Below are 243,793 nucleotides of genomic sequence, written 5' to 3'. Positions count from 1 at the left end.
ACAACTAAGTTTGGACAAAATATTACTAAAGCCAAATTTTGGACGGAATCGGTTGATCCGTTCGAGAGTTATGGTGCGCTCCAGCCAGCCAGACAGATGGACGGATATGGCTAAACCACCTCTAAATTGTCTGAAACGGATTTCGTCCAAACAGTGGAGCTATGCCAACAATTCTTTTATGGAATCTTTTATACCCCCAACGAAGACTAAATACAAAATTTCACTAATTTCAGTTTAAGGCAATGACCAGTGGGGTATAGGTGAACCAAGACGCTCAAACGAGCATATAAGGAGATTGCCACAGCTCGGCAGACATCACCATTATGGCACCTGGTCTGATAAATGACGTTCCCTGGCAACCCATTACTTCCCTTGGCTCAGATCATCTTCCGATCATAGTCTACGCAAACAGACACACCTACTTTATAACCTCTGACCGCCGTGCTAACCATGGAAAAAAGTGCTTGGCAAAGGGTTCAGAGAATTTTCCAATCACCGCTGCAGAGAGCTGCCGATTCTCTCAGATGCTCGGGAAGCTGAGAGAATTTTGCGGGATATCATCACTGTAGATAAGTCTCTGGCCTAGGCAATTCCACGTGTTGCCAGGCGCCATTTGACATTTCCATTGGAAAGTTCGACATTTTTAGCATACACGTACTCAGTAAGTTTTGGCGTAAGACCGTGTGTTGCGTTGTTTACAGTGACAAAAAAAATCAATTTGCTAAAAATTGGAATTTACGTGCGAAAATTTTCGTCCGATGATTTTTCAAAACTTTCGGCGTGGATAATCAGGGCAGGATTGCATCGATGACATTCAGTCTTTATATGAAGATGAAACACCATGCTATAGCACTGCGAAAAACTGGTTTGATGAATTCAATCGTGGCAGACGCTCGCTCACAAACGAAGGTCGTGAAGGTCGCCCAAAAACGGCCGTTGTGCCAAAAAATACCATGATACCATGCTTGAACTGATAATGCAAGATCGTCATGTGACATACCGTGAGATAGAGGCGTCCTGGGGCATTTCTTCCATTAGCAAAAATTCAATATTGCATGTTGATCCAGCACAATCTGACAATCGTTAAAAAAGGCTCTTGTCATTTGGTGCAAAGAAATTTTAAAAAATACAATCGCGGTGTTTAGAAAGACGTTTATAAGATCGTCACAGGTGACGAATCATGGATCTGTGCGTATGAGCCCGAAACAAAACAGAAATCATGGAAAAAGCACTTCGAAGCAAATGTTCGCCGGTTTCTTCGGCAAAACTGGCCATGTGGCGACTTACGATTTGAGCAACATAGGACGATTACTTTTAAGTGGTAAATCACAATTTGTTTGGCTGACGCCTTCGAAAAAATTCGAAAAGCGAACAAGAAAATGCGAATCATTGTGCACCATGACAATGCGAGCTCTCACACATCGATTCCGACCAAAACGTGGAATTATTGGATCATACGCCGTACAGACCTGACTTGGCACCCAATGACTTGTTTTTCTTCTCACACATCAAGAAAAAAGGCGTGGCCAACGATTTTTTCCGCCGGAACATGCTGATGAAGTGTTCAAAAACCACACCGCATGTTACTTGATTATGCTGACATGACATGTGACAATCAGTAGAGGAAGTAACTGATACCTTTAAGAAGGTCGAAGGAGAATCAGCAAAAGTGGGTCTGGTGGTAAACGGTGGCAAGATAAAGTTGTTTGTGTCGACGCGCAATGCGTCCATAGAACTCAGACCAACTATAAAATTTGGTTCATATAACTTTGAGGTAGTTAAAGACTTCGTCTACACCACAAACAACATCAGTTTTGAAATAAGAAAAAGAATAGTATTGACAAATAGGTTCCACTTTGGCTTAAGTAAGCACAAAAAATATACTTTGTGCTAATGTATGGTTCCGAAGCCTAAGTACTTGCGCAAGCAGATAAGGCAGTGCTTAGTGTGTTTGAGAGAAAAATTCTTCGTAAGATCTACGGGCCAATAAGCGTTGACTGTGAATATCGACGTCGCACAGTGTTGCCGCTTCCATACAAAGGTGGACAAAAATAGAAGGGGTTGACCTAGGTTGATAATTTTTTCACAAGTACTTATAAGGGCATAGGAATGAAAAATTTCAGCTTTGGTCCATATCGGTTCAGATTTGGATATAGCCCCCATATATATCATTCCCCGATTTTGGTATAACTCGGTCAATTCAAAATTTAGTATGTAATATTTTCTTAGGCCCCTGAGTAGTTTCACCGATTTTCATAAAAAAACGACTCAGTTTTGGATATAGCTCCCATATATATCTTTCCCCGATTTTGCTATAAATCGCTCAATTATTGATGAGTAGCCTTCAAATTTAACATGGGAAGTTTCCTCCTGCCACTGTTCAGTTTTACCGATTTTGATTTGATTTCGCAAAATATTTAAAGGGCTATAACTTCATTATGGATGCACATATCGACAAAATTCTTTCAGATTCGTTGTATCGGATGTGTTTACTGTAAGAAAAAAATATAAACTTATGTAAAAGTTAACATCACATTTTTTGATTTTTGTCCACGCGGCAACACTGTGTGGCGTGGGCTAGACCGATGGAATAACAAGTGGAAGACGGGATTGAAAAGCGCGGTATCCCAATTTGGAGAAATAGAGCAATAAATGGAGAGGAAATGAAATATTTTCATAGTTCGGCTTATATGAAAAATGTTCTGTAGAGGGCCAACTAAGTAAGTAAGTAAAGTTCCGACAAAACCGAATAATCTATTCTATTCTAATATTTTTGTTTTATTACGCTCTTTGTTGGATATGATCATACGAACTTCTGATTTGTAGCCGAACACACTAGACACTCGGCCACGAGTGCGAACATTTAGGGTTGTTTGTTCGCCAACAGGGTTGTTTGAGCGTCATGGCACAATTACCAGGTAGATTCATCAGCCAAAAACTACAACAAAAACCAGTTCAGTACAGTGAAATGTAAAAAAATGTTTTCCAAAAATAAAGCGATCCACACAATTTTTTCAACATAATTTCATTAGACAGGTATTAATAAATGCATTATTACAAAAATCAATCAAAAATTCACTATTTTTAATTTATAGTTTTGATTTTTAATTTTGGGTTTTCAGCTCACAGTACATCAGCTGGGCTGACGCGGGTACCTGTATGATTGTGCCATGGTGAGTGTTGAACACACAACCCTAGGATTTTTAGTCGAACACCTACTCTCTGTGCCACCGTACTCATAACTTAGTAAGCAGTAATATAAGTAATCATTTTGGTTTACATTACTTAGTAATAGGTTATATAATAACTAACGGATCCGAATTTCTGCTTGGACTGTACAAGGTTTTGAGAAATTAAATGTTCATGATCGCGATGGCATTTAAACAAATTGCATAAGTTCGGTTATTAATTTGTAATACTGATATTATTATTTTATACCAAATAATTAAAACAATTCTACTTCATATCATAGAATACCGAAAGGAAGACATTTACAACGGTTATAATAAAAATACAAACAAATGTAAAATTATTCAGCTTGGAGCAGCGAGCAACATCTGTCTCTACGTTAACATTGACTCGGCAGTTTAGAATTAGGAAAATTCCGACAATTACCTAAAAAATGTTAAATTATTCAAACAATAGGAATTATGGGGTTTTCATAACTTACCTGAAAAAATATACTTATTGAAATGAAAACAACATTTGCCGTAAAATATGGATGTTTGACCTCCATATCCAAGAGTGTTCGCAATTGATTTAAATTTGCTGTTAACAATGCCAAATCCATCATACCCTGACCATAGGTTTTACGTTGTTGATAGTTATGAAACTCGGTTTTTACGGAATCTTCATTTTGTTTTTTATCCTTTTTGGATTTTAAAGCTGAGAGAGCCTTTTCACTGACCTTAACTAAAACAGTGTAAAAAATATCCCATTATAATCTGGAACATCACTCTAGATGTGTACCTACGATCGGCCGAGCAATAAAAACAACTCCAAGGTGAACGTTTCTTTGGATGTTTTGCTTCTTCGTTGTTGGGCGTAAGCAAAGTTTCTAAAATAAAAAAGACATATAGGTATTTTGATATACGGTTCAGTTGGTTGAATTCTGAATAGTATATTACCTTGTACTTCAGGATTAGGAACGTTTTCGATAATATCCTATAAATAAATAGAAATGAGGGTGGATCATTTTCGAAGTATCTTTCAAAAGTTTTTATCCATCAAATGTTTGGAAGCCACAAGAGCCGAATAACCCACTAATACTTAATCGTTCTGCTCGATTCTATTTTAGTCCGATGATATGGGACCGCCATCTTTTAAAAATCGCGTCAAAAACGACAAACAACATACCTTTTGAAAATTGGTTCATGGTTTAAAGTAATTAAGGAAAGATTTCCATTATTCCCTCTTTGTTGCTTTACTTTTCCAATTTGGGGTAACGTGTTTTACTACCTCGTCTTCCACTTGTTTACCCTATCGAAGCCTTGGCATTCCCGTTCTGCGTGTGCCACCAAGCGGCCCGTATTTATACTATTTAACTATACTGATGTCATTGTATAGCCGGTACAGCTCGTATTTCATACGACGCACTATATCGCGAGTTTATATAAACGGTAACCAAAAATAGTAGGAGTTGGCGTAGGTGGTGAATTTTGGTACAAGTATTTATTGTTGGCTGACAAAGTCGAGGGCAAAAAATTGGAAGGTCGGTCCACGTTTTGGTATAGCCCCTATATAACGGTACTTCCCTATTTTCGATATTTTTAATATTTTAGCTAAATTTATCTAGTAAACAGGCTGAATTTTGAGATGCAGATTTCTCATCTAATAAAACAGACTTTCCCGATAAAAATTATAGACATAGGTCCACGTTTTGATATAGACCCCATATAACGGAACCTCACGATTTCCGGTATTTTGAAGATTTTACTTCAGTTTCTCGACCAAATTGGCTGATTTTTTGCATTGAGGATTCCCAATGGAGAAACATCTTTTCTGATAAAAATTATTGGCATAGGTCAGCGTCGCCCAAGAATTTCCATCAATGTTTTAGTATGTGTGTATGTATGAGTGAAGAAAACAACAACCACATGATGTTTATTGTTTGTTTTCATTCACTTACACTGTAAGTGAGAGAGAAGCAAATGCAAAAACAACTCAGTGGACGCCCTCAATATACTTCTTTGCAAAGAAGCACGTCCCTGGCATAGGTCCACGTTTTGATATAGACCCCATAGAACGGTACCGCACAATTTTCGGTATTTTGAAGGCTTTAGCCACATTATCCAACCGAAGTAGCTGATATTAGGTATTTAGTCTTCGCCAGGGCTGCGAAATATTCCTGCAGAGAATTTTTGGTATTGGTCCACGTTTTAATATAGCCCCCATCGACAGATACCGCCCGATTTTCGGTATTTTGAAGGTTTTAGCCATCCGAAATGACAAAATTTTGCTTTTAAATAAGAGAATTTTCTTAAAAAATTAATGGTCAAAAACGGTCCAATTTTTTATTAAAAATCTAATTTTTTTAAACAAGTGAGCAAAGGCTATAGTCTGGACGGGGCCGACCATGTGATACCCTGCACAACTACCCCTGTGCATAAGCTTTTCACTGGTAAACAATTCTTTTAGGGAATATAATCCGAATACCACCAAACATTTATTTATTTAAATATTTATTACAATTAAAAATTATAATAAACTTATAGCTAAAAGCACTAGCGACTACGGCTATCGGCTTTAAGTAGATTTAAATTAAGTAGATTAGTAGATTTCTTTTTGGAATACTCATTCCAGAAGCGGAGATATTCGCATAAGAAAAAAACCTTGACTTTTCTGCACATAAGCGAATTTTTTGGGAGTTGATGCGGGTCCCACTGTGGAAGAAGCCTATTATTCGCGGCAATCCGATCAAAATTGCGTCCTGTAGCGTGATTTCAAAAAAATCGGAAAATGGGATGCTTTACCGACTATTGCGATATCTTTGATGTTTGACCACCTACGACAACCTACGTTACATCATTGTAAAGGTGATATTTTCTACTTTCCTTGCCAGGTTTTGCTTTTGATATACCTCCTAAAGAAACAGAGATATTGGCATTGAAATAAAACGTTGACCTTTGCTCCAAATAAGTTTTTGCCCATTCCAACCCCTGAATATTATCCGACCATCATCAAAATCAATAGGCCTCTGTTGGACCCCCATTAACCCCCAAAATTTCGTCAATAGGCCTCTGTGGGATCCCAATTAACCCCCAAAATTTCGTGGCGATCCGATCAAAATTGCGACCTGTAGCGCGATTTCGAGAAAATTGAAAAATGGGATATATTAGCGATTATTGCTATATCTCCGTTATTTGGCCACATACGCCAACTTACTTTGCAACATTGTAAAGGTGGGATATTCTACTTTCATAGTCAAGCGTTGCTGTTGGAAGCTCCCCAACCAAAGCTTTGATATTCGTCATTATTATTAAAATCGCAAAAATGAAAAGTTGGGTTGTATTAGCGACTATTGCGATATCTTCGTTGTAATTGGTTCCTCATGGAATCTTTTTGTCCCCTAATATTTAAAGTCATTCGACATTAATTTTGGCAAAAGTCTTTAAAAAATCAACATTTTATATTTTAAAAATATGTAATTTATCTACACAAAATATCAATGCCCGATAATAAAATTTCTTAATATACTTACCTCATCCTGGGAGCAAATTTTCTGACCCAAACCCGTCGATAAACTTAACTCCATTTTGCATTTATTAGAATTTCCGAAGAACGTCTTTTCTCTGTGATTTAAGTGCACCAACTAAATTGTACATATTTACTTTTAGTTAATTGCCAGTACCATACAAGTTGTTGGCTAACCACAAGAACTTGCATTGTATATTTTTGGACCAAATTAAAACTATATAAATATCAAATCTTACCATAGTGGTTGTTATTTGAATAATTATTTTATAAAAATATTTTCAAATGTTTGCAATACACTCTAACTCAACAAAAATTTAGCAGTCATAATATGTACCGAAAAACCCATTACCAAATAAGCAGTCTGAAAATAATGAACTTTTTCTTAAAAATTTTAAAAAGTATTTTTATACTTTAATACTTCGATAACTTAGAAGTGCTTCTAATTTTAAGATTCATTCCTTTCGAAAGTTATCGTACCAAGCAGCCAGGATTACAGTATAATTTTTTGAGTATGTCAAGAAGCGTGGATTTGTCCACTAGACACATTATACTTTGTGTACAGAACCAGAGACATTCAAAATAATCCCTATAATTTCACTTGTGTGAAATTTTTTGAAGTTTTGTGTTGAATATACGTAGATCTTCGTCTAGAAGACCTATTTGGAGGAATACATTTTGCGCGCTGACATTTTGAACTTTTGTTGGGGTAGGTACCCAAAGGAGGAGAATGATAGGGTCATGATGCAATAACAAGGCGACCCTGTAGCCCTCTAACTCATTTTTTGAGTTACCGACAAATATCGGTAAAATTGAAATGCTTTTAAATTCGGTAATTAACGATATTTCTGGGTAAATTAGCGACGAAAAGAAAGTAGTCGTAAAGTTCTACCGATAGCAACAGTGTTGTCAACTTTTATTTGAACTTTTCATTCATAATTTTGCATTTTCATTTTACCGACATTTGTCGGTAACTCAAAAAATGAGTTAAAGAATCGCACTACCGACGTCTTCTTTTGTTTTAAAAATAAATTTTTGTTAAAAAAATAATGAAACCTATTTCAGCTCAACCAAATGTATGTTTGACAAAATATCACGAGTGGGCAAGTTTGGTCCAAATTGATTGATTCGTTCTGGAGTTATCGTGGGCGCCTTTTCCCCTACAGCATCATATTAATATAATGGTTTAGTACCCAGCAAAAATTCGGCCTTAAGTTCGGCCAGGCTGGAATTGTTATTTGTAAACGGATCAATTAGTTTCCTTTTGTTTATGAAGAAGACTAAATACCAAATTTCGTTAAAACAATGTGGTCAACCTTGAAAATACCGAAATTCGGGAGGTACCTAAGGGGGGCTATATCGAAACCGACAAATTGAGACAAAAATTCAGTCATTTCGGTGGGTTATAGTGGCCACAACCCTCAAAGTATCAGAAATCGGGAGGTACAGTTCTATGGGGTCTACATAAAGGCGTGGACCTGGTTGGTTGGTTTACGTGGTGGCTACACTTTATAGCCTTAATTAGTATGTAAGGAATACCGTTTTGAAAACCACACCACTCGTTCAAGGATTGTTATTTCGTAGTATTAAATTGATAGTTAAATCCAGCCTGATGAGTTGAGAAATCGTAGAAGGTCTCCCGGACCTACTTCGGCTATCTCGGCGATATTATGAAGGAACGGCTGTCCTATAGCTTTAAGTCGTCGTTGCATTAGTGCAGGGCAGGAACAGAGGAGGTGCTCAACAGTTTCCTCCTCTTCTTCATCTCCGCAGCTGCGACAGTGGTCGTTGTGTGGTATATTTAAGCGCATTGCGTGGTTACCGATAGCCCAGTGACCGGTTAACACTGCAATAAGTCTTGCCAAGTTCCGTCTATTTTGGCTGATTAGGAACTTTGTGCGTTTGGCGTTGTATTGAGGCCATGTAGATTTTGATATTCGGCATGTTTCCGTTTTGTCCCATCTACTCTCAGCCAATGATAGATAGTAATTGAAGATATCCCCTTTAACTACTCCCATTGGTGTTGCGACTGACGCCTTTGGGAGATCGTTAGAGGCGGATCCTGCTCTGGCTAGTTCGTCCGCTTTTTCGTTCCCATCCAGTCCCTTATGGCCTGGGATCCAGGTGAGAGTTACTCTTGACAGACGCCCTAGTTTAGCAAGTTCTTCTTTACAATCTTTCACTAGCTTCGATGTGGCAGAGTTTGATTTTATTGCAAGGAGTGCCGCTTGACTGTCGACAAAAATTCCTATGGAGTTTGGTGTGTGGAGTTGTAAGAGAATAAAACAAGCTTCCTTTATGGCCAGTATCTCCGCCTGAAAAACACTGCAGTCGTCAGGTAGCTTTATGGATGTAGATATATTTGCATCATATGAGAAGACACCAGAACCGACTCCACATTTCATCTTGGAACCATCTGTGTATACATTGATGTCATGACCTGTCATTGGTGATCCATTATTCCATTCTTTCCTGCTTGGACCTATACCGACAAATTTCTGGGGGAAAGTTTTATACCCCCAACGAAGACCAAATACCAAATTTAAGTTGAATACCTCAACGAAGACCAAATACAGAATTTCAGCCATTTCAGAGGAATATTGAGGCCACATCCTTCAAAATACCGAAAATCGGGAGGTACCGTTCTATGGGGGATCTATGAAAGTGCGGCCCTAATCCGCCAAATTGAAGTGGAATATAGGAAGAGGTAGACCTATAATGACCTATACTAGGCTAAATACCAAATTTCAGTCTTTTCGGTGGGATATGGACGTCACAACCTTCAAAATACCGAAAATCGGGAGGTACCGTTCTATGGGGACATATGAAGGCGTGGACCTATACCGACAAATTTCTGGGGGAATGTTGTATACCTCCAACGAAGACTAAGTACCAAATTCCAGCCATTTCCCTGGGTAATGAGGCTAAAACCTTCAAAATACCAAAAATCGGGTGGTACAAATTCCACCTCAACTGTTCAAAAAATAAAAAAATATTTTTTTTAGCTTATAGCTTATTTTTCAACTTCCAGTGACCATAGAATAACTAGTTATTCTAGTGGTCATAAATAAGTAGTATGTAGTAATTCAGTGCGGCATGCCCTTTTTAACGATTTAATTAATTACGATTATATTTGCGTATCCCGTCATATTGCGTTGTAAAAAAAATAGTAGCTTCGTTCCAGAACTAAAAAGTTTTTACACATTTAACACATTTTGCACATTTTTACTCGAAATGCGTTCCCGTACACCAAAAAAGATGCAAAATGTTCACTTCTCTTTGAACAAAAATGGCGCTGAATAGCTTTCTATTTAGAAACTTTTTACACGACAAATATGAGCGAGCAAAAATGTGCAACATGTTTACCGCCTTCCGATTGGCTAACATGCCGACTTTAACATTTGTTCCAGATTTTTTGACGTTTCTGCCGTTTTTCCGTTCCCGTACATTTTGGAAAAATGTGTGCGTTGAACTCATTTTTGACAGTTTTCTCTTTTGAACATTTTACCATTAAAAAAGTACTGGAACGAAGCTAGTGTTGCAAAAGATAACAACATTTTAGATTGCTTGTTGCTGGAAGTAGAACAGAGTTAACCAAAATACAAATGCCTAAAAATATGCTTTTTTGACTTACAAATTAATTTTTTACCACTGTTACCATCCCAGCTAAAAAACTTGAAAGTAGTGCAATATAGAGTCGTGGTATGCACTCCGCTTGCATATAAGAAGACAATATAAAAAACTTTTTGGATGATGAAGTTGAGCTTGTATAAAATGGATAACGGAGGAAGCGATTGGATTAAATGGAGACTTTTTATAATTCGTTTTAATGTAATAAATGAATTTGAATTTGTGCTCTGTTCCAGAACCTGCAAGAATCTACTATTTGGGAAATTTTTAACATAAAAATAAATAAAATAAATATACATTTACATTTAAAAAAAAACTCATGAAAAATATGTAAAAGAGCATTTCGTCACAATAAATGCCCGAAGTCGTGTCTCCTCATATTTGTATATCAATCATATGAGCTTCTACCTAAGATTACATAAAATCTTAATTATAAAGTAATTCGATAAAAATATCTCCCACAAAAATGATTTTAAAATTATAAGCATATATACACATAACTAAAACATGATTTTGAGCCACACGACATAACTTTTTTCTCTCATTACGTTTATCATCATATCATTACATATTTATCATTTTATATCATATATAACTTTATTTCATATTTAAGTGGAATAATCGTTTTTATACCCTCAGCATTTATGCTACCCTCGTTATGGGAAATGTTTTCAATTCTTTAATATTCCATTTTCAAAAAATTAAAATTCTTCTTTTCACGCTACATCAACGATTTTTGGGTACATAGGTTAAGAAAGAATTCCCAAATTTTTTGTTGTTGCGGATAAAAGTTATCGCGGTTTTACTTCTGCTTTTAAGGAAAAAAATATTAAAACGCTAATTATTTTAATGAGCACACGAAGAGACGTACTTACTTAGTTGGCCCATTACAAAACATTTGTTCCATAGACCGAACTAAGAAAAGATCTCCATTCCTCTCTGTCTTTCGCTTGACTTCTTGGAATACCGCGCCTTTCCATTTCTTCATCCACTTGTTTGCTTCATCGAAGCTTAGGCCTGCCGATTCTGCCTGCACCGCCATGGGGCATGTATTCATACGTCTTTTTAGCGGGTTCATCATCGCTCACTCTCATGATATGGCCTAGCCAACACAATCGTTGCATCTCTATACGTTTAACTATATTCATGTCTTTGTATAGCTTATATAGCTCGTGGTTCATACGACGTCTATATTCAAGAGACGTAATGTAAATATAAGTCCATTTACTACATAAAATCTTAATTATAAAGTGATTCGATAACTAAGCTTCCACACAAAAAGCTTTTAAAGTTTGAAGTAAGTTTTTTGAAGTCAATGTAAGCAGATATTTAACCGAAAAGAAGGTATAGGGGCACACGACATATCTAAAATGACATAACCGTTTGTTTCTACTAATTTTATCATCGTATTATATTATTATATATTATATATAACTTTATTTCATATATCATAAAAATTAGAAGTGGTTTGTGCGGGACCTTTTTTAAAAATTAAGTGGAATAAAAGTTATTTTAGTAATTAATGGGTAAAAGACCATCCATACGTGCAACAGGAAATAATTTTTTTAGATTTTTTTTATTTCATACAATTTTTTTCTAAAAAAAATCAAAGTGGCTTGTGCGGAACCCCTTTTTTATTATAAAGTGGAATGAATGTGATTTTTGAGAAAAAATGTCATAGCCCTATTGTATATATTTTTCGAAATATATTTTGGACGCTAAGATGTAGCATCGGTTGCATCTTTGCATTAAAAAATATATAAAACATCGCTAATTTGCGCAAAGTGCATACAAATTTTGTCCGCATTCGGTTTCAGTGTCACCATGAAAATCTACATCGATATACATACAGTACAGTCTCGATAATCCGGACACTCGTTAATCCGGACAATGCGTTAATCCGGACACTAGGACAAAAGTAATCGGCAAAAGTCACCTAAATTACGCTGGAGGAATATAAGACATAACTTTGGTAACCAAGGAAGCTGCTTCCGGTCGTAATTAATGGTCACAACTCCTAATATTTGCTCAATATGAATTTGTTTACCTTATATGTCAGGCTATTATCTAGTAAAAGTCCATTATTAATGATTGCAACGTACAAAATTATATGTTTTTGTTATTACTCGGTAATCCGGACAATTCGATAATCCGGATAACGCCGAAACATGTGGTGTCCGGACTATCGAGATTATACGTATATCTATTTCAAAGCGGTGAATGAAGAACCATGGATGTAGCATCACACACTATTTTTTGGGATAACATGAATGTAGCTCCCTTATCAGTGAAGTTTTAAAATCTCTGTTTCCGCAAAAATGAAGATGCAGCACTAATTTTTTCATTGCAGTGGAAACGACCCGCAGAGTACTCGATAAAATGTGTGATATTTTAAAAACTATTTTAGGCGATTTTCATACTTTGGAATTTCCTGTAACTTTCGTTTTCGTAGATGTATTTTCACGAGTAATGATTTATTAGATCCAGAACGTAAAAGTCTAAAATTTGCAATCGAGTACGAGGAAATCGAATGACAATTGTAAAAAATAGGTCCGAAAATTTTTAGTTTTCTGGTAAAATTTTAGTATAACGGTACTGTAAACGGTTTTTTGTGCTTTTCAGCCTACAAAATTGTTTTTTATACCCTCCACCATAGGATGGGGGTATATTAAGTTTGTCACTACGTTTGTAACTACTCGAAATAATAATTGTAGACCCCACAAAGTATATGGTAAATTTCAAATTTCCTTTACAATTACATAGAAAAAAAATTAAAAACTTTTTTGCCGAGCACATCCGCCATTTTTGGTACATGGGTTAAGAAAAAACTCGTGGTTTCAAATCTGTTCGCGTTCACAAAATTGGATGCTGCACTCAAAAGTTATATGCGGTTTTACTCTCTTGTAAAGAAAAAATATTTAAAAATTCCTATTGAGTTGTAATAAGAACATGTATATATGAATCGTTAGCAGAATGTGATATCTATCCGTAGATGCTAAAATAGTTGCTAAATTTATTTTTATTTTCGCGGTAAATCAAAAAATATTGAAGAAATCTTGGAATAAATTTTATTTATTCTAAATCAAAGTCCAAAAAATCTCTAAAAAAATAATTTAAAAATACGTACAGAATCTAGACAACGCCTAGAAAAATGTGAGACCAAAATTATAAAGATCGCGTTTATAACTTGCATATTACAGGAACAACAAAGAACGGAAACTTATTGTTGGAAATTATTTCAAAAATATATTTTTGGTTAAATACGAAAAATTTGAAAAATAAATGTTGGGAGTTATTCTATTATTTCGCTAAATTTCGATCCAAATCCTGAAGTATTTTGCTTAAACTTCTACAAGAAAAGTAATTAGTCATCGTGAAAGTATATTTGCTTTCTGTGATAAGCTATAGAAATAAGAAGTAGATAGTAATATTGAAATTACAACCAAAGAAAAAACACAAAAATTAAAAGGCGTGTAATTCGCGAATCCGTTGAAATCAGTTGGGGTGCATGTGCTTTTCGGATACAGGGAGTCCATGTCTATCAATATGCATGGATTTTCCCATGTTTCATTCAGCGGCCAAAGTGTGCCATCAGTTGCATCTTACTATTCAAAAAACCTTCAAGTGGGCACAAATTACGCGATGTGCATATGATTATAAGGTGCATCCGATTTCAATGGCCCCCTATTAAAAATACGTCAATATAAATTATTTTAGACAGATTCGTCAAGAACTGCGGATGTGCCACCACATTCTATTTTGGGATAAATAGGGATATTACTCCCGAATCTTTGTAATTTGTGACACACCTTTTTGGCAAATATAATAATCGCGTATAAAGGATTACATTTATGTAAAAATAATCAAAGAAAATCGCGGTTCAATTCGCGGAATTGTCAAAATATATTTTTGCAAATTTTCCTACTTTCAAGGTATCTATATCCGGCGTTTTAGTATATGGATTTGACCGCGGAAGAGCTCATTAGATCCGGCACGTAAAAAAACTAAAATCACGCGGGGTTCAGGGGTACCTGTACGACAGTTGTAAATTTTAAAGCCAAAAAATAGGTTTTTTCTGAAAATTTACGGACCAAATTTTCGCCTTTGGACTTCTATTACTAGGAAGCTGTACGGAGCACACTCATGAGATATACATCGAACGACGTGGAATCGCGAGTTCTACAATCCTATAAACTAGTTTCGATTATTATCTAGTTGCACCATATAATTATAAGAAAAATTCGAAAAACACTGAAATCAAAACTTCAAAATGTCAGCATCGATTTTAGGGGGATACAGTGTATATATCGAAAAGTCATACACTAGAACCATATTGCCTAAGGGGTATTCTTTAGTTCTTTCTTTGAGCATAGGTTTGAATTTTCCGTGGTTTGGCCAGAAATCAAGAAAGAACACAAAAAAACTTGTAAACTTCAACACATTTTTCCCATTTTTTTATATTACCACCAGCGCAGCTTCCACGAAAATTATTTGTTATGGTCCATATTATGAGATCGTAGCTAAAACACTTCAATATATATAAATGTATTCATATTTTATAAAATATATTAACAGTTCGCGACTTATTAAATGGTGAACCTCAACTTCAACGATTGTAAAACTTTTTTGAATATTACCATATATATTCTTGATTAGCGTGCAATTCTACATCGATATAGCCATGTCCGTCCGTCTGTCTATCTGTCCGGCTGTCCGTCTGTGGAAATCACTCTAGCGTCCGAACGGATTGACGTAGGTTGATGAAATTTTGGGAAAATATGTTATATTTACGTAGGACTTTTGGTATTGAAAGCGGGCTATGTAGGTCAACGCTTTCGTATAGCCCCCATACAAAATGACGCGTGGCGCGTCGTCGTTTTAAGGAATTTTTAAGATATTTGGCCCATTTTACCACCGAATTGGTTGTAATTTGGTACTTTGTGTCTCCAGAGGCCAAAAAATATTCCTACCAAAGTTGGGTTATATAGGTCCACGTTTTGGTATAGCCCCCATATAAGGCCCCTTATAAAGTACGCGTCATTTTAATATATTTTGAATGTATTAGACCCATTTGACCACAGAATTGGTTGTAATTTAGTATTTTGTGTCTTCAGAGGCCAGAAAACATTCCTACCAAAGTTGGGTTATATAGGTCCACGTTTTGGTATAGTCCCCACATAAGACCCCTTATAAAGTACGCGTCATTTTAATATATTTTGAATGTATTAGACCCATTCGACCAAAGAATCGGTTGTAACTTTGTATTTTGTGTTTTCAGAGGCTAAGAAACATTTCTACCATAAAATGTTTATATAGGTTAGGCCGGGGCGATTTGAAAACCTTAATGGGCCCTTCGCGTTTCTGATTCCTGGGGTTGAACTGAGCAAAAAAGTCTACTGGACCATATGTCTACGATGAAAATCGAGCCTCCCGATTTTGACTTTAAGTTTTTTATTCACGTTTATTGGATATTTTGGCATATAACAGCCAAACCATTGAGATTTTCGATCCAACACAAAGACAAACATTGTAGCCAAGACAGTAATTGAAAACTCTCTAATACATCGCAAAAGCATTGAAACGCTCCTTCAGGCAGTTTTGGCCTAAAGAATGTGCAAACTTTTCGGAAAATGTCGATAAATGACATTGTGCTACAAAATTTGACCCGAAAAATATTCAAGTGTTCTGATGCTAAATTATATCGTGTTGGGATCCATGGACAACGACAATGCCTTTATTTCGTTTGGGTCACTTCGTTTTATTTTTTTATAACGGTAAAAGTAGTGAAAATCTGGGTTTCTTACATTTTCAAATTTAAACGGGCATATCTTATTTTTTCCACAACGGATTTCTTTTGATCCTTCTTCCTTTTAAAGGTGTGAATAATATCTTTGGAATAAGCTATTATTGTTTTAAATCGGTTAACAAATGACTAAGTTATAGTGGTTTATGTCTGAAAAACCCCACAAAAAACCTATAAAGGAATTTCTCATAATTTTCAAAAATATAATGTTTTTTTGTTTTGTTCAATATTTATTTTGAAAATTATGAGAAATTCCTTTATAGGTTTTTTGTGGGGGTTTTCAGACATAAACCGCTATAACTTAGCCATTTGTTAACCGACTTAAAACAATAATAGCTTATTCAAAAGACATTATTCACCCCTTTAAAAGGAAGAAGGATCAAAAGAAATCCGTTGTGGAAAAAATAAGATATGCCCGTTTAAATTTGAAAATGTAAGAAACCCAGATTTTCACTACTTTTACCGTTATAAAAAAATAAAACGAAGTGACCCAAACGAAATAAAGGCATTGTCGTTGTCCATGGATCCCAACACGATATAATTTTGCCTCAGAACACTTAAATATTTTTCGGGTCAAATTTTGTAGCACAATGTCATTTATCGACATTTTCCGAAAAGTTTGCACATTCTTAAGGCCAAAACTGCCTGAAGGAGCGTTCCAATGCTTTTGCGATGTATTAGAGAGTTTTCAATTACTGTCTTGGCTACAATGTTTGTCTTTGTGTTGGATCGAAAATCCCAATGGTTTGGCTGTTATATGGCACAATATCCAAAAACGTCAATAAAAAACTTAAAGTCAAAATCGGGAGGCTCGATTTTCACGGTAGATATATGGTCCAGTGGACTTTTTTGCTCAGTTCAATCCCAGGAATCAGAAACGCGAAGGGCTCATTAAGGTTTTTTTGCTTCCACACAAATCGCCCCACCCTAATATAGGTACACGTGTTGATATAGCCCCCATAATACAATATCTCCCGATTTTCGATATTTTGAACGTTTTAGCCTCATTATCACACCGATATGGCTGAAATTTGGTATTTAGGCTTCTTTAGGCGTATAAAACTTTCCCCCAGAAATTTGTAGGTATAGGTCCACGCCATCATATAGCCCCCATAGAACGGTACCTTCCGAATTTCGGTATTTTGAAGGTTGTGGGAAGGTTGTGGAGGGTATAAAAAGTTCGGCCCGACCGAACTTAACGCTTTTCTTGCTTGTTGAATTGTTAAAAAATCTCCACAAGTTTTTTTTTGGGGCATGTCCATACTTCCTGGGAAAATACCCGGAAAGCTGTAAAAACCCCTATGGCACCATGTGGAGTTACTGGAGTTCACGATAACTCTCGAACAGATCAGCCGATTCGGCCTTGGCAATATTAGTTTAAATTTGAGGATGAGCACTATCGTTGCTCACCTTCCGGTAACTCCCTCTCCCAATATTTTGTCCAATTGTAAGTTTATTTCAGAAATTACCCATATCGTTTTTCTCCTTAGGGCATCTCACCCACAAAAGTTCTACATGTTTGTTTAAGTGAAGTTTAGGATCTGTTCGAAGATCCTTTGAAAAATTATACCGATGCTACTGCTTGTGGTCCTGTTTAAGCGATATTACATTTTCATGGGCAAGTCCATGCTTCCTGACCAACTAAAATGACTGTTGAACACAATATCTATCGAAAGTAAGGACTCCCAAAATAAGATCCACTACCAAAATGGACTATGTAGGTCCATTCCTTCAAGTATCCGAAACACGTTTGAGCTTCAAACCAAATATATTTTTGTCGGCAAGTTCAGCGTAGCCAGTATTATAATAGTACGTTTATATAAAAACGGATTTAACAAACCCACTGGGGTTTAAATGTTAACTCCTTTGCGTATAAGTTAAATTAATCCTCATTAAGAAGGTTAACCCTGCAAAAGACTACAATATAAACATGGCCTTAGTTTCGATATTTTCAATAGATGAAAGTTTCAATTATCACAGGCTGAGGAAATATTCTTCTTTCAACTTTTGTATCACATGGTTGGTCCCGTTGGACTAAAATCCTTTCTTAATTATTTTCTTTATTTTTAACAGTGTATAACCGAATTATGACAAGCATCTCTAATTATTTACTTTTTTATTCACACTAACATATGTGTGTATGTATTACATGACATACATATTTCCTTAATTGTCGTTATTGACATCGTTGACTGACAGTATCACTAACCTTATTTGGTTGTTGTTATCTTGTTTTGCCAAAAATTATTGTTTTGTTAATCATATAAAGTGTAACACCATTTAAAAGCGATGCGTTACATTTACTATATACAAGATACGTAAATATAAACATCACAAATATGTATCTAATAGAGATTACATAAATACATATATGGAAACATCTTGTCAATTTTTAATTTTAGTAAATTTAATTAACATGACATACATAGCATTACTTCAATATAAAGAACCCTAAAATTTTCCTTACTTTACAAGAAAGTAAAAAAAGAATAAAAGCTTAAGTTTTTTAATTAAATTTCCTATTCTTATTCATTCCACTTCATTCCATAAAAGCGTCAAATTCATCGATAACCCAAAAATGTGTACAAATTTGACAAACTTTTACAAAATGTTGTTCGATAACAAACTTCAGTAAAAGAGAAATGAGAAGTACTTGCAAGAATTTACTTTTACTTGGGAAGTTATCGAACAGGCCTATAGTCTTCATTTGCAAACATGGGGATAGTTCATAGATTTTGTTTTTTTTTTTTTTTTTGTAATTAAAACCCATGAACTAAAATAAGCTACCGAGACAAATCCGTCAAAACAATAAATGAAACAAAAACACCATATTGCTATAAATAATTCCGAGAAAAATGTATTATAACAATTTTGGAAAAAAATTGTAAATTATCGCTTATTTGTGTAGTGTACAACATTAATAATACAAAGTTTTACAAAAAGTGTCCTTAAATTAAAACATTAAATAAAAAACGATGAGATTCCTTCATAAGAGTATTACAGTTAAATACATATTCGAAATATAACTTATTCTAAAAACATTTACATCTACATAAATACGATAATCTAATTAAGAACTAAGCCACCTCATGCCTTTCTGTCGGCAGGCTCAGCAACACCAAAGGCAGAAATGAAAACATTTACAACCGTTACAATGAATATACCAATAACGGTATAGTTATTGATTTTATTGGCTCGGCAAATGTCACGATCGTTTTTGACGTTATATTTACTGTTTAGAATTAGGCCAACACCCACAGCAATCTAAAAAAAAAAAACAATACAACATTAACATTGTGATGTTTGTAAAATTCTAAACACACACCCACCTGAAATATAATACTCAACGAGATAAACACCAAACTGGGATAGTAGTAAGGATGACGATCATACGATTCCAAAACATAACGCAATTGATTAGCATTGGCCGACAGCAAGGCCAAATCCATCATTCCTTGTGCCAAAGTTTTCTTGTGTTGGTAGGCATTTATATCGGGTATTGGTGTATCGACACCATTGATTGTGACAAAACCGGGCATATCACTGGTGGGAAAACTAAAACTGGGACGTCTGGAAGGTCTTTCTGGTTTTCTGTCGGCCACTTCACGTCCGCCACCAACATCAGCTCCACCGTTTGGCAGAAGGCCATCATCAACACCACTTCTTGGTCCTACGGCAAAAGGTCGATCATCAAATTCATCTTCATCAGCCTCAGATACTGCTAAGCGAAATAAATTTACCAAACAAAAAATGGAAGAAAAAAGCAAATTGGGAACAAAATCATAAAGTAATGTTAGCTTTTTTCTACGAAGAAATAATAAAAACATGCAAAATGGGAAAAATGAATTGATCTTTGTATCTAAAATTATAAAACGCTATCCGGGTGGAGAATAGTTGTTTGCAATAAAAAAACACAAGTTACCATAGCCATTTCAGAAATCAACTTACTAGTTTTGGGGATTTTCGGGGCATGACCATCTATGAAATCGATATCCTCTGGCGGAAATGTTTCCGTAGCCTAAAATTGTAAATGAAAGAGAATGACATGAAAAATGTATTACTTTTTATAGATTTTTGTAAAGAATTATTCAAAACTAGCAGACCCTGGTCCGCGTTACTGGGCCGTCGTAATGAGTTTTAATGACAACTTTCTATGGGCTTTTTGCTTGACAATTCAAGAATAGGTATTTTCTACCTAACTTCTTCGGTCCATTGCCAAAACGAGGAGGATTTTAAATTGTGTCTGTAACCTTTCTTTTCTCTTACGGACATTGTCGGATTTTTTTGACCATTGGTGCTGTTTAAGATTTATTATCGTTCTTGTCCCCTGTTCCTAAAGCGATCTAACTATAAAAGTTAAAAAACAATGGTTAAGTCGAATCCTCCCGCTTATTGAGACTTATATCTACACGCAGAGAAACAAATATGTTTGATCCAACAATATTCCAAGAGCAAAATATGTATTGTTAACATATTGTTGGATTCCTTATGTAGTATTGTGAATCCAACAATCGTTTTTGTTAAATCCAAAAATAGTTTGTGTCAACTGAACAATATTTCTCTCTTTTCTTCGAAAATTTTTTCTCTTCTCTCGCTATTCGATGCCTAGTTGAAAAAACTATTTTGGTGAGTTGTGGTGTTTGTATGACATGCTGCCTTTATCTTTGTTTTTGTGTGTATGTATTACCAACAATGAGACTCTTGTTTTTATTTGTTTCTGTTATGTTTCATTCTTCTTCTTTATTTCATTTTCCTTTCATTTTCATGTTTGTTATGGTGTTTAGTTATTCCTTATGTTGTGGTGGCTGCTTGTGGCTTTTTGTTTATCTTTGTTGTCAGCTAAAGTAGCAAACCATGTATTGCGTTCATCTACGCTCGTAATATTATACGCGATATTTATATCAAAGTTGTGTGGAAAGTGTATATGAGAAGTATACACAGTTAGTCAACTTAATTATTGCAAAACCAAAATGATTACAAAATTTTAAATAAAACATCATTTTATTGGTATAAATAAGTATCATTACACTGTGCAACATTTTTGAGCAAATAGCGTGCAAACAACTTCTGTCCAGAATTTTATGAAAGTAGAGGAGCAATAGACAAAAACCATATTTGGGTTTTGTTTTCTTAGATCGGGTTCGGTTTTTATGGTCTTTTCTAAACATGGTTAATGATCGAATTTTTAAAATAAATCGGGGCTGTATCTCTGAAACCAATACGAATCTTCTTTTGACATCTGCAGCAAACTTGTAGGTAAGAACAAGAAGAAAATATTTAGAGGAATAGTGAACTCGAAAGACTGCATTTATTACCTCAAATTTTATAATATATCTAAAAATTCTATAATTTGTATATATTTCGCGTATCTCCCAAACTGTTAAATTTTTTGGGAAAATATTCTCTGGAATGTAATACATAACTCTTCAGAACATTATATTGTTGTAAAATGCCTCTTTCGCCTTGTTTATAGCAAATTTTTAAACAACAATCTGGTAAATATTTCAATAACACTGCTCAACAAAATTGAAAAAGCTGAATGTTTCAGACGAAGTTGCAGTTGTTTCTATATGAAATCGGCGAGTTATTTTCAAATCCGGTCCCGGGTTTTCTCCATCAGCTCTTGTTTTTGAGATATAGCTCAAAATCGGTTTTTACGAGTTTTACCCAGACTTTCGTTATTTTCGGATACAAACAAATATTTTTTGTGGGGTTTTCGACATATATATATTAAGGAGATGTTGTACGCTCGATACAAATCGTTTTTGAAATAATTATGGTGAGTATATATCAAAAAATATAGGAAATATACGACGGACCTTGTAAAAATTGCATATTTTGAATACTTTAAGCTGTAATTACGTCATCAGGGGAAGTCATTGGATCTTCATATGGTACTCCGGATATGCTTAGGGTGTTTACTATATAATCCAGTATTCAAATGTATAATATAAAGTTCATAGCGTCCATGATTCCGCCATAACCTAAAAACCATCATGAAGAATGCCATTGAAAAGTAAATGGCCTATGTGGTAATGATATGACTGGTAAATGATTTCCCTTTAGCAGTCTTCATGGCGATTTTTAGGTTATGGCCGAATCATGGGCGCTATGAACTTTATATTATATATTTGAATACTGCACTATATAGTAGACACCCTAAGCATATCCGCATTGCCATATGAAGATCCTATGACTTCCCCCGATGACGTAATTACAACTTAAAGTACACAAAATATGCAATTTTTACAAGGTCCGTCGTATATTTTCTATATTTTTGAATATATACTCAACATAACTATTTCAAAAACGATTTGTATCGAGCGTACAACATCTCCTTAATATATTAATGTCAAAAGACCCACAAAAAATATTTGTTTGTATCCGAAAATAACGAAAGTCTGGGTAAACTCGTAAAAACCGATTTTGAGCTATATCTCAAAAATAAGAGCTGATGGAGAAAAACCGGGACCGGATTTGAAAATAACTCGCCGATTTCATCTAGAAACAACCGCAACTTCGGTTGAAACAAAAGTCGTGTTGACCAGTGTAATTCATTGAAATCCACAACATGAGAATAAACAGCCTGTGTGAACATTGTTTGAAATAAGTTTTGTAAAAGGTATGTTATGAGATGCACCTTAAACAACGTGAAATAACCATTTCAGAATGTTCTGAAGAATTGATTGTCACATTATTTGGAAAATTTTTGGACGGGTTACTTGTTTCAACTCCCAACAGTTTAGTTGTTACTGACCCGAATTTCAGAAATTATGTAAACTTTTCTATATTTTAAGGAGTTTGATGCGCTAGTTGCAGCTTTTTCTAGTTCATTTATTTGACACATAAGTTCAACTACTTTAGGGCTACAATATTGCTGAAGACTGCAAAGCAAAATTCTTATTACTTTCGGAGATAAAGGTCCGGTCACTGGAAAAAAGGCTCATTTTAGGTTGGTTTAGATGAGGCCATAAAATCTAAACCCGATCTAAGAACACAAAACCCAATTAAGGTTTTTGTAGTCTCAATATGTACTTTCAGAAAATGCCCATTAGGAGTTGTTTGCATTTCCAGTGTTGCACAGTGTTATTAATAATTTTGTTAAAAATACAATTCTTACACATGTTTATTAATATAATAAAATAAAAATTAGCTAAATTTCACTAAACATTTTCTTAAAATTAACAAAAATGAGTACAACTCATTATTTACACTGTCAACTAAAGAATTGCAAAATTTACAACTTTTCAGTCTTTCACGGTATTTTTCGAAAAGTTGGTTCTAATATTTCGTATACCCACATTTGGCATCAAAAACAGCTTGTAAACGTATCTGAATTTAATAAATAAGTTTCGGAATGTCATATTCCAATGGTTTTTTTTTTGCCATTCTTGTTTATTGCATTTTATTTAGTCCCCCAGGTTAGTGGGCGACCTATTCCCGAATTTTTCCTTCAGGTGTACCTATGAATTTTCGATGGGGTTAATATCTAGACACTAGAACGGGATGTAAATGACTTTGATACAGTTGTATAACAACCTACATAAATTAGATTTATGCATAGGGTCGTTGTCTTGGTAGTACTTATATTGCAATTTGTTTGAATTATTCAGGGCCAACAGGCCCAAATTTCTCGACGCTTTTGGTTAAATCTTTTCTTAAAACGTCTAAATAAACCTCCTATGTCATTGTTTCTTCCAAAATCAGGATTTTGCCAACGTCACAGCTTGGTATACAACCCCATACCATAACTGACAGTTTTCCGAACTTTACGGTATGTATTAAATTTTTGTTTTCCATGGCTTTCAAGGGTTTTCCCAATACTTTTTGAGGCCCATTGTGATAGTACAACATAAATTTAGTCTCATCAGAAAATATAACGCCATCCCAATATTAAAGAATGGCGTGAAAAGTTGTCTATAACAAGTCTGAATAGTTTCTATATATTGTGATGGGAGGGCAATGGCTTTTACCTAGTCACTCGTCATGAGTGCTTGTTATTATGTATCACTTTTCTGGCTTTTCCATGTGACACACTTACTCCAAAATCACTTTTTATTAGAAAAAGCTATTTTCTGGTGCTGCTTTGGGGTATTTCGTTAATTTCTTTAATCATTCTACAGTCAATTCGTGTGGTTACTATTTTGGACCTGCCATGTAACGCCCTCAGTTTAAGCCTGGCTTCTTTCTCGGTGCGGTATATGATGTTGTATACACTTCTCAGCTTACGAAAGGTGATTTTAGGGATTTCTCTTTCGGATTTACCATTATTATAATTGGAATACACCAAATGTACCATATTTTCCCTAACCGTTTACCTGATTTTCTCTTTTTCTGAATATACCGTCTATGCTACACACACAAAAATTTATTTATGATCAAAAATTATGGATCTACATGTTCACATACCATAAAAGTCTTACATATCCTTAAATGCAAAAAATTTGGGGAGACACCCCACGATTTTATTGCACATTAATTCATTTTGCAATTATTTAGTTGACACCACAAAAACCCGGTACCTATCCTTTTTGCCCGTTGTTTTTGTTATTTCCAACCGATTTCTGCATTTATTGCCTTGATGTTGTCATTAACAGGTAAATCAATTGATATTTACAAAAAGCCCAACATTATTGAAAGAATTTCTTGTAGTAATTCCTAATTAAACATCTAAATTTTTAAAAATTCATCGTTTGCAATAATATAGTTGACTAACTGTACACTCAAATCAAAAAATTTAGTTTTCAGGGCTGACAATATGTTTTGTAAACAATTTAGATTATGATTGTTCCTACAATCGGTATTGTTAACGATTTTTACAATATTGCGGAAATTCGAAAGTTGTTTTTGTTTTCTATGTTCGGAACAAAAGATGGTATTTTTGGATTTGGATTACAATGTTTGTACAAAACAAACAAATTTTTGGAACCAAAATAGATATTTTTGTTCCAACACAACCGAAAAATATTTTTTCTCTGCGTGTATTCATTTTTAATGGCTGATGGACCGTTAAACCTCACCATTTAAGAAAATTTGTAAATATATCGTTTTCTGCAAGCCGATGCACAAATATAGCAATTATTAAACAAGTAAAAAGGTGTCAGTCTGCTTTGCTGACAGATATATACCCTCAGCCAATGTGAAGCGGAACTTTCACCCCCGGACAGATCGAATGTATTTAAGGTCTCTTCAGAATTTTGTGGCCCTTTTTGGACATTTGAACTTGCCGACAAAAATGTGGATTAGGAATTAACTGCACTAAGACACAAATGTTGAACTTTTGTAGGGCAGGTACCCTTCTCCCATATGGGCCATTTTAGAAGTTAAACTAAATTTTGATAAAATATTAGGAGATCCAAAGTTTGGACCAAATTGTTTGCCCCATTTAAGTGATATCGTCCTAGCATTTTAGTGACATTTTTTAAATATTGGGGAGATGTACCAAAATTTGTGGACCGGTATTGCCCATGAAACTAAGTTTGGATATAATACAACGAAGATCAAATGTTGGACCAAATCGGTTGAACAGTTTGAGAGTTATCGTGCTCTCCGACCACCACATATGGTGACATAGGGGTTTTTTACACTTGTTTTCCCATGAAATATGGACCTGAAAAAACTTTTACCGTCGTAATGGAGGTAGCGAATGCAAATCGCTTCAACAAAAATCAAAGTGATTCGAGAGCAGGTCTTAAAGTGAACTTATCCGAAATTTTGTGTGAGAGGAACCAGAAGGAGTAGACAAATATAGTCCATATTCGAACCTGATCTATATCTGGTAGATATATTAGGATGTGCAAAGTATGAATTACATCGGTGACTGTATTCAAGAGTTATCGTGCGCACAATTTTTCCGAACATTTGTGATGTTTTGTGTGGGGGTACCTGAAGATATGGACCGATATAGCCCATCTTCGAATTTAAACTATGTTTTGATAAAATATTACGAAGGTCAAATTTTGGACCGAATCGACAGATCTGTTCGAGGGTATGTTTGTACGATATCCGTTTCAGACAATTTTGAGTAGATCTAGCAATGTCCGTCCGTCTGTCTGTCTGTCTGGCAGGCTGGTGCGCACGATAACTCTCGAACGGATCAATCGATTCGGTTAAAATTTTGGGTATCGAAATATTTTGTCCAGATTCGATTTAAGTTCGAAGATGGGCCATATATGTACACTCCTTCAGGTACCTGAAAAAGTTACAAAAAACGCTGAAAGTTACAAAAAACCCTATGACACCGTGTGTAGTGGTTGGAGCGCAAGCTAACTCTGGAACGGATCTGCCGATTCGGTCCAAAATTTGGCTTTCGTAATATTTTGTCCAAACTTAATTTAAGGTCCAATATGGATTATATCGGTCCACTCCTTCCGGTACCTCCCCCACAAAAGTTCGAAAATGTTCGGAAAATTTGTGCGTACGATAACACTTAAAGGGAGTAACCGATTTGGTCCATACTTTGCACGTTATGAAATTTCTACCAGACTTAGATGATCAGGTATAGATCAGGTTCCAATATAAACTCAATCGGTAAACTCCTTCGAGTACCTCCCACACAAAATTTCGGAAAAGTTTAGTTTAGGACCTGCTCTCGAATCGCCTTGGTTTTGTTGTAACATCTTGTATTCACTGTCCCCTATACGAAGGTACAAGTTTCCTCAAGGGCAAGTCCATACTTCCTGAAAAAATAGCCTGAAAGTTGAAAAACAAACCCTATGACACCATGCTTATGGGTGGAGGCGCAAGATAATTCTCGAACGGAAATGCCGATTTCGGCCAAAATTTGGCCTTCGTAATATTGTTTCCAAACTTACATTAAGTTCGTACCTACCCCACAAAAGTTCAAAAATATTCGGAAAAATTGTGCGCACGATAACTCTTGATGGGAGTGACCGATATCTGCCAGATATAGATCAGGTTCGAATATGGACTATATTTGTCCACTCCATCCCGTACCTCCCACACAAAATTATGGATAAGTTCACTTTAATACCTGCTATTGAATCACTTTGATTTTTGTTGAAGCAACTTACATTCGCTGCCTCAATTACGATGGTAAAAGTTGTGAGAAAACAGCCCGCAGGGTGTAAAAACCCCCTATGGCACCCCCATGGTGTATGTCGGTCCATTCCTTTAAGTACGTTTTCCGCAATTTTTTTGAACTTTAATCCTAATCAACATTTTTGTCGGTTCATAGGACCAAAATTTTGAAACCCCCTAAATACATACGTTTTTTGTGAAAAAAGTGTTTCAATTTGCACAGGCTGAGTGTATATCTCTGTCGGCAAAGCCGACTGATACTTTTTTACTTGTTTAATATCGCATAGGTGATGTACCCCGCCCCCTCTATAAATATATAATTGTTCCACAAACATCCCAGGCGGGACAGGAGAGTCTCCTCTCATATCAATGAGTGCACACCGATTCATATTAGCTCAATGATATGGGACCTACAGTTTATCGCCGAGTCCGAACGGCGTGTCCTAGGACACCACTTTTGTAGAGAAGTTTTACATGGCTGAAATACTCAGAAAATGTCGCCAACATTACTGAGGGGTATTTTGCCACCGTTGAAAATCTGGTGTTGCCTAGCCGGGAATCGAACCCACGACCTTCTGTGTGCAAGACGGGTGTGCATACCATTGCACCACGGTGGCACCCACGCCGTCCCCTCTGGAACCCTGTTTTCGGGGGCCATTCCTGTACATTGCGTGACAATTGCAGGAAAATCGGTTCAGTAGTTTTTCTAGAAAAAAATTTAAATTGAAGACTGAAAAAGGTGTGCGTGGTAAAATTTTCTATCCGTAAAAACCCAAGTTGGGTTATGACGGCATTTAATTTTGACAAAGGGAAGTACCCCGCCCCCTTCAATAAATTCAAGAAAATCTGCATCAATTGTCTCGCAAATTAATTTCCAAACCGAAACATTCGTAATTTTTGTAAATATAGCATTTTTAAAAAAATAGGGTATAGGGGAATTACTCCGCCCCTTCCGAAATTCAACAAAATATGTAGCCTATTTTCACCGGGGGCCATCTCTGTAAATTCTCTGACAATTTTCAGTAAAATCGGTTCAGTAGTTTTTGTAGAAAAGATTAAAATTGATAATTAAGAAAGTACCAATCAGCTGTTCTGACGGAGATATAACCTCAGCCACTGACCAAAAAAAGACAGCAAAACCAAAGCAAACACAATAATTATGCTGTATATAAAATATATTGATTTTGTATCACGAGTTTGCTTTAAAACTTGTAGGTACTGTAATGTGTGGCAACCAAACTTCTTCAGAAAGGACTCGAAATATTAAATTACTTTAAACTAAGTTTGAAAGAAATTTTTGAACAAGTTTTAGAGTTATCTTGCACAATATCCATTTTAGTATTGTGTCGGCAGGGTTTGGAGGTTTTAGGCCATTAACTTAGGAAGTATGGACTTGCGCCCAAAAGAAATTGTACCGTCGTAAAGGGAGCCTGCTGAACAACCTGCTGAAAAAATTCAAAACGATCCGAGAGGAGTTCTTAAACTTCACTTTACCCGAATTTTGTGTTGGAGGTACCCGAAGGAGTGAACCATCTTCGAACTTAAACTAAGTTTGGACAAAATATTATAATACCCAAAATTTGGTTTGAATAGGTTGATCCGTTCGAGAGTTATTGTGCGCACCAGCCAGACACACGGACGGACATGGCTAAATCGACTCCAAATTGGCTGAAACGAATTTCGTTCAAACATACTTGGGGTCAAAAACCGTTATGGGTACAAAAAGTACTAAATGGTACTCAATTTGGTACAATTTGGATTTGGGTGAGCGGATAGAGCTGGAATCCTAAAATTTAAACTTGAGAATAGAGAGTAGAGAGTAGGATTGAGATATGGAAGTAGTTATGGAAATTCGTACTTATGTGTTCGAGATATTAAATTGTACTACACATTTAAGTAGTGATATTGAATAAACTGGTAAATCCAGCACTCTGAAATTTGTTATAAGGGTGAATGTTGGGATTAGATCAGAATGGTTATGAAAATTCGCGCTAAAAAGGTATGGCATGTTTCTACATGTAAAGCCATAGGCATTGGGCGAACAAGTAGGGGCAAAACTGTAAAAGTTGAGATTAGGTCCATTGGTTTGATGTCACCAAACCCTTAAAAAGTCCATTTGGAAACGTATACCAATGCGACAATTTTTTTTTTTTTTGCCATAAATTGAAATACCACTATGTTGATTTGCAGGGGTACAGCCGATTTTTTGGAAAATCTAACTTAAGTGTTACGAATAGTACTTAATAGAAATAATTACATATCAATTAAAAAATGTAGAAGTACACTAATTCTGTATTAAATACTGTTTGTCTTTTTTTTCATCAATGCCAATTTTATCCCTTTTATAACTTCCAGTAGTGGCGGAACCGACAAACTAGTTAATGCCGCCAAAGTTAAACAGTTTCTTTAGTCACTTTTATCTTTTTGGGCAAAAATGCGACTGTCGCATCAGACACCACAATAGCTTTTAAGTGACCTTTCCGTCAAGAAGGCGATTGAAAATGTTTGCAGGGTAAGTACATATAAAACGTGCGGTATCTATAGTCGACTTGGCCCAACATTAATCCTTGTCTCATACCTTTTTCTTATATGTACCTTAGGGTTATGACTTTTTGAAATTGTTTTTCTTAAAAATGATTTCTTTTTATAAAAAAGTTTCCGCACAAACAACTTTAAAAACAAATTTTGTAAAATATTATGAAATGAAATTTTGCACCAAAGAATGACCTTTTGCCTATTAATGACTAAAATTACTTTTATTCCTTTTAAATATTGAAAAAGGTCCCGCACAAACCAAATGGTTATGTCATTTTGATTATGTTGTGTACCACTACCACCGTGACTTCAAAAATTTGCAAAAAGTTCTGAAAAAATAAAAAATTTAAAAGCTTTTTTGCACAAGCATTTTTATTGAATTACTTTATAATAAAGATTTTATGTAAACGAAAGTAAAAATTCATCATCAATAGATACGAGTTTACAAAAAAGTCATAACCCTAATGTACATGCATACATACATATCGTCACCAAAAATGCCCGAAGACGAAACGCACACGCAAATGGGATCTGATACATAAAGTTAAAATACATGCTCTGGCAAAATTTCCAGGTTCTACGTTCAAAAACAACGATCCTATTCAAGAAGTGGCATTTCGGAAAATGGGATAATATTACAGATTTTGTTGTAATGACGGATCCCAATAACAAGCGTTTCCGCTTTTTTGGTTTCATTTATTACTCCCATTCGTATAGGATTGATAATATCCCGAATACTCGCACTCATAAGAATTATATTCCATAAAACAGTTTTTCATTTTATAACGTTTTTTGCTTCTCCTGTAAAGTTTTGATTTTGTGGGTTACGTCTTCGGGCATTTATGGTGACGATATGTAGTTTACAGGTATTTTGTCAAAAGAAAAACACAAAATACTTTTTGATGACGTATTCAATGTGGCTTGCTTCAAGAACAACACCAATACGGTCAGTAAATCCATAGACACGTTTGCCGCTTTGTCAAGCAGCCAATTAAATTGATCTTGATCGTGAAAACATCAGATGAAATACACTTCTCTAACCAACATCATGACTAATGTACAAGTCATACAAAGCTGAAAACTTCACGTAGCAAATTTCCGAGCATATGTTTCTATTTTCTAATTTTGTTTACATCATAAATATTTATTTATTATCTTTTATTTCTAGTTATACAACTAAATTTGTGTAGTCTATTTCTGGCGTTATGAAACATTTTCAGAACGAGAAACTTTGTAAAACTATCTTAAAGAATCAATCGAAAAGTAAAATATTATAAATCGTCAGTTTGTGCAGAATACTCATTTTAAAGTGCAATCAGCCCGGAGTGAAATAAACAAATCAAAACTCAATATTTTTGTTTGAAATAACAAAGTTGTGGGAAACACTCTAGAGTTGAAAACTGCAATGTACGCTGGGAAAATTGAAATTTAGCATATTTATATTGTTGTTATTTTGGAAGGTCTCTATATTTTTTTTATATTTTGGAAACAAATATTTCAAGTGGTGGCCAAACTTACAAGTAGTTCTTATTTATAACTTTTTAATCATTGAGAACTGGTTAGAATTTATATTAGTGTACTACTTTCCTGAAACGTGTATAGAAAACAGTGACATTTTTCGCATACCATCAAAAGAATGTAATGAACAAACACGCCACCAGATCCACTCTGTAACTACTTGTCACAGCATAGTAATGTATTACATCTTATGAATAATGTATTCGGAATTCAATCAATTGCAATAATTATTTTGTTTGAAGTATTAATGGTTGTGTTATTCGTTCTCTATTTACATTTATCTTTATAGTAATGATGAGCAAATGCATTTTTTGAAAATGATTATATTTAATTGATTCAACTCAGGATTTTTTTTGCTTTTGATAGAGCAACAATATCTATTTTTGTCACAACTTTTATTTGTTTGGTTAAACATCATTCCAATTGCAAATCTGAAAATGCCATCTTTTCACAAACCATAATTATGCAGAGTGTTGATGAATGCAACATACGGTTTCAAAAATACTTCAGATTGTACGTATGTAAAAAAGAATCAGCCGACCAATCCAATACAACAACCATAGTAGTGAATCTATGTAAATGGCCCAAAAAACAACAAAATTGTTTACTGAAACGCATACCCCCTAAATTTTTTTCCATTTGATCCAAAACTTTATATATGAACTTTTATGGTGATCAGTTAACGTTAACCCGTTCCACCAAAGCCATCATTGTTTCCATAATAATTTGTATGAGACAAAAGGTGATTTTTCACGAAAATGCTGATGATCAGTTAACCATAACCCGTGCCCCCTGGCCGATATTCATTTCTATAGTACTTTTTATGGGGGCCAAAGGCGGATTTTCAGAAATCGCTCTACAGGCCACAATTCTATTGCAATCGATGAAAAAATTTTACCAGTTCAATGTTGTGCCTATAAAACGAATTCTAGAAACATTTGTGAAAATTGGATCGGATTTTGTTGTAGCTGCAATAGATAATATTAAAATCCGAACCGATTTTCACAATTTTTTTGGAGGTGTACAAAATACTTTTGTACATACTTTTTACTTTTTGTGTCGAGGCGCTGGAAATTCTGATAATAAAGGATAAACTTTCCACTCGAGTTTCCAACAGCCTAAATCAATAAATATTTTGTTATGAATTCTTATCATAAGTGGTAAATTATGATTCCATACTTTCACATCAAATAGAAGATAGCGTTTAAGATCCCACATGCTAGCGTTGTTGTTGTGTGTGCATTACAAGCGGTCGCACTTAGGTTTTATTAATTTTTTTTTATGACACACACGATATTGGAAAATTCTTCATTGATCAACGGGTTGTTCGGTTTGGTCAATGAGGAGTTTAGAGATAAAAATTAGTGATAGTCTAGGTTAAGAAATAATATTGAAAATAAAAATCAGTGTCTCATCAGCACCCAACCTGACAGCATCTTTTGTTGTACAGTAGGTTTCGTTCCTTAGCCACAACAATGAACTGGTACATTTTCAAAAGTTCAAAAAAAGTTAAAAAAATGTTGCTAAAATTGTGTTCATGTTAACTCTCGACGGGAGTGACCGATTTGGTCCAAACTAATAATTTTTTCAGACATAGATATATATCGATCCAAAACACAAAATGTTCAAACTTTTTAGCAAAATTGCAGTTTTAGGGCAATTCTTGGATTGTTATGCGGGTATTTTGTTTGAGGGTATTTTTTGGGGGGACATGCTTCCTGAGATAATGGCCCAAATAATCTTAAAACCCCTGCCCGCATCCACTAAAATTACTCCCAAACGTACATCAATCTTCAAGAAGGTTTATATCGGACAACTCCTTCAGGTACCTCCTTCAATTCAATTCGTCAATTTCTTTCACCCTAAATGCGCACGACAAATTACAAAGGAGTTCTAAAACAGGCATTTCCAGTAGTGAGAAGCATTTTCGGATGTCCTGAGTGGTAATTTCACCACCATTTTACAAAACTTTTGCACACTTACAGTCATCAGAACATACATTTTTGAGAAGAAATTCGGATATCCAGAAGGGACCACCTTATTCTACAGTGGTGAATATTCCCTAAAATGTATGGGAATGGCTTATGCGTAAAATCTACGACTCTAGTAGACAGTAGGCTTCCAAGGAATAAGTCAAACCTTGTCAGGCATTAACCCACTTAGCGCTGAGATTTTTTTTTGCGAGAAAACTAATGATGTTGAGACTTTTTAAGCATTTTTTAACAAATAGCTTTTTTCTCTAAAACATATAGTTTTCCTGCAATCGGGCCTTCTTTTAAAAGTGATAAAAACTTTGGAGGGTAATATTGGTGTATCCTTACATGCCAATCTCTTGGTTTTTGATTAAGAAAATACTCTTACTATATTTATTACAAATCCCTGACTTTATATAATTCTAACATTTATGATTAAATTTTTATCGCATATTTAAATTTTTCATCAAAAGTCGAAAATTACAAAAAATCGATTTTTTGAATAGCTTGGGTTTTAGGCCAATTGCGTGGAAATGCGTAGGTCAAATGAAGCGTTATAAGCGTGAAATGACAGATAACAGACAATATTATAACAAAATGCTAAAAACCCCACAAAAATATTCGAAAAAGCCAGAGTTTTACGTCAATTTTTGCAAACACTATTCGTGGTGTTTAAACGACCAGTGGCTTTATCTGGGTTAAACTTGACTATAAAAAGAAACCTTGCCAAAGGTGCATTCTTAATCAGTAGGGATATGTTAATATTGAATATTACTGAAAGTACTTTGTTTTCAATATAGAGTGAATATGCATCGATATTCTAATACAATCTTTGGAAGTGGTGTTCTATTCAAATGAGCTAAATTTTTTACTTGAATTTTTGACATTATTTTTTGCTTTCGTTGAATAATTCTTATATAAATCGGATTTGAATACAAGTGAATGACTAAGTTTACTCCAAAAACAGGAGTAACTATTGTATAAATAGGAAAAATAAAGGTTGAAAAAAATTTGGTAGGGGTTCTATTCAAGTGAGCGGCACTGTATTTCGTGGGCAAGTCCATGTTTCCTCGTATAATGGTCCAGAAGTTCTAACGATAACTATCGAAGAAATGGCTACCAACATTAGATCGAGTTGCCTAATAGACTAGAGGACCATAAGGGGAACATTTGGTAAAAAATTCTAAAGACACCTTAAACGAAAATGTTGAACTTGTTATCCTGTTGGAATTCCATGTACGTTTGGAAGAAATTTTACGATGTGCAATTTTTCGACCTAATCGGATACTAAATTCATAATGACTGCTCATCACTCATTTTAGTTGGTGACAGAGTTTTATAGATCAAAAATATTCGAAAATGATTTGGACGAAATATTACCAGTGGCAGTTTGGATTAAATCGGCTGATCCGTTCGAGAGTTATGGTACGCACCAGCGCTGTGCTACAAGAAAATTATTCATTCGGATGCACTGTTTTGTTTTGGAGTCCATGAAGTCGAAAATAGCCTTTGTTTCTTTGGGTAACTTCGTTTTTTGATTTTATACGAGGGCAGTTCGGAAACTTCTTAGCCTAGCACAAAAAGCGCGTTATAAACAAAAAAAAGTTAAGTGTTTCGGAAACTTCCATCTCTGTTATGAACACATGTTAAATTTTGTTTCGATCTGGTAACTCATTCATATAGAAACAGGTGTTCAAAAAAGACGCATCCGCAATTTTTTTACAATGGAAAAATTAGAAATGCGTGCTGTCATTAAATATTTACATAAAAAAGGTTTATCGGGACAAGAAATTCAAAATGATATGGTGAATGTGTTAGGTGAAAGTGCTCCTTCATGTGCAACAGTAAAAAATTGGGTTGCTGAATTTAAACGTGGTCGTACAAGCATTGAAGATGAACCACTTAGTGAACGTCCAAAAACAGCAACAACAACAGAAATTGTAGCCAAAGTGCATGATATGGTATTAAATGATCGACGAATAAAAGTGCGTGAAATTGCTAATATCTTGGGTATCTCAAATGATCGAGTCCATTTAATTTTGCATGAAGAACTACAGATGAAAAAGCTTTCTGCAAGATGGGTGCCGCATTTGTTAACAGTCGATCAAAAACGCATAAGAATGAACATTTCTCAAGCTTGTTTGGATCGTTTAAGCGAAATAAAATGGATTTTAAGCGTCGTTTCATAACTGTTGATGAGACATGGATCCACCACTATACTCCAGAGACAAAAGAACAATCCAAACAATGGACTGAAGCTGGAGGAAGTGCCCAAAGAAGGCAAAAACAATTCAATCGGCTGGTAAGGTTATGGCAACGGCTTTTTGGGACTTCAAAGGTATTTTATTGATTGACTATATGGCAAATAACAAAATTCCGTTGCAATACCATTTGAAAAAATTAAAAAAAAATTTCGCGAGCACATCTACGATTTTTTGTATAGAGTTAAAGGAAAAAAATCAGGTTTGAAATCTGCTCGCGTTCACGAAATTGGCCTATGCGCGCAGAAGTTATAGCGGTTTTTATCCTCTTATAAAGAAAAAATATTTTAAAATTTCTTATTTTTTGTATTGAGAAAATGTAAGCATATATCAGTAACAGCATTTGATATCCATCCGTAGATGCACCAAAATTTCCAAAATGTGTTTTTATTTTCGCGGAAAATCAAAAAAATTAAAAAAATCTGGCAATAAATTCAAATTTACTAACTCAGAGTCCGTATAAACCTCTAAAAACTAAATTAAAAATACGTACAGAAACTAGACAACGCGTAAAAAAATCTGAAACCAAAATTATAAACATTGGCTTTATAAATTGCATATTATAACAACAACAAAAGAGAAACAACTCATTGTTGGAAAATATTGTTACAAATATATTTTTTTGTTTGTTTCGAAAAATTAGAAAAAATATTTGAGAGTTATCCAACTATTTCGCTAAAATCTAATACATAAATTAAAGTATTCTGCTAAAACTTTATCAAAATATATGGTTTACCATCGTGAAAGCTTAACTGCTTACTGTGATTACTTATAAGGATAGGAAATTAAAAGTAATATTGAAATTACTATCATTTAAAAGATATGAAAATTAAAAAGCCTGTAACTCGCGAATTAGTTAAAGTCGGTTGATGCGCATCCGATTTTGGATAAAGCGAATCAATCTCTTTCAATATTTATGCATATTTCGATGTTTCACTCAGCGGCCATTGTGTGCCGCCAGTTGCATCATGCACTGCAAAAAACCTTAAAGTTGGTAAAAGTCGCGCAATGTGCATACGATTTTGATGCGCATCCGGTTTCATCAGCGCCCATTAAAAATACGTCAATATACACCTATTTCAAATAGATTCTTCAAAAACCGCGGATGTGCCTCCACATTCAATTTTTGGCGAAATACCCATATTACTCGCGTATCTCTGTTTTTTTATGACACGTGTTTTCGCAAATATTATAATCACGAGTAAAGGATTCCATTTATGTAAAAATTTTTAAAGAAAATCGCGGTTTAGTACGCGGATTTGTCAAAATATATTTTTGCTGATTTTCCGATTTTCAAGGTATCTATATCCGCGGTTTTAGTAGATGAATTCGATTGCGGAAGGCTTCATTAGAACCGTCGCGTAAAAAACTTAATTCACGCGGGTTTCAAAGGAAATTGAATGACAGTTGTAAATTTTACACGCAACAAATATGTTTTGTAAGAAAATTCACGCATGAAATTTTGGCCTTTCGACTCCAGTTACTAGGATGCTGTAAGGAGCACACTCATGAGATATGCACCAAACGACGTAAAATCACGAATTCTATAATCGTGTTATGAGTTTGGAATATCATCTACTTGCGCGTCCGGATTATTTAAAAAATTCAAAAAACCCCGAAATTCCGGCTTCAAAATGTCAGCATCAATTTTAGGTGGATGCAGTGGATGCGAAAAATCATACACAGCTATCTTATTGCCCATGGAGTATTCTGTGATTCATTCTTTGGGAATAGGTCTATAAAATGTAAGGTTAAGCCAGAAATCGCATGGGAACATAAAAAAAGTTGTTGGCTTCAACCCATTTTTACCCATTTTTCTACATTGATGCCAACACAGCTTCCACAAAAATTAATTTTAATGGTCGACATTATGGGATCCCTCCTAAAACACTTCATTTTAAAGAATTGTAGTCATACTTTATAGAATATGTTAACAGTTCGCGAATTCTGAAAGGGTGAAACTCGGATTCATCGATTGCAAAACATTTTTGTTATTTACCATATGCAAAAGGGTAAAACAATAAATTCAGAGTACTATTGCAACATTTTGGATCAATTAAATGTACAAATTACAGTTGTAAACCACTATTTTGAAGACCTTGAGGAAAACTATTTTAATCAAGGGATGGAATTGCTAGAAAAGCGTTAGACTAAGTGTATTGAAGTTTCAGGAGATTATATTGAAATATAAAAATATTTTTGAAAAACGAACTATTCTCTTTCATTGATAGGCTAAGAAGTTTCCGAACCGCCCTCGTAATAGGGCTGCTCATACAAATACAAAAATATTTTGTTACTGTGTTGGTTTCAGTCTGATTATATAAAATTTACGAAAAATAATTCATATAAACACATTCTACAATTACACGGATAAGCTAATAATTAGCATACTCATTCATTATTTTCAAGTGAATCAAGTTTCGTTTATTCTCCAGTGCCTACACAAGGATTTTTTTTCTAAAATAATGCTTTTTCGAGTAATGTAAGTTTGTTGGCTTGTCTCGTGCGATGGAAAAAATTGTGTGTTGAACATTTTCATTTCAAAAACAAAAGTTCTCTTTTTTAAGTTGTGTGAGTGAGCCAATTGACACACACGTGTGCCCCCAATCGTGCAGCCCTATTTTATAACGGCAAATGTGGAGAAAAGTGAGATTTCTTAGATTTTAAACTTTAAACCGGCATAAATTTTGATGTTGGAATCAGCGTTACGTATGATTCATATTAATTAGAAAAACCATAATATGTATCATACGCAACATTGGCTCCAAAGTCAAAAATATACAGAACAATCATGAATATTTTCCTCAGAATTTTCCTCACGGAAAATAATTTTAAAAAGTCAAAATCAATATTTTGAATCTTTGAAAACTACTAGAATCACTTAATTATGAAATATTCTCGCAGAATCGACAAAAATATTTTTGGACATACATATGGAAATAAAATATTCTGAAATAGGGGAAAGAGAACAAATTCCGTACGGAATTTTTATTCATGATTGCCCTGATAAAACACAAAAAGTTCATATATGCACGTTCATATATTTTTATACCCTACACCACATTATAATTATGTATATCCTACAGCACATTGTGGTCAGGGGTATTATGTCTTTGTGCATTTGTATTTAACATGCAAAAGGAAACGATATTCCTAGACCCATATTTCCTTTCTGAGTCGAGTTATTCGTTCGTCCGCCCCGTCCCATTTATTGTCCGATTCTGCTGAAAATTGGGAATATGAGTTTTTAATCCATTGCTTTTGGTGAAAATCGGTTCAGATTTCATGTATTTCATGCACCAAACAGGCTGAGTATGTCCAATTTCAATAAAAATTGGAATGCGTAATGGAATATGGTCTAGAAAAAGGTTTGAAATCAGTGCAGATTTGGATATAGCTCCCATATACATATATTTTCGCCCGATATGAGGTTTTTGGCGCACAAATCACGCTATGTATGTCCAATTTTAATGAAATTTTAAATGTGTGATGAAATTTTGTCTAGATAAATATTTGCCAAATTAAATTGAAATCTTTTTCATATGTAATTCGATTCATGTCAGTTATACTTTTGTAATATTTCATTTGTAATTCGAGAAATCGATTTGTCATTCCAAGAATTTCAATTGTAATTCGATAATCCCATTTGTAATTCGAATTATTCTATTTGAAATTCGAATTATTCCATTTCGATTCGAAACATTTTATTTGCAATTCAAAACCCCAAATATAGAACCAATGCAACCAAAAAGTTTTAATATTTTTAGTTTTAAATATCGAATGGAATAATTCGAATTACAAATGGAATAATTCGAATAACATATGAAATAATTCGACGGAAAAATAATTCGAATAACAAATGGGATTATCGAATTACAATTGAAATTCTTGGAATGACAAATCGATTTCTCGAATTACAAAGGAAATATTACAAAAGTATAACTGACATGATTCGAATTACATATGAAAAAGGTGTAGATACATATTAAGGTTATGACTTTTTTACAACTTCGTATCCCTGTATGATATTTTGATGAGTTTTTACCTAAGATTACATAAAATCTTAATTATAAAGTGATTCGATAAAAAGCTTGCACAAAAAGGATTTGTTTTTCAGAATTTTTGAACATTTTTTGAAGTCACTGTAAGCAGATATTTAACTGAAAGAATATATATATTTAAATGAAATGAAAATTATTTTAGTCATTAATAGGCAAAATGTCAGGACAGGAAAAAATTTTTTTGAGAATTGTTTCTTTTCATAGCATTTTTTCAAAAAAAAAAATTGCGAAGTGGTTTGTGCGGGAACTATTTTATAATAAAATGAAATGAATATTAATTTAAGCATCTATACGCAAACGTTCATTCATTGTCACTACAGGAAATCATTTTTAAGAAAAATGTCAAAAAGTCATAACCCTAATACATATGTGCCTAAACTGCACATTTGTAAAAAACTTTGGAATTCTTTGTTGAAGGTTCCCAAACGAGTAAACCGTTTGGGTACCTTCCAAATACATAAAATCGGGCGAACATATATATGAGAGCTATATCCAAATCTTAACTGATTTCAAATTAATTTGGCAAATATATTTATCTAGACAAAATTTCATCACGCATTTCAAATTTCATTAAAATTGGACATACATAGCGTGATCTGTGCACCAAATACCTCATATCGGACGAAAATATATGTATATGGGAGCTATATCCAAATCTCCACTGATTTAATTATTATTTAGCAAACCTTTTTCTAGACCATATTCCATTACGCATTCCAATTTTCATTGAATTTGGACATACTTAGCCTGTTTGGTGCATGAAATCTGAACCGATTTTCACCAAATGCAACAACCAATGGATAAAAAACTCATATTCCCAATTTTCAGCAGAATCGGACAATAAATGCGACCGGACGGACGAACAGACATGCATAACTCGACTCAGAAAGGAACTATGGGTCTATGAATATCGTTTCCTTTTGCATGTTAAATACAAATGCACAAAGACATAAAACCCCTTACCACAATGTGGTGTAGGATATAATTATAATGTGGTATAGGGTATAAAAATATATGAACGTGCATATATGAACTTATTGTGTTAAAAAAAAATAAGTGTAATCATGAATAAAAATTCCATACGGAATTTGTCCCCTTTCCCCAATTTCAGAATATTTTGTTTCCATATTTATGTCCAAAAATATTTTTGTCGATTCGGCGAGAATATTCCAAAATTAAGTGATTCTAGTAGTTTTTAACGTTTCAAAATATTGATTTTGACATTTTAAAATTATTTTCCGTGAAGAAAATTCTGAGGGAAATACACTGCACCCCGCTTTTTTACCTCTCTGCTTAACTGCCTTTCCCGTTTAATTGCCTCACAATCTGAATCCCCAAAGTTTTTTCATATAAGTGAGTTCAAACTGTCCCGCTTAACTACTTTTCTATAAGTACCCAATTCGGATAATTGCCCGTCAAAAATTTCCCCAAAAAGAACAATTAATAATGTTTTTCTCGGTTTATTACCCGCGCTGGTGTATTTATGAGAAAATCAATTTCGACGACTACGTGAATTGTGGTGAATATGTCCAGTGTTATGTTATAGTGTTATGCTCACTGATGACTAACCCCCAGTTTTTGTAAAAATTTTTATTCTTCTCACACGAATTGTCAAATTTTGTAGATCGATTTATTCGCCTTAGGGCAAATGTAGAGCGCTGATTTATAAATGAGGAATTCTTAACTATATATGGAACTCATCTACGAAAAATAAAAACTGTATGTCATCTGTGGGCTGAGCTATGGATGCCTAAATTATTACGAAAATAGACGAACGAACAAAAATGAGTTACAAAAACTGGGGGTAAATTTCTAATTGATTACATAATATAACTTATGTATTTTTAGACTTTTTTTACTATTGGCCGTTTTGTTTTTTTGGCGATTATTTTCTAACTTTTGTCATTTTTTGTAAGGCTGACATGAGATTTTTGTAACTACCCACATGAGGTAGTTATGCGGATTTTCGTTACTGCCTTTCCAGCATAACTGCCTCAATTTTTTTGAATTTTATGAAAGGTAGTTAACCGGGGTGCAGTGTATTCATGTGATTTTTCTGTATATTTTTTACTCTGGAGCCAATGTTGCGTATGATACATATTATGTTTTTTTCTAATTAATATGAATCATACGTAACGCTGATTCCAACATCAAAATTTATGCCGGTTTTAAGTTTAAAATCTAAAAAATCTCACTTTTCACCCCATTTGCCGTTATAAAATTATGTGTCAATTTGCTCACTCACACAATTAAAAAAGAGAACTTTTGTTTTTGAAATGAAAATTTTCAACACACAATTTTTTCCCATTACACAGGACAGCCCAACAAATCAACATTACTCGAAAAAACATTATGTTAGAATTGAAAATTCTTGTGTAGGCACTGGAGAATAAACGAAACTTGATTCACTTGAAAATAATGAATGAGTATGCTAATTATTAGCTTATCCGTGTAATTGTAGAATGTGTTTATATGAATTATTTTTCGTAAATTTTATCAAATCAGACTGAAACTAACACAGCAATAAAATATTTTTGTATTTGTATGAGCAGCCCTATTATAAAATCAAAAAAACTAAGTTATCCAAAGAAACAAAGACTATTTTCGAATTCATGGACTCCAAAACAAAACAGTGCATCCGAACCCATGAATAATTTTCTTGTAGCACAGCGCTGGTGCGTACCATAACTCTCGAACGGATCAGCCGATTTAATCCAAACTGCCACTGGTAATATTTCGTCCAAATCATGTTCGATTTTTTTTTTGTTCTTTAAAACCCTGTCACCAACTAAAATGAGTGATGAACAGACATTTTGAATTTAGTATCCGATTAGGTCGAAAAATTGCACATCGTAAAATTTCTTCCAAACGTACATGGAATTCCAAGAGGATAACAAGTTCAACATTTTCGTTTAAGGAGTCTTTAGAATTTTTTAATTTTTTAATGAATGTTCCCCTTATGGTCCTCTAGTCTATTATGCAACTCGATTTAATGTTGGTAGTCATTTCTTCGATAGTTATCGTTAGAACTTCTGGACCATTATGCGAGGAAACATGGGCTTGCCCACGAAATACAGTGCCGCTCACTTGAATAGAACCCCTACCAAATTTTTTTCAACCTGCATTTTTCCTATTTATACAATAAATGAAGTGTTGAAGTTTTTTTTTAAATTTTTTCCCTGTTTATACCCTACACCACACTGTGGTAAGGGGTATTATGTCTTTGTGCATTTGTATGTAACATACAAAAGGAAACGAAATAGACCATAGTTCCTTTTGGGGATATACATATAATCACTTTCTGAGTCGATTTATGCATGTCCGTCCGTCTGTCCATGTATTTTTGTTCGCAACGTACAGGTCGCATTTTTTGTCCGATTCAGCTGAAAATTGGGGACTACAATTTTTTTAGCCATAGAACGCTACTGTCATTTTGTGGTTGCATGATGAATGACAAAAATGAACGGCCACACTAGCAAGCACCAACAAAGCTGTCATTCAAAACTGGCAATGTGTACTCAGCTTTAAATAGCACTTTAAACCTTTTTAAACTTTTATGAAGGAGCTACCTGAAGGAGTTGTCCGATAAATACCTTCTTGGAGATTGATGTACTAGGGATACGTAAACGAAGTCAAAAATCGACTATTCGATCTTTCGATTTTTAGCTTCAACGGAAAAGTCTACTTTTCAATCATTCGATTTTCCTTTAACAAAAATGTCGACTTTTCGATCTTTCGATTATGATCAAATCGATTAAAATCAATTTTTGATCGATTTTATAGCTTTTTTGATACATATCGCTGTCAGCAGAGGGTGTTATTACAATATTTAGGTTGTTGTTGTTGTAGCAACGCATATATGTTCGTTCGTGTATTATTTCAGTTATCAAGTTCCTCTGTGTCCAGACTCAAGAATTCTGCAACCTGGACTGGTTGCGTCCATAAAGAATGAGGAGACAGGTGAGTGGGGTTAGCTGGGCAGTTGAATAAATGCAGAGTATCGTGTGGTCCCAATCCACATGCTGGGCATATGTTGGGTATCGTGGCGTCAATTCTGGCCCAATACCGGATCTTAACTGAGCTAAAACCACTCGTGTTTGCCTTGGCAGCTGTCGTTCTTCTGCTGCGATGGATGGGGGATGGTTTCCAAGTACGGCATTTACACTGTATCTTCGTACTGCTTGCGCAACCATGTTGGTGTGAATGCGATTCAAGCATGCCTGATAGGCTCGTTGATCTAGCGGTTCTCTTTTATACCTTTGGACCTCTCTCTCTAGATCATGAAGGTCTCTCCTGACGTGCCTGGGAGGGGAGCGCCTGTCCATTAAATCGTGACAGGGATGCTCACTGCGGTAACACCCAAGCAGGTACTGCATCGACAACATCTTATTGTGCTGACGCACCGGTAAAACCTTCGCCTCCTCATGAAGATGGTCCACTGATGTCATGAGGAGGCACCCTGTTGCAGTCCTCAGGGCGGCATTCTGGCAGGTTTGAATCTTCTTCCACTGCGATGCGCTAACCTTTGCGGACCACGCTGGCGTCGCATAGCTTACCACAGACCGGCCTATTGCATTGTAGGTGGTCAACAAGGTTTCTTTATCAGCACCCCAAGTGCTGCCGGCCAGCGACTTGAGAACCTTGTTCCTACTTCTGATCTTATTGCAAAAAGCTGTGGCATGCGCGGACGACTTGAACATGCTATCGAACGTTACACCCAGTATTTTAGGGTAGTTAGTGGTCGCAATCAGTGCACCATCGACCAATATGTTCAGTGGGAGCCTCATCTCAGCCGTCCATGTGGTGAACAATGTGGCTGTGAATTTAGCGGCGGATATTTTCATATTCCTCAGATGGAAGAACTGCACTAGGTCAGCTATGTAGACATTTAACCTATCACATATGTCATCGACGATAGGACCCGACGCCAAGATCGTACAATCATCCGCATACATCACGATCTCTATGCCGTCTGGTGTGTGTGGAATTTCAGAAAGGTAGAGGTTAAACAGTTCCGGAGATATCACCCCTCCTTGGGGAACTCCCTGTTTCACTCTACGGATTTTGGACTTCTTGTTTCTGAATTCTACAAACGACTGGCGTCCACACATATAGTTGATTACCCAACGTTTCAAACATGGCTGGAGATTAGTTTTCTCTATATCCTCGAACAGCTTGGCATGGTTGACGGTATCGAAGGCCTTCGATAGGTCAAGAGCCACCATGACTGTTCGGTCGCACGGCCTTTTCTGGTTCAGTCCTCTACTGATATGTGTGGATATGGCGTCTAATGCTGTTGTAGTACTATACATTTTCCGAAATTATGTGTTTAAATTACAATATTTAGGTGTGTTCGTTTACTAAATAATTTGTACAGTAACTTCTTGTAATCGACATTAGGTCTTTTGCATTGTACTGTAGAGTAAACGAACAACATCCAGTAACAATTTGTACAAATTTTTAGTAAACGAACACACATTTTATAAGTAAATCTTTGACGGGCTTTTTTGGTCAGTATTTAGTTATGACAATAAAACGAATTTTATTTCATATTGCGCTCAACGTTTCGTTGGCTTTTTTCCAAATTTTTCAAGAGCTTGTGGTTATTTTGGAAATTTCATTTAAATATAATCATTATTTTTACTTATTATTATTAAAAACTGGACTACACGACACATAATTAATAAATAAATAATAAATAAATGTATAAATAAATAAAATCACAGTTAAAATAAAGCTATCACAGAACTGGTATCGTGCTATTGCAATGGAATACTGGTCATATAAAAAATGTTGAGTAAGGAAATCGATTCAATTTCTCAATAACCAAAGGTCGACTTAGATTTTTAGACTTTTCAAACCAAAAAGCCGACTAATCGATTAGTCGAAAGCCGACTTGCCTATCCCTATGATGTACGTTTGGGAGTCATTTTAGTGGGTGCCGGCAGGGGTTTTAAGATTTTTAGGCCCTTATCACTTGTCCCCAAAAAAGTAAGTTCTTAATACGAGGTGCAAGGTAACAACCGGGACGAAACAATCCGAGACATGTCTTTAAACTCTAATTTTGCTAAAAAAAAAACTTGGAAATTGTGTGGGTTGGGCAGATATAGCCTATATTCGAATCAGAAAAAAATGATAACATCATGCAAAGGTTGGACCAAATCGGTCACTCCCGTCGAGAGTTAACGTGAACACAATTTTAGCGAAAATTTTTAAATTATTTTGGTGGAGATACCCGAAGGTTTGGACTGATATGGCACATCTTCGAATTTGATCTAAGTGTAGACAAAATAATAAGTGCTGGAAATCTGTTGACTCATTCGAGACATTATTTAAAATAGACTATAGACAAAGTTGGTCCATTTCTTCAGGGGCATACTCCGTCAAAGTTCAACACTTTTTGACTTTACTCCAAATCAAAGTTATTAGCAAAACGTGAACATTTATTCGGAACGCACCCCATCGTTATGATAAATATTTCAAAAGTTACGACATTTTTGTCGGTAAGTTCATAACTCCAAAAAGACAAAAATCGGTGAAGGGTTATGAAATATAACCGAATTAAATTGCGGTTTATAAGACAAATCGGCGAAAAATATAAGGGGGGACTAGATCTGAACCGATTCTAATTTGTATTTTTTACATTCACATTTCATATATCCGACTAGCAACTTTATAGCCCAATCACTATGACAATTAAATCCAAATCTGCACCGATATGGACCAAAATTAACCAAACTTTTAAAGCCCATGCCCTGTACTTGTATAAAATAGCTTCAACTTAATTCAACTTCAAAAAAAAATCTATCGAAAAAAAAATAATTCAACTTCTACGATAGCACAAGCCGCATAGTCTTTATCTCCGCAGCAAAAAAATTAAACTAAAAAATGAATTAAAAAAAAACATTCTTAAACTTATTTCCCTTAAATAAAGATAAACCGTACTAAGAAGAAATGCGCATACATATGAAGGTATTTCCCAGAAGATGTATAACGATGACTATATCTGTATTTTTGGGAAATGTAATTAAAACGAAACACGAATATTGTGGCAAATCTTGTGAGGCATGCTTCAATTAAATGAAGATTATATATTGTCACAATATTCAACATTTGTCTAATGATCCAAAAGGTTATTCTCCCATTGACTCAACATCATTCCAATGAATTGTGGTTTTATTTATGTACTTTAAGGTTTAGGACAGTTTGCCGGTGTGTCAAACCGGTTGGGATTTTTTTCTATTTGTAAAGAAGCCATTGAAAGACGAGTCAATAAAAAACAACACATTCACCTTTTGCCATTATTGTGGTTTGTATAAGCATGAAAGTTGTAAAGCAACAAAACGAACAATTTGTTTTGCCCTGTAAACAATTCATCTAAAATAGTATTTGCTTTAAACATTTTTAAGAATTTACAAAAGCAAAAAACAATTTCCAACTTACATGATTATCGATATTATTATCAGTGGGATTTCCAAATTCATAATTAAGCTTGGAGTCTTGCATTTCCAATGTTATGTGTGGTTCAGACTTTTTGTGATTAGACATATTTATTGGATATTTTTTCAGTTATGGATTATATTATTCCTTCGTATATTCAATTGCTTGGTTTTACACAACTTTTTTTTAGATTTTCTACAAGTAAAATTTCTTTTTTTTTGCGGTTAGCCAGACGGCTTTTTAAAAAGATTTTATCACATTTATTTTTTGTGTTTATTTTATTTTTATTATATTTTTATTTATTGTTTTGTTGTATTTCTTGCATTTGCCGATTCACACTTCACGCGTTAACGTTAATCCAGTTTGCGGCGTATCGTTCGTTGTTGTCCGCGCCAAACAACTTTTCCAACTGATCACAATTGAGATTGTTGCTGCTGTTTTGTTTACTTTTTTTTGAAATGAGATGCGATTAATAATTTGTATCTGCTGGGGATTTACTCAGATAGGTGGATACTCAGAGAAGGTACAAGCAAAAGCGGTTTATTTGAGAGAATTTTTAGTATAAAATAATTTAATTGTATAATAAATAAAATCTCTTAGACATTGGTGGGCAAATTGCGAGAGACTCATGTATTTTTTACACTTTTGTGTATGAGGCCGAGCATTTCTGCCCAACAGTGCTCTTAGATCAATTTTATTTCCTCTCTTGAATCCTTTTTATATGGGATGGTGAAATTGGGTAGGGGTCTTTTTTTAAAATACTGTGTGAATTTTTGTATAAGGCACAAATTTTGGTATTTTTCTTAAATTGTAAAGAAAAACATGTATTTGGTCATTGTGGTCTTTATGGTTATTCCCCTGCGGTAAAAATGTTATGTCAATTTGCACTTACCTATAAAATAAAACAAAACAAAAAATTACATACACAATCTATTCTAAAATACATTGTGTTAAAATTCTATATTTTAGAGCATAATACTTTTCTAATAAAAAAACGAAAGAAAAGAAAAACAAATCCCTCAAAAGTTGACGACCCCCGCAAACGTTTTAAGGACCATGATCTGCGAATCTGCACCTGGAATGTTCACACTCTTTATAGAGAAGGTGCAGTTTACGCATTGGCAGATGTACTCGAACAATACAAGGCCGACATTACTGCCATACAGGAAATACGATGGAACTGGAAAGGCGTCACAACAACACCTAAAGGTGACGCACTGTATTATAGCTGCCATGACACAAAGCATGAGTTTGGTTGCGGATTTGTATTTGGTCGGAGGTTAAAACATCTGGTCTCCAGCTTCACCCCAGTGAATGAAAGACTCGCTGCAATGCGATTAAAAGCAAAATTCTTCAACATCAGCTTTATTTGCGCTCATGATCCAACTGAAGACAAGGACGAACAGACCAAAGATATATTTTACGAGCGCTTAAAAGAAACTTATGACCGTTGCCCTGCCCATGACATTACACTTATACTAGGCGATTTTAATGCCAAAATTGGAAAGAAGAATATCTTCGGCCCAACAGTCGGGAAATTCAGTCTCCACAGTGAAACATCTGACAATGGTATGAGGCTGATAGACTGTGCAGCTGTAAAAAAACATGGTAGTTAGCAGTACCAGATTTAAGCATCTAGATATTCATAAGGGCACCTGGCTGTCGCCAGATCAAAGAACAAGAAATCAAATTGATCACGTTGTGATAGATGGAAGACATACATCAAGCGTGTTGGATGTACGATCGTTCCGAGGTGCAAACATAGACTCGGACCGCTACCTTGTTGCAGCAAAGGTACGTACCAGATAAAACGTAGCAAATAAATTGCGAACGGACACAACACGGAAGTTGGACATCGGTAAGCTGCAATCACAACAGATAGCCACAGCATATTCCACTCAACTGGCCCAACTGCTTAATCAAAGCATTTCTCATCCCAATAACATATCAGGACAATGGCAAAACATTGCCCACTCCATGCAAACGGCCGCAAAATTCATACTTGGATACCAGAGACCTCCACCAAAGAATCCATGGTATGATCAGGAGTGTCGTGCTGCTACCGAAGAGAAAAATGCGGCATATAGAGCTACTTTACAATCGGTTGCAACGCGTAGCGCACAAGAGAGATATCGGGAGAAAAGCAGAGAGGAGAAACGTCTTTTCCGCAGGAAAAAGAGAGAGATGCAAAAGCGGGAGTGTGAAAAAATCGGAGCCAGGGAAAATCGGAGCCTAATTACGACATTCGATTCGATCGAGTATTTGTTCGAGAATGAAAAAATCAAGCTATGAAATCCTATTCGCGCCACCTACTGTACATTTACTAAGGTATATGCATTAGCAATTTATTACAACAAAGTCAAAAAGTTTTACAAAAATAAATAATTTCGTACAGTTTTCTAGCACAACTTCATTCCGAAATTATTATCCAAAGTATTATTCAACGATTTCAACAAATATTTACATTTTTTCGTTAATAATTTTGATTTCTAGTTTTTGCTTTAAAATAAACAAATTTTTTACCATCTACTTTCTTAATGTCGTTTGGACAACACATAGGTGTTCATAGTTCGATTTTTTTCATTCACGAGGAAATTCTCGATCGAATCGAATGTCGTAATTAGTCCCCAGATTGAAGTCCGAAAATTCTACCAAAGAGTGAAACATCAAACTGATGTCTTTGGAACTGGCACATCCTCCTGTAGAGACCAGCAAGGTAATCTGGTAACTGATACAGATAGTGTGCTAAGGATATGGAAAGAGCATTTTTCCAAACTGTTGGTATCCAATAGTAGCGAAGTCGACGAAGATACCACAGATCATATTCCAGAAGATGGTATTGAATGTATACCACCCGACTAAGATGAGGTAAAGGCAGCTACAAACCGACTGAAGAATAAAAAGGCAGCAGGAGCTGATGGCCTACCAGCCGAGCTGTTTAAAACCGGAGGCGACACGCTGATAAGGTGTATGCATCAGCTAGCTAGCTCCATCTGGCAGGAAGAACGCGTACCCGACGATTGGAACCTGAGCATCCTGTGTCCCGTCCATAAGAAAGGAGATAAGACTTTATGCTCCAACTATAGGGGCATAAGTCTTCTCCCTATCGCCTACAAGATAGTGTCAGGGATATTGTGTGAACGACTAAAGCCCATGGTCAACGAAATAATTGGACCATACCAAAGCGCCTTTAGACCTGGCAAGTCCACCATTGACCAGATATTTACCCTGCGACAAATCCTGGAGAAGACCCAAGAGATGCAGATCGACACATACCACCTTTTTGCCGATTATAAAGCAGCCTTCGACAGCCCGCTACGTTCAAAGGTATTCCAAGCAATGTCTGAATTTGGTATCCCCGCAAAGCTCATTCGGCTTTGTAAAATGACTCTAACTGACATAAGATATTCAGTTAAAATAGGAAAGAACCTCTCCGAAGAGTTTTGTACCAAAAGAGGTTTCAGGCAAGGAGACAGCCTTTCGTGTGATCTTTTCAACATCCTGCTAGAAAAGATTATACGAGAGGAAAACGTTAAAAGAAGTGGCACAATCTACACCAATATCAACACCGATACCTTTATGAAGGTCGAAGGAGAATCTGCTAAAGTGGGTCTGGCGGTAAACGGCGAGAAGACCAAGCTGATGGTGTCGACGCGCACTGCGTCCATTGAGATCGGACCAACTGTTGAAGTTGGTTCCTATAGTTTTGAGGTAGTAAAAGACTTTGCATACCTCGGCACCGCCGTAAACATCACGACATCAGTTGTGAAATAAAAAGAAGAATTGTATTGTCCAACAGATGCTACTTTGGCTTAAGTAAGCACTTCAAAAACGAAGCCACATCTCGTCGCCGGGACCCAGGTTCAAACCTCAAATTACTACGTATTAAAAAATCAACAATTTAATTTAGTCACGGGAACAACATTTATTGTCCTTGTTTTCAATTTTAAGATGTAGTGTTGAAGCAGTTCTTTTTTGGAACAATTCCCGATGCATCTACCTTTATAATTGCATAATGACAACAACAGTAATAAATGTCAAACCTGCTTTTGACAGAATAGGCCATAACAAGAAAAAAATTGTAATCAGCTGTTAGCTGTGGCCAACCTTATACATTATTTTAGTAGCATAATGTGCTAATATTTTCAATATTAAACAATTAATTTGTAATTTGCCGTATGTTTTTTTAAGAAGAATTCAAATTACAACAACTTCTTCTGACGTTTCAAATTCGATGAAATGGGCTAATGCATCTACCTTGGTAATTGTGCTATGAACAAAAATCAGCTGACTGTCATTTAAATCCTCCAAAGCCATTTAAATCCTCCTCTAAATGCAATGAGATTTGTACTGGATTTATTAAGTTCAGTTAAGGATTTATGGCTAATCTAATGCTTGGTTTACATTTACGAAATCCACTCGATTTCAACTGTCAATTCCATTGGTTAAACGTCAAATGAAATCCTATGGATTTCAGATGAGATTTCATTTGACGTTTGAGCAATGGAATTGACAGTTAAAATCGAGTGGATTTTGTAAATGTAAACCAAGCATAAGTGAGCTATGAAACATCCTACGTTGACCAATAAAAATATGTACAAATTATTATGTAAACGAACACAACTAGTATCTATAAAATGTCATTATTGTGGAAATAAGCCATTATAAACGTACTCTGTTGAATTACAATTACATAGTTAAATACATAATATACATGTTCCGTGTTAAAAATAATTCATTCAGAAATTAAAAAATCATAGCGGCTCCGTATTCCTCGTTCGATTACCATTAATTATATTCCTCCCTAGATACTTTTTAAACGTCAACAACAATAGATGCCTATTAAGAGATTTTTTTAAATAAAAGTTAAGAGAATCTAAAACAATGATGGGCAAATTGCGAGAGACTCATGTATTTTTTACACTTTTGTGTATGAGGCCGAGCATTTCTGCCCAACAGTGATCTAAAACCATACGAAATTGAAATGGCATACCATGTAAAAGCGGGAATATTAACAATTTACTTGTTAAGACTCTTTCTGATTACGATACTCCAAGAGAGCACTGACCGACACCGTTGCTTCATGATACGTCATAGTTTGAATGAAGTTTTTCCCAATTTTCTTACACAAATGTAACAGTGGCAAAATTATGGGGAAACGTGTTCCATTGTAACGCATCATCGACTTTTTTACTGGGGATTTCCATTAACGGTTAGTTGAGTTAAAGTATACTCTGCTCAGTAGAGTAGATGATGACTAAAGTTTGTAACGGAATTTTACATTTGGCGCTTATCTTTATGTTTGTTAAAATAATAATGAATGAATCTCACGGTGCGCCTTAACTAATTTTAAATGGAAGGTGCTTACACCTGGGAAGTTTTTGCATATTCTGAAACTACAATGCTCATACATGAGAAATATCAAGAAACAAAAAAATCGCCGGAGGGATTTTCAAATAAATCGCGAATTAAGTTCACATTTTAGGGGTTCTTTAGGTTTTCATGATTTTGCTTGGAAACCGCGGTCCTATGTAAATGGGTCTAAAGAAAATGTTGTAGCTGTGAAAATTCTCCACAAGATTGACCTTAATGATATTTTCGTAGGTTTTACCATTTTTGAGATATAGAAGTTCAAATTGAGACAATGTACTGACTGTATCGCCTCCTTATAAAACAATGTGATTACTGCAATTTCGCAAATTAAATTTATGTATCTTGAAAATGGTACAACCTAGGAACAAAATAAATTATCCAATCTTGTAGAGAATTTTCACAGCTTCAACATTTTCATTAGTCCCATTTTGATAAGACTTGCGGTTTCCAAGCAAAATCTTGAAGACTTAAGATAAAAATCAAAAAATTTGAACTGAACCTCTATGTCTCAAAAATGGTAAAACCTACGAAAAAACCTAATGGCCACCCTTATAGAGAATTTTCACAGCTACAACATTCTTTAGACTCATTTCGATACGACTTGCGGTTTCCAAGCAAAATCGTGAAAACCTAAAAAACCCTAAAATTGTGAATTTTGGTCGCGATTTATTTAAAAATCCATCCTGCGATTTTTTCTGTTTTTTTATTTTTCATATCTATGAACATTGCTGTTTCAGAATCCGCGAAATCTTCCCATGTGTGAGCGGTTTTCATCAAAAGTTAGTTAAGGCGCACTGAGCATGATATTGTTTTATAAGGAGGCAATACAGTCAGTGCATTGTCTCAATTTGAACTTCTATATCTCAAAAACGGTAAAACCTAAATATTATGAAGGTCAATCTTGTGGAGAATTTTCATAGCTACAACAACATTTTCTTTAGGCTCATTTACATAGGACTCGCGGTTTCCAAGCAAATTGGTGAAAACCTAAAGAACCCCTAAAATGTGAACTTAAATCGCGATTTATTTGAAAATCCCTCAGGCGATTTTTTTTTTGTTTCTTGATATTTCTCATCTATGAGCATTGTAGTTTCAGAATCTGCAAAAACTTCCCAGGTGTAATCACCTTCCATTTAAATTTGGTTAAGGCACACCGTGATCTATAAAACTGGAATTTGTTGTTCTTCTGTTATACGAGGACTATTTCAAAAGTTTCTGGCCGGATAATGAAAAACGGATATTTATCACCACAACAAGTTTTACTGTTTTCTAAACTCTTCTCTAACATGATTTACATATACCCTTTTGAATGCGCTCAAACCAATTGTTGAAGTACTTTTTCCACTGCGTATGAGATACCTCCATAACATAATTTTTGAACGCTTCAACAGCAGCTTCTGGCGCCGAAAATCGTTGGCCACGCCTGTGTGGGAATAAAAAGAAGTCATTGGGTGCCAAGTCAGGTCAGTAAAGCGAATGACCTATCAATTCCATATTTTGTCCGGTCAAAAGGCGGCGCTGGATTGAATCGATGTGTGAGAGCTTACATTGCCATGAGGCACAATGATTCGCCTTCCCTTGTTCTTTTTTCGAATATCTCGAAGACTTCAGGTAGACAAATTGGTGTACCACTCAGAATTGACCGTCCTACACAATCGCCAAAAGGTCAGTTTTGCCGAAGAAACAGGCGATCATTTGCTTTGGATTGCTTCTTCAATGAACAACTTTCGTTGGATTAGGTTTGTCTTCGAAGACACATACGAACCCATACAAACCGTTTAAAAACGATAACTAACCATTTTTACGGACAGGTGTTCATGCAATATCGAATGTATGCTGGTGAAAGAAATTTCAAAGGATACCTCTATCTCACGGTATGTCAAATTACGATCTTGCGTTATAAGTTCACGCACAGCATCAATGTTTTCTGGTACAATGGCCATTTTTGGACTACCTTTGCGCCCTTCAGCTTTGAGCGAGCGTCGGCCACCATTGAATTCATTAAACCACTTTTCCACATTACTATGGGATAGTCTTTCATCGCCATACAAAGATTTAAGTTCATCAATACACTCTTGCCGTGATAATCTACGTCGAAAGTTGTGAAAAATGATTGCACAAAAATGTTCGTATTGAATACGTTTAGGCTAAACACTGTCAAACTTTCCAAAGGAAATTCCAAATGGCCCCTAGGCCAGAAACATTTCGAGCAGCCCTTGTATGTGCTAAACTTCAAACTTTCGACACTTTCAAACAAAACAAAAACAAGTAAGAAAGCTTCAATTTCGGCCGGACCTAGCTTTTTATATACTCCCCCATGAATTATACTAAACTATGTAAATTGGGAGGCCGATTAGATCATAATAAGAGGCGCTTCGCGTTTCTGATTCCTGGGATTGTACCGACCATATGTCTATGGTGAAAATCGAGCCTACCGATTTTGATTTGATTTTTTTTTATCAGATTGTTGTCACTTTTTATACCCTACACCACTATGTGGAAAGTGAGTCTTCATCATCAACATCATCGGATTATGAAACTCCCCGCAATCTCCCCGACAGCAGTATCAGCCGCAGCCATTAACACCACGTATTGCTGTCCCAGTTCCTGAGAATGTGACATTACTTACTTAGTTGGCCCATTACAGAACATGTGTTCCATAGACCGAACTAAGAAGAGATCTCCATTCCTCTCTGTTTCTCGCTTCACTTTTTGGAATACCGCGCCTTTCCATTTCTTCATCCACTTGTTTGCTCCATCGAAGCTTAGGCCTGCCGATTCTGCGTGCACCGCCATGTGGCATGTATTCATACACCTTTTTAGCGGGTTCATCATCGCTCATTCTCATGATATGGCCTAGCCAACGCAATCGTTCCATCTCGATACGTTTAACTATATTCATGTCTTTGTATAGCTTATATAGCTCGTGGTTCATACGACGTCGATATTCACCGTCAACGCAAATCGGCCCGTAGATCTTTCGAAGAATTTTCCTCTCAAACACACCAAGCACTGCCTTATCTGCTTGCGCAAGTACCCATGCTTCGGAGCCAAACATCAGCACGGGTAGTATCAGCGTTTTGTATAGTGTTATTTTTGTTTGACGAAATGTGGCTTTGTTTTTAAATTGCTTACTTAAACCATAGTAGCATCTGTTGGCCAATACAATTCTTCTTCTTATTTCACAACTGATGTTGTTTGTTGTGTTTATGGCAGTGCCGAGGTAGACGAAGTCTTTAACTACCTCAAAATTGTAGGTACCAACTTCCACAGTTGCTACGAGCTCTATGGACGCTTTGCGCGTCGACACCATCAATTTGGTCTTTTCGCCGTTTACCGCCAGACCCACTTTCGCAGATTCTGCTTCGACCTTCCTAAAGGTATCAGTTACTTCCTTTACTGATCGTCCCATGATGTCTATGTCATCAGCATAGGCAAGTAACATGTGGCTATTGGTGTAAATTGTGCCATTTCTTTTGACATTTGCATCTCGTATTACCTTTTCCAGCAAAATGTTGAAAAGGTCACACGAAAGGCTGTCTCCTTGTCTGAAACCTCTTTTGGTACAAAATTCTTCGGAGAGGTTCTTTCCAATTTTAACTGATGACCTAGTATCAGTTAAAGTCATCTTACAAAGCCGGATGAGCTTTGCGGGGATACCAAATTCAGACATTGCGCGGAATACCTTTGATCGGACGGGACTGTCGAATGCTGCTTTATAATCGACAAAATGGTGAAATATGTCGATCTGCATCTCTTGGGTCTTCTCTAGGATTTGCCGCAGGGTAAATATCTGGTCAATGGTGGACTTGCCAGGTCTAAAGCCACATTGGTATGGTCCAATTATTTCGTTGACCATTGGCTTTAGTCGTTCGCACAATATCCCAGACACTATCTTATAGGCTATAGGGAGAAGACTTATGCCCCTATAGTTTGACATACAGTCTTATCTCCTTTCTTGTGAACGGGACATAGGATGCTCAGGTTCCAATCGTCGGGTACGCGTTCTTCCTGTCAGATGGTGCTAACTAGCTGATGCATACACCTTATCATCGCGTCACCTCCGGTTTTAAACAGCTCGGCTGGTATGCCATCGGCTCCTGCTGCTTTATTATTCTTCAGCCGGTTGATTGCTGTTTTTACCTCATCTTGGCCGGGCGGTATACATTCTATACCATCTTCTGGGATTGGATCTGTGGTATCATCGTCTTCGCTACTATTGGATACCAGCAGATTGGAGATATGTTCCTTCCATATCCTGACCATGCTATCTGTATCTGTTACCAGATTACCTTGCTGGTCTCTACAGGAGGATGTGCCTGTACCAAAGCCATCTGTTTGATGTTTCACTCTTTGGTAGAATTTGCGGACTTCATTCTGGCTCCTGTACATTCTCTCTTTTTCTTGCGGAAAAGACGTTTCTCTTCTCTCCTTTTCTCCCGATATCTCTCTCGCGCGCTACGCGTTGCTACTGATTGCAAAGTAGCTCTATATGCCGCATTTTTCTCTTCAGTAGCAGCACGACACTCCTGGTCATACCATGAATTCCTTTGTGGAGGTCTCTGGAATCCAAGTGTGGATTTTGCGGCTGTTTGCATGGAGTGGGCAATATGTTGCCATTGTGTTGTTATGTTATCGGGACAAGGAGCGCTCGCGATAAGCAATTGGGCTAGTAGAGTGGAATATGCTGTGGCTATCTGTTGTGTTTGCAGCCTATCGATGTCCAACTTCCGCGTTGAGTCTGTTCGTGCTTTATTTGCAACGTTTAGACAGGTACGTATCTTTGCTGCAACAAGGTAGTGGTCCGAATCAATGTTTGCGCCTCAGAACGATCGTACATCCAGCACGCTGGATGAATGTCTTCCATCTATTACAACATGATCAATTTGATTACTTGTTTTTTGATCTGGAGACAGCCAGGTGCCCTTATGAACATCGAGATGATTAAATCTGGTACTGCAAACTACCATGTTTTTTGCAGCTGCAAAGTCTATCAGCCTCATACCATTGTCAGATGTTTCACTGTGGAGACTGAATTTCCCGACTGTTGGGCCAAAGATATTCTCCTTTCCAATTTTGGCATTAAAATCGCCTAGAATGATTTTAATGTCATGGGCAGGGCAACGGTCATATGTTTCTTCTAAGCGCTCGTAAAATATATCTTTGGTTTGTTCGTCCTTGTCTTCAGTGGGAGCATGAGCGCAAATAAAGATGATGTTGAAGAATTTTGCTTTTAATCGAATTGCAGCGAGTCTATCATTCACTGGGGTGAAGCTGCATACCAGATGTTTTAGTCTCCGACTAACTACGAATCCGCAACCAAACTCATGTTTTACGTCATGGCAGCTATAATACAGTAATATCGGCCTTGTACTTTTCAAGTACGTCTGCCAATGCGAAGACTGCACCTTCTCTATAAAGAGTGCGAACATTCCAGGTGCAGATTCGCAGATCATGGTCCTTAAAACGTTTGCGGGGTTCGTCAACTTTAGAGGGGTTTGTTTTTCTTTTCTTTCGTTTTTTCATAGTAGGCTGTTTTTTCTAGGGGAGGGTTACTAACCCGACGCCCAAACCCAAGTTTTTACCGTTCTTATGGGTGAACGCGCGGCACATGTTAGCTCACTACCTTTAACGGGTGTTAAAGGCAGTTCCCCAGGTGACACCACGGGGAGGTCAGTGTCCACTTGAGATGAAAGAGGGACCAAGATAAATCCTGGGCTTTGCCATGTTAAAGCCGGTCAAGACCGTTGCTTGGTATTATTCATCCCCTACGTCACCCCACCCAGGATGTGACATTCCTGCAGTTTAACTGCAATGGTCTTCGAACAAAGATCAATGAGATCATGTACTTTATGAGTCGGAGAATTATTATGGTCGCGGCGATCCAGGAAACGAAGCTGAGCAAAACAACAGCAGTTTTCGGAGTTGTGATGGATACAACGTTCTTCGCCAGGATCGTACGAGAAGTGGAGGGCTTGGATTCCTACTGCACCAGTCTGTCCAGTACAGACCTATCCCGCCTGAACTAGACTCTAGGGACCCATACTTGGAGTGTATGGGGGTAGCGGTAAGGTGTGGAAACGCCGAGATAGAACTGCTGAATGCGTATATCCCGCCGGTCAATAGATGTGCCCCGCGTTATTTGCCTAACATCATATCTCTGTTGCGAGGTGATAACCGGCTTGTCTTAGGCGACTTCAATGCGCATCATGAGTCATGGCATTCAGCTCTAGGGAATGACCGGATAGGTACAGATCTGGCTGAGCAAATAGATAGCACCACATTCTGCACTGCAAACGAGGACGCACCCACCAGGATTAGAGGAGACTGCCACAGTTCGCCTGACATATCCATCGTGTCACCCGGTCTGACGAATGACGTGACATGGCAACCCGTCATTTCCCTTGGGTCGGTCCATCTCCCAATCCTCATCTCCATAAACAGACCACCAGACTTCATAACCTCTGAACCCCACACTTTCATTAATCATGGGAAAGCGGATTGGCAAGGTTTTAGAGAGTTCACTAATCAACGCTTCAGAGAACCGCCCAATCCCTCTGATGTTCGGGTACCGATTTTTGTCGGTAACTCACAAAAATATGTTAGAGAATCGCACTACAGATAATAATTTTTATTTTTTTTTTATTGGCATATTCAATTTGAACTTAGCTTAGTCCCAATTTACATTAGGCGAGTTTACTTGCGGCAATTGTCAGTTTGTAGGTGAGAGAGGTTGCTGAGAGGCAAAGGGTTACCATATGCCTCACCTCTCTCTCCTACAAAATGACAATTGCCGCAAGTAAACTCGCCCAATGTAAATTGGGACCTACTCACAAGAAAATATATATGTTTTGAATGTTTCTTATTCTAGTTCTTTGATGTATTGTTTCCATTCTTCCCTATTTCGGGCTATGAATCTGAGTTCGTTAATAATTTTTATAATGAATCTTATAATCAGAGTAGTTGTCATTCAATTTTATTAATTTTATATTGTATAGTTTATAGTTAAAGTTTAAATTTTAAACTGTTGAAGTTTTAGAAATGCAGTGGAATTTAATTCAATATTTGTTACTTTATTACACATACATACGCTATTTAAAAATGGAATTCGGACTATGTATTGATTGTGGTATACTAGCCATTTGACTTTGAAATGAATAAAAATGAAATTCTTTCTTTAGATACATTTTCCCACAAAATTTCAGCACTTTTGCGAATTAATCCATATTAAGAACACTTTATTTTTAAAATTAGGGTTATGTTAACTAAATTATTATTTTCGTCGTACTGTCAAGGGCTGTTAACAATACCTGTTAACAATACCGTCTGATTATTTTTTGTTGGGAAAGGTCATAATTCTCGAGATATGGGTCCCAATGTGCACATTTTTGTAAAAAAAATAAGGAAATTAGTTTTAATTCACGTAGCCGTTGTTTGATATGTTAGTCATAAATATTCGAACCCTTCCTTTCTTCGTTCATCACTTTTACAACTTTTCCCAGTTAATAAAGTACGGGAACAGACCAACTGTTACGAATGTACTGATAGATTTAATCTAATTTAGATAATTTTTGTAATGATATAACTGACAATTTATTAACCAAAAACTTCACTGTGTGTAACTGTTTAATTCGTGGAAATATAATAATTAGACATCGGATTTTTGCATATTTTTGAAATTTCAACCAATTGTAACTACGTTATTACATATATAGAATTATATCGTTCCAAAGACAGAAAGCTCCAGCTTCTATTGTTTAATAAACGAATTATTTGCATTATAATTTTCAAAAATATGCAAAAAATCTGATGTCTAATAATCATATACGGACACCGTATATGGTTACATATAATTTTTCGTATTCTACTGTGTTCTATACATTCATTTCATTTAGTTGGAGCCGATTGTATAGCAAAAATCTCACACCCGCATAAAACGAAACAATGAACAAAGGAAAAAAAACGGCGGCAAAACTGCGTGCACATTTGCTTGCGGAACTCATACTTTGATGTAGTAGAAATAACGTCATAACCCACCAATAAGCATAGAAAGACCTTCGTTAGATAAAACAGAAAAAAACTATTCGATTTGACAAAAGTTCAAAACATTGCACTTATTAGAACACATTTTATTAAAATTCACTTTTAAATATTTCGAATCGCAGGCAAAAAATTTATATCAAGTTAATTAATTCTATAACTCTGTCTTTAGTAGTCAATTTTGTTTCTGATTCATTCAAGTAATGCGACCGAATTGGGAAAAACGACGATTTACCCAACAAAAGGCACAAAGTGAACTGACAAATGTAGCAGATTAAGTAAATTCATAAAGAGGTAGGACAGATCTGCATTGTCATACTAATGGAATATTCCATACCCAGAAATACTATTGTTGTGCATTCATCACTCTCAAAACAAACCAATATATTCTCTTCATTCAGCTATGCATGGAGGAATCTAAGTGTTATATTTGATTGTAATATTACAAGAGCCAACTGTTATACTATCGAGTACAATGTATGGCATTTCATGTGGCTCTATTTTACAAGCCGTGGACAATTTTTTTTTAGTATGCAAATGTAGTCGCCAAAAACAATATGTAATGGTAGAAATCGTTTAACCACGACAAGACAAAGCTACAAAATTTAATAAAAAGAAAGACAAGAAAACCTGCTATGTTGCTAGGGTAATGAGGAATTTAATAATTCTGTTTCGATCTCTTCTATTCTGATCGTTGACCACTCAAGTTAAAACATTTTTCTAGTGGAACAGTATAATAAGAAACAAAAAGATAAAATGTACTTTGAAAGAACTTTGAAATTAAATCATAAACCTTGATAAACGATTTAAGTAACCAAAATACTGTTTTTGCAACGAACAATTAAATAATTTAAAAAGTACCGTGAAAATTATAAATGAAATTTAAAACAAAAAAAACTGGCATTTCTCATGGCTTAATTAATGCCTTATAATTCAGCGATATTATAAAAGTTTGCCCGTTTTTTGGACAAGTGCATCATCCAACGTGGAAGCATCCAGGCTCTCCTTACCGTCTCGCTTACATAGCGAATCTTCATAACCAACGCCCATCAGTAATTTGCCAATGGATACCCATAAGAGGGAGTGAGACATATTAATGGTGTTAATGGTGATTTCTAATGAGCTCTGCTGTTCCTGATATGTACAGTTTCTAAATAATGATAGCTTTTCGATGATTTTGATGATTTGCCGTCGGCTAAACAAAGCCAGAAATAATTTATATAAAAAAAAAAAACAACTTTTAATAAGTATTATTGGGAATTTTGTAATTTTTTTATGTGATTCTATTTTTGCCAATAATTAACTTAGCCTTCGCTAAATTTATTTTATCTCGATAATTAAAACATAAGAACGGATCATACAATTTTGCTTAAAACAATGCGATTTTCACTTGTGTGAATGTTTCATTAATTAATTAATCTTAAAATGTTTAAAAATGTAATTATTTGTAAATAATTTCTATATAACTTGCATGTTAGAGTTTATTAAAGTAAATTCTTTTTATTGCACGGTTTACCCCGTGAATAAAAGGTATAATCAATGTAAGAATTTGCATCAAAATTGAGAAAAGAGGTTAGGGTTTGGATAGGTGTTAATTGCTTTCTTTATATTTGCAGAATTATACAACACCGCATGTATTGAGCTCGATCCATCGGCAGTTTAAACCAAGGTAACATAACCTACAAATAATTCATCAAAACCTAAATCATCATCCTAACCTAATTTCATACCACTTCGTGTAAGTAGTCGTATAACATGCAGATTATATAATTTATGATAGACTTTGACTATTATCTTTAAATTAATCATTATTTGAGATATTTTTTTTTAAAAAAAAAAATTATTTATAAGACACTAAAAGTGTAATCGATTTAAACAAACGATTTAATGAATTTCCTATTAATAAATGAATTGTATATTGTATTCAAAATGAACTAATTAGACCTTTTTATGGGAATTGTTGATAGTGATAACATGGCGGTTTAGTTGGTCTCATCAATGATTAGGGAAGTAGCTAACAGAATATCATGGACACTAGTTACTTATGTTTTATAGCGGGTGGGAACAATTTAAAAAGGTGTCCCAGCGAAAACATCACTCGCATACTCTTACAGTCTGTGATTCAAAAATTATAATATGTCAGGTACTAGTAACAAGTCTTGAAGTGGTTAATTTTTTTTTTCTCTTTGAACAGTTTAACATTACTGGTTTGGAAAGAACCTCCCCCAATCCGGCGAGCTCAGCCCGTTTCAATACCACTCAAGCACTCCAAACCGTAGTGGAAAATGCAAAAAAATTAACAATTATTCAAACAGACTGTTACAAAAAGAGAATGGCGCCCAACGAGATTGGCAAGTTTTAATAATTTGTTAATGTCGTATTTTATTTATTCATAAAAACGAATCCTCGTGATTATTAGTATTGGATTTAACGCAGTGCGTTCGTTTTTATATCTTTCATTGTTACTTACTTCAGGTCATATGTTTTTTTTTATGAATAAGAACATATTGTTGTTGTAGGTCTATTTCTTTTGCACATATACCTAAGTGTCTATGTATAGAATGAGTCTAGAACATCATATTTAAAACTGTTGATTTCTTTATAGCAATTCTTACGTGACATTTTTTTTTGCATAGCCTTAAACCATTAGTTGCAATAGTTTTTATTTGCAATTTATGTAAGTCATATATATACTGGATTGGAAATCTGGAGTATTATAGCGACATGAATTGCATATAAAATTTACAAATGAGGGGATTTTTGGAACACAGATTGTAATTTAGACCATACTATCCGTTTTTGTTTTAATTCACTATAAACAATTCCATATACATGAAAATTTATAGATTGATACGAGTAAAGCTCGCATTTAAATTTTCAGACTCAGTTTGAGTAATGCCAAGGAAAAGAAAAGTAGTTAGTTTGTCAGATAGCGAAGATCCACATAGTAGAAATACTGCATTAGAATATACTTTTGACGAAGATTCAGTAGTTCAGGCTACTAATAGACCTCGTTTTAATATAAGTCCTATTCGGACTAGATCTAGAGCTATATTATATCAGCAAAATCGTATAAATTATTCGGATATGTCGGAACAAAATAATCTACCGGGGACTTCCCAGCAATCGATTAATGCACCTTCCACAAACGGGGTAGCAGACTTAACTGCTCGTTTGGAAACTGTTTTCGTGACTGAGTTTACTGCTTTACGACAACTTTTAACCGAAAGTTTAAACGCAAATAGGAATCAGTCTGCAGGTAATGAAAATATAAACCTTCAAAGTAGAGAAACTATGTCTAATAATGATCCTTCATTAAACGAAAGTTTAAACACTTCTCGTTCAGGTGCACCTTCACCAAATATTTCTATCAAAGTTGATAAATGGAACATTTCATATGATGGAACTGAAGATGTGTCAGACTTTCTATTCAAGGTAGATACCTTAGCCAAACGTAGCAAATGTTCGGACGAAACTCTAATAGGCAGTTTTCACATTTTACTAAAAGGAAAGGCTGAAACATGGTTTTGGGCCTATTTGAGGCAAGTTCCAAATACCTCATTGCATGATTTAAAGAGAGCCATGAGGAAACAATTCGGTAGAGCAGAAAATGAATGCGATAAAATTGTTAAAATCATAGAGAGAAGACAATTACCAAAAGAGTCATTTGACGATTTCTTTACCGAGGTAATTACCATGAATTCTCGTTTATCTCAACCTATGAGTGATATGAAAATGATAGATTTGATTAAAAATAATGTGAAAGAGTCAATAGGGGCTTTATTATTTATGGATGATTCACTTGATCTGGATAGTTTGAGAGATGCAGGGAGGAAAGCAGAGAGATATGTAAAACGGCAATATCAGCATAAAAATCGCAAATTTGTATCTGAAATAGAAAACTCCACTGAATCTGAAACTGGTGATGATAATGATTGTGACGTAGAAGCATTTAAGTTTCATAAAAATTCCAGTTTTGGAAAAAAAGAGATGGATACCTCTCGATTTAAATGCTGGAATTGCGACCAGATGGGTCATTCTTATTATGAATGTCCATCCAATGTAAGAACTCTCTTTTGTTATAGATGTGGAGAGAAAAATGTAACGACTCCGCTGTGTCCAAAGAGACATCAGGAAAACAGAAAAGTGAACGAGTAAATGAGGGTACCTCGTTCCCAACTCTGTATCCCTCTATCGATATAGACTTAAAGGCAACAACATCAGCAACAAATTGTCACACTGACACAAAAACAAACAATTCGCAAGACTGTAAACATACAGCTAATCAAATAGATTCTCAATTATCGTTGCATGAGAGAAAGCTAAGGTACGAAGAAATAAGAAATCGGATTTTTAATAAAAAACCACTGTCTAAAAAAATAATAAAATGTCGTGAACGATTTCAGAAACGAAAAGCTTTTAATAAATTAGTAGCATCCACTTGCATAAATGAGAACCAAGACTCAAGGCCGTATGCCAAGATTAATTTGGGTGAAGTAGAGCTTTTCGGATTGTTGGATTCAGGGGCATCAATAAGTGTTTTGGGTAAAGGATGTCAAGACCTCTTAGAAAACTTAAAACTTGAGTTTACACCAATATTTAGCTCCCTGAAGACAGCAGATGGAGGTTCACAACGGGTTATTGGTTTTGTAGAAATTCCTGTTACTTTCAAAAACACCACTAAAAATATCGTATTTTACTTATCTCCTTCTTTGCGACAACCAGTTTACCTGGGTGTTAATTTTTGGAAACGTTTTAATATAGCTCCAGAGATTTTTGTGTCCGAAGTATCTTTAGATAGCGAAGCTTTTATGACTTCTACTGAAAACATGCATACTTTAACCGATTTCCAATTATATGATTTGAAACGTGTCGTTGAACTGTTTCCATCTTTTCAAAAACTCGGTCTTGGTCGAACTTCGATGGAAATTCATAACATTGATACGGCAGATTCAGAACCTTTTAAAATTAAACATTATCCTCTTTCACCACCTCGACAAGAAGAGGCATATAAAGAGTTGGACCGAATGTTGTCATTAGGAGTAATAGAAGAGAGCAATAGTCCGTATTGTAGCCCGATAGTTTTGGTCAGAAAACCTGGAAAAATAAGACTTTGTCTCGACTCTAGGAAACTAAATTCCCTAACAAAAAAAGATGCGTACCCTCTCCCACATATCAATGGACTTCTGAGCCGATTACAGGATACTCATTTTATATCAGGTATTGACCTAAAAGATGCATATTGGCAAATACCTTTAGATGATGTATCCAAAGAGAAAACAGCCTTTGCAGTGCCTGGACGGCCATTGTATCATTTTACAGTAATGCCGTTCGGACTCTGCAACGCGGCTCAAAGAATGAGTAGACTGATGGATAAAGTTATCCCCAGTCGACTCAGAGAAAACGTGTTCATCTATTTAGATGATTTGTTGGTGTGCACATCGGATTTCAAAAGTCACCTTGAGATGTTGGAAGAGGTCGCAAAATGCTTGTCTAATGCCAATTTAACTATCAACGTCGAGAAAAGTCGTTTTTGTCAGAAAGAAATCAAATACTTAGGGTATATTGTTGGTCAGGGTTGTTTGCGTACAGATCCAAGTAAAGTTGAGGCTGTTGCCAAATTTCCAATACCAAAATCTCCACGTCAGATCAGACGATATATTGGTATGACTGGTTGGTACAGGCAATTTATAGCCAACTATGCTGATTTAGCTGCCCCACTGACCGATTGTCTGAAAAAGACTAAGCAATTCGCATTGACTGACGAAGCAAAACTTTCCTTTGAAAAATTAAAATATGCTTTAACGACAGCCCCTGTACTAGTTCAACCCAATTTTGACAAAATGTTCACGATACAATGCGATGCTTCTAGAGTAGCTGTAGGAGGAGTCTTAACACAACATGGTGATGACGATAAGGAACATCCGATTGCGTATGTTTCCCAAAAATTGAACAAGTGTCAAAAAAATTATACTGTCACGGAGTTAGAATGTTTGGCCGCGATAGTATGCTTAAAACGATTCCGACCGTATGTTGAAGGACTGCCATTCAAGATTGTTACTGACCATCATAGTTTGCGCTGGCTTATGTCGCAGAAAGATCTCTCAGGTCGACTTGGTAGATGGAGTTTGCTGTTACAAAGCTTTGATTTTGAGATAGAGTTTCGAAAAGGATCCACTAATATTGTTCCGGATGCCTTATCTAGGTTAGATGTAGACGAAGTTGGTATACCTGATGAATCAGTACCTATAGAAATAGATCTGGCGTCGGAATATTTCAAATCAACAGAATATTTGAAGCTTATATCAGTTTTCGAATCCGAACCCGAAAATTTTCCAGACACGATTGTTTCCGAAGGTTATATTTATCAACGAGTTAAGTTTAGAAAAGGTGTATTCGAGGACGAAGATTTATTGTGGAAATTGTGGCTTCCTTTGGAACTAAGAGCCGATTTGATTGAACGAGTCCATAATGTTGCATCCTGTCATGGAGGATTTAGTAAAAATTTGCACAGAATTAGGGAGAAATATTTCTGGCCAAATATGGCAAAAGATATTAAAAATTTTATTTCAAACTGTGAAATTTGTAAATCTGTTAAACCCACTAACCAAATATTGAGACCTCCTATGGGTAAGCAAATCCTAACCGAACGTCCTTTTCAACGAATCTATATGGATTTGTTAGGACCTTACCCTAGGACCAAATTGGGAAATTCGATGGTATTTGTAGCCATCGATCATTTTACAAAATATATATTTTTGAAACCTTTGAAAAAAGCGAATAGTGCTGCTATCATAAAATACTTAGAGGAGAATGTATTTCACCAATTCGGGGTACCCCAGTTTATACATTCCGATAATGGATGCCAATTCGTTTCAGCACAAATGTCCGAATTCTTGAAATCATATGGAGTCAAACATATTAAAACGGCCTTGTATAGCCCACAAGCCAATGCCTCAGAGCGAAGCAACAGAGAATTTATTATAAAATTGAGGATTTTATTAAAAGATAAACAAGACAAGTGGGATTTGCATGTATCTAAAATAGCCAGTATACTCCGAAGTGACTTTCATGAAGCAATAAAGTGCTCACCATACTTCGGTGCATTTGGATACAATATGGTGCTACATGGATCCTCTTATGCTGTAATGGACAAATTAGGGTGTATGACTGAGGGACAATTCAACTATACTTCAAACGATGTAAAACTTCAATTAGTACACGAAAAAATCAAAGAGAATCTCGTTATTGCTCACGAGAAAGCAACAAAAAGCTATAACACTCGAAGCAAAAATATACAGTACAAAGTTGGACAAGAAGTGTTTCGTAAAATGTTCCAACAATCAGATTTTAAAAAGGGAGTTAATGCTAAATTATTACCACCGTACTCTAAGTGTCGAATTAGGAAAAAGGTTGGCTCATCTTGTTACGAACTTGAGACGTTAAGTGGGAAATACATTGGCCTTTATCACGCTAAAGATCTGAAGCCATTTTAAATAGTTGCCCAGCTAACTTAATCTCAGGGTGTGGCCGTGTCCCACGTAAAATTTTAGCATTAATCTGTTTTCCTTATTTTCGTCTTCTTCCTACTCAGACTGCAAAGAAGGTTTGTAGCAGATTAAGTAAATTCATAAAGAGGTAGGACAGATCTGCATTGTCATACTAATGGAATATTCCATACCCAGAAATACTATTGTTGTGCATTCATCACTCTCAAAACAAACCAATATATTCTCTTCATTCAGCTATGCATGGAGGAATCTAAGTGTTATATTTGATTGTAATATTACAAGAGCCAACTGTTATACTATCGAGTACAATGTATGGCATTTCATGTGGCTCTATTTTACAAGCCGTGGACAATTTTTTTTTAGTATGCAAATGTAGTCGCCAAAAACAATATGTAATGGTAGAAATCGTTTAACCACGACAAGACAAAGCTACAAAATTTAATAAAAAGAAAGACAAGAAAACCTGCTATGTTGCTAGGGTAATGAGGAATTTAATAATTCTGTTTCGATCTCTTCTATTCTGATCGTTGACCACTCAAGTTAAAACATTTTTCTAGTGGAACAGTATAATAAGAAACAAAAAGATAAAATGTACTTTGAAAGAACTTTGAAATTAAATCATAAACCTTGATAAACGATTTAAGTAACCAAAATACTGTTTTTGCAACGAACAATTAAATAATTTAAAAAGTACCGTGAAAATTATAAATGAAATTTAAAACAAAAAAAACTGGCATTTCTCATGGCTTAATTAATGCCTTATAATTCAGCGATATTATAAAAGTTTGCCCGTTTTTTGGACAAGTGCATCATCCAACGTGGAAGCATCCAGGCTCTCCTTACCGTCTCGCTTACATAGCGAATCTTCATAACCAACGCCCATCAGTAATTTGCCAATGGATACCCATAAGAGGGAGTGAGACATATTAATGGTGTTAATGGTGATTTCTAATGAGCTCTGCTGTTCCTGATATGTACAGTTTCTAAATAATGATAGCTTTTCGATGATTTTGATGATTTGCCGTCGGCTAAACAAAGCCAGAAATAATTTATATAAAAAAAAAAACAACTTTTAATAAGTATTATTGGGAATTTTGTAATTTTTTTATGTGATTCTATTTTTGCCAATAATTAACTTAGCCTTCGCTAAATTTATTTTATCTCGATAATTAAAACATAAGAACGGATCATACAATTTTGCTTAAAACAATGCGATTTTCACTTGTGTGAATGTTTCATTAATTAATTAATCTTAAAATGTTTAAAAATGTAATTATTTGTAAATAATTTCTATATAACTTGCATGTTAGAGTTTATTAAAGTAAATTCTTTTTATTGCACGGTTTACCCCGTGAATAAAAGGTATAATCAATGTAAGAATTTGCATCAAAATTGAGAAAAGAGGTTAGGGTTTGGATAGGTGTTAATTGCTTTCTTTATATTTGCAGAATTATACAACACCGCATGTATTGAGCTCGATCCATCGGCAGTTTAAACCAAGGTAACATAACCTACAAATAATTCATCAAAACCTAAATCATCATCCTAACCTAATTTCATACCACTTCGTGTAAGTAGTCGTATAACATGCAGATTATATAATTTATGATAGACTTTGACTATTATCTTTAAATTAATCATTATTTGAGATATTTTTTTTTAAAAAAAAAAATTATTTATAAGACACTAAAAGTGTAATCGATTTAAACAAACGATTTAATGAATTTCCTATTAATAAATGAATTGTATATTGTATTCAAAATGAACTAATTAGACCTTTTTATGGGAATTGTTGATAGTGATAACATGGCGGTTTAGTTGGTCTCATCAATGATTAGGGAAGTAGCTAACAGAATATCATGGACACTAGTTACTTATGTTTTATAGCGGGTGGGAACAATTTAAAAAGGTGTCCCAGCGAAAACATCACTCGCATACTCTTACAGTCTGTGATTCAAAAATTATAATATGTCAGGTACTAGTAACAAGTCTTGAAGTGGTTAATTTTTTTTTTCTCTTTGAACAGTTTAACATTACTGGTTTGGAAAGAACCTCCCCCAATCCGGCGAGCTCAGCCCGTTTCAATACCACTCAAGCACTCCAAACCGTAGTGGAAAATGCAAAAAAATTAACAATTATTCAAACAGACTGTTACACAAAACAATGGATTCATATCAACGGTGACGTAGTCAACCCGCAATTCGTTTGTGGCCAAAGGAGAAGTTCAAAACAAAACCGTAAAAAACGAATGTTTTTAATTGGCATTCCAGGAAAAACATTAAAACTAACTAAATATTGCATGCAACAGAAGAATGTGTATGTATGTCGTGAGATTTTTTATTTTATAGTTCTATATGTAACTCGAACTTATTACAGTCGAGGACAAAATTTACTGCAGAAAGTTTTTTATACTCAGTACTTTCCTCAATAAAAGATTAGTGGTATGTTCTTGTACTTTATTAGTTATGGAACACAACTTAAGACATTAGGTTAGGTTCAGAAGAGGCGCGATGGATCGCCACATGTCCTGATAAACATACACTTAAGCCACTAGAGTAAGCAGAGTGCACTCTACCTCTAAGACATGAACTACCCCTCAAATTTGGTAAGAATTTGAATTCATTCATCTTATTTATGATGTTTACTGTCATTGAAGAACTCTTTCACAACTTAAATTTTGTTAGTATGTATGTGCGTAATGGCCATTAGAGTTTATACGACATTAACCAACTCCTCTTTAGTATTGTGTACATTTAAATACTCCTTTCCTCCCACTTGACGATGTATAAAAGCGAAGGCGAACAAATTATTGGTAATTTAAATGTTTAATTTTCATTGTAATCGCATGGGGTCTTCACTTTACAATAGGAAATGTGTAAGAAGCACGTGACATTCTGATTATTGCATCGATACCAGAAAATTCAAGTTGCTTAATATATACCAGGTTTCTTGGCTTTCCCAGATTTATATATTTCCCATGTTGATCGCATGTTTAGCATGACTCTATGGAAATCGGGGTTTTACTATTTTTTCCACTGGCTGGATGCAGTAGATGTCTCATTTTGCCATAGATTTCGTTCTGAAATTGAAGACATGTCTTCGAACGGGGTTTAAAATAAAAAATATTTTAAAGAAATTATTTTTGGTGGTTATGTCCGATATTTTTTCGAGAGTGGGTTAGGGAATATAGCACCACACTATGAGTCAACTGTAGAAGTATGTACAAGGCTTGACATATCTCACCATCAGTGAAAAAATAGAGGAAATACTCAGGTGCGGCACTGAATGCCATTAAATCCTGTCAGATAGGCTTGAAATTAAAAAAAAAACACATCTTAAATTTAACAAAACGAACTATTTATTTTCTTTCGTTTATGCCCCCCACATTCTTTTTGTACATTACACCAACGAAGGTACTGTATGTGGTATGTATTCAGTTTCGAAACTATTTTCTATTTTCTTAAAGTAAATTATAACAAAGAACACACAGAACTTGTTTAACTTAAACAGACAGTTCATGGTCGGCAGCAACTTCAGCTTTATTTTTCTTTATACATATTTTGGCTACACCAGAAGAACAGTCTTTTGCTCCACCCATTAAGAGAACAAACAAACTTTTGTGGGCCATAGATTTCCAAATTTTTGAAACCCATTTGTTTACTCTTACAACAGTATCATCAAATGTGGCACCATGTAATTCTTCCGGTAGTATACGAAGATTACAAATTGTTAGAGCATTTTCCAGTTGAATTTCTCTACATTTGCGTACAGCTTCCTTGTCTGAATCAACCCCATGTACAGTTAAAACTTTTGAAGACTCTTTTGGAAATACTTCTTCAGCTTTTTTGAGTAGTTCTTTTACAATGTTGGGCAATGGTTTACTTGTAATAATGGCAGTACGTTTGTCCCTTTTTGAGGCGTCAGCCAACATATTGTTTCTAACAGCTTCTCCACTGGCTTCCAGCATTATATCTTGGTAACGTTTCTTTTGCAATAAAATCTCATCGCCATATTCCAGACTATTGGCCAATTTTAATTTGACTAGTTTCATACAAGAATTTGCATCTTCTATGGAATCGTGACCACCAACATTACCCTGAATATTCTCCTTAAGAAACTCCAAAGCAAGTTTCTTTAACTTGGATTTAGCCCTGCCTCCTGTTATGTTGAAACAAACACTTGTATCAATAACGTAGGGGTGCATCATTTTCATGGCTTTTAAATCGAAGTTCAAAGAATGTCCCACTAGAATGGCATTATTTGGCAATACAGCTCGAACTTCTTCTTGAACTTGAGACAGTTTCTTTGTTACAGTCTTCATCATTTGCTCTGTAATGCCGGAAAATTGGGTCAAATAATCTGTGATTTGGTTATCTGGTCGCACCATTGATTCATAGACTGTTTGACATTTTTCATCTACTATTGAAATTCGAGTAAGCTCATTCACACCGCTTGAAGTGGTGCACATTTCACAATCGACACCATAAAGTGGACTGCTGTCGGTGGCGGGTACATAGTTGTCACTGGTAAGTACATAGGAACTGTATTGCTCACTTAATTCTCCTCTCAAGGGTACGGGATAGCCTTCCTCGACCATTTGCAATGCTGATAAAAGTAGCTTAGTTCTGGGAAATTTATCCTCGGGATGTACATAATTTGTTTCCATTTCAACTTTGGAATCTTCTATGGGAAAAATAGACTTAGTAGCCAATGTTGGATCCTTAGTCATTGCTATGGCCGCTTCCAGAGAGCCATACTCCGTTATGAAGTTATGAGCTTGTACATTTGTCATTGGCACTTGCATCAGTTCCTCAGCCATGAGGAAACCGTCTTCTTTTGAGTTAGGTGGCATTATGACCTCTAAGCTGGTATCGAATATATTATCGATTTTCTCAAATTTACTCTTGTTGGACAGATAATGAAACAGCGATAGTCCATCGAGGCAGAGTACCACAGTATGGGATACTCGTTCTGGCTTATCGAAAAAACACCATCGATCTGGTTTGCAGGGAGATTTTTTACCCAACAAAGCAGACATTACCAAATGCTGAATATCTGTAAGGAAAATCGGACGTCTTTCGGTGTCCTTATAGACAAGCAGAGCCTTTTCTCCAGATTCACGTAGTCGAAGATATGGAACACTTTCTAGCGCACGTTTTCTTTCCCGCAATTCCTTCTGCAACTGCTTGTACTGATCTTCGGTTAGTTTTACTTTGTCCATTTCTTCGGTAGTTTCATTGTCTTGTTTGGATTTTTTAATCGCTGGTTCTTCATCGTCAATTTTGGGTTTTTGTGGTTTCTTTTTAACCTTTTTGTGTGTTACCTAGAAATATTAATTAACAATTAGGAATATTAACATATTTTAAAAAGGTCCACTTACTGTTGTGAAACCATCATCGTTATTCGAACCGTTTGTGGCTTCAGTGTCCTTATCCGTTTTAACCATTGTTTCGTCTTCAACCCGTTCTTTTTTTCTGTCCTTATCGTTGGATTTAATCAGGTTAGCTAATGCAGCCAATTTTTGCTTTTTGCGTTCCTTACGTTCCAATTGTTTAGCTGACAGTGTCTGCATTACTATTTACAAGAACTATATGCGAAATTCGAATAATATTGTTTAATTTTTAATACAAGAAGTCTGAAGTCTAGCTGGATTGATATTTATTTCCATGTGTTCCAAAACAAATGAATTTGTTTGTGTTGCTTCTCGTCATGGCATAATAAACAAGGTAGAGGCATTATCGAATTGTTAAAAAAAGTTGTTTTCAATTTCAAAATTAATATACATGAATGCGACAAAACTAAAAATATACACTGGTATACAACACTGATTTTAATTAAACTAAACATTAAAATAATTATTTGTAAGATGGTATATTTTTCACGACAAATTCAGTTTAAAACAATTTGTTTTGTAAGTTCATGTTCTACCAGCTGGGCTTATGCATCTACCTTGATTATTGCGTCAGTTAACGGGGTTTATGGCTATATTACACCATATGCCTTTTCACATATGTGTTGTCACTTTCTTTTTCTATGAAAATTTACAATGAAAAATATTTCCTTTATAATTTTTTTAATTTGATAGTTTTTTCCTTTATAAAAGTTTTCATTTCATTTTTTTTCATTTCTCTTTTTCATAGAAACAGAATTGAGCACCAGCTGATGTCATACATGTAAAAACCAAAGGTGTGATATAGTCATTACCACTAAAGGTGGCAAAAAATCGACAACACTGTCGATAATATCCATTATTTTTTCAAAATTGTCTATAGATATTTGGGCTGTTCCCGTACTTTATAAAGTGGTAAAAGTTGTAAAAGTCGTAAACGATTTTCATATAAATTTTGTGTACGGGAACGCAAAATGTGTAAAAGTTGTAAAAATTGTAAAAACTTTTTAGTTCTGGAACAGAGCTATTATGTGTGTTCTTTACTCAAAATTTGTGCAAATTGTTACCGTTTACTCTTCAGTACAATGCAAAAGACCTTAGCCGATTACAAGAAGTTACTGAACTTGTACCAAGGCATATTCATATAAGGTAGAAGTGACAATCAGCTGTATTCTTACTTTTTTTTGTAAATTTAGTTTTCAAAATGTTATAGGGTCTGCTCATGAAATTTGAAACTTCAAAATCTGCTACCATAAAATACAGATTTTCATCCTAAACGTGTAATATAAAATGACCTACGATATTTATGAATGCTCTATTCTAGAGGATTTTCAAAATGCATTTATGTTTTTCCTGAAGAAAAATTTCGAACGACCCTATTATTCAATATTTTCTTTGACAATTCATTTTCAATAACATTTCATTTCAATTTCAAATCCATAGGTTAAACGTCAAATGAAATCAAGATGAGAAATCAAGCTTAACGGTGATTCGCTCTCTATTCGTTGTTCGAACCCAAATTACGATTTAATTACTTAAGTTCCCATACAAAATTTTGGAAAACGAACAACGATTTTTGTACGTTGTTCAATTCAAATCACTCTACGAACGAAGAAAATATTATAGTACGTTTATATATAACCGGATTTAACAAACCCACTGGGTTTTAAATGTCATTTCCATTACATATTCGTCAAACAAATCCTCATGAAGAAGGATAACCCTGCAAAAGGCTATAAATATGGCCTTAGTCCCATCTCTAACAAATCAGAGTACTTATCGAAAAAATGAGTGAATTTATCGATAAAATAAATACGACAGCCCAAAATAGAAAATAAAAAATATATTCAAAATACAAAATTTTTTAGAAAATATGCAAAAGATGAATGAAAAGTGAGATACCAAATGGTTAGAATGCATTGAATGGGAAGTTCAAAGTGTACCCTATTTCCTACATGGTACGTTTGTGGTCCATGTGTTCATAATTGCCTAAAAACTTGGAAACAAGAGTAACAGATAGACAAAAGTCTGTACACCAAAAAGGAATGTTGACATGTCTCTCTTCTGTTGGTTTTGAAAATACAGAAATAAAAAATGAATTGAAAAATACCAACAATTGTAAAAAATGGAAAACATCCCAGCAAAAAAGTTTGGAAGTAGTGCAATGCAGAGTTATGAGTTCAATACATCTTTCGATGCAGTCCACACGGAGTTATGAAAATGCTCTGCGCTCGATACATTTTGGAAGCACTCGCTTAAAGATCCCTAGCCAAGCAAGCCAATTTTTTGATCCCTACAGTCGCAGTCTTTTTTCTGAACACAAGAAAGAGTGTTAAAATTCTAAGAATTTGTTTTATAAAAAATAAAGAAATACAAACTAAAGATACGAACATTGCTGTAATTCACGAGACGCAAATTATTTTTGAAGTGGAGTTATGCTAAGTTTACATTTACGAAATCCACTCGATTTCAACTGTCAATTCCACAGCTCAAACGTCAAATGAAATCTCATCTGGATTTCATTTGACGTTTAACCTATGTATTTGACAGTTGAAATCGCGTGGATTGCGTAAATGTAAACCAAGCATTAGAGTTATTTTGGAAATCTGAACTGGAGTTGGAGGAAAAATGAGAAACCATTTGGATGAAGAAGCAATATCAGTTGCGGTGTCACAAAAACCAGAGCAGAGGAAGTAAACTCATTTGTGATCAAATTTAATGGAGAGTTTTTATAATTTGTATTGTACGGCGTTTAGATTATAGTTTTTTGCAGGGTTAACCTTCTTTATGAGGATTTATTTGAAGTATACACAATGGAAATGACATTTGAAACCCTGACCCACTGGGTTAACCCGGTTATATGTAAACGGCCTATTAGTGTAATAAAGTTAATATTCTTGTTTACACGAATAAGCAATGTACTTTATTTATTTTGGGATATTTGCAATGGCTTGCATTTTATAGCATCTTTAGACTGCATTTAAATTCAATCCAAAACACTACATCAAAGGCTGTGATTTGGATCGAAAATGGAGTACATCCTAGCTGTGTGCCATGGAAGCAAAATGGAGTGCATCCTAGCTGCGCGCTCTCTTGTAAAATTCATGGGTGAATTCATAGGAAAAGATGTACTCCAGCGGCAATTGTTCTAGTGATTTAACTGCATCTGCGGATGCAAATTTTGCTGGGTACTTTTGAGAATAACATTACAAACAAAAACGTCGTTCGATAGGCGAACAACTTATTCAAACGCTCGTGTGAACATGACATTACTCTGCCTTTTGTAGTTTAAAAGTCAATGCTGCGCCACCAGCTGTTGCTATCTGGGCAATTTTCGATCTTCGGAGCCCTATTTGTTTTGTTTCCCTTTTGTTTTGATTATGAATGTTTTTCCCTATCATTTCCGTGTAAGAGACACGGAAAACCAAACTGCTCAATAATGGCAGAAGAAAATAAAATAATTTTAACTTTATTAAATGGAACTGGCTATGTCTTTGAGGTGGATGGTAAGTAAAGACAACAAATTTTACATTTCTATCCCACGCAACGATTTCTTTGTAAAGGATAGACCTCGAAACCCAAAATCATTGAAACTATGATTTTACAACAACAACTTCTGCACACATGTAAACACAAACCCATTTCCTCCAAGATCTCAAGGATATGGTCAGGCTTTAGCTATATATACCATATATCAATTTAAAATTCCGCTACGACATACATACATATTAAAACAAGTTTCTACATGACTGAAATAGTCGAGACATGTTGCCAGTTGCTGAGAAAAGTGAGGATGTTTTGCAGGAGCCTACTGTGTGTAAGGCGCACATGGTAACCATTGCGTCCCATTATTTGAATAGGATGAACTATAAGTGACCATAGTGGTCATCTACCCGGCTTAAATATACCAGCTTAAATCCTATGCTACTATCACAACAACATCAACTTTCGCATTTGCCTAATAATCAATAATAAACTTCTTTACAGATTACATGAAACTTCGAAGAGAACACTACATAGTGGGCTCTCTTGTTGGAACATGTTCCAACAGAGGATGGTCAGCAAATGAATGTGGTAAGCAAATGAATGAATGGATATCGCACTATGATATGTTTCTAATCTCTCATCATTTCATTAATAAAGCAATGCCTGTCGAGTTGACTTCCTGGGAGACACGCTTATTGGTGGAAAAAGGTTTGGCAGTATTGGTCTCAAAAAGGTCATCCTTGCTTCGAACAGAAACCGAAGAAGAACGTAAACAATGTCAAGAAGAGTTGGAAAAACGTCTATCACAACAAGAGGAAGCACTGAAAGATGAAAAACTAAAACAATCTGAGGGAAATATTGATAAAATAATTGCAGGAAAGCGTAAGAAACTATTGAAACAAGGAGTTGCAGAAGAAGGTAAGAAACGAATGATATGAACAGTTAAAGTTCATATATACATAATAGGAAGCTTTGCCTTTGCTTTGCAAACAGAGCTAGGATATAATCATATAGACATTTCACAAAGTTTAAATGCTGTACTGAAACAATGTTTGTCTCTTCATGTCAATTGTCCCTTGAAGACATGGGGAGGCACCCTGTTGCAGTTCTCAGAGCGATGAGATACGCCGCTCCGGGTCATCCACCTGTTTCAGATTATGATCTTACAGACTATGGAGATTCCATCAGGGTCAAACGCTTTGGATGATTTGTAAAAAAAGGTTTGATAAGTTTGCGTACCAGTGGCCGAAATGCTTTTGATTTCGATTCAATTCAGTACAAAGAACCCGCGGCCACGCAAATTATTGACGTCCTAACGTTTCAAACTTGGCCTTTGACAGGTTAAAAGTCACGAGAGCTGTTTTGTAACATGCTCTAACTGGTTAACCTCCCTATTATAGTAAAACTGACAATTTCGTTAAACACATGGGATATGCAAAGATTTAAATCTATTGGCGGGCGAAGAGAGATCGACCTGTATGACTTTCCCAGGATTCAGCACCACTATTGGTATCAATCACGCTTATTAAGTCTGAAATAGTATAAAAAACTATTCTTAAAGTCCACTTTGATGTGATGGTCCATGAACAAATATTTTTAAAAATCCACTTCCACGCTTCTTTAGTCTGTAATATCATAAAAATTCATTTCTTTAATCTGATCTTTGGTCATCTATTGCACAAAAAAATATTGTTAAAAATCCAAGTTTCCTGCTACACGAAAACGTATTCTTAAAAATCTCTATTTAAAATTCACCGTTTCTTTGGTCCAATGGTCCGTCAATTCAAATTATTCTTTAAAAATCCACGTTTCGTTAGTCTACTTCCCATGATTCTCCTTCAGAATTTGACTTTGACCAATGATCTGGTCGATGCGGTATTTACCAGATTTAAAGCCGCATTGACTGGATATTGTAATTCTAGAAGGTATCAAAATAAAGCCTCTTCTCCTTGTAATTATTTTTAGATATTAAACTGGATCCCCAGGAAATTCTTGCTGAAATACGTCAAGGTCTCAAATTTGAAAGAAAAAATGCATTGCTCGATATACCCTGTTCACACCCTGAAGCTCATGGTAAGTCGAGTCATTGCCTATCATATTTTTCTATAAAAAAAGCAAACCGTATTATCTTTTCATTTAGATGCCCATATAGTACATTTTCAAGAATCCGACAACAATCTCAAGTACCAAGTCTTTCGTGATTTATGGTCACGGGGGAAATATGTCACCTGTGGTGATGCTTTTGGTGCTGACTTTCTTATCTACCCTGGAGATCCCTTACAATATCATGCTTCCCATGTTGTTGTGTTACTGGAAAATGGTACAATGGATGCTTTAGAATTGGTGGCCAATGTACGTCTATCTGTGATGGTAAATAAGTTGTGTACTATTGCATATTTCGATGATGATGAGGATTGTGCTGATACGACGTCACCTTGTAGCAAAGATCGTAAAATCATCTATCAAACTATTACATGGCTGGGTGATAAGGATAAGGAACGAAGACAAATGCTACCGATGTCGACGTGAAAGCTCTTGATTAATGTTGGAAAATACATATGTGAAATACTTAATTAATCTGTATGCGCTGCTACGTCGGAAACGTAACAATGTTTATGTGTTTTTATACAGAAGAAGACTGATTTGGAGCAGTAAAAAAAATTACATAAAAACGAAAAAAAAACATGGCAATGATACACAAAAGGATGGATGCACTATTGAAAATAGTCTTCATTTAAATATATGTATACATTTTTTATTTGAAAATTTTGCCTATTAATCCGAAGATCCTTTTAATATTAATTAATTTCTCGTTGAAATCGAGCTTAATGGCCGAAGATTTTTTGCAAGTAAAAAAAATGACCGGTTTCGATGTTGTTAGCAGAAGACATATCTGACAGATGAGCTGCTACCAATGAAAAACATATGCAAAGTGTTATAGATCAGAGTCAAAACCTAACTTCCGAAGGCTGCCCTAATAAGCGTTTCTTGTGGAAAGTCATACAGGTTGAAAAGCAAATCACTGTAAGATCAACTTGCCTTTGAGAAATGAAAAGTTTGATTACAGAGAAGCCACTCCACAGACGATATGTCTGATGAGCTACTACCAACAGCGAAACCGGTCACATAATTGTGGTTGTTTGGGTCCGAATCTTCGGCTTTCCTTTTTCACTTGCAAAAAAATTATCGCCCATTAATGTGGGCTCGAATCTTCTTGATATAATTTACTTTGTAATCATATGGCTTCTTTTCAATTTATAATAGGAAATGTGCAAGAAATATGTAAATTCTAGAAAGCTCCGTCTTAATGAGCATACATGAAATAATGGTATGATATTAGTGAGCAGTCCCTTAATTAAATGACAGAATAATTATAAGGCAGCGAGAGCTAATGGGCTATTGGATGTGTCTAAAGAGGTGGTGCTCAAACTAAGTCATGCATTAGTCTCTCTGAGCGAGTTTCCTTTGCCAAACCACGACAGATGAGAATTAAGAGAACATATGTTGTTGTTGCAGTCACATAAACGTATATGGGTGATCTTGGCTGGTCTAAGGTAAGTGCCAACAATGATGAGCTGATTGTTACAAACTCTTCCCTTGACGCTCCTGCAAAGTAGAGAAATATTTTTGTTTTCCAAATCTTACCGCACATCACCCAAAATTTCAGCAATTTAAAACATCAACAACTAAAAAAAAACAACTAAATATTTTTCATTTATGCCTCCCACATTATTCTTACACAATACACCTACGAATGTACTGTATTGGGAGTGTAGCAGTTTTGAAATTTTCTTTTTTCTTAAAATAAATTATAACAGAGAACACAGAACACTTGTCTAACTTAAACAGGTAATTAATGTTCGGCAGCAACTTCAGCTTTATTTTTCTTTATACATATTTTGGCTACACCAGAAGAACAGTCTTTTGCTCCACCCATTAAGAGAACAAAAAGACTTTTGTGGGCCATAGATTTCCAAATTTTTGACACCCATTTGTTCACGCTTTCAATTGTATCTTCAAATGTGGCTCCATGCAAATCTTCCGGTTGTATACAAAGATTACAAATTGTTAGGACATTTTCCTGTTGAAATTCTTTACAATTGCGTACAGCTTCTTTGTTGGTTTCAACCTCATGAACGGTTACAACCCTTGAGGACTCATTTGGGAATGCTTCTTCAGCTTTTTTGAGTAGTTCTTGTACATTGATGGTCAAAGGTTTACTTGTTATAATGGCAGTACGTTTGTCGCTTTTTGAGGCGTGAGCCAACAGGTTGTTTCTAACAGCTTCTCCACTGGCAGCCAGCAATATCTCTTCGTAACGTTTCTTTTGCAACAAACGCATATCACCATATTCCAGACTATTGGCCAATTTTAATTTGACTAGTTTTATACAAGAAATTGAATCTTCTGTGGAATCGTGACCACCAACATCACCTTGAATGTTTTCCTTAAGAAACTCCAAGGCAAGTTTCTTTAACTTGCATTTATCTCCCCTGACGCCTGTTAGATTGAAACAAACACTTGTATCGATGACATAGGGGTGCATCATTTGCATGGCATTTAAATCGAAGTTCAAGGAATGACCCACTAGAATGGCATTATTTGGCAGTACGGCTCGTACTTCCTTTCGAACTTGAGACAGTTTCTTTGTCACAGTCTTCATCATTTCCGGTGTGATGCCGGAAAATTGTGTCAAATAATCTATAATTTTGTTATCTGGACGCACCATTGATTCATAGACTGTTTGACAGTTTTCATCGACTATTGAAATTCGGGTAAGCTCATTCACACCGCTTGATGTGTGACACATTTCACAATCGACACCATAAAGTGGACTGCTATCGGTAACGGGTGCATACTTCTTACTGGTAAGCAAATAACTGCTGTATTGCTTACTTAATTCTCCCTTCAGGGGTATTGGATAGCCTTCCTCGACCATTTGTAATGCTGATAAAAGTAGCTTAGTTCTGGGAAATTTATCCTCGGGATGCGCATCATTTGCCTTCCAGTCATCTCCTGACTTTTCTTTGGGAATCATAGACTTAATAGTCAATGTTGGATCTTTATTTAATGTTATGGCCGCTTCCAGAGACCCATATTCCGTAATGAAATTATTTGCCTGTACATTTGTCATTGGCACTTGCATCAGTTCCTCAGCCATGTGGAAACCATTTTCGTTTGCATTGGGCGGCATTAAAACATCTAAGTTCGTATCGAATATACTATCAATTGTCTCAAATTTACTCTTGTTGGATAGATAATGAGACAATGATAGTCCATCGAGGCAGAGTACCACGGTATGGGACACTTGTTCTGGATTATCGAAAAAACACCACCTATCTGGTTTGCAGGGAGAATTTTCACCCAACAAAGCAGACATTATCAAATGTTGAATATCTGTGAAGAAAATGGGACGTCTTTCAGTGTCCTTATGGACAAGCAGAGCTTTTTGTCCAGATTCACGGAGTCGAACTTGTAGTGCACGTTTTGTTTCTTGTAACTCATTCTGCAACTGGTTTACATTGTCGATGTCTTCGGTGGCTTCATTGTCTTGTTTGGGCTTTTTAACTGCTGGTTCTTCATCGTCAATTTTGGGTTTCTCTGTTTTCTTTTTACCTTTTTTGTGTTTCAACTGGAAGAGGACAAGGTAAAGTCAATTAGGAACATCAACCTTTTAATGTATCCACTCACCGTTGTAAAACCATCAGTATTGTTATTCGCGCCATTGGCTTCAGCGTTCTTATTTGATTTAGCCATTGTTATTTACTGGATTTGATCAAGGTAGTCCCAGCTGGTTCCGTGCTTTTGGCGAAGGACGAATATTACTGAATTTAGTACAATAAATCTATTCAAAACTCTCTGATTCCAATACTCTCTGATTGTGTCCGTCCATGTGTTCCAAAAACAAATGCCTGCTTCTTTGTAAATAATTTCTGACATGTGCTAGTTCATGTGTCATGTGTTTCTGTGTGAACCCCCATTGCTTTTATTTTGACATTTCACTTGAGTGGACGGTGTTACCATATCGGAATATAATTTGATTATACCATTATATAAGGTAGAAATGACAATCAGGTGTATTTTTACATTTTTGTAAATTTGGTTTTCAAAATGTAATAGAGTCTACTTACTTACTTGGCCCATTACAGAACATTTGTTCCATAGGGCGAACTAAGAAAAGATCTCCAATTCTCTCTATTTGTTGCTTCGCACTCTGGATTACCGCGCCTTTTCATCTCTTCATCCACTTGTTTGCTACATATATTCCTTGGCCTGCCAATTCTCCGTGCACCGCCAAGCGGTTCGTATTTATAAGCCTTTTTAGCGGGTTCATCTTCGCCCGTTCTTATGACATGGCCTAGCCAACGCGATCGCTGCTTCTCGATGCGTTTAAGTATATTGATGTCGTTGTATAGCAGATACAGCTCGTGGTTCATGCGACGTCGATATTCACCGTCAACGCAGATTGGTCCGTAGATGGTTCGAAGAATTTTTCTCTCAAACACTCCAAGCACTGCCATGTCTGCTTGCGCAAGAACCCAGGCTTCGGAGCCATACATCAGCACGGGTAGTATCAGTGTTTTGTACAGCGTTATTTTTGTTTGAAGAGATGTGGCTTTGTTTTTAAACTGCTTACTTAAACCAAAGTAGCATCTGTTGGCCAATACAATTCTTCTTTTTATTTCACAACTGATGTCGTTTTTTGTGTTTACGGATGTGCCGAGGTAGACGAAGTCTTTTACTACCTCAATATTATAGGAACCAACTTCCACAGTCGGTCCGAGCTCAATGGACGCGTCGACACGATCAACTTGGTCTTCTCACCGTTTACCGCCAGGTCCCCTTAAGCAGATTCTCTTTCGACCTTCATAAAGGTATCAGTTACTTCTTTTACTGATCGGCCCATGATGTCTATATCATCAGCATAAGCAAGTAACATGTGACTATTGGTGTAGATTGTGCCACTTCTTTTGACGTTTGCCTCTCGAATAAACTTTTCCAGCAGGATGTTGAAGAGATCACACGAAAGGCTGTCTCCTTGTCTGAAACCTCTTTTGGTACCAAACTCTTCGGAGAGGTCCTATTTTAACTGTGGACCTCGTGTCAGTTAAAGTCATTTTACAAAGCCGGATTGAGCTTAGCGGGGATACCAAATTCAGACATGGCTTGGAATACCTTTGAACGCAACGGGCTGTCGAAGGCTGCTTTATAATCGACAAAAAGGTGGTAGGTGTCGATCTGCATCTTTAAGGCCAGAACAGAATCAATCGTCGGTTGCTTTGCTTGTTTCCCCAAGTGTCAAATTATAAAGGAAGGCCAGAGCCTCTTTGAAAATCCGACTGCGTTCTCCTTTAGGAGGCTTTGGCATTCCTTTATAATTTGACATTTGGGAAGCAAGCAAAGCAAGCGACGATTGATTCTGTTCTGGCCTTTAGTCTCGGTCCACACTAGAGTAAATTTCGTTATAAAGTTTCATGAAATTAGGCGTTCCTTGATCGGATTCTCTAAAGTTTTTTCAATGAAAATACTCTAGTATGGACCGGGACTTATGGGTGAACGCGCGGCACATTTTAGCTCACTACCTTTAGCCAGGGTTTAAAAGCCAGCATCTAAAAACATTAGCATTAGCTGTACACTTCAACTGCTACACAATATTGACATACACGGCTAAATAAGCAACCGAACGCATATTTATTTTTGTACATTTTTGCTTATTTCGTTTTTTACGCCTAATCTTCTTTGCGTTAGGCATAATCGACAACCACGCTACATATTTAGAAGTCGGCTGACCATTCGTAAGAACGAATTAGCCACAGAGGGTGTTTTTTGTGATTAGAGTTGCCAACGCAGTAATAAAAAAGATGTAATTTAATGTCAAAATACTAATTATTATTGTTTAAAAATAAAACAAGTAAGAAAAGCGTTAAGTTCGGTCGGGCAGAACTTTTTATACCCTCCACCACAAATTTCCGCCATTTCGGTGGATTAATGTGGCCACAACCTTCAAAATACCGAAATTCGGAAAGTACCGTTCTATGGGGGCTATATGATGGCGTGGGCATATACCTGATAATGAGGCTAAAACGTTCAAAATATCGAAAATCGGGAGATATTGTATTATGGGGGCTATATCAACACGTGGACCTATATAAACATTTTATGGTAGAAATGTTTCTCTTATGGCCCCGGCACATACGGTACGTTGTGCGTTGCGTTACAACAACCACATGAAAAAAGTGTAAGTGATGCCAAGTTTGTTCTTGAAGTTTTCATGTGGTTGTTGTAACGCGACGCACAACGTACCGTATGTGCCGGGGCCATTAGCCTCTGGAACCACAAAATACAAAGTTACAACCGATTCTTCGGTCAAATGGGTCTAATACATTCAAAATATATTGAAATGACACGTACTTTATAAGGGGCCTTATGTGAGGGCTATACCAAAACGTGGACCTATATAACCCAACTTTGGTAGGAATGTTTTCTGGCCTCTGGAGACACAAAGTACAAAATTACAACCAATTCGGTGGTAAAATGGGCCAAATATCTTAAAAATTCCTTAAAACGACGACGCGTCACGCGTCATTTTGTATGGGGGCTATACGAAAGCGTGGACCTACATAGCCCGCTTTCAATACCAAAAGTCCTACGTAAATATAACATATTTTTCCAAAATTTCATCAACCTACGTCAATCCGTTCGGACGCAGGAGTGATTTCCACAGACGGACGGACATGGCTATATCGATGTATATCTGATCAAGAATATATATACTTTGTGGGGTCTACATTGATTATTTCGAGTAGTTACAAACGTAGTGACAAACTTAATATACCCCCATCCTATGGTGGAGGGTATAAAAATATATATTGAACAGCTTCACCAAAAATTCACACGTCCTTTGACCGAAAAAGTGGAATTAATTATATCGTGATTTTTAATGCATTACACTGGTAACCCTGATCTCAAAAACAATTGTTTGTTGAAAACATGGCTAATAGCCCGTTTAGACTAGTCAGTTTAAATCGACTCGATTTCTAAATCCAACTTTCAAATCCTAGTTGTTTAGACTAGTCTAAAATGATATAAGATGCCAGTCAGCTGATGTTTGTTTACGTATACATACGCGAATTTGCTAAAAGAATTGCTTGAAAATTAAAAATGGAATGGAATACTGCAAAAAATAATCTGACAAATTGCTATTAAATATGTTGTTTACAATTTATATTAAATTAAAGCTACATCCATTTTATTTTTATTTAATATTTTTCTATTTTTCCGCTTCTGTTTGTTTGTGTGTGTTTGTGTTTACAGTTATTTGAAAAATGTAAATAATAGGGTTATGACTTTTTTACAACCTCACATCCCTCATATTTTCATATTTTGATGAGCTTTTGCATAAGATTAGATAAAATCTTAATTACAAGGTGATTCGATAGAAAAAAGCTCACGCACAAAAAGCTTTTAAGGTTTTTATAGATGAGCTTTTTGGAAAACAATTGGATAAATAACTCAAAACAATCGTTAAAGCCACAGGACATATTTAGAATGATATAAGCTTTTGTTTCTCACCAATTTTATCGTCATATTATTACATATACATATATCATTTTATATCATATATATGCTCTGTTCCAGAACCTGCAAGAAGCTACTATTTTTTACTACGATAACAATTTTCCCTTTATGTTATCGAAGAAAATAGTAAAAATTAGTAGATTCTTGCAGTTCTGGAACAGACCAATAGTTTTATTCCATGTATCACATAAATTGAAAGTGCTTTGTGCGGGACCTTTTTCAATATTTAAATGGAATAAAAATTATTTTAGTCATTAATAGGCAAAATGTCACTTATTCGTGTAACAGGAAAAAAATGTTGGAGCAAATTTTTAATAGGCAAAAGTTCATTCACTCTCGCTACAGGAACTCATTTTTGAGAAAAAATGTCAAAAAGTCATAACCCTAGTAAATAAACGACACATGAACATAGTTGCCAATTTTGGTACAGACTGCAATAGTTGCATTTTTAGGAGCAAAAAGCAGTGTTGTATATCAAAATATTTCGATTTAACATTTGATTTAAAACAAATCCAAGTTTTGAGTTGATTTAATTTTGTATGGTAAATCAGGGTGGATTTGGGTGGATTAAGCACTTAAATCGAGATAATGCCCTTAATCATCGTATAAGGGTATAGTCTAAACGGGCTATAAGCCGTTGAAACTTATTCTCTTTTCTGATATGTGTTGATCATGTGTGCTGCAAAATATGAGTTTGTGTGCCAGATGCTATTTTATTAAAGCGACAATATCAAATATCATCGCTAGCAATATTTTTGTGAAATTTGTTGCTACATGTTGCCGTTGTTCATTGTTGCTAAACTTATTTTAAAGAAATTTTAGCAGACAAAGCTGCAAATTTTAAACCCTACCTTTAGCGGGTGTTAAAGGCAGCTACCCTAGGTGACACCACGGGGAGGTCAGTGTCCACTTGGGATGAAAGAGGGACTAAGATAAATCCTAGACTTTTCCATGTTAAAGCCGGTCAGGACCGTTCCTTGGTATCTTTCATCCCATTTTGATTCAAATTGTAATTTTCTATAACAACAATGTTTTTATTTATTTATTTCTTCACTTGTAACACAGAAGCCTTCTTGGCCTAATAAATGTATTACATAGCATTGTAATATTCCTGATAATTCAAATAATTCCATGATATTGGCTCCCCAGCCTTATTTACTTTAAATATAGGATAAATTATAAAAAGAAAGTTACATTGTCCATTAGCAACATATGTAGTAGCCTAAAACATAAGAATTGTGCATTGTTTTGGGTGGTTTTGTAAATTTGTTAGTTGTTGTAATTCATGCATTTACCTTATATAAATTTGCCTTGGGTAGAATAATATCGGGGACTTTCTTTAATTCTCTTAAGTATGGCAACTTTTCCATCACATGTTATAAATCATATGTTTTTGACAGATTGGTTTCCAGCTGTTTTCAATACCATTCGCATAATAAATTTTAAATTTAACTAAAATTTAACAAAAATATGTTGAGTACCCGGCTATTTCGTCTAATACACGATAAACGTTTGAGTGTCCCAGTTCTGCGCTATTTCCATGACGAATTTACAAAACCTGAAATTAAACCGGCGACAGTAAAAAAACAAGATAATGAGGTCGTTCAGGAGGAATCAGAACCATCGATTCTTAGCGGTGCAATGAGACACAAATTTAAAGAGTTTAAGGAAGAAGAGTCACCCGAAATATTGGATGTGGTTGAGGAACGTGAACGCTATCAAACACAAGATGAACCGGATGACATGTACAATGATGCTTATCACGGACTTAATTTGAAAAGTAAGTAGTATCTTGGTATCCAGCATAAAATAAAAAGTTCAAATTACTTAATAAATTATTCTTATTATTCTTATTGAAGGAGGGGTTAATGGTGTCTTTGATGTGGAAGACCTAGTGGATGTTTTGCGCAAGGAAAGTGCGGAAGATATATTTGTCTGTTCTGTACCCAAGGAATTGAAATATGTTGACCACATGGTAATATGCAGCGGTCGTAGCTATCGCCATATGCTAGCCACGGCGGAATTTGTTAGACGTGTCTACAAAATGAAGCGACAAAAAGGTGATATCTTACCCAAAATTGAAGGAGAAAAGAGTCGTGATTGGATGGCCATGGATTTGGGTAACATAGCACTGCATATTTTCTCCCCCAAAACAAGAGAAACCTATGATTTGGAATCGTTGTGGGCTATTGGTGTAGAATTTGACAAAGAATATAACAAACCACAAGATCCTTTGGTAGAACTATTCGAAAGACACTCCACCCTCTTAGCAGATATAAAACCACTAAATCAATCATAGCTCTAATGGAAACGCACGTTGTTAAAGTTTCATTGTTTTTATTGAAATTTAGGGTATATAATAAAAATGTTTACATATGTATATTTACAAACATACAGACATACGTTTTGTATTTTTTTTTTCCTTTATTATTCCACTTTATTACTCCACTTTTGTATATTTTAAATTATTCTCTACCATGCTATACTATTATTTGCTAATTTCTTGTGAAAATCATATAAACTGGGAAATACATAGTTTGGATCGATTTTATCTTCACCATATTTTTGCATCAAATAATCGGCATTTTTCTCATGTATCAGGGCAGCATTCCAACCAGCTGTTTTAGCAGCCATATAATCTGTAGTGGGTCCATCACCTATGTGCAGGCATTGTTCGGGATGAAGATCTTTCAATTTCGAAGCTTCAATTGCCAAATCAAATATTTCTTTACTTGGCTTTTCCACCTTGCAGTCATACGAGTTCAGAGCGAATTGGAGAAAATGATCAATTTTTAAATTACCCAATAATTTGGATAGGCGTGGATCAAAATTTGCAATGACACCCATAACAAAAGGTTGTTCACCTCTAGGGTTTTCTCTTGCCCCCAACTGCTGTTGCATGCGCAAATAGTTGAGGAGATCGATGCTGCCATTACAGAGCTGCCAGCATGATGTGGTCTTGTAAAGTTCCAATAAATGTTTGCTGAAATTTTCGATTTTCTCTTCTGGTATGCGGGCCCCGCTGTCGGCAAAGGTGTCTAAAAAGGAGAATTTAACAAAGTTCGTTAATAAAAATAATAAAATAAATAATGAAAATTTAGAATGAATAATAAAAAATGCTCCATTACGATATATGTACATATTCACCGCACATACATACATATTTATTATGAACCCAGATAGCATTTAGAAGACTGTTTTTTCAAAAATCACATTGAGGAGTCTTTTTAGAGTCCTTTTGGTGATCAAAAATTGATTAAGTCGCTTGTGTGATCAGAAAGGGACTCGAAAGTGACTCCCTGTAATGATTAAAAAGAGTTCAATTTAAAATACAACAACAAATGTGTAGCAATCACAAATAAATCATTGAGGTGTTTAAAATGTGACAATTTTTTGTTATTTATTGTCACATTTTGATCATCTGGAAGATTGAAAAATGCTTAATCAAAAAAGGGTCATACAGGTGTTTGAAAAGTGATTATAATTATGTATACTCTGATCATATTTTGAACAGTTAGGTGATTAAAAACTGATTGTTTTGTTTTATTTTTATTTGGTTGTAATTATTTATAAATAAAAAAATAAAATTCTCATATACACTTTCTACAAAATTTTGATATAAATGTAACGTATAATATTAAAGGTACAGACAAACACAACACAACAGGTTTTGTCAAGTGAAATGAAGAAGCAGTATACTAACCACCAAGCAACATAAAGGATAATTAAAAGACATAACAAAGCAGAAAAGACTATAAAACAAAGGAAAGAAACAAAGAAGAATAAAAAGAAAATTTTTTAATTTATTTCGTCTAACAAAAAGACTCATAAATGACTCCCTAAAGATTCATAAATGATTATAAACATGACTCTAAAAAGACTCGAAAAAGGGTCCGAAATTAATCAACAAAACACCAATAAATGATTGAAATACGACTCGAAAAAGACTCATTTGTGATTTGTTTAGAAGAGTCGCCTGAGGTTATGTTTTCCTACCGACAAAGGAGTCATTTATGATCAGAAAATGAGCTCATATTCTAGCTTTTTAATCGTGCAGTCGGATCAAAAAAGACTCGAATTTGATTAAAATTTTCAAAAAATGCTGACTGGGAAGGGTTTATTAACTGGGCTGACTACACACCTACACCTACATATCGCACCTTTTCAACAAAAGTGTAGTAACTCAAAATATTTAAATTTTCACTTTTTAGTAAAAAAACGATACATAATGCTCAACTCCCACCATTATTTTGCCTGCTCTTTCTTCAAAAAATACCGTAATGCCACTCTTCACGTCTTCAGAGTTACTAGTAATGTATCAACAGCTTATTAGCTCTACTGAAATATAAGAAACTTTGAGTTACTACCCTTTTGTTGAAAATTTGCCAAACTAAACTAAAAAAGGAAATTTGCCAAAATTCAACATCATAGTTTTACGTGTATTTAAGTATTTTTACTTTTTGGGATTTTGAATTAATCGAAAATTTTTTGTTTGTATATGAAAAAGGAAAGCTGTAGTGGAATTCTGTAACTCATTTTTGACTTACCGACAAAAATAGGTAAAATTAAAATGCTTATAATTTCGGAAATTAACGAAATTTTTCGGTAAGTTAACAACCAAAATAAAGCTGTCGCTATGTCTTACCGATAGCAACAGTGTTGTCAACTTTTATTGACACCTTTCATTCATAATTTTGCATTTTAATTTTATCGACATTTGTAACTCAAAAAATGTGTTACAGATTTCCACTACTGAAGAGAAATGCTTCTCTTGGAAATGCTTCGAATCGTATATGTACTTATATCGAAGTTACGAAAAATGTAACGTTTGAAGGCATTTACAGTCTGTTTCTGTATGTCGAAACGAACATGTCTGCGAATGAAACATGACCAAACTCGTATGGGTTTTTCAAATTTGTTTTGAAGCAAAAGCAAAGGTAAAAATATTTCGAAAACTAAAGTTTGGATGTGTTTCATTCGCACACATTTTCGTTTTGACATACAGAAACAGGCTGTTCAATTAATATTATTCGAAAAGTAAATTAGTCCCAATTTACATTGGGCGAGTTTACTTGCGGCAATTGTCATTTTGTAGGAGAGAGAGGTGAGGCATATGGTAACCCTTTACCTCTCAGCACCCTCTCTCACCTACAAATTGACAATTGCCGCAAGTAAACTCGCCTAATGAAAATTGGGACTTAATTTGCAATTATTGTTATAAATATATTTTAAGGTCTGAGGGATAATAATATTTATCTAAGAACAAGTGGGACTGAAAATATCTCATAAAAATATAGGTATATAAGGTAGACGGACTACTTAAGAGACCTCCCTTCGGAATACGAACACAAATATTCAGTTTGATTTTTCCAAACAAGGGGGTTTGAAGATACTTACTCGCTATTAACTCTCTCCACCATTGTTGCCATTCCAATAAAGCTGAGTGTCTGCCGAAATTAGGATACAATCGATTCATCTTTTGCCTGAAATGAATAAGTAAATTGATAAATTTTGATAAAATACATTCTGATGATAAGCAATGGTCGTAATTATTCCACTGACAGAAGCACTCAATACAATATATACAAAAAACCCATAATCCTTCTTATACTGAAAGAATACCAATTCTGAGGGGTTTTTGAAACAATCGGACCCTGCCGTCAATAGCAACACCAAGTGGCAAAAAAAAACAATACCGGGACAAGAGGATAAGCGTATTTTCAGAAGAAAAAGCAGGAACAACTTGTGCTTGATAAACTCGAGATGTTCAGGAGTCACAATGGGTATGGTACAGTCACATCCTCCTACAAAGATTGTGAAGGTAAACTGATAGTTGATACAGATACAAATGTAGATAAAATATCTTGAAATCGTTGGTACCGTTATATGGGACAGTACCAAAACGTGGACCTATATGCGAAGTTTTTTAACCACCTTGAACACTAATAGCCTGTTTCTCTAAAATGAATCGAATTCAAATTCGTTCGAATTGCTACCACATGGGAAGTTTTATAACTGGTAAGTCTTTGCAGATTCTGAGACCACAATGTTAATTTAAAGTTAGTTCATCGTAAACATTGCTTTTAGAGAGATACTAAAGTTGTCACCTTTCTGGCTTTTATACCAAATGACTTAAGGCGAACTGAATCAAAATAATTAATAATTAATTTTATATTTGAGTACTGTCGACATCTACTTGGTACTGATTGAAAGCTTTGCTGGTCTTCTTGATTAGCATTTTACATATAGAATATGTCAAACAGAAGCAGAAATATATGACATTGAAATAATATTCCATAAAGTTTGATATCACAGCGCCTTTTTCAACATCACAAGCCTTTCACCAATCAAAATGTCTTCATTGTTGAAACGCATCCAACCAAAGCTGAAATACTCGTCAGTACAAATAAAAATCGGAAAGTGGAATGTGCGCTAAACTACGACTAATGGTCGACTACGAATAATAGTTGACTCCGACTTTCGAAAGTCGATTAAGAATAATCGGTTATACGGGGTTTGTACGATAACTCAAAAGTTTGTACAAATGACTGACAATGACAAACTGGGTTGTAACGTTAGTGTCAAATTTCATATGACATTTTATACATTTATTTCTATTTCGATGTACATTAGGGACATATATTTTTTGAAAAAAAAAAATATATCATTCGGAAAAAACCATTTCCCAGAAAGACTTCTTCATATCAATGATATGTAACCTCCTCCAAGTTCGAACGATAAGCCGCGCAGTAAATCCCCGCTTTTAGAGGCGATACAACGTTTGTTACCCCCAGTTTTTGTAAAAATTTTTATTCTTCTCACACGAATTGTCAAATTTTGTAGATCAATTTACTCGCTTTAGCGCAAATGTAGAGCGCTGATTTTTAAATGAGGAATCCTTAACGATATATGGAACGGGTATACGAAAAATTAGATGTGTATGTCATCTGGGGGCTGTGCTATGAATGCCTAAATTATTACGAATCATGGTAGAACAAGAAAAGGTAGCAGCAATACCCAGCTGACTGAACTGGGCTGTAGTGTTAGTGTCAAATTCCATACGACATTTTATATATTTATTTCTATGTTCGATGTATATTAGGGACATATATTTTTTGAAGAAAAAAATTATTCATCTGAAATAAAAACAATTTCCCATAAAGACTCCTTCATATCATTGACATGTAACCTCCTCCAGGTCCGAACGACATGTCGCACACTAAAACACCACTTATAGAGGCGGTACAATATTTGTTAATATGTGTGGTATTTTGTTAAACTTGAAAATAATAAAGCCCTAATAAACATGTGCTTCTTGTTTTCAAAAACAAAATATTGAAACAGCTTCTCTTTTTTCAATGAACTACGAGCGACCCCAAACATTTTTGCAAGAATTCTACTTCCTGCGTGATATTGTGCATTTAGTGGAATGATATGGAAACATTCAAACTGAAAATCTAACGAGTTTTCATTTATGTTTTTCAAAATATTCAATCAAATGTGAAAAATTATTAGTTTTTTAAATTCCAATAATTTATAGACATTTCCTTATTTTGTTTACATTTATATTTGACACTAACGTTCCAAACAAAAACAAATTCCTTTGTGGTTGTTGTTCGAGTTGTATTTGTTGTAGTATTAACTTTACCTTGTATTTGTTCTACCATGATTACGAATATAGACGAACGAACAAAAATAAGTTACAAAAACTGGGGGTTAATATGTGAGGTATTTTGTTAAAATTTAAAAAAATAAAGCCCTAATAAACATGTGCTTCTTTGATTTCTAAAACAAAACATTGAAACAGCTTCTGCTTTTTCTATGAATTTCTGCAAGAATTATACTTTCTGCGAGAATTTATGCATTTAGTGGAATGATGTGGAAACATAAAAATTGAAAATGTAACGAATTTTCATTCATGTTTTCCAAAATATTCAACCAAATGTGAAAAATTATTAGCTTTTTAAATTCAAATAATTTATAGACATTTCCCTGTTTTGTTTACAAATACAACTGGCAGTAACGTTACAAACAAAGAGTCGTGAAAGAATTGGAAATGTGGTGCACGATTCATCAATGTTGTCTTAAAGACACTTTCTACTGGGAATTTAATTGGAATAAATGTTATTATACCCTACATCACACTGTGGTAAGTGCGTAATATGCATAAGGAAACTAAATAGTAGAGCTGGCAAAAATCGATGGCACTATCGATAATATCGATTATTATTTAAAAATTCAATATCGATCGATAGTTTTGCCTATAGATATTATCGGAATAAAAACCCCTAACCTGAAATTCATTGAAATAAATAAAAACATCGCTGCTTTTCTGTCGTGTGTGTGTGAGAAAGTAAGTCCGTAGTCACACGTACACATTTTTCGGAAAATTAACATGTATTTTTTAATATTTTTATAAAATAAAAGCAATTGTTTATTCTCCTTTACATTTCTGTGAACTACTTGAGCAAAATTTCAAGAAAATCATTGACATTTCCGCCATTTTCATCTCCAAATTAATGGTGTTGACAACTTAACGATAATATCGATAGCAATCGATATTTTAAAACATTATATCGAAAATATCTAATATTGGGAATATCGAGGGTTTGCTAGCTCTACTAGATAGACCCGTAGTTCCTTTCGGGGAAATACATAGAATCACTTTCTGAGTCGAAACGTACAGATCGCACTTATTGTCCGATTCAGCTGAAAATTGGGGAATATCATTTTCTGAGCCATAGAAATAAGGATATTGCTTTTTGTGAAAATCGGCTAAGATTTGGATATAGCTCCCATAAATATTTTCGGACGATTTCACGTATTTGATGCACAAATTTCAAATTTTGATGAAATCGGGAATATATGACGGAATTTGGTCTAGAATAAATTTCCCAAATTATGTCGAAATCAGTTCATATTACGATATAGGTCCCATATACATATATTTTATATCCTCACAGTGGAGTAGGAAATCATATAGTTTTAGTTATTAGGTGTGTCTTTTTACGTGATAATTTGTAATAATTATTACGAAATGTTACTAAATGCTGTCTTTTTACACAAAAGTTCAGTAAAAGAGAGCGAAGTGAGAGAACAATTTTGACAGTTGTTTGCGGAGAAATTGCTAAAAGTTGCTGAAAGAATTTTTCCCAGCAACATTTAGCAAGTTTGATCAGCTGATTTTTAATCATCTGCTAATGGTCAGCTGTTCAATGTTTATCTTATTTTTGTGGAAAAATACTATAAATATTACGACTCGGGCTTATTTATTGATTATTTTATTAATATATTAATTATTTTTTATTTATTTTGCTTAAAATTGAAGAACTTTTTCATTGCTTTGGAGTAATTTTTTCGTTCATGCATTGGCGCCAATGTTTTTGTTTTGGTTATCAACTGTTATCTTGCTAAAGTTTACTAAATGCTGTCGTTTTACTTTTTTCTCTATTTTCGTATCAAAGAGTAAAATCTCTCTTACTCTCTGAAAAGAAGTTACTGAATAATTATTACTGAAAAAGTAAAAAGACACAACTATAATTATGCAAAAAAGTCGAAAAATCGTCACCCTATTATTCAACTCTCGCCTTCAAAAACAAACATTCAGTTATAGTAATAGGAGTAGGTATAGGTCGTAACAGCGTACGTCCCCTTGACAGTGACCCGGTTTACTTGATCTACAACTATTTTACTTTAATGCTTATAGTGATTACTAAATAATCGCAATTGCGTTTGTAATTCTCCAAGAATTTGTTTAATGCATTGCACTATAGGTAATTTGCCCAGTTTTTGAGGCAAAAATTCGATTTTGCAACTTTTAATAATAATAATTTTTTAGTTGGCATTGAAAAAAGAACATGTCCAAATTTATTAATATGAATGATATTTTTCAAAATAGCGTCATTATCACGGTTTAATTTGCAGTCAAAGTGAGAATTTCGAAGAAGGACTAAAAAAATATATATTGTAAGGCATATTTCAATGTATTTAAAACCGCGGAAAAATAAACCAAATATAAATATATGTAAAATGGAATAGATTGGCAATTGCGAGAGGAATTTATTTAATATATAATATAGCAAAATTTCCCATTCCCATGTTTTCCATATTCTCAACGACGTGGGAACAACAAAACGTGGGAGCTGAAATTTCGAAATTCGAAATTAGTTACACCAAATTATTATAGCATACTTTTGGGGGCTGTAATTTTGTTTTGTAATACAAAATGCCTATTTGCATTGAATTCGCGGTTTTTGAATTAGATTAGCAAAGCACAACTCACTTAATTCAACAACCGTGCATTGATTTATGGATTTTTTAAGTGTATGGAGTCAACGATGTGTGATGTTGTTCTAATAAGCACATTTTCTTCAGAATGTGCGAATTGGTGTACGCATTTTTTAATTAGTAGGCAAACATAATTTTTGTGTATAAAGTAATAGGAACTTTAAAAATTGTATGTTGATACGGAGTAATTTTAGTTAGGGGTTTAACGAGTATATCGCTAGTTTTACTTATTCCTAATGATCGCTAGAACTCGAATTTTGCATATTTTTAAAAAAAATTCAAAAAGATAAATTCGGATATTTTTCTCGATTATTAAATATTTTTGCGTGTTATTACATATCGTCACCATAAATCTCCGAAGACGTATCTCAAAAAAAAAAAAATAATAATAAATAAATAAATAAATAAATAAAATACGTTTTTGATTGAATCTAAAACTAAAACACATGCCCTTGCAAAATTTCAAGCTTCTACATACGTTCAAAAATAACGATCCTATTCAAGAAAAGGCATTTCGGAAAATGGAATAGCATTGCAATAATTTGGCATATATGTATGTACGTTTGTGTGATCGTTGTCGTGTCGTTGAGGAGACTAACACGTTTTCAATAGAACGTTAGTCGTCTGATTTAAAAAACCCGAAGGTTATATTACGAAAATGAATAAAAGTTGTAAAGATTGTATATATTATGGTTATTTTCCAATATATTTTAATAATTATTGCCAAAAATTCTTTTGAAATTGATTTGTTTTTTCTTGCTGTGCAGCGTTAATAGAATCAATCATGACTCTTTTTCTCGTATTTCAATACATATCGTCTATTCCAGAACTGCAAAAATCTACTAATTATTACTACATTTTTGTTGTTGTTTTGTTCGATAACATAAAGGAAAATTTTTTATCGGTGTAAAACATGTTAGATTCTTGCAGGTTTTTGTATCATATAAGAATATGCAAAATCCGAAGTCTACTAATGACATATTTTGCAGTACATTTTGTATGCTTTTATTAAGCAAACACATGGCGATTATAAATATTTGCAATAATTTTGTCGTGTAGGTGTCTTAAAATATGAAATTTCATAAAAATATGAAATTTCTTGAAAATTTTTTTCAAACTCCCACAGTGTTTGCTGGGGAGATTTTTCCAACAAAATTCTTCCACAATTCAAGATAGAGAATGTATACTTTTTTCCCATGGGAACAAATTCCCAATTCGAACTTCATTCAGAATGAGGGGAGATGGGAAATGGGAAAAAACTCCCACAAAAATTTTATTCAGAATACGAAAATGTGGGAATGGGAAAAAATTCCCAACTCCCATGCGTTCAGAATAGGGCTGATTGTTGTTTACAATTTCATTGCAAGTAAAATAAGTAATGGCGTCAAATTGTTCGGTATATCCGTGGTTTTCTATAAACGGTGCGGCAGTAGTAAGCTTTATTTTATCCCTCTATTACATGTTAATCATTTATACGGTTTGAAGGAGTACTAAACTCGTCTTTATTAGCGTATATTCAAAAAATATACAAAACTGTAGTAACAATTCATTGGAAAATCTACTCGCGGGGACAAAATTTTTGTCACTTACTACCGTGATCGTTTTCAACAGTTTGTTGTGTATAAGAAAACTAATGAAAATTGCATTGGAAAATATAGCTTTGTTCGGTATATACAAAGTTGCTTATAACCGTTGTTCGTTATATCCGAATTTATCTGTAAAAATCTTTGTTTTATCTCACTTTTACACATAAATAATTTAAAAAGTTAAAAAATCCTTTAATTCCGCTGTTATTAATTTTTGTCTCAAAAACAGGGCAAATTACCTATAGTTCATTGTTCATAACACCTGAAACTATATTTAAAACAAAGCAATAACTCACATTTCCTTTTCTACATCACAAAGATGGACTGTGGACACAAGAATATGATTTTGGCCGATAATGACACGTAATAAGATAAGATATAGTGGATTCAGATTATAAAATGTTATGTGTCCTACATACGGTAATCAAATCAGTGATTAAAATGATAAATCAGTCGAACTGTTTTCTTCAGAAACACACTTCATTTATGTAAATTATCCGCTATGTTATAAAAAATATAAATAAGTTCCACTGTTATTGTTTTTAATTCATTCACTTAAACATCATCAAATTACGTACCAATTGGCTTTGAAATTTTTCACTAAATCATTATTATTACAGCGCACACCAAATAGGGCGCCAATTTCACCATATTGTTTGCCGGGACTTGATCGAAACTGGAGCAGAGTATTGGTCACATCGAAAGTTATTAAACGTAAACGACCCAAACTTGACATATTTTTCTGTTTTTAATTTAAATTAATTTAAGTTCGAAATTAAATGTTCTTCTATTTAGTATTTTTGCAGAGCGTGTAGAAAATTGTCCGTATTTTGTTTTTTTGCTCATGTATATCCGGCTTCGTATAGTAATATGATTTTGTTTGGTTTCAATAAAATGTCACCACTCACAACTAACCACCCTGGCTACGGACCACTGATTGATACAATTGGATGGCAGAGCAGAGCAAAGCATATTCAAATCTTCTCTCGGGTTGCAAACAAATGCTGGAGAATAAAGCGGCATACAAATATACGAGTATATACATTCAGTGATAGGCGTTTGTACAAGTGAATGAGTAGCTAAAACAAATCTTAGGGTCCATACCCTACAACAGGAATTTTGTTTTTATCGATCTGTTCATATTTTGGAAGTAAATAGCACTACTACACCATTTTTAACTGTAATTCAGAAAATAGCAGTTGTAATTCAGAAATTCCATTTGAAATTCAGATATTTTATTTGTAATTCAGATATTCCATTAGACCCTTTCTGAAAGAAAGGGTGCTTCATTAGACCCTTTCTGAAAGAAAGGATGCTTCTATGGACCCCTTCTGAAAAAAGTGGGTACTTCTATGGATTCCTTTTGAAAAAAGTGTGTGCTTCTATAGGTTGATTCTTTAGACCCTTTAGGAAAAAAGGTGCTTCTATAGACTTTTTCTGAAAAAGGGGTGCTTCTATAGACACTTTCAGTAAGAAAGGGTGCTTATACAGATTCTTTATTAAAGAAAGGATGTTTATACAGACCATTTCTTAGAGGATGGGTGCTTCTTCAGACCATTTCTTAGAGAATGGGTGCTTCTTCAGACCATTTCTGAAAAAATGTGCCTCTATAGACACTTTCTGAAAGAAAGAGTGCTTCTATAGACACTTTCTGAAAGAAAGGGTGCTTCTATGGACCCCTTTTAAAAAAAGTGGGTGCTTCTATAGGACCTTTCAGGAAGAAAGGGTGCTTCTATAGACCTTTCCTGAAAAAAGGGTGCTTATACAGAGCCTTTATTAAAGAAAGTGTGCTTATACGGACCATTTCTGAAAAAATGTGCCTCTGTAGACCATTTCTGAAAGAAAGGGTGCTATACAGACAATTTCTTAAAGAAAGGGCGCTTCTTCAGACCATTTCTGAAAAAAAATGTGCTTCTATAGACACTTTCTGAAAGAAAGGATGCTTCTATAGACACTTTCTGAAAGAAAGGGTGATTCTATACACACTTTCTGAAAGAAAGGGTGCTTATATAGACACTTTCTGAGAGAAAGGGTGCTTATATAGACACTTTATGAGAGAGGGTGCTTATATAGACACTTTCTGAAAGAAAGGGTGTTTATATAGACACTTTCTGAAAGAGAGGATGCTTATATAGACACTTTCTGAAAGAAAGGGTGCTTATATAGACACTTTCTGAAAGAAAGGGTGCTTATATAGACATTTTCTGAGAGAAAGGGTGCTTATATAGACACTTTCTGAAAGAAAGGGTGCTTATATAGACAATTTCTGAAAAAAGGGTGCTTCTATAGACACTTTCTGAAAGAAAGGGTGCTTATATAGACACTTTCTGAGAGAAAGGGTGCTTATATAGACACTTTCTGAAAGAAAGGGTGCTTATATAGACACTTTCTGAGAGAAAGGGTGCTTATATAGACACTTTCTGAAAGAAAGGGTGCTTATATAGACACTTTCTGAGAGAAAGGGTGCTTATATAGACACTTTCTGAAAGAAAGGGTGCTTATATAGACACTTTCTGAGAGAAAGGGTGCTTATATAGACACTTTCTGAAAGAAAGGGTGCTTATATAGACACTTTCTGAGAGAAAGGGTGCTTATATAGACACTTTCTGAAAGAAAGGGTGCTTATATAGACACTTTCTGAGAGAAAGGGTGCTTATATAGACACTTTCTGAAAGAAAGGGTGCTTATATAGACACTTTCTGAGAGAAAGGGTGCTTATATAGACACTTTCTGAAAGAAAGGGTGCTTATATAGACACTTTCTGAGAGAAAGGGTGCTTATATAGACACTTTCTGAAAGAAAGGGTGCTTATATAGACACTTTCTGAAAGAAAGGGTGCTTATATAGACACTTTATGAAAGAAAGGGTGCTTATATAGACACTTTCTGAAGGAAAGGGTGCTTCTATAGAAACTTTCTGAAAGAAAGGGTGCTTCTATAGACTCTTTCTAAATGAAAGGGTGCTTCTATAGACTCTTTCTAAATGAAAGGGTGCTTCTATAGACACTTTATGAAAGAAAGAGTGCTTATATAGACACTTTCTGAAAGAATGGGTGCTTCCCGCAAGGGTATCCTCAGGAGAGGATAACGGGAGTAACGACCCCGCGGACCCTAGTTTTGGCAGGTGTGGAGAGCGTATTAAAATGGTGCAAGTGCTCTGAGAAACCCTGTGTCGGGGCGAGTGAATACCGCCAACAATTATGTATTCCGCCATAAGGGAACGCCTCAAGAGAGGTTAGGAAAGGAGGTGACGACTCCGTGGTTATCCCCAGTCAAACCCTATACATGGAAGAAAGTGAAATCCTGCCGAAAGGCATCAAGATCAAGCCAGCACGATCTTGATTATGGCATTACTGGACTACGTTTTGGAATTGATGAACCCTGGGCTGACGGCTGTGGTATTCTGGAACCTGAGTATGTCGGGGTGGAACCTTACAGAAATGGCTTTCAGGCTAATGCCACAGCTGCCTCCGTCCCGTTAAAACTTGGCAAATCTCAAAGTACGTTCAATGCTCGTCCCATTAAGTTGGCAGTGTAGGTTCGGATGCACATTCCCGATTAACACGGATCTGGCTCTGAACGGGAGATCTCATAAGGATCTCCCGTCAACCCTCGCATGGACCTAGAAATAGGGACCCATGGGATCTTAACGTGACTGCACATTTTGCGAGCGGAGATAGCGGCTTTGAGTTGGGACCACGAAACCTAAAAATGAATGAAGAAAACACAGAAAACAAAAGAACAAATATAGGAGTTGAAGAAACCCCACTGGGAAGATGCTCGGGTCTACGAGTAGAAAATATGGGAAGTGTAGACTCGCCACATGGAAGAAGTTCGGTGATTGTAAAGGCGATATCTGGTAACAATCTAGGTGAGGAAGAACCCAAAAATAAAAATCCTGGAAGTGAAAATCTGAGGAGACTGGGAAGAAAGATATCACAGTTGGATGAATTCGTTAAATCTAAAAACAATATCCACAAAGATATACAATCAATGATGCGTGAGATACAGGCAATGTATTTAAAAGTGGCTGACGACTTTGATAAAGAAGCCGGGATACGTCAAATGGGTCTGCTAGAGAATAAGGAGACTCAAACAGAAGTATGGCTAAAACCTCAACAACAAGGAACCCCAAAAACGCCTGCGTTGAAAAGAGGTCCCAAAACACAAAGCCCTAAAGAAAATAGCACAAAGAAGAAGAAAGAAACCGTGTACAATACTACACAGCAACAAACTGTAAAAACGGCGGAAGAGGTGACCAATGAATCTGCGGGGAGATCCGAAACCGAACACAAGACGAAGGTTTGGAACAAGGTTCCACCAAGGGCTAGAAGGAGAAGGAAACCCAATAAACCAGATGCTTTAATAATCAAAACATGTGGTGACTCCTCATATACAGATATCCTGAGAAAAGTGAAAGGTGAAGCAAAGCTGGCTGTCCTAGGTAAAAATGTAAAAACAATTAGGAAGACAGAAAAGGGTGAGTTATTGTTGGAGCTAAATAAACCGGCACACGAGAACACAAGTGAATTTAGGAAGGAAATTGAAAACGTGCTAGGTCCATCCGCCGAAGTACGTGCTTTAACCCAGGAAATACAACTGGAAATTAAAGATATAGATGGCGTGTCTACTAAAGAAGATATAATCCAAGCTATTATCGACATTTCGGACGAGTTTAAAGAATTGCAACCAAGTGCAATAAAATCTTTAAGAAAAGCCTACAGAGGTACACAAACGGCTACTGTTTTCCTAAGCTCGCCGTTTGCTAATATACTTTTGCAGAAAAGAATAGTACGGATTGGATGGGCGGACTGTCGAGTTCGTGAAAAGTTAATACCAACAAGGTGCTATAAATGTCTAGACTTTGGACATACGGCAGCTAGATGTAAAAACCCAAATGACAATTCAGGACGCTGCATTTGCTGTGGAGAAGCGGGTCACAGGGTTGCGGCTTGTAAAAATCCTCCCATGTGTATGCTGTGCAAAGATCCATTGGTAAACCGTAGCCACGTCACTGGGTCGACTGTGTGTCCGAGATATAAGGAAGCTCTACGCCAACTTAGAGGATCAATATGAAAGTGATACAATTAAATCTAAATCATTGCGAGGCTGCTCAAGATCTGTTAAAACAGACAGTTCGAGAACTAGAGGTGGATCTAGCAATTATCAGCGAGCCCTATCGGAACATTAGTTCATCAAACTGGTATTGTGATACATCTGGCACATCCACGTTGTGGTCCATAAACAAACCAATGCAGAATGTCTTGAATTCTGAACTCGGATTTGTTCGAGCTACTGTCGCTGGTTTAACAGTTTACAGCTGTTACCTACCGCCAAGATATGATATTGAGGAGTATAAACACATTATTACCAAGCTAGTAAATGATGCTTCGTCCAAAAGTCCAATTTTGATAGCGGGCGACTTCAATGCTTGGGCGACAGAATGGGGCAGCCCAAGAACAAACGAAAGGGGTCGAATATTATTAGAACCATTTGCACAACTAGACGTGGAACTTTTAAACTCGGGCAGCACTCCAACATTCAATCGAAATGGTGGAAGTTCTATAATCGATATCACCTTTGCCAGTACAAGCATCTATGACCGGTTTAACTGGCAAATCAGTGACATGTACACTTATAGTGATCATAGCGCCATAATCATTAAGTATAACGATGCTGCAACAATAACATCAACGGTTCGAACGCCAGAAGTAATTGGCTGGAAAAGAGACTCACTAGATAAAGAAATATTCGCCCTATGTATGGAAGGCACAGAACTGCAGGGAACTCCGGAAAACATGGCTAAAAAGCTAATACTACAGACAACACAGGCATGCAACGCATCCATGAAAAAGAGAAAACGAGGAGTAGGTAAAGCCCCAGTATATTGGTGGAACGCTGAAATCGCTGAATTACGCAAGGAGTGTCTTCGTGCTAGAAGACGCTTTGTAAGAACACGAGATAGAGACGATAACGAAACTTATAGACAGATTCTCAAGATGAAAAAGAAAGCTCTCAAAAAAGCCATACAAAGAAGCAAAAGAGCATGTTTCCTAACAATTTGTGATGATGTAGAAAACCAGCCGTTTGGATTAGCCTACAAGATTGTGACTAAAAAACTGAAGTGCTTTAGCTCAAATACACCTACAGATGCTAAAACGCTAAGAAATATTGTGAATCACCTCTTTCCTCATCAAAAGGTAGCAACATGGGCAACATACGACCCCGGTGGACAGTTTGTTTACCCCCCTGTCACATCAGCGGAGATAAATCTTGCCGTCTCGAAATTCGATGACTCTAAAGCGCCAGGCCTAGATGGAATTCCCAATTATGTCCTAAAAGAGATTGTGAAGTGCTGTGGTGGACAGTTGCTTAAATTATTTAACACATGCTTGGAATTTGGATCCTTTCCATCAATATGGAAAAGGCAAAGGCTAGTGCTACTGCCTAAAAATGGCAAGCCTCTGGGAAACCCCTCGTCATATCGCCCACTATGTATGATAGATACATGCGGAAAACTCCTTGAGAGCATTATCCGCGATAGACTGGAGGAGTGCATCGAACGTGCAGAAGGCTTATCCGAATGTCAATTTGGCTTTAGGAAAAGGAGATCTACGATTGATGCAACAAAAATGGTAATCGACATCGCAAAGGCAGCAATTCATGGTCAAAGCTGGAAAAAAGGGACAAAAGAATACTGTGTGGTCGTAACACTAGACGTTAAAAACGCATTCAACTCAGCCAATTAGGAGAATATCTTAAAGGCTCTGCGACGGTTAAATGCCCCGGCATATCTTGTTGCCATAATCCAGGACTACTTCCGCAACAGAATCCTGATATATGAAACTGAAGAAGGTACAAAGGAATACCAAATAACAGGAGGAGTACCACAAGGATCCGTTCTTGGACCGCTTCTATGGAACGTGATGTATGATGGCGTTTTACGGCTCAAACTTCCACAGAAAGCTAATATCATTGGGTTTGCGGATGATATCGCGCTGGTTATTGTTGCAAAAACAACCGAAGAAGCAAGAACAGTAACAGAGGCCAGCATACAGTTGGTCAGATCATGGTTGTTCTCCCAAGGCCTGGCATTAGCCGATCAAAAAACGGAAGCAGTCTTAATTACAAGTCGTAGGGTGGTGGAAAGAATAAATATTCAAATTGGAGAATGCACAATAACAACAGCGGAAAGTCTGAAATACCTCGGCGTTATCATAGACAATCGCCTGTCTTTTAAAGACCACTTAGACTACATAAAGGCAAAAGCCGGAAACGCTTGTAAAGCGCTGTGCCGTATTATGCCAAACACAAGGGGACCAAGATACTTAAGTAGAAAAATTCTTGCAGGAGTAGTCAAAAATATAATTCTCTACGCAGCACCAATATGGGCACAATCCACGAGGTACGCCACGTACTATGCAAAGATTGGCTCGGTATATAGACTTACAGCACTACGTGTATGCTGTGCATATAGGACTGTGTCTGACGATGCAGCCTATGTTATCGCCGCTATGATACCTATTGATATCCTAGCGAGAGAATCTGAATTCGTATTCAATTCCCGAAGATCGCGGGAAACCGACATAGATCCCGACATAGCAAGAAGACGGAGCATTATCGAGTGGCAAAACAGGTGGACAGTATCTACAAAAGGTAGATGGACGTATTCACTAATACGGAATGTGGATAGTTGGTTAAACAGGCGGCATGGTTATTTAAATTTTTATCTAACCCAATTTCTTTCCGGACATGGATGCTTTAGGTCCTATTTATATCGTTTTGGCCTGGACCACTCCCCTAATTGTCCTTGTTGTGTGGAGCAAGTAGAAGACCCTTATCATGTTTTCTTTTTGTGTCCGCGCTTTATTGTAGCGAGGGCAAACTTAGAGCGGCAAGTTAACAGTGAAGTACATGTTGAAAATATAATTGAAATAATGATGGTGTCTCTTGACAATTGGGAATATGTCTCTGAATATGTGAAGACAATCATATTGGAACTACGCCGACAAGATGAGATTCGAAGGCGAATAATACATAGCAGCGTTCTTTAGAACATTCCCCCCTGCGACGAAATGCTCATACGGCGGTACCGCAGGGATAGAGGATCAGAGTAAAGGGGTTATTTTAGCGTGTTAAAGTCTCGCACACCTGGCGAAATCAGGTAGCCAGAGTCTTTGGAAGATTTTTTCCCCGACCAAAAAAAAAAAAAAAAAAAAAAAAGAAAGGGTGCTTATATAGACACTTTCTGAAGGAAAGGGTGCTTCTATAGAAACTTTCTGAAAGAAAGGGTGCTTCTATAGACTCTTTCTAAATGAAAGGGTGCTTCTATAGACACTTTATGAAAGAAAGAGTGCTTATATAGACACTTTCTGAAAGAAAGGGTGCTTATATAGACACTTTCTGAAAGAAAGGGTGCTTATATAGACACTTTCTGAAAGAAAGGGTGCTTATATAGACACTTTCTGAAGGAAAGGGTGCTTCTATAGAAACTTTCTGAAAGAAAGGGTGCTTCTATAGACTCTTTCTAAATGAAAGGGTGCTTCTATAGACACTTTATGAAAGAAAGAGTGCTTATATAGACACTTTCTGAAAGAAAGGGTGCTTATATAGACACTTTCTGAAAGAAAGGGTGCTTCTATAGACTCTTTCTAAATGAAAGGGTGCTTCTATAGACACTTTATGAAAGAAAGAGTGCTTATATAGACACTTTATGAAAGAAAGGGTGCTTCTATAGAAACTTTCTGAAAGAAAGGGTGCTTCTATAGACTCTTTCTAAATGAAAGGGTGCTTCTATAGACACTTTATGAAAGAAAGAGTGCTTATATAGACACTTTATGAAAGAAAGGGTGCTTATATAGACACTTTCTGAAAGAAATGGTGCTTCTATAGACTCTTTCTAAATGAAAGGGTGCTTCTATAGACACTTTATGAAAGAAAGAGTGCTTATATAGACACTTTCTGAAAGAAAGGGTGCTTATATAGACACTTTCTGAAAGAAAGGGTGCTTCTATAGACTCTTTCTAAATGAAAGGGTGCTTCTATAGACACTTTATGAAAGAAGGAGTGCTTATATAGACACTTTCTGAAAGAAAGGGTGCTTCTATAGAAACTTTCTGAAAGAAAGGGTGCTTCTATAGACTCTTTCTAAATGAAAGGGTGCTTCTATAGACACTTTATGAAAGAAAGAGTGCTTATATAGACACTTTATGAAAGAAAGGGTGCTTATATAGACACTTTCTGAAAGAAAGGGTGCTTATATAGACACTTTCTGAAGGAAAGGGTGCTTATATAGACACTTTCTGAAGGAAAGGGTGCTTATATAGACACTTTCTGAAGGAAAGGGTGCTTCTATAGACTCTTTCTAAATGAAAGGGTGCTTCTATAGACACTTTATGAAAGAAAGGGTGCCTATATAGACACTTTCTGAGAGAAAGGGTGCTTATATAGACACTTTCTGAAGGAAAGGGTGCTTATATAGACACTTTCTGAAGGAAAGGGTGCTTATATAGACACTTTCTGAAGGAAAGGGTGCTTCTATAGAAACTTTCTGAAAGAAAGGGTGCTTCTATAGACTCTTTCTAAATGAAAGGGTGCTTCTATAGACACTTTATGAAAGAAAGAGTGCTTATATAGACACTTTCTGAAAGAAAGGGTGCTTATATAGACACTTTCTGAAAGAAAGGGTGCTTCTATAGAAACTTTCTGAAAGAAAGGGTGCCTATATAGACACTTTCTGAAAGAAAGGGTGCTTATATAGACACTTTCTGAAGGAAAGGGTGCTTATATAGACACTTTCTGAAGGAAAGGGTGCTTATATAGACACTTTCTGAAAGAAAGGGTGCTTATATAGACACTTTCTGAAAGAAAGGGTGCTTCTATAGACTCTTTCTAAATGAAAGGGTGCTTCTATAGACACTTTATGAAAGAAAGAGTGCTTATATAGACACTTTCTGAAAGAAAGGGTGCTTATATAGACACTTTCTGAAAGAAAGGGTGCTTATATAGACACTTTCTGAAAGAAAGGGTGCCTATATAGACACTTTCTGAAAGAAAGGGTGCTTATATAGACACTTTCTGAAAGAAAGGGTGCCTATATAGACACTTTCTGGGAGAAAGGGTGCTTATATAGACACTTTCTGAAGGAAAGGGTGCTTATATAGACACTTTCTGAAGGAAAGGGTGCTTCTATAGAAACTTTCTGAAAGAAAGGGTGCTTCTATAGACTCTTTCTAAATGAAAGGGTGCTTCTATAGACACTTTATGAAAGAAAGAGTGCTTATATAGACACTTTCTGAAAGAAAGGGTGCTTATATAGACACTTTCTGAAAGAAAGGGTGCTTATATAGACACTTTCTGAAAGAAAGGGTGCCTATATAGACACTTTCTGAGAGAAAGGGTGCTTATATAGACACTTTCTGAAGGAAAGGGTGCTTATATAGACACTTTCTGAAGGAAAGGGTGCTTCTATAGAAACTTTCTGAAAGAAAGGGTGCTTCTATAGACTCTTTCTAAATGAAAGGGTGCTTCTATAGACACTTTATGAAAGAAAGGGTGCTTATATAGACACTTTCTGAAAGAAAGGGTGCTTATATAGACACTTTCTGAAGGAAAGGGTGCTTATATAGACACTTTCTGAAGGAAAGGGTGCTTATATAGACACTTTCTGAAGGAAAGGGTGCTTCTATAGACTCTTTCTAAATGAAAGGGTGCTTCTATAGACACTTTATGAAAGAAAGGGTGCCTATATAGACACTTTCTGAGAGAAAGGGTGCTTATATAGACACTTTCTGAAGGAAAGGGTGCTTATATAGACACTTTCTGAAGGAAAGGGTGCTTATATAGACACTTTCTGAAGGAAAGGGTGCTTCTATAGAAACTTTCTGAAAGAAAGGGTGCTTCTATAGACTCTTTCTAAATGAAAGGGTGCTTCTATAGACACTTTATGAAAGAAAGAGTGCTTATATAGACACTTTCTGAAAGAAAGGGTGCTTATATAGACACTTTCTGAAAGAAAGGGTGCTTCTATAGAAACTTTCTGAAAGAAAGGGTGCCTATATAGACACTTTCTGAGAGAAAGGGTGCTTATATAGACACTTTATGAAAGAAAGGGTGCTTATATAGACACTTTCTGAAGGAAAGGGTGCTTCTATAGAAACTTTCTGAAAGAAAGGGTGCTTCTATAGACTCTTTCTAAATGAAAGGGTGCTTCTATAGACACTTTATGAAAGAAAGGGTGCTTATATAGACACTTTCTGAAAGAAAGGGTGCTTCTATAGAAACTTTCTGAAAGAATGGGTGCTTCTATAGACTCTTTCTGAATGAAAGGGTGCTTCTATAGACACTTTCTGAAAGAAAGGGTGCTTCTATAGACTCTTTCTGAAAGAAAGGGTGCTTCTATAGACTCTTTCTGAATGAAAGCGTGCTTCTATAGAAACTTTCTGAATGAAAGGGTGCTTATATAGACACTTTCTGAATGAAAGGGTGCTTATATAGACACTTTCTGAATGAAAGGGTGCTTATATAGACAATTTCTGAAAGAAAGGGTGCTTCTATAGACACTTTCTGAAAGAAAGGGTGCTTATATAGACACTTTCTGAGAGAAAGGGTGCTTATATAGACACTTTCTGAGAGAAAGGGTGCTTATACAGACACTTTCTGAAAGAAAGGGTGCTTATATAGACACTTTCTGAGAGAAAGGGTGCTTATATAGACACTTTCTGAAAGAAAGGGTGCTTATATAGACACTTTCTGAAAGAAAGGGTGCTTATATAGACACTTTCTGAAAGAAAGGGTGCTTCTATAGACTCTTTCTGAATGAAAGGGTGCTTCTATAGAAACTTTCTGAAAGAAAGGGTGCTTCTATAGACTATTTCTGAATGAAAGGGTGCTTCTATATACACTTTATGAAAGAAAGGGTGCTTATATAGACACTTTCTGAAAGAAAGGGTGCTTATATAGACACTTTCTGAAAGAAAGGGTGCTTATATAGACACTTTCTGAGAGAAAGGGTGCTTATATAGACACTTTCTGAGAGAAAGGGTGCTTATATAGACACTTTCTGAAAGAAAGGGTGCTTCTATAGAAACTTTCTGAAAGAAAGGGTGCTTATATAGACACTTTCTGAGAGAAAGGGTGCTTATATAGACACTTTATGAAAGAAAGGGTGCTTATATAGACACTTTCTGAAAGAAAGGGTGCTTATATAGACACTTTCTGAAAGAAAGGTTGCTTCTATAGAAACTTTCTGAAAGAAAGGTTGCTTCTATAGAAACTTTCTGAAAGAAAGGGTGCTTCTATAGACTCTTTCTGAATGAAAGGGTGCTTCTATAGACACTTTCTGAAAGAAAGGGTGCTTCTATAGACACTTTCTGAAAGAAAGGGTGCTTATATAGACACTTTCTGAGAGAAAGGGTGCTTATATAGACACTTTCTGAAAGAAAGGGTGCTTATATAGACACTTTCTGAAAGAAAGGTTGCTTCTATAGAAACTTTCTGAAAGAAAGGGTGCTTCTATAGACTCTTTCTGAATGAAAGGGTGCTTCTATAGACACTTTCTGAAAGAAAGGGTGCTTCTATAGACTCTTTCTGAAAGAAAGGGTGCTTCTATAGACACTTTCTGAAAGAAAGGGTGCTTATATAGACACTTTATGAAAGAAAGGGAGCTTATATAGACACTTTCTGAAAGAAAGGGTGCTTATATAGACCCTTTCTGAAAGAAAGGGTGCTTCTATAGACACTTTCTGAAAGAAAGGGTGCTTCTATAGACTCTTTCTGAATGAAAGGGTGCTTCTATAGACACTTTCTGAAAGAAAGGGTGCTTCTATAGATTCTTTCTGAATGAAAGGGTGCTTCTATAGACTCTTTCTGAAAGAAAGGCTGCTTCTATAGACTCTTTCTGAAAGAAAGGGTGCTTCTATAGACTCTTTCTGAAAGAAAAAGTGCTTCTATAGACTCTTTCTGAAAGAAAGGGTGCTTCTATAGACTCTTTCTGAAAGAAAGGGTGCTTCTATAGACTCTTTCTGAAAGAAAGGGTGCTTATACAGACTCTTTCTGAAAGAAAGGGTGTTTCTATAGACCCTTTCTTAAAGAAAGGGTGTTTCTATAGACCCTTTCTTAAAGAAAGGGTGTTTCTATAGACCCTTTCTTAAAGAAAGGGTGTTTCTATAGACCCTTTCTTAAAGAAAGGGTGTTTCTATAGACCCTTTCTTAAAGAAAGGGTGTTTCTATAGACCCTTTCTGAAAAAGGAGGTGCTTTTATAGACGCTTTCTGAAAAAGGGGGTGCTTTTATAGACTCTTTCTGATAGAAAGGGTGCTTCTATAGATTCTTTCTGAATGAAAGGGTGCTTCTATAGACTCTTTCTGAAAGAAAGGCTGCTTCTATAGACTCTTTCTGAAAGAAAGGGTGCTTCTATAGACTCTTTCTGAAAGAAAGGGTGCTTCTATAGACTCTTTCTGAAAGAAAGGGTGCTTCTATAGACTCTTTCTGAAAGAAAGGGTGCTTCTATAGACTCTTTCTGAAAGAAAGGGTGCTTATACAGACCCTTTCTGAAAGAAAGGGTGTTTCTATAGACCTTTTCTTAAAGAAAGGGTGTTTCTATAGACCCTTTCTTAAAGAAAGGGTGTTTCTATAGACCCTTTCTGAAAAAGGAGGTGCTTTTATAGACCCTTTCTGAAAAAGGGGGTGCTTTTATAGACTCTTTCTGAAAGAAAGGGTGCTTCTATAGACCCTCTCTGAAAGAAAGGTTGCTTCTATAGACCCTCTCTGAAAGAAAGGGTGCTTCTATAGACCCTCTCTGAAAGATAGGGTGCTTCTACAGACCCTTTCTAAAAGAAAGGGTGCTTATACAGGCCATTTTTTATAGAATGGGTGCTTATATACCCTTTTTGAATGAAAGAGTGCTTCTATATAACCCTTTCTGAAAGAAAGGACTCCTCTATATACTCTTTATGAAGGAAAGACTGCTTCTATATAACCCTTTCTGAATGAAAGGTCGCTTCTATAGAACCTTTCTTAAAGAAGGGTAACTTCTATCGATTCATAGAATCCTATGCCATTTAAATATATTGCCTTAGGAACCGTTTTAAGCATGTTTATGTATAGCAAAACTTGTATCATTTCTACTATGCGGAACAAATAAGTCGACTCAAATCGAAAATGAAACTATTTAGTTCTCTTGTTTACGTACTTATTTATTATTTGATTTGATTACTTGTGTGTTCAGCTTGGGTGATAAGCTGACTTTTTGTTTCTTTCGTCCATATCAGTGATACCAGCTGAGCGTGTAAACGTCATTCGGTTATTTTGCAGTCTAGTTTAAAACAGTATCTGATATTACTAATATTGGAAAACAGTTTTTAGCTTCGCAGGGGTATACTTAAATGTACGCATAGAAGATCTTTTAAAGAATGACTTTTAAATAAATTTTTAGAGAGAATACCAGTTAAAGGTTCTCTGCTCGAGGTTTTTTGTTAGTTCACTTAACGGTTGTGATCCCAACGGCGGATAATCATACTATCTTGTTCTCAAACTAGGTAAATCACTTGTGATATGATGTGTTTCGGAGCATAATAGTATAATAACCTGGCTATGAGATTGTATTTTGATTTCGTTTGTATCAGTTAGTTACCACCATTTGGCATAAAGAACGCGTACCCGACGACCTGAGCATCGTATGCCCCGTCAACAAGAAATGAGATAAGACTATGTACTCTCACTAAGTATAGGGACATAAGTCCTCTCCATATGGCTTATAAGATAGCACGGATTTTAGTCTAGAGATATCAAACCGATCAAAATTGAAGCAAACAACCAACTAGAAAAATGTACCTTAGATCTTAGTAAACAACTTTCTAAAATATACGAACTCTGTAGAAATGGTTCTTAATGGTCAAAATAGCAAACCAAATTCGATTTTTATCCTCCTTTCTCAGTTCATCATGCTGAAAAATACTTTGAAACAATAAAATCATTTTTGATGACAAATACTAGCGTTCTTATTATTAGGCCAGAAATTTATATAGTACCACTCGTACCAAACACTATTTTCCTTTTTGAATAACATAAAAAATGTGTAAAATTTCACACTGTGACTGTAAAATTCTCACCATCTCTATCTCTCTCGCTATATTTGTTCTCTTTGTACAATTAAATACAGCAGCAGAAAGATATGAAATAATCTATAATATTAAATATAAAACCGATTATAAATATAGCCGTATCTGTAGACATGTGTACACACATGTCTTCAAATAATATTCCACAGATCCAATAATAAAACTGACATTGCTTATCATTATACTCCAGATTTCATTTAACTATCAGCAGAAAGTTGAACACCGTAACCGTGATTATCTCTCAATTAAAAACGACAATGTAGAAGTACGCCGAATAAAGCGAAATGTGGATGTTTCTCGTATTTAATAATCATAATTGACATGTCCAAATGACAATATTTATTCGCATTTTGCCACTGGGTTACAATAAAGTAGCCAATAATATTTGAGACTTATCATTTGGACAATGAACTTTGTTAATGTGTCACCCACATACAATGTTTAATCGGTGAGGCTTTAATTTAGTACAAAGTTTATGTCTTCATTTTGATTTCAAGTTGATTGGCGCTGACTGACTGATTTGATAAGGAAATTCTGCTGGGAATGTGAGACAATAGCTCTATTCCAGAACCCACAAGAATATACATGTCCCAGCAAAAATTCGGACCTGTTAGTCATTATGTAACCCATTACAAAGTAATGTAACAAGTTGAAACTACTTATTTCACTACTTACTAATGATTACGGTAATGAGTACGGTGGCACAGAGCGTGTGTGCCCGCATACAAATCCTAGGGAAGTGTGTTCAACACTATCCGTCGGCACGCGAGTTTTTTGTTGACAAAATAAAGAACAGTTGGTGGTGCACATGTGAGCGTTTAAACAACCCTTAATCTTCGTACGCACAGTGTGTTGTGTGTTTGGCTACGAATCAGAAGTTGGCGTGATCAAATCCAGCAGAGAACAAAATAAAATAGAAATATGAAGTGTGTTGAAATTGCAAGCAAATTCCGTCACAAATGTTTTAAAAATATAACTTTTACTCAAAAAGGCTAGAATTCCAGTGTTAAGGCCTGGGTACGTAAGCTGTATCGCCTGCTTACCTGCTTCATTTCTGACATAACAAAAATAAAAGAATAAAAAAGAAAAGTGCAACTTAGTTCGAAATTGGCACGGCCTTCTTTACTTGGCGGTTACATACAGACCACAGTCTATACAGTCGGACACTCAGCCCAAACTAGTTAGCCATGACTAAAATACTAAAATACAAAGGAAATTAAATCACAATAATGAACAATATATTATGTTTGTTGTCAAAAGTTGTTAACAGAACTCTGAATGGCCGACCTTCTGTAGGCCTTGGTATTCGCAAGACAATAGAAAAGTTACAAACCATTTTCACCAACACATTCATACATTTCTCTATACATATCATGGTGGAATAAGAAGGTGTTACATCAAAGCTCTGTTCCTTTACGTGCCTGAGGTTACCATTTCTTACCATTTTTAACCTGCAAAGCGTTCCTTTACTTTAGAAAGAATACAACTTATATGAGAGCAGTTCACCACATTTACCATTTACCATTTTTAAAAGTAAAGGAACATACCACAAATCATACCAAAAGTCAAATTTGATCACAATAATACAGTGCTGTGAATTGCTTGTTTACATTTTGTTTGAGATTTTATTCACAACAATGCATTTTGACAACTAGTCTGAAAATCAGTTGTTTTGGCGCTGTACCTTCTTATTGTGCCATGATACATATTTAAGAATTTATAAATGCATTTGTAAAAAAGGTTTGTATTTTTGCTATTGTCTTGCTAACACTGGCATTTGTAAACGCCGGGTTATTCTTTTATTTTTGTTATGTCAGAAATGAAGCAGGAAAGCAAGGTAAGCAGGTGAGGCAGCTTATGTACCCAAGCCCTTCTTACTTACTTAGCTGGCCCATTACAGAACATTTGTTCCATAGACCGAACATAGAAAGATCTTCAATTCTCTCAGTTTAGTGCCTCGCTTTCTGGAATACCGCGCCTTGTTATCTCTTCATCCACTTGTTTGCGCCATCTATTCTTTGGCCTGTCAATTCTGCATGCACCGCCATGTGGCTCGAATTTATACGCCTTTTAGCGGGTTCATCATCGCTTATTCTTATTATATGGCGTAGCCAACGCAATCGCTGCATCTCGATACGTTTTACGAGGTATACGAAGTCTTTTACTATCTCAAAATTATAGGAACCAACTTCAACAGTTTGTCCGATCTCAATAGACGCATTGCGAGTCGACGCCATCAACTTGGTCTTCTCGCCGCTTACCGCCAGACCCACTTTAGCAGATTCTCCTTCGACCTTCATAAAGGTATCGGTTACTTCTTTTACTGATCGTCCCATGATGTCTATATCATCAGCATAAGCAAGTAACATGTGGCTATTGTTGTAGATTGTGCCACTTCTTTTGACTTTTGCCTCTCGTATAACCTTTTCTAGCAGGATGTTGAAAACATCACACGAAAGGCTGTCTCCTTGCCTGGAACCTCTTTTGGTACAAAACTCTTCGGAGATGTTCTTTCCTATTTTAACTGAAGATCTTGTGTCAGTTAGAGTCATTTTACAAAGCCGAATGAGCTTTGCGAGGATACCAAATTCAGACATGGCTTGGAATACCTTTGCACATAAGGGGCTGTCGAAGGCTGCTTTATAATCGACAAAAAGGTGGTAGGTGGCGGTCTGCATCTCTTGGGTTTTCTCCTGGTTTTGCCGCAGGGCAAATATCCGGTTAATGGTGGACTTGCCAGGTCTAAAGCCGCATTGATATGGTCCAATTATTTCGTTGATCATGGGCTTTAGTCGTTCACACAATATCCCTGACACTATGTTGTAGGCGATAGGGAGAAGACTTATGTCCCTATAGTTGGAATGAGCTTTGCGGGGATACCGAATTAAGACATGGCTTGGAATACCTTTGAACGTAGCGGGCTGTCGAAGACAGCTTTATAATCGACAAAAAGGTGGTAGGTGTCGATCTGCATTTCTTGGGTCTTCTCCAGGATTTGCGGCAGGGTAAATATCTGGTCAATGGCGGGCCAGATTGGTCCAATTATTTCGTTGACCATGGGCTTTAGTCTTTCACACAATATCCCTGACACTATCTTGTAGGCGATAGGGAGAAGCTTATGCCCCTACAGTTGGAGCCTAAAGTCTTATCTCCCTTCTTATGGACGGGACACAGGATGCTCAGCGTCCAATCGTCTTATACGTGTTCCTCCTGCCAGATGGAGCTAACTAGCTGATGAATACACCTTATCAGCGAGTCGCTTGTAGGCCATCAGCTCCTGCTGCCTTATTATTATTCAGCCGGTTTACTGCTGTCTTTACCTCATCTTGGGCAAATAGTACTAAATTTGGTATTATTTGAACGGACAGAGCTAAAATCTTGAAATTTGGCCGAGAAACAAGACTGAGAAGTGGGCTTGATTAAAGTAGGCGACTTTGGAAATGTTTACGTATGTGTAGAAAAGTAGTAAATGCTGCTACATTCCGTTCTTCAACCATTGATACCAAAGCTAGCCTCTCAGAGAGCTTTAGCTCTATCATTACAATACATAATACACAACAGAGCAAATTTTGTATTTTTTGATACTATTATTAGCACATTTATACTACGGATTTCCAAAAGCACCAAATGGTACAAAATATTGAACAAACCAGCAAACAAGTTTGGATGTAGTGCAATGCAGACCCAGCAAACCAATCGTACCGAAATCGGAACAAAATTCGGACGATACGTCCGATTTCGGATCCGAAATCGTAACAATATCTTACGAAAGTTGTATGAAGTGGTTGACATAATTTCGGAACGAAATGTCGGAGCGAAATCGGATCGGTCAGAATTCGGAACGAAATCGGAAGAAAATACATGGGAAATTCGGAATGCGATTTTTTCAGATTTCTGAACGATTTCGGAATAATGTCGTATGAAAATCTGAGGTACCTTCCGAATCTTCGTAAAGATTTCTAAACGGTTTTGGAATAATGTCGTATGAATATCGAAGGAAAACATTTTTTCTGATTCCTCTTTTTTTATTGATCAATTTTTCTACGTTATTTTTGTTAATTTTCTCGTTTAGAGTTAAGCTTGATGATCTGAAATTATTTGCAAGTGAAAAAGGAAAGCCAAGGACTCGAACCCACATAGTCACCAAATTACGTTACCTGTAGTGGGATTCTGTAACTCATTTTTGCTGTTACCGACAAAAATCGGTAAAATAATATCGCAAAATTATGACTAAAAACATAAAGAAAAGTTGGCATCACTGTTTGTGTCGGTAGAGGCTAGCGACTACTTTCTACTCATCGTTAACTTACCGAAAAATTTCGTTAATTATCGAAATTATAAGCATATTCATTTTACCGACGATAATCGATAACAGCAAAAATGAGTTACAGAATCCCACTACTGGTTTCATTGGTGGTAAAGCAAATCTTCGGACGTATCGACTATGTAATGGCTTCTCTGTCCTAGAACTTATCGTTTTTCAAATGCAAATGTGTTTTTGTACATTAACGCGGATACATGGCCGTTATGTTTTTATTGGAAGATTGTAATTTCAATGATCTAATGATTTTCACTGTTGTTATCATTTTGTAGTTATAGTACACGCAGAGAAAAAAATATGTTTGATCCAACAATATTCCAAGAGCAAAATATGTATTGTTAACATATCGTTGGATTCCTCATGTAGTATTGTAAATCCAAAAATAGTTTGTGTCAACTGAACAATATTTCTCTCTTTTCTTCGAAAATTTGTTTCTCTTCTCTCGCTATTCGATGCCGTGTTGAAAAAACAATTTTGGTGAGTTGTGGTGTGTTTGTATGACATGCTGCCTTTACCTTTGTTTTTGTGTGTATGTACTTGTGAGACTCTTGTTTTTATTTGTTTCTGTTTTGTTTCATTCTTCTTTCCTTTTCATGTTTGTTATGGTGTTTAATTATTCCTTATGTTGTGGTGGGTTCTTGTGGTTATTTATTTTCTTTGTTGTCAGCCAATGCAGCAAACCATGTATTGTGTTCATCAATGATTGCAATATTATACGCGACATTTATATCCAAGTTATGCGAAAAGTGTATATGAGAAGTATATGCACTCAAATCAAAAATTTCTGGGCTGGTTTTCTGTATTGACAATACTTTTTGTAAACAAAATTAGATTATGATAGTTCATACAATCGGTATTGTTAACGATTTTAACAATATTGCGGAAATTCAAAAGATGTTTTTGTTTTCTATGTTTGGAACAAAAGATGGTATTTTTGGATTTGGATTACAATGTTTGAACAAAACAAATACATTTTTGGAACCAAAACATATATTTTTGTTCCAACAAAAGCGAAAAATATTTTTTCTCTGCGTGTAGAACAATTTAAACTTTGTATACGAATATGTTGAGTCTATCAGCACTAGGTTGAATTTTTATATGTTGCATTTATATTAAAAATATTTTGTTGTTATTTATTGTTGACCTGATGTAATTCTCTTTATTAGTGGTTTTGTTTGGCTATAGGTCAATTGAAAAAGAAAACGATGTATTTTTGATTTTTATTCTTCTTTTATTTTTCCAATATTTCGATTGTCATCGACAATCATCTTCAGGGATATTTTCTTGGAGATCACCTGTGCTGGTTCAATGTTAATGTCAGTTTTGGATCGAAAATGGACTGCTCTGTGTTGTGGAAGTAAAATGGAGTGCATTCTAGCTGCGCACGTTCTTGTAAAATTGATAAGTGACCAGCAATAAAATTGGAAGTGGTGTAATGTAGAGTTATGATATCACTACATCCTTCGATGTAGTCCACACGGAGTTATGATAAATGCATTCTATTTGATACATTTTATGAGCTATTGCTTTAGAGATCCCAACAAAAAGCCAGTTGGTTGGCAGCGACACATTTCTTCAAAAGACATACAAAAGTGTATACAATTCGAAAAATCTATATATATAAAAATAGTGTAAAAAATGTATAGTAATTCATAAAATGAGAACGGCTAGGCCGATTTCTGTAAAATTTTTTGTCAGTTATTAGCATTTTCGAGGAGAAGGTCTTTACGGAAGAAAATTGTGGAAAATCCCTCTGGAAAAGTCGGAAAATTGGAAAAATCGAAAATTGAGTTTTTGTATGAAATTCCTTAATAGCGAGACGAAGTTCGCCGGGTCCGCTAGTTTTTTATAAAATAAGAGAAATCTATATTAATAAAAGAGTAGAGTGACTGATTCACTGACTGACTGACTGATTGATTCATCAACGCCCAGACGAAACGGCTGAAGCTAGAATCATGAAATTTTGGGTGAGGGTCACTCTTGGTCCGAAGGTGACAGATAAGGCTTGGTTTTTGGAAATTCGAACTGGAAGGGTACTAAAAGTACTAAAAGTTACTAAATATGGTACCGTTTGTATTTGGCGAACCGGTAAAGCTAGAACTTTGAAATTTGGAATGAAGGTCACTGATGGAGAGTTAGAAAGGTGTACCAAAGGGTTTTTAGAAATTCGAACTATAGGTGTACGAAAAGTACTAAAGTGTACTAAATTTGGTGCCAATTCGTACTTTGCGAACGGATAAAGGTTATAGGTTGAAATTTGGTGTGAGAATCAAGGTTAAAAGGTACGGTTGACATAAGGAGGTGGTTTAGGAAAAGTGTACACATGTGTACGAAAAGTACTAAATGGTACTAAATTTGGTACAATTATGATTTGTGCGAACGGATAGAGCTGGAATCCTGAAATTTTGAATTAAGGCTACTGTTGGAGAGTAGAATGGACGTAGTTTTGAAAATTCGTACTTATGGGTGCGAAAAGTACTAAATGGTACTAAATTTGGTACCCTTATGATTTGGGCGAACGGATAGAGTTGGAATCCTGAAATTTTGAACTAAGGTTACTGTTGGTGAGTAAAATGGAAGTAGTTTTGAACATTCGTACTTATGGGTACGAAAAGTACTAAAGGGTACTAAATTTGGTACAATTTGGATAAAGGTTGAACGGATAGAGCTGGAATCCTGAAATTTTTGAATTAAGGCTACAGTTGGAGGGTAGCATGGAAGTAGTTTTGAAAATTCGTACTTATGGTTACGAAAAGTACTAAATTGTACTACATTTACGACGTGGGCGAACGGATGGAGCTGGAATCCTGAAATTTTGAACTAAGGCTACTGTTAGAGGGTAGAATGGACGTTGTTTTGAAAATTCGTACATATGGGTACGAAAACTACTAAATGGTACTAAATTTGGTACACTTATGATTTGGGCGAACGGATAGAGTTGGAATCCTGAAATTTTGAACTAAGTTGGAGAGTAAAATGGAAGTAGTTTTGAACATTCGTACTTATGGGTACGAAAAGTACTAAAGGGTACTAAATTTGGTACAATTTGGATATAGGTTGAACGGATAGAGCTGGAATCCTGAAATGTTTGAATTAAGGCTACAGTTGGAGGGTAGCATGGAAGTAGTTTTGAAAATTCGTACTTATGGGTACGAAAAGTACTAAATTGTACTAAATTTGGTACAATTACGACGTGGGCGAACGGATGGAGGTGGAATCCTGAAATTTTGAACTAAGGCTACTGTTAGAGGGTAGAATGGACGTAGTTTTGAAAATTCGTACATATGGGCACGAAAAGTACTAAATGGTACTAAATTTGGTACACTTATGATTTGGGCGAACGGATAGAGTTGGAATCCTGAAATTTTGAACTAAGGCTACTGTTCGAGAGTAAAATGGAAGTAGTTTGAAAATTCGTACTTATGGGTACAAAAAGTACTAAATGGTACTAAATTTGGTACAATTTGGATATAGGTTGAACGGATACAGCTGGAATCCTAAAATTTTTGAATTAAAGCTACAGTTGGAGGGTAGCATGGGAGTAGTTTTGAAAATTCGTACTTATGGGTACGAAAAGTAATAAATGATACTAAAATTGGTGCAATTATGATTCAGGCGAACGGATAGAGTTGGAATCCTGATGTTAGAGAGTAGAATGGAAGTAGTTTTGAAAATTCGTACATATGGGTACGAAAAGTACTAAAGGGTACAAAATTTGGTACAATTTGGATTTAGGCTGAACGGATATAGTTGGAATCCTGAAATTTGAATTAAGGCTGCTGTTAGAGAGTAGAATGGAAGCAGTTTTGAAAATTCGTACTTATGTGTACGACAAGTACTAAATGGTACTAAATTTTGTACAATTTGGATTTAGGCTGAGCGGATAGAGCTGGAATCCTGAAATTTTGAATTAAGGCTGCAGTTGGAGGGTTAAATTGAAGTAGTTTTGAAAATTCGTACTCATGGGTATGAAAAGTACTTAATGGTACTAAATTTGGTACAATTACGATTTGGGCGAACGGATAGAGCTGGAATCCTGAAATTTTGAACTAAGGTTACTGTTGGTGAGTAGAATGGAAGTAGTTTTGAAAATTCGTACTTATGGGTACGCAATGTACTAAATGATACTAAATTTAGTACAATTATGATTTAAGCGAACGGATAGTGCTGGAATCCTGAAATTTTGGATTAAAGATATAGTTGGAGGGTAGAATGGAAGTAGTTTTTAAAATTCGTTCTTATGGGTACGAAAAGTACTAAATTTGGTACAATTACGATTTGGGCGAACGGATGGAGCTGGAATCCTGAAATTTTGACCTAGGCTACTGTTGGAGAGTACAACGAAAGTAGTTTTGAAAATTCGTACTTATGGGTACGAAAATTACTATATGGTACTGCATTTGGTACAATTACGATTTGGGCGAATAGATAGAGCTGGAATCCTAAAATTTTGAAATAAGGCTACTGTTGGAGAGTAGCATGAAAGTAGTTTTGAAAATTCGTACTTATGGATACGAAAAGTACTAAATGATACTAAATTTGGAACAATTACGATTTAGGCGAACGGATAGAGCTGGAATCCTGAAATTTGAATTAAGGCTGCTATTAGAGAGTGGAACGGAAGTAGTTTTGAAAATTCGTATTTATGGGTACGAAAAGTACTAAATGATACTAAGTTTGGTACAATTACGATTTGGGCGAACGGATGGAGCTGGAATTCTGAAATTTTGAACTAAGGCTATTCTTGGAGAGTAGAACGAAAGTAGTTTTGAATATTCGTACTTATGGGTACGAAAAGTACTAAATGATACTAAATTTGGAACAATTACGATTTAGGCGAACGGATAGAGCTGGAATCCTGAAATTTGAATTAAGGCTGATGTTAGAGAATAGAATGGAAATAGTTTTGAAAATTCGTACTTATGGGTACGAAAAGTACCAAGTGGTACTAAATTTGGTACAATTACGATTTGGGTGAACAGATAGAGTTGGAATCTCGAAATTTGAAGTTGAGACTACTGGTGGAGTGTAGGATTGAGGAAGTTTTGCAAATTCGTACTTATGTGTACGAACAGTACTAAGTGGTAGTAAATTTAGTACAATTTGTATTTGGGTGAACGGATAGAGCTTGATTCCTCAAATTTAGACTGAGTGTCGCTGATGAAGTGACCAAAGTACTAAATGGTACAAAATTTGGTTCGATGGTGATTTGAGTGAACGAATCCTGAATTCGTAATTGAGATTATTGCTGAAATATAGAATTGAGGTACTCTTGGAAATTTTTACTTATGTGTACGAACAGTGCTAAATGGTACTTTATATAGTACAAATTGGATTTGGGTGAACGGATAGCGCTGGAATCCTCAAATTCGGAATTGACATTACTGTTGCAGTGTAGAACTAAGGAGTTTTGGAAATTCGTACTTAGAGTACAAAAAGTACTAAATGGTACTAAATTTTGTACAATGGGGATTTGGGTGAATGGATAAAACTGGAATCCTGAAATGTGGAATTGAGATTTTTGTTGGAGTGTAGGATTGTGGTTGTTTTGGAAATTCGTACTTATGAGAACGAAAAGTATTACATTTCGTACAATTGGGATTTGGAATCTGGAATCCTGAAATTTTCTAAGTCGAAAGCTAGTGATGGGAAGGAAACATAAAAAACCTCTTTCAACCAAAATCAGTGGCGGTTGTATAAAATGCAGTGAATATGTAAACAAAATGGTATAATTACATACAGTTTCCGATCATTAATGAAAGTACTTATCTCCACCGTAACGTCACATCACGATTATCTTAATAATCTTCAATGAACGTAAATAAACAAAACGATTCCCGTACCAATCACACAAAACCACAAACTTTTCAGCTTCTCCGAATCGTTTCATTCTCACAACCAAAACAAAACCACAACCTTTTCAATGTAAAAAGATGAAAACAGTACGATTGCTGAAATATACTTCGGGTATGGTTTGCCGAGTTGTTTCATTCACCACCGAAACAAAAAGAATTTTTAGCAAACGTTTGCCGTGCGTTATGGTCAATGACACACATGTGATTGCTTAACAACCCTATAAACTAACATCTACATACCACAGTGAATATTTTATCAACCACCAAACGTTTTTGATTTATTCACATGTGTTTAGTTCTATTTAGTTTTCTATCTGCTCTTGTCATGACCCAATTATAGGTCCTCCGGCAAAATCAGATGATTTCGATTTGAGCTATCAAAATTCATATTTGTCATTTGAATTCGCTGTGAGGGATTGAAATGTCGAACTGTATAGAAACAGGTAGATGTATCTCGAAAAAAGAAAACAAATAAACTAAGTCCCAATTTACATTAGGCGAGTTTACTTGCGGCAATTGTCAGTTTGTAGGTGAGAGAGGGTGCTGAGAGGCAAAGGGTTACCATATGTCTCACCTCTCTCTCCTACAAAATGACAATTGCCGCAAGTAAACTCGCCCAATGTAAATTGGGACTAAATGTTGTACAAGTAAAATGTCAACATTTGTTGTGTTTGTATGATAATTTAATTTACAATAACTTATTTTAGCAGATCAAGTTCGATCAGCTGGTATTTTCTGTTTCGTAAAACAAAAATAACTACGGTAACAACTTTTTCTCGGAAAATGTTTTGTATGTATGTCCCAATTTACATTGGGCGAGTTTACTTGCGGCAATTGTCATTTTGTAGGAGAGAGAGATGAGGCATATGGTAACCCTTTGCCTCTCAGCACCCTCTCTCACCTACAAACTGACAATTGCCGCAAGTAAACTCGCCTAATGTAAATTGGGACTATCTACCTGAATTGACAGAAAAGAAATTCGCCTCAAAAATTTTTTCGCCTCTGTTTATGAATTTTGACATTTAAAATCTTTGTTTTTCTTTGAATTCGCTTTCTGGAGGAACTGTAATTGGGCTATGGCTCTTGTGGAGTTGAGTAATTTTCGATTTTCGTTTTGTTTACACTCACGAATGTAAACAAAACGAAAGTAAACAGCGAACTCCGCCAGCGTGAATTATGTTTCGTTTTGTATTGTTCCCATGGAATATACGAAACGAAACGATTGGAAATGTTATTAAGAATATTTTTACGTACGCTGATAATCTTAATTAATATTAATAGATCAGGGGCTCAATTCTGTTTCTATGAAAATGTGAAATGAAAACTTTTATAAAGGAGAAAACTGTCAAATGAAAAAAAATTATAATGGAAATATTTTTCATTTCAAATTTTCATAGAACAAGAATCAAGCCCCAGTATTGCTATGTCCCGGTCCACACTAGTGTGAATTTCATTAACAATTGCATGAAATTAGGCATTTCTAAATCGAATTCCCTACTACAGCAATTTCGTTATTTTACTCTACTGTGAAACTCGATCTAGAAACGCCTAAGTTCATGCGATTTTTTAATGAAATTCACGCTAGTGTGGACCGGGACTATGTCCATATTTACATTAGACAATTTTCCTTGCGGCAATTGTCAGTTTGTTGGTGAGAGAGGGTGTTGAGAGGCAAAGGGTTACCATCACCTCTCTTACCTTCAAACTGACAGTTGCCGCAAGGAAAATGGCCTAATGTAAATATGGACTATATACCACCCGTTATATGTCCGAATTTCATAACAAAAGTTTACATACATATCGTGTTTGGCACATCAGAAGCAATAACTCAGAACCGATTTAAATTAAATGCACCAAATAACTAAAATCGGGCGAAATTATACAGTGCTGCTCAAAACATTTGCAACTGGAATGACTACTTCACTTTTTATATAGTTCTGAGGTAATTTATGGATTTTAAATGCAAATATTTTTGTAGTTTGATTGTTTATTGACCCCTTTTTAAAGATTTAAAAAAGACTTGGCAATAATTGCACTTATTTTACAAAAATACACGAAACAAAGCTCGGACTCACCCTTGGTCCTGCTCAAAACATTTGCAACTTAGAAAATTTGATTCGAAATCTGAAGATATGATTTGTATTTTGATAATATATTGTGAGTTTAACCTTTTATTAATTATCTGGACATATCATAAAGGTATTCAGGTAACTAAATAAATTAATATATCCTTTTGAATCCTGTCTCTAAGGATAATTATTAAATACAAAAATTGTATTAGATATTTAATAGTGTAGAGTTCATTTTAGGGTCCCGGAACCTTTTATCACTTAAGCTGATCGGGTCCGATAAGAACACGAAAACTATTTGAAAAAATTGCTAGTTTTACGTGGTTATACATACGTTTAGTGGCGGTATTATGCCAAAAACCTCTCTTATACGACATCTGTGGTGTGTACGTGGGGCGATTTCGACATATTATATGTCTGGTTAGTTTTTAAATCCAATAAATATCTCGACCTCATGCCTCTAGTCCATAAAAATACCTCCAGGTCTATATAAAACACCATCTTCGTTTCGGGTCAACTTTTTTGTATAAGGGGACAAATTCGATTATTATTCGACTTGGTGATCAAGTACATTTTTTAAAGTCATATAACTCAAATATTGATTTAAGTCGACGAAAAATACTCGATTTTATAACTCCAAGGTCAATTCCAAACATTTTTTGCAAAATTTATATAAAAAATGGAGCTTTTCCTAGAAATTACTGGTTTCCTAAAATTTGCCCATATTGGTACACCGGTATCTATGGTATGTATCAGAGGGTTTTGTATAGATTTATCGATGTAAACCCTTTATTTAACGTCTGTTGATGTCCTCTGAGAGATCTGCTTGATAATTCGCATCATTATTTGATTATCCGCTGCAGTAGATCTAGTTGAACATTCATCTCCTTCCCATCTTATCGCAATTTTAGTACTTTTTACGCGGTATACAGCTCAATTTTAAATATTGTCATGCTTTTATATTTATTTCTGGACTGCGTTGGATCCACAATTTTCAGAAATAAACATTTTTCATATCTTTTATACAAATTTCGGACCATAACTTTTGTTTTTATTAAAAAATTAGAAATGTCTTGTTTTCGGCATACTTGCCTGTCAAAATTAAACATAGGCGGCATAGAATGTATTTCTAATGAAAGCTTTTTGCCACCTTCTTCTGATTAAAAACCATGTTATTCCAAACAAAGCAAAAAGCTCAACAAAAATTAGGTAATCAATACACGAACCACAGAGTTGCATATGTTTTGAGCAGGCTAAAACACGTGATCCTCCGACATTTCACACATTTCTGTAACATAAGTGTTAAGAACTGAATAATTGTTTTAAAATCTTGAAAGTTGGGCCAATAAATAATCAAATTGTAAAAATAAATATATTTCAAAACATAAAATGTCCCTAAAAATAGTCTAAATGTGAAATAGGAGTTGCAAATGTTTTGAGCAGCACTGTATATGGGAGCTACGTCCAAATCTGAACCGATTTTAATATAATTTGAGAAAACTATTTCTAGACCAAATTACGTCACAGAATTCAAATTTCATTAAAATCGTGCATATGTAGCGTGATCGGATCAGCAAAAACCTAAAGTCGGGCGAAAATATATATGGGAGCTATATCCAAATCAGAACCAATTTGAATATAATTTGGAAAACTTTTGTCTATACCAAATTCTGTCACACGTTTTAAATTTTATCAAAATCGGACACAATTTTCATGTGTGGTGCACCAAATACCTGAAATCGGGCAAAAATATAAATGGAAGCTATGTCCAAATCCGAACCGATTTCAATATAATTTGGCAAGCATATTTCTAGACATAATCCCGTCACACGCTAAAATTTCATCAAAATTGGACATGCGTAGCGTGATTGGTGCCAAATTCAAATCTGAACCGATTTCGATTCCAAAATAAATAGCGTTCGTCCTGTGGCCAAAACAATTTTCTTCCACAATTTTTATTTGTATCGGACAATAAATGTTGCCTGTACTTTGATTATAAAAATACATGGACAGACGGATGGACATATATAAATCGACTCAGAAAGTGATTCTATGTATAACATTAAAAGGATCGATGGGTCTATCACGCTTCCTTTTCTATGTTACGCACAAAGACATAATACCCCTTACCACAGTGTGGTGTAGGGTATAAACACAATTAGGAGTAATTGAGTACAAATTTGTAAAATGATTCAAGAGAAGTATTCCATCCGAGTTGTTCTTTTTTAATTTTCAGTCCTCTATCAAAAAATAAAATAAAATGTTACCATTGTATTAAGTAGCACATGGACTTCTTGTGCTATAAATTGAAAAATTATGCGTGACTTGACCTGTAGCAAAAGTAGTTGCTTCACAAAATTCGACTGACAATCAGCATCAGTCCAATGGACAACATAATATTTTGTTAAACAATTTTAATATATAACAAATTGAATGTTTCAGCTGTTATAATGACAACTCACAATCAATTTGAATCAAATCATTTAATTTCATTAACTATAAAATATATACTTTAAAACTGTAATACATATCGTATTATTCATTTCTCGTAAAGGAAATGACACAAAACCAAAGATGACAAACGTAAAACGTGAACATTAACCATAAAACTCCAAAGAATATGTATTGATGTAAGCGATTATATTTGTATTTTTGTTCAGCCAAAAAATATGCTACACATTCAAAGCAAAATATACAGACAACCTGCTTTCATTATATTATTTTTTATTTCTTTCATAGACTAATTAAATATAGACAACGAAAAATGTTATCTTATTCCGCCAGATGGCATCATCAGCATATTTTGCGGATGGTAAATACTCAAAGTGTTGAGTTTTTTTATTTTTCCGCACCATAGCGAAGTCATAGACTAATGAATCGTATAGACAAAGAGATTGTAATGTGCTTCTTTTTTTGTAGGTGTCGCACAGTGGGGAAAAATACCGATCTAGTGTGCAGAAAATCAAAAAATGGACTTGAAGGAAACTATGAAACGCTAGTACAAGTGTTGACTGTACTCAATGGCGTCAGAACGGAATAACGGTACATTTAAAATTGATATTTTTTACAATGTTAACGATGACCTTTTTTAGCTGTAAAATTGCGATAGACGTGTGAATTCTGTGAATATGTTATTGCGGAATCTTTTGTATTTTTGAATAGTTAAATAGTTTTGTAACCCATAAGTTATTTTAATTTAGATGTTCCGAGTTAAATAAATTTAAGGCCATTTTTTTCTAAATACTTCAATTAAAATAGGGTTTAGTATGGAATTAGTCGAGTTTAACTTTAATTCATTTTTAAATTTTGTATGTATCTTGTCTAGAATAATGTATTAAATTTGATCCTGCGACTTCTTGCGAATTTTGGTTTTATAGCAATTTTTAGGAAATATGCCAATTCGGGAACTAAGATGTTTTAAGTTTGTTTCAAATAGAACTGCGATTATGGGAAAAATTTTGATAAATAAGATCAAATATCTCATGGAATTGATCACGGCATAGCATATTCAAAATTACAAAATGAAAAAGTCCGTCCTACGGTTCCAACGATATTTTTATTACCAAAAAGCGCAGAATGGGAGTGTAATAAGAGTTCAAGATCTTATTACACCCTCCACCATAAATTATGTACATTCAAATCAGATTTCAGCCATTTCGGTTGGATGATGTGGGTGAAATTTAAAAAAAAACAACCGAAAATCGGGCGGTACCGTTCTATGGGGGCTATATCAAAAAGTTGACCTGTACCGACATTTTTCTTTTGAAATATTTTATACCCCCAACGAAGACTAAATACCAAATTTTCAGCCATTTCAGTTGGATAATGCGTCTAAAATCTTCAAAATGACAAAAATCGGATGCTACATTCCTAGGGGGGATATATCAAAAAGTGTACCTGTACCGACAATTCTCTCACGGAATATTTTATACCCCCAACGAAGACTAAATACAAAATTTCAGCCATTAAAGTTGGATAATGCGGCTAAAATCATCAAAATTACATAAATCGAGAGGTATCGCCTTATGGCAGTAATATCAAAAAAAAAAAAAAATATATATATATATATTATACAAATCGGCCAAATATATCAATAAATTAAGGAAAATTGTCAATCTAAAGCTATTCTTATCATAAATATGGATAAACATACAATAAAACATCGACTTTTATTTTCTGCTGAGACTAAATCTATGTTTATACGATTCATTAGTCTATGTTTATGCTAACGAGGCTTTATACACTTTCATACGGGCAAAATGTACCTCATCGAAATAAAGGTTTTAGACCCCAAGTTTGTTTGGATGAAATCCGTTTCAGACAATTTGGAATCGATTTAGCAATATCAGTCCGCTTGTCTGTCTGGTGCGCACGATAACTCTCGAACGGATGAGCCGATTTGGTCCAAAATTTGTCTTTCGTAATATTTTGTCCAAACTTAGTTTAAGTTCGAAGATGGGTCATATCGGTCCACTCCTTCAGGTACCTTTACCACAAAAGTTCGAAAATGTTTGGAAAATTTGTGCGTGCGATAACTCGTGAAGGGAGCAACCAATTTGGTCCATACTTTACACATCGTTAAATTTCTATCAAACATAGATGCGGTTTTAATATGGACCGGTCCACTCACAAAATTTCGGGAAAGTTCAGTTTAGGACCTGCTCTCGGATCGTTTTGGTTTTTGTTGTAGCAACTTGTGTTCGCTGCCCCCATTACGAAGGTATAAGTTTTATCAGGGGCAAGTCTATACTTCCTGAGAAAAATCCCCTATGGCACAATGTGTAGAGGTTAGAGCGCACGATAACTCACGAACGGAATTGCCGATTTAGTCGAAAATTTGGCCATCTTAATATTCTGTCTGAACTTAATTTATGTCCGAAGGTGAGCCATATCGGTCCATTCCCTTAGGTACTTCTCCCACAAATGTCCTAAAATATTCGATAAATATGTGCCCACGATAACTCCTAAAGTTAGTAACGGATTTGGTCCGTACTTTGCACATCGTAATATTTCTACGAGACATCGAACGGGCTTGAATATGGGCTATATATGTCAACTCCATCAGGTATTCTCACACAAAATTTCGATAAAATGCAGTTTAAGGCCTGCTTTCGAATCGCTTTTATTTTTGTTGTAACAACTTGTATTCGCTGCCCCCATGACGACGGTGCAAGTTTCAGGGGTTTTTTCATACTTCCTGAGAAAATAGCCCGAAATCTGTAAAAATCCCTACAGCACTATGCATACCATAACTCTCAAGCGGATCAGCCGATTCTGTTCAAAATTTGGCCTTCGTAATATTTAGTACACCACAACTAAGTTTGTAGATTGGCACTGTGGATGAGCACATTCAGCGCCATCACCCCGAAAAGTTAAAAAAAATTTCACTATATCTGTTGAACGGAGCAACCGTCCAAACCTTCAATCTCCTAATATGTTGTCCAAATGTAGTTTTTCTTCAGAGATCGGTGTTCTCCTTAGGGTACCTGCCCAACAAAAGTTCAACATTTTTGTTTAAGCGCAGTTTAGTATCTGTTCTAAGAACCTTTGGAAAATTATACCGATGCTATTCTTTGTGGTCCTGTTTAAGCGATTTTATGTTTTTCGTGGGCAAGTCCATGCTTCCTGACATCGTGGTCCAAAATAAGATCCACTTCCAAAAATGGACTATGTCCGTCCATTCCTTCAAGTACATCCTCCGCAACAAATTTGAGCTTCAAACCAAATATATTTTTTGTCGGCAAATTTCAAAAAGGGCTACAAAATCCGTAATCCGTAGATTCGATATTGTCAAAAGATGGACGTTTTAATTCACACAGGCTGAGGGAATATCACTGTCGGCAAAGCCGACTGATACTTTTTTACTTGTTTTAACTCAACATCATATCGACACCTCCAAATAATAATATGCTAACTCTAAAAAGTGAGTTTTGCAGGAGAAGCTCTTAAAGTTTGGAATTTTTTTTGAACTTCAGTACTATGCTAAGTCAATATTTGTTTATAACTTCTGTTCGGATTGACCGATCATTACCAAAATTTGACAGAATTTAAGTTAAAGGACGTTCGACACCTCCAAATAATAGTTTGCTAATTCAGAACATTGAGTTTTGCAGGACAAGCTCTAAAAGTTTGGAAATTTCTTTGACCTTCAGTACTATGCTAAGTAAATATTTGTTTATAACTTCTGTTCGGATTGTCCGATTATTACCAAAATTTGACAGAATTTAAGTTAAAGGACGTTAAATATAAAAATTTAAAGAACTTGAAAACCTGCTAAGTCGACTTAGCATACTATTGTTTGGATCGATATGTGTGAAGCACTTAAAATGATAAATAATCATTCGCTGTATGAAACGTTTTAGTTTCTGTGGCTTGTTAGCAAATATATTTTTATTATTGTGTAAATTTAAGTTTTTTTCGAACATTAATGTTTTCACTCATTTTTAAGGTGAATTTCAATTTGCACACCAACGCCATCCTAATCTGACAATTTTTTCGAACAATAAAGAAGAAGAATTCCGTTGTCTACATTTAATTAGTCTATGTCTATAGGTCTGTCTGGTTACCCTAAAATTTGTAACAATTTGTACCAATTGTTGCTGAAAGTCGTCTGTTAACATAAAAAGTCTGCAAAAGAGAGCGATTCGAGAGAGACATTTTGACAGTTCTTTTACTGAGAAATTCTTGATGGACAAATTTCTTCCTGCAACCACTTGCAACTCTTCTTCTTCCCGAAAACAATAAATCACCTGTTTTTAATTTTTCATTGATTTATGTTTGTGAAAATTAAAAACAATTTTATTATGGAAATAGCAAGCCTAATTGTATTGGAGAACAAAGTTGCAAAGTGGAAAAAATCCTTTTTTTTTGTAATTTTATATTTTATTTTTAAGGCCCATACCTATATACATACGTCCGTATACCCAGGGCGTGTGTGGTGAAAAAAGTAGAACACATGTATTCTTATGGGAACTATCGAAATAATTCGAGCGTATACTTTTGTAAGTTAAAACAATTTAACTGTGACAGAACGTTATTGTCTCTGTTCCAGAACCTGCAAGAAGCTACTATTTTTTACTACGATAACATTTTTTCCTTTATATTATCGAAAATAATAGTAAAATTTAGTAGATTCTTGCAGTACTGGAACAGACCAATTGTTTGTATGTGTGTGTGTTTTGTATTTTAAAAACAAAAGTCCAACAAAACATGAAATACAAGTCATTGCAAAGGAAAATTATTTGTTTTACGAATGAAAACATTTAAGTAAGTTTCGGTCGCGGATTTTTTGTTTTAAATGTGATTTTGGACTCAACGTATTTGGGTAATACGGACGCTCAGAGAGCGTTGTTGTGGTAGGCTGGTGAATAATTTTTGTATGTCGCGCTGAGAGTTAGGTATAGCTGTAATAAAATACAACATTTTTGCTTCTTTTGGTTTCTTTATTGGCGGGCAAGTTGTTCTGTTTTGGCAAGTCAGTTGATTGCTTGCTGGTTTTTGTTGGTATGGTGACTGTTTACTTTTTACAATTTGCTTGCAAAAGAGAATAAAAACTCCTTACTCTCTGAGAAGGTTCTTGCTGGGCAATTCATGCTGGGAAAGTAACCAGACAGACCTTATGTTTCTTTGCAATCAAATGCTACCACAAAAAGATGGCTCTCTAATAGAAATGAGACCTTCACAAATTTAATGTTTTGTTTTGAATATAAAATGTAGATGGATTACGCGTGGAGATTTGTTGGTTGGACAAAAGTTGTATTTTTTCGCTTTATACATACAGGTAGTCAACTTAAATATTGAAAAACCAAAATTATTACAAAATTTTAAATAAAATATCATTATATTGCTATAAATAAATATCATTATTAATATTTTTGTTAACAAGTTAATTCTTACACATGTTTATTAATAAAATAAATTAAAAAAGTAGCTATACAAACAAACATTGTTCCACAACATCCCATACGGGACAAGGTAGACTTCTCTCATATCAATGAGTGCACCCCGATTCATATTTAGCTCAATGATATGGGACCTACTGTTTATCGCCGAGTCCGAACGGCGTGTCTTAAGACACCACTTGTGGAGAAGTTTTTCAAGGCTGAAATACTCAGGAAATGTTGCCAACATTACTGAGGGGTATTTTGCCACCGTTGAAAAATGTTTGATGTTGATTTGCCGGGGAATCGAAGCCCCGACCTTCTGCGTGCAAGGCGGGCGTGCATACTATTGCACCAAGGTAGCTATAATTCACTAAAAATTTCCTTAAAATTAACAAAGTGGAGAACAACTCATTACTTGCACTGTCAACTAAAGAATTGCAAAATTCACAACTTTTCAGTCTTTCACGGTAGTTTGTAAACGTCACTGAATTTAATAAATAAGTTTCGGAATGTCATATTCCAATGGTATTTTTTGCCATTCTTCTTTAATGTATTTTATTTAGTCCCTTCTGTTAGTGGGTGACCTATTACCGACTTGTTTTCTTCAGGTGTACCCATGAATTGTGGATGGGGGTTAATATCTAGACTTTGGACTGGGGTGTCAATGACTTTGGTGCAGTTGTATAACAACCAAGTCCTACATAAATAAGATTTAAGCTTAGGGTCGTTGTTTTGGTAGTACTTATATTGCAATTTCTTTGAATTTTCAGGTCCAGATTTCTTGACGCTGTTGGTTAAATAATTTTTTAAAACATCTAAAAAACCTTCTCTGTCATTGATTCCTCCAAAATCTGGATATTACCAACGTCACTGCTTGATATACAACCCTATACCATAACTGACAGTTTTCTGAACTTTACGGTATGTATTAAATTTTTGTTTTCCATGGGGGTTTTCGCAATACTTTTTAAGGCCATTGTGATAGTACAACACAATTTTAGTATCATCAGAAAACGTCATCCCAATACTATAGATGGTGTGAAAAGTTGTATGTAACAAGTCTGAAAAGTTTATATATATTGTGCTGGGAGGGCAATGGGTTTTACCTAATGAAGGCTTGTTATTAAGTAGCACTTTTCTGACTTTTCCATGTGACACACTTACTCCAAAATCTTTTTTAATTAGAAAAATCAATTTTCTGGTGGTGCTTTGGAGTCTTTCGTCGATTTCTTTAATCACTCTCCTGTCAATTCGTGGGGTTACTATTTTGGGCCTGCCATGTAACGTCTTTAGTTTGAGTTCGCCTTCTCTCTCACGGAGCGGTATATGATGTTGTCTACAGTTCACAGCTTATGAGAGGTGATTTTAGCCATTCCTCTGGCGGATTTACCATTACTATAATTGGAATAGACCAAATGTAGCATATTTTCCGAAATCCATTTACCTGCCTTTCTCTTTTCCTGAATATACCGTCTATGGTACATACACAATAATTAATTTATGATCAAAAAAAATTATGGATGTATCTACATGTCCTTACTTACTTACTTAACTGGTCCATTACAGAACATTTGTTCCATAGACCGAACACGGTGCTCTTGAATTAAATTTAAATGGGAGGTGCTTACACCTGGAAAGTTTTTTCGGATTCTGAAACTACAATGTTCATAGATGACAAAAATCAAAAAACAAAAAAAAAAAATCGCCGGAGCGCTTTTTAAATAAATCGCGATTCAAACTGACATTTTTAGAGGTTGCTTAGGTTTTTGCGATTTTGCTTGGAAACCGCAAGTCTTATCTATTTAAGTATAAAGAAAATGTTGTAGCTTTGAAAATTCTCTACAAGATTGACCTTATTGATATTATCGTAGGTTTTACAACTTTTGAGATATAGAAGTTTAAATTGGGACAAATCAAATTCAATTCAATTCTGTATCGCCTCCTTATAAAATAATGTCATGACTTCAATTTTCTAACTTAAACTTATATATCTAAAAAAATGGTACAACTTAGGAAAAATTACATAAGCCAGTCTTGCAGAGAATTTTCACAGTTATAAGATTTTCTCAGGTCCCATTCCGATAAGACTTGCCGTATTCAAGCAAAATCGCGAAACCCTACCAAAAAAACCTAAAAGTGTAAACTGAGCTTTTTTATCTCAAAAATGGTACAGCCTGAGAACAAATCATAAACGTCAATCCTGTAGAGAATTTTCACAGCTACAACATTTACAATATTTTCTTTAGCTCCGTTTCCATTGGACTTGCGGTTTCCAAGCAAAATCGTGAAAACCTAAACAACTCCTAAAAATGTGAATTTTGACCGCGATTTATTTAAAAATCCCTACAGCGATTTTTTCTTGTTTTTGGATTTTTCTCATCTATGAACATTGCTGTGTCAGAATTTACAAAAACTTCCCCTGTGTAAGCGGTTTTCATTAAAAGGTAGTTAAGGCGCACCCTTCATGACATTGTTTTATAAGAAGCGATACAGTCAGTGCATTGTCGCAATTTGAACTTCAATATCTCAAAAATGGTAAAACCTACGAAAATACTGCAAAGGTCTATCTTGTAGAGAATTTTCATAGCTACAACATTTTCTTCAGTCTCATTTTGATAGGACTTGCGGTTTCTAAGCAAAATTGTGAAAACCTAAACAACCCCTAAAAATGTTAACTTGAATCGCGATTTATTTAAAAAGCGCTCCGGCGATTTTTTTTTGTTTTTTGATTTTTCTCATGACATTGTAGTTTCAGAATCTGCAAAAACTTCCCAGGTGTAAGCACCTTCCATTTAAATTTAATTCAAGAGCACCGTGCGAACTAAGAAAAGATCTCCAATTCTCTCTGTTTCGTGCTTCGCTTTTTGGAATACCGCGCCTTGTCATCTCTTCATCCACTTGTTTGCGCCATCTATTCTTTGGCCTGCCAATTCTGCGTGCACCGCCATGTGGCTCGAATTTATACGCCTTTTTAGCGGGTTCATCATCGCTCATTCTTATTATATGGCCTAGCCAACGCAATCGCTGCATCTCGATACGTTTAACTATATTGATGTCGTTGTACAGCAGATACAGCTCGTGGTTCGTACGACGTCGATATTCACCGTCAACGCAGATTGGTCCGTAGATCTTTCGAAGAATTTTTCTCTCAAACACGCCAAGCAGTGCCTTATCTGCTTGCGAAAGTACCCAGGCTTCGGAACCATACATCAGCACTGTAGTATTAGTGTTTTGTAAAGCGTTATTTTTGTTTGACGAGTTGTGGCTTTGTTTTTCAAGTTCTTACTTAAGCCAAAGTAGCATCTGTTGGCCAAAACAATTCATCTGTTTATTTCACAATTGATGTCGTTTGTTGTGTTTACGGCGGTGTCGAGGTATACGAAGTCTTTTACTACCGCAAAATTATAGGAACCAACTTCAACAGTCGGTCCGAGCTCAATGGACGCATTGCGCGTTAACACCATCAGCTTGGTCTTCTCGCCGTTTACCTCCAGACCGACTTTAGGAGATTCTCCTTCGACCTTTATAAAGGTATCGGTTACTTCTTTTACTGATCGTTCCATGATTTCTATATCATCAGCATAAGCAAGTAACATGTGACTATTGGTGTAGATTGTGCCACTTCTTTTGACGTTTGCCTCTCGTATAACCTTTTCCAGCAGGATGTTAAAGAGATCACACGAAAGGCTGTCTCCTTGTCTGAAACCTCTTTTGGTACCAAACTCTTCGCAGAGGTTCTTTCCTATTTTAACTGAGGACCTCGTGTCAGTTAAAGTCATTTTGCAAAGACGGGTGAGCTTTGCGGGGATACCAAATTCAGACATGGCTTGGAATACCTTTGAACGCAGCGGGCTGTCGAAGGCTGCTTTATAATCGACAAAAAGGTGGTAGGTGTCGATCTGCATCTCTTGGGTCTTCTGCAGGATTTGCCGCAGGGTAAATATCTGGTCAATGGTGGACTTGCCAGGTCTAAAGCCGCATTGGTATGGTCCAATAATCTCGTTGACCATAGGCTTTAGTCGTTCGCACAATATATCTGACACGATCTTGTAGGCAATAGGGAGTAGACTTATGCCCCTATAGTTAGAGCATACAGTCTTATCTCCCTTCTTGTGGACGGGGCACAGGATACTCAGGTTCCAATCGTCGGGTACTCGTTCTTCCTGCCAGATTGTGCTTACTAGCTGATGAATACACCTTATCAGCGTGTTGCCTCCGGTTTTGAACAGCTCGGCTGGTAAGCCATCGACTCCTGCTGCCTTATTATTCTTCAGCCGATTTATTGCTGTCTTTACCTCATCTTGGCTGGGCGGTATACATTCAATACCATCTTCTGGGAATGGGACTGTGGTATCTTCGTTGTCTTCGCTGCTATTGGATACCAACAGTTTTGAAAAATGTTCTTTCCATATCCTTAGCACACTATCTGTATCAGTTACCAGATTACCTTGCTGGTCTCTACAGGAGGATGTGCCAGTTCCAAAGCCATCAGTTTGATGTTTCACTCTTTGGTAGAATTTTCGGACTTCATTCTGTCTCCTCTACATCTCGATTTGTTCACACTCCCGCTTTTCCATTTCTCTCTTTTCCCTGCGGAAAAGACGTTTCTCCTCTCTCCTTTTCTCCCGATACCTCTCTCGTGCGCTACGCGTTGATACTGATTGTAGAGTAGCCCTATACGCCGCGTTTTTCTCTTCGGTAGCAACACGACACTCCTGGTCATACCATGGATTCCTTGGTGGAAGTCTCTGGTATCCAAGTACTGATTTTGCGGCTGCTTGCATGGAGTGGGCAATGTTTTGCCATTGTCCTGATATGTTATCGGGACAAGGAGTGTTTTGATTAAGCAGTTGGGCCAGTTGAGTGGAATATGCTGTGGCTATCTGTTGTGATTACAGCTTACCGATGTCCAACTTCCGTGTTGCGTCTGTTCGCACTTTGTTTGCTACGTTTAATCTGGTACGTACCTTTGCTGCAACAAGGAAGTGGTCCGAGTCTATGTTTGCACCTCGGAACGATCGTACATCCAACACGCTTGATACATGTCTTCCATCTATCACAACGTGATCAATTTGATTTCTTGTTTTCTGATGTGGTGACAGCCAGGTGCCCTTACGAATATCGAAATGCTTAAATCTGTAGAGTGATTCTATAACTCATTTTTTGAGTTACCGACAACTGTCGGTAAAATTAAAATGCTTATAATTTCGGAACCTACCAATGTTTTTCAGTAAGTTAGCGACGAATAAAAAACAGTCGTAAAGTTCTACCGATAGCATGAGTGTTGTCAAATTTTATTTGAACTTTTCATTCATAATTTCTCGTTTTAATTTTACCGATTTTTGTCGGTAACTCAAAAAATGTGTTAGAGAATCGCACTACTGGTACTGCTAACTACCATATTTCTTGCAGCTGCAAAGTCTATCAGCCTCATACCATTGTCAGATGTTTCACTGTGGAGACTGAATTTCCCGACTGTTGGGCCAAATATATTCTCCTTTTCAATTTTGGCATTAAAATCGCCTAATATAATTTTAATGTCATGGACAGGCCAACAGTCATAAGTTTCTTCTAAGCGCTCGTAAAATATATCTTTGGTCTGTTCGTCCTTGTCTTCAGTGGTAGCATGAGCGCAAATAAAGCTGATGTTGAAGAATTTTGCTTTTAATCAAATTGCAGCGATTCTTTTATTCACTGGGGTGAAGCTGGAGACCAGATATTTTAACTTCCGAACAACTTCAAATCCGCAACCAAACTCATGCTTTGTGTCATGGCAGCTATAATACAGTGCGTCACCTTTAGGTGTTGTTGTGACGCCTTTCCCGTTCCATCGTATTTCCTGTATGGCAGTAATGTCGGCCTTGTACTTTTCAAGTACATCTGCCAATGCGTAAACTGCACCTTCTCTATAAAGAGTGCGAACATGCCAGATGAGGATTCGCAGATCATGGCCCTTAAAACGTTTGCGGGGGTCGTCAACTTTTGAGGGATTTGTTTTTCTTTCTTTCGTTTTTTCATAGTAGGCTGTTTTTTCTAGGGGAGGTTACTAACCCGTGTTAAAGCCGGTCAGGACCGTTCCTTGGTATCTTCCATCCCCTACGTCACCCTTACAGAGAGCAAATGAGAGAGAGTAAATATCGCATTGAAATTTATGTTCACTTGCTCTCAATAAGCGCACACTGCCTGTCACTGCAGCAAATATTTACCTAATGTGACCTTACCTTTAGGATTTTAAGTTTTTGAAGTTTTGTGATACCTTTGGTAAAAGGTAATGTAATAGTACCTCGAAATATTGGTCTTTTTTCATCGATCGACAGGACAAAAATCACCGAAAACTATTTCTAAAATTCTTTTAATATTTGTTTATACCCTCAACATTTAGGTCAACGAGATTATCGAAATAATGATTTTAGACCCCAAGTATGTTTGGACAAAATCCATTTCAGACAATTTGGAGTCGATTTACCTATGGTCGTCCGTCTGTCTGGCGGGCTGGTGCGCACGATAACTCTCGAAGAATCAACCTATTTGGTTTAAATTTTAAGTCTCGTAAATTTTTGTCCAAACTTTGTTTAAGTTTGAAGATGGACCATATCGGTCTACCCCTTCCGTTAATTACCTCCACAAAGGTTCAAAATTATTCGCTAATATTTTCGCTATTAGTCCAGAAGGGACTAACCCAAATCTTCCAAACTAGGGATGTGGAAATATTACTTACATACATATATATTCGGTTCGGCCACTCCTTTGGGAAAAATATAGTTTAACAGCTCTTCTCGAACCGTTTTGTATTTGTTGGAAACATGGTCGCCTTGCAGCCCCTTTACGCAATTTTTTTGGGACAAGTGTATACTTCCTGAGACGACGCCAAATTAACTGACTACTGCCCAAGATAACCCTAGAAGGGAGAAACCGGTTTGGTCTTAATTGGTACACCGTAGTATTTCTTAGAGACTTGGATTACGTCTGAATATGGACTACATGGGAACACTCCTTCGGGTGCCTCCCACACAAATTTTAGAAAGAGTGCCGTTTAAGGACTCGTCCCGGATTGTTTCATTTTTTTCATTTTTTGTCTTTGTGGACCCTGTTACGACGGTACAATTTTTTGGGGGGCCAAAGTCCATTCTTATTGGGAAATTGGCTCAAAATTTTAACAAACAAGAACCATAGAGAAGTCATAAGTATTGAGTTTACTTATTTTCTTTGTGTCCGAGGCTGAGGGTATATCTCCGTCGGCAGAGCTGACTGACACTTTCTAACTTGTTTTAATAATATGTAGCGAAAAAGCCCCGATTGGTCATTATAAAATACGGAAAATGATTCCTTTCCTTATCTCTGGTATGTTATGAACTTATGTATGTATGACCGGACGGCTAACATGTTTTGCAATCATATAAAATAAATTCCTTGGAAAATAGTGCCCAGGTGTAGTGGAGTAGGATATGACATGGTTGACCCTGTCCGACTATAACCCTCTCTTACTTTTTTTATTCACCTTTGAATTCACCTTTTATTTTAATTTCTTTATTATTAAAATGTAATGCAATTTTACACACGACCAAACGGGACCTTGAAGATATATGGCGAAAAACAAAAATTTTTTACAATCGATGAATCCGAGTTTAACCCTTTCAGAATTCGCGAACTGTTAACATATTCTATATAGTATGATATACATTCTTTAAACTGAAGTGTTTTAGGAGGAATCCCATAAGGTCGACCATTAAAATTAATTTACGTGGAAGCTGTGTTGGCATCAATGTAGAAAAATAGGTAAAAATGGGTTGAAGCCAACAAGTTTTTTATGCTCCCTTCCGATTTTAGGCTTAAACTTACATTTTATAGACATATGCCCAAAGAAAGACTCAAAGAATACTTCATGGGCAATATGATACTAGTGTATCATTTTTCGATATATCCACTGCATCCATCTAAAATTGGTGCTGACATTTTGAAGCCGGAATTTCGGGTTTTTTTGAATTGTTTTAATAATTCGGACGCTCAACAAGATAATATTCAAAACTCACATTAGGATTATAAAACTCGTGATTCTACGTCGTTTAATGCATATCTCATGGGTGTGCTCCTTACAGCATCCTAGTAATTGGTGTCTAAAGGCCAATATTTGATGCGTGATTTTTTTAAAAAAACCTATTTTTTGCGTTTAAAATTTACAAGTGCCATTCAATTTCCTTTGTACCCCGCGTGAATTTAGTTTTTTTTACGCGACGGATCTAATGAGACCTTCCGCGATCGAATCCATCCACTAAAACCGCGGATATAGATACCCTGAAAATAGGAAAAGCAGCAAAAAATTATTTCGACAAATCCGCGTACTAAACCGCGATTTTCTTGAAATTTTTTTACGTAAATGGAATCCTTTATACGCGATTATAATATTTGCGGAAACGCGTGTCATAAATTACAGAGATTCGCGTGTAATATGGGTTTTTCACCAAAAATAGAATGTGGAGGCACATCCGCGGTTCTTGAAGAATCTAATTAAAATTGGTATATTTGGACGTATTTTTGATAGGCGCTGACGAAACCGGATGCGCATCAAAATCGTATGCACATTGCGCGACTTTTACCAACTTTAAGGTTTTTTGCAGTGTATGATGCAACTGGTGGCACACAATGGCCCCTGAGTGAAACATCGAAAAATGCATAAATTTTGACAGAGATTGATTCGCTGTATCCAAAAACGGATGCGCATCAACCGACTTTAACTAATTCGCGAATAACAGGCTTTTTAATTATAATATTAATTAAATGATTGTAATTTCAATATTACTCTTAATTTCCTACCCTTATAAGTTATCACAGTAATCAGTTAAACTCTCGCGATGGTAAACCATATGTTTTGATGAAGTTTTAACTGTATACATTCATTATTCTATGGGATTTTAGCAAAATAGTTGGAGAACTCCCAAATATTTTTTTCTAATTTTTAGAATCAAACCAAAAAAATATTTGCAACAATATTTTCCAACAATAAGTTTTTCTCTTTTGTTGTTGCTATAATATGCAATTTATGTACCCAATCTCTATAAATTTGGTATCATATTTTTCTACGCATTGTCTAGATTCCGCATATATTCTTTAATTTATTTTTGAGGGTTTGTTCGGATTCTGGGACAGGATAATTTGGATTTACTTCAAAATTTTTTTATTATTTGTTGACTTTCCGCGAAAATAATAATAAATTTAATAACTATTTAAACATCTACGAATAGATATGGACTGCTGTTAACGATTTATGCATACATTTTCTCATAACAACAAAAAAGATATTTTTAAATATTTTTTCTTTATATGAGAATAAAAACCGCTATAACTTTTGCGCGCATTGGCCAATTTCGTGAACGCGAGCAGATTAGAAACCGGATTATTTTCCTTTACCTCTGTACCAAAAATCGTAGATGTGCTCGTAAAAAAATTTTTTAATATTTTTCAAATGGAATTGTAAAGGAATTTTGTTATTCGCCATATACGTATCAGAATAACAAATACTTAGTGTCATAAAGATGTACATATTCGTATAAAAATTGTATTCTTGATCTTCATGAATTACTTAATTTTTTTAATGTGAACAGAAGAAATAATGAACGGAAAATATTGATAACAACACAATGTTTGCGGAAATTGTACCAGTAACTTTTTGTATCAAAAACAAAATTCCTCAGTGAATGCAGTTGAAGAAAGTATGTGGATTTTCCCAAGTAGACTTGTACGTTTGAAGACACTTATTATTTTGGGGAAATTGTACCTGCTGATATTTGTACAACAAACAATATCACTCAATGAGAATGTGCTGATTTCCGCAAGTAGGATTGTACATTTAAAGTCAACTTTATGATTTCGGGATAAATACAACCACACACTTATTATTTTGGGGAAATTGTACCTGTTGCCATTTGTACAAGAAACAATATTCATCAATTAATGATGATGATTTTCTTTTTTCTAATTTTCTACTAAAGCTCTCAACGTTTGTAACTAATTTAAAACACGTGCATTTTATTTATTAATTTTTATTTTTAATTTTTACTCGTCCCACAACCCATAAAATATTTAATTTTCCTCAGAAATTATAATTAACAGCGTTTCGATTTTTAGAGATCCGGCAGTCGGAACACTAAAAATTTTAGTGATCCGGCAGTCGGAACACTACGATTTTTAGTTATCCGGCAGTCTGAACACTACGATTTTTAGTGCTCCGCTGCCGAACACTACGATTTTTATTGATCCATTGTCCAAAAATGAAGTCAGGCGTTTTTCACGTGTTCTATGACATTTAATTTTATAATTTGTATTTATAAAAAAAATATATATATAAAATATTTAATTTTCCTCACAAATCATAATAAACTCATGTATCCACAGTCAGAACACTACAATTTGAAATGCGCCGTTGTACAACAACCGAATCTATGTTTTTCATATTTTCTACTTTCTCTAAGTTCCCAACGTTATTAATTAATATGTATACATACATGGATTTAAGAGGTGTATCTGAGTTTTTATGTCTTAATTTGTACTTATCTAAAAAATTATAAATATTTAATTTTCCTCGCAAATCCTAATAAACTCATGTGTGGTACATTACGCACGTGGTACACTACGATTTTTAGTGCTCCACAGGCGAACATTACGATTTTTTATGCTCCATTGTCCAAAAATCAAATCAGATGTTTTACACATTTTCTTCTAATTTTTATTTATTAATATGTATTTATTTATCCTAAAAACATAAAATATTCAATCTTCCTCACAAATCATAATAAACTCATATGTGGTACATTACGTTATTGTTTTGCACGTGGTACACTACGATTTTTAGTTGTTCGGCAGTCGGAACACTACGATTTTTAGTGCTCCGGCAGTCGGAACACTACAATTTTTAGTGCTCCGTATTTGAACACAACGATTTTTAATGCTCTACAGTCGCACAGTACAATTTTTAGTGCTCCATTGTGCAAAAACCTGTCAGATGTTTTTTCATATTTTCTACTAATTTTTTTTCTTAATCTGCATTTAGTAAAAAAAAATATTAAATTTTCCTCACGAATCGTAATAAACTCGTTTGTGGTACATTATCATTACGTTATTTTTTAGTGTTCCGACATGTGGTACACAACGATTTTTTAGTGCTCCGACTGCGGAGCACTACGATTTTTAGTGTTCCGACTGCGAAACACTACGATTTTTAGTGTTCCGACTGCGGAACACTACGATTTTTAGTGTTCCGACTGCGGTACCCAACGTTTTTAGTGTACCAAAATGTGGTACACTACGTTTATCGTTGTGCTCCGGAACAGTATCACTAAAATATTTTTTAGTGTTTGTGTTCCGGAACACTAACGCTAAAAATATTTTAGTGATACTGTACTCGGAGCGGTACACTATGTTAGTGTACTGTTTATTTTCGAACTCTGCTAAAAAATGAGCCGAACTAAATATAGATTTCCACTCTTTTTTATTTCTTGTTTTCTTTCTTGTTTAGATGATCGGAGCCTTGGTCTTCCGTTCTGCGTGTACCGCCATGCGGTCCGTTATTACTTTTTTATTTTTTACTTAGCTGGCCCATTACAGAACATTTGTTCCATAGACCGAACTAAGAAAACATTTCCAATTCTCACTGTTTTTCGCTTCACTTTCTGAAATACCGCGCCTTGTCATCTCTTCATCCACTTGTTTGCGCCATCTATTCTTTGGCCTACCGATTCTGCGTGCACCGCCATGTGGCATGTATTCATACGCCTTTTTAGATGGTTCATCATCGCTCATTCTTATGATATGGCCTAGCAAACGCAATCGCTGCATCTCGATACGTTTAACTATATTCATGTCTTTGTATAGCTGATATAGCTCGTGGTTCATACGACGTCGATATTCACCGTCAACGCAAATCGGCCCGTAGATCTTTCGAAGAATTTTCCTCTCAAACACACCAAGCACTGCCTTACCTACTTGCGAAAGTACCCATGCTTCGGGACCATACATTAGCACGGGTAGTATCAGCGTGGCTTTGTTTTTAAATTGCTTACTTAAACCATAGTAGCATCTGTTGGCCAATACAATTCTTCTTCTTATTTCACAACTGGTGTTGTTTGTTGTGTTTATGGCAGTGCCGAGGTAGACGAAGTCTTTAACTACCTCAAAACTATAGGTACCAACTTCCACAGTTGGTCCGAGCTCTATGAACGCTTTGCGCGTCGAAACTATCAATTTGGTATTTTCGCCGTTTACCGCCAGACCCACTTTCGCAGATTCTGCTTCGACCTTCTTCAAGGTATCAGTTACTTCTTTACTGATCGACCCATGATGTCTATGTCATCAGCATAAGCAAGTAACATGTGGCTATGGTATAAATTGTGCCATTTCTTTTGACATTTGCATCTCGTATTACCTTTCCCAGCAAAATGTTGAATTGGTCACACGAAAGGCTGTCTCCTTTTCTGAAACCTCTTTTGGTACTGAACTGTTCGGTGAGGTTCTTTCCAATCTTAACTGAGGACCTAGTATCAGTTCAAGTCATCGTACAAAGCCGGATGAGCTTTACGGGGATACCAAATTCAGACATTGCATGGAATACCTTTGATCGGAGGGGACTGTCGAATGCTGCTTTGTAATCGACAAACAGGTGATGTGTCGATCTGCATCTCTTGGGTCTTCTCCAGGATTTGCCGCAGGGTAAATATCTGGTCAATGGTGGACTTGCCAGGTCTAAAGCCACATTGGTAGGGTCCACTTATTTCGTTGACCATTGGCTTTAGTCGTTCGCACAATATCCCTGACACTATCTTATAGGCAATAGGGAGAAGACTTATGCCCCATAGTTGGAGCATACAGTCTTATCTCCTTTCTTGTGGACAGGACACAGGATGCTCAGGTTTCAATCGTCGGGTACGCGTTCTTCCTGCCAGATGGTGCTAACTAGCTGATGCATACAACTTATCATCGCGTCGCCTCCGGTTTTAAACAGCTCGGCTGGTAAGTCATCGGCTACTGCTGCTTTATTATTCTTCAGCCGGTTGATTGCTGTTTTTACCTCATCTTGGCCGGGCGGTATACATTCTATACCATCTTCTGGGATGGGATCTGTGGTATCATCGTCTTCGCTACTATTGGATACCAGCAGATTGGAGAAATATTCCTTCCATATCCTGAGCACGCTATCTGTATCTGTTACCAGATTACCTTGCTGGTCTCTACAGGAGGAAGTGCCTGTACCAAAGCCATCTGTTTGATGTTTCACTCTATGGTAGAATTTTCGGACTTCATTCTGGCTCCTGTACATCACGATGTTTTCACACTCCCGCTTTTCCATTTCTCTGTTTTTCTTGCTGAAAAGGCGTTTCTCTTCTCTACTTTTCTCCCGATATCTCTCGTGCGCTACGCGTTGTTACTGATTGTAAAGTAGCTCTATATACATCACTACACTCCTGGTCATACCATGAATTCCTTTATGGAGGTCTCTGGTATCCAAGTATGGATTTTGAGGCTGTTTGCATGGAGTGGGCAATACTTTGCCATTGCGCTGATATGTTGTCGGGATGAGGAGTGCGTTGTTTGATAAATTGGGCTAGTTGAGTGGAATATGCTGTGGCTATCTGTTGTGCTTGCAGCTTACCGATGTCTTACTTTCGTGTTGTGTCTGTTCGTGCTTTATTTGCAACGTTTAGACGGGTACGTACCTTTGATGCAACAAGGTAGTGGTCCGAATCAATGTTTGCCCCTCGGAACGATCGTACATCCAACACGCTCGATGAATGTCTTCGATCTATCACAACGTGATCAATTTATTTTCTTGTTCTTTGATGCCCTTATGGATGTCGAGATGTTGAAATCTGGTACTGCTAACTACTATGTTTTTTGCAGCTGCAAAGTCTATCAGCCTCATACCATTGTCAGATGTTTCACTGTGGAGACTGAATTTTCCGACTGTTGGGCCAAAGATATTCTCCTTTCCAATTTTGGCATTAAAATCGCCTAGAATAATTTGAATGTCATGAGCAGGACAACGGTCATATGCTTCTTCTAAGCGCACATAAAATATATCTTTGGTCAGTTCGTCTTCAGTGGGAGGATGAGAGCAAATAAAGCTGATGTTGAAGAATTTTGCTTTTATTGGAATTGTAGCAAGCCTTTCATTCACTGGTGTGAAGCTGGAGACCAGGTGTTTTAGCCTCCGACCAACTACAAATCCGCAAACAAAGTCATGCTTTGTGTCATGGCAGCTATAATACAGTGCGTCACCTTTAGGTGTTGTTGTGACGCCTTTCCCGTTCCATCGTATTTCCTGTATGGCAGTAATATCGGCCTTGTACTTTTCAAGTACGTCTGCCAATGCGAAGACTGCACCTTCTCTAACATTCCAGTTGCAGATTCGCAGATCATGGTCCTTAAAACGTTTGCGGGGTTCGTCAACTTTAGAGGGGTTTGTTTTTCTTTTCTTTTGTTTTTTCATAGTAGGCTGTTTTTTTTTTTCTAGGGGAGGGTTACTAACCCGACGCCCAAACCCAAGTTTTTAACGTTCTTATGGGTGAACGTGAGGCACATGTTAGCTCACTACCTTTAACGGGTGTTAAAGACAGTTCCCCAGGTGACACCACGGTCAGTGTCCACTTGAAATGAAAGAGGGACCAAGATTAATCCTGGGCTTTGCCACGTTAAAACCGGTCAGGACCGTTCCTTGGTATCTTTCATCCCCTACGGTCCGTTATTTTACGCTGTTCAATCTAAGGACATGGTCAAGCCAACGGAATCTTTGTAGCTCGTTACGGGGTTTTTTAACTTTTACATCTCGTATAACTTTTTCCAACAGGATTCTGAAAATATCACATGAAAAGCTGTCTGCATGTTAAATACCTCTTTTGGTACTGAACTGTTCGGAGGGGTTTAATTCATATGTTTAACTGTTGAGCTTTGCTGAAATACTAAATTCTGTTACAGCTGCATTCAATGAAAAGTTCATCCAGTTACTTGTTGTGGCTAAAAAATGCATCCTACAAAAATTGTGAAAATCGGATCAGATTTCGATATAGCTATATAGGGCCCAAAATACTTAAAATTGGCCTATCGAAGCTATATCAAAGTCCGATCCGATTTTCAAAATTTTTTGTAGGATTAATTTTTTAGCCACAACAATGAGGTGGTAAAAAATGTTCATCGATTGGACCATAAATGCGGCTTTTAGAGAATATTCGTGAAAATGCACCTTTAGCCCCTTACAAATTACAAATAGGGGGTAGGAGTTCCTGTCAAATAAAAAAGAATTGGTCAGTCTAATATACATACATATGTATATGTTACACCCTATTCCACACATAAAACCATCAAAACCAAATCCAACAAAATTCGTGGTCCATGTTGGAATTGATGAATCGGCATTTGTATATTTATTCAGCTAGCAAGTGTAAGATATACCATAATTTGTATGTATTTACATCACTTGTGGCCATTGTCAAGCGCAGTTCAATTAAAAAATATAATAATAATTTTCCTGCCCCCCACTCCCCTCGAAAATGCCCTCCAGAATGGTAGGTGCTTATTTTTGTTAATTACCATTTCGCCCTTAATGGACAAATGGGCCAGTCGTGATTATACCACAATTCATTTACCATCCATTCGTTAAAACTATGTCGATTTGACGGTGGTGGTGTCGCCACCGCCTTCATTCAAGTGGCGTCAGAATTTAACTCTTTAGCATAAATGACCGTCGATCAATTCATCGATGTTGTTGTATGGATGGGATGGGATGGATGGAGCGATCGATCGCTTCATCTTCTTTGTAGTTAACCTCATTCATAGTGTATATGAGCCGCTCTGCTCATTAGTGATGCAAGTTCATCAGAAATGCTCAGCATACAACAAAAAGACGAGTAAAAAACGACGAAGGCAACAACAACATTTACATAAGTGGGTTTTTATGTGTAGATGAAGAATAAATGGTATGCAAGTTATTTAGCTTGATATACAGTTAATGGGTCAGTGCATTGAGACGTTTGGAGTTGCATAGGTATTTGTGTTAGGATGATGGAAGAGTATTTCGTCTATAGAAGCACCCTTTCCTCTGGAAAGGTTCTATAAAAGTACCTTTTTCCTCTGGAAAGGTTCTATAAAAGTACCTTTTTTTCTGGAAGGGTCTATAGAAGTACCTTTTCTTCTGAAAAGGGTCTATAGAAGCACCCTTTCCTCTACAAAGGTTCTATAAAAGCACACTTTCCTCTGGAAAGGGTCTGTAGAAGCACCCTTTCCTCTGCAAAGGGTCTACAGAATCACCCTTTCCTCTGGAAAGTGTCTACAGAAGCACCTTTTCCTCTGGAAAGGGTCTACAGAAGTCCTCTGGAAAACGTCTAAAGCAGTACCTTTTCCTCTGGAAAGGGTCTATAGAAGTACCTTTTCCTCTGTGAAGTGTCCATAGAAGCAACCTCTTCTCTGGAAAGGGTCTGGAAAGTGCCCATAGAAACACACTTTCCTCTGGAAAGCGTCTATACAAGCACCCTTTCCTCTGGAAATAGTCTATAGAAGCACCCTTTCCTCTGGAAAGGTTCTATAAAAGTACCTTTTTCCTCTGGAAAGGTTCTATAAAAGTACCTCTTCCTCTGGAAGGGTCTACAGAAGTACCTTTTCTTCTGGAAAGGGTCTATAGAAGCACCCTTTCCTCTGCAAAGGTTCTATAAAAGCACACTTTCCTCTGGAAAGGGTCTGTAGAAGCACCCTTTTCTCTGCAAAGGGTCTACAGAATCACCCTTTCCTCTGGAAAGTGTCTACAGAAGCACCTCTTCCTCTGGAAAGGGTCTACAGAAGTACCTTCAACTCTGGAAAGGGTCTATAGAAGTACCTTTTCCTCTGTGAAGTGTCCATAGAAGCAACCTCTTCTCTGGAAAGGGTCTGGAAAGTGCCCATAGAAACACACTTTCCTCTGGAAAGCGTCTATACAAGCACCCTTTCCTCTGGAAATAGTCTATAGAAGCACCCTTTCCTCTGGAAAGGTTCTATAAAAGTACCTTTCTCCTCTGGAAAGGTTCTATAAAAGTACCTCTTCCTCTGGAAGGGTCTACAGAAGTACCTTTTCTTCTGGAAAGGGTCTATAGAAGCACCCTTTCCTCTGCAAAGGTTCTATAAAAGCACACTTTCCTCTGGAAAGGGTCTGTAGAAGCACCCTTTTCTCTGCAAAGGGTCTACAGAATCACCCTTTCCTCTGGAAAGTGTCTACAGAAGCACCTCTTCCTCTGGAAAGGGTCTACAGAAGTACCTTCAACTCTGGAAAGGGTCTATAGAAGTACCTCCTCCTCTGGAAAGCGTCTATAGAAATACCCTCTCCTCTGGGAAGGGTCTATAGAAGCACCCTTTCCTGTGAAAATGGTCTATAGAAGCACCCTTTCCTGTGAAAAGGGTCTATAGAAGCACCCTTTCATCTGGAAAGAGTCTATAGAAGCACCCTTTCATCTGGAAACGGTCTATAGAAGCATCCTTTCATCTGGAAAGGGTCTATAGAAGCACCCTTTCCTGTGGAAAAGGTCTATAGAAGCACCCTTTCATCTGGAAAGGGTCTATAGAAGCACCCCCCTCCTCTGGAAAGAGTCTATAGAAGCACCCTTTTCTCTGGAAATAGTCTATTGAAGTATCGATTTCTCTGGAAAAGGTCTGTAGTAGCACCCTTTTCACTGGAAATAGTCTATTGAAGCATCCATTTCTCTGGAAAAGGTCTATAGTAGCACCCTTTTCTCTGTAAAGGGTCTATAGAAGCACCCTTTTCTTTGGAAAGAGTCTATAGAAGCACCCTTTCATCTGGAAAGGGTCTATAGAAGCACCCTTTCCTCGGAAAATGGGTATAGAAGCACCATTTCCTCTGGAAAGGGTCTAAAAAGCAACTTTTTCTCTGGAAAGGGTGTATAGAAGCAAATTTTCCTCTATAAAGGGTCTATTGGAGCAAACTTTTCTTCTGGAAAGGGTCTATTGAAGCAACTTTTCCTCTATAAAGGGTCTACAGAAGCAACTTTTCCTCTATAAAGGGTCTATAGAAGCACCCTTTCCTCTATAAAGGGTCTACAGAAGTACCTTTTCCTCTGGAAAGGTTTATAGAATTACCTCTTTCTCTGGAAAGGGTCTATAGAAGCACCATTTCCTCTGGAAAGGGTCTAAAGAAGCAACCTTTCCTCTGGAAAGGGTCTTTAGGAGCATCCTTTACTCTGGAAAGGGTCTATAGAAGCACCATTTCCTCTGGAAAGGGTCTAAAGAAGCAACCTTTCCTCTGAAAAGGGTCTAAAGAAGCAACCTTTCCTCTGGAAAGGGTCTTTAGGAGCATCCTTTACTCTGGAAAGGGTCTATAGGAGTACCCTTTCCTCTGGAAAGAGTCTATAGAAGCACCCTTTTCTCTGAAAAGGGTCTACCGAAACACCCTTTCCTCTAGAAAGGTTCTGAAGAAGCACCCTTTTCTCTGGAAAGGGTCAACATATAGATCTGAAAAGCGTCTATAAAGCTCCGGGTAGTTAGTGGTCGGAATTCTGCTAGTCCTCTGTTAACTTTCGCAGAGTTGTCAATTCAGAGTTGTCGTCGATTTAGTTGCGGATATTTTCATTTAACATCCCGCGGAAAAAGATGGTAGGGTCGATTAAATAAGAGTTTAGCCTTTCACAAATGATATTAGGTAGGGTATCCGTAGCCATTATCGCTTGTCGAGATACTCGAATACCAAAGACTATTTGTACTGCGGTCAGATGAGGCAGTGCAACTTTCAGAAAAGCTGATAAGCGTGGCCTCTGCCGCTTCCATTGTCCTATTTCGCTTGGATGGGCGAATGGCATCAGCAAATTTGCCGCTGGAATAACCAATGTGGCTTTTGCCCTCAATTTTCAGTTTGTCGAAGTTATTTTCCACTTTGTTTCACTCAATGAAACATCGCGCTCCTATATCATGCTCTAAAATCCCCATTTTCTAAGCTTTTCCCAACTCAATTGCCGCATACTGTATCAACATAGTTTATCACTTGGTACCTCACGTTTTTATTGATGTTGCTATTGTTGGCGGTTGGCTGGCTGGTTGCTTGGTGTGCACTGACAGACAAAGCATAGCGTTCGACTTGTTGCTGCTGCATTCTTTCACTTTGTTGACCGATAATCATTAAAACTCCTGTGAAGTTATGCGACAATGCTTTCGAACGCTTTCAGGCACATTCCAGTTTCAACGATCATCATCAACAACAACAACAGCTGCAACATCAACAAGAACAACAACAACACCAGCATTTTCTCCACGGCTACAGTGTATACAAATGCGGCAGAGTGTAAATTGTTTGGTTAAGTGTTATTATGGCGCATGCGTGCCTGCGTTGTGTTATGCTATGCGGCTGTGAATTTGTGAACGCTGTGAAATAAATTAATGGTGGTAAAGAGCAATTGGATATGCTAAGCGAAGAAGCAAAACAAGTCCAAATAATCAAAATGTTGAATGCATTTTTATGTCTTAGTTTTGAATTAAGGACCACCTAGTATGTCCTTCTATTATAGATTATGTCAGCAATTCAAAGGACAGTGTCTAATTATAGCCACATTAGACACTTAGGACTTTTCGAAACTGTGGATTCCAGACAAAGGCAAGACAAGATGGGACTATGCGGTGATTGAAAACCTCAGTGCTTATCACATTTTCTTAGTATTCAGGATGTGTTGACTTCTTTAATAGTAGTATAAAGAATAACTCTTTCCCTTGAAATGGTAAAATGTGTAAAAATCGTAAAAATTGTAAAAACTTTTTAGTTCTGGAACAAAGCTTATGTTTAGAAAAACAACAATTTCTTTTAGGAAAGGAGGTTGAGAGGAAGCACAATTTCATTTCTCAAAGGGTCTTAAGAAAGGTTCTTAAGAAGAAGCCCCCCTTTCCTTTGGAAAGGATCTTAAGAAGACGCACGCGCTGATCCAAAAATTCCCAAAGATATTGGATGTAACGTTTGAAAGAATATTTAAAACGTCCACGCAAGCTGCACCCATTTGCGATAAGATCAGAAGTTCTCAATGTTCTCAAGTTACTGGCTGGCAGCACTTGGGGTAGAGCCATAGGCCGGTCTGTGGTAACCAGGGCTTCGGAGTCGGAGTTGGAGTCGGAGTCTGGAGTCGGAGTCTAGCAAATTTTGCTGGAGTCGGAGTCGGAGCCGGAGTCGTGAAAAAAAGCTCGACTCCGACTCCGGGCAACAATCTGTTCTACATTTATCAAAATTTGTCAAATCAATTTAAATTATTTAAATGATCATAATTAAAAAAAAAACTCCTAATCTCTATTTTGACTACAAAATGCATATCGGAAACATTTTTGGGTCAATTGATTGGAAAAATGTTTGCATGTTCCAAATATACTTAGAGAAGATCTTTTAGAAGATTTACAGACCATTTTATAGAAGACTCACGGGTCTTCTCTTGTTGTTTTTTATTAGAAGTCATTTATGGCTGCTGTGAAAGAACCTGTTGGACTTCTATGAAAGACCTTGTAGTACTTTAAAGGAAATCATACGAAAGACCTACTAGACTTCTTGTTGAATTTGTATGATAAAAGTTAGAATCTTCATAAAGACGATGTTCCTGCTATTTTTTAAACGACATATTCGGTCTTTTGAAGAACCATGCGTCTTTTATAAAGAAGTCTGTTTTTTTATAATAGAATAGGGTGTGGTTATCTATAAGTACAGCTACTTAACCATTTCTCTCTCTATTGAAAGGGGATATTCCTATGCTATCCTGTTGTTCTTAGATGAGAAGAGATCAAACGATTTTTCGATTAAGTCATGCATCTGGGATAAATTTGTCAATATATTTATGCTGAGGAATGAAAAATATTTAACAAATTGAGGTTAAATTATGAGCATTACCTCTATAGGATGGTGGATATAAAAAATTTCTAGAACTATTTAATCATTTCCGATTGTCAGTTGGGCTTAGCCGTACTAAACGTTGGTTTTACTTATATTCTTTTTGAGGTGGTAGACAAAAGACACTTTCCACCATAACTTGTCATTCCATTTGAAATACATATTCGTCGGGAACTTTATAAAGTATAAAGATGTAAAATTGTCGGTATAGGTTTACGATTTAGTATAACGGCACGGCCCGATTTTATGTATTTCGAAGGTTTTCTTTTGTTACATTACGTGGTGCAATACGTAAAAAATAACTATAGACGGACAAGTATCCGAGATATTGTCCTTGAAGATGAAGAGTTATGTAGGCAAAGGCCTACAAGTGTAAATCAAAATTCTTAACCGTTTGAAGAAAATGATCCCTTTTGACATAAAGGTTTCAAGTAACCTTAACCACGAAAGTGTATGTTAAGGGGCAATACGCTATTTTGGTCTTCTATCACGTTGCGGTGTTAAAATATCGTTAATTTTCCATAACTCAAAAAATTACAAAGAGTGTTTCCGGTCAGTAATTATGGTAATTTGGTATTTCGAGTCTCATTGGGTACATAAGTCAAATTCGGAAAATTGTAAATAACGATACCGTCCGATTGCAGTTGCTTTGAAGGGTTTTGCTACATGTTCTGAAGTGTGAAGTATGCTGAAGTGGTTGTTACTTTGTATTCCGTATTGTCAACGAGTAAAAAAACGAACAATATAGGTCTATGTTTTGGTATCCTCCCAATGTAATGTATCTTGAAAGTTCAACTGAGATGACTGTAATTTAAGTTGTGAATTTTATTTTATCTATTTTCGGAGTCGACTCCGGAGTTGGAGCCGGAGTCGGAGTCGAGAAAAAAATTGGACTGGAGTCGGAGTCTGACCAAAAATGGCTCGACTCCGAAGCCCTGGTGGTAACCCAGCAAAATCTTCGATGCCAAGGATGTTATTGAATCATGGGTGTAAGTGATCTGGCATGCCACCTTTTTAGCATTTTCACTCATGAATTTTATATGAGCGTGACCACCATAAGATGACATTCATTTTCGGATCTTAAGATGACATTCATTGTCGGATCCTAAGCATGTCATTTTGACCAATGCTTTGACATGTCATTTTCACCTACCCTTTGGCATGACATTTTCATGTCTTGTTTGGCAAATGGAAAATTCTGTATTGAAATATGATTTTCATGACAAACCAAACTCTTTACTAATTCATGAAATAACTAGAACTAATTTATCAGCATAAAGTTTACACCCAAAATTTCAATTTAATCACCGCCGCTGCACCGCAACATAGTTTACTTCGTCCACTCTCAGCCACTGATTTTGTTTCATCTTACAAAAGCTTTTCTATTATCTTCTTATCACCAGTTCAGATTTCGACATGGACTCCAACAGCACTTCTTTAAGAATTTCTAGTTCGTGAACCTACATTTAATTTGTAATTTTGTAATTTTATAAGAAAAAATTTGGAAAAGTATACTCTTTTGTTTTGATGTCGCTACTTGTAGGGATGTACAAATCGACTTGTTTGTTTGTATAGTAATCTGTACAAATGATTCAAATGCTGATGAAAAGATCGGATCTTTCACGACTTCCTTTGCATGGGTTGAAATGCTAATGATAAGATCGGATCTTTGCTTTGAACCAATGCAAAATATGCCATGATATCACGTCATCGCATAGAACCCCTTCCTTCAAATTTTGCTGGGAAGCTATGAAGCGCCAGTTTGCTATGCAAATGTTAGCGCTACGAAAACCAGCCAGAATAGCGCCATGGGGACTGCAACAGTGTGCCTCTACATGATACCAGTAAACCATCTTAATGAGGAGGCGGAGAAAGGGTCTATAGAAGCAGACTTTCCTCCGGAATGGATCTGCAGAAGCACATTATTTTTGGAAAGTTCTATAGAAGCAGTCTTTCCTCTAGAAAGGGTCTATAGAAGCACCTTTTCCTCTTAAAAGGGTCTCTAGAAGCACTCTTTCCTCAGGAAAGGGTCTATGGAAGCAGCCTTTCCTCTGGAAGGGTTTTTAGAAGCACACTTTCCTCCGGAATGGGTTTACAGAAGCACGTTTTTTTTTGGAAAGGTTCTATAGAAGCACTCTTTCCTCTAGGAAGGGTCTATAGAAGCACCCTTTCCTCTTAAAAGGGTCTCTAGAAACACTCTGTCCTCTGGAAAGAGTCTATAGAAGCACCCTTTCACCTAAAAAGGGTCTGTAGAAGCACCCTTTCCTCTGGAATGGTTTTTTGAAGCACACTTTCCTCCGGAATGGGTCTACAGAGGCACGTTTTTTTCTGGAAGGGTTCTATAGAAGTACTCTTTCCTCTAGAAAGGATCTATAGAAGCACACTTTCCTCTTAAAAGGGTCTCTAGAAGCACTCTGGAGGCGGAGATTTTACGGGTGCATTAGCACAACAAGATGTTGTGGATTCAGTGCCTTCTTGGTTGTCTTTGCCGTAAGCGTCCCTGAGCATCTGAATACAAACCCAAAAGCCACAAAAAAACCAAACACATGCCACAGATGGCGCTTACTGAGATCATGGAAGCGTAAATTTCAAAGTAAAACACATTGAAATGTATGCTCATTTGCTCTCAGTAAGCGCTCACTGGCAATCTCTAACATATACACCAGTGACCTGCAACCGGTGTCATTTTTTTGAGTTGCGGTATGCACAAAAGAAAGGGATACTAATACACACCGCTACTCCCTTTTTTGCGTTAGAATGTAATCAACACTCTGTTGAGAGTCCACAATGATTCATATTGATTCAATATTAAACGGAGTGTTAGGTAATCAATTTACTGCTTCGTCAAAACAATCGCTTCATGATTCAATTGTTCGTGTCGACTTCGTTTCGAGTATGCAGAAATATACAATTAGTGAGAACAGCATAATCAAAAGGAACAGAAAAAAATAAACACGTCAAATGCAAAGATGCTCAAAAATTCAGTGTGTTGATAGTGATAAGCCACCATTCCTATTGTTAAACCTCGGCAGAAGAGACTAAAGAAAGGAGAAGAGTGGTTTGTTTATACTTTTTCGTATGGCCTGAGCATCGTTGATCAAATGTAATGACATTTATGTCCACTCCTGTACATTGCCGTAACAAGAGACGAAACGTGTTCTCTCTTTGCCTAGCACAACCTTTGCATAACAAAGGAACACATCTCTCCTATAAAAAATTTTGACTATGTTGTTACTGTTGCGTTATTGTTGTTTACTGTTCTCTCATACTCCATCCAATTTAGCGGAACTACTCTCTATTCAATCGGTGGTGGTTTTTTACATTCACCCACCACCCATTAGTAGTTTTTAATGCATACATATTTGCGAACGATCTAAACGATTGTTTGAGCAAAACAAAGGTAATCATTGGTAATCATTGGAGTATTTTGATTTTTGCATATTCGATTATGCTAATGGAATTTTTAACTCTGTGAAATGAATGATTTGTTTATGAAATGATTTTATGCACTGCCTTGTTGCGGTGATTCAACGCAGGCCTCTGATCGGAATCTGGAATTTAATGATTATATAATGTAATAAATAGGTACATTCATATTTCAGTTTCAGTATGTATATGAAAAAAGTGTTGTTGTAATTACCAATATTAAATGCGACTTCTTCCTTGTCCAATAAAAAATTTCCATTCACCTTTTTGATTCAATTTTAAAATTTCCAATTATAAAATGTATTGGGCATTTAATTTACTAAAAAGCACCATTTCTTTAAGAAAACACAAAACACTGATTTATTCACTCACATTACCGTCTTTACTCAACGATTGTATTTAGACAACTGAAAAAAGAACAACATAGTTAATTTTTTCCTCTTCGCTTGCTACGTTGGTTAACAACAACAAAGAACGAAACACACGTGTTTGGCCAAAGCTGCATTCCGTATCCGTGAGAACCCTGTTGTTACTCTCTTTGACAAAAATCCTCTCTTGACCCATAAAAATATGTTCTAACATACAAAATATGTTGGTACACAAACAAACAAAATTGAGATATTTTACAAAATGTTGCAAACAAATATTTGTTTGGATCCAAACATATTTCTAACATATATTTTTCTGCGTCTAGAGAGGCCTAAATGTATTAAGGGTAACCTCTTGATCGATGAGCCTTTTAGGCTGGCTTAGATAGCATTCACATTGATGAAGTAGCACAGGCAGTTCAAAGGTATAGTGTAAATGTCGTACTCGTACTGCTGCCATAGCAAATATGAGGGGTTTTAGCCCAAGTAAGATCCGGATGATGTTGTATTGGACTTGAATTGATAGGGAATTGGGACCGCATGATACGCGGCGTCTGTTAAACAGTCCAGGAAAATCCGAGTTTTTGTGGACGCACAGTCTAGCTAGCAGAATTTCAAATTTGAGCACAAAGGAATCAGATAACTGAAATATGTAGATATACGAACGAATATAGTTGCATTGCTACAACAACAACATCTCTTTAAAGTTTTGTCCTGCCAGCATTTGCAAGTGAGTTTCTCACTCCCTCAACTAGAAAGCCACTCCGGAGACACACCAAGGAAGAGAAAGATTAAAAAAAAATAAAAATAAATATAAAACAAGTAAAAAGTCGTTAATTTCGGACGGGCCGAACTTTTTATATACTCCACCATAAAATAATCTTAATTATAATGGATAATTAGGGTCCTTTTACAATTTTAGGTGGAACAACTTTTCGACAATGGATAGACTCCTACTGCCTCCCACTATTGCTTGAATTACACGGTGAACACAAATGTTGGGGCAGAGATAATTCCTTTTGGATATGAAAGCCCTTGGTGTGTGTATATTAAAAACCCCGAAGGACAGATGCGCCGTGAGTCGAACTTCAGCGTTATGACGTGACGAAGTTTTTGCAAGAGACCCTGTAAGCCATCATCAATTAGCATTATATCTTTGTTTGTTGTTTTTGTAGAGCACTTAAGCAACAGTGAACAAATATATAACGCTAATTCCTGATGGCCCACAGGGTCTCTAACAAAAATTTCATCACGCCATAACGGGGAAGTTCGACTCACGGCGGATCTGTCCTTCGGGGTTCATAATATACCCACCAAGGCCTTTCTTCCCCAAGAGGAATTTTCCGTGCCCCAGACATTCACCTCTATTTTGTTGCACAGTGTTATCAAATCTAATCTAAAAAAGCGAGGTGAAAGGTACCACATACGGGGCTATTTCAAAGAGTCAATCTATTTTTAAATTTTTGGCGGAAAAGTTTTATAGCTGCAGGCAACTTCAAGAGTCAAATTGAGGGTAGTTTCATCAAAACAATGTATACCCTAAAAAATGGACCCATGTTGTCGAATTTTAGTGAAGAAATTTCGTGATCACTGAAAATTCCCGAAAATCGGGAGGTACAGTTATATGGGGGGATATACCAAAACATGGACCTATATTGACGATTATTTTTGAATAGACAAAATTGTAGCTAAAATTCTCAAAATACCGATCATTACAGCTAGTTCGGTTAAAAATTGCAGCTAAAATTCTCAAAATACCTAAAATCGGAGGATACCGTTATATGGGGGCTATACCAAAACATGGACCTATGTTGACGATGTTTCGGTGGAGATGTTTTATGACCACTGAGAACTTCAAATGCCAAATTACAGCTATTTCGGTTAAAAACTGTAGTTAAAATTCTCAAAATACCGAAAATCGGGAGGTACCGTTATATGGGGGCTATACCAAAACATGGACCTATGTTGACGATGTTTGGTGGGGATGTTTAATGACCACTGAGAACCTCAAATGGCAAATTAAAGCTAGTTCGGTTAAAAATTCTAACTAAAATGCTCAAAATGCCGAAAATCGGGAGTTACCTTATATGGGGGCTATACCAAAACATGGACCTATGTTGACGATGTTTGGTGGGGATGTTTAATGACCACTGAGAACCTCAAATGGCAAATTACAGCTAGTTCGGTTAAAAATTGCAGCTAAAATTCTCAAAATACCTAAAATCGGGAGATACCGTTATATGGGGGCTATACCAAAACATGGACCTATGTTGACGATGTTTCGTTGGAGATGTTTTATGACCACTGAGAATTTCAAATGTCAAATTACAGTTATTTCGGTTAAAAATTGTAACTAAAATGCTCAAAATACCGAATATCGGGAGTTACTGTTATATGGGGGCTATACCAAAACATGAACCTATGTTGACGATGTTTGGTGGAGATATTTCATGACCACTGAGAACCTCAAATGTCAAATTGCAGATAGTTCGGTTACAAATTGTGGCTAAAATTTTCAAAATACCGAAAATCGGGAGGTACCGTAATATGGGGGCTATACCAAAACATGGACCTATGTTGACGATGTTTGGTGGGGATGTTTAATGACCACTGATAACCTCAAATGGCAAATTACAGTTAGTTCGGTTAAAAATTGTAACTAAAATGCTCAAAATACCGAAAATCGGGAGGTACCGTTACATGGGGGCTATACCAAAACATGGACTTATGTTGACGATGCTTGGTGGAGATATTTCATGACCACTGAGAACCTCAAATGTCAAATTGCAGATAGTTCGGTTACAAATTGTGGCTAAAATTCTCAAAATACCGAAAATCGGGAGATACCGTTACATGGGGGCTATACCAAAACATGGACTTATGTTGACGATGCTTGGTGGAGATATTTCATGACCACTGAGAACCTCAAATGGCAAATTACAGCTAGTTCGGTTAAAATTTGTAGCTGAAATTCTCAAAATACCGAAAATCGGGAGGTACCGATATATAGGGGCTATACCAAAACATGGACCTATGTTGACGATGTTTCGTGGAGATGTTTTATGACCATTGAGAACCTCAAATGGCAAATTACAGCTAGTTCGGTTAAAATTTGTAGCTGAAGTTATCAAAATACCGAAAATCGGGAGGTACCGTTATATGGGGGCTATACCAAAACATGGACCTATGTTGACGATATTTGGTGGGGATGTTTAATGACCACTGAGAACCTCAAATGGCAAATTACAGCTAGTTCGGTTAAAAATTGTAACTAAAATGCTCAAAATACCGAAAATCGGGAGTTACCGTTATATGGGGGCTATACCAAAACATGGACCTATGTTGACAATGTTTGGTGGAGATGTTTCATGACCACTGAGAACCTCAAATGTCAAATTGCAGATAGTTCGGTTACAAATTGTGGCTAAAATTCTCAAAATACCGAAAATCGGGAGGTACCGTTACATGGGGGCTATACCAAAACATGGACCTATGTTGAGGATGTTTGGTGGAGATGTTTCATGACCACTGAGAACCTCAAATGTCAAATTGCAGATAGTTCGGTTACAAATTGTGGCTAAAATTCTCAAAATACCAAAAATCGGGAGGTACCTTTATATGGGGGCTATACCAAAACATGGACCTATGTTGACGATGCTTGGTGGAGATATTTCATGACCACTGAGAACCTCAAATGGCAAATTACAGATAGTTCGGTTACAAATTGTGGCTAAAATTCTCAAAATACCGAAAATCGGGAGGTACCGTTATATGGGGGCTATACCAAAACATGGACCTATGTTGACGATGTTTGGTGGAGATATTTCATGACCACTGAGAACCTCAAATGGCAAATTACAGCTAGTTCGGTTAAAATTTGTAGCTGAAGTTATCAAAATACCGGAAATCGGGAGGTACCGATATATGGGGGCTATACCAAAACATGGACCTATGTTGACGATGTTTGGTGGGGATGTTTAATGACCACTGAGAACCTCAAATGGCAAATTACAGCTAGTTCGGTTAAAAATTGTAACTAAAATGCTCAAAATACCGAAAATGGGGAGTTACCGTTATATGGGGGCTATACCAAAACATGGACCTATGTTGACGATGTTTAGTGGAGATGTTTCATGACCACTGAGAACCTCAAATGTCAAATTGCAGATAGTTCGGTTACAAATTGTGGCTAAAATTCTCAAAATACCGAAAATCGGGAGGTACCGTTACATGGGGGCTATACCAAAACATGGACCTATGTTGACGATGTTTGGTGGGGATGTTTAATAACCACTGATAACCTCAAATGGCAAATTACAGCTAGGTCGGTTAAAAATTGTAAGTAAAATGCTCAAAATACCGAAAATCGGGAGTTACTGTTATATGGGGGCTATACCAAAACATGGACCTATGTTGACGATGTTTGGTGGGGATGTTTAATGACCACTGAGAACCTCAAATGGCAAATTACAGCTAGTTCGGTTAAAAATTGTAACTAAAATGCTCAAAATACCGAAAATCGGGAGTTACCGTTATATGTGGGCTATACCAAAACATGGACCTATGTTGACGATGTTTGGTGGATATATTTCATGACCACTGAGAACCTCAAATGACAAATTGCAGATAGTTCGGTTACAAATTGTGGCTAAAATTCTCAAAATATCGAAAATCGGGAGGTACCGTTACATGGGGGCTATACCAAAACATGGACTTATGTTGACGATGCTTGGAGGAGATATTTCATGACCACTGAGAATCTCAAATGGCATATTACAGCTAGTTCGGTTAAAATTTGTAGCTGAAATTCTCAAAATACCGAAAATCGGGAGGTACCGTTATATGGGGGCTATACCAAAACATGGACCTATGTTGACGATGTTTGGTGGAGATATTTCATGACCACTGAGAACCTCAAATGGCAAATTACACTAGTTCGGTTAAAATTTGTAGCTGAAGTTATCAAAATACCGGAAATCGGGAGGTACCGATATATGGGGGCTATACCAAAACATGGACCTATGTTGACGATGTTTGGTGGGGATGTTTAATGACCACTGAGAACCTCAAATGGCAAATTACAGCTAGTTCGGTTAAAAATTGTAACTAAAATGCTCAAAATACCGAAAATGGGGAGTTACCGTTATATGGGGGCTATACCAAAACATGGACCTATGTTGACGATGTTTAGTGGAGATGTTTCATGACCACTGAGAACCTCAAATGTCAAATTGCAGATAGTTCGGTTACAAATTGTGGCTAAAATTCTCAAAATACCGAAAATCGGGAGGTACCGTTACATGGGGGCTATACCAAAACATGGACCTATGTTGACGATGTTTGGTGGGGATGTTTAATAACCACTGATAACCTCAAATGGCAAATTACAGCTAGGTCGGTTAAAAATTGTAAGTAAAATGCTCAAAATACCGAAAATCGGGAGTTACTGTTATATGGGGGCTATACCAAAACATGGACCTATGTTGACGATGTTTGGTGGGGATGTTTAATGACCACTGAGAACCTCAAATGGCAAATTACAGCTAGTTCGGTTAAAAATTGTAACTAAAATGCTCAAAATACCGAAAATCGGGAGTTACCGTTATATGTGGGCTATACCAAAACATGGACCTATGTTGACGATGTTTGGTGGATATATTTCATGACCACTGAGAACCTCAAATGACAAATTGCAGATAGTTCGGTTACAAATTGTGGCTAAAATTCTCAAAATATCGAAAATCGGGAGGTACCGTTACATGGGGGCTATACCAAAACATGGACTTATGTTGACGATGCTTGGAGGAGATATTTCATGACCACTGAGAATCTCAAATGGCATATTACAGCTAGTTCGGTTAAAATTTGTAGCTGAAATTCTCAAAATACCGAAAATCGGGAGGTACCGTTATATGGGGGCTATACCAAAACATGGACCTATGTTGACGATGTTTGGTGGAGATGTTTCATGACCACTGAGAACCTCAAATGTCAAATTGCAGATAGTTCGGTTACAAATTGTGGCTAAAATTCTCAAAATACCGAAAATCGGGAGGTACCGTTACTTGGGGGCTATACCAAAACATGGACTTATGTTGACGATGCTTGGTGGAGATATTTCATGATCACTGAGAACCTCAAATGGCAAATTACCGCTAGTTCGGTTAAAAATTGTGACTAAAATTCTCAAAATACCGAAAATCGGGAGGTACCGTCATATGGGGACTCTACCAAAGTATGGACCTATGCCCATATCCTTTGGGATATAAGTTTGTTGATCACTAAGAACCCTAAGTGAAAAATTATAGCTCATTCGGTCTGCAAATGTGGTGAAGAACGTCAAAATACCTCAAATCCGGAGGTACCGTTATATGGGGGCTATACCAAAGAGTGTACCGATATAGCCCATCTTTGAACTTGACCTGTCTATGGAAAAAAGACCCTCGGGTGCAAAATTTCAGGACTCTATCTCAATTATTGCGGACGCTAGAGTGATTACAACAGACGGACATGGCTAGATCGTCTTAGAATTTTATCCTGATCAAGAATATATATACTTTATAGGGTCGCAAATGATTAGTTCGATGTGTTACAAACGGAATGCCAAACTTAATATACCCTCCATACTATGGTGGTGGGTATAAAAAATAATTGTTTCTTTAATTTCTAGAACTATCGCGGAAATGATCTTCTAGAAGTGTCGCTGGAGTGACTTCCAAGAATAAATAAAAATAAAAAAATAAAAAATAAATAAAAAACAAAAATAAAAAATTTAATAAAAATATAAATAGAAAAAAAAATAATTTTTTCTTTAATTTCTAGAACTATCGCGGAAGTGACTTCCAAGACGACACGCCGGCGTGGTTCATTTCTTCACAACGGAGGTCACTTGAGGGTGACTTCTGCGACTATCGCCGCGACTGTTTTCATCGTCCTGGCGATCGGCAAAAGCCCTTGGTCAAGTATAAACCGTCTGCATTCGATTGATGAGCGAAAGATAAGCGCTGGTCCTTAGCACAGGATTTCGGCCATTTGGCAAATTCTTTGTGAAAAATAGTCTGTCGATATTCTTCACAAAGAATTTGCCAAATTTGTTGCGACAAAAACAACATTACCCGGGAAACGGTTAAGTGTACGAAATCGAGGAGGAATAAGTCCAAACAGAATATTAGATTATATTTGGAGATATGTAAGTGTGTCTGGAAGTGTGTTCACTTCCTTCTTTGTCTACAAGTCTATACCGAAATAGATTTCAAATTGAGACAGTTTAAAAATACTTTGGCCGAGCAGACAGACACTTTTTGTGCGTCTACACTCGGCGTGTTTGCCTGTCTGTGCTTTTTTGTTTGTCAGAAATCTATTTTTTGCTAAAGACATTGGTGTAATGTTATTATTGTTTTTGTTAATGACATTTTATTGTTGTTGTCGTTGTTGTTTTGTTTCTATGGGCAATGACGACGATGGCTGCTGATGAAGAAAGTGTAAGTTGATTTGGTTGATCACTACCTTTAGACAGGCAGCAGCATCATAATGATGGCGCTAATGATGATGTCGCAACATCACTGCCGCCAAAGTTGTTACTGATGTTTGTTTGTTCTTGTTGTTGTTTTTGCTGCTGTTGCGGTTATATTTATACATAGGTATGTATGTACGCAAATATATACGTACATACTTATATTTGACGCGATCTCTTCTTCTATGTACCCCAACCAGCTAACCAACCAGCAGCGGTCCTCATTTGAATGTCTACTAAAAGTACATCCGTATGTATGTATGTTTGTGCGCCAGTGGAAGCACTGCCAACCGAATGAATATTTTATAAAGTGATTCGGATGAAATATCGTCTGGCCACAGGGAGCCCAGAGTCGGAAAAATCACACTGATCTCCACACCGCACTATGGCGCGACGTCTATCATCCCAACCACCGCAAACTAACAAAACAAAAAGTAAAAAAAAAAAACAACAACAAATGACTCGTCTAGTTAAATGCCTAAATAGCAATGACAAATAAATAAAACTATAAAAATACATACATACATAGATATGTATGTACATATTTATGTAAATAAATGCGGTTCTTTGTACACCACAGGCTGTCGGGATTTTATGCGGCAGAAGTACAAAACAGAAGAATCCCCAAAAATAAAAATTAAACCACGATAACATATTGTATTTTCAAAAATTAAATATTTGATTAGGCCTTGCGTTTTGAGATAACCAAAGAGTGGCTAGAATTTTGTTACATGCTGAAGGATTGCCGGTCGACACCACCATGTACCAGGCGAACAATCTCGACAACATGTGGTATAACTTCGAGCTAAATCACCAATATATGAAGCCATGTAAGAGATGTAATTTCCTAGTCTATATAGCTGTATTTCAACATCTAAATAGATACGAGTTTGGATGTGGTTTTGGGGTAAGCCGAAAACTAAAACATCTTATCTCTTAGATTCACCGCGGCGAACAACAATTTAAATTGATGAAACATTCTGCAAGATCGGTCCTTGTGAGCCTAAACCACAAAAGGAAGTCAAGGACAAGTAAGAAAGTATCAGTCAGCTGCGCTGACGGAGATATACCCTCAGCCACAAGCCAAACACCCCACCGTAATGTACGGCCATACCAAATCATTGACTATACCAAACATTTTTATACCCTCAGCATTTATGCTAACGAGGGTATATACACTTTCATACGGGCAAAATGTGCCTCATCGAAATAATGGTTTTAGACCCCAAGTACGTTTGGACGAAATGTGTTTCAGACAATTTGGAGTTGATTTAGCCATGTCCGTCCGTCTGCCTGTCCGTCTGTCTGGCTGGTGCGCACGATAACTCTCGAATGGAGCAAGCGATTCGGTTTAATATTTGACTTTCGTAATATTTTGCCCTCCTTCGGTCCACTCCTTCCGGTACCTCCCCCACAAAAGTTCGAAAATGTTCGGAAAATTTGTGCGCACGATAACTCTTGAAGGGAGTAACCGATTTGGTCCACACTTTGTACATCGTGAAAGTTCTACCAGACTTAGATGAAGTTTAAATATGGACTCAATCGGTCCACTCGTTCGGGTACCTCCCACACAAAATTTCGGAAACCTCGAATCGCTTTGATTTTTGTTGTAGCAACTTGTATTCGCTGTCCCCCATACAACGGTACAATTTTCATAAGGGGCAAGTCCATACTTCCTGAGAAAATAGCCTGAAAGGTGCAAAAAACCCCTATGACACCGTGTGTAGTGGTTGGAGCGCAAGATAAATCTCGAACGGATCTGTCAATTCGGTCCAAAATTTGGCCTTCGTAATATTTTGTCCGAACATAGTTTAAGTTCGAAGATAAACCATGTCGGTCCACTCCTTCAGGTACCTCCCTCACAAAAATTCAAAAATCTTCGGAAAAAATATGCGCACGATAACTCTTGAAGGGAGTGACTGATGTAATCCATACTCTGCACATCCTAATATATCTCCCAGATATAGATCAGGTTCGAATATGGACTATATTTTTGCACTCATTTGGGTACCTCCCACACAAAATTTCGGATAAGTTCACTTTAAGACCTGCTCTCGAATCACTTTGATTTATGTTGAAGCGATTTGCATTCGCTACCTCCATTACGACAGTAAAAGTTTTTTCAGGAGCAGGTCCATATTTCTTGGGAAAACATCTCGAAAGGTGTAAAAAGCCCTATGTCACCATATGTGGCTCTCGAACTGTTCTACCGATTTGGTGCAACATTTGGTCTTCGTCATATTTTATCCAAACTTAGTTTCATGGGGCAATACCGGTCCCCAACTTCCGGTACTTCTCCCCAATATTTAAAAAATTTCACTAAAATGTTAGGATGATATCACTTGAATGGTGCAACCAATTTGGTCTAAACTTTGGATCTCCTAATATTTTGTCAAAATTTAGTTTAACTTCTAAAATGGCCCATATCGGTCCTCCCTAAGGGTACCTCCCCCATAAAAGTTCAACATTTGTGTTAATTCCTAATCCACATTTTTGTCGGCAAGTTCAAATGTTGAAAAGTGGCCCTGAAGAGACGCTAAATACATTCTATCTGTCCGTGGATGAAAGTTTCAATTCACATTGGCTGAGGGTATACCTCTGTCGGCAAAGCCGACTGACACTTTTTTACTTGTTAGTAACCAAACTTCTTCATAAAGAACTCGAAATATTAAATTACGTTAAACCAAGTTTAAAAGAAATGTTTGAAGTTGTTTAAGAGGTACATATCTTGCACAATAGCCATGTTAGTATGTGCCGGGAGGGTTTCGGAGCTTGGATGATTATCTCAGGAAGTATTGATTTACTCCGGCAAAAGATTGTACCGGAAAAGATTGTCGTAAATGAGGCTTTTAAAAAGAGAATTAAAACGATGCGAGAGTAGATCTTAAACTTCATTTTTTCGAATTTTGTGTGGGATATCTCCGAAGGAGTGGATATCGGTCCACCTATATTCCAACCTGATACATTACTGGATGAAATAATATGATGTGCAAAGTCTGCACCAATCAGAAACTCCCTGCGAGAATTATCTTGCGGATTTGCCATTTTGATTGATCCCTCAGTATTTCTTGGAACATTTAGGCCAATATCTCAGGAAGTATGGACTTGCGCAAGAAAAAAATTGTACCTTCGTAAAGGGAGCAGCAAGAACAACCCGCTGAAAAAAATTCAAGACGACCCGAGAGGAGCTTTTAAACTTCACTTTATCCGTATTTTGTGTGGGGGGTACCCGAAGGAGTGGACCGATATAGTCCATATTGCAACCTGATACATGAATGCATGAAATAATATGATGTGCAAAGTCTGCACCAATCAGAAACTACCTGTGAGAATTATCTTGCGACATATTGATTGGTGCCGTCAGGATTTCTTGGAATTTTAGGTCAAAATCTCAGTAAGTATGAACTGGCGCAAGAAAAACCAGTAAGGAAAGGATCAAAGTCGGGCGGGACCGACTATATGATACCCTACACCACTGTGAATATGTAAAATATAAATCGGAGCTATATCCAGATCTAAACCGATTTTGATATAATTTGGCACATTTATTTCCAGACCGAATTCAGTCACACATTCCAAATATCTTTGATATCGGACTTATATAGCGTGTTTGGTGCAGCAAATACGTGAAATCGGGCGAAAATATATATGGGAGCTATATCCAAATCTGAACCGATTTTCACCAAAAGCAATAGCGTTCTTCCTATGGCTAAAAAAGTTGTAGTCCCCAATTTTCAGCTGAATCGGACAAAAAATGCGACCTGTACGTTACGAACAAAAATACATGGACAGACGGACAGACGGACAGACGGACGGACATGCATAAATCGATGTGAGTGATTATATGTATATCCCCAAAAGGAACTATGGGTCTATTTCGTTTCCTTTTGTATGTTACATACAAATGCACAAAGATATAATACCCCTTACCACTGTGTGGTGTAGGGTATAAAAATTGTACCGTCGTAAAGGGAGCCGCAAGGACAACTTACTGAAACAAATTTAAAAACGTTCCGAGAGGAGCTCTTAAACTTTACATCATCCGAATTTTTGTTTGGGGGTACCCGAAGTAGTGGACCAATATAGTCCATATTCGAACCCGATCTATATATGGAAGGAATAATACTGTGTGCAATGTTTGGACTAAATCGATTGCCCCCTTCGAGAGTTATCGTTCACACCATTTTAAAGACAAATTTTGAACTTTTGTGGGGGAGGTACCCGAAGTTGTGGACCGATATGGCCCATCTTCGAACTTAAACTAAGTTTGGACAAAATAGTACGATACCCAAAATTTTGTACTAATCGGTTGATCCGTTCGAAAGTTATTGTGCGCACCACCTAGCCAGACAGATGGACGGACATGGCTAAATCGACTCCAAATTGTCTGAAACGAATTTCGCCCAAACATACTTGGGGTCTAAAACCGGTAATTTGATGAGGCACATTCGTATCAAAATGTATATCGTCTCCTGAAATGCCCAAAGACGTAACCCTCAAAGGGTTACGTTGAGGGTTACGTCTTTGGGCATTTTAGGTGACGATGTACCCTTTCTAGTATAAAGGCTGAGGGTATAACAAACTATGTAATGAAACATATGTACGAGGGGAAATAGAAAACTTTCTGGCATAGGCAACACGCAAGGTGGCCAGGAGTTATTTGACTTTTTTTTTAAAAGCTTGACAGTTTTTAGACTATGCGTACTCAGGACAGTTTGACATACGACCATATGTTGGGTTGTTTACAGTGACTTGAAAAAATCACTTTAAAAAAAAAAATGGAATTTACTTGTGAACATTTTCGTCTGATAATTTTTCACAATTTTCGGCGTGGATAATCACCGCAAGAGTATATCGATCATATTAATAGCACTAAGAAAACTTACTTACTTAGCTGGCCCATTACAGAACATTTGTTCCATAAGCCGAACTAAGAAGAGATCTCCATTTCTCTCTGTTTGTTGCTTCGCTTTTTGGAATACCGCGTCTTTCTATCTCTTTTTATACCCTGAGCATTTATGCTAACGAGGTTATATACACTTTCATACGGGCAAAATGTGCCTCATCGAAATAATGGTTTTAGACCCCAAGTATGTTTGGACGAAATGTGTTTCAGACAATTTGGAGTCGATTTAGCAATGTCCGTCCGTCTGTCTGTCTGGCTCGTGCGCACGATAACTCTCGAAGGGATGAACCGAGTTGGTCCAAAACTTGGCTTTCGCAATATTTTGTCCAAACTTAGTTTAAGTTCGAAGATTGGTTATATCGGTCCACTCCTTCCGGCACCTCCCCCACAAAAGTTCGAAAATTTTTCGGAAAATTTGTGCGCACGACAACTCTTGAAGGAAGTAACCGATTTGGTCCATACTTTGCACATTGTTAAATTTCTACTAGACTTAGATGTGATTCCAATATGGACTTAATCCGTCCACTCCTTCGGGTACCTCCCACACAAAATTTCGGAAAAGTTCAGTTTAGGACCTGCTCTCGAATCGCTTTGATTTTTGCTGTAGCAACTTGTATTTACTGCACCCCATACGACGGTATAAGTTTCATCTGGGGCAAGGCCATACTTCCTGAGAAAATAGCCTGAAAGTTACAAAAAACCCTATGACACCGTGTGTAGTGGTTGGAGCGCAAGATAACTTTCGAACGGATCTGCGGATTCCGTCCAAAATGTGGTCGTAATATTTTGTTCAAACTTAGTTTAAGTTCGAAGATAAGCCATATTGGTCCACTCCTTCAGGTACCTCCCACACAAAACTTCAAAAATGTTCGGAAAAATTTTGGGCACGATAACTCTTGATGGGAGGGACCGATTTGGTCCATACTTTACATGGACTACATTTGTCCACTCCTTCTGGTACCTCTCACACACAATTTCGGATAAGTTCACTTTAAAACCTGCTCTCGAATCACTTTGATTTTTGTTGAAGCGATTTGCATTCGCTGCCTCAATTACGGCAGTAAAAGCTTTTTCAGAGGCAAGTCCATACTTCTTGAGAAAACAGCCCGAAAGTTGTAAAAAACCTTTATGGCACCATACTCGTATGTAGTGGCTGGAGAGCTAGAACCGAATACTGTGTTCGTCCACACTTTGGATATTGTAATATTTCTTCAAATATTAGATGAATTTCGAAGGTGGTGTTTATTGGTCCACTCCTTCCGGTACCTCCCCCACAAAAGTTCGAAAATATTTGCTAAAATGGTACTCTCGATTTCTCATAGACGTAGCAACCGATTTGGTCCAAACCATGGATATCAAAATATTGTGGAAACTTAGTTTATGTTCAAATTTGGGTCCTATCTGTCCTATCCTTGTGGTACCACCCACACAAATGTTCAAAATTGTTGTGTGGTTTGAGGATCCTTTGTACATTTTTACTGAAGGTTTTCCTAGTGGTCCTGTTTACAGCGATATTATGTTTTTCGTAGGCTAGTGTGATAAAAAAGCCCTATAGATCGATATCCCCGCAATTTTTTTGAAAACCCCCCTAAATACATAAGTTTTTTTGGGAAAAAGGTATTTCAATCACCACAGGTTGAGGGTATATCTCTGTCAGCAAAGCCGACTGATACTTTTTTACTTGTTCTATTCCTTTTTCCACTTGTTTGCTTTATCGAAGCCTTGGCTTGAAGTTCTTTGTACGCCTTTTTAGCGGGTTCATCATCGTCCATTGTTATGGTATGGCCTAGCCAACGCAATCGTTGCATTTCGATACGTTTATCTATACTGATGTCGTTGTATAGCAGATACTGCTTGTGGTTTATACGACGTCGATATTCACCGTCAACGCAGATTGGCCCATAGATCTTTCGAAGAATTTTTTTCTCAAACACGCCAAGTAAAAAGACTTCGGAACAATGCATTAGCGCAGGTAGTATCAGTGTTTTGTAAAGCGTTGTTTTTGTTCGACGAGATCTGGCTTTGTTTTTAAGCGGTTACTTAAACCTAAGTAGCATCTGTTGGCCAACACTATTCTGCTCTTTATTTCACAAATGATGTTGTTTGTTGTGTTTATGGCGGTGTCGAGGTAGACGAAGTCTTTTATTACCTCAACATTATAGGAACCAACTTCCACTGTTGGTCCGAGCTATATGGACGCATTGCGCGTCGACACCAACAACTTTGTCTGAGTCTGCCAGACCCACTTTTGCTGATTCACCTTCGACCTTCTTAAAGGTATCAGTTACTTCCTTTACTGATCGTCCCATGATGTCTATGTCATCAGCATAAGCAAGTAACATGTGGCTATTGCTGTATATTGTGCCATTTTTTGGCATTTGCATCTCGTATAAACTTTTCCAGCAGGATGTTGAACGGGTCACACGAAAGACTGTCTCCTTGTCTGAAAGCTCTTTTGGTACTGAATTGTTCGGAGAGGTTCTTTCCTATTTTAACTGAGTACCTAGTATCAGTTAAAATCATCTTACTAAACCGAATGAGCTTTGGGGGGATACCAAATTCAGACATGTCTTGAAATACCTTTGGGCGTAGGGGGATGTCGAAGGCTGCCTTATAATCGACAAAAAGGTGGTAGGTGTCGATCTGCATCTCTTGGGTCTTCTCCAATATCTGGTCAGTGGGCAATGTTGGCAATGGTGGACTTGCCAGATCTAAAGCCGCATTTGTATGGTCCAATTATTTTATTGACCATATTCTTTAGTCGTTCACATAATATCCCTGACACTATTTTGTAGGCAATAGGGAGAAGACTTATGCCTCTATAGTTAGAGCATACAGTCTTGGCTCCTTTCTTGTGGACGGGGCACAGGATACTTAGTTTCCAATCGCCGGGTATGCATTCCTCCTGCCAGATGGTGCTAACTAGCTGATGCATACACCTTATCAGCGTGTTGAATCCGGGTTTGAACAACTCGGCTGGTAAACCATCGCCTCCTGCTGCCTTATCATTCTTTAACCGGTTTATTGCTGTCTTCACCTCATCTTGGATAGGCGATATACATTCAAAACCATCTTTAGGGATTGGATCTGTGGTATCTTCGTCATCTTCGCTACTATTGGACACCAACAGTTTGGAAAAATGTTCTTTCCATATCCTGAGCACACTATCTGTGTCAGTTACCAAATTACCTTGCTTGTCTCTACAGGAGTATGTGCCAGTTTGATGTTTTACTCTTTGGTAGAACTTTCGGACTTCATTCTGGCTCCTGTACATCTCGATTATTTCACACTCCGGCTTTTCAATTTCTGTCTTTTTCTTTGCGGAAAAAGCGTTTCTCCTCTCTCCGTTTCTCTCGAACCTCTCTCGTGCGCTACCCGTTGCTACTGCTTGTAGAGTAGCCCTATATAGCGCATTTTTCTCTTCGGTAGCAGCACGACACTCCTGGTCATACGATGGATTCCAAGCGTGGATTTTGAGGCTGTTTGCATGGAGTTGGAAATACTTTGCCATTGTGCTGATATGTTATCGGGGCGAGGTGTGCTTTGATTAAGCAATTGGGTCAGTTGAGTGGAATCTTAACGATGCCTAACTTTCGTGTTGTGTCTGTTCGTATTTTATTGGCTACGTTTAACCTGGTACGTACCTTTACCGAGTCTATGTTTGCTCCTCGAAACGAACATACATCCAACACGCTCGATGAATGTCTCCCGTCCATCACAACGTGAACAATTTGATTTCTGGTTTTCTGATCCGGAGACATCCAGGTGGCCGTATGAATTTCGAGATGTTTAAATCTGGAGCTGCTATCATGTTTCTTGCCGCTGCAAAGTCTATCAGCCTCATACCGTTGTCAGATGTGTCACTGTGGAGACTGAAGTTCCCAACTCTTGGGCCAAAGATATTCTACTTTCCAATTTTGGCATTAAAATCGCCTAGAATAATTTTAATGTTATGGGCAGGACAACGGTCGTATGCTACTTCTAAGTGCTCGTAGAATATATCTTCGATTTGATCGTTATTTTCTTCGGTTGGAGCGTGAGCGCAGATAATGCTAATGTTGAAGAAGCTGGAGAACAGAGAGATTACTTCCTACTAACTACAAATCCGCAGCGAAAGTCATGCTTTCTGTCATGGCAGCTATAATACAGTGCGTCACCTTTAGGTGTCGTTGTGACGCTTTTCCGAATCCATCGTATTTCCTGTATGGCAGTAATGTCGGTATTGTACATTTCAAGTACATCTGCCAATGATTGAACTGCACCCTCTCTATAAAGAGTGCAAACATTCCAGGTGAAGATTCGCAGATCATAGTCCTTAAAACGTTTGCGGGGGTCGTCAAATTCAGAGGGCATTGTTTTTCTTTTCTTTCGTTTTTTTCATGTTAGCTCACTACCTTTAACGGGTGTTAAAGGCAGCTCCCCAGGTGACACCACGGGGAGGTCAGTGTCCACTTGAGATCAAAGAGAGACCAAGATAATTCCTGGGCTTTTCCATGTTAAAGCCGGTCAGCACCGTTCCTTGGTATCTTTCACCCGCTACGTCACCCACTATGAAAAGCTGGTTTAATGAATTCAATCGTGGCCGACACTCACCAACAAATGAAAAAAAAATTAAGCCGTGGGTGAACGGATAATGCAAGATCGCCATGTTATATACCGTGAGTTAGAGACATAATTGGGCCTTTCTATTGCATGAGCTCCTGACCGTAAAAATGGATTTTTCTCGCTAGATCCATCAAAATTGGTCTATCGCTCAAAAAAGGCTCTTGTGGATTGGTGCAAAGAAATTGTGAATAGAAACAATCTCGGTGCTTCAAACGGCATTTATTGAATAGTCAAAGACCACGAATCTTGGAGCTATGCTGTTGCACAAAACGACCACGAAAACGCAACAAAATCGAATAGTTGTCAATGAGAACCGTACCTAAAATTTTTTGAACGACATTTTTGCAGAATATTTCGAAGCTGAAAAACGTCATCTTGTCGTACTTTTATAGCGGCTCTTAAAATAAAGGACGAAAAGGACATTGAAGGAAGAGAGTTAGAAGGTCAAAGTGCTCTACGAAAATAATCCTCATTCGATTCGACTGAAGACATGTCATCTCAAAAATAAGCTTAAACCACAATGAACAAAGATATAATGCCATAACGCAGAAATTCGACTCACGGCGGGTCTGTCTTTCGGCGTTCTTAATATACTCACCAAGGGCTTTCATCTCCAAAAGGAATTATCTCTGTCCCAAAATTTGTGTTCACAGTGTTATTAGCCTAAAATTTCTAAAAGCTGTAGTCGACTATGAACAGTACGAAGACCGGATAATCGATTATTCGTAATCGACAATTAGTCGTAGTCTATTATTATTCGTAGTCGACTATTAGTCATAGTTGACTGTTGGGTGTGCTGAAACCGTGTCGATTATGCTCGATTTTCGGCGGTTAACGAATAATTGAAAGTCGACTTTTAGAATACTCTAAAATAACCAACTAACCGAAAATCGAGTTTTAAATTTTTTACGAAAACCGAATATTCAAGAATTTATTATAAAGAGAAATATTAGAAATAGAAAATTTAAAAAAAAAAAATATTTTAGTTCTGCCATTTTTGCTGATGCCGATTTCAGGACATCAAAATGTAAAGTTTGCCAGAAGTCGGCATGGGGTGAAAAATTGCAATTTGTCAATTATTTTTAGCTCGAAATTGTAAAAAAAAATCAATTAATGCATCAAAGTCTAATTAATAAAAATAACTTGAATAAAAAAGGGTTTTATGTGATTTCAGGCTATATTAGGCACAGTTTGAAGTGTGTACGTTTGTGGCATTACGACAATTGGGTAATAACTACCGATTGTAGCCACGAACGCACGAACTAATTTATTTAAGCAACATATTTAAATTTTCTTATTTTTGATGCAAAATTAACAGGAATGTCAACAAATAATTTAAAAAAAAATTCAGTTTATGTTACAAACAAACCTAAAAAATATATTTTATGTGAATTCCAAATGTTCACAAAATCTTTAATTTATTTATTTTTTAAAAGCAATATGGATTAAAATATGAATTATTTGTTTAAAAGCGTGTCTTTTGTTGTTCAAATGATGAAATTATAGGATTTCTTTACCAAAATACGATGTGCAGCTACTGGACAATTGGAAAGTGGAGCCGACTACTAGAAAAAATCACTAATTTACTAAATTCACATTTTTCTAAAGTTTTGTAAGAAACATTAAAACAAATTTATATCATCGGAAAGTAAACAAAGTCTTTAAGCAAATAAGCTTTACTTCATAGCAATTAGAACATTTTACTCGGAATGACGAAGGATTGAAGTTATACAAACCCTTAAAGTCCCGACTATTGGTACATGTACCCTCTGCCACCATCAGAAAAGCATATAAAAGGTACTCCTATATACCCTCTTCCAAAGAAATGGAAAAGAAAAGGGTGTTTCTATAGACCCTTCCAAAAGAAAAGGGTTCTTTTATAGACCTTTCGAAAACGAAAGGGTTCTTCTATAGACCCTTCCAAAAGGAAAGGGTTCTTCTATAGATGGAAAGTGTAATTTTAAAGACACTTCCAAAAGAAAAGGGTGCTTCTAAAGACCCTTCCCAAAACAAAGGTTGCTTCTATAGACACTTCCAAAAGGAAAGGGTGCTTCTATAGACCCTTCCAAAAGGATAGGATACTTCTATAGACCCTTTCAAAATGAATGGGCGATTCTATAGAACCTTCCAAAGGAAAGGGTGCTCCTATAGACCCTTCCCAAAACAAAGGTTGCTTCTATAGACCCATCCAAAAGGAATAGGTGCTTCTATAGACCCTTCCAAAAGGAAAGGGCGCTTCTATATATCCTTCCAAAAGGAAAGGGTGCTTCTATATATCCTTCCAAAAGGAAAGGGTGCTTCTATATATCCTTCCAAAAGGAAAGGGTGCTTCTATATATCCTTCCAAAAGGAAAGGGTTCTTCTATATATCCTTCCAAAAGGAAAGGGTGCTTCTATAGACCCTTTCCAAAAGGAAAGGGTGCTTCTATAGACCCTTTCCAAGAGGAAAGGGTGCTTCTATAGACCCTTACCAAAAGGAAAGGGTGCATCGGTAGACCCTTTCCCAAAGGAAAGGGTGCTTCCATAGGCCCATCCAAAAGGAAAGGGTGCTTCTATAGACCCTTCCCAAAGGAAAGGGTGCTTCTATAGACCCTTCCAACAGGAAAGGATGCTTCTATACACCCTTCCAAAAGGAAAGGGTGCTACTATAGACCCTTCCAAAAGGAATGGGTGCTACTATAGACCCTTCCAAAAGGAAAGGGTGATTCTGTAGACCCTTCCAAAAGGAAAGTGTGATTCTTTAGACCCTTCCAAAAGGAAATGGTTGTTCTATATACCCTTCCAAAAGGAAGGGGTGCTTCTATATATCCTTCCAAAAGAATGGGTGCTTCTATAGACCCTTCCAAAAGAATGGGTGCTTCTATAGATCCTTCCAAAAGAATGGGTGCTTCTATAGACCCTTCCAAAAGAATGGGTGCTTCTATAGACCCTTCTAAAAGGAAAGGGTGCTTCTACAGACCCTTCCAAAAGGAATGGGTGCTTCTATACACCCTTCCAAAAGGAAAGGGTGCTTTTATAAACCCTTCAAAAAAGAAAGGGTGCTACTATAGAAACTTCCAAAAGAAAAGGGTGCTACTATAGACCCTTCCAAAAGGAAAGGGTGATTGTATAGACCCTTCTAAAAGGAAAGGGTGCTTCTATTGATCCTTCCAAAAGGAAAGGGTGCTTCTATAGACCCTTCCCAAAGGAAAGGGTGCTTCTAAAGACGCTTCCAAAAGGATACTCTGCTTATGTAGAACTTTCCAAAAGGAAAGGGTGCTTCTATAGAGCTTTCCAAAAGGAAAGGGTGCTTCTATAGACCCTTCCAAAAGGAAAGGGTACTTCTATAGACTCATCCGAAAGGAAAGGGTGCTTCTATAGACCCATCCGAAAGGAAAGGGTGCTTCTATAGACCCTTCCAAAAGGAAAGGGTGCTTAAACAGACCCTTCCAAAAGGAAAGGGTGCTTCTATAGACCCTTCCAAAAGGAAAGGGTGCTTCTATAGACCCTTCCAAAAGAAACGGGTGGTTTTACGGACCCTTGCAAAAGAAAAACGTACTTCTGTAGAACTTTCCAAAAGGAAAGTGTGCTTCTATAGACCCTTCCAAAAGGAAAGATTGCTTCTATAGACCCTTCCAAAAGGAAAGGGTGCTTCTATAGACCCTTCCAAAAGGAAAGGGTGCTTCTATACTCCCTTCCAAAAGGAAAGGGTGCTTCTATACACCCTTCCAAAAGGAAGGGGTGTTTCTATTGACCCTTCCAAAAGGAAAGGGTGCTTCTATTGACCCTTCCAAAAGGAAAGGGTGCTTCTATAGACCCTTCCCAAAGGAAAGGGTGCTTCTAAAGACGCTTCCAAAAGGAAAGGGTGCTATAGACCCTTCCCGAAGGAAAGGGTGCTTCTAAAGACGCTTCCAAAAGGATACTCTGCTTATATAGAACTTTCCAAAAGGAAAGGGTGCTTCTATAGACTCATCCAAAAGTAGAGGGTACTTCTATAGACCCATCCGAAAGGAAAGGGTACTTCTATAGACCCATCCGAAAGGAAAGGGTGCTTTTATAGACCCTTCCAAAAGGAAAGAGTACTTCGATAGACCCTTCCAAAAGGATAGGGTGCTTAAACAGACCCTTCCAAAAGGAAAGATTGCTTCTATAGACCCTTCTAAAAAGAAAGGGTGCTTCTATAGACCCGTCTAAAAGAAAAGGGTGGTTTTACGGACCCTTGCAAAAGAAAAAGGTGCTTCTGTAGAACTTTCCAAAAGGAAAGTGTGCTTCTATAGACCTTTCCAAAATGAAAGAATGTTTCAATAGACCCTTCCAAAAGAAAAGGGTGCTTCTATACACCCTTCCAAAAGGAAAGGGTGTTTCTATTGACCTTTTCAAAAGGAAAGGGTGCTTCTATTGACCCTTCCAAAAGGAAAGGGTGCTTCTATAGACCCTTCCCAAAGGAAAGGGTGCTTCTATTGACCCTTCCAAAAGGAAAGTGTTCTTCTATAGACCCTTCCCAAAGGAAAGGGTGCTTCTAAAGACCCTTCCAAAAGGAAACTCTGCTTCTATGGACCCTTCCAAAAGGAAAGGCCGCTTCTATGGACCTTTCCAAAAGGAAATGGTGTTTCTATTGAACCTTTTAAAAGGAAAGGGTGCTTAAACAGACCCTTCCAAAAGGAAAGGGTGCTTCTATAGACCCTTCCAAAAGGAAAGGGTGCTTCTATAGACCCTTCCAAAAGAAAAGGATGGTTTTACGGACCCTTGCAAAAGAAAAAGGTGCTTCTGTAGAACTTTCCAAAAGGAAAGTGTGCTTCTATAGACCCTTCCAAAAGGAAAGAGTGCTTCTATAGACCCTTCCAAAGGGAAAGGGTGATTCTATAGACCCTTCCAAAATGAAAGAATGTTTCAATAGACCCTTCCAAAAGGAAAGGGTGCTTCTATACACCCTTCCAAAAGGAAAGGGTGTTTCTATTGACCTTTTTAAAAGGAAAGCGTGCTTCTATTGACCCTTCCAAAAGGAAAGGGTGCTTCTATAGACCCTTCCCAAAGGAAAGGGTGCTTCTCTACACCCTTCCAAAAGGAAATAGTGTTTCTATTGACCCTTCCAAAAAGAAAGGGTGCTTTTATAGACCCTTTCTAAAGGAAACTCTGCTTCTATGGACCCTTGTAAAAGGAAAGGGTGTTTGTATGGACCCTTCCAAAAGGAAAGCGTGTTTCTATAGACCCTTCCAAAAGGAAGGGGTGCTTCTATGGACCCTTCCAAAAGAAAAGGATGCTTCTATAGACCCTCCCACAACATCCCCGAAGGGAGACTTTTCTCATATCACTTGTAGAAAAGTTTTTCATGACTGAAATACTAAGGAAATGCAAGGCAACATTAATTTGAGGTATTTTGCCGCCGACGAAAATTTCGATGTTATATTAAAACCTATCGAGCTACAACGATTGCGCTGGCTGGGTTTTGTCAATTGGATGGATGAATATGCCACCATCAGAAAAACATATAAATATGATCAATTTGACGGTAGACGCCCCAAAGGGAAGACCACCACTCTGATGGAAAGAGCAATTTAAGAATGATATCGTAAATCATGACATCCAAAATTGGAGAAGTCAATAAGAAGATCTGCGCGTTTAGAAATATGCATATTCTTAGTTCCGCTTATGGAGCAACACATTCTATTTAGAATTTAAAGCCATCTAAGTATGTAAGTCCATATATCGACACCGCCTGATTACAGGCATTTTGAATTAAAAGCCAAATTTTACAACCTAATTGGCTACAATTTTTCGTTATGTGTTCTCGGGGGGTAAAACATTTCCTAATTTTTTAAAGCGAAGAACTATATGTCGTGTAGATCTTGCTTCTAGTTTTTCTCGTATCTAATACCTACATACATATTTCGAATTCTTTCCTTATCCCATTGTTAGACAGTGTAAGCACTCGCTTACCAACACAAGCAAAGATACGGCCATATTAATATAGTGCATACCTCATTGGAAGAATCGTAAAAATTATTTATTAACGTTATGCGAATCCTCCGCCAAACAGGTTAAGTTGAAGTTGAAACAGCATCAACAATTTAAGCATCATCAGCAGCAGCAACAAAACAAGCAGCATCGGCAACATAAGAAACAACAGCAAATATGCATACAGCAACAACAACAACAACATCACAATCACCATCTATAGAAAAATAAAGAAATCCATTAATGAAAGGAAAGGTAAAGAGGCACCAAACCAAAGTTAACCTTACGAATGGAATGGACCATCGCGGACAGACAACAGACTATACAAAAATATGTTGTATAGGCAACGAAACGGAAAAAGGGTTTTAGCAAAACAACAACAGCAACGAAAGAAAGAAAAAAAACACACATCAGCAAATTCCAAAAAAGACAATGACTTCGGTATTTTTTTGTGAGCATTTTTAGATTTTTCTTGGAAAAGCACTGTTTTGTTTTCTGTGTGTTGTTGTGTTTTTGTTTTGTCTTGGCCAGGAAACATCTCGGTTTTATTGGTTGTTTTGGATGTTGGCTGGCTGCCTGGCTGGGTTATGCTGGGAACGAACACAACAACTGCAATCAGTGCAAAAACAACATGCAACAACAGCAGCAACTTCGTCGGTATTGGCAACGACGACGACATTGGCGAAAAGAAAACATGAAATAAAAATAAAATGAAAAATACGATCAATAATAAGAAGGCGATTGTGTTGTTTTGATCCGTCGTCCATTTCGTTGAAGGGGCGAACATTCTTGGCCGTTGGTCCATTGCCCCGTCCCTCCTTCCGTCCGTTTAACTTTACTCCCCCAGCCAACAATTCGCCTTTAGTGATGGCTGTTGTTGTTGCTGCTGTTGCTTTTACTTCTGATGATGAAAGTTGTGGCCGCTTTCGATGCTGTGGGAGATTTTTATGCGATGGTCGCTTATGTGAAATGTTAAGTATGAAAAGATTAACAATATTGAATTTGTAATTTGATTACCTTTTTTCCACTGGCATCGTTGTGAACACACATACAAGCCTACAGACCATTCTTTGATTGCGTTTGCATTTTGCCATAATTATGTATAAACACATACATACATACATACATATGTACATATATTGCGGCAAATGGCAAAGAATTTTAAAGAATCCTAACCAAAATGTATGAAATTTAGATTTAACAAGAAAATCGCAAGTTATTTGTTTCCTTTTTTATTTTCCAGGAACATAACCGAATCGAGCCTAACATAATACGAGAGCACTTGTATTGAAGTTTTTCATAAACAAACCAGTAAGGAAAGGCTCAAAGTCGGGCGAGGCCCGACCTACATCACTGTGAATATGTAAAATATATATATGGGAGATATATATAAATCTGAACTCCATATAATATTACTAGACCAAATTCCGTCACACATCCCAAATTCCATCGAAATTGTAAATATACATGAGAGCTATATCAAAATCTAAACCGATTTCGATCTACGGACAGATTAAATATAGTTAGGGTACTTACAGCATTTTGTGGCCCTTGAAGGAATACACAGTGGTCCCACGTGTATGGGAAGGTGCGACAAAAATATTTATATTCGTTGGATCAATCTAATTCTTCCAGTATATGCTAAAAATACTTTAGCCAACAAATCATCAATATATGTGCAGTTTTCCTATAGCCCCCATGTAGCGGTACCACCCGATTTCAGGTATTTTGAAGCTTTTATCTTCATGTTCGGCCCTAATTGCCTAGGGGATATAATAAAGTTCGGTGCGACCGAACTTAACATTTTTACTTACTTACTTACTTACTTAGCTGGCCCATTACAGAACGTTTGTGCCATTGGTGTACATTGTGCCACTTCTTTTGACGTTTGCCTCTCGTATAACCTTTTCTAGCAGGATGTTGAAGAGGTCACACGAAAGGCTGTCTCCTTGTCTGAAACCTCTTTTGGTACCAAACTCTTCGGAGAGGTTCTTTCCTATTTTAACTGAGGACCTCGTGTCAGTTAAAGTAATTTTACAAAGCCGGATGAGCTTTGCGGGGATACCAAATTCAGACATGGCTTGGAATACCTTTGAACGCAGCGGGCTGTCGAAGGCTGCTTTATAGTCGACAAAAAGGTGGTAGGTGCCGATCTGCATCTCTTGGGTCTTCTCCAGGATTTGCCGCAGGGTAAATATCTGGTCAATGGTGGACTTGCCAGGTCTAAAGCCGCATTGATATGGTCCAATTATCTCGTTGACCATAGGCTTTAGTCGTTCGCACAATATCCCTGACACGATCTTGTAAGCAATAGGGAGTAGACTTATGCCCCTATAGTTAGAGCATACAGTCTTATCTCCCTTCTTGTGGACGGGGCACAGGATACTCAGGTTCCAATCGTCGGGTACTCGTTCTTCCTGCCAGATGGTGCTAACTAGCTGATGAATACACCTTATCAGCGTGTCGCCTCCGGTTTTGAACAGCTCGGCTGGTAAGCCATCGGCTCCTGCTGCCTTATTATTCTTCAGCCGATTTATTGCTGTCTTTACCTCATCTTGGCTGGGCGGTATACATTCAATACCATCTTCTGGGATTGGGACTGTGGTATCTTCGTCGTCTTCGCTGCTATTGGATAGATAGATGTGAAAAGTCTTCTTTCCATATCCTCAGTACACTATCTGTATCAGTTACCAAATTACCTTGCTGGTCTCTACAGGAGGATGTGCCTGTACCAAAGCCATCTGTTTGATGCTTGACTCTTTGGTAGAATTTTCGGACTTCATTCTGGCTCCTGTACATCTCGATTTTTTCACAATCCCGCTTTTCCATTTCTCTCTCTTTCCTGGGGAAAAGACGTTTCTCCTCTCTCCTTTTCTCCCTGTATCTCTCTCGTGCGCTACGCGTTGTTACGGATTGTAAAGTAGCCCAATATGCCGCATTTTTCTCTTCGGTGGCAGCACGACACTCCTGATCATACCATGGATTCCTTGGTGGAGGTCTCTGGTATCCAAGTATGGATTTTGCGGCTGTTTGCATTGAGTGGGCAATGCTTTGCCATTGCGCTGATATGTTATCGGGATGAGGAGTGCTTTGATTAAGCATTTGGGCTAGTTGAGTGGAATATGCTGTGGCTATTTGTTGTGATTGCAGCTTACCGATGTCTAACTTTCGTGTTGTGTCTGTTCGTACTTTGTTTGCTACGTGCGTACCTTTGCTGCAACAAGGTAGTGGTCCGAATCAAAGTTTGCGCCTCGGAACGATCGTACATCCAACACGCTCGATGAATGTCTTCCATCTATCACAACATGATCAATTTGGTTTCTTGTTTTCTGATCTGGAGACAGCCAGGTGCCCTTATGAATATCGAGATGATTAAATCTGGTACTGCTAACTACCATGTTTTTTGCAGCTGCAAAGTCTATCAGCCTCATACCATTGTCAGATGTTTCTCTGTGGAGACTGAGTTTCCCGACTGTTGGGCCAAAGATATTCTCCTTTCCAATTTTGTCATTAAAATCGCCTAGAATGATTTTAATGTCATGGGCGGGGCAACGGTCTTTGGTCTGTTCGTCCTTTTCTTCAGTGGGAGCATGAGCGCAAATAAAGCTGATGTTGAAGAATTTAGCTTTTATTCGAATTGCAGCAAGTCTTTCATTCACTGGGGTGAAGCTGGATAACAGATGTTTTAGTCTCCGACTAACTACGAATCCGCAACCAAACTCATGCTTTACGTCATGGCAGCTATAATACAGTGCGTCACCTTTAGGTGTTGTTGTGACGCCTTTCCCAATCCATCGTATTTCCTGTATGGCAGTAATATCGGCCTTGTACTTTTCAAGTACACCTGCCAATGCGAAGACTGCACCTTCTCTATAAAGAGTGCGAACATTCCAGGTGCAGATTCGCAGATCATGGTCCTTAAAACGTTTGCGAGGTTCGTCAACTTTAGAGGGGTTTGTTTTTCCATTCTTTCGTTTTTTCATAGTAGGCTGTTTTTTCTAGGGGAGGGTTACTAACCCGACGCCCAAACCCAAGTTTTTAACGTTCTTATGGGTGAACGCGCGGCACATGTTAGCTTGGGATGAAAGAGGGACCAAGATAAATCCTGGGCTTTGCCATGTTAAAACCGGTCAGGACCGTTGCTTGGTATCTTCCATCCCCTACGTCACCCACATTTTTACTTGTTTTTAATATTATATGTAGCATCATATGTATATCAAAAATATACAAATTTAAAAAAAATACACTCATAAGTAGATCCCAAAACAAAAATGTCAAAATCTTTAAAGAAAAAAAAAAAAAACAAACAATTAAAACACAAAACAAAGAAGAAACTGAGAATACAGTAATGCGGCATATTCACTGAAACGACCAGAGGCATCGTCAGTATTTTTAGTGTCACACATATTTTTGGAAAATTGAAATTATTTCGAACATTCTTCAAAAAGTTTGGAGAGTGGCGAAGGATGGCGAAGTTAGTAAAACTCAACTTCAATTTTTAGGACTTAGAAAAAAAATACACAAATAAAAAATACACAATAAAAAATGTAATTTTCAGCACATTTTATGCGAATAATGTGTACAAATTTTTATGTAAAAGTAATTAGAAAATCTTGTACTAAAACTTCCATTTCGAAAAGATAATTTTATCCTATAACTTTTGAGTTACTTGCCTTGTAAGAAGTCACAACCATACTGATGTTTTTAAAGTTTTTAAGAGATCATACGTAAATGTCAACTTCTTCTGTTTTATTTTGTTAAATACCGTTATAAATTACAAAAACAGTGCTGGAATATTAAAATATGATATGTTTAGAGACAATTTCCTGAATGGTCGCAGAGATTTGCTAATAGTGATTTTTCGATTTTTGTCGCAAGTTGGGACCAGTGTGGAATGGGCGGAAACAGTCCATTATGGAAGTGGATTATATTTTGAGAGTCAAATCTTTTCGATAGATCTCGAGCCTATTAGTCATTTCAGTGAGTCATCGTATAACTTTTGGATCAGTATGCCAGGAAGCATCGACTTATCCACGGAAAACATAATATCGCTGAAAACAGGACCACAACGAACAACATCGGTATACACTTTCAAAGGATCTTCGAACAGACCCTAAACTGCACTTAGACACAAATGTTGAACTTTTGTGGGGGAGGTACCCTAAGCATAGGACCGATATGGGCCATTTTAGAAGTTAAACTAAATTTGGGCAAAGTATTTGGAGCTTCAAAGTTTGGACCAATTTGTTGCCCCGTTCAAGAGATATCGTGCATACTATTTTAATGCATTTTTTTTAAATATTGGAGGGAAGTACCGGAAGTTGTGGAGCGGTATTGTCCATCTTCGAACTGAAGCCAAGTTTGGACAAAATATGACGAAGGCCAAAATTTTGGTCCAAATCAGTTCGAGAGTTATCGTGTTCTCCAGCCACTACATGTGGTGCCATAGGGGTTTGTTACACCTTTCGGGCTGTTTTCTCAAGAAGTTTGGACTTGCCCCTGAAAAAACTTTTACCGTCGTAATTGAGGCAGCGAATTCAAGTTGCTTCAACAAAAATCAAAGTGGTTCGAGAGCAGGTCTTAAAGTGAACTTATCCGAAATTTTGTGTGGGAGGTACCGGATGAAGTGGACAAATATACCATATTCGAACCTGATAACTGATAGATATATTAGGTTGTGTAAAGTATGGACCAAATCGGTCACTCCCTTCAAGAGATTTCGTATGCACACTTTTTCCGAAAATTTTTAAAATTTTGTGGGGAATTTACCGGCGAGAGTGGACCAATATAACCCATCTTCACACTTTAACTAAGTTTGGACAAAATATTACGAAAGCCTGTACATGAAAATACAAAGCCGATATTACTGCCGTATACCCCAGTGCACAGTGCGAAATTTGGGAAGTTTAGTGGAACTTTAAGGGATTTTCAAAGAAATGAAATTAATAAAACTTTTATTGAATTCGTTAGCTAAGTACTCCACTGCAATACTCAGTTTACCGATTTACTTTCTGATTCATTAAAAAAATTGAGTGGCGCGGACAAGTGGTAAGTCAGTATGCCATGATTTAATTTTCTTAATATTTTAAAAAATAATTATTATATTTTACACTTTAAAAAAATGCAAAAGACTTTATTGTTTTCGTGCAATTTTAGTCGGAAAGAAGTGATTTTTTTAAGTTTTCAAAATTGTATTTTTTTATTTTCCGTGGTCATTTCAAAAGTGAATTACGTACATTCACGTGGTAAGATATATATAATCTGAAAGATTGGATTCTCCTCTGTTCGCAAAGCTATAAAACTGGTGCGGTATCGCGCGGTCTTTGGAGATATTCAAGATTTTCTAAAAAGACTTCGGGAAATTCATTCAGTTGAATTTTCCAAAAGTGGAAGGTAAACGCGAAAATGAACGCCATTGTTGACTGTGTTTTGAAGAAATGGACTCACTAATTCTAACAGTGATAATTTCTGTAAAATTAAGAAACCTCTCGCAATTTTTCTTAGTTTTGACCTCTAAATGTTGGTGATTCACATATAGTGCAACATTTTTAGATGCTGCGGTACAAATACCACAATACGTTAAAAATTGTAATGCAGTGCAGTCCTGAACTTGATCTGAAAGACATTATTAACAAAATTAATGGTACAGACCTGCTGATTGGACCAATAAACATTATAGATACAAATGAAAACAAAAAATATTGACATTTTACTCCTTAATAGATGTGTAGGGTTGTGGGGCTTCATCCAGAAGTGGACCTATGTTGACAGCTTTTGTGTGAGGAGGTTTTTTATTCGCTAACATCTTAAAATCGGCTGCAATTTTTATACCCTCAGCCTTTAGGCTAAAGAGGGTATTTACACTTTGATACGACCAAAAATGTGCCTCATCGAAATAATGGTTTTAGACCCCAAGTATGTTTGTACAATGTCCGTCCGTCTGTCTGTCCGTCTGGCTGGCTGGTGCGCACCATAACTCTCGAACGGATCAATCGATTCGGTTCAAATTTTGGGTATCGAAATATTTTGTCCAGATTCGATTTAAGTTCGAAGATGGGCCATATAGGTCCACTCCTTCAGGTACCTCCCCCACAAATGATCAAAAATTGTCGCAAAACTTGTGCGCACGATAACTCTTGTAGGGAATAACCGATTTGGTCCATACTTTGCACATCGTCTAATTTCTACCAAACTTAGATGAGGTTCCAATATGGACTCAATCGGTCCACTCCTTTGGGTACCTCCCACACAAAATTCAGGAAAAGTTCAGTTTAGGACCTGGTATCGAACCGCTTTGATTTTTGTTTACGCAAGTTGTATTCGCTGTCCTCTATACGACGCTGTAAGTGTCATTAGGGGCAAGTCCATACTTCCTGAGAAAATAACCTGAAAGTTACAAAAAACCCTATGACACCGTGTGTAGTGGTTGGAGCGCAAGATAACTCTTGAACGGATCTGCCGATTCGGTCCAAAATTTGGCTTTCGTAATATTTTGTCCAAACTTAGTTCAAGTCATATTTGAATTTGATTATATCGGACCACTCCTTCCGGTACCTCCCCCACAAAAGTTCGAAAATGTTCGGAAAATGTGTGCGTACGATAATCTTGAAGGAAGTAACCGATTTGGTCCATACTTTGCACATTATGAAATTTCTACCAGACTTAGATGAGGTTCCAATATGGACTCAATCGGTAAACTCCTTCGAGTACCTCCCACACAAAATTTCGGAACAGTTCAGTTTAGGACCTGCTCTCGAATCGCCTTTATTTTTGTTGTAACATCTTGTATTCGCTTTCCCCTATACGAAGGTACAAGGTTCCTCAGGGGCAAGTCCACACTTCCTGAAAAATAGCCTGAAAGTTGAAAAACAAACCCTATGACACCATGTTTATGGGTGGAAGCGCAAGATAATTCTCGAACGGTAATGCCGATTCCGGCCACAATTTGGCCTTCGTAATATTGTTTCCAAACTTAGTTTAAGTTCGTAGATAAGCCATATCGGTCCACTCCTTCAGGTACCTACCCCACAAAAGTTCAAAAATATTCGGAAAAATTGTGCACACGATAACTCTTGGTGGGAGTGACCGATTTGGTCCATACTTTACACATTCTCATAAAATCTACCAGATATAGATCAGGTTCGAATATGTAATATATTTGTCCACTTCATCCGTTACCTCCCACACAAAATTTTGGATAAGTTCACTTTAAGACCTGCTATTGAATCACTTTGATTTTTGTTGAAGCAACTTACATTCGCTGCCTCAATTACGATGGTAAAAGTTGTGTTAGGGGCAAGTCCATACTTCTTGATAAAATAGCCCGAAGGGTGTAAAAACCCCCTATGGCACCCCCAAGGTCTGTGTCGGTCCATTTCTGTAAGTACCTTTTCCGCAAAAATTTTGATCTTTAATCCTAATCAACATTTTTGTCGGTTCATACGACCAAAATTTTGAAACCCCCTAAATACATAATTTTTTTGTGAAAAAAGTGTTTCAATTTGCACAGGCTGAGGGTATATCTCTGTCAGCAAAGCCGACTGATACTTTTTAAATGGTTTTATTTAGCTCACCCCGTTTGTTTTATTATTTATTCTTGGGTCAAATTTAGTAATTCAAATTTCACCCTCTTCCTGTCAACCGATTAATCTGAAATTTTGTATACACTTTGGATTTTGGTGACAATACAATTATGTTTATTCATTATCATTATAAATTCAAGATGGCCGCCGCTACAAAATGGCGGATAACGTAGGTTTTATCAATCCCATCAATATGGGTATCAAATGAAAGGGCTCAACAAGCAGAATACAATACACTATAAAAAATTGAAATCCAAGATGGCGGCCGCTACAAAATGGCGGATAACGTAGGTTTTATCAATCCCATCAATATGGGTATCAAATGAAAGGGCTCAACAAGCAGAATACAATACACTATAAAAAATTGAAATCCAAGATGGCGGCCGCTACAAAATGGCGGATAACGTAGGTTTTATTAATCCCATCAATATGGGCATCAAATGAAAGTGCTCAACCAGTAGAATACAATGTACTATATAAAATTAAAATCCAAGATGGCGGCCTCTACAAAATGGCGGATAACTTAGGTTTTATCAATCCCATCAACATGGGTATCAAATGAAAGGTATCTACAAGTAGAATACAATTTACTATGCAAAATTGAAATCTAAGATGGCCGCCGCTACCAAATGGCTGATAACAATTTTTTATCAATCCCACCAATATGGGTATCAAATAAAAGGGCTTGACAAGAAGAATACAGTGCACTATACAACCTCAATATTTAAGATGGGCGCAGCCACTAAATGGCGTATAATTAAGATTTAAATTTAGAAATTGAATCTGTAATTTAGGCATCTGATTAATCCAGCCTGAATCCACCACCCAAGTCAAGATTTTTTATAGTGTTGAGGACTGTGTGGCGTTAGGGTGGCTAAAAATGATACGTCGTTAGCGGTACACCACCCAAGTTAAGGTGAAAGGTTAAAACGCGCCGAGAACTGAATGGCATTAGGGTGGATAAAAATGATATGTCGTTAGCGTTTTCCCCTCAAGACTCAGGCGCATCTTGTTGTACATAGCCGTGCCCCTTTATTGGACCTCTGGGGGGTCGACCGTTTAAATGTCCATTACTCGTGGGAACAAAATATATAAAAAATACAAACACAAATAAAACAGAAACTGCAACACAACGTAAACGAAGGCTTCAAAAAGCGAAAGAAAAGTATAAAGCAAAACGAGCTAAAGAAAGTGAAGGTGATAGAAATAGTCGATTACAGAAACGACGGGAACAATTAGCGTCAAAAACACCTGAGCAATATGAGGCCAGGTTAAAAAAGCAACGTCAGCGATATACACAAATGACGGCGTCAGAAACTCCTGAAGAATATGAAGCCAGGTTAACAAAGCAACGTGAGCGATACACACAGATGATAGCGTCAGAAACGCCTGAAGAATATGAAGCCAGGTTAACAAAACAACGGGAGCGATACACACAGATGTGTGTTGCCTTTAATACTATCATGGGCTTCTACAATACATAAAATGCAGGCCAGCACTGTGGATCACGCAGTCGTATACTTAGGTGCGAAACTGTTTGAAGAAGGTCAAGCCTACGTGGCTCTTAGTAGAGTAAGATCTTTGCAGGGACTACGTATAGAGGAGTTGGACTGCAATAAACTAACGGGTAAGAAACCTTGCAATAATGAAGCACTAAATGAATTAAACAGAATGTGAAATAAAAACTAAAAACTAGAAAATAAAAATAGGTAAAAAACTTTTTAAGTTAAACGGTTTTATGTTAAACATACATTGCAATGTTTAAGATAAATGTACTAAAAACCAAAAAATAATAAAATAGATACAGTCGTGGGAATTATAAACATAGGCATAGACTAGACTAAAATAAAACCGTGGGGCACGTCAATTGTTCAACCGACAACGATGGACGTGTGATAATTAGGGCTAGAATGTGGAAACAAGCTAGCAAGCTCGATTATAAGCGAGTTTTAGGGTTTCATAGTGGTGAGCGAGTAGTACTTTGTCGATTAAAGACAAACTATGAGCAGTGAAACGATTCCTCGCCAGCCAGCAGTGTGAATGTCCAACGATAAACTAGTTGAAACATCTCTTTTATTTACATGGAGTGTATAACTATTGGAATTTCCATGAGCAAGAAAATAGTAAGTAATTTCCTCACCGTCTGCGGGCAAACTGCCTAACGACGAATTAAACGATTCTTCTATCGCACATTAAGTCGATAATTTGTAGGCAATTGACGTGCCCCACGGTTTTATTTTAGTCTAGTCTATGCATATGTTTATAATTCCCACGACTGTATCTATTTTATTATTTTTTGGTTTTTAGTACATTTATTTTAAACATTGCAATGTATGTTTAACATAAAACCGTTTAACTTAAAAAGTTTTTTTACCTATTTTTATTTACTTGTTTCTTTAACCTTTAACATACCCAATATGAGGAAATCCGGCATATGGGGCTATTCCAAAACGCGAACCTATATTAAAAAAAATATTTTGTACATAAGTTTTCTATCCGCTGAAAACTCAACATACCAATTTGCATCAAAATCGATTGAAAAATGAATGTAAAACGTAAAAACGGCAGCCACCGTTACATGAGCGCTACAGGAAACCGCGGGTCTATGTGGCCCAATTTGAGTCCCACACTGTCCACTAATATAAGAAACATTTGTGCAAAATTTTAGGAATCTACACCTTTTCCTTTAAAAGTTATTAGTAAAGTTCCGCTAAAGTGCTCATATTTTGCACTGTGCAGTGTTTGAAAGTCTTGCTACAATACGGATAGAAGCTATATTTTTCAACATTAGCTTTATTTAAGCTCATGCTCCCACTGAACACAATAACGAACACTTAGAAGAATCATATAACCGCTGTCCTGTCCATGACATTAAAACTATTCTATTCAAAATTGGAAAGGAGAATATATTCGGAGCTACAGTAGGGAAATTCAGTCTCCCCAGTGAAATATCTGACAATGGAATCAGAAAGATATACTTCGTTCCGAGGAGCAAACGTAGACTTGGACAATCGTCTTATTGCAGCGATGATACGTACCCGATTGAACGTAACAAATAAATACGGACAGACACAACACGGACATCGGTAAGCTGCAATCACAATTGGATCAATTGCTCCCGATAACATATCAGCACAGTGGCAAAGCATTGAAACAGCTATTCCTCTCGGCTCATAACAGTATAATTTTTATCGGGTGTAAATCTATACTGACTGGATCTTAAAGGGAGTCCTCGATTGGGTCCTAGCACATCGGACATTATCGTTCCACTTCTTCCGCTACCTCTCCCACAAAAGTTCAAACATGTAGGTATAAGAACAGCTTCAAACCTGTTCGAGGATAAATTTTAAAACTTCTTTCGGATAGTTCTATTTGTACACTCAACAACCCATACTGGGAATGCTTATTTTTATTATGAAAGCCGAATCATTTTTATACCTCCACCACAATATGGAGGGTATAATTAAACTTGTCATTCCCTGTGTAAAACATTGAAAAATATTCATCGGAGACCCTACAAAGTATATATATTCTTGATCAGAGTAAAATTCTAAGTCGATGTAACCATGTCTGTCTGTCCGTCCGTCCGCCCGTCTGTTGAAATCAAGATACAGCTCGCAATTTTTAAGATAGAGTTTCTATTACTCTCTGATCTTTGGAATTACAAATGGGCTATATCGATAAACGTTTTGTTATAGCCCCCATAGAACGTTACCACCCGATTTTCGGTTTTTTAATGTTTTAGCCTCATTATCATACCGAAATGGCTGAAATTTGGTACTTAGTATTCGTTGGGGGTAACAAATTTTCCCCCAGAAATTTATCGGTATAGGCCATCGCCTTAGTAAAGCCCCCATAGAACGGTACATCCCTATTTCCGGTATTTTGAAGGTTATGACCTCAATATTCCACCGAAATGGCTGAAATTTGGTATTTAGTCTTCATTTAGGGTATACAACTTTCTCCCAGAAACATGTCGGTAGTAGTATTGCCCCCATAGAACAGTACCTCCCTATTTGCGGTATTCTGAAGGTTGTGGCCTCAATATTCTACCGAAATGGCTGAAATGTGGTATTTAGTATACAACTTTCTCCCAGAAACTTGTCGGTACAGGTCCACGCCTTAGTATAGCCCGCATAGAAAGGTACCTCCCTATTTCCGGTATTTTGAAGGTGGGGGCCACAATAATTCACCGAAATGGCTGAAATTTGGAATTTGGTCTTCATTTGGAGTGGTAAACGGAAGGTTGTAGCCTCATTATTCTACCGAAATGGCTGAAATTTGGTATTTAGTCTTCGTTGGGGGTATACAACTTTCTCCCAGAAACTTGTCGGTGCAGATCCACGCCTTAGTATAGCCCCCATAGAAAGGTACCTCCCTATTTCCGGTATTTTGAAGGTGGTGGCCACAATAATTCACCGAAATGGCTGAAATTTTAAATTTAGTCTTCATTTGGAGTGGTAAACGGACCATATGCAATTTGTTGGTAGATGTCCACGCCTTCATATAGCCCCCATAGAGCAGTACCACCCGATTTTGGTATTGTAAAGGTTTTAGCCTCATTATCACACCGAAATGGCTAAAACGTGTCGGTACAGGTCCACGCCTTAGTATAGCCCCCATGAAACGGTTCCTCCATATTTCCGCTATTTTGAAGGTTTTGGCGTCAATATTCCAACGAAATGGTTGAAATTTGGTATTTGGCCTCCACGTCTTCATATAGCCCCCATAGAACTGTACCACCCGATTTTTGGTATTTTGAAGGATTTAGCCTCATTATCACACCGAAATGGATGAAATTTGGTATTTAGTCATTGTTGGTATAGGTCCATGTTTCGATATAACCCCCATAGAATGGTACCTCCAGATTTTCGTAATTCTGAAGGTTGTGACGTCAATATCCCACTGAAAGACTGAAATTTGTTACTTCATTGAGTTATAAAATATTCCACACTAAAATTATCAATATAGAAGCGTAACTCTTGATTTTCGGTAGTTTGAAGGTTTTACCGAAATATCGCAAATTTGGTATTTAGAAATTTGTAGGTATAGATCGACGTTTTGAAATAGCCCCATGCCATTAGCCACATTGTTTTACCGAACTTGCTGAAATTTGGTATTAAGACTTCTTCATAAACGAAAGGAAACTAATTGTTCCATTTTACTTCAATACAAGTCGTGGTGGGGGTATAACAACTTCGGCCTGACCGAACTTAATGCCTTTCTTGTTACTTGTTCTTCTTTGGCATTATGATTTAAAATATTTCAAATCGGGTTGTATGCAGATTATTACAAATTCCAGTGCCAAAGGTCGTATGAGTAATGTAGAAAATTTCTCTTCTTAATTTGCCAGTGCGAAAAATGTTTTGTTGGCTCGAAATTATTGAATCATAATTAAATCTAATTAAAAGCTTACTACTGATGAGCATTTTCAACAAAGCTACAAATGATCTTGACGAGTTAGTGATACATACTGCATACTAAGGAAAGTAGTGCGTATGCTTGCTATGCATTTTTTTGTTAAATGTTTAAAGTTCGATGTTTATTCATTTAACTGCAGTTGATTGATTAACTAACTGAACATTCCTGCGTTCATTCACTAAACAAAGTCCACACCTCCCAAGTTTACAGCAAATGAAGAAAATATGTGCGTACAAAAATGTACTTTACGTAGAGGTAAGTACATTTCTGTCTGTCCGCCTGTTTGTATGTCTGTCCACATGGCAGGCAGTCAGTCACTCGCTCAGTTAGTTAGCCACTGAGTTATGGTTAAATTGTTTGTCATGCACGCTAAAGAATTTGGAGCACTATGACTGTTGGTGCTGCAAATATACACAAGCTTACAACATGCTCTACACGTGTGATCATACAAAACAAAATGGAGTATGTGTGCATGTACATATGTACGTATGTATGTTTGTAAATGTTGTAAAGTAATAAATTGTCGTTGATAATTCTGTTATGCTATGTATGTGTCAACGTTGTTAGTGTTACTGTTGTTCTTCGGTATGTGTGTCAGTGTGATATTCGGTTGTCGCTCGATATGATAAGTCCAAATATCATGAATGGGCAAATAAACTCAAGAATTTCCTTCAACTGTACATACCGAGGGACATTCATATATACCTACATGCGCGTGTATGTTCGTATATACATACATACATACATAATGTGTATATAGATTTATACGCTCAAATATACTATATTGAGAAGCTCCAATGTCGAACTTTGATATCTGTCCGTCCATATATAGTATTGTTACAAACACATGTATATATGTATACATACATATGTACATACGCATAATATCTTAAGTACATATGTCTGAGGTATTAATATAGGAATGTTGGAATGTTCAAAGTGTTAATAATTACAAAAATATGTAAAGTGTAAATATTTATAGGTAAAAGATTGTGCGATACGTAAATAAATACGTACATACTCTTATAAATACCGACATACTTATCATTATAATAAAAAAATAAGTTCACATACATATGCGTATGTATGTATACTTACTTATAAGTAAACATCATGAATGAAAACATATTTTCATTGATGTTGCAACTCTTGGAATTCCAATGTGAAGGGTTTCTGATAAGATTGGTAAAAAATATGAAATATTTGGAAATATTTCTGAAATATTAGGGTGTGCAGAACTACATACATATGTACATATGTATACTGAGATGCGAAAGATAAAGTCAACTAGCTATAAAGCATTAAACGTTTCTAAAACACTGCGTGCTAATGTGTTGTAGAACAATATTGTATTAGCCAAGGCTAAGAGGTTATGTAAACAATAAATGATAACACTGTGAACCGAAAATTCCTTTTGGAGATGAAATATCTTGGTGAGTATATTAAGAAATTTCATTTCATTTATTTATTTTTGTATAATTTGGAGGTCTGATCCGACTTGAATCGAACTTTTGAGTTATAAAGTGATGCATTTTTTGCAGGAGATCTTATTTGACATCGGCAAGTAGTGTTATATCTTGGTTCATTGCTCTTTTAGCTCAAGAGGTTTTCTGTTGTCGAGAGAAGACCTCAAGTGGTCTTCTGCGGTCTAGAGAAGACCCCCAAGAAGAAGGCGTCAAAAGGACCTATGGTGTCTAGGGAAGACCTTAAGAGGTCTGTAGAAAACCTCAAAAGGTCTTTTGTAGTTTGTAGTAGACGTCAGAAGGTCTTTTACAGCCACGTTGTCTAGAGATAACAGAAGACTTCTTGAGATCTTATATGGACAACAGAATACCTCTTGAGGTCATCTAAAGATATCTTGAGGTATTCTATAGACAGACGATCTCTTGAGGTCTTCTATAGACAACAGAAGACCTCTGGGGTCTTCTATAGATAATAGAAGACCTCTTGAGGTATTCTATAGACAACAGGAGACCTCTTCAGGTCTCCTATAGATAAGAGAGGACCTCTTGAGGTCTCCTGTAGACAACAGAGGACCACTTGGGGTCTTCTATAGACAACAGCAGATCTTTGATGTCCTCTATAGACAACAGAAGATCTCTTGAAATTTTCTATAGACAACAGAAGACCTCTTAAGGTCTTCTATTTACAACAGAAAACCTACTGAAGTTCTATAGACAACAGAGAACTGTTAAGGTCTTTTATAGACCACAGAAGAACTCTTGAGGTCTTCTATAGACACCAGAGGACCTCTTAAAGTTTTCTATTTACAAAGGAGAATCTCTTGAGGTCTTGTACAGACAACCGAAGACCTCTTGGGGTCTTCTGTAGACAACCGTATAACTCTTAAGGTGTTCTATAGACAACAGAAGACCTCTTGAGGTCTTTTACAGACAACAGAAGACATATTAGGGTCTTCTGTAGACATCCGTAGACCTCTTGAGGTGTTCTACAGACAACAGAGGACCTCTTGTGGTTTTCTATTTACAAAAGAAAACCTCTTGAGGTCTTCTCTTGTCAACAGAAGACTTCTTGAGGTCTTCTATAGACAACAAAAGACCTCTTGAGGTTTCCTATTTACAAACGACGACCTGCTGAGAACGGTGAAATGTTTTACCATCAAACAGCAGAGGACCCCTGAGATTTTCTATTTTACAGATAACAGAAGACCTCTTGAAGTCTTCTCTAGACAACATATGACCTATTGAGGTCTTCTCTAGACAACAGATGTCTTATACAGACAATCGAACATCTCTTTGGGTCTTCTGAAGACAACCATAGACGTCTTTAGGTGTTCTATAGACAACAGAAGACCTCTTGTGTTTTTCTATTTGCAAACAGTCCTCTTTATGTCTTTTACAGACAAAAGAAGACCTCTTGGGGTCTTCTATAGACCCCTCTAGGGGTCCCCTTTAGACAGCAGAGGACCTCTTGTGGTTTTCTATTTACAAACAAAGAACTCTTGAGGTCTTTTACAAGCAACAGAAGACCTCTTGAGCTGTTCTATAGGCAATAAAAGGCTTCTTAAGGCCTTCTATAGACAACAGGAGAGCTCGTGGGGCCTCTTATAGACAACAGAAGACCTCTTGTGCTTTTCTCTTTACAAAAAGACCTCTTGATGTCTTTTACAGACAAAAGAAGACCTCTTGGGGTCTGCTTTAGACTGCAGAGGACCTCTTGTGGTCTTCTATTTACAAAAGAAGAACTCTTGAGGTCTTTTACATACAACATAAGACATCTTGCGGTCTTTTACAGACAACAGAAGACCTCTTGAGGTCTTCTATAGGCAATAGAAGGCCTCTTAAGGCCTTCTATAGGCAACAGGAGACCTGTTGATGTCTTCTATAGACAACAGAAAATCTCTTGAGGTCTTTTACAGACAGCAGAAGACATCTTGGGGTCTTCTGTAGACAACCGTATACCTCTTAAGGTGTTCTATAGACAACAGAAGACCTCTTGAGGTCTTTTACAGACAACAGAAGACCTATTAGGGTCTTCTGTAGACAACCGTAGATCTCTTGAGGTGTTCTACAGACAACAGAGGACCTCTTGGGGTTTTCTATTTACAAAAGAAAACCTCTTGAGGTCTTCTCTTGTCAACAGAAGACTTCTTAAGGTCTTCTATAGACAACAAAAGACCTCTTGAGGTTTCCTATTTACAAACGAAGACCTCTTGAGGTCTTATACCAGCCCTGCTCAGAACGGTGAAATGTTTTACCATCAAACAGCAGAGGACCCCCTTAGGTTTTCTATTTTACAGACAACAGAAGACCTCTTGAAGTCTTCTCTAGACAACAGATGACCTATTGAGGTCTTCTCTAGACAACAGAAGTCTTATACAGACAATCGAACACCTCTTTGGGTCTTCTGTAGACAACCGTAGACGTCTTTAGGTGTTATATAGACAGCAGAAGACCTCTTGTGTTTTTCTATTTACAAAAAGTCCTCTTTATGTCTTTTACAGACAAAAGAAGACCTCTTGGGGTCTTCTATAGACCCCTCTAGGGGTCCCCTTTAGACAGCAGAGGACCTCTTGTGGTTTTCTATTTACAAACGAAGAACTCTTGAGGTCTTTTACAGACAACAGAAGACCTCTTCAGGTCTTCTATAGGCAAATAGAAGGCCTCCTAAGGCCTTCTATAGACAACAGGAGACCTGTTGATGTCTTCTATAGACAACAGAAGATCTCTTGAGGTCTTTTACAGACAGCAGAAGACCTCTTGGGGTCTTCTGTAGACAACCGTATACCTCTTAAGATGTTCTATAGACAACAGAAGACATCTTGAGGTCTTTTACAGACAACAGAAGACCTAGTATCTCTTGAGGTATTTTATAGGCAACAGAAGACCTATTGGGGTCTTCTATAAACAATAGAAAACTTCTTGTGGTCTTATACAGACAACCGAAGACCTATTGGGGTCTTCTATAGACAATAGAAAACCTCTTGAGGTCTTCTATAGACAACAGAGGACTTCTTAAAGTGTTCTATTTACAACAGAAGATATCGTAAAGTCCTATAAACAACAGAGGACCTGTTGAGGTCTTCTATTTACAAAAGAAGACGTTTGAAGTCTTCTATTTACGTTTGAGGTCTTCTATAGACAACAGAAGATCTTTGAGGTCTTCTCTAGAAAACAGAAGACGTCTTGAGGTTTTCTATAGACAACTGAAGACCTCTTGCGGTATTCTCTATACCACAGAAGACCTCTTGTGGTCTGCGGTATTCTTGTGGTCTTCTGTAGACGTCAGAAGAGCTCTTGAGGTCTTCTCTAGACAACAAACTTTAGGTTTTCTTTTTACACAAGAAGATTTCCTGAGGTGTTATCTAGACAACAGAATACTCATTGAGGTCTTCTACAGACAACAGAAGACCTCTTGAGGTCTTCTATAGACAATATAAGACCTTTTGAGGTCTCCTATAGACAACAGAGGACCTCTTGTTGTTTTCTATTTACAAAGAAGAGCCCTGAGGTCTTCTCTAGACAACAGAAGACTTCTTGAGGTCTTCTATAAGCAACAAGATACCTCTTGAGGTTTTCTATGTACAAAAGAAGTTCGTTGAGGTCTTCTTAGACAACAGAAGATCTCTTGAGGTATTTTATTGATAACAGAGTACCTCTTGATTTTTTTTTCTATTTACAAAAGAAAACCTTTGAGGTCTGCTCGAAAGTCTGATCATGGCATATGTGTCCTTCCGGTCCTTTATATACTCACCAAGGGCTTTTATCTCGGAAAGAATCCTAACACACGACAAAAGGCAAGAAAGAAACCCGGGTGCTGACAATCAAAGCTTGTTGACCTCTTATAAAGCAATAGGCCGGTCCATGGAAAGCAATCCGACGTCATTGTGGTATGCAAATATTAGCGCTACACAGTCGAATAATATTCAAACCTGCCAGAACGAAGGCAATTGTACCGATACTCAACACATGTCCTGCATTTAATTGCCAGTTAAATCCTCTTGTCTGTCTTCTGATTCTTTGTGGAATTCACAAGACTTTCTACAGGCAAACTGCTCGGGTGAAAGAGTACTTGTTAAGCACGCTTTATCTGGAGAGGTGGATCATGCACTTTGGCGACAAATACCTTGAAAGCTTTAAATATCAGACCCTGGAACTCAAGAATGAATCTATAGCTGCGCTCAAATTGAAAGATGAGAAAGGTCAAACAATCACAAAAGGACTCTAGAATGCGTTAGATGAGTTCAACCCGTGAGGATTAGTTGTGATGATTGTTGCCGATACAACTAGCGAGAATACCAGCTAAATGACACGCGTTGTAGTTCGACTGCAGCAAATTTTCGAAGAAAAAGGTCACCCCACAACCAAGTTCAGCATCATGTGCTGGATCGCGTTGTCATGGAAGATAAGTTTAAGTAGATTCCAAACATTTTCAATGCACGCTGGAACTCGTGCCATTCTAGCTCTTCTTGTAGCTCTGAATGACTACCCAAAAGGTATCATAGTTTTATCTCCTATTATTGGGATATGCGTTCCTCTTACTGTGGCAACCGCCCATCACACCCTAATACACAAATATTTACTTCAATGTAATGGCATTCTTATTACAGAAATAGTTGCGTACATTCATTCATTCACGCACGCACTATTCATTCATAAAAATGTTGTTTACGTACATACATTCATACATACATATTTCTGTTGTGGCAATCAGTTTCGACCGTGGTCGTACGTACCATTGAATTCATTCATACGAATATTTATTTATTTGTCCATCAGTCATTATCGTCCAAAAAGCGATTAGCTTCATGGTCTCCGATATCGTTTGAACATGTTTACGTGTGCACTTAGATCTCCTCCACATATGTATGTATGTACGAATGTATGTAAGTGTTGTTATCAAGTGGGTAATTTTGAAAGAGTCTTGCACCGAAAAAAGACCTTTGTTTAGATAGATTACAATTTATTTGCCTAAGAAATTTTTGTGCGTTTTGGGGGTTTTTCCGTCATATTTTGAAAGCATGGATTATGGTGCGCCATGACGATGATGATGAACATAAACTATTTCAGGTATTTGGAGTAATAAAAATGTTATTTGAAATTGTTTTTCTTCAGTTATGAAATCGGAATACCATGCATTCCAATGTTTTGGAGAATTATGTTGGAAAATTGTTAAGGTATTTTTTGTTAGCTGTACGTCCTATCTTTTAACACATTTTCCTTGGCTTATTGTGGAATCTTTATGCAATAACTAGTTTATGAGCACGTCTATGTTTACATTTCCCGAAGGTGTTTGTCAGTTCTCCTACAGGGCGCGTCCCCGCCGGCGGATAGGGGGAGATGGATGGTCGTACCACTCTGTCCAATTCTTGTTGCATGGCGAGGCTGGGGCAGGGTGTTGGGCTAATCCACCTCTGGAAACCTTGAGTTTCCCGCGGACAAAAAATTGACTACGGGGGTGTTCCCCTAAAACAAAAAGCAAATATGGAGGGAGGAAAAACGAATGAAAAAGTTACGGTGCAGGGCCTAATAAACCCTGTACCGGCGCGGACTAGTGATCTGCCTACGAATTACACCTCGTCGATATCATGCGATCGTCAGCAAAAATTTCCCAAAGATGTGGGTACTTTGGCATCTGTGTTCGAAGGTAATGCTACAAGCACACAACCAAGAGTTACAACGGAGGAGGATAAACGGCAGCACAGAGAGAGGTTTAACTTGACCCAACCATCTGAGGATGGCAGCGACCCTGAATCCGACAGCTGCTGCAATACCAACATCATCGTTATGGAAAACCCCATAAAAAAGAAAGTCCACAAGATGGTGGAGGAAGTGAGCGAGAGTATCGCAAAGCTAACAACGAAGCGAGTACAGTGGTCAGGGGCTCAAAGACGTAAATTCAAAAGGAACCAGGCCCGACCAATGAGAGAGCAACAGCGGTATGCTTCAAAGGGTACCACAGACACTCCCTCCACTTCTTCGGAAGCGGCGAAGAGGATAAGGTCTCCTGAGGAGCAGAACACCGTTAAACCCAGTAAGAAGAAATAGGGCTTCCCACCTTTAAATGCCCAGGACAAACCTCATCAGGACAAACGCAGAGGAGACTGCCAAAAGTATCCCTCAACTGAGACTGAGGAGGCGAGTTCAGACACGAAGAGGGTGAGCGCGACGTCGGAATCTTCTGAAATGGCCAGGGACTCAGCAAAGAAGTCTAAGACCATTCAGAAGAGGAAGATGGGACGAGGGACGATCAGTGTTATGCAGTAGTCGACACCAGCAAAGGATCTGGAAGGCTACACAAAGACCATTTGTCGGAGATCGAGAAATTGATTAACTACAAACTACTGGAACAAATCCTGCAAGGGCGTGTCTCAATTAAAATCGACTGCTGTGAGCCCAGGTTGGGGACCTCCTATTCATGGCTGCCAGATTTGACGATTTATCGTCATTTTGACGATTTTTTCGTCAAAAATTGATAAATGACGATTTGACGATTTTTGTCCAAAAAATGACGATTTTTGGTTATTTTGCTAATTAAGTCATAATTAATTTTGTAAAACACGATTATCTAAAAACTGCTCAAATATTCTTAGTTGATTTTAATAATTAATTGGTAGACAATAATTAAAACAAAAAACAAAACAGGATTCAAATGAAACATGCAAAATATACAATTGCTAGGCTTCAGAGCCTGCAAAAATCTACTATTTTCGAGTTTTTTTAAAGTTTAAGAAACAAATTGGTCAAAAATTCAATAATAGTAGACTCTTGCAAGTTCTGGAACAGAGCAATTAACTGAAAGTTTTAAATATAATAGTTTTAAAAAAATAATTTAAAAAAATTAAGTTTCGGTGTTTTATTTAGAAATGCACTTAAAACTAGAAAATAATTTGTCGCTTAGCCTCAATAAATATATACTTCCTTATGATGGAATCTCTCAAATACAACGCTTGCCGTTTAATTTTGCCACCATTTATAATTTAAATGCAAGCGTTTTATTTGAGAGATTCCATCATAAGAAAGTATGTATTTATTGAGGCTAAGCGACAAATTATTTTCTAGTTTTAAGTGCATTTCTAAATAAAACACTGAAACTTAATTTTTTTTAAATTATTTTTTATTTTTAACTTTTTAGTAAATACATTTTTTTTGACCACTGGGAACAAAATTATAGTCAATTTAGGCGGAACATTTAGATAAAAACTTTAAAATGCCTGAAATCGTGTAGTACCGTTATATAAAGGCTATACCAAAACCTGGATTTATGTTCCTAATTTTTGGTGGGGAAGTTTATGTACCATTGGGAATTCCAAATGCCAAGTTATAGCCAATTCTGGCTAAAAATTAAGATAAGATCCTTAAAACACTTGAAATCGGGTAGTACCACTATATGGGGGCTATACCAAAACCTGGACATATGTCCACAATTTTTAAAGGGTACGTTTCTGTACGGACTTAAAATGACGATAAAATATCGCTGGATGAGAGCTACAGGAAAAAATGTACCTATATTGATTTTGGTTTCATATTCATGTATTGTCATCCAAATCTGAAAAGTACAAAGTGTACAAAGTTTTAGCTCCATTGGTCAACTACAACTGTGTGAAAAATGAGTTTCCAGATTTGAAAAGCAAATTAGATAAAAAACTGTAAAACAGTGTAAAAATGGACCAATATTGGTTTTGATTTCATATTCATGTATTGTCATTCACATCTGAAAAGTGTGCAAAGTTTTAGTTCGCTTGGTCAATTACAACTGTCTTAAAAATGAGTTACCAGATTTGAAAAGCATCTTAAACTGAACACTGTACAACACTGTAAAAATGGACCAATATTGGTTTTGATTTCATATTCATGTATTGTCATCCAAATCTGAAAAGTTTGCAAAGTTTTAGTTCGATTGGTCAACTGCAACTGTGTGGGAAATGAGTTACCAGATTTGAAAAGCAAAATACCGGAAATCGGGTGGTACCGTTATATGGGGGCTATAGGAAAAAATGGACCCATACTGATTTTGGTTTCATATTCACGTATTGTCATCTAAAGTGTGCAAAGTTTTACTTCGATTGGTCAACTGCAACCGTTTTAAAAATCAGTTACCAGATTTAAAAAGGGGGTTAAGTTAGACACCGTAAAAACACTGTAAGAATGGACCAATATTGGTTTTGATTTCATATTCATGTATTGTCATCCAATTCTGAAATGTGTGCAAATTTTAAGTTCGATTGGTCAACTGCAACTGTGTGAAAAATTAGTTACCAGATTTGAAAAGCAAATTAGATAAAACACTGTAAAACAGTGTAAAAATGGACCCATATTGGTTTTGATTTCATATTCATGTATTGTCATCCAAATCTGAGAAGTGTGCAAAGTTTTAGTTCGATTGGCCAACTGCAACCGCGTTAAAAATGAGTTACCAGATTTGAACTAAACACACACCAAGGCAAGTTAAATAAAACACTGTAATAATAATAATAATAATAAACAAGTAAAAAAGCGTTAAGTTCGGCCGGGCCGAACTTTTCATACCCTCCACCATAAAATATTCTGAACTAAAAAGGAATAATTAGTTTTCATTCCTGTCCCCAACTTTAAGTGGGTACGGTAAAATGTCAGATAATGTACATAAAATGTTTCATTCGGTAGGCCCTTTTTTATGGTGCCTATATCTAACTATGTATGTATGTATGTTGACAATTTTTGGTGGGCTAGAAATTGGGAGGTACCGTTATATAGGGGTTATAATAAAACATGGACCTATGTTGGTTTTTGATGGGAGCCTATAATGTCAAATAACTCCTAATTCGCTTAAAAATTGTAGCTAGAATCCTCAAAATACCGAAAATCGGTTCATAACGTGGGAACTTAAAATTTCATTAACAGCTAGTTCGGAGGTATGTGGGCTATAAGAAAATATGAACCTAAATGAACAATTTTTTTTGGCTTTTAAATTTCAAATTACAGAAAGTTCGTCCAAAAAATAAAGCTAAGGTACGGAAAATCGGGAGGTTTGTTTTGGGGCTATACCAAAACATGGACCTACGTTCGGTTAAACATTTTAAGTAAAATCCTCAAAGTACCGAAAATCGGGAAGTATCGTTATATTGAGGCTATGTTGAAAATTGTTGATGCAGATGTGTGATGACCACTACAACCTTCAAATGTCAAATTACAGTTAGTTCGGTAAAAATTTTAGCTAAACTTGCCAATTACTGAAAATTGGGAGGTACCGTTATATGGGAGCTATATCCGACCATGGACCTATGTTGAAAATTTTTTATGGAGAGGTGTTGTGACCACTAAGAACTTCAAATGTCAAATTACTGCTAGTTCGGTTTAATATTGTAGTTCAAATCATCAAATTACTGAAAATCGGGAGGTACTTTTATATGGGAGCTTTATCAATACATCGACCTTTCTTGACAATTTTTGGTGGAGAGGTGTGGTGACCACTAAGAATTTCAAATGTCAAATGTTCAAATTGCAGATAATTCGGTTAAAACTTGTAGGTAAATTTCTCAAAATACCGAAAATCCGTTATATGGGGATACCGAAATCCGTTATACCTAGGTACCAAAACATGGTCCTACGTTCATAATTATTTCGAATATAAGTTTTCTGGTCACTAAGAACCCTAAATATCAAATTATAGGTAATTCGGTCTAGAAATGTGAATTTAAACGTCAAAATACCTGAAATCGGGCGGTAACGTTATATGGGGGCTATTCCAAAACATGGACCTATGTCCACTAGTTATATAAGTTTATTGACATTTAAGAACCCTAAATGTCAAATTATAACTTAATCGACCTGAAAATGTAGCTAAAAACGTCAAAATACCGTAAATCGGGGTACCGTTATATGGGGGCTATACCAAAACGTGGACCTATGTCCACAACATTTGTTATATAAGTTTATTGACACTTAAGAACACTAAATGTCAAACTATAGCTAAATCGGTCTGAAAATGTAGCTAAAAACGGCAAAATATCGTAAATCAGGGGGTACCGTTATATGGGGGCTATACCAAAACGTGGACCTATGTCCACAACTTTTGTTATATAAGTTTATTGACACCTAAGAACCTTAAATGTCAAATTATAGCTACATCGGTCTGAAAATGTAGCTAAGAACGGCAAAATACCGTAAATACCGTAAACGTGGACCGATATAGCCCATCATCGAACTTGACCTGCCTGCAAACAAAAGACGCATTTTCCCAAAATTTCAGCGTCCTATCTCCATTTTTGTGGATGCTAGAGTGATTACCACAGACGGACGGACGGACGGACGGACGTGCACAGATCGACTCAGAATTTTACCCTGATCAAGAATATATATACTTTATAGGGTCGCAAATGAGTATTTCAATGCGTTACAAACGGAAAAACAAACTTAATATACCCTCCATACTATGGTGGAGGGTATAAAAACACTGTAAAAAATAAATTTGATTGTGAAAGCAATTTTATTGGTTTTTCGAAATCTTCAAAGAATTTTCAAATTCGTAAACATGGAGGAAAAACAAAAATTAAATTTCATGAACTAAGATTTTTGGATATTACGCAAATGTTTGAAAATAATGAAACGGTTTTATTTCGCTTTTGGAATGCAATATTCAATTTGAAATGTGGTGATATCTATAATTCCTATAAGAACAAAATTTGTAAAGAAACGCACGAAAATTATGTTGTTATGACATATTTATTAAGACCGATTTCTTAAAAATGATTAGCTCAAATATTTAAAAAATAAATAACTTAATGACGAAATGCTTATTCACATTCTTATTTATAAAATAAATAGCTTCAATTTACTGATTGAAGTAAAAACATGTTTAGTAACTTGAATATCCATTTTATGTTCCTTTTAATAAGAAATATATTAAAATATATCTAAAAGTGCGTATTGTAATTTTTGACGATTTTTTGACGATTTTAAAAAATAGATTTGACGATTTCTAAAATAAAAATCGTCATTTTGACGATTTTCCATAAAAATAATCTGGCAGCCCTGCTCCTATTGTACCACCTGAACCCACACACAAACTCTGCAGCTCTCGGGCAGGTAGTCAGCAGCATAGCAACTCCATGGGAAGGTGGCAGACTAAAGCTGGTGAGGAAAGACGAAATTCCTCATCTGACCAAAGCGTCGACAAAGGGTAAAGCTGCAAGATTGGAAAGGCAAGAGCGGACGATGAGGAGAATGTCAAAACCACCAACCAGGAGGTCAAACCCCCAAAAGACACTAAGGAGGGAGGAGCAGAAGAAATCAGCGATTCAGCGATTGTGAGTTACTACCATTAATAGTCTCTTAAGGACCTTAACCGAAGAAGGGTTTGACCCAGTCTGTTACGCAGACGACGTTATAATACTTCTAAGGGGAAAGAATCCGAACATACTTTCTAGAAGAGCAGAAACGGCTCTCAATATCGCATACAACTGGGCCGGACCGAGAGGTCTGAACGTTAACCCGGAAAAAAGGAAATATTTCTATTCACTAGGAAAACAAACAAAACAAAAATACCCCTCAGTAATGTTGGCGACATTTCCTGAGTATTTCAGCCATGTAAAACTTCTCTACAAAAGTGGTGTCTTAGACACGCCGTTCGGACTCGGCGATAAACCATATCATTGAGCTAATATGAATCGGGGTGCACTCATTGATATGAGAGAAGTCTCCCTTGTCCCTTATGGGATGTTTGTGGAACAATTAATTAACTAGGAAAAACAAAAGTGGGAAACTTCGAGGAACCAGTTTTCCTAAATAAGACAATAAGTATTTCCCGTACAGTTTAGTACCTAGGAGTAATCCTGGATAGGAAACTTAAATGGAAAGACTATATTCAAAAAAGGGCCAACAAGGCCCAAAGATGTTGGTCAACTTGTAGAAGGGGAATAGGCTCAAAATGGGGTTGACACATTGGCTATACAGAGGCGTAATTAGACCAATCCTAAAAAGTATCAGTCGGCTTTGCCGACAGAGATATACCCTCAGCCCGTTCTAGAGATATCGTGCATAGCATTGTAGTGACATTTTTTTAAATATATTGTTTTCTCAGGAAGTATGGACTTGCCCCTGATTAAACATTTACCGTCGTATGGAGGGCAGTGATTACAAGTTGTAACAACGAACATCAAAGCGATTCGAGAGCAGGTCCTAAACTGAACTTTTCCGAAATTTTGTGTGGCAGGTACCCGAAGGAGGGGACCGATTAAATCCACATTGGAACCTAATCTAAGTCTTGTAGAAGTTTCACGATGTGCAAATTATGGACCAAATCAGTTACTGCCTTCAAGAGTTATCGTGCGCACGAATTTTCGAACATTTTCGAAATTTTGTGGGGTAGGTACCGGATGGGGTGCACCGATATTACCCATATTCGAACTTAAACTAAGTTTCGAGAGCTATCATGCGCTTCATCCAGACAGACGGTCAGACGGATTTCGTCCAAATATACTTGGGGTCTGAAACCATTATTTCGATGAGGCACATTTTGCCTTTGGGCATTATGTGAACTTTGCTTGCGGACATAACTCCCAAAATTCCTTGAGAGTTATTTTATTTATTTATTTAAATAAAATAAATAAAATAAATTGTAAATAAAATAACTCTCAAGGAATTTTGGGAGTTATGTCCGCAAAGCAAAGTTTACATAATGCCCAAAATCATTTTGCGGGCACCATTATTTTTAAAGCAGCACCCACGCTCAGTGACTCAATTTGAATTTATCGAGTTCATAACAAGGGCAATACAATAGGACCATGACACAATTGACATACCTTCGCATCATTTGTTTCTTCTAACTTATTGATGAATTTTTCTCCGCAAATTATTTATTTATGTATGTATGTAGTTATATATAGATTTGCAAAAGTCGACAATATGACTCGTTGTGTTACATTCTATGGTAGGTCAACGACTATTACACCAGAGAACAAAAATTATCAATTATTATACGCTCCACCATAGTATGGAGGGTATATTAAGTTTGTTTTTCCGTTTGTAACGCATTGAAATAATCATTTGCGACCCTATAAAGTATATATGTATATATATTCCTGATCAGAATCGATCTAGCCATGTCCCATTTTTATACCCTCAGCATTTATGCTAACGAGGGTATATACACTTTCATATGGGCAAAATGTGCCTCATCGAAATAATGGTTTTAGTCCCTAAGTATGTTTGGACGAAATCCGTTTCAGACAATTTGGAGTCGATTTAGCAATGTCCGTCCGTCTGTCTGTCTGGCTGGTGCGCACGATAACTCGCGAACGGATCAACCGATTCGAACCAAATTTTGGGTACCGATATATTTTGCCTAAACTTAGTTTAAGTTCGAAGATGGGCCATATCGGTCACTCCTTCGTACCTCCCCCACAAAAGTTCGAAAATGATCGAAAAATTTGTGCGCACGATAACTCTTGAAGGGAGTAACCGATTTTGTCCATACTTTGCACGTCGTGAAATTTCTACCAGACTTAGATGAGGATTCAATATGGACTTAATCGGTCCACTCCTTCGGGTACCTCCCACACAAAACTTCGGTAAGGTTCAGTTTAGGACCAGCTCACTAATCGCTTTGATTTTTGTTGTATCAACTTGTATTGCCCCCCATAGGACGGTACAAGTTTCATCAGGGGCAAGCCCATACTTCCTGACAAAATAGCGTGTAAAATTACAATCAACCCCTATGAAACCGTGTGTAGTTGTTGGAGCGTAAGATAATTCTCTGCCGATTCGGTCCAACATTTGGCCTTCGTAATATTTTGTCCAAACTTTGTTTAAGTTCGAAGATAAGCCATATCAGTCCACTCCTTCAGGTATCTCCCCCACAAAGGTTCAAAAATGTTCGGAAAAATTGTGCACACGATAACTCTTGAAAGGAGTGACGGAAGTAGTCCATACTTTACACATCCTAATATATTTACCAGGTATAAATCAGGTTCCAATATGGACTATATTTGTCCACCCCTTCGGATACCTCCCACACAAAATTTCGGATAAGTTCACTTTAAGACCTGCTCTCGAATCCCTTTGATTGTTGTTGAAGCAAATTGCATTCACTGACCCCCTTTACGATGGTACAAATTTTTTAAGGGACAAGAAAATATTTTCTGAGAAAATATCTCGCAAGTTATAAAAACTCCTATGGCACCATGTGTAGTGGCTGGAGCGCACTATATATAGCACTCGAACTGGTCAACGGATTTGGTCTGAAATTTGGCCTTCGTCATATTTTGTCCAAACTTAGTTTCAGTTCGAAGATCGACAATACCGGTCCACAACTTCCAGTACTTAACCACCCCCCCCCCCCCCCAACTTTAGAAAATTCCACTAAAATGGTATGCACGATACACTTTCTTGAACAGGATATCCAATTTGGTACAAACTTGGAATATTTTGTCTAAATTTAGTTTACCTTTTAAAGTGGCCCATATTAGGGTACCTCCCCAGCAAACTTCAACATTTTTGTTTAAGTGCAGTTTAGGGTCTGTTTGAAGATCCTTTGGAAATCTATACCGATGTTATTGCCTGTCGTCCTGTTTACAGCGATATTATGTTTTCTGTGGACAAGTTCATTCTTCCCGATGACCCACTGAAATGACTAGTGGGTGCGATATCTATCCAAAAGATATGACTCTCAAAATAAGATCCACTTCCACAATGGACTATGTCGGTCCATTCCTTCAAGAACAACTTTAATCCTAATCTACATTTTTGTCTGTAAGTTCAAATGTTTAAAAAGATCCACAAAATTCTGAAAAGACCCTAAATACATTTGATCTGCCGTTTATGAAAGATTCAATTCACATAAGCTGAGGGTATACCTCTGTCGGCAAAGCCGACTGATATTTTTTTACTTGTTTGGTATAGCTCCCATATTATGGTACATACCGATTTTCGGTTGGCTGCGTTCGTGGTGTTTTTTGTGGATAATGAAATTTGCATGGTACAGGGTTTTTTGTGTGTCGGATGGACTTTTCTCTTTTATTGGTATTCGTAGATTGTCCATCTTTCGGAACGAACAGAGTCGTAGTTTTTAGTTTGCTGATGAAGTGTATCACAACTGTCGCCTGTGCTGAATGCACTAATTTGGCTAATTACCAGCTACTGGCTGGATTCTAAGATTTCATCCTCGGATGAGTTGCCAGACGGAGGTGGCAAAATCCCTCATAGTAATGTGGACTTGCATTTCCTGTGTATTTCAGCCGTGAAAAATTTATCTGAATAGGTGTTCACACATTGATATGAGACAAGTCTCCCTTGTCCCTTCGCAGATGTTGTGGGGACACATGTACATATGTCTGTATTTTTATACCCTCAGCATTTATGCTAACGAGGGTATATACACTTTCATTCGGGCAAAATGTGCCTCATCGAAATATCGGTTTTAGACCCCAAGTATGTTTGGACGAAATCCGTTTCAGACAATTTTGGGTCGATTTAGCAATGTCCGTCCGTGTGTCTGTCTGGTGCGCACGATAACTCTCCAACGGATCAACCGATTCGAACCGAACCGAAATATTTTGCCTAAAATGTTCGAAGATGGGCCATATCAGTTCACTCCCACAAAAATTCGAAAATGTTCGGAAAATTTGTGTGCACGATAACTCTTGAAGGGAGTAACCGATTTTGTGCATACTTTGCACGTCGTGAAATTTCTACCAGACTTTGATGAGGATCCAATATGGACTCATTCGGTCCACTCCTTCGGTTACCTCCAACACGAAATTTCGTATAAGTTCAGTTTAGGACCTGCTCTCGGATCGTTTTGTTTTTTGTTGTAGCAACTTGTATTCGCTACCCCCAGTACGAAGGTACACATTTTATCAGGGGCAAGTCCATACTTCCACGATAACTCTCAAACGGATCTGCCGTTTCGGTGTAAAATTTGGCCATCGTAATATTTTGTCTGAACTTAGTTTAAGTCCGAAGGTGAGCCATATCGGTTCATTCCTTTAGGTATCTCTCCCACAAAAGTTCGAAAATATTCGGAAAAAGTGTGCCCACGATAACTCTTGAGAGTAGTAACGGATTTGGTCCATACTATGCACATCGTAATATTTCTACGAGACACCGATCGGGGTTAAATATGGACTATATATGTCAACTTCTTCAGGTACCTCCCACACAAAATTTCGGAAAAAATGCAGTTTAAGATCTACTTTTATCTTTGTTGTAAGAACTTGTATTCGCTGCCCACATGATGGCGGTGCAAGTTTTTTTCAGGGGCAAGTCCATACTTCCTGAGAAAAGCTGTAAAAATCCCTTTGGCACTCTCGAACGGATCAGCCTATTCCGTCCAAAATTCGGGCTTCGTAATATTTAGTCCACTGTCGGTGCGCACCTTCCGGTACCTCCCCTCACCCCCAAACGTTAAAAAATGTCACTAAAATAGACGCGTTATATCTGCTGAACGGAGCAACCAAAACGTTGGATCTCCTAATATATTGTCCAAACATAGTTATACTTCAGAAATAGGTCTTCTCCTTAGGGTACCTCTCCCACAAAAGTTCAACATTTTTCTTTAAGCGCAGTTTAGGATCTGTTGTACGATTCTCTAACACATTTTTTATGTTACCGACAAAAATCGGTAACATTAAAACGCAAAATTATGAATGAAATGTTCAAGTAAACGTTGATAACACTGTTGCTATCGGTAGAACTTTACGACTACTTTTTACTGGTCGCTAACTTGCCGAAAAATTTCGTTAATTACCGAAAATATAAGTATTTAGATTATACTGATTTTTGTCGGTTAATCAAAAAAATGTGTTAGAGAATCGCACTACTGTTCGTAGAACCTTTGGAAAATTATACCGATGCTTTTCTTTGTGGTTCTGTTTAAGCTATTTTATGTTTTTCGTGGGTAAGTCCATTCCTTCCAATACAGTCGGTCCATTCCTTCAAATACATCCTCTGTAACACATTTGAGCTTCAAACCAAATATATTTTTTGTTGGAAAATTTCAAAAATGGCTACAAAATCCGTTATCCGTAGAGTCGATATTGTCAATAGGTGGGAGTTTCAATTCACTCAGGCTGAGTGTATATCTCTGTCGTCAAAGCCGACTGATACTTTTTTACTTGTTTCATATATTGTTTTGTACGCAGTGACGATTTGCCCAGATTACGCTACTAATAATTACCTCCGACCCGTGGCCAAGCGTCGAAAGGGTGTTGCTAGGGATCCGATGTCTGTGGACCCTCTTCGGTCATTCGGATCCTCGTCATATCTCCTTCACCACCTTGATCTTAAAAGTTAATATATGTACTCGTAAATGTCGCGCGCCCAACAGTATACTGTGGAATATTCAGTCCACCTGCTTGGCTCCTTCCTCAACCGGGCTTGAGACCTTCTTTGGTGGAGTTAGAGTATTAAACATATCGTGTTAAAATATTGATTTGGTTAGATCATGTCAAGAGAAAGAAAGTAATCATAGAAACCCATATAAACACGGACCTTTTAGCTGTGAACACAGATGGAGGAGACCAATATGGAAATGTAAAACCAATGTTTTTCATAATACATATATTTCTCACCACATAAAGGTATTTCGATAATAAAAAAAAAACCATAATTAAAAAAATTTCATGTAATCAAACACATTTGTTCTCCAGTGTAATTTAACACTGCAATGCAGTAACAGACAGCCAAAAGATTTCATTAGAATGCATAGCCAAGCAAACGAATGAACATAGCAAAACAAACAAAAGAAACAAACAGAATTTGTGAATGAAATGACTTTTAGACCTTGCTGGAATGTGGTATGGTGAGACAGCATGCCAAGAACTGGTCTGGAGCAAACACTGAGATAGCCTCAATGTTTGGTAGCCACCGCCGACACAACAATTGTTGCAAGTTATTTGCTGGCAGACACTGGATTTTTGTTTGCTTGTATTTGCGACAAAAAAAATCTCCTCCAATACCTAGAAGAATTTATTTTTTTTTTTTCATCGAAAATTTACAGTGGCTCGGTGTATTTTGCGTTGATGTTTTCCTCATAAAAAGTGTCACAAAATAATGGAAAAACGTACATATATTCATCGATTTTCACCGGGATTGTTAGTGGGAAGTATATATGCAGAAATTCTATAATTGGGAAGATTGAAGGACGTGTAGCTTTCGTAACGGACACTTCACTACTTCACTGGGAGACCTTATGTTCCATTATGTCCATTCTGGAAAGTAAGAAAGTTTAGAGAAAGTTGATATTATTGAGAAAAAATTCGAAGATTTTACTTGTTTGCCGTGTTGCAGCAGCCATTTTACATTTTTTTGTGAGAGACTGGATAGTGTGTTAAGTAGTTTTATGACTTTTTTACAACCTCGGATCCCTGTATCATATTTTGATGTGTTTTTACCTAAGATTAGATAAAATCTTAATTAAAAAGTGATTCGATAAAAAAAGCTCACGCACAAAGTGATTTGAAAATTTTTTATATGAGCTTTTTTGACAAATTTTGAAGTGACTATAAGTAGATATATAACTTAAAATAAACTATGGAGCAACACGACATAATCAATATGGCGCAACCTTTTGTTTCTAGTTAAATTTATCATCATATAATTACATCCCAGCAAAAAAAGTCATTACCAAATAATGACTTTATTCAGTAAATTTTTGCAGTTGTAACTACTTACTAAATGACCGTAAAAGTCATTATTTTAACATGGGGATGTCATAGGGAGGAAGTACTTCCTTAAATGTGTTTTTTAAGTACATATTTAACCACTTACCAGTAGTCAAAAAAAAGCTAAAAAGCATATGTTCTATTTTTAGAACAAATGTGGTGAAATTATATTCAAATTCAACATTCCAATTATTTTTTGTTTTTATTTCTTCTTTTTCTTTTATTCCGCTTCCTGCCGGTGTCGAACACATGAACTTCTGATTTCTAGCCAAACACACTACACACTAGGCCACTCGTACAAATAGTAAGGGTTGTTTAAAAACATCCATGTACATCAAAATTTCTTCGTAATTTTGTCAACAAAAAACTCCCATGCTGACGGTGAGCTTTGAACACACAAACCTAGGATTTGTAGTCAGACACACTAGCCCTGTGCCACCGTACTTATTCCTTTGTAGGTAAGTAGTAAGTAAGGATGTAACTAGTTATATGTTACCTGTTATATATGTACTGTCTGATAATGCGGAGGGTAATGAGTACGCATTACCTGGTAATGCAGAAAGTAATGACATGTGCCTACCAAATTTTTGCTGGGATATTGTTTATTTGTTTTTTATATCCTTTCCGCATACGAAGTAGCGGGCACTTTGCTAGTCATATCAATTAAAAGTGCTTTGTGAGGGACTTTTTCAATATTAAAATGGAATAAAAGTTATTATAGACAATAATAGGTAATCTGTCATTCATTCGTGCAATAGGAAATATATATACATATATTTTTTTGAGATTTTTTTTATTTCATAGCATTTTTTCAAAAAAAAAAAAAAAAATCAACGTGGTTTGTGCATGACCTTTTTAGTACCTAAAGGAAATGAAAGTTATTTGAGGCATTAATAGGCAAAAGTTCGTTCACTTTTGAAGAAAAAGTAAAAAAATTCAAAACCCTAGTGCATAGTCTTGCGGTCGTGAGGATTAGACAGCGTACTATGTTCTTGCTTTTCTTTGTTTCTTCATTATCTTCGCAGAGCCTGCAGTAATAAGCAATTTCGTCTCTTACTCATTTGGAATACATCGATGTACAGCGACCCGTAATTATTCATATTACTAATTTAAGGTCGTTCATCTTCAGGAAAAGTAGAGAAGAGGATGGACCAGCTTGCTTAGCTAGAATCATGGTTTGTTGCCTAGCATTATTCCGAAAGAACTCTTTTATTAGTCACATGAAGTGGCGCCAGTTCTTTCGCCCTTTCAATTCCTTCCATGTTGCAGTGACCGAAGAACCAACATTTAATTGAGTAGGAACTACGTGATTTGCGTGATTGGCGTATCAATTTTTCTACTGTTGTTTTTAGATCGGCTTGAAAATTTTGCCTTTGAAGTCACTACAGTATATTTGAGAGTCTCAAATCGAGGATATCTTTGTAGACTGGAACAGTTGCAGGTTCCAGTTTCCATCATAGAACCGTCTATGTAGTCTAGAGGTGGATATCGGATATGTGTACATTTGGTAGCTCGAAGTTAATGCGAGGTGATATAAAAATCACTGATTACCATTTATGCCACCCTATGAAGTGCTCTTTGTAGCACTAATGATTAGGATTGACGTTAAACTTTGAACTGGCGAAACTTCGTTTCATACAGGAACGCAAGAGAATTAGATAGAAGAACTCAATTGGGTTCGTCAATCATTTTCTAATCTTCATCATTAAACTGATGTCGGAACTATCGACGTTTATATAAACAAGTAAAAAAGTATCTGTCGGCTTTGCGACAGAGATATACCCTCCGCCTTTGTGGATTGAAGTACTTTTTTCCCAAAACAACTTATGTATTTATGGGGGTTTTCAAAATTATTGGGCGTATGAACCGACAAAAGTATAAATAGGATTAAAGCTCAAACATTTGCGGGGATATCGATAGATAGGGTTTTTTATGACATTGCCACTAGGATAACCTTTGGTAAAAATGTCCAAAGCATCCTCGAACAGACCCTTAACCATACAAAAATGCTGAACATTTGTGTGGGTGGTACCACAAGGATTGGACAGATAAGGCCCAAGTTCGAACGTAACCTAAGTTTTGACAATATTTAGAGATTTAAAGTTTGGACCAAAACGGTTGCAAAGTCTATGAGACATCGTGCGTACCATTTTAGCGATTATTTTCGAACTTTTGTGATGGAGGTACAAGAAGGAATATACCTATTAGCACTTCGAATTTCATCTAATATTCAAAGAAAGATTACAATATCCAAAGTGTGGACGAACGCAGTATTCGGTTCGAGCTCTCCAGCCACTACATATGGTGCCATATTGGTTTTTTACAACTTTCGGGCTATTTTCTCAAGAAGTATGGACTTGCTCCTAAAAAAACTTTTACTATCGTAATTGAGGCAACGAATACAAGTTGCTGCAACAAAAATCAAAGTGATTAGAGAGCAGTTCTTAAAGTGAATTTATCCAACATTTTGTGTGGGAGGTACCTGAAGGAGTGAGCAAATATAGTCCATATTCGAAACTGATCTATACCTGGTAGATTTATTAGGATGTGTAAACTATGGACCAAATCGGTCTCTGCCATCAAGAGTTATCGTGCGCACAATTTTTCCGAACATTTTTGAACTTTTGTGGGGAAGGCGGAATTCTATGCAAATGCATATATGGTTAGGATGGTCGTAGAGAAAATCTGATTAGACAGAAACTCGTTTTATTACAAAATAAAAGGAATTAGGCCCAGAAATTTTAGCATATTTTGCATACTCTGCATATCGTGCATATTTTGACATATTTGTACATATCTGCATAAAATGAGCATATGCAAAACCATATGCAAAAAATATTCAAAGATTTGTGGTCTAAATATCCCACCGAAATGGCTGAAATTTGGTATTAAGTCATCGTTATGGGTATGCAACTTTACAACTGAAATCTGTCCGCATAGGTCCACGTCTTCATATAGCCCCCATAGAACGGTACCTACCGATATTCGGTATTTTGAAAGTTGTAGCCTCAATATCCCACCGAAATGACTGAAAATTGGTATTTAGTCTTCGTTGGGAGTATAAAACACTCCACCTGAAATTTGTCGGCATAGGTCCACGTCTTCATATAGCCCCCATAGATCGGTACCTCCCAATTTCCGAAATTTTGAAGGTTGTGGCCTCAATATCCCACCGAAATGACTGAAATTGGGTATTTAGTGTTCGTTGGGGGTATAAAATTTCCCACTTGAAATTCCTCGGTATAGGTTCAATTCTTCATATAGCCCCCATAGAACGGTACCTCCGGATTTCTGGTATTTTAAAGGTTGTGGCCTCACTATTCCTCCGAAATGGCTGAAATTTGGTATTAAGTCTTCCTTGGAGGTATATAACTCTCCACCTGAAATTTCTCGATATAGGTCCACGTCTTCATATAGCCCCCATAGAATGGTACCTCCTGATTTTCGGTATTTTGAAGGTTGTGGCTTCAATATCCCACCGAAATGACTGAAATTTGGCATTTTATTTTCGCTGTGGGTATAAAACTTTCCACCTGAAATTTGTCGGTATAGGTCCACTTCTTCATATAGCCCCCATAGAACGGTACCTCCGGATTTCAGGTACTTTAAAGGTTGTGCTCTCAATATCCCTCCGAAATGGCTGAAATTTGGTATTAAGTCTTCGTTGGGGGTATAAAACTTTCCACCTAAAATTTGTCGGTTTAGGTTCAGGCCTTCATATAGCCCCCATAGAGCGATACCTCCCGATTTTCGGTACTTTGAAGGTTGTGGCTGTGGTTATACATTTCTCCACTTTATTGACTTGTCTGAAGAGAATTTTAAACAGAAAAATTGTACACACAAAAATTTTTGTACCTATTATTGAAATATTTGTTGCATAAAAAAATATGTAAAATGCATAAATTTTGCATATCCAAAAACTTATGCATTTTGCATAATTTTGCATATGTCATATGTTTCGATTGCAATGTAATCAGAAGCCAAAAATATGCCCAGTCTCAAAATTTGACATGAATCGGACCAAAAATAGGGGTTGCATAAAATTCCGCTGTCTACTTATCATCGAACTTAAGCTAAGTTTGCACAAAATATTACGAAGGCCACATTTTGGATCGAATCTGCAGATCCGTTCGAGAGTTATCTTGCGCTCCAACCACTAACCCGGTGTCATAGGGGTTATTTGTACCTTTCAGGCTATTTTCTCAGTATGCAAGTATGGACTTGCCCCTGATGAAACTTGTACCGTCGTATGATGGCAGTGAATACAAGTTGCTGCAACAAAAATCAAAGTGATTCGAGAGCAGGTCCTAAACTGAACTTTTCCGAAATGTTGTGTGGGAGGTACCCGAAGGAGTGGACCGATTGAGTCCATATTGGAACCTCATCTAAGTATGGACCAAATTTGTTACTTCTTTCAAGAGTTATCGTGGGCACAACTTTTCCGAACTTTTGTGGGGGAGGTACCGGAAGGAGTGGACCGATATAGCCCATCTTCGAATTTAAACTAAGTTTGGGCAAAATAATACAAAAGGCAAATTTTGGACCGAATCGGTTGATTCATTCGAGAGTTATCGTGCGCACCAGCCAGACAGACAGACAGACGGACATTGCTAAATCAACTCCAAATTGACTGAAACGGATTTCGCCCAAACATACTTGGGGTCTAAAACCATTTTTTCGATGATAAAAAAATGCTGAGAATATAAAAACTTGGAAATACCTGAAATCGGGGAGTATCATTATATGGGACTATTCCCAAAACCTGGACCTATATCTATCATTTTTTGGTGGAGAAGTTGTTTGAATGAATGAAAAATTGTGAACTAGAATATAATAGTTAGATATCTTTCTGTTACGGAAGTACCATAATTTGTGGTAGTGTAGTTTTCTGAACCCTGGGAACCCTGAACCAAATCAAATTCGGGCCGAAATTGCCGAGGAAAGCTTCCAAATACTTGAAATTGTGCGGTACAGTAGTATGGGGGCTATTCCAAAATTGCTGGTGTAGAAGTTGTTTGACAACCTTGAACCCTTTATGCCAAATTACATTCAATTTGTACCGAAAACTTCGATAACAAATTTGAAATATATGAAATCGGGCGGTACCGTTATATGGGTGGGGGGAGGTAATCCCAAAACGTAGACCCATGTCAACAATTTTTGGTGGAGAAGTTATTTGACCACTTTTAAATCTTTATGAAATTACGGAAAACAATTTGGATGGAAAACGTTGATAAAAACTTCGAAATATCAGAAATCGGGCGGTATCGTTATATAGAGGCCATTTCAAAACGTGGAACTGCATATTTCTTTATTTATACTATACGTCGATAAAAACATCAAAGATCACTTTGAGCCCTTAATGCCAAATTTTAAACCAATGCCGTTCGTTGGTATTGTTGAAGTTACGACATTTTTCGGCAATTCACACACACACGACCCGAACGCAACGAAAGATCACACAAAATAGAGCAAAGGTTTTGATTTTTTTTTATTTTGCAGCATTACTAACACACTGTCAAAAGATGCCAAAATTCAGAATTTTGTGTGCCCTCTTCTTGATTGGCAGTGCTTTAAACCCTTATTACAAAATAACGTTCAAATTGTACCGAAAATGTCGATAAAAACTTTAAAATAATTGAAATCGGGCGGTACTGCTAAATGGTTGCTATACCAAAATGTGGACCTATATAGCCCATTTTCAATACCAAAAGTTCTATGTACCTACACCTATTTGACAAAAATTGTAGCAACCAACTTCAATCTATTCAGACGCTAGAGTGATTTCCACAGACGGACGGACATGGCTATATCGATGTAGGATTGCACGCTGATCAAAGATATATATTAATTAGGGAACCCAAAAAAAAAATTAAACTCTTACCCCCTAATTTTTTCCTATTTGTTCCAAAAACCTTATATATTTATGAAATTTTACGGCGATCGATTAACGTTAACCCGTGTTAACCCAGCGATCTTTGTTTTCATAGTAATTTGTATGGGGCCAAATGGGTATTTTCTCGAAAATTCTCTAAAGGCCGCAATTATGGTCCAGTCGATGAGAAAACTTTAACTGTTCATTGTTGTGACTAAAAAACAAATCCTTCAAATGAAGGATTTTGTTGTGTCTACAATATACTTCCCGAATATGGGTCTTGACTTTTTTATTTTTACAGTGTTTTATTTAACTTGCCTTGGTGTGTGTTTAGTTCAAATCTGGTAACTCATTTTTAACACGGTTGCAGTTGACCAATCGAACTAAAACTTTGCACACTTCTCAGATTTGGAAGACAATACACGAATATGAAATCAAAACCAATATTGGTCCATTTTTACACTGTTTTACAGTGTTTTATCTAATTTGCTTTTCAAATCTGGTAACTAATTTTTCACACAGTTGCAGTTGACCAATCGAACTTAAAATTTGCACACATTTCAGAATTGGATGACAATACATGAATATGAAATCAAAACCAATATTGGACCATTCTTACAGTGTTTTTACGGTGTCTAACTTAACCCCCTTTTCAAATCTGGTAACTGATTTTTAAAGCGGTTGCAGTTGACCAATCGAAGTTAAACTTTGCACACTTTTCAGATTTAGATGACAATACGTGAATATGAAACCAAAATCAATATGGGTCCATTTTTTCCTATAGCTCCCATATAACGGTACCACCCGATTTCCGGTATTTTGCTTTTCAAATCTGGTAACTCATTTCCCACACAGTTGCAGTTGACCAATCGAACTAAAACTTTGCAAACTTTTTAGATTTGGATGACAATACATGAATATGAAATCAAAACCAATATTGGTCCATTTTTACAGTATTGTACAGTGTTCAATTTTACATGCTTTTCAAATCGGGTAACTCATTTTTAAGACAGTTGTAATTGACCAAGCGAACTAAAACTTTGCACACTTTTCAGATATGAATGACAATACATGAATATGAAACCAAAATCAATATGGGTCCATTTTTTCCTGTAGCTCCCATCCAGCGGTACCACTCGATTTAAGGTATTTTATCGTCATTTTAAGCCCGTATTGGCTGCTTTTTGACAACTAGGTACAGAAACGTACCCATTAAAAATTATGGACATAGGTCCAGGTTTTGGTATAGCCCCCATATAGCGGCACCGCCCGATTTCAAGTGTTTTATGGATTTTATCTTCATTTTTATACCGAATTGCGTGTAACTTGCCATTTGGAGATCCCAGTGGTACAGAAATTTCTCCACCAAAAATTGTGACATAGGTCCAGGTGTTGGTATAGCCCCCATATTACGGCTCCTCCCGATTTCAAATGTTTTTGTATTAATTTTTGGGCCGAAATGGCTGTAACTTTGATTTCGAGTTTCCATCTTCTCCACCAAAAATTGTGGACATAGGTCCAGGTTTTGATATAGCCCGTATAAATGGTACCACCCAATTTCAGGCATTTTAAAGTTTGTATCTACATTTTCGGCCTAAATTGGTTATGGGGTTCCGTTGAAAATTGAAAGAGCATGTTGAGAGGGGAAAGTTCGGAGGAGGTAGTTCGGCGGTGATTTTTCGGTGGTTCGGTGTAAGCCGTAACTTCTTTAAAGGTTACATTTGGACTTCCCTCCTAACAAATATGACATTGAGCTACTGTAGTTATATGTATATGCACATACATTTTAATTTTGCCAATATATAAACATGTACCTACGTCTCGATGAATTGCTCTTAAAAGTATTCCCAATATAAAAGTAATATTATAAGCTCTTTTAAAAAACATCTCTTATTTAGAGTTTTATTTTCTTTTCAAATATTTTCTATTCTCATTTCTTTAAATTCTCTTAACGAGAAGAGTAGTAACTGAAAAATTGTGATAATTCAAATGTATTTGTGCAAATATACAGATATTCATTCACACCACATAAAAATATCGATCTCCCCCATTTCTCAATTAACGGGTCGGAGAATAGAAATGGTGTATTGGTGAGAAAGCCAGCGAATATTTTGCAAAGGTGTTTTAAAGCTGTTGTGGGTATGTGTGAGATGCTGTGTTGTTGTTGGTGTCTGCGGCAAATCGTCATGCTATCAACTACGTTTTTAACGTCTACACTCTTACATATTTTTTTGGGTATTTTTTTTGCTACTCAACTTTCTGTTTACGGCCTAAGGGATCTGTGGTGGTGAGAGGGAGGGGTTTTACAATTAATAATGGCGGCATTGAAATATATTTGCTGCCTATTCTGATTATTTAAAAACACATTTGAATAAAATACAACGCAAAATACGCCGTCACTCTTGCTTTATAGTAAGCAAAAACAGCAACAATAACAACAACAGCAGCAGCAACAATAAAATTCATTTATATTTGTTTTTATTTGATATTATTTTGTTTTGTGTCGACTATAAACAAAATGGCGTATTCTGTCAGATATTATATAGCTGATAGCCACTAATTTGGATTTTGTTAAATATGTATTAATCGAAGCAATGATAATACTCTTCGTATTTATATACACATAGATATTTAAAAATAATAAAATAATATAATATTGGAAATGGATTTAAATTTTTACAGAGAAAACATTTAATAATTAAATATATTTGGATGAGTAAGTGAGATGTTGGATCAAAAATGACTCCTATACGATAAACCGCAAATATATGGATCCATAAACAAGCTCAAAGGCAAAAAAAAAAAAAAAAATAAATAAATAAATAAATAAATAAATAAATAAATAAATAAATAAATAAATAAATAAATAAATAAATAAATAAATAAATAAATAAATAAATAAATAAATAAATAAATAAATAAATAAATAAATAAATAAATAAATAAATAAATAAATAAATAAATAAATAAATAAATAAATAAATAAATAAATAAATAAATAAATAAATAAATAAATAAATAAATAAATAAATAAATAAATAAATAAATAAATAAATAAATAAATAAATAAATAAATAAATAAATAAATAAATAAATAAATAAATAAATAAATAAATAAATAAATAAATAAATAAATAAATAAATAAATAAATAAATAAATAAATAAATAAATAAATAAATAAATAAATAAATAAATAAATAAATAAATAAATAAATAAATAAATAAATAAATAAATAAATAAATAAATAAATAAATAAATAAATAAATAAATAAATAAATAAATAAATAAATAAATAAATAAATAAATAAATAAATAAATAAATAAATAAATAAATAAATAAATAAATAAATAAATAAATAAATAAATAAATAAATAAATAAATAAATAAATAAATAAATAAATAAATAAATAAATAAATAAATAAATAAATAAATAAATAAATTAATAAATAAATAAATAAATAAATAAATAAATAAATAAAAAAAGTATTTTATTTTTTGCTTAAATTTAACTTTTTACAAAAAAAAAATAATAATAATAATAATTATGAAGGAGGAGCTAATAATAAAAGACACATCTGTTGTCATATAAGATATACCCCTACGAAGGTTGATATTGACAGATTTGTAGTGATTTTGAGTCAGATAAACCTATATTTAATATTTGTATCAATTAGGGGACCTTTCTCATTTGATTATTCACACCGCACCGTGTTGCCGTCTTCATACAAAAGTGGACAAAATAGAAGGCGTTGACAAGAATGAAAAATATCGACTTTGGTCAATATCTGTTCAGATTTGGGTATAGCCTCCACATATATATTTTCCCGATTTTGCTAAAACTCGTTTAATTTTGATCGAATAGTCTTCAATTTTAATTTGTGTTATTAAGCCTCTGAATAGCTACACCGATTTTACAAAACTCGGTTCAGATTTGGATATAGCCCCATATATATCTTTACCAGAGTTTGCTATAACTCGGTCAATTTTAATCGAATAGCCTTCAAATTTTATATTTCCTATTTTCTTAGGCCCTGAGTAGTTTCACAGATTTTCATAAAAATCGTTTCAGATTTGGATATAGCTCCCATATATATCTTTCCCCGATTTTGCTGATGATAGTCTATAATGCCTAGTTTGAAGATTGTCAATCCGCTAATAATGTATAAATTATCAATGTTGTAGAATTATTTCAATTCCTATGGGATTACTTCCCCCCAATGGCAACCCTTTCTTACTCGTGATACTTTAGATTGGTTTGAACTCAATTTCTCATGTAAGGCTCTTTAAAGGCTCTGAAGCTATAATTGATTCATATAGACGATATTTGAAATTATCAGCTCAAGGGGGAACTGCTTCTCCTGACCCCACCCCGCTGATTCTGTAAGAGACGGCGCACGGTGGTTCAGAATTTGATTTTCCAAAATTTCGTTTTTCAAAGATAAGAAATATTGAAACTAAGAAAACCAAAAAAATTGAAAATTAAAATTGTTGGCGCGGGGTGCCCCTAAGGACGAACATTTTCCCCATTTTTAGGAAATACGTAATTTTGGCAATTTTCTGGAAAAAGAAGTATCTATTTCTCGGAAACTATAACAGATATTGTATTCATTGTTTTTTTTAGGGTAGTTAGGATTGTGGCCTTTAAAAATCATTTTAACAAATTACCGTAGCGTTTACACAACATGAGCTATTTTATTTTTCCTCAGGTACTAAATTTTATTAAATTCCAAATTTAGTGTACTAGAACTTTTGTGGAACAACATGGAACGAAGTTCTGTTTTCACAGAATGATGCCCGAGAGTCTCTTTTTTCAGCCATTTATACTTTTGTACCCGTCCCGTTCCGTCCGTTTAAAACTATTTGAAATTTATTGAAATTATATGGGTAAAAATGTGTGTTTTCCATACCGTTTCCCATATGAGTTACAGTTTTTTTTTACACAAATTGACATTTTTTTGAGTATATGAGTTTTTATACGAGTTGTATAAGTTTTATGAAAATCCAAGGAGTATTTTTTTAATTACTGAAAAATATTAATTTTTTGTAATTTTTTTTAAATAAATATTTTAACAATTTTTTTTAAAAAAATATTTTTTTTCGAAATTTTTTTATTTATTGGTGTTTGGCCATCTATAATATACAGGAAGATATAAAAACCACAAAAACACTCATATTTGGATGAAGAATAGTAAAAAACTCAAAATTTGAAATTTACCTTGAATTTATCTGCAACTACCGGACCGAATTTGATCTCTCATAATTCATCTGAAAGCTGATTATCTGTCCAACAAAAAAGAAATAGGAAAATATCTCTATCCGTTCAAAAGTTACAGAATTTTGACCAGGAAAAAAACGATTCTGAAGCACTGTGCGGCGTGAAATTACTTCCTATTTTTTGGACAAAATTTGGAGGATGTGTCTGTACCATTCTAGAGATATTCACATAGAAAATCTACATTCTTTGGAGGTGCCTCCATTTTCTCAGCGAAATTTCAAATATGTATTATTATAGCTTATGTCTACTTTCAGACTATGCTCACAGGCTTCGCGGTTATTTAGCATACAATTCCGTTGCCAGTACGAAGATATTGAAATAATATTGATTCGAACATTGATAAGAAGTGAACGAAAATAAAAAGATTCCATTCGAAAGATAAATTGCATACATCCTGCCAAGTGCGTTGATATCCTTTAATACGTTTTCCTTTTTTGTGACTTTAATTTTTTATTTATTGTTGTCTTATTAGGACGAAGGTCATTATTTATGAACGAATTAAACCACCAGCGAAACGGTCATGCTAGTTCGATTAATTCAATTAATTAATTTATTTCTTGATGCATTCCACATACTTTATGTAGGTACTTTCGCATATAGAAGAGTCCTAGCAAAGTCCAGAAGTGGAAATTTTTCTTGTCTTGTACACAAATTTTCGTTCATAAATCGTCTCTTCCGACATTCAACAACATTCCACCACAGCACATTCCGGAACATTTCCAAAAAATAGTTTCATTAGTACAGTATTGAACTAGAGCGTTGACTGTACTTAATTACATATATAATAATTAGGAATAGTTAGTCAGAACGGAATAACGGTACATTTAAAATATATACTCTTACAATGTTAACGATTACTTTTTTAGCGATAAAATTGCGATAGACGTGTGAGTTTTGTGAATATATAATTGTGGAATCTTTTATATTTTGGATATACCGTAATAGTATATAATATAATAATAATAATAATAATATAATTTTTCCACAAACATCCCATACGGGACAAGGGAGACTTCTCTCATATCAATGAGTGCATCCCGATTCATATTAGCTCAAAGATAGAATTTAATTAAATTAAATCATTTTATAACCCATAAATTAAAATAGGGGTTTAGTATGGAAATCCACCGAGTTCCACTAGGATTCTTTTATAATTTTTTATGTATCTTGTCTAGAATAATGTCTTAAATTTTTACCAGCGACTTTCTGCTTTATAGACATATTTAGGAAATATGCCAATTCGGAAAGAAGATTTTTTAAGTTTGGTTCAAATAAAACTACGATTATGGAAAAAAATGATACATGAAATCAGATATCGCTTGGAATTGATCACTGCATAAAAGGTGAGAAAATACAAAATTAAAAAGTCCGTCCCATGATATTGGTAGAAGTAGGGAAATTAATGTAGGTATGCGTCTCCAAACAAGTACTTATTATTGGCTGACAATGACAACGTTTTAGAATAGTCGTCATATAACAATACCTCCCGATTTTCGATATTTTGAAAATTTGACATAGTTTCTTGAAACTTAGTTTTAACTAAGTTTCATGGCCAAATTGGCTGAATTTTTGCATTGAGGGTTCCTAGTGGACTAAAAAGTTTTCTGATAAAAATTATAAGCATAGGTCAACGTTTTGTTATAGCCCCCATAGAACGGTTCCGCCCGATTTTCAGTAATTTGAAGGTTTTAGCCACATTATCCAACCGAAGTACCTGATATTTGGTATTTATTCTTCGTCAGGACTGCGAAATATTTCTACAGAAAAGTGTGAGTATTGGTCCACATTTTGGTATAGCCCCCATGGAACGATAATGCCGGATTTTCGGTATTTTGAAGGTTTTAGCTACATTATCCTTCCGCAATGACTGAAATTAAAAATCCCTCGTTTAAAGACAATATTATTAGATACCTAATAAGTCCACAAAAATATATGATAATCGGTTCATTCGTTTTCGAGCTTTAGAGGACACCCCAAAACACTTGTATTAAAATGGGGGTAATGCCTTAATGTGGTGGTCACTAAAAATGATAAATAACATGTTCGTCTGCAAACCTCTTCAGCTGGCACTTTCATACATTTAAAGTACTCACTTTTCACAACCCAAATAGCAAATAATATCGATATACACTTTTATTTTTGGTTCAAAAAAACGATGTACTAAGTACTACAGACTTGGGTAAGTGTTAACACCATATCGAGCCCTTCCCGCGAAAAAGGTGTAAGCGACAAAAAGCAAAGTTTACAGGAGAACCTTTCTATTGAATAACTTTTGATCTAACCAAAATTTTTAATTAAGTTTTGGTATAGCTCCGTTACTAAATGCTATTTACTAAAAAAATAAGTAATTTGTGAATATCTTCAATATAACGGTAATTAGTGTCGCTTACATCTTTTTCGCTGTCACGCAATCAAACTGTTACATTAAGAAGTGGCAGTTACATTAAAAAATTTTATTTGAAACAAAACATTTTTAGAGTAATTCACATATATAATATAAAAACAAAGCAACTTATTTTAATAGCAAGTATTTATTTGAAAAATTATAAGATTAAAGCGCATTTCTTGTAATATAGTCGAATAACTACAATGATTCGACATCTTTTGTTCGTTTTTCAATATTTTTCAGGAGACTTCGGGCAAACAAATTAAGAATTAAGCGTCCTTCGTTCCTTATGCCGTATGGTATCCACATGGTCAGTTTAGCCGCATAAACAGGCGACCATTTGTTTTAAAGTGCTTCTTCCAGAACAGCTTTCGTTGGATTTGGCTCGCCTTCGAGGACACCTCGATTTCTGTTTTATTTCAGGCTCATACGCATAGATCCATCATTCGTTGTCTGTGACGATTTTATAAACGTCGTTTGAAGCACCGCGATCGTATTCATTCACAATTTCTTTGCACCAATCAACAAGAGCCTTTTTGAGCAATTGTCAGATTGTGGTGGATCTAACCAGAAACCCCATTTTTGCGTGCAGGTGTTCATGCAATATCAAATATAGTTGGTGGAGGAAATGCCCAAGGATGCCTCTATCTCACGGCAAAACTGCCGTTTTTGGACGACCCTCACGACCTTTGTTTTTAGCGAGTGTCCGCCACGATTAAATTCATTCAAACATTAAAAATCTTCTGCAAATTTCCTAAAAATTGATTCAGTAGTTTTGGAGACGTAATATATCTATAAAAGTACCATTGTCATTTCTTCATATGTGGTAAAAATGGAAATAACATAACCCTAAATTTGAGATAATGTTGAAATTTGCGTTTGAAGTGATTAGTTTTCCCTAAAAATACACAATCACTAACCTTTTCTAAATTTGAACACAATCAGAAAATGACCCTAAGCCAGATTTAAGTGCAAATATGTTGCGTAGTTGTTGAGGAGGTTCCTAAAGGTACAATAAGACGTGACATAACCATAAAGCCATTAGGTTATATCAATCAGCTGATTCAACCAAACCTATGGAAATCAATGTATTCGATTAGTAGTAACATAACATCATGCCATAGCCATAACCATAAAAAACCAATTGGGTTTTGGTTTTCTATGGTTATGGCGTTATGGCTATGTCACGTCTAATTCTACCTTTAAGGAATGTCCCGAGAGGGAAATGTCTCGGCGTGCATTCAGTGTTCGGCTGAAGGTGATAGGGAACACAATGTATTTGGTATTTAACTGTAGATGTTCAGAAACTCGAGATAATCGACGTTCTGGTGTTGGTTACGTTTACGGCGCACAGTGGTTCAGAATCGTTTTTCCTGGTCAAAACTATGTAACTTTTGAACGGCTAGATATATTTTCATAATTATTTTTTTGTTCGACAGAGAACACTTTCAGCTTTCCGACACATTCAAAGTTAAAAATTGAAGTTTTTTATATTTGGCATCAAAATATAGGTGTTTTTGAGTTTTCAATATTTAATAAAAAATAATTAAAAAAAAACAAGTTTCAGTGCTTTATTTACAAATGCACTTAAATCTAAAAAATAAACGGCAAGCGTTTTATTTGAGAGATTCCATCATAAAGAAGAATATACTTATTGAGGCTAAGCGAAAAATTATTTTTTAGTTTTTGGTGCATTTATTAATAAAACACTGTAACTTAATTTTTATACCCTCCACCATAGTATGGAGGGTATATTAAGTTTGTTTTTTCGTTTGTAACGCATTGAAATAATGATTTGCGACCCTATAAAGTATATATATTCTTGATCATGGAAAAAGTCTGAGTCGTATTTTAGTCACATTTTTGCATTTGCGCCAGCTGTAATTTGACATTTAAGGTTCTCGGTGGTCTCCACCCAAAATCGGCAAACTAGCCCCCATATAATGGTACCTCCCGATTTTCGGTATTTTGAATGTTTTAGCTACAATTTTTAACCTAACAAGCTGTTATTTTATACTTGAGGGTCTCAGTGGTCATGAAACTTCTCCACTAAAAATCTTTTACATAGGTCTATGTTTTGGTTTAGTCCCCATAGAACGGTACCTCCCGATTTTCGGTATTTTAAGTATTTTAGCTACATTTTTTAACCGAACTAGCTGTAATTTCACGAAACTTCTCCACTAAAAATCGTTTACATAGGTCTATGTTTTGGTATAGTCTCCATATAAGGGTACCTCCCGATTTTCGGTATTTTGAGGATTTCAGCTACGATTTTTAACCGAACTAGCTGTAATTTGATATTTGAGGGTCTCAGTGGTCATGAAACTTCCCCACCAAAAATAGTTAACATAGGTCTATGTTTTTGTATAGTCCCCATAGAACGGTACCTCCCGATTTTCGGTATTTTGAGTATTTTAGCTACATTTTTTAACCGAACCAGCTGTAATTTCACATTTGAGGTTGTCAGAGGTCACGAAACTTCTCCGCGAAAAATCGTCAACATAGGTCCATGATTTAGTATAGCCCCCCATATACTGGTACCTTCCGATTTTCGGTATTTTGAGGATTTTAGCTACAATTTTTAACCGAACTAGTTGTAATATGATACTTGAGGGTCTCGGTGGTCATGAAACTTCTCTACCAAAAATCGTTAAAATAGGTCCATGGTTTGGTATTACTTACTTACTTAGTTGGCCCATAACAGAACATTTGTTCCATAGACCGAACTAAGAAAAGATCTCCATTCCTCTCTGTTTTTCGCTTGACTTTTTGGAATACCGCGCCTTTCCATTTCTTCATCCATTTGTATGCTCCATCGAAGCTTAGGCCTACCGATTCTGCGTGCACCGCCATGTGGCATGTATTCATACGCCTTTTTAGCGGGTTCATCATCGCTCATTCTCATGATATGGCCTAGCCAACGCAATCGTTGCATCTCGATACGTTTAACTATATGCATGTCTTTGTATAGCTTATATAGCTCGTGGTTCATACGACGTCGATATTCACCGTCAACGCAAATCGGCCCGTAGATCTTTCGAAGAATTTTCCTCTCAAACACACCAAGCACTGCCTTATCTGCTTGCGCAAGTACCCATGCTTCGGAGCCATACATTAGCACTTCCACTTTTGGCCCGAGCTCTATGGACGCTTTGCGCGTCGACACCATCAATTTGGTCTTTTCGCCGTTTACCGCCAGACCCACTTTCGCAGTTTCTGCTTCGACCTTCCTAAAGGTATCAGTTACTTCCTTTACTGACCGTCCCATGATGTCTATGTCATCAGCATAGGCAAGTAACATGTGGCTATTGGTGTAAATTGTGCCATTTCTTTTGACATTTGCATCTCGTATTACCTTTTCCAGCAAAATGTTGAATAGGTCACACGAAAGGCTGTCTCCTTGTCTGAAACCTCTTTTGGTACAAAATTCTTCGGAGAGGTTCTTTCCAATTTTAACTGAGGACCTAGTATCAGTTAAAGTCATCTTACAAAGCCGGATGAGCTTTGCGGGGATACCAAATTCAGACATTGCGTGGAATACCTTTGATCGGAGGGGACTGTCGAATGCTGCTTTATAATCGACAAAAAGGTGAAATGTGTCGATCTGCATCTCTTGGGTCTTCTTTAGGATTTGCCGCAGGGTAAATATCTGGTCAATGGTGGACTTGCCAGGTCTAAAGCCACATTGGTATGGTCCAATTATTTCGTTGACCATTGGCTTTAGTCGTTCGCACAATATCCCTGACACTATCTTATAGGCAATAGGGAGAAGACTTATGCCCCTATAGTTGGAGCATATAGTCTTATCTCCTTTCTTGTGGACGGGACATAGGATGCTCAGGTTCCAATCGACGGGTACGAGTTCTTCCTGCCAGATGGTGCTAACTAGCTGATGCATACACCTTATCAGCGCTTCGCCTCCGTTTTTAAACAGCTCGGCTGGTAAGCCATCGGCTCCTGCTGCTTTATTATTCTTCAGCCGGTTGATTGCTGTTTTTACCTCATCTTGGCCGGGCGGTATACATTCTATACCATCTTCTGGGATTGGATCTGTGGTATCATCGTCTTCGCTACTATTGGATACCAGCAGATTGGAGAAATATTCCTTCCATATCCTGAGCACGATGTCTGTATCTGTTACCAGATTACCTTGCTGGTCTCTACAGGACTTCATTCTGGCTCCTGTACATCTCGATTTTTGCACACTCCCGCTTTTCCATTTCTCTCTTTTTCTTGCGGAAAAGACGTTTCTCTTCTCTCCTTTTCTCCCGATATCTCTCTCGTGCGCTACGCGTTGCTACTGATTGTAAAGTAGCTCTATATGCCGCATTTTTCTCTTCGGTAGCAGCACGACACTCCTGGTCATACCATGAATTCCTTTGTGGAGGTCTCTGGAATCCAAGTATGGATTTTGCGGGTGTTTGCATGGAGTGGGCAATATGTTGCCATTGTGCTGTTATGTTATCGGGACAAGGAGTGCTCGCGTTAAGCAATTGGTCTAGTTGAGTGGAATATGCTGTGGCTATCTGTTGTGTTTGCAGCCTATCGATGTCCAACTTCCGCGTTGTGTCTGTTCGTGCTTTAATTGCAACGTTTAGACGGGTACGTACCTTTGCTGCAACAAGGTAGTGGTCCGAATCAATGTTTGCGCCTCGGAACGATCGTACGTCCAACACGCTGGATGAATGTCTTCCATCTATTACAACATGATCAATTTGATTACTTGTTCTTTGATCTGGAGACAGCCAGGTGCCCTTATGAATATCGAGATGATTAAATCTGGTACTGCTAACTACCATGTTTTTTGCAGCTGCAAAGTCTATCAGCCTCATACCATTGTCAGATGTTTCACTGTGGAGACTGAATTTCCCGACTGTTGGGCCAAAGATATTCTCCTTTCCAATTTTGGCATTAAAATCGCCTAGAATGATTTTAATGTCATGGGCAGGGCAACGGTCGTATGTTTCTTCTAAGCGCTCGTAAAATATATCTTTGGTCTGTTCGTCCTTTTCTTCAGTGGGAGCATGAGCGCAAATAAAGCTGATGTTGAAGAATTTAGCTTTTATTCGAATTGCAGCAAGTCTTTCATTCACTGGGGTGAAACTGGATACCAGATGTTTTAGTCTCCGACTAACTACGAATCCGCAACCAAACTCATGCTTTACGTCATGGCAGCTATAATACAGTGCGTCACCTTTAGGTGTTGTTGTGACGCCTTTCCCAATCCATCGTATTTCCTGTATGGCAGTAATATCGGCCTTGTACTTTTCAAGTACGTCTGCCAATGCGAAGACTGCACCTTCTCTATATAGAGTGCGAACATTCCAGGTGCAGATTCGCAGATCATGGTCCTTAAAACGTTTGCGGGGTTCGTCAACTTTAGAGGGGTTTGTTTTTCTTTTCTTTCGTTTTTTCATAGTAGGATGTTTTTTCTAGGCACATGTTAGCTCACTACCTTTAACGGCTGTTAAAGGCAGTTCCCCAGGTGACACCACGGGGAGGTCAGTGTCTACTTGAGATGAAAGAGGGACCAAGATAAATCCTGGGCTTTGCCATGTTAAAGCCGGTCAAGACCGTTGCTTGGTATCATTCATCCCCTACGTCACCCCTATGGTTTGGTATAGCCCCCGTATAATGGTGCCACCAGATTTTCGGAATTTGGAGGATTTTAGCTACGAATTTTAAACGAACTAGCTGTAATATGACATTTGAGGTTCTTTGTGGTCACGAAACTTCAACCGTACCTCCCGATTTTCGTTTTTAGGGTCCTAGCTACATTGTTTGATGGAAATACCTGTAATTTGATTTTAGAATTTCCCTGCAGTTATAAAACTTTTCCACCACACTTTGATATAGCCCCGCAGGTGGTACTTTGCACCGGGCTGAACATATTTTTTAAATTAGATTATTTAGGCATTTGGGGTATCCGTAGTTGAAAAATTGTTCCACCTACAATTGTGAAAGGAAACTAAGTATTCCATTTTAATTAAGACTATTTTATGGTGGATGGTATAAAAAATTCGACCCGGCCTAACTTAACGACTTTTTACATGTTTTAATTATTTTTATTTTTAACTTTTTAGTAAATATTTTTTTTTGACCACTGAAAACCCAAATTTCATCCTATTTAGGCCGAACAAGTAGATAAAAACTTTAAAATGCCTAAAATCGGGTGATACCGTCATATGGGGGATATACCAAAACCTGGACCTACATATGTCCACTTTTTTCGGTGGTGAAGTTTCTGTACCAGTGGAAACTCCAAGTGCCAAGATAGAGCCAATTCAGACTAAAAATGAAAATACAATTCTCAAAATACCTTAAAATCGGGTGGTACCGTTATATTGGGGCTAGACAACAGGCAGACAACAAAGCAAGTTAAATAAAACACTGTAAAAAGGGGCAATTTTAGGGTACTTCAGACGTAAATATTCAAATCCCCAATACATAATCCGGTAAGTTTTAATTGTATAAGGAAATATTTAACTGTTTTTTATAATTATAATCTATTTTCCCAAATTGTCTTAAACGATTTCAATTCAATTCTCAGGTAAATTTATATCTATGCACATGACATATTTCCCTTTTTCCTGAAAATTAAAAAATGCTGTAGTAGTTGTTTGAAAATGTATTTGCATTTGCGTCTAGCGCATTTTATTATCCAAAATCCTTGGTAGGTTATTTGACTGTGGTGGCATTCTTTCATTTCGGGTTCAACCGAATGTTGTCCTACTGGTTTTCAATGTCTAAATACAATTTACATATCTATAGTAAGTAAGTAATGTTGGTGATGCCGGCAACAATCTCAGAGCAGCATCCTCACACTCACTCACATGCCAAAGAACCAGTAGACAACTAACATCCGGACAGACAAAAAGGACAGGCAAATGGATAAATCCAGCATTAAAAGAGTCTGTAGATAGTGGATGTGGAGTGGAACACGAGATTTGTGTGTGCGTTTCCTTTGCAAGTATGGTGTGAAGATTTACCCTGTAAATCTGCATTCCATTTGAGGAAGTTGTTGTTTGTTGTGTTTACCTTTTTCAACTTCTACTTCTTTGTTTAAATACTGTGTGAGATTCCTGTGAAATGGACAGGCAAAATATTGAAGGAGATTCACAGACCGACAGACAGACAAAAAAAAAAACACCAAGACGGTCTGTTGTTTTGTTGTTTTTTGCAAATAGTTTGCATTGAATTTCAGACTTTAAAGAATTTCTAGCCAAAGAAGACATGTGGTCTTCGTTTATTGCTTGTTTAAGCTCACGCAGCGGGTTGAAAATCTAAACTATTTGTACTTAACTGGTCTTCAAAAGCAGAAACGAGTGAAATAAAATAAACACTAACACGTATACTTGTGCATACACATATTTGTTCTACTACTACATTAAAAAAATATAGGTTTGAAAAGGCCAATAACATCCAGTTAGGTATCCTATCTGCTCTCAGCTCAGTACAAATAAATACAATGGAAGCAATTGATGATATTACACAAATCGAAAGAAGTATACATACATATTAATTAACACGGGGGCCTTAAACAGGATTAAAGCGCAAAAGTGAAAAGTAAATTGGCCGTAGGATTTTTGTAGACCTTTTGGATCATTATGTCAGGATGCATGGACCTTCCCGCAAAAAAAAATATTATATCGCTGTTAACAAGATCATAGAATCAGGATACATGTGGGTGGGTTAAGCTAATACAGCGTTTCGTGCTGCACAAATTCACATGAAGGACATGTGCTGGGTATCCTGCTGTCAATTCGGGTTCAATATGAATTGAGGAGGCTGCGCCACTTTTGTTTGCTTTGAAAGCTGGCCTCCTCCTGATGCCATAATTCATACTGCAACCGTGCCTGACTTATAGACTTGTTCATCCCGCAGTTTTCGTTTATATCTTTTGACCTCTCTCTCACTCTACATTATAAAGATCTATCCTGACATGCTTGGGTGGGGGGAAGCTTGGCTACTAAATTGTAACAGGCATGTTCACGGCGATGGCAATCAAGCAGGTCCAAGCATCGACAACAAGATGATGTACCAGCAAAATCTTCGTCTCTTCACGAGGTCGTTGCCGTCCTCAAGGTGGTATTCTGTCAGTTTAGAATAAGCTTACACTGCGTAGCGCTAACTTTCGCATACCAAGATGGCATAAATAACCAATTAAATATGCTATCGAACGTCACACCCAATATCTTGGGGAAGTAGTGGTCCGCGTCAGAACACCTTCGACTAATATATTCAGTGGGAGCCTCACTTCAACCGGTTAAAAAAAACGCGAACCTCTTTGGATCTTTCACACCGTTCAATCATCTTTCTTTTTTGGTTTCGAGAATAATTTAACCATTGCTTCAGGTGGTCTAGCCACGTTTTATACCCTACACCATAATATGGAGGGTATAATTATATTCGTCATTCCGTTTTTAAAACATCGAAGTATTCATCGGAGACACCATAAAGTGTATATATTCTTGATGATGGTAAAGTTCTAAGTCGATATAACCCTGTCCGTCTGTCTGTCCGTCCGTCTCTTGAAATCAAGATACAGCATTTTTTAAGATAGAGCTTTGTAATTTGGTCCGGAAGTTTTTATTACTCCTAGAATGTTTGGTATTGCAAATGGGCTATATCGGTCCACGTAGAACGGTACCACCCGATTTTCGGTATTTTGTGTTCGGTATCCCCTTGTTTGCAGCAAGGGACACCTACAAAGCAGATGTTCGACAGTCTCTATCTCCTCCGCAACTTCACATAGTCTGCAGTAGATCTCACTCTGCAGTGACCTGTTATAAGTCCCACCGCTATTTTCATCCCTTAATTATCAAGTGAGAGGAGGGATGCCGTTCTTCGACGAGAGACTACAGACCAGATCGCCTTGGATACCCTACAACCAGGTTCCAATAGCCATCTTTAATGAGCCCTCTCATTGAAGATCGTCCGAAGTTTGCCGATGTAGTAGCACATCGGTGGCCGGACGGTTTCATCAACTGATAATTCGATAGACTTAGAGCCACCTCGAGCTAGTTCATCTGCAACCTCGTTTCCCGTAATGTTACTGTGGCCCGGAACCCAACATAGCTTTACGATATAATGTATATCCTGCAGAGCTTTCCTGCAATTAAGAATAGCTCATGATTTCATGGTCCATGACTTGAGAGCCTTGAAGGCCGCTTGACTATCGACATATAGAGGCACCGGTCCTTTTAGACTGCCTTCAAGCCCTTTTACCAATTCAGCTGCTTTCCTGATAGCAAGAATCTCCGCCTGAAAAACAATACAATTATCGTTGAGCTTGTACGAGTTTTTAATTAGTGGATTCTCGCAGTAGACGCCAGCGCCAGTACTTTCTTCCATCTTGGACCTGTCTGTGTATATTGCCAGACCGTCCAGAGAAGATATGCACTCAGCCAATGCGTCCCTGCTTGGGAAGATGACGGTTAAGGAGTCAAACTTGAATGAGGTAGGCATATAATCGCTTACGCAACCATTGTCACCTAACTCAAGTCGACTATCAATTAGTTGTTGTTGTTGTTGTAGCATAAAAATCTACGTAGAAGCATAGGTTGATGCTGGGTTGGCAGCCGCTGGCCGAAACACTAGGGCTTCGGGTCAATCCCGTATGATAGAACACGCTGCCGCGGGATTGATCAGTTGTGATCAATTAGTTATAGGACATTCGGGTGCCCAAAGTGTGAACCACGCCAACACCCTGACTCCCAGAGTCTAAACTGGAGTCCTTTCTTCGTTTGCTCCTCTACATTTCTGTTCCACGTCAAACGTCAAAACGGTCTAGAATAGCGGCGAGGTATTTTGCTTCCGTAGAAAGTTCTAGGGACACCCCGTCTAGGACTGGATGCTCGAAATTGAGATTTGGTGAATAGTACAAGCTCTGTTTTTTCTGGGCTTACAATTGGGACAATTGTTCTGGGCCCAGCTTGCTAGTTGTACTAGGGTTCTTTGCATGAGTTCAGGTATTTGGTCTTCGTTGGGGTATAAAACATTCCCCCAGAAATTTGTTGGTATAGGTCCATGCCCTCATATAGCCTCCATAGAACGGTATCTCACTATTTCCGGTATTTTGAAGGTTGTGGCCTCAATATTCCACCGAAATGACTGAAATTTGGTACTTAGTCTTCGTTGGAGGTACTAAACTTTCAACCAGAAGTTTGTCGGTACAGTTCCACACCTTAATATAGCCACCATAGAACGGTACCTACCGGTATTCGGTGTTTTTAAGGTTGTGGCCAAAATAATCCATCGAAATGGCTGATATTTGGTATTTAGTCTTCGTTCGGAGTATTCAACTTTCCCGTTTACATTTGTCGGTATATGACCACGCCTTCATATAGCCCCCATAGAAGGGTACCTCCCACTTTTCCGCATTTTGAAGGTTGCGGCCTCAATATTCCACCGAAATGGCTGAAATTTAGTATTTAGTATTCGTTGGTGGTATAAAACTTTCCCTTTAAAATTTGTCGTTACAGGTCCACGCCTTCATATAGCACCCATGGAACGGTACCTCCCAATTTTCGGTATTTTTAAGGTTGTGGCCAAAACAATCCACCGAAAGGACTGAAATATGGTATTTAGTGTACGTTGGAGGTAAAAACCTTTCCCACTGAAATTCGTCGGTATAGGTCAACGGTTCGATATAGCCCCCATAGAACGGTACCTCCTGAATTTCGGTATTTTGAAGGTTAGCCACATTGTTTTACCGAAGATCCTGAAATTTTATTTAGTCTTCTTCATAAATGAAAGGAAGATAATTGTTGTATTTTACTTCATTACAACTCGCTGTGGAGGGTATACAAGATAGGCCCGGCCGAACTTAACGGAGTTCTTACTTGTTCCGCTTAAGCCTGTTGACTTCGATAGTATGTTCTCTGGCTCTTGGGTCTTCAGATTTTGTACGACAAGGCTCTCTTTGTTCTAATATCGGGTATTCGACCAGCAGATATGTAGCGAAAGGCTACAGCTGTTAATCTGAGGGAATGAATTGCCTGTCTTGAAGCGGTAGGTGGTAAATTCGCTGAGCAATTGCCAATCATTTTTCCATGATTCAGAAAAGTACGGCGGTTGGAGGTTATGCAGAAGTCTAAGGCAAAGGAAATTACGGGTTACAGGATACGTTATTTTCCACACGGAGATGTCTAACCAAATCTGGCAATATTAGTGCGGAGCTATTAATTTTCTCGGCTGGGGCTGTTCCTCTAGGACGGAATGTTAAAGTACATGATAACCGTTGAAGTCCCTTAGGATCAAAAGGGTATTGCCTCCCAAATGAGAACTAATATCAGCCATATAACGCAGGGCACACCTATTCATCGGCGATATGTACACAGCAAACAACTATACTTCGTCAGTTCAACACTTTACTCCTACCCCCATACATTTCATGTTTGGGTCACTTGAGTCAAACTTCAGCGATATAGAACCTATTTCCATCCATCCATCCATCCCCTATATCCGTTACATCTCGAGTTGTATGTCCTGGGATTCTTCTCTATTTTGGCACCGACCAAAAGAGTTCGGGGCTGGCATTCTGGGATATTTGGTGGTGAAAAAATACACGAACATAAACACATAATTATTGAGGTGACTGACCCTGGTCGAAGATTCCTCCGAGTCAATCAGGGGCATAGAACCGGCCGACCTAAGATTGAGCGTGGATAGGGTCGTTTGCTAACCAATTCGAATGGAAAATAGTTGTGGGGTTAGTTAGAATATGTGGCATAAACCTGCAAAATACCCTAAATCGGTCAGTACCTTTGAATGAGGTTAACCGAAACTTGGACCGATATAGCCCATTTTCGAACCTGATCTGCAATGAAAAGAGGGATTCTGGAGTTATTGCAACAGGCATACGTTGATTTATATATCGCCACAGAATTGTACCTTGTCCTCGACTTAGGATTTTAGCATTTACGAAAAATCCAAGCCACTCATCAGAAATATTATCGCAATTGCGTTTTCCATTGCAGAAGATTTAGAAAACATCTCTCAGACCTTTTTACATTATTTTTTTCTTTCAATAGCCATTCAATGTCAATGTTATCGCACTTATGATCTCAAGTGTACATACCAAAATGTTAACATTCTCAATTACGCTTTGGCAGCAAATTTAAAGGCGCATGCGCCACAGTCACCAATTTTCTTAGAATGAATTCCTTAACTTCAGAAATACTCATCCACACACACACTTATACCGACACTCTCAAAAGATATCCCAGTATCTGTTGTTTGTCTATCACTTCAATAAGAAATCGCTTTTCTTACAAATGGAGAGGCACTTTTGATTATTGTTGCTCGTCGTATCCATCAATTAGTAGTAGCCGAGTAATTTGAATACGCTTTTCTTATCTATGTTAAATGTGCATTACGCCAAGGTATTTTTCTGTTATTAGATAATAAATAGTTCAAAGAAGAGAGTAGCCAACACATCCGTTGGTATGCCATTCATGTTCATGTTAATGACAGCATCCGACTTGTACATACATATGTACATTAGGGTTATGAAATGTTTTCCTCAAAATGATTTACTGTGGTGATAATAAATGAACTTTTGCCTAAAATCTTATTCATTCCATTTTATTATAAAAAATCTCCACACAAACAGCTTTAATTTTTTTTTTGAAAAAAAAACTATGAAAAAAATGTAGAAATTATTACCTGCTGCGCGAAAGAATGTCCTATTAACCCACTTAGCACCGAGATTTTTTTTGCGAGAAAACTTTAAATTGCTTATAAAAATTTTATTCTTGAGACTTTTTAAGAATTTTTTTATAAATAACTTTTTTCTCTAAAACGTATAGTTTTGCTGCAAACGGGCCTTCTTTTAAAAGTGCAAAAAAATTTGGAGGGTAATATTGGTGTATCCTTACATGCCAATCCCTTGGTTTTTGGTTTATAAAATACCCTTACTATATTCCTAACAAATCCCTGACTTTATATGATTCTAACATTTATGATTAAATTTTTATCGCATATTTCAATTTTTCATCAAAAGTCGAAAATTACAAAAAAGTCGATTTTTATACCCTCAGACTTTAGGCTAAAGAGGGTATTTACACTTTGATACGACCAAAAATGTGCCTCATCGAAATAATGGTTTTAGACCCCAAGTATGTTTGTACGATATCCGTTTCAGACAATTTTGAGTAGATCTAGCAATGTCCGTCCGTCCGTCTGTCTGTCAGTCTGTCGGGCAGGCTGGTGCGCACGATAACTCTCGAACGGATCAATCGATTCGGTTCAAATTTTGCGTATCGAAATATTTTTTCCAGATTCGATTTAAGTTCGAAGATGGGCCATATAGGTCCACTTCTTCAGGTACCTCCCCCACAAATGTTCAAAAATTGTCGCAAAAGGTGTGCGCACGATAACTCTTGTACGGAATAACCGATTTGGTCCATACTTTGCATATCGTGTAATTTCTACCAAACTTAGATTAGGTTCCAATATGGACTCAATCGGTCCACTCCTTCGGGTACCTCCCACACAAAATTTCGGAAAAATTCAGTTTAGGACCTGTTCTCGAATCGCTTTGATTTTTGTTTACGCAAGTTGTATTCGCTGTCCTCTATACGACGCTGTAAGTTTCATTAGGGGCAAGTCCATACTTCCTGAGAAAATAGCCTGAAAGTTACAAAAAACCCTATGACACCGTGTGTAGTGGTTGGAGCGCAAGATAACTCTCGAACGGATCTGCCAATTCGGTCCAAAATTTGGCTTTCGTAATATTTTGTCCAAACTTAGTTCAAGTTCAAAGATGGATTATATCGGTCCACTTCTTCCGGTACCTCCACCACAGAAGTTCGAAAATGTTCGGAAAATTTGTGCGTACGATAACTCTTGAAGGGAGTAACCGATTTGGTCCATACTTTGCACATTATGAAATTTCTACCAGACTTAGATGAGGTTCCAATATGTACTCAATCGGTAAACTCCTTTGATTACCTCCCACACAAAATTTCGTAAAAGTTTAGTTTAGGACCTGCTCTCGAATCGCCTTGGTTTTTGTTGTACCATCTTGTATTCACTGTCCCCTATACGAAGGTACAAGTTTCCTCAGGGGCAAGTCCATACTTCCTGAAAAAATATCCTGAAAGTTGAAAAACAAACCCTATGACACCATGTTTATGGGTGGAAGCGCAATATAATTCTCGAACGGAAATGCCGGTTCCGGCCAAAATTTGGCCTTCGCAATATTGTTTCCAAACTTAGTTTAAGTTCGTAGATAAGCCATATCGGTCCACTCCTTCAGGTACCTTCCCCACAAAAGTTCAAAAATATTCGGAAAAATTGTGCGCACGATAACACTTGATGGGAGTGACCGATTTGGTCCATACTTTACACATTCTCATAATATCTACCAGATAAGGATCAGGTTCGAATATGGACTATATTTGTCCACTCCATCCAGTACATCCTACACAACATTTTGGATAAGTTCACTTTAAAACCCGCTATTGAATCACTTTGATTTTTGTTGAAGCAACTTGCATTTGCTGCCTCAATTACGATGGTAAGAGTTGTTTCAGGGGCAAGACCATACTTCTTGAGAAAACAGCCCGAAGGGTGTAAAAACCCCATATGGCACACCCATGGTCTATGTCGATCCATTCCTTTAAGTACCTTTTCCGCAACATTTTTGAACTTTAATCCTAATGAACATTTTTGTCTGTTCATACGACCAAAATTTTGAAACCCTCTGAATACATAAGTTTTTTGAGAAAAAAGTGTTTCAATTTGCACAGGCTGAGGATATTTCTCTGTCGGCAAAGCCGACTGATACTTTTTTACTTGTTTTGAATAGCTTAGGTTTAAGGCCAATAGCGTGGAAATAGGTAGGTCAAATGAAGAGTTATAAGGGTGAAATGACAGATAACAGACAATACTATAACAAAATACAAAAAACGTCACAAAAATATTCGAAAAAGCCAGAGTTTTACGTCAATTTTTGCAACCATTTTTTGTCATTTTGGTTATGTCGCGTGCCCCTATACCTTGTTTTCAGTTTCATATCTGCGTAAAGTGGTTTCAAAAAATTGCCAAAAGTTCTGAAAAAGAAAAACT

The 243,793-nt window shown here is 36.6% G+C and overlaps 8 protein-coding genes across 16 annotated transcripts; 3 read left to right on the top strand and 5 right to left on the bottom strand.

The window, feature by feature from the left end:
• Window positions 1–3,404: 3,404 nt before the first annotated feature.
• Window positions 3,405–6,803, bottom strand: LOC141400886 (ninjurin-A-like). Its single transcript, XM_073980512.1, has 5 exons — window positions 6,701–6,803; window positions 4,128–4,164; window positions 3,974–4,057; window positions 3,671–3,912; window positions 3,405–3,615 (listed from the first exon to the last, which is right to left on the bottom strand). The coding sequence occupies exons 1-5, from the start codon at window positions 6,752–6,754 to the stop codon at window positions 3,457–3,459; spliced, it is 576 nt and encodes a 191-aa protein (XP_073836613.1). The 5' UTR covers window positions 6,755–6,803; the 3' UTR covers window positions 3,405–3,456.
• Window positions 6,804–18,957: 12,154 nt separating this feature from the next.
• LOC141400884 (ninjurin-A-like) lies at window positions 18,958–60,632 on the bottom strand. 9 transcript variants are annotated; one of them, XM_073980502.1, is made up of 5 exons: window positions 60,365–60,632; window positions 46,958–47,400; window positions 20,075–20,144; window positions 19,456–19,847; window positions 18,958–19,390 (listed from the first exon to the last, which is right to left on the bottom strand). In XM_073980502.1, the coding sequence occupies exons 2-5, from the start codon at window positions 47,060–47,062 to the stop codon at window positions 19,214–19,216; spliced, it is 744 nt and encodes a 247-aa protein (XP_073836603.1). In that variant the 5' UTR covers window positions 47,063–47,400; window positions 60,365–60,632; the 3' UTR covers window positions 18,958–19,213. The 9 variants fall into 9 exon arrangements, with proteins under 9 accessions (XP_073836603.1, XP_073836609.1, XP_073836611.1 ...); XM_073980508.1 differs by having other exon boundaries at window positions 19,456–19,844; window positions 60,365–60,626; XM_073980510.1 differs by having other exon boundaries at window positions 19,456–19,796; window positions 60,365–60,626.
• Window positions 60,633–71,213: 10,581 nt separating this feature from the next.
• On the bottom strand, window positions 71,214–73,719 carry Rexo5 (RNA exonuclease 5). The gene is made up of 2 exons (XM_073987458.1): window positions 73,259–73,719; window positions 71,214–73,201 (listed from the first exon to the last, which is right to left on the bottom strand). The coding sequence occupies exons 1-2, from the start codon at window positions 73,448–73,450 to the stop codon at window positions 71,381–71,383; spliced, it is 2,013 nt and encodes a 670-aa protein (XP_073843559.1). The 5' UTR covers window positions 73,451–73,719; the 3' UTR covers window positions 71,214–71,380.
• Window positions 73,720–76,628: 2,909 nt separating this feature from the next.
• On the top strand, window positions 76,629–79,519 carry LOC141402006 (tRNA-splicing endonuclease subunit Sen34-like). Its single transcript, XM_073982611.1, has 5 exons — window positions 76,629–76,773; window positions 77,255–77,341; window positions 77,411–77,671; window positions 78,719–78,826; window positions 78,894–79,519. The coding sequence occupies exons 1-5, from the start codon at window positions 76,707–76,709 to the stop codon at window positions 79,280–79,282; spliced, it is 912 nt and encodes a 303-aa protein (XP_073838712.1). The 5' UTR covers window positions 76,629–76,706; the 3' UTR covers window positions 79,283–79,519.
• Window positions 79,520–80,460: 941 nt separating this feature from the next.
• Window positions 80,461–82,741, bottom strand: LOC141402005 (RNA exonuclease 5-like). Its single transcript, XM_073982610.1, has 2 exons — window positions 82,445–82,741; window positions 80,461–82,385 (listed from the first exon to the last, which is right to left on the bottom strand). Exons 1-2 carry the CDS (start codon window positions 82,508–82,510, stop codon window positions 80,607–80,609), a joined length of 1,845 nt encoding a protein of 614 aa, XP_073838711.1. The 5' UTR covers window positions 82,511–82,741; the 3' UTR covers window positions 80,461–80,606.
• A 4,918-nt stretch (window positions 82,742–87,659) lies between these two features.
• Window positions 87,660–88,728, top strand: RsfS312 (ribosomal silencing factor RsfS-like protein, 312). The gene is made up of 2 exons (XM_073982776.1): window positions 87,660–88,112; window positions 88,192–88,728. Exons 1-2 carry the CDS (start codon window positions 87,803–87,805, stop codon window positions 88,629–88,631), a joined length of 750 nt encoding a protein of 249 aa, XP_073838877.1. The 5' UTR covers window positions 87,660–87,802; the 3' UTR covers window positions 88,632–88,728.
• Reg-2 (Rhythmically expressed gene 2) lies at window positions 88,653–99,126 on the bottom strand. Its single transcript, XM_073982775.1, has 3 exons — window positions 98,784–99,126; window positions 91,730–91,815; window positions 88,653–89,370 (listed from the first exon to the last, which is right to left on the bottom strand). The coding sequence occupies exons 1-3, from the start codon at window positions 98,939–98,941 to the stop codon at window positions 88,805–88,807; spliced, it is 810 nt and encodes a 269-aa protein (XP_073838876.1). The 5' UTR covers window positions 98,942–99,126; the 3' UTR covers window positions 88,653–88,804.
• Window positions 99,127–103,276: 4,150 nt separating this feature from the next.
• Window positions 103,277–181,297, top strand: LOC141402976 (uncharacterized). The gene is made up of 2 exons (XM_073985104.1): window positions 103,277–104,152; window positions 181,157–181,297. Exons 1-2 carry the CDS (start codon window positions 103,277–103,279, stop codon window positions 181,295–181,297), a joined length of 1,017 nt encoding a protein of 338 aa, XP_073841205.1.
• Window positions 181,298–243,793: the final 62,496 nt, after the last annotated feature.

Source organism: Musca autumnalis, unplaced genomic scaffold, assembly GCF_047663935.1.
Source record: "Musca autumnalis isolate F117 unplaced genomic scaffold, ASM4766393v1 scaffold_4, whole genome shotgun sequence".
Lineage (NCBI taxonomy): Eukaryota > Metazoa > Arthropoda > Insecta > Diptera > Muscidae > Musca > Musca autumnalis.
The sequence above is the reverse complement of the archived record's forward strand: the minus strand, read 5'-3'. Positions and strand labels throughout refer to the sequence as shown.

What these genes read in the sequence shown, in the direction of transcription:
- LOC141400886 (XM_073980512.1), bottom strand. Translation starts at nt 6,754, where the DNA reads ATGGAGTTAAGTTTATCGACGGGTTTGGGTCAGAAAATTTGCTCCCAG. An exon ending in TCCTAATCCTGAAGTACAAG is followed by an intron (nt 4,058 to 4,127) that starts GTAATATACTAT and finishes TTTTTATTTTAG; the next exon opens with AAACTTTGCTTACGCCCAAC. An exon ending in TTTTTATTGCTCGGCCGATC is followed by an intron (nt 3,913 to 3,973) that starts GTAGGTACACAT and finishes ACACTGTTTTAG; the next exon opens with TTAAGGTCAGTGAAAAGGCT.
- LOC141400884 (XM_073980502.1), bottom strand. Translation starts at nt 47,062, where the DNA reads ATGTCTAATCACAAAAAGTCTGAACCACACATAACATTGGAAATGCAA. An exon ending in ATAATAATATCGATAATCAT is followed by an intron (nt 20,145 to 46,957) that starts GTAAGTTGGAAA and finishes TTACAATTTTAG; the next exon opens with GCTACGGAAACATTTCCGCC. An exon ending in CGTTGAGTATTATATTTCAG is followed by an intron (nt 19,391 to 19,455) that starts GTGGGTGTGTGT and finishes TTTTTTTTTTAG; the next exon opens with ATTGCTGTGGGTGTTGGCCT.
- Rexo5 (XM_073987458.1), bottom strand. Translation starts at nt 73,450, where the DNA reads ATGCAGACACTGTCAGCTAAACAATTGGAACGTAAGGAACGCAAAAAG. An exon ending in ACGATGATGGTTTCACAACA is followed by an intron (nt 73,202 to 73,258) that starts GTAAGTGGACCT and finishes TAATATTTCTAG; the next exon opens with GTAACACACAAAAAGGTTAA.
- LOC141402006 (XM_073982611.1), top strand. Translation starts at nt 76,707, where the DNA reads ATGGCAGAAGAAAATAAAATAATTTTAACTTTATTAAATGGAACTGGC. An exon ending in CTATGTCTTTGAGGTGGATG is followed by an intron (nt 76,774 to 77,254) that starts GTAAGTAAAGAC and finishes ACTTCTTTACAG; the next exon opens with ATTACATGAAACTTCGAAGA. An exon ending in ATGGTCAGCAAATGAATGTG is followed by an intron (nt 77,342 to 77,410) that starts GTAAGCAAATGA and finishes TCATTAATAAAG; the next exon opens with CAATGCCTGTCGAGTTGACT.
- LOC141402005 (XM_073982610.1), bottom strand. Translation starts at nt 82,510, where the DNA reads ATGGCTAAATCAAATAAGAACGCTGAAGCCAATGGCGCGAATAACAAT. An exon ending in ATACTGATGGTTTTACAACG is followed by an intron (nt 82,386 to 82,444) that starts GTGAGTGGATAC and finishes GTCCTCTTCCAG; the next exon opens with TTGAAACACAAAAAAGGTAA.
- RsfS312 (XM_073982776.1), top strand. Translation starts at nt 87,803, where the DNA reads ATGTTGAGTACCCGGCTATTTCGTCTAATACACGATAAACGTTTGAGT. An exon ending in TCACGGACTTAATTTGAAAA is followed by an intron (nt 88,113 to 88,191) that starts GTAAGTAGTATC and finishes TTCTTATTGAAG; the next exon opens with GAGGGGTTAATGGTGTCTTT.
- Reg-2 (XM_073982775.1), bottom strand. Translation starts at nt 98,941, where the DNA reads ATGTCAAGTTTGGGTCGTTTACGTTTAATAACTTTCGATGTGACCAAT. An exon ending in AAAAATTTCAAAGCCAATTG is followed by an intron (nt 91,816 to 98,783) that starts GTACGTAATTTG and finishes TATTCATTTCAG; the next exon opens with GCAAAAGATGAATCGATTGT. An exon ending in GTGGAGAGAGTTAATAGCGA is followed by an intron (nt 89,371 to 91,729) that starts GTAAGTATCTTC and finishes TCTCCTTTTTAG; the next exon opens with ACACCTTTGCCGACAGCGGG.
- LOC141402976 (XM_073985104.1), top strand. Translation starts at nt 103,277, where the DNA reads ATGAAAGTGATACAATTAAATCTAAATCATTGCGAGGCTGCTCAAGAT. An exon ending in TTCGTGCTAGAAGACGCTTT is followed by an intron (nt 104,153 to 181,156) that starts GTAAGAACACGA and finishes TCCGCCAAACAG; the next exon opens with GTTAAGTTGAAGTTGAAACA.